Below are 247,478 nucleotides of genomic sequence, written 5' to 3'. Positions count from 1 at the left end.
ATAAGAATTAAGTTTAGGTAGTAGAGCAAAAAAAGATCACAGAGAGGTTTCCAAAACACAACTGCAGCTTTAACCTGGTTTGCAATCCCGTCCTCTCTACTCCCTTCTCTCAGCTGTATTAGAAGTTTTCCGTAGCTGAGTTCATAATCACAACAGAAAACTATGTTTGGTAGTTCTTCACCAGCCTCTACAAACTACAACTATGACTTTGAGTAATACCTTGCAGGAGTCCTACCCATCCTACAACCTGCAAGTGTTGAGGACTGAAGAAAAATACATGGGAAGATGAACTCTCTTATCATCATTGCAGCTCATTCTATCAATGTAACACATGTATTTTCCAAAAACAAATTCACACAGATACACAAGAGTCCCTGGAACTAGAACCAAATACTTCAGGCTATGTTTAAACCTTGCAACAGGGGAGCAATTCCCCATCTTTTTCATCTGTGCGTGTGAATCAGCAAGACCCGACTCCACATCAGGGATGGACTACAGCATTCAGCCATGTGCAGCAACAGCAACCGCAAATTAAGTCCATGATGTGAATGGAACCCAGAAGTATCCTTGCAGTTAAGACAAGGCCTCAGCTTCCAAAGTGAAAACAGAAGTCAAAACCTCTAGGATAATCAAACATTAAAAAACCCACTTCATTCACGCTCCAAAGTATTTTTTTTTTTTAATAAAAAGATATGTAAAAACCAGAAAACTCAAAGGGGAGAGACAACTTTCTCCTTCACTCGTCTACTCCATGCCTTCCTCCAGTGTAATAAGTTTGACTTAAAGCACCAGTTCATTATATTTTACGGAGCTAAGAGCATAAACATGTCAATAGCCTTTAATGTGACTTCAGCAGTACAAATGAATAGAGACATGAACCTAAAATTGCGTTATTAAAATCATCATATCATGCAACATCGTTAATTTTATTACGAAGTCTACAAATCCACATTTTTTTAAAGTTGTGTTTCTACTCACTTCTTGGTATTACTGATCTAAAGAAAACCTTAGTTACCTATCCAACTTGACAGGATAATAAAAGATCAGTCAAGAAACTGTACAGAAAAGCTTGTAAATTAATTTTTACTATTGGAATATTGTGAATTTAAGGTCAAAGGCAATAAGACACGTGCCTTTTCGGAAGGAACTTAGCTCTGTTCATTTCAATCATGGCCAGAACAATGCTTTTATATCTTACCCAGTAAGAGTAAGCAGCTACTCCTACATCTGTCCATTTCTATAAACCATTAATCCCATATTCACAACGCTTCCCTCTAAAGAACCAAAGGCTGGCCTCTTTTTCAGGAAGATTTTCTTATACTATCTCCTTTTTCTTAAAGGCAGACACCTTTAAAATAACTAGCTATAACCATTCGTGATGGCAGATGATAAATCCCACTTGTCTATGAGCAACTATGTTAATTTTTTTGAATGTAGAAATTTTTTATTTCAAAAAGAAAACACAAGGAAAGAATTTCTTCAACTCACCTTCCTTAGTCTGCCCAACCAGAACATCTCCATTTTTTTCTCTTCAGGTAAAATATTCACACTCTCTCACATTAAATGTTTTCACTGCAGACACAATTTTTTTCCCATGTCATTTCACTTTTCATTATTTCTTCCCCATTTAGAAGCTCACTCTGTTCATGCTCATTTATATAGCTTGGGTATGTTGGGACAGAAAACAAAGCACAGGACTTGACTGCCTTCCAAATGCAAGTGACATCAGCACTACAAAGAGCAAAACTGTGATTTCTGCAGGCATTATCTTCCCGGAACTGGTGAGCTGATAGTTCTCTGCATACTCTTTATATGTAAAGTCAAGGGTGGTTGTTTTTTTTAAATCATACAGTCACTTCCTAGAAGTGTTGCATATGCTCCATGAGAAAGGAGAAGCACACCTGAAAAATCAAATGTAATTGTTGTTAAGATCCTTTTGCATCCCTTAGTTTAACTCAGAACTGTTCTGCTTTTGTTTTTTTTAGTCTCTTTTGGGGATGCAGCTCTTCATAATCTCATCTCAAACACAGTTTAATTTAAAGATGCAGATCTAGTAAGTCCAGATAACTAAGGTAGGAAAAAGGAAAACCAAAAACCAGTTCTTGAGTTACCAAAGGGAAAAGTAGCCTATTTCTACCCAAAATTTAAAAAAAAAAAAAAAAAAAAAAGTAGTTCTTCCCTCTTTCAGGTGTAATCACTAGCAGGCAAGCAAAAATTAGTTCAACACTGGCATGCAGTTATACCCAACACTCAAGCCTCATTGTTATAAAAACTTATCAATATATTTGAGTTCAACAAACTGAGGTGTTTGCATTGAAAGTTTGCCCTGACTTTCTGAAAAATGCATCATTTAAATTCTATTCAAACTGCCAACAGAAAAAATTATTTGATTCCATTTCAGTCTAGAACAGCAATGTAGAGGAAAATCCTGCTCATGCTTCTCATTGCTTTGATGATCTAAAAGAGCTGCCTCCATCAGACTGTGACTGCCTTTTCTGTTGCTGGCCACTGACTTTTCAGAAGACTGCATCAGTACTGCTGCTCTACAACTCCCGAGTTGGACTTCCCAATGTTTAACAGAATGGATGTGGAAGGATGTCTGAGCTCAGGGTAAGATTTTGGTATGAATTTCTTAGAAACATAGGCCAAACAACATAGCAAGTCCATTAATATTTACAGTTTTCAAGAAGACAAAGATCTCCAATTTCAGTTGCCCAACCTGAAATGTCTCTGGCTGGCAGTACTGGATGGGTTTCTTCAGATGTCCCTGCCCCTCCTAGCCGCAGGGAATTCTGCTATATTTGAGCAAATATAGATTTCTTTTGAACCCAGAGTCCATCAGTAGTTCTATTCATCAGTATAAAGGCATTGAAATTTAGCCTTTTAGTTCAGTTTATTTCCACTACAAGCTGCTAAAATTAAATATAATTAATAACAAAAATAATCAAGTAAATATTTTAAAGGCTCCCAACTCAACTGTATCTGCTACATAATCAAGAAGCCTAATACTCAGATTAAGGTATGTCATTCACTCCAGTTTCTTAGTCCTTCAGCAAAGAAAGGGAAGCTAAGAAATACCAAAATACTTTAAATTAAAAGAAATAGAAAAAATTGCAAATTGTCTTTATGTGTTGTAAAAAAAGGACAGGAACAGTTCACCTTGTGGAACACTACCTCACAGGACCTAAACTAGAATAGGTACTTAAGTGTCTTGTGTCACAACGGGTAAACTATTCTTGTAGATGCCTCTGTTATTCTATCTTCCTCCTTCACCTCTATCTGGATTTCCAGCATGAATGACTATCCCATTTTTAATGCATCAGAGTTTCGCATGCAAACTTGCTTGCTTTTTTCACATGCAAATCTATTCACTCATACTTTTTCCACATGTAAACTTAACTCATTTTTGTTTGTTTTATACACTCAACTGATTCCAAAAGGCATTTTCCTTTTGATGTACCTAACCTTGCAATTTTCCTCCACCACAGAGGAACACATCAGAGAAAGAGAAACAAGTCAGCCTGCCTGGGTAGATTCCCCAAAAGAGCAAGGATTTCCTCAGTAGCTGAGAATAGCTAGGCTGACTCATGATTAACCAAACTCTCCAGTCGACTGACTGTTCACCCCTGCTTCCTCTGTCTCATTTTTGTTGTGGAAGCAACTCCAACCTTCCACATATATTTTTTCCTGTCTTCTTCAAGGAGCTTAGTATAACCTGAACAGGTGAAACAAGATATCATCCCAGGATACTGAAAGAACTGACACATTAAAAGCAACAACAGTTTTTTTTTAAAATTAAGTCTGCCAACCCTAGGACATTTTTGAGAAAACATTGTACCTGTATTCAAGAAAGGGAACAATAAGGGCAAGCTCCAAGTTATCTATCTGGTGTGAATGGCACATAAGGGTTTGAAAAACATTTTAAAGATACAAACAAAGACACTTTAGTAAATGAGAAAATGGGACAATATACGCTAAGCTGAATAGAAATGCAACTTTTTTCATTTTTTCTTCATCCGGTAACTGACATGCTAAACAAGGAAAATATATTCATGTGTATTTTTTTTTTTAACTTCACTTAGTATTTCAAATGGTGCCACACAAGATATTAATTAAACTGAAGAGATGAGGATTAGCACAGGCGGCAAGGGATGGGAACTAATAAGGATGGCAGTGGATGGTGCTCCAAAGAAAACAGACAGAAGAGATATTATAAATGGAGTCCCTGAACAATCAGTCATGATACTGACCTTTTTAATATTTTTGTTAGTTGACCTTAGAACAAAAACATGAGTGTGCTAATAAAATTTGCTGACGACACAAACTTGAGACTCAACAATACAGGCTTGAACGAGCATATATATCATTCAGAAAAGAATGCATGACCCACAGAAGCAGAATAATAAAAAAATGGGATGAAATATCATAGTACAAAGTTCAAAATCATGAACTGAAGGACTGACAAATGTTCATTTTAAACTGAAGACATCAAGTGAAAAGAGAGGAGGAGAAAAATCTGTATCTGCCAGTCAGCAACAGAATACCCATAAGGCATCAATCTGATGAGATCACGGAAGAGGCTAATACTCCCAGGGGAGTATCAAGTGAGTTTTTTCCAAGAGACATCTGGAATACAAATGCTATTGCACTGGTACTGTGAAGACTTCACCTAGAATTCTGCATACAGTTGTGATCAATTAAATTGAAGAATGATAACTTAAACTTGAAATGGGTACATAGAAGGGCCAGGAGACACACACGTGATTCCATCTGTATGTTACTCTATTAAACAAACACAGTGAATTTTTGCCTATTTCATTTGCTACATCAGGTTAGGCCTCCTTCTTATGCATTTCATAAGACGTTTAGCGTTATGAAACCCTAGTTCTCAAAGTGAGACCTTTGAATATGTCTACAATATAAAAAAGCAATTAATATAACTTTGTCAGCAAAGCCCACATTAGAATATTAAGATAAATAGCAGCTGGTAGAAATACTTTCAAGGTCACCAGGCTTTTCGGATAAGTACTTTAATGGCAGAGATATACATTTATATCTTTTTTAGATGTGGAGACCCATGCTATATATAGATACATATTCTTCAAAACCTTTTATTTCAAACTGTGGTCTTATGAGCAGTTCAAGTAAGAGGACAGCACAGCAAAGCTTAAGCAATCCTTGGTTTTGCAAAATTCAATGGAGACAAGATTCAAATACAAAAATAGAGAGTTCTTGAAAAATATGGAAGAGTAGTCCTGCTTAGTAGGAGTAGCAGAAAACTAAGTACTCTTATCCCCATTTTACAGATGAGGAAATCTACACTAGGGCAAAGGAAAGCTACCTGCTTAAGATCATAGAGCAATGTCAGACTTTTAACTTCTCCACTAGATTATACTAGTTAATTTAAAGGTGAACTATTCTTTAAGTGGTGAGATAGCCTCACCAAAATAATGTTGTTAAGATCTTCCCTTCTCAGAGAGAACTAATTTTCACAGCTCTAGTAGTAAGGCAGAAGCAAAAGCATTACTGTTAAATGTAGTGTTTAGTATCACATATGATTAGATCTTGAAAGCTAGCGGAACAACTCAAAGTAGTAAGTTCACTACACTTGGTAATAAGTTCACATTTGCGTGAACGAACCCTTAATTGCTTCGCTAGTATTTACTTTGTATATTTATTACTTTTTAATGATTTTCTTACCAACATCTGCAAGAAACTGGAACTAATGACTTGGCATTTTGTCTATGTTCTCAACACTTGTTACACAATTTACATATATTTAAATGGCTCCTTCATTAGAAAAGATCAATCACTTGGCACCAGAGATCATACTTAGAATGAATTGCATTCAGTACTTACTGGTGCACACACAAGTTATTCTCATATGTTTTTTTATTTTCATACTTTTAAAAGAGAAGAAAATTAAATCTGTACATCATCCTTTTAATCATACATGATACTTCGTGATCACGTTATTTTATGTCATCACAGAGATTACAAACACGCATGACCGTCATCATTACATACTGGGGGCTAGGACAAAGGAGAAAAAAACCTGCCATGTTTGACAGTAGCAGTTTTTGAGACTGAAAAATCCAGACTTTGATGTTCCCTTGACCCAAGAGTGACAAGTTTCCAGCATATCCAACCTAGGATTCTGCCCTAGATTCCCAGGGCAAGCCTCCTGACTAGTAGAAACTTTAAAATATTGGCACAAGTGATTAATCTCAGGCTTAAGCAAGGATGAAGTGCTGCCAATGTCTGACCACTAGTCTTAAACTTAGGCCATTTATATCAGTCTTCTCTCTGTTTCTATGACTCCTTTTGGTTATGATCCTCACATAACTATGATGATAATGAAGAAATCCACTACATGAAAGCCTCCTTCACTGTTTCAAATTGAGAGGTATAGCAGGTTGCTTCTTGTAGTTAGCAATTTGAACAATGAAAGTTCTTTCCAGCACCTTCACAATTCCTTTTGTTTTGTAGTACATTTAAAAAAATCAAATGAGCTAGAATAGCTCTGCATATTGAAAAGGCAGTTTCAGCTTGGTCTAGTTTTTCATACTTGTAGCAAACAACTTTAGGAACCACCTTCTGAAACACATACACCCTCAGAATCCCTCCTTCCCACTCCCTGCAGCTCCTTCTGGGTCCTGCTGTCACACAGCAGGCTAAACAGGCAGAAATGGCTTTTAAAAAAAGCTACTCAAAGCCAAAAGGGAAAACATTTACTAGTTCCAAGACTTCAAATCTGTCAGGAGGACCGGGGAACCTGTTCAGATGCTTAGCTTTGCCCACGCCTCATCCCTACTCTCCTGCTCCTCTCAAACGCTGTTTGCAGCTGCCTTTGCCCAAATGGCAACCCAGCCAGCAGGAAGAAGGTGTCACAGTCCTCTATCACACTGATCTTGCCTATGGCTGTGCTTGACAATATCTGCTTCAAACATCCCTTAAGAAACCAGGCCTCTTTTTTCTTAAATTTTATACTGACTTTATAAATTTCCCAAAATTAAAAGATGTAATTAGTCTCAGTTTAGACAAAAAGCAAATTCAGATGCAGGGAGCATGCTTCATATTATAGCTGAAGAGAGATTTTTCTTTCATAACTTAATTTCAAGCTGGTTGATGATACCGAAGGCTACCATTAGTCCAAGGTTACTTATCGCTTCTGAATCTTCAGATTCTGGAATACCTATATACCTAATGATATACATACCACACACATGCAAAACACATTTTACACCCTATAAAGTTGCCAATGTAGAAGAATCTAGAGATTAAAAGGAAGCAAAAGTACACTATCATTCCCCATGGAAAAGTGGTGCCATCCAGGACAGAAGCAAGGTAAAATAATAGGCATAACATTAAGAAAACTTGCTCTCCCAGTCCTCCTGATGTGTTGGCTCTGATGATAAATATCAGACCTTCTGTAAACAAATTAAGTTCTAGTTAATTGCAAGTACATTTTTGGATACAAAATTAAAAATAATTTGAGTGCTATCTCTCTCTTAATTTTGTCCTTATGCTCCTTGTGATCTTGTTCAATTTCAGAATTAACAGGAAACGCTAGTTACAAGCCTAAAATACTCTTCCCCCTCTTTCCTACCTTCTCTTTCATCCTCCTATCTCACTCAGCTCTAGCTTCAAAACATCAGGAACACAACGCACAAAATGCTGACAGATTACAGAGGTTTGCTTAGTATGTTTACCTCTCACTACTGACAGTGTATCAGCTATGCCAACATTGTAGAAATGTGCAATACTTTCTTATCTGCAAGTGATCTCTTCACAGCTGCAAATGTACCCATCGTTCTGCACATCCTGTAATTTACAACTGGGTCCCTCTTTTCTGTAATAGAAAAGTGAACAACTGCATAGCTCTGGCAGCCAACTCCTTCAATCTATAGTCATCCAGAAATTTTGCTTGCTGTTTCTTTCCTGAGGGGCTAGTTTTATGGCTAATCAATTATCTGTCAGAGTTTTGGTGTTGGGTGGATTTTCTTTGGTGTGTTCAAGCACATTCCTGCATGGGTATTATGAGGCTGCTTTTCTTTTGGTAAAAGAAAAATGTTAATCTGAAAATGAGATGTCTTCCAGGAACCTTATACTTCCTGTTGTTACTAACACCTAGAATTGCTCAAGCACAAAAAGCTAAATGCTAACAATAATACTTTAAATTTTTCACTTTTTTAATCTGTTCACTGGACAGCAATTTTATAGTCTGCTTTCTATTCTGCAGTTAATCTGCTTATTACTGCTACATAATCAGCAGAAAGAAAATTACTTTTTCTGTCTATATGAAAAATACAACCACTAATGTCCAAAGTAGTAGGGTTTTTCCCCCCCTCATATTGAAACTTAACTGGTAGGTATTATGTTTTGTTTGTTTGTTTGTTTAGGGAACACACTGAATTTTCCCTTTATATAGTTGTAAACCAATAAAGCTATTCACTTTTGGGAGTAATCAGGGAAGAACTTTCTATGTGTCTCATTTCTATGTACTATTAGCAACAACCTAGGGATACAGATGAAGAAATCCCCAGTACAGACTGAAATACAGTAAGACTGAATTGTTCTTGTATGTGTCTTCCATATGGTATGGTGCATGTGCATTGAGGAACAGGTACCCTACAATCACATGCATTTTGTATGATGAGGAAATAAAGAGAAAAAGCTGTCATAAAAGTTACTTGTGACTTTTATCAACAATGGCTTCCTGTGATTTACACTTACTGAAAATGATGTGACTTAATACAGAGCAACTCCTAAAGCAGGCTAGTGGTTGGAGATACAAACCTACCAGTAACATCTGAAAAAAGACCACGTTTCACACATCATTTTAATGTAACAGAACTGTGCACCTAAGCATAGAAAGAAAACATTGTATAACTAAACATCTAAGAAATTTCAGAGCTAAAGATGCATTCCAAAATCTCTTACTGCAAATGTCTTTCTAGAAAGATCCCTTGAAGTAGAATGTTCATCTCCAGCTGAAAGCACATCCAGAAAGATACTAATGTTCCAAAGCACCGTAAGTCTCTGACCCACCACTGCCCATGCTGCAGCAAGTTTTTAAAGAGCAGTTTAGAATATTGGGAAGAGCTCCCCTTACTGGTCTGCCTTCAAATTGTTAAGCCTTCAGTCCTGAAAATCTTTTTATATGAAACAAAGATGGGTAAAATATTACTTCTATTACACATTAAAAAACCCCAGAGCTTCTATCATAGACCCTATTTTTTAAATTTCTCATTAGTTGTTAAGTCATAAGACCCAAGATAATGACTTAATGATGGAAGAAAAATTCTTCCTAAACTATGAACTTCACCAGATTATTGAATCCTTACTTTTGCATAGCACATGTAAGCCTTGCCAAAGTCGTCTTTGTTTACAAAACAAACATGGACACCCAATTCTGGTGTGTCCAATACCCATACTGAGTAACGCTTCATTTCACAGTAACCTCCACCAGCTTTAATGGGATCATTTGAAAGGATCAGAATCCGCTGTAGAATTGGGAAATGCAAAAAGATTGCAAAAGCTTACCGTTTTCTTCAATGGCCTACTGCCTGGTTAGAAGAGCAAAATATACCTCTCAGCCTGTGTTGGTTGATATGATACGATTAAAGACTTGTTGATTTTTGCATTTTTTAATATATATATATTTATTTAGAACCCTACTTTTCCAAGCTCAACCTAGGGGCTGACTGAAATTGGACATTATTCTTAGTTGGCATCATCACCATAAAAGTTAAGCTAAGCCATTTTAATGACACCATGAAATACCATTATCTTCAATTCACAGTAAACAATCCTGTTAATGCATAAAATACATGCTCTCTAGTTTGTTCTCACATACTTGAGGTGGCCCTGCAGAGTTAACTTGAGTGAGAAAAAAACCCAGCAAAATCTGTTCTGCCACATTAAAAAAGAATCAGAAGATATGCTTTTGAATACATCCTACAATTCTGAAAAGACTGTAAAATAGGATTTCTTAATGTACACCAGCACTTGGAGAAGTTTTTGTATAGCATATCACACTAGCCATCTAGCTCTCAGCACTGTGCTACATAGAACAAAAAAAACCCCTATCATTAAAAGCACATTACATTTCTAAAAAAACTAAATACCCCCCTCACTCTATCATTCTTTATTCCAAATGGATTCAGATGCCTACCTTTTTATGAAACAACACTGGCAGTTTAGCTACAAAGTCAAATCCATCCAATCTGGGTTCTCAGGTAAAATGATGCAATTCCCTGAAGCATTCTGTTTTCTTTCAACACAGTTTTCCTTCTTGAGGCCACATCCGTTCTCTCTACTCATCATTATTTCCTCTTTCACTGCACTGGACAATTATTCTGCCTGTGCTAACTGTTGTACTGGAGAGAAGAAAAGGGGACTTACGTATTAGTAACAAGCTAATAAATAAATTATAATCCCTATCTATATTGACAACTCAGGGTCATCTTCATTGTGCTGCCAACCCCCACATTAAAAAACCCCACCATCCGGAATTAGTTTATCCCACAGTTTCTAAAAGTATCTAAATATGCAATAGCATTTAGGCTTATTTGCTTTTGTGGTACTCTGTGGTCATATTACACAGCTTTTCTTTGAAGATCATTAATAAACAAACTTAAAAAAAATAATCTCAGGCTTGAACAAAAACCAAAACACCAAACAGTATAATTTTCAATAATGATCATGAGCTGCTGTTGGTTTATTTTAATAGGAAGATGCATTTCCAGTTTCCACCCCTCTCTTCCCACTTAACATAAATACTTTGTTTGCATTGTTCAACTTCTATTACCTTGCTTTAGAGATCTCTCTTATCGTTCTGTCAAATACTAGTCTCTAGCCTCTGCATTCGTGTTAATGAAAGTGGTATTTACAAGCCTGTTCAAAGTTACAGTAACTACTCAAGAGCAACTGTTTACATCACAAAACACAAACAAGTGAACTTGCAAGCTTTTTCAGAGCTACTAAGTATAAATAAGTAGCATGTAAGAAATGAAGTTGAAATAATAAGCATCCTTTAGGTAATTATTCTATCATGCTTTTCCTCCAGCAGACAAAATACTTTCAACTCAAACTGAAAGCAGAGAGTGAAGCACCAGCTCAACCCTTAGCAGCGAAAGCCCATCAAGATAAAATTTTGCTGCTTCAACAAGAAGTCTCTCATTCAAGCTCTATTTTTGCTGCTCAAGCAGGACCTGACCAGCGTATAGATCCTAGACACCAAAAAAAATGAACTTATTAGCCACAGATACAAATGTTAAATTAACGTATAATATTCCCAATACAGCAAGAGCTGATGTTCTCACCATATCAACTCTATTAGCAAAACATGTATATATTCAAATAGATGTCCTTAACCTTTTATTCGCAAATGCTTCCAACTTTTTTAAAAATTAAGATATTCTGAACACAGTGTTTCATTCCCTGATCTCCACTCACCAATAATATTTCACACCTAAATGAAAGCCAGCAAAAACATTTAAAATCTGTAACTGTAAATGTTAACTATCTCAAAATGTCTTGACATTTTTAAAGCTAGTATCTACTTTTCTCCCATCTGGGCAATATATAATATATATATATTTATTTTTTAAACGCATATAAATTCCAGGATTACATGCATTATTAAAAAAAATTTTAAAAAAAGCCTTTCTGGGGTCCAAGTTTATTCAGCCCCAGATACCCTTGGGTGGTTTGGATTTTTTTGTCATTTTTTTTTAAATACATATACACACTCAAGTTCTAAGAGCTTCCTCATTGGATTTCCTTCACCATACTACATGATTAAAGACCCTTTTTTCCCTAGAAACTACAAAGAACTCAGCTCCTTAGACCCTATAAGGAGATATCAATTTGCTTCTTTCTACCTTTTGTTTATTCTTCCAGCACAGAATCAGTTAGGCCTGGTTAGGTTGCAGGAAAGATCTGTCTTGACAGGTTTAAAAGTTAAAATCCATAAACACATTTACTTAAAAAAGATTGAGAGCAAAGACTGTAAGAATGCACACCTAACTTCAGTTTATACAGTTTAGAACTTCTATCCCTCTATATTACATAAGCCATTTATCACTGGAAATACAAGCTAAAACACAGGTAATGAAACAATAAAGCTGTACAATTAACCAGGAGAAAAAGACAAGAACTGCAAGAAGTTTATCATAGACTCAAAAGGAAAATCACAATAGAAATGTAGCACTAGACATGCTAAATAGAAGTTTAACAGGTGTAATCCTAACATGACTTTTTTATTTGAAGATAGAGTGAGGGATCACTTACCTTTCATCAAAATCTGGATGGAAAATAAACTAGGATTGCAAAGAAACGCTATAAGACACTTTTAAGTAAACTGCATTAAGCTATCATGCCATGTTAACACTACTGATTATCTCTCCATTAAAAGAGCTCCAATAGTCTACAAAATAACAGTTATGAGGTCAACGTTTGACCAATATCAAGACAGAGGTAAGGAACCAAAAACCATTCATAAAAATTTCAACTTTTTATTTCAAGCCAAGATGTGTAGCTGGTCCTTGATCTATGTGACTGAAGAAGCATCCACTTATAAAAGAGAGAGATGAAACAACTTGGACCAAAACCCATTGTTCTTCTATACAGTCAGAGAGAAGGGGCGGGGTGGGGACCAGAAACTACATAAAGCTAAATTCCACAGGGCTATTTGCTCATCCACATGAGCCTGAATATATGCAATTCTGCAGAACTTTCGACAGCTTTTTGATTAAAAACACCTTATGAAACTTTCTCCTGAAGCTTTCCTATTCCTGGAAAAAAAAACAAACAACAACTAATCCGATTTACTGGACAAGCAAAAAAGCAACAGTGGGAGAGTCAGTAAAGAAAATTGTTCCTTATAAAAGCCTTTCTATCTACAATTGTTTTTCCCCCAAAGATAAAATATGTCATCTATATCATGCACTTCAGCAGCTCTGAAAACCAAGCTTCCCTTTGAAGTAACATCTAGAAGTCTTTCATTTATAAATTATTACTTAAAAATCCAACAAATTTGACTATTTTGAGTAGGAAGTAGGATAAGAGAAAAGGTAATACATGTTATTCTTCTTGTTTCTGTCATCTGTATCTGCCATATTTGTAGACAGAAATCTTCACATGTTTTATCACCATGCCCTAGCTGACTTACTAAGTAAGCCAGTGTCTGAGCCAATGAGTTACAAATGCAAACCAGGATTTTTAATCTAAGTGAAAAAACCCCTATGAAACTATAAGGCTCTTCCTTTGCAGTAAAGTGCAATAGGGGAGGAAGAGCTAAGCCGAAAGGGAAAAAAAGAAAAAAAAAACCACCAAACCAAAAAACCAAAACAAGCTTTCTTCTTCAGAGCAATCAAGCCTTTATTTCCCCCTCCTGATCACACAGCTTACTGTGACTAAGTATTAGCTTCAGTGGAAAAATACAAGTAGTTATATCTAAAGGATTGGTCTGTCATTTCTGTTACCACTTTAATTTGCTATTGTTGATATGCAAGTAAGCAGTTTACAATCAAAGTGTGATGATCTGGGGTAACAGATTTTGTCGTCCCCATCTCTCCATATCCCCTCCTTCCCTCCAAACTCCTATATTCCCACCACCACTCCCCAAACCCAGAACAACACAGAAAGCACAGCTTTGGTAAGAGTAGACGAGTAGTATGGGGCATTCGTAAAATGTTTGGGGGGGAAAAAAAAACCCATAAAAATTAACAATAACAAAAAAAACCCCACAAAACAAAGAGAAAACTCACATCAATTTTAATTTTGGTGTATAAAACCCATTAAGTTAAAGCAGTCTCTGATCATGCCTTCAACTTACGGAGATGTTCCATGAAGCACAGATCATATTTTAACAGACATTCTTTGCATTCTATCAGTCACACTATAACCAGATTTAATCAATTCCACAGGAATGTAACATGTCAGAGGAGTTCATATGGCATTCCAATAGAGGAACACTACTCTAATTTTTGGGTCATACCATTTTGCAAGATAAAAATCCTAAAGGAAAAACAGAAAGCATGCATGAAAAATTCTCTGGGCAAGTCCACAAGTGTATCATTTTAAGAATTTTAATAAAGATACCATAATCTTTCAAAATGAGAAACAAAATCCAATTCAAGAGTATTTTGTCTGTGAAAATGATCTATTTTCTAGAGTAGTCACTTCCATGTAGAACTTACTAGCCACAGTATATCTATTAAAACAGTAACAACCCAAGCTATTGAAATTCACTACTCCAAAACTCACAGTAATCTCATTTCTCTAGTCTTTTTACTTCTGAGTAATAGGAAAAGAGTTCTGGTCCATTAACTCGCCCACTCTCTCCTGGAGGAAGTTAACCAACTCGGCTAATACAAAGACATGAGTTTCATCCAGGTCTTGTATGATGAACTTCTTTCCCAATGCGTTTGACTCATCCAAGTAGAGCAGAAACTGCTTCATTGCTGGGTCACTGTAGAGACAAACGCACATCAGATCCCACCTCATTGTAGTAAGATACAGTTAAAAACAAACAAAAAAAACCACCCTCTGAAGACTTTCCCAAAGTTCTTTGGGAGATTAATATTAATTTCAAGAGTTGCTCACAATTTAAAGAAATTTTATGAAGCTTTTGAAAAAGTTATTTCTTTCACAATAGTAATTGCTTGGGTTACTTTAGAGGTAAAAATAAATTGATAACAAAGGCTAAAGAGAAGAATTAGCTGCTTGATTGGCAGAGAAGTGCCTCTATGCTGCTCTTAAAGTAACTTAAACAAACAAACAACCCACCCTTAATGAGGCAAGTTTGAACTTACATTTCTGTCTTCAGAAACAGCACCATAAAAACATGTTTTCTTAAAGCATATTTTTGTTTAAAGGCAACCAAAACCCAAGAGAATGTAGACCTCACTCCAAGTAGCACAGCACAGAGAAAAAGTGGTCATGTATGAATTGTACATTTATCACACCGTAACTGAACAGTCTCTTCTTTTTCATGATATCACCTTGTAAGTTAAATAAGTGTTTAGAAGAAAACATTTTGGAAGTATGGAAATTACAAGTAACTGAAAGAGCTGCATTATACTAAGCAGCTAGATAAAGTGGCTTCAAAATATAAGTTCTTTGATCCACTGAAATTTTGAACAATTCAGACTATATTATTCTAATACTAGTTTTTTACAAAACAGGAAAAAAATGCTTCTTGGTAAAACTTAGTATTTGATTGCAACAGCTGGCAAAGAATATGTGCAGGAAATACAGGAAATTGGAATCAGGTTGCTCAGGACACTTTCAAAATTATGAACATAGTTGTTTTGGCAACACAGTAATTCGTTAAAAGAATTCTTAATAACATAGTATATTTTAAAAGAATTCCTTGGCTAATCTCTCTTTCAAATGCAGTAGGAGGACCAATTCTCCCTTACCTAAAAGTATATATGGTGCAAAGACATGCGTTATGAAACCAAACCCTTCCTCTGCCCCCTACCCAGCAACTCAAAAAACAATCTTTAATATTAGCCTCAAACCTGCAGAAGCATGGCTAGAATAAGACGAGTTTTCAAAGTACAAAGTAATTTTGAGGAAAGGAGAATGGGAAAGACTGAAAGCTATATCTTCTTTAGAAGAGCCATTATTTAAGTGCTCTGGCATGTAAGAGGAGAAACAAAAGAGAAACAGAGGAGTTGAGAAAAATCAGATACCAGAAGTATGTGATGCCCAGCATTCTTCCACATCCCCTTTTGGATGGGTGCAAGGAGGTTCATTTTTTGCTGTTTTATTCAGCTGGACCTTAGTGACTCACATTAGCAGTACTGGATGGCACAAGCTTTTGTCCTAGCTGGTATGACCAGCCTGTATGATGTCAGGCAGTATCCAGAGACTGGTTTTCACACAATCAACACAGCTGTAATCAGTGCCAGTAGATGTATGTCACAGCAGAAACACTGATCTCATTACAGTACTTGAAGATTATAATCCTTGATTCAGTGTCTTCAGAAAAGTTTAAGCTATTTATTGGAAGAATATGTAAAAAAAGACCTGCACAACATTTCACTATTTTATTTGCATGATTTACACACTCAGAAAGTGTCTATTTTTCTACTCCCTGTCCATTTGGTGTCTTAAACATCCTCAGAAAATTGGGTTGTAAAAAACTTGTATCTGAAGTGTAAGCAAGGGGACAGGTTTATAGTAATTCCACATCTTCCCCTAGGATGGAATTTTGTGCCCAGTATGCAAAGGTGGGGAGAAAACAACAAACGAAAACCAACCACCAAGAGCTAGCAAAAACAACTCAAAGGTCAGTTTCCCAGCTGGCTGCTGAAAATGTCTGATGGCATAACAAGATAGAAAATTCAGATAGAAAATTTCCTTCACTTCCAAGGAGAATGATTAAGTTGCATGCTAATACTAAGTGGGATGTGGCCACGGAGCTGAATGAAAACACACAGATCTTCGGGTATGTGTAAAATAAAGGCATATGGTGCAAAAGAATATATTTCGCTAACTGCTTAAGATTTTAGAACTTCTTGCCTTGTCAGTCAAGAATTATGCTCTGGGCATCTTTACCTAGTTAGCTGTAAGCAGGCAATTTCTTGTGCTTCAGAAGGTTTGTCAATGTACTAGCAAGGAGACAAATTTGAGAAGACAGGCTTTTTGTCATAGCAGAGTTTTGGCTCTGAACTGCTAACACATAGCCACTAGACATACAGGCTTCAGCTGGCTAACGCCCAGCCAGCTCAGAAGTTAGGTGCAGCAAGCTCAAAACTATATGCACCATGCAGGCACATCACAAGAGGTGCAAGGTTTTGCTTTTGTGCAGTTATAATCTGTTAATAGATTATAACTGATTACAATAGTGCAGTTATAATCAGTCTAAGTGTACAGCAGAAATCTTATATGTCATATGCTATGCAATGACCCCACAAATCTTGACTGATGCTTCTTTCTACTTTGGAGGTAACCAGTTATCTGATTTTTAGTCTAGAGACTTTAGATTGCATGAAGATATATTTACTGCACATACATCAATAACTCGCTTTTAGGAATCATAGAAGGGTTTGGGTTGGAAGGCACCTTAAAGATCATCTAGTTCCAACCCCCCTGCCATGGGCAGGAACACCTTCCACTAGAGCAGGTTGCTACTTTTACAAACTAGTAGCATATTCCTTTTGAATATGACCTACAAACAGAGCCACATGCCAGCCTTGAACAGAATTTGGATTGGAGTTGATGAAAAGAGACAGAAAAGAAAGGATGAAAGATTATCTCATCTCTCTCTAGAATCAGTAAAGAAACACATTGCTCACAAACAACAACAAACGATGTTATTTGTAAGCAATATAAAGAACAAGTGGGAACATCGAATGGTTAAACGTAAGTGGAAAACAGTATCTCGAAAAGAAAAAAGGAATTTGGAATTAGGATTACCTACAGCTGCCTCTCTCCTTCTTCCCCCAAAGACCGCACCTTTATCGGCTTGTTCAGCATCACCCCTCCTCATGACAATTCATTTTCTTTTGGTCTAGACTCTTAAGTTACTCAGAATATTTCCAGCTCTGAAGAAATAAGTAGATTTTGACACAACAAGAGACAATAAGTGCTATTACTAACCATTCAATCAGAACACCTTTCAGGACATTCACCATCTTCTCAGTTCTCTTATAAACGCTGAAATGAAGAGGTAACAAGGACAACTCTTGCTTTGGCTTACACACTTAAGCAGAGCAAATCTGAAACAAAAAGAAACAACGCCCTGGTTGAACTCAGCGATCCTCCAAGGAAACTCACCTCCCCCGGACCTGCAGCGCTGCCTGGCTATTAGGCCGAGCGCCCGGGGGCTTGGAGAGAGGCGCGCAGGACCAGGCCGCGGTACCAGGGCCCGTTCAGGGGTGGCACCGAGCTGTGAAAATTAAACGCCCCTCCCCTCACCCCTGGCAGCAGTCAGGGCACCTGTCAGCCTCCGCCAGCACCCCCCTCCCCGAGCTCCCCCGGCGGCTGCGGCCTACTACCGGCCCTTCTGCTGCCGGAGGCGAGCCGCGGCCTTACGAAACGCGGCCTGGGCGGAGGGAGACAAGCCCCGACCCACCCCGGGGACGGCTAAGGGCGGTGAACGGGCGGGGCAGCTCCCGACCGACAGGTCCCGCCGCTCCCAGGGGCGCCGCTCCCACTCGCCCTTTACCTCTGCCGCTACCGCCGACCGCTTCCCTGACGACAGAAGCACCGCACCCGCCGGCCACCGCTGTGCCACGCGCAGGCGCAGCCTTCCCTTCTCCCGCCTCCGCTCCCGGGATCGCCTCCGGATTGGCCGGGCCGCCCGCAGCGTGCTAGCGTCACGGGAGCGCGTGGGCTCCGGTGCTGGCTGCGGGGAGGAGAGGCGGAGGCGGAAGGTAGCGGTGGCCTTTGCCCGGGGGGCGGGGGGGCTCGGTGATGGCGGCGGGCCGGACCCGACCCGGTGGGGGTCGGGCTCCGGGGGAGGGGGGACACGGGGGATCTGAGCCCCGCCGTCCCCGCCTGCCGAAGCGGGGTGCTTGTTTACCTCGGAGGGTTTGCAGAGTGTTTTCCCGGTTTAATATTTATTATTGTTTTAACGACCTCGGCCTCGAAGTCCCTCCGGGCTCCGGGAGCCCGCAGTGGCGAGCGCTCCTGCCCCGCTGCGCTGCCTCCCGGCTCCCCGGCCTCGGCCTGCCGAGCGGCGCGGCGCCGCCCGGGCGCGGGGGGGCCCGGGGCAGCCCGCGTTTGTTTAAACACCTCCAGAAGTAGCAGCGGTGCCTCAGGCTGCACCTGCTCCGTGTGAGCGCATGAAAGGTAACAAATGTGGGATTTTTCCCCTTTGGAAAGAGGCACAGAGTTATCCCCGCTTCTCTCCTTGGCCATTTAGATACTGCGTGGCCTAAAATTGTATTTTTTTTTTTTTTTAAATGTGCTTCGGTTGCGCAGTGGGAGGCAGCAGCGCCGGGGCACTGACAGGAGCGTTGGCACCTCACGGCCTCGTCGGCGCGGGCCGGGGCAGGAGAGTGTTGCGGACCGCAGGGCTTCCTGAACCAGCTGTAAAACCGTGCGAAATGGGTCCTTTTGCATTGTATTTTTCTATACCTAAGCATATGCTTAGGTAAATAGATCTGAACAGAGGCTTCTGGCAACAAAGAAACGGTACTTGCTTTGGCCTGTTGTGTTTGCAGGTGCACGTTTTGAATTCAGGGAATTGTGGCACCTGCTGTCACTGAACTACGTGTTTATTGCAGGTACAGACAGTGGTTAGGTAGAAGAATAAATGTGAGTACTGTGGTTCTGCGAATAAAGATAGAAAAGGAACTGCCAGAGAGTTTGGAGGCGGGGGAGGTATCACCAGGGGACTAATTATTAATGTCTTAAAAGTGTTTCATAGCGTTGTGTACTCTGTTGAAGTGAATGGATAAACATGACACTGAAATGACGGAAGCCAAAAAGTTGTCTGTTATGATTGTGGCAGTGCTGGGGTAATGCTGACATTTTTCCAAAGTCTCCCAAACACAAGCAAGAGAATAGGGGAAAAAAATTAAAACTTTTGGGGGAACAGGAAAAGAGGAAAGACATATTAATGGAAGGAAACAAGAAAATCCCCTTGTTTAGAGAAATGGGACACTGACATTACACTAGAAGTGACATCAGTGCTTTTTTTTGGTCTGTAAAGATTGCCTTAAATTCAAGGAGAATATCAGGGCCTCTCATATTTCAAGATCAGATTTACTGATCAAGATTTACACGCATGACATTTTTTCATTTTGAGTTAATTGTTGTGATGATACAGATTTAATTTGACATTTAATAAGGATGCCTATGTTTCCAACATAATAATTTGTTAAACATATGATAGATAGTGGTGTGGTTTTAGATCTGTTTAAGCAGGTTACCTTAATTCAGTATTTCAGTCAGCATAAGCGTATCAATGCAGACACTAAAATGTCACCTGTCATAAAATATGAGTTTCATGTTACTTCTGCAGTGTGTGCAGCAACAGATTTTTGTGTATTTTGTGATTGTTGTGGAAGTTTAATATTCTTTGTGGATTTTGGCATAATTGTGCACTAAAAATACTATATGTTCTATCTATTAAGACTTGACATTAAGTCTTCAGCAGAAGTAACGTACAGAATTTGATTGTTGTGGGTTGCCAAAGCCAATTTGTGTATTTTCCTAGCTTTAGGTAAGCTTTTCTTATATAAATCAAATATAAAGGCAGTAACATTTGCTAATACATAAAATGGTAAATATATGTGAGTGGTAGAAACAGGAATTAGTGCTTTTGCCTGGCCTAAATTGCCTTGGTTTTCAGAGCTTGACTAATTTAACTGTACTTTCTTTGAACTTCATTGTGCAGTGGTTAAGATGCAGTCTTGATCAGTGGGCTAAAGAGCATGGCTTCTTTACAGTCCCTCCTGAACAGTCCCACTTGTTTAAAGAGGCAAGGAATGTGTAAGGAAGTTGCAGTGTGCTTGTCTGAACTGATTTTCCTACCTGTGAAATGGGGAAAGTTCAGTGTCTTGCATCACAGAGAGGTCAGAAGAATAAATCCTTTCATATTTCTGAAGCACTCGGGTGCTGCCTTCATGGAGACCGTATTACTGTCAAGAAGATTCATGTTTGCATTGGGTTGCTTCTACTTTCAGAACTTTGGTAGTTCTAAAATAAGTTAGGTGCATTAGTTTGTGACTATTTGAAAAAAAATACTGCTTAGTTTGATTTCAGCATTCAGTGAATGCAGTGCAATTAGTCTGTCAGTATTCTATGTCTTCATAGTGTTGAATTGCTAAGGTCTTAATTTTAGAAAAGATTCCTCTGTTCTTCTTGGCTAATTTTTCTGGAATGACATGTGTCCTCTGTGTTTTACCTATGAGTTTCCCAAGCCCATGGAGTCAGAGCATTTTAGAAACAATGCTTATTTTTATTAACTGTAGAGTTTTTACATTCTTGAAGTATTAGTCTGATTTGCCCTTTAAGGGCAAAAATATGTAGTAGTTCTTGGAGCTTTGTTAGTCAAAAGAAAAGATTTACTTGCTAACACAATCAATTTGAACTTTAAAAGCAGTTGGTTACTGAGTTGCATTAAAGCCTATGTCATACTGAGTAATGTCTTGATGGAGATGTGACCGTATCTGGTATTTAAGGGAGATCTACAAAAAGCAGGAAAGGAGGCTTACAAGCAGAGAAGTTAGTTGGAGATACACACTCACTAAAATCAACAGTAACCCATAATTGTATGAAAAACTGCTTTAAACTTTTCTTGTAATTAAAATGCAGCCTATTAAATTGAGGAGTTTATAGACTTCTTTAATTAGAGCATTTTATATGGAGTGAAATGACATAAATATTGTTTATTGTGACCTTTGCTGTAAATCATGATCTTTGCTATCATGACCTTTGCTGTAAAAAGACAGGAAAGAAAACTGCTACAGGCTTTCTGCTGTAATTCTCAAATCTATCATTACTTTTTCTTTTTTTTTTTTTAATATACAGAATGTCAGTGGCTGCTTACTGTATATTTTGCTATAGACAAATAGGAACTTCTGGTCCAGCCACAAAAACACACTTACCGTGGAATGATGTCAGTAAGTACAGTTCTGTATGTATTTATCTGAGGTGTTAATAAAAAGGAAAATTCTGTGTTGGTATGATGCCATGCATAACTTAATGGTCCAAAAGATCGAAATCCCTGAATACGTTGTGATCAAAAGCTTTTGTTTGCCTAAAGTGGATGTCAGCTTCTGACCTTGCTTTGCATAGTGATACGTAAAATGACACCAGCAGATTATCTGGGATTAGAACATAAAATGAGGGTTGCACCCCAAGTGCAATCTCATTAAACTATCTTAAACTCCGTTTTGTATCTGATTTTTTCTTAACCTCTAGAGCCATGAAACAATTACATCCACAAAGTTTGAATGAAGTTTGTTTCTATTGTTTCTTCCTCCTTAGTCACTGATATTAGTTCTGCAGTCTTCTGTGCTTGGTCTCTGCTTTCTTTGGTGCCTTCTGTGTAGAATGACAATTCTTATGATTCCAAGGTTTATTTTTGAGCATTAAAAGAGAGGATATTTCCATTTCTGCTCTACAGGAAGCATTGCAATTTTTTGCCATTTCAACCTTCTCTGCCAGTTATTTCTTCAACATGTATCTGCCTCTTGTCTGCATGCCAAAATTCTTATGGTCTTGCAAAGACACAACCTGGTGGCGGTGGTTGTGGGGCAAATCTCCCAATTCGTGCTGAGGAAAATAAATTATTAATGATAGGTGAGATGTATTCCATTGGGTTTGCTGCTACTGGTAATAATAGAGTTTCTCTGTTTTGAGATCCTTACATCCAGATAACCAGCTCAACTTTGTCCTGGCCAAATATCTAAAATCTGACAGGAATCGTTAGACTTAAAAGGGAAGTTGTTGCAAGTGGCATATTTATTCAGCTGTTTGCTTTATAAACTAGATTCAGTTGAATTATTTTTAAAAATATATTTTCTTAGGGAGACTGCAGGACTTTTCAAAGAACATACGTACTCCTGTATGTATTCATATACATTGAAGAAATATCCACACCATGTGAGAAAAAGTTAACTCCTTAAAATAATCTAGTGTTCCAAATGAATGCTGGTGATACAGGCAGAGAAAGTTTACTGTTGATTCCTGCAGCTGAGTAGTGAATGTAATTGATAGGTAGAAATACTCATAGTAGTACTGGCAGGATACATGTTTTATCATTTTGCTTAGGAGAGCAGGAAATTCTAATCAAGTAATGTTTTCTCTGTTTGTAAATTTAGGTAATAATTTCCTGAAAGCCAGAGAGCAATAGAAAAATTTTAAAAAGCTTACTCTTAATGGCTGACATACTGTCTGGCAATCAAATGCTAACTATGTTTATATTGAGGTGATGCACACAACTTTGTTTGACATGAATTTTTCGTTTTTTCAAGGAAAAATTGCCAAGGTAACTGGATCGCTTATACTAGGGTAAGTTGTAACTGACAAGCATGTATGTAACTTATGTACACAGTTAAAATTTTAATTCATAGATCTTTAAAGAAAAATGACAAAATTAGGGGACCTTTAGACATGGTAGAATATAGTTTTGAAGCATATTTTCTGATGGTTATTACTTATTTTAAGTATGTTAGAGGCTTTACTTTGCTAAATTAAAATAATCTGCAGACTACTATATATTTGGTAAAATCTGGATTATGTATACCAAAATGATTCTTAACGTATTTTTGCCATCATATTTTTATTAATATTCATGTGCAGTTTTCTTTTATTTAAAGAGGTTTTGTATTCATTACATATGAGGTCTTCTCCTTAAAGAAGTTACTGCAAATTGATACTCAAGCTGTAAACCAAGAAAAACTTAAATCCTACGTATATGTACGTACAACTTCTCTAAATCCAAGTGAATATCAAGGTAAGATGCATAATTGTTTGGATTCTAAAAATAGAATTTTAAGAGAAAGGAACGTTTCTGGAAGTCACCCTTATATAAGGAAAGTTACATTTCCTGAGATCTGTTACAAAAATTATATTCTTCATAATGACACTGAATTTATTTTAAGCTAGTGGCTGTTTTTTAAGATAGTTCTATACATACAATTCTCTATATATGAGTTAATTCTATGTATATATGTCCATATATATGTGTGTGTGTATATTTTTTTTCATATATATATAAAAAATAATGTTAGAGAACTGTCTTTCAGACTTCCAGTAATCTAAAAATACTCTTGTAGGGATCACATACCAAGCCAGAAAAGAAATCCATAAAGCAGTGAGGAAAATTCTAGAAACAGAAGCTAAAATTTTCCGGAGACCTTTTAACGGTAGGTATTGAAAGCATGGTTTTATCTACGATGATTATTTTTGAATAGTAAAACATAAGCCTTTTAGAAAGTAAAATAATTTTTCTTACAAACATAACATGTTCTTTTGTGTTTGAAACGGTGGTAATATTACTTATAAATTTCTATATTAATATAGAATATTAGTATATTTTCTATGTATTAAAACCACTCCTTTTATTAAAGTAAATGAAAGTGATCATTAAGAAGAGATTTGAGATTTTTTTTTTTTTTTTCTGTTTCAGAAGAGATTTGAAGCTTAAGATAGCAGGTTAATATTTGATACTAGTTTTGTGTACAAAAGGTGTTTGGGGGATGAAATACTCTCAAAATTTCATTTTGGAAAAGTATGTTATGCTTTCATCAGAATTGCCAATGTTAACTGAAAGCAGCACAGTCTTTTTGTAACAGTGTGTCACTGCTTTTCAGAGTAATTTAAAATCAGAATTTCAATTCATATAAGAAACTGTGCTCCTGAGGCATACTATCTATTCTCATTTAACTGTCTGTTAAATGATTATAACAATATGTACCTTCACTGTTGTGCTATGAAATTAATTGTTCAGGGTCAGAGTCTCAAAAGTTGCTAATCATTTCCAGCTCCTGCTGGAAGCTGGCAATTCTGCTTGGTAAGTGCCATACAGGGGCTGTGTGTGTAGCATATATATGAAATATCAACTTGATGCCACTAAAATGAATCAAAACCATCCTATTAATTTAAGGATCTGCATTTTACTGATGTTATTCTGTCATTGTTTATTGTACTAATTTAATTTTAAAGCATTACACTAAATCACTGTTAACAGCTAATATTAAAATATTAAAATAAACGGATTTTTTTACTCAACAAATAGAAACGTGACTGTTAAAATGCTCATTAGTAATAACTTGGGTTTTATTTGTTTTCTGGTAAAAGAACAATTCAGTACATTTGATGGAGAAGATCATGAATGTGCCTTATGGCTTCTCTTAAAGAGAACTCAGTCAGAAGACAAAGAGGTTCGACTGCAGGCTGTACAAGACCTGGCAAACAACAGTCACTGGCATGGTAATGTATGCTGATGTAGCCTAATTCATCCCAGAAATGCGACAAAGTCTCAGTTAGCTGTTCTAAGGCTGCTGCCAACATGAAAAAAGGCAAGTAGCTGCCAGAAGTGTAAATACGCTCTGAAATTTCGTCTAAATATGGGGGGTTTATTTACATTTCAAGCAATTGTTCTTTCCTAATACCCTGATACAGAGCGTGTGTCTGCAGTGCGGGCCTCTCTGTTTCCCCACCAGAGAATTGCAACCACTGCTGTGGTGTGGGAGAGCAGTTCATGTTCATTAGTTCCTTGGTTTTTCTGTTGGGACTGCTTACACAGTCACAAGTTCTGACAGTGATTTTTATAAGGCTCTGTAGCAGTGAGTTTAAGGCCATGGTTGTCTTAACAAAAATTGGCTAGGAGCTGATAGGTAGTAATAGCAAGGTAGTAATGACAAACTAGATGTAGAGGACTTGTGTGTGCAAGCATTATTTGTAAGCCCTTTTTCATCCTAGTTATTATTTAGTACTGCTAAGTCCTCCCTGTTGCTCTAGCAGCAAATATCCTTGAAACTCCAAGCAAAGGGGGTGTGTGTGTATATGTTGTCCTCTTTGTGCCTCCATCACTGGTCCACATAAACTAGGTGGCACTCTAATCTTGACTCATTATTCTGGTAATCCAGTCAGTTGAGGACCTTTCACTCCTACAAAGCGATTCCACGCCATGGGATTTATCTTGTTTCAGGTTGCCTCTTTAAAATTCTAATTAATTTCCCCAAGCAATTTACATCAAAAAGCTATATTTGAAAATATTTGAAAGTTAGGATGTACCAAAACTGAAGCTTTGTGTACTAATTTACTATAACTGTCTCATGTTTGTAGGAGAATACTATCTGTTAGCAAGGGATCTCAGTGCACAAGATGGCCAGTACTCAGGAATCTAGCTGCTTTTTGTTATCTCCTTTTCTCTGTAGTGCTCATTGCTGTAGTATTTGGATGTTTCACAAACACTAATTATTCTTGCCAACTATCTCATGAGGGAAGTGGGCTTCTTTTTAACCTCATATTCCAAAACCGAGTCCGAGAAAGGTTAAGACTGAAAGTATGTGCTAACTTTTCACAGCTAGGACCAAATTGTTCAGTGTACCTGTTATCGTAAATACAGTATTTTGCTTGTCCAAAGCACGGCTTCAGTGACTTCAGTTTGCAGCTGTAAGTGATCTACACCAAAGAAAAGATATGGCCAATCTGTGACTGTTTGTGAAAAGTATATTTTAAATGGCTTGTCAGTTTTATTCTAGAATTGTATAACAGTAACAAGGACAGAAACAAATTTTATAGAAAAAAGTATTGATCCACTTTAAGGATATAATTCCTTCAGTTTGACACTTAATTTCAATGTGTAATTTTCAGTTTCTCCAGCTAGAAAGTAGGTAGGTTTTGGAAAGGAACAGTAGTTACTCTTAAAGTCTGGTTTCTCTTCAGTAGGGTGACTGAAAGTCTGTCTCATATCTTCAGTAAGGGAGGGCTACTTAAAACTGTACTGTGGTGCTATCCTGCCTTTTCTAAGGTCACCTGATTTTGTGACGTGAAAAATTTTGAAACGTGCCTTTTGTATCATTTAAGATTAGGTGTCTATGTCTTTGCAGTGTTTGGATTTAAGACTCTGTTTTTTAATAATGAATGCAGAAAAAAGTATGAGAGATGCCTTTCAAATTTTAACTCAAGCCCAGGCGATTAAGCTTGGGTTTGTAGTCCTTTCACAGTGGCAATACTGAACAGTTGCTTTTGCTTGTGTTCAGCTTGTATCTGAGGACCTTTATCAAACTGGTCTATAATGAACAATTAGTGCCCAGGTGTATTTCAGCTCAGTATACTGCTGGTCTAACGTGTGTAATTTTTATCTTTTGGAATTTGTGGCTGCAAAATCAGAGATTATTTCAGTAGATTGCAGAGAGGTGGTTCTTTTTTCAAGTATATTTAAAAAGTAGATCAGAAACTACATTTAAAACCAAATGAAATATTTAAAATGAGTTTTAACCCTAACACTGAAGTTCTTGTACTACAGATTATCAGTATGGTACAGTTGCCCAAACCTGTGATCAAAGGACTGCTATAGGTTTGGCTCGATCCAAAGATATCGACCTTCGCTTTTTCCTGCCTCCACCACCATTGCCAAAAATAAAGAATGTAAGTAAATGAAAAGTAGGTATTAGATGATTTTTGCTTGCTTTTTTTGTTTTTAGTGCTTTTGTTATTGGTAACTGTACTAAAGTGGAGTTCTAAAGTAACTAACAAGTAGTAAAATTAAGACCAAAATACAAAACTATAATACAGTGATATACCCCTGGGGTATATCTGCATTAGCGAATGGCATGATGGAAAGAAATAAGGATGGGAGTGTTGATCAATTATTGCTCTCGGACTGTATGTCCACATTACATGTTTACCAGCAGTGAAGTTTGAGCCAATTACCAGTCTGATACACACACTGCCTGTCTGTACCTAAGAGGCAATGCGAAGCAGTCTTAGATTAAGTCATCCTAGATTGCCTTGTTGATACTGACAGAATCCTACACGTAGAGAGCACTCCTGGGGGCCTTTGCATCCTCACTGTTAGTGTGATGCTCTGCTGTAGGCCCACGTCTTTATTACCAGCTTTTGGGTACCAACAAATCCGTATTGGGTAGATTTGGCATTGGTTTGTGTTTATGTTAATTACTAAGTATTTATGTTTATGATGGTTTGAGCAATCATGTCATCATATCAGCTTCTTCAATAAACAGAATTGGCACACAAAGCATAATATAAGAGGTCTTTTGTAATGCTAATAGAATGAATGCTGGCAAAGGTCCCTGTCAGAGAATACCTGTACATCTTAACTGACAAAACTCTGAAAACCAGCTTTAATTGGTAGCGATATTCTCAGTTTTTGTTTTCTTATCTTTGTAACCATGATAGTGGATCCGTACCTGTCAGTCCTGAAGTACTAGGTTATAATAGTATATGGTTCTCTATATACTTCATTTTTACAGCAGTATGATTGAAGTTGAAGCAAATCATTGTGGCAGCAAGTGTTGCTCTGCACATCAGATATGTCTCCATCTCTGACTGGAGCAAGGATTAGAGTAACTGCCAGTTCCATGACTGTGGGCAAATAGAATTACTTTGTTGAATCTGTTTTCCTGTCACCTACCCTGGATTAGTAAATGATCATCTATATTAATATTTTGAAGATAAAAGATAAAAAGAAATGTTGTCTGTATTTTTTACTAGTAATTTATACATTCATTTTAATGGAGCAGCACCAAAATTGCTGTGTAGTTAAGGGTGAACTTTTAAGCTTCCTGTGCCAAGAGGAACTGTTTTCTTTTGCCCTTCTGGACCTACTAGCCTAGCATAAGGCCACTAAAGTATCAAGTTTAAATCTTACTTTTCATCACTAAGTGGCTTTAGAATTATCAGGTTCCAAAGTCTTTACACGTGTAACTATTAAACTGAAGTTGCGGAGCACTTAAGTCCAGGGTTTGTATTTTATGGCCTTATTAATATCGATGATTCCATTATTTCATATCTTTCTTTTCTCTGTGTTCTGCTTCATGCTTTGAACAGAACTAAAAGCTATTTGTGCTTACTTCTCACAGGATTATCCCATAGAAGATGAACTTCGCTTGTTGTTAGTATCTTTACCTCAGACTGGTCTTGATCCATGTGTCCAGTACTTCACATCTCTTGCTTTACGTGAAAGTAGTCAGACTCTTGCTGCACAAAGGGTGAGTTCCCACCTGCAGAACAGAACTATTTGAGTTCTTTGTTCCTGCAGTTCTCAAAGATACAGACCTATTTCCATATTTTTGAGCATTATAAGAGGAAGAGAAATAAAGACTTTGTGACTATACAACATAAGTAAAATCTCTTCTACGTACAGTCTGTCTGCTTCAAAGCTTGTTTATCTTTCCCAGCTATACCTAGTTGGTCTAATGAAAGATTATATCTTTACTTACAAACCTTCCCATAAAGCAGGTATTTCAACATTTTGTCCAGAACATTTCCATCCTCTTGCAGTGCTCATAAAATGTTTTTTTTTCACATTTCATTGTACTATTATTTGAGCGTTCTTTCACTGCTGAGATGATTAAACCTCTGTGAAGTCTTACTAGCAAACTGGTAAGTTGTTAGCACACCTTAAATAGTAAACTCTCTTATATCCCATGGAAATGCCTCACTGTAACAGGTCACTGTTGCCAAAATCAGAATTGGAATAGTCTGGTGGTCTGGTTGGACTTCGAAACTAGGAACTCTTCAACTCTTATCTGTCCAACAACTTCCTAAGCGGCTTTAGGAACATCATTTAAAGTGTAGTTATTGCTTAAAAATAATAATTGTAATGCCAGCGTCATCCACTCTCTCTTGTGCGTTTTGTTTTTTTTTTTTAATTAAAAAGTTGTGATTTTTTTTTAATCAATGATTATTATTTTTTGTGAGATACAATAATAAAAATTACTGTCATATTTTAATAATGATGCCTGACAGGCTTTATTTAGAGATTTGAGAGTGTAATAACTCTTTATTTCCTATGACACAAGTATGTGTAATATTTTTACAGTGTGGCTCCTTTATTGTTTTCACAGCCAGAGCTCTTGCTACAAAGGGAGCTTTGGTAAGACACCACACATGGAGGCATTTTGATAATCACACTGTTCTAGAAAACTGTTCTTTATTGGGGTTATGCTGGTCCTCCTACTGCAAGATTGAGAGAGAGACTATGCTAAGTGCTGAAGACCTTTTTTCCTTCTCATTTTTGCAGCTATGGAAGTCTAGATGCAGTCTGATTCTTGATTTTTTATGCTTAAGCAAATGATCTTAAAAGAAGACATTAACAAAATGAAAATCCTACCTTTTCCCCCTTTATTGTAGGTTTTGAAGTTAATAGACTATTGAGACTGCTGACTGAAAAATCTACTTAATATTTTCAGATAAAAATAGTAGATATTTTAATGGTGTGCTGTTGTGTAATTTGTACATTTTGAAAAGTGCATGCATGCTGTGCACTCTGTACAGCAATTTCTGTAGATCATTACACACTTAACGTTTTCGTTTAGAAATGCTTATTTTATGTAGCCATTTGGAATGTGGTATCATTTTTACTGTTTCTCATTTCAGGGAGGCTTATGGTGTTTTGGAGGAAATGGACTTCCATATTGTGAGACATTGAGTAAAATCCCTTCAGAGACAGTGGAACTCTTTTGCTTGCAAGCTTTAGTACAGCATTCTAAGGTAATTTGTCCTTTAAACTATAACTGAGAAGCTACATTTATAAACATTCCTTTCTAATGCTTTCTCGTATATTGGGAAGGAGTTGCCATTTCCTTGTCTCCTACCCCTCACCCCTTCTGTAAGGATGTTCAGACAACTGAGACTGATGTGAACTGGAAGGCAGCATAACAAATTTTTTATCATGGGAAGTGTATGTAAGTTCTGGTATTGTTTCTGATTAGCCCATATAAGTTCCCCTGTAGTATACCTGTATGTATCTTCCAAGAAGTAAAAGGGCAGCTCTGACACAGAAAAGCGGGAGAGAATGCCTGAAGTCTGGATGGCTTTGACAAGTCTGGATGGCTTTAAGAAGTCTTTTCTGTGTAGGGCTACCTCCCACTGACACCCAAACTCATTGGTGATAGGTATCATCAGGGAACACTTTGTGTTTCCACTCTGCAACTTCTCAGTAAGCAAGATACTGATGATGTGAAATTCTTGGTGCGAAGTATGCGTGGTTTTTTGTGAGTTGGCGCACATCAGTTCAGAAAGCTTACAAGCACTCTCTTCTTATGGCTCTTACTCTAGTGCCAGGTTTCCAGAAAGCAAAGTAGCCTCATGAATTCACTCTAATCGGAAGTCAGAACAGAATGCAAACTGTGGCTATTCACAAAGGCCCCTCCTTCAAGGGCCTCTGCCTTTGGGCAGAATTTTGCACAGCATGCAGCTAATACAGTGCATCTTCCCAGGACCAGTCTGTTCTTTGCAGATGCAGATGAAGAGTATGGAAGACTTTGTGTAACAGTGATTCTTCTTGTTACCTATTGCTGCACTCTTCTGTGTGCACTTAATTGCTCAGAAGCCTAGAACACTGAGAAACAGCGTTGAGCATACCAAATTGTTATTGGTAGTAGGGATGGATAAAGTGCAATTTGCCAGTATTCCTTTCACATCTTCCATATACATAGAAGTTCTGACTTAGTCTACAATGTTATATTCCAGATTTTCAGTTTGAACAAGTTGTGACTGTACTCATTCTGACTGTGTGTCTGTCTTTGTTGAAAGCCACAGACTTGAGGACATCAGCAGTTCTATAGCTACCACACATTTTTAAGCACTGTAGACAAAGTGTTCAAGTCATAAGCATTTGGCCAATATCAGTAGCTGACACTACAACTAATTAACGCATATTCGTCTGCTTGGACTAGAATCTGTTGTTGCCCTTAAGATCAATAATGATAGCAGTACTATTTGGAAGCTAGAAATAGCTTTGCATTTCAAAGAGAAGGGATTACAATGATTGCCTTTTAGGTGGTGAACAGGAAGACAAGTAGCTCTGTTTGAGAGAGTGCTTTAACAAATGCAGACAATTGCCCTGTTCAGACTCTTCACCTTTAGTTGAAATTTGATCATGCCAAGTGGAGAGCAATCTGATCTCCCTCAGATGTGGAGGAGAGTGATGGTACTTAGCATCTTTCAGGTTGTCAATCCATAGAAATAATGCATTTAGCATATTAAAATATTTACTTCCTCTTCAACTATGGCATAATAAATTCTAGATTAATAAAAATTTCTATGTAATAAGGTTTCTGCATCATACTGGCTCCTTAAAATTCCCTAATCTGTGTATTAACAACATCTCAAAGAACCTTTTGCAGAATGTCTACTTATTGTCAATGTATTTGCTGTATAATGCTAGGTTTCTTCTCACTGTGATAAAATCGAAGCTAAAGGAGGCCTTCAGCTACTACAGAGGATATACCAGCTACGTAAAGATTCAGCAAAAATACAAAGGAACATAATTCGCATTATTGGAAATATGGCTTTGGATGAACGTCTTCATTCATCCATAGTACGTGCAGGTAAAAGGAAAGCAAGTGCGAGCAGTCTGAACATCAGATTTCTGTTCTAAAATTTTCAGAGGATTTGGTGGTTTTGTAAAATGCAAAGGACCATGGTGGTGGTGTGGTTTTTATATTTGGGGGGGTGGGGAGGTGTTGTTGTTGAGGTTTTTTGATACAAAAAATATAGACAGTTTAGATGAGTGCTACTGAGGTGTTCTAAGTCTGATGGATGTTGAAAATTTGGACTTGGTTGATGTTTGGTTCACATTACTGGCAGAAATCTTTTGAGTTTCCTACTCTTACAGATCATCTACCTTGTAGATTTTTTTTTTTTTTTTTCATTGACTGTGTTGTAATCTCATGAAGGAACAGACCAGCTTGCAGTCCTTACCTTTTGGAATAAAGTGAAACATGCCTTTCTGCCCTGCCGTGTTTCATGTTAGGCTAGTAACTTCTGCTAAGCTTGGCTCTGATGCCCCTTTTTTCATACCCCCTAAATATTGTAATTAAAGTTCTGTACCAAATAAATAATTTCCAGGGTTTTATTAGGAAAGAAATAAAAAGAAAACCAGAAAATATCAATATATTATTGTATATGTCCGAGCTGGTGTCTGCCTCTTAAACACAGCATGCATTTTTAATCTCCCTGTTGCAAAAAGAAGTAGCAAGTAGCACAGGGAAAGACCATGAGATATTCTATATTTGGAATGTCGGTGGTATAAAGAACAAATAACTAGACTAAGACACTTAGCATGGAAAAAGTGACTGAAGGAGAATATGATGGAGATTTATAAAATCCTCACTGGTGTAGAGAAGGCAAAGAGGTAATGGTCATCTGCTGTTCTTGTAGTGCAGGACCAAAGGTTCTTGTACATTAAATTATCAAGAGGCAGAACAAATAAATACTTTTTTTTTTTCCATACAGTGCATGACCAAACTAAAACTTGCCACAGAACTTTGTGATTGTTGAAGACTGACAAAGCTTCCAAAAGTGATTAGACAAATTCATTGAAAGAAAAATGCATAAAGCTCTACAAACAGAAACCAAGTCGATTGCAGAAAACTGAGAGGGTATAGTGGAGAATCAGCACTGTATACTTGCCCTTTTATTGCTCTATTCTTTTATTGTTCTGCAACTTCCATTACTGCTCACTTTTGGAGAAAGACAGCTGGACTACAAAGGCTTTTGGTCTGAGCTCTAGCACCATTCTTATGATGACTCCTAAAACCATATGTGTAGAGGAAGAGATCGTAACAAAAGAGTCAGCAGCTCCCTGGGGCAGAAGTCTCAGTACAAATGGAATTTTAGACAGTGAACTGGACTCCAGAGATGAGCAGTTGGATGCTGCTGGTCAAAAGTTGATAAGAGTTCTGTTTTGTGGCTAGATTATGCATAAGAAGAAAGAACCTCTGAGGCACTTTTCCTTTGAAAAAACTGCTGGCACAGGAAGAGGGTGAAAAGCAATGGTGCACTGTGTAGTGGCTGTGATGGGGTATCTGGGGGGCAGAAGGATTCTGAACACTATTTTTGACTCTTCATCTTGGCTCATTTAAGTGAAATGCAAAACCAGAGACCTTGCTAGTTTTAATCAGACTAGCTTGGCAGTCTTTCATTGTATTTGGAGAACTGAAAATGGACTTTAGATAGTGTTCTTAAGGAGAACTTGCACAGTGGTCAACGTATGTTCTGCTTAGGAATGTAATTTAAATACATAATTCTTAAAAAAAATTACAGCTCTCACAGGTACGTGCATTTAAACAAAACTCACATGTCAGTTTATTCTTCTCCTTAGTCCACAGTGAAATAACCATCTTGAATTAGCAACTTACTGGCTATACTAGTAGCAACATATTATACATGATTTTGAAACAGTGCTCATCAACTGAATTGTTTCTTCTTTTTCAAATCAGCTGCCATTTGAAAATCTCTCTTCAAAGTCTTCCCAGCTTTTACTTATGAACTTGACTTTAATGTAATTGTGATTTATAGGCCACTCTTGCTAGCAGCAACAAGATTTATCAGGATTTTAAAGAAATATGTGTGTGTGTGTGTGCGCGCATAAAAGATACTCCTTTGCATTTCTCAGTAGTCTATGAACATCCCCATCCATGTCTAAGAAACTGTGTTTTACACCTTAGGTAAGGTATTATAAAGTGTCTGTTTTATCTTGAAGTAGCTATGACTTAAAATTTGATTGAGGATTGTGTCAAACATTTCCTTCAGTAATTATCTTGTGTTCCTTAGGTACAAATAGTGTACTATTTTTAGAATAGCAGGGACATTTCAATTCCTTAAATAGTTTTTCACACACTGGATTTTAAAATTAGAAATGGCTGTACTCTCACAGCAAGCATCCATTTTTCCACCTGCCATTACCCCTGTGGGTTGTTTTCTATGTCTGTCTTATGCTTTAAGCCTCATTTTCTCTCTGGGACATTTATTTTCTCCATCCTTCTTGCATCTTACCCACAAAAAGAGACTTGAGATCTGTTCTCTCTCTGACCACTGCACTGACCTGCTGATATACTTTCTTTTTCTTTTGAGAAGGGGTTCTTCTTCAGATCATAACCTGAACAGTAACAAAATACATTGCCTCCTTGCCACTCTGGATTTTTGAATTTTGGAGGTTCCACTTGTCTAGCATGGGCATTCCTGCAGTAAAGAGAGTGGATTGAAATAATTTGTTTTGATGTTACCATTCTTAAGTTTTAACATTTATTTTCACAAGTATAGTTTGAAGGATGATGTTTCTGAATTCTTTTGTTTGGATGATGTTTCTAATTAGTTAACCTACCACTTTATTTTTTCAATGTAGGTTGGGTTTCTGTACTTGCTGAAGTAATGAAATCCCCACATGTCATTCAGTCTTCTCATGCATCCAGAGCTTTGGCTAATCTAGACAGGGACACAGTGAAAGAAAAGTATCCAGATGGTGTTTATGTCTTACATCCTCAATATCGTAGCAGGTAAAGCAGAAGGAGGTATTGTACATGCTGGACTTTGAGTTACTTGTTTTACTGTTCAGTTACAAAACTTTGGAAGAGTTGACATCAGAGTGCTGCTGTATTGATGTCAGCTGCTCCTCCTGTTCTTTGGTGGCTTGAGACGACTGAATTTAGAGTCTCAAATAGGAGAACAACAGCAGTGGTTGGAGCAGTCCATAACCATGAAAGGAGTATTATTGTACTGCATGGAGAAATCCATACACAAACCATGAGTTGAATTACTGCTTTGCATGCGTTGCAACCATTTAACCTTTGCACTGGCTGTCTTGGGATACAGTAGTGCTGTCACGGTTTAAAGCTGGGCCAGCCATTAACCTGGTGGCAGACGTTCTCTGTTAACCCTCTCTCCCCCCACCCTAAGGGAAAGGGAAAAGGGAGAGAGACTTATGGGTTGGAAAGTTAAAACAGTTTTAATAAACTATAGTAATGAAAAAGAGTATAATAAGAATAATAGAAATAATCAAATATATACAAATATATACAAAACCAAGATCGAGAGCTTGGAAATCCTCCTCAGGCAGAGTTGCTTCCCCAGCACGGGCAGAGGGGAAAATGCAGTAGCTCCCCCTGCCATCACACCTGCAGGCTTTTAACTGGAGAACTGGCAAAGCTGGTACCAATCAGTGGGAGACAGGAGGGCCCCTCCCTCCTGGGCCCCACCTCCAGGAGGCAGTGGGTTAGTGATAAATAGGAAAGTGAGAATGACATGTATGGGATGGAATACCTCGTTGGTCAATCTTGGGTCACCTGCCCTGTCTGCTCCTCCCTGCAGGTGCGACCCCCCTTCGGCTCTTCACTCGTAAGCAGTGAGGAATTTAGCAGTGACCTTGGTTTCTCTAAGACTAATTGGCCTGGTTTGGGCCAAACCAGGACAAGTGCCTTGTAATTGTTCTGCTGGCAGCAGCACGTGTTGGCCTAAGATGCAGTAAATTTACAGCTTCAGCTTCTTTTAATAGTGATTGTGTATCTGGGACTGAAGCAGTCTCCCATGTGATATGTCACTTAGTAGCAACTATTCCCTGGGTCATTGGTGTTAGGTTACAGCAAAGATCTAATTTGATGGTAAAGCTGGAACTACCAAGCTGCATTAACAGTAGCGGGAGAGAATAGTGGTTTTCATTATAGAAAAATATGACTTGTGAGGTGGATACTTTCCATATCTCTTTTTATATCTCTGTGTTCTGGGTATATCCCTTTTTTTTTGTCTTGATCTGAGTATTCTCTTTGAAATATAATGAAATGTCATGAAATGTTATCCATAAGATAAGAAATCACATATAGTGTTAAAAGTAGCATTTTGGCATCCCTTAGATTAAAAGTTCTGTGTAAATTTAGTTTGCTAAAAGAATGTGTACCATGCATCTGTTAAAAATCCCTTTTTCTGTATCAGTCAGCCCATCAGAGCAGACATCCTTTTTGTTCATGGTCTTTTGGGAGCAGCATTTAAAACCTGGCGACAGCAAGACGTTGACCGACGTTTGGATAAAAAGGCTTCAGAAGGGGAAGAGGACTATAGCCAGTGCTGGCCAAAGGTAAAAAGACGACAACATTATCACATGCGGCTGCTGTTTTCTCATTAATGAGAGCTGTCCAGAGGATCCAGAATTACACTGTCTGGTAGTTGTCTTTTTTTAATCAAATGACCTGTAATCTGTTATCCAAATAGCACTTTCCAAGTTCCTGATATAATTTTTTTATCAAGCTGAAATTTTGAACGGGTTTTTCTTGCAAAGGGAAATCCCTGCTAAATTTAATGCTTCCAACATCATTCTCCTGCTAGTAAAAGAGGAGGCAATGGCTGCTTTCCTCACCCCCTCTTTTTTTTTTTTTTTTTTTTGGTGGAATGTTATTGCTGAGAAAAAGATTCATAAAATTACATTTTAAATTAAGTATCCTTTCTTACATAGTTGTCTGAGTACCTCAATTTTTGCACATGGCTACTTAAAGATTGTTGGTAAATAAGTAATTACTGCTTCAAGCAACTCACATTGGTGTAACCACCAAAGTATCTTTCTGTGAAACTTAAACTGATCTGTCTTGTTGGTAATCTTCATAATTCTTCTTTCACCCAGGAGAGGGAGCTAATAACGCACGACTTAGGAATCCATCTCTATCCTTTGCCTACTTTGTAGTTTGGAAACAGGCGAGAGTTCACCAGCATGTAATAAAAGAATAATAGTCTAGGGGTAAGATGTATTTGGGGATTAACTGAAGAGCAAAAATCTTGTTTGATATTGTCCCCATAGTAACATCTTTGCTCCATTGCTGATAAATTGCTTGCAAGAGTTTAAGTACTTCAATTATAAGCTCCTTTTCATTTCACTTTTCTTTAATTTAGTCATGGCTGGCTTCAGACTGTCCTGCCCTTAGAATCATATCTGTGGAATATGACACCCATTTGAGTGACTGGAAAGCAAAATGTCCTGTTGAGGCTCACAGGTAACAAATGTAGTATCTGTAGTTTGGAGGGGGGGCAGGAGGGAGACATGTAAAGCTGATCCTTGGGATCACCTAGTGTGAAACAGTGAATTTAACTTTTTCTGTTGCATTTGAAAATCAAGTTTGGAAAAACATTAGGTACAGTCATGGTATGCTTGAACTTTGTAGCCTCATGGATAACTACTTGTGGCAACTTCCTAAATTCTTACAGTCTTTTCTGCTTCATGCTTAGGGAAGACACTGAATTATGCTATTAGTTCATGTAAATGTAATGTCAATTTTATATCTTAAGGGGAATATTTCTTAAACTTAAAATGACCCAATAATGCTTCATAAGCACAGCAAAAAAATCACTGTACTATGACTTTATACTCGTGATAAAATGAAGCATATAATTTTCACAGAATGATAGAATCATAGAATCATTTAGGTTGGAAAAGACCTTTAAGATCATGGGGAAAAGGAGACTTAGGGGAGACCTTATCGCTCTCTCCAGCTACCTGAAAGGAGGTTGTAGTAAGGTGGGTGTCAGTCTCTTCTCCCAAGTAACAAGGAATAGGACAAGAGGGAACAACCTCAAGTTGTGCCAGGGAAGATTTAGATTGGGTATTAGGAAACATTTCTTCACTGAAAGGGTTATCATGCATTGGAACAGGGTGCCCAGGGAAGTGGTTGAGTCACCATCCCTGGAGGTATTTAAAAGAGGAGTAGATGTGGCACTCAGGGACATGGTCTAGTGGTGGCCTTCACAGTGCTAGGTTAGTGGTTGAATTTGGTGATCTTAAGGGTCTTTTCCAATCTAAATGATTCTGTGATTCTAAGAACTTTTTTCCTGTGTCAGTCTGGAGTAAGTATAATGGAAGAAAATTTGAAAAAGAAATAAACATATGTTTATTTATTTTAAGATAATGTCTTTTCCATTATAAAATGGAAAATTACATTACCTGCTATTTATGGTCACCCAAGCATAATATTTGATTATTTTATAATTTGATATGGTTAATAAAAAATGAAAGATATTGAAGATATTTTTAATTAGCAGGAACAAAGATACAGCAGTAGAATCACGACCTTATGATTGCTCTAAGTGTATAGGCTTATTCACTGTTTCAAAAGTGAATTTTTATGTCTCTCAGCTATCCTAAAGCCTATTGTTCAGCTGAAAAGACACATCTGAGTATCCTTTTCATGTGTTACAAAAGCAATTTCTAGTGAGAATGCTGAGAGACAATAGAGATGAAGTGAATTACTTTGCCACAGTAGTTGCCCTGACATCCTGATGTTTTCATTATCCAAGGGTCTTCTCTGTTTGATTCTTGTTACACTGCAAGGAGTAACGATGTTGCACTTTCAAGCTTGGATTGGGAATTGACATTGGTTTGGTTTTGGTTCTACCACAGATTAATTTTCAACCTCTAACGTGTAGTTTATCATTTCCAGAGCTCAGTCTCTTCATTTACAGAGTGGAGATTATTGTGTTTTTGTACTATTCCAGTACAAAGCATTTGGAGATTATTGTCTGGAAAGTATAACAGACATTATCTGTGATTTTTTTTTTTTTTTTAATGTATTAGTTGATCATGCACTTAGTTATTAAATTCCTGCACATTGCTCCACATTTTGAGTGTTGTTTAGCAAAGTACATTTTTGTCAGACATTATCCCCTGAAACAAGAATATACTTAAAGTTCATGATGCATTCATAAAATGAAAATATAATTTTGTTACAATGTGTAAATGTAACTATTTAAAACTCCATAAAGAGATTTGTCAAACTGAAGCTAAAGGAAATGAATGGTGAGTGAAATTAAAATAAAACTTTCTAGCAAGATCAAGAAACTGAATTGAGCTCAATTCCTGTTGTCTTTGTGAAGCCAACCTTACAAAAGTTTTTGGCATTTTTCAATATAGCAACAATAATTAAGTAATTAACGTTTTATGTACCTAATTCACTTTCATAAACGTGCAGCACAGAAAATGCATTCTGTTCTAACATTGCCTTTTAACCTGTCATGCTTCATCATGCTTGTGTTTGGTTTTTCTTTGCAGGAAGTCTATTGCTTACAGGAGCAATGAGCTTCTTGACAAGCTCAGAGCTGCTGGGATTGGAGACAGACCTCTGGTGTGGGTATCCCATAGCATGGGTGGTAAGCACAGTGCCTGTTTGATATAAAGTATTTATTTGCTGTTATATTTCAGAATAAGCTGTTAACCAAATTCTGTCTGAAATGCAATTATTCAGAATGGTTTACCTAAAAAATTTGCAAAGCCCTAAAAATGGAAAATAGATTTCTACTTTCTTAATGCATTATATTCAATAGCATATACATTTCGAAATTATTTGTATTGCTGTTTGTTTGTTTTTACTGTGTTGATTTAAAAACACAAAATCAGTGAGTTGAAATTCATGTAAATGGGAATCCAGAGGCAAAATTTTCTCCATGATCAGGCATATAGTAAATGTCATTAGCAACACTTAAAGCAAACCAAAATTGGATTTGCATCATTCATCAACATTTTATTTTAATGCCTCCTCAGGTTTGGTTTGTTTTTTCTCAACTTACTCTTACGTAATTGACAAAGTAAGGACTAATCAACTGAGGCAAGAATATGGTTAGTTGTTTCATGGATAATATAGCATGATCGTTATTTTCACAGTGGTTTAAATCCCTGCATTAATTCAGTTTCTGTTGCCAGGTCTTCTAGTCAAAAAGATGCTGGTGGATGCTTCCAAGAATCCAGAAATGGATAAAATTGTAAACAATACCAGAGGAATCGTGTTTTATAGCGTACCTCACCATGGGTCCCAGCTGGCTGAATATTCTATAAATGCCAGATATCTTCTCTTTCCGTCTGTGGAGGTTAAAGAACTCAGCAAGGGTACGCTCGCTTTGCTACCATTTCACAACGGGGATCTATGCTAATCTATTCATGATGCTTTTTTCTGTTGTACTGTCAGAAAAAGCTGGATAAAAACAAAAAACGTCCTTTATATTTTTTTGGGTTGTGTTTTGTTACTGTAAGTAATTCTGAGTAACTGTTTCATCTGATTGCAGAGGGGAGGTGGGGAAAAGGAAGTCAGAACAAGTTTATAGAAGAGTAGTTTGGGCCATTTAGCAATGTAGTAACTCAACATGTGCTGGACTTTGAAGTCTTGTCTTCTAAACACATTCCATGCTATGCAGAAATAAACAATTGTTGCAGATGATATCTGGAAAAAGGGATTAGAAACAAAATGCTATTCCTTTTACTGGAGTATTAATTTTTCCCAAAGATCTCTTTAGGAATGTCTTGCCAGACAAATGCTATAATCTTATGTTCAAGATAACACTGCAAAAATTATGTTGCTCTTTCTCAGATTCTCCTGCCCTTAAAGAGCTGAACGATGACTTCCTGTCTTTTGCCAAAGATAAGAAATTCTCAGTGCTGAGTTTTGCAGAAACCTTACCAACACACATAGGCAGCATGATAAAACTGCACGTCGTACCTCTGGAATCAGCAAGTAAGTTAAAGAGCCATTTAATTTATTTAATTTTGTATATATTCACGTAAGCATCGATAATGAGGAAGGACTACAAATGCTATGGTAGAAAGGCCTAGAAAAATACATCTGTTATTTTGTGGGGTTTTTTGTTTAAACTTTTGGCTGAGTCTAAACTACAGTCTCCCTGCAGAGATCAGAGGCAGCTACATTTATGTCTTAGGATAGCAATTGTTTGTTTTGATTTCTCTAAATGCGAGTAACAAATGCTTATTCAAAAAAGCAGAATAGATCCTGGTCTAATGTTATGTTGTTGTAGTCCTTTCCTTTGTAATTACGAGTAACTGTTGTTTATCCTTGTATAGGTAGGCTGAATAGTGTTTCAGAAGCTCCCACAAATTCCAGCTGTTTCCTCCTTTAAAAAATGAGAAAGAAAATTAGTAAACTGCTAATGGAAGGAAAAAGTCACAAAGCTGTTTTTCAGTGTTAAGGGTACCTTTATCTCAGGTACTCAAGCAATAGAGTTTGCCTCCTGAAGAGTTCCCTCCATCTTTTTGCCTTTTGTAGGAGAAGGGGAAACCAGACAGTTCTTTCTCTTGCTTTGTTTATGAGTGTTCAACTTAGAGAATTGTTTTAAGTTTTATATTCTCACGTTTTCCCTGAGCAAAACCCTCTTCTGCACTGCCCAAGGTACCTGTAAGGCCTTGAACAGAATTCACTGCTTTGTTGGGTTTTAGATCAGTCTTTCCACCAGCTAAATCCACTAGGTTAAATGCAAGGTTAGTTGTTCTGAAAAAGCTGGACTATACATCCCTGTTCTCCTAAGTCAATATTTAGCAGTATTTTTTCAGTATGTTTTCTCAAGAAGCAATTGTTTGTGAAAATGTTGCTGATGCAATTTTATTGACAAGGACTGAAAAACTGGGCATTCATTTTTTTTTATTTAACAAAAAAAATTAAAAAGAGGGCTGGATAACAGAGTGCACAAATAAGCACTGTGCACTTATAATTTTGTAGCATATTTCTCCTCTTCTAGAGATGACACACAATGCAGCACGTGAGCTCTCAAAAGCCTTCAGAGGGTACATGATGGTTCAGCAGCACACCACTCATTTTGTTCAAAACCCAGGCTGACAAGCAGTGCACTCACTGTTTCTTACATGCATGCTTGGGCACATGAAAGCAAACCTTCATCCTGCTCCAGTGTAATTTTACATGGTTAAAGATACAGAGTTCCAAGCAAAATGGAGGATTTCTCAGGAGGTTGAGTGAATAGATAATAAACTGGAATGTGGCAGTCACAGCATCCTAACTGGGAAGTTCACTGGTAGTGATAGCTGTCAGGAAAGAATAATTGCTGTAGTGTACTCCAAAATCAGTAGCTGAAAATGGAATACTTGTATCTCCACATGAAAGTACTTTATAAGGAATATGGGCAATTAGTGGTGATCAGAATCTGCATACCCTGGATTAAACCCTATGCCTGTTCATGTCAATGCTTAAACTTCAGTCAGGACTTTGCTGTCAATCAGGTGCTAGTAAGTGAAGTTTTGATTCTTCGAAGTTGTCTGTATGGAGAAATGTAAATTTGTGTTTTCCCAATAAAGACAGTAGAACTCTGACCTAATGGTTTACCAGTGTGGGTTTTGGTAGCAATGTGTAGTTCTATCTGACTATAACAGCGTGTATTACTGCTTCTAGCACATTAAAAAATAATGAAGACAAAACAGTTAAACTGAAGACAGGAGAAGTTGCTTTTGAGAGAGAAATTGCTAATGCAAGATGTGCTTTTCAGTCTAGGTGATCTTACGAACTTCAGTAGTTTTTTCTTCTTTATTTTTTTTTTCTCCTCTCCCAGAGTTAGGTATTGGAGACCTTATTCCGGTGGATGTTAATCATCTAAATATTTGTAAGCCAAAGAAGAAGGATGCTTTCCTGTACCAACGTACACTGAAGTTCATTCAAGATGTTTTAGCCCAAGAACTTGGAGACTGAGTTTTTGCCATCCTTGGCTGCTGATTTCCTCCATTTGGTGTAACACTGTAAGTTCTTTTTCCCAACATTTGTTAGGGGATCTGCAGAACTACAAAGATGCTATGTCAATAGTATCTGCTGCTAAAATAATTTTCAGTACATCTACAACTTAGACACTTCTCCAACTTATTTCTAAAATACATTCAAAACAAATACAAACTGAAGCCCTATAAACTTGGCGAAAAGAAAATGTGTGTTGGCTTAGAGTGACCATGATCTGTTGACAAAATGTGTGTAAATTCTCCAGCAATTAGGTTGGGAGGGGATGGGGATTCAGTGGAAGAGAAGTTTCACTTATTCTACAGATACCCCTCTGGAGCAACACAACCAGACTATGGAGAGTGCCCAGAATATCTTCTTTCAACAAAAAAACAACTTGCTGTGGAGGTAGATGGTCTCATTGAGGTAAATATCCATCTAGGACTGAAGTCTTACAGAGAGAATCAGAAACAATTAACAGAGGTGGTTATTTGTTGTGTCAAAGGGGAGTAGCAGCATGTGGCTGACTCAAAGCTTTGGTTTCCTGTCCATATCTAGTAGTCTGACTGGAGCCTGAAGAAATTTATCCAAGTGAATGAAGGTTGCATTTTGGTCTAGTGGCCCAATTACAGGAGTCTTTGTAATTTGCCTTTTCATTTAACAGACCACCCAGATTTGTCAGCAAATATGGCATCTGTTTTTTGCATGAGAAAGAAATAGGTCGGTAGGTTGTCTTGCATAGACAACTGTAGTTGTTTTAATCTGTTTGTATAAATGAAAACAAAACAAAATAATTGTTCACCTTCTTTTACATTTCTCTCTTAATCTTAGCAACTTGTGAGATGATTGCTTTCTTTAGGACAGTGTGTATCTGTTCAGACTCAGGGCAGTTCTGTGCTTGTTCACATGGAAGACACAGAAGAGAGGCTTAGCTCTTTTTCTTTACTCTTGGGACACACTGAGAAGATGGTATGTTCAAATCCCTGGCTCGTGATACTTGTTTAGAAACTCTTCCTTAGGTGATTTATATAAGAGCATTGAAAATGCTCAAGTGGAGTGAGACAAACGTAGGCCCTGACAAAAAAGCTGATGCTTAGAGTTTGGAGCTCAGGTAGAGAAAAAGTAAAGCAGGAAAAAATTCAGGATCATAAGGTCCCACTGGAAATGCAGAAGATCTCAGATGTTTTGGTTTCTTGAAGCCCAAGTGTATTTATTGATGTAGATATAGAGAAGAACAGCAGTATTGTCTTATTTATGTTTATGTTAAGGATACCTTAGGAGTACTGGTGAGAAATAAGTATTTTTAGGAAAAAAAAAAATGGCAGTGCTCAGCCACTTTTTTAAAGTCTTAAATAGTTTGCAATGTAGTTCAAAGCAGCCTAGGCTAATTGTGGTCTCTTTCCTTCCTTTTTTCCTGCCCCCAACACTCTTGAAAAACGAACACAGGCTCTGATTAGGCTGTACTGCCCTAGCTCACCATTTGTTAAATAAGCCCTGTATTGACGACAGGCTTAAGACGTCTCTTAGCATCACTTCTGTGAGATGGATCTAATATCACTGGCGTTACAATTACGGTTATGAAAGCTACCAAAGAGGTGGGATGCACCTTGCAGTTCTGCGTGGGCTTGGTGCAGGTGCCAGCGGCCACTGCAGTCCTGCCAGGTCCTGAGGCCACCTCAGCTGTACCCACTTGAGAGCACTCCAGCCCAGGGGGACACTACATCTGAAAATGCGCTTCTGGAAGTTGAGCCTTGACCTGCTGGAGTTGTGCAGTAAAATTCACAAGAGCAATACAGAAAATGTACAGCACTGCACTGGCAAAAAGAGCATTTTTTCCCCTTAACTGAGATGTAGGTAAGAACACTGCATGGCAGTATTTCAGATAAAAAATGTAACAGAACTGTCATAACTTATAAAGAGCTTTATCCTTTTTACACTGTGGTTTAAACTTCAGAGTGTAAATATATTAGAACACTTTGTATTCACAAAGTAGAGGGTATGTGGAATTCATTGTGAATAGACAAGACTTCTAATAACCGAGTGTGTGTTTAGCGTGACAATCTTGTGTTGATTTTAATAGATTTCTTTGGCTTACAGGGATTCAGATCAATTACATATTACGCATTAATCTCAGTAAATGCATCTATTTTGTTACTGGAACTCTTGAGGCAACTTTCTCCTTTTTGTAACTGTGTGTATATATGTGTAACTTTTAAAACTAATATTTGGGGGGGGGGGGGGGTTGGGTTTGGGGTTTTTTTGGAATATAGTAATAAAATGCAGTTTTAAAAATGTACTAGATATGCCACAAAATGTATTAAAGGTGAATAATTGCCAAATTAATGCTCTGGATCATGTTCACTTTTGTTAAAGACCTGCATTATTTATTTGTGATTGTCTCATGCTGGAAGAATGTCATATTTACCGTTCGTCTTCTGTAAGAGGCATAGTACTGGGGGAGCACAGCCTGTCATCGATGTTTTGCCAAACTGAACAGTTTTTTAGTTGTGCTCTTAGATTTTGCAAAAGTGCCTTCTAAAATGTGTACAGACATTGGTTTGAGGGCCAGAGGGTCTGTTGCGTAGCATTCACGTCTGCTTCCTGTTAGAAACTTACGCTTTTGTGCTTCCCTGGTGTCACATTAATTCAGAATAGTGCCTTTATGTAAATTCTTAGGTCTCAAACTATGCCCTTAATCCCATCTAGCTGGGAACCCAGCTGCAGATGTGGGTAGCAGGTATGTGTGCATTGTCTGAGAAGAGGGTATTTCGTCTGCATTGTGGCATTTTGACTAAAATAGTAAGACCGGAAGGGCGGGCTAATGGGAGTTTGTCAATCCTCGTGCACTCATCGCCCAGCACTCTGGTATAACTGTATTGGTATTTCTAGTAGCAACAGACGTCAGTTTTTAATTGCTGTGATTACAGCAGTGCAAACTGGCTTTCAGTGTGATCTGTGCTCCATGGTGCCAGGCAAAGCAGCTAGCTAGAAAGGAGAAATTTTCCATCTGGTGAAAATGTCAATTCTGGACAAAAAGGAAAAAAAACCAAAAATGTTGTTTTGTCAGAGTGGAAATTCTAAACAATATTTTGGGTTTGGTTCTCTTTCTTTCTGTTTGTTTTGATGATCACCCACCTAAGAAAGCTAAATCGGGCAGTTGCTATACCAAGGAGAACCACTTACCCACCCCAAACCCAAATGCAGCTGAACAACCAGGATGCCTATAACAACTTAAAAGTTGCTGTACTGCAGGGTCCTGGGCAAGCTCACAGGGTGTTAGCCTCTTGCCAAAGTCTCTCACATTAAATAAGCACACGGATGCTTATGTACTTGCATCTGGTAAATGATTCGTACCTGGCTTCACAGCCAGTGTCAATAATTTTAAGATTTCCAAGTGCTGGGTTCACAACATGAAAAATGTCATGGGATAGCCACTCCCTCCCACCCCGTACACAGCCCTTAACACTGAGTGATAGCTGTCACTGAGAACATTGGTTTCCATTGATAATGTCCCGGTGAGAATGTGCAGCAGAGCTGAGGACAGAGCCATGCTGTGCGTTCCCTGGTTGTGGATGCCAGCTGACGATGCTTCAGGTTACTTGGCCTCTTTTCACGTTGTGGTGAGGCCTGGCTTAACCCTGAAGAAGGAAAGAATCACCGCCTCCTGCAGTCTGAGTTTTCTGTAGTGGTTTCCCAAACACAGGGCAAGTCTGGCCCTGCTTTGCTTCTCCTGAGCATTAAAACTAGAACCCGTATCATAAGCACCTGCCTCTCAAAAAAAAAAACAACTCTTGGGCACCAGTGTGGAAGATAAAATATTGAGATGGGAGATTTCTCATTCTTTGCTGTAACCTTTTCAGCTGGACTTTCTGTTCCTTTCCCTTGATTTGCTGTGATTGAACGGTACACGCTGTCACTGATAGTACAAACCAGCTAGCTGCAGGGATTCATACTTTAGTGGGCAGCTTGCCACATACATAGACATAATGCTAAAGGCTGCGTACTTCTCTTAGTCAAGGAGAGTAATAAAGCAGATTTTATTTGACTTGTGTAAATCTACTTTAATTGGCTTTCCTGCTAACGCTTTCATTAACATGTAAATGAGCTGTCCTAGAGCTGTTAATTATCTTTACAGAAAATCTTGGCTCTGGTCATATAACGTACTCTTTTTTTTTTTTACTGCTCTTTATGTTTTATACTGATATGTGCCCATAAATATTCACTTTTTTTTTTTTTTTTTGCTTAAGAGGAGGACGAAGAGGCTAAGGATCGGTGTCATCTTGTAGGGAGACAACTGTCTTGCTTCAGCATTATTCACCACCCTGGTACCATGTTAAACTGACAAGTAAGCAGCTTAGCCTTAGTCTGGCCTTTGGAGGTTTTGGGGATTTTTTGTTTAAGTGTCTGGCAAATGAAGGAGCAGAGGAGGATGGCAGGTGCTCAGACAAGCTGAGAACAAGCCAATTAATTTTCCCATGGAAAAAAACAACCTGAACTTTTTTTTAATACACCTTTTCTGCAAAAAACATCTGAAAACATCTAGGAGGTTCCTCGAATGTGTGGAGGACAACTTCCTCATGCAAGTGGTAAATGAGCCCACTAGAGGAGGGGCCCTGCTTGACCTGTTGTTTGTGAACAGAGAAGGACTAGTGGGAGATGTGAGGGTCGGTGGCCGTCTTGGGAGTAGCGACCACGAAATGTTAGAGTTTTCGATAGTGGGGGAAGTAAGGAGGGGCAAGAGCAGAACTTCTGCCTTAGATTTCCGGCGGGCTGACTTTAGCCTGTTTAAGAGGCTGGTGGACCGAGTCCCTTGGGAATCGGTCCTGGAGGGCAAAGGAGTCCAGGAAGGCTGGACATGCTTCAAAAGGGAATTGCTAAATATTCAGGAGCAGGCTGTCCCGGTGTGTAGGAAGGCAAGCTGTCGGGGAAAAAGACCGGCCTGGTTAAACAGAGAACTTAGGCTAGAACTTAATGAGAAAAAGAGAGCCTACTTGCTCTTGAAGGAGGGTCAGGTAACTCAGGAGGTCTATAGGGATGTGGCCAGGTCGTGTAGGGAGAAGATTAGAAGGGCCAAAGCTCAATTAGAGCTTGATTTGGCTGCTCCAGTCAAAGATAACAAAAAAAGCTTTTACAAATACATCAACAGCAAAAGGAGGGTCAAGGAGAGCCTCCACCACTTGCTGAATGAGGAGGGTAGTGTAGTGTCAGGGGATGAGGAAAAGGCAGAGGTGCTCAATGCCTTCTTTGCCTCGGTCTTTAATGTCAAGATCAGTTGTCCTCAGGAGACTCGGCCCCCCAGAGCCTGAAGTTAGGGACGGGGGGCTGTGTGAACCTCCCGTAATCCAGGAGGAGATGGTTAGTGACCTGCTGTGCCAGCTGGACACCCACAAGGCTATGGGCCCGGATGGGATTCACCCCAGAGTAATGAAGGAACTGGCAAATGAACTTGCCAAACCACTCTCAACTATCTACCGGCAGTCCTGGTTAACTGGAGAAGTTCCAGCTGACTGGAAATCAGCAAATATAACACCCATCTACACGAAGGGTCGGAAGGATGATCCAGGGAACTATAGGCCTGTCAGCCTGACCTTGGTGCCAGGCACGGTGATGGAACAGATCATCCTCAGTGCCATTACACGGCACATGCAGGACAGTGGGGGCATTGGGGCCAGCCAACATGGATTCATGAAAGGCAGGTCCTGCTCGACCAACCTGGTCTCCTTCTATGACCAAGTGACCCGCTTAGTAGATGAGGGCAGGGCTGTGGATGTAGTCTATCTAGACTTCAGTAAGGCATTCGACACTGTCTCCCACAGCATCCTCCTAGACAAACTGGCTGCCTGGGGCTTGGAAGGGTGGACTCTTCGATGGGTTAAAAACTGGCTGGATGGCCGAGCCCAGAGAGTGGTGGTGAATGGGGCAAAGTCCAACTGGCGGCCAGTCACTAGCGGTGTTCCCCAGGGCTCAGTTCTGGGGCCGGTGCTGTTCAATATCTTTATAGATGATCTAGACGTAGGGATTGAGTGCACCCTCAGTAAATTTACAGATGACACCAAGCTGGGTGGGAGTGTTGATCTGCTGGAGGGTAGGAAGGCCTTACAGAGGGATCTGGACAGGTTAGATAGATGGGCCGAGACCAACGGCATGAGGTTCAACAAGAACAAGTGCCGGGTCTCACACTTTGGCCACAACAACCCCAGGCAGCGCTACAGGCTGGGGGAAGAGTGGTTAGAAAGCGGCCCGGCGGAAAGAGACCTGGGGGTGCTGATCGACAGCCGGCTAAACATGAGCCAGCAGTGTGCCCAGGTGGCCAAGAAGGCCAATGGCATCCTGGCCTCTATTAGGAATAGTGTAGCCAGCCGGTCTAGGGAAGTGATCGTCCCTCTCTACTCGGCACTGGTGAGGCTGCATCTTCAATACTGTGTTCAGTTCTGGGCCCCACACTTCAAGAAAGATGTTGAGGTGTTGGAGAGAGTCCAGAGGAGGGCGACCAAGCTGGTGAAGGGTCTGGAGGGTCTGACCTACGAGGAACGGCTGAGGGAGCTGGGGTTGTTTAGCCTGGAGAAGAGGAAGCTCCGAGGTGACCTTATTGCAGTCTACAGCTACCTGAAGGGAGGTTGTAGTGAAGTGGGAGTCGGCCTCTTCTCCCAGGCAACTAGCGATAGGACAAGAGGACAGAGCCTCAAGCTTCGCCAGGGGAGGTTCAGGTTGGACATTAGGAAGAATTTCTTCTCAGAAAGGGTTATTAGACATTGGAATGGGCTGCCCAGGGAGGTGGTGGAGTCCCCATCTCTGGATGTGTTTAAGAAAAGACTGGACATGGCACTTAGTGCCATGGTCTAGGTGACAGGGCGGTGTAAGGGCAACGGTTGGACTCGATGATCCCAGAGGTCTCTTCCAACCTGGTTGATTCTGTGTGATTCTGTGTGAAAATAAGAGGGTTTTTTTCAGCTTCACCAACTGCTTAAAAATGCTCTCCTTCCTTTAATAATAAAGAGATCTTGATGCTTCTCTTAACAAGTTACCATGACAAGTTGCAGTCTGTTTATCATTTTTACCTGCCTGCTTTGAGCAGTAGCTTGAGAGGCTACCCAGTCCTTTTAGAACAGCCAAGGCATGTTATCACAGTGCCATTAACAGCATAGCACTCAGAAGAGGATTCCTGGTTCACTTGCCTGGCCTGGAGTAAGAACAGGCGTATCTTGCCGATGCCATGGTTCTGCTTTCCAGCCTCATAGTACACACCTTTTGTTTTACTTTCAACACAGGAATGAGTTTAACAAGGGAAGGACTAGGGCCTGCCAACACTGCAGCTAGTTGAGATCTACAAGAAGATACTGTCTAAGCCTTGCTGCCATAGTGGAAACAGTAGCAGAAAAATACCAGTAGTTATACTAGTAGATATTCCCCTTTTGGATGTTTGTTCCAGAATAACTGTAGCAGCCTAACTATTCAAGATAAGGGTGCTTTATTTCAAGTGACAGAAATTGATTAATATATAAATTTCACAGAAAATGTTTTTCTTAACATCTTCTTTCCATACATCATTACATGTTCTTACATATTATTTGTACCTGAAATGAAATAAAACATCTTAAGATGGATTAATAACAAGAAATAACTTAGAATAAAGAACTTTTCAAACAAGCCGTAGATAATGTTAGGTTGTATATTCTATACCTTTCCCTCCAGGGGCAGTATCTTGATCTTTAAACATGAAAATGAAATGTAGCATGGACAGATGATCTGTTTCCTTAAATAAAAATCTTTGTGCAAAAAATTTATGTCTATTTTGCATCATAATTATGAGTTGTATAGGAACACTAAGGGGACAAAATTTTACAGTTCTAAATCAGTATTTGTCTTCATCAAGGTATTTTTCTTTTGTTCTAAGACAAGCAGTTCGTTGAACCCTCCTGACAGCGCGCCACTGTCTTCATCATCACTAAATGTAACCCAGTGACTGAAATCTTTCAAGCTGGAGAGTTTTAAGTTTTCTGGAGCGTGTGCTAGAGAAGCAGCCGATGCTGCCTGTAGGGAAAGAGGGCAGGAAGAATCCGTGTCCAGGTCCAAAAGACTGGTGTTCTCTGGAAGGGAGCTGGTATCTGTGAGCTGTGGATGCTGGCCTGCTACAGGAGGGCCCTGAAGGTTAGCCATCAATTCTGCAGCATTTGGTGCCAGCTGCTTAGTTGTGCTGTTTTCTGGGCTGGCAGAGGATGTAGGAGCTGAGAGAGCAGACTGTGCGGGGACAGGAGTGTCCTGAGACTGGGGGCAGAACCCAGGATTGTTATTGTTGGAGTTGAACATTAACCCACTAAAAAGTGGGTTGTCACTGCTCTGGAGAACTTGCAGATGAAGAGCTGCAGGAGCCGACTTCTTTCTTCGGGGTGGCACCTTTGGGGCAAAGGAAGTGTTCTGGGGAGGCAGCGCAATGGCCTCAGCCATGCTTGCTGAGGGGAGCTGCCTTTCACTGCTCCCCTTGCTCTCCTGAGGCTTCCCAGACTGTGGTGTTCTGGGTTTGGGGACTGGAGTAACCCTGGTTGGACTAAGAATAGGTCTGGCTTCTAGACAGGGCTCTGGCAAGCCAAAAGGAGACTGTTCTGTCTGTTGGTCAAATTGCTCTTCTGCAGGCATGACCTGAGAGGGAAAAGGAACAAGAAATTTGAGAACAAAAATGGTACCTGAAACTGAGTCACTTCTAGTGCAACTCCTACTGATGGCATTACTGAGACAAGCTGACAGTCCTGGAAGAAAAAGAAGCAGTATAAAGAGGAGGTGTGACAGCACAGGTTTACAGAGCACCTGCTTGGTTCTGTTCTCTTGCATTGTGCCTTGGACCAATGTTCATCTACAGAGTGCTATTTGAGGACAAGTATCCTACAGCCTGTTCGCTCCCTGTATGAGAAATACATCTCCTTCTGACCATCTCTCCTTCACGTTAGGATTTTGCTCCAGACTAAATTAACACAGTTCTGAAGAGTTATTTATTTGTTATAGCTCTCTGCTGACTAATATTATTTAAGCAAGAATGCACAGGGAGGGCTAAATTAATGGGCCCAGCAGCACATGCCTTTGGGTGTGTTCTGATAGATAAGGTTGAAGGACAATTAGCTTAAGTTAACCCAGGAAATGCATTAATGTCTCTGTCGTGTCTCAGGAACTGAAGCTAAAATTAAACTCTCAAAGTACAACCTAGCAGATATTCACCATTTAAAGATATATAAATAACTGGAACCCAGCTCAGTCCAAGAGGGCAGGGGCTGCTTCAGATATCTCACACTCAGTGCAGCTGAATGAAAGCATTTTAATCCTTTATTACTCTCCCATATATTAAAAGATAATATAAAGGCTTTTTAATGCAGTCAAAATATCCAGTCAGTATTTCATAATGGACATACCCCCTGCCACTTGTGTCTATATGCTGTTGTCAAGTTGCCTACCTTTGATTGCATGTGTTTTTAACGATAGAGGTGGATTGGGTAGAGGTTTTCAAGTACACAACTCCCATCTGAATTCACTCAGATGGAGGAAGGAGCGGATTGAGTCAAACTGAAATAGATATATTCCTGCAAGAGATTTCATATAACTAACACCAAAATAGTAGTCCCTCTCAGCACCTTTCAGGAGTGCCCTGGGAATGGTGACAACCTAAACAAAATGAACAGACCATTCTTGGTTACTGGATGTTTAAGGAAAGGGCACACACCATGTTGTCTGTTCGTTTTTCTTTTGTGAATCTGCTAAGTAGAGATGGCACAAAGTCCATGACAGACAAGGGGTGAATGCCTTTACAAAGGAAGGTAAGGCAGGAGTCCTGACAACTTAGAACAGAGCTTCCTAGCAAAGGTTCTGTCAAAGGAAGAGTATGAAAGGTTGTATTTGTCCCTCTCTTGTACTTAAATTGCTTTCACCATTAAATACTCATTTTAGCAGCTCCAGAGGTGAAGAACAATTATCTCCATTGTAGAGACCTGACAGAGAGACAGATTACAGGTTTGTATTTTTAGGAACCTGAACTCTCAAGTAGAATCCAGAATCCAAAGTGAAAGGCTGAATCCCATTATGTGTGTGAGAAAAGTCAGAGGTGTCTGAACAGAACAGCACACTGATCAAGGAGCTGCCTCCAAATCAATACAGAACAGACCACTTATGACGTGGTCAAAAGTAAACACGGTGATAAAGAAGGGATGAGTCTTAAATCCCGACAAGGTTTAGACAAACCAGAAGAAAAGTAACAAAACCTAAGAGAATGGACTGACTATTATAGAAAAGCTGAATACAGCTGAGTAATGAAGTCAAAGCTCTTTTTCCTTTCCAATTGCCTAATACATTTTTATGCCTTGATGGCTACAATACACAGAATCATTTCAGCACCTGCTGACTAAGAACTTTAAATGACAGGACTTCGAACAAACTGTTTCACAGCCCACCCCCCTCTTGCCATTGTGCACGCGGTGTAAAGGAGGCTGGATGCATTTTGCTGCAACTATCTTACATTTTCCGCCTTGACTCCGGTCCTTTGCAGAGGTACTGGCTTCTTTGTAGTTGGAACTTTGGGTGGTGGGCGATGGGGCATAAGCACTGGTCCCACCTGCGGCCCTTGAAATGATGCTGACTTTGTGATGCTGGGAAGAGGCTCGGGTTTGGTGAATATTTGGTTTCTAGTTGGAGCAGGCTTTAGTGCATCTTCCTGTACTCCTGAAAAGCAAAAATAATTAGCATCTTGGCTTGATCAGACTGTAGCTTCAAGATAATTTCTTTCACAATGACATTTCCCAAGACACGCATGCCTAAAGGGAATGTGTTCAGGCCAGGAAGGCAGGCTTTAGAAATAAACACAGACCTTTGTACTCCTGTCACATTTGTAAGAGGCAGTTAGGGAAAAACTCCCATCTGCCAAAACAGCAGTACTGTGCCACCATTTGGCCAAGCGGATAAAACACTGGCTGGGAGTTCAGGAGTACTGGACTCAAGTCCTGAGTCTCCTTTTGCTCCGTTTTCCTTATCTGGATAATCAAGATAATGACACCGAGCGCGTCTTGTACTTTGGGAAGAACTGTAAATGCCAGCTGGTGGTAGAGCACAAGGGACTGGAAGTGATGCTGACTGGACTAGTTTCCTTGCCAACACTGAGTGGAATGCTTAATGTGAATTTCAAAATTAATGGAGAGTAAAACTGATTTAAAAAAACATATGTACAGCACTCTCTAAGGAACAAAGATCAAGATGCCTTTATGATATTTCTAATTAAATTGGATTATTCCAAACGGCACTTGCTCTATTTACAAATAAAAAGGGATATTCTCCTAAACTGAGAGCCTTGCACACTCAGGTAGCTATTTCAGAGTCATACTGTGTTCTTTCTCATTCATACAGCATCAGCAGAAGGACTACTTGCAACCCTGGAGGGCACAGTCACATTGCCTATGTTTCACTACCTAAGCTGGTTTCCTCCTCTAACTTGCCTGTGCAAGAAGCTCTCTTCTCCAGGGATTACACAGAGAGCCTGTACACAGAGCAGCCTTTTAGCTTAGCCATTCAAGCTAAAGTGGTGCAAGTTTCTATCCAGGTTACAACTACACTTGCTGTCCAAATGTGAACAGAATCCAGGTTATTTCTCCCATAGCTGGATGTGCTCTCTAGTCCTGCTTGGAATAGTGAGCATTTGCTAAATAGAGTGGCAAATAATCCTTTATGCAACTCTGAGCTAACACAGGCACCATCAGTTTAGGAAGACCCATCTTTATCTTTCAATTTTTCAGACTAATCTGGACATAAGTAACGCAAGATGCTCCTAGTAACAGGTTCTACAACAAAATATACAACTTGAGTAACTCATTGTGAAAAAAAAGGTTAATATTACGAAAACTGACAGAGAACACTCAGTACAATCTTGCAAGAATGTGTATGTCAGTGTTCAGGTGAGCTTCTGAACAGAAATATGAGCATCTGGGCTATGACAGGAAGGATGAATACACCTACAGTTTTCTTTAAATAAAGAATTTTTATAAGTCAGAAAGCTGTGCTCACCTCCTTTAGCTTCCATAAGACATCTAATAGCTTCTTCTGCTTCCTCAGCTGTGGTGGTTTTGATCTGCTTGACGTTGTAAGGTTTACTTATTCCAGTCCGGACTTTAGGCTTTAACAAAAATATGAGAATGAGTCATCTTGAGAAAACTGTTTTTTCTTGTACACCTGTAATCTTACAGCTAAGCTCACACACCTGTGAAGTTATGGTTTTGCCAGTGGCTATTCAGCAATCTATAAATACTACAGAAATGGTGGGAAGTCTTTTGGCAGATATTACATCTATGTTACCAGCTGACAGACAGGCCAATGGCTTACTGCCACAGCTAGAGCCTTAGCCACCCCTTGTTCAATACATTAAGGTTCTCATCCAACAAAAGAGGAGTCGGGAGGTGTTTCCACATTCCGGTCTTGGTCTACGCAGAGGGCTAGCAGCCTTGCTGGCAATGGTCAAGACTTTTCCTGTGTGCTGGGCACTAGCATGGCCCATCAAAAAAGAGGTGAGAAAAGAATTAAAGCAGATTATGGTGTTGAAAATTCAAGTTAGCATCTGTCAGAAAGCAGCACGTGGAATAAACCAACAGTGCCCTGGTCTTGGACCATTCTCTCTCTCCCTCTTTGGCCTTTCTAATTTCTGGCAATTTAATAACACTTTTCTGGTGTCTAGCAGGTCCTACAGTCTAGTATTACAGTACAACAAGTTCATCTTAGCATTTCCAGCTCAAGCACGTGATGGACTTCCTTCTTGGTGTGACAGGTGCATCATGTACACAATGCTCAGTGTCTATGTAGATGGGGGAGATCAGGACAATGTTAAGTGGCCACACTGAGCGGCAGGACTCACTGGCTGCTGAGGGGCTCCGGCTAGCAGCTTTGCTGTTGCCAGGATGGAGCAGGTAGAGTGGCTTCCTGGAGAGTGGGAACCATCTGAGGGGGACTTTTTGCCTGATGGTCCAGCTAAAAGAAGAATAAAAATGGCTTTTTACATTCAAGAGCTGGTACAACATTTTATCTGCAATGGGCCAACACAACATTAAAGAAAGTTAAACTCACCAGGAGGGGGAGGCCTCTGTGGTGGCTGAAGTGGCCGAGGCCTGGTAGGAATGGACTGAGACCTGCTTGGAGTCCGGCGGTGACGTTCCCCACTTGCCTCCAGCTCTCGCTTCAAATCAGCCAGGTCTGTATCATCTAGGGAAATTTTAGGAAGGATCTGTATTAGATATCCGCTGGGTGAGATGCACCAAATCTAGGTGGTCAGGAGAGAGGTGATAATGAATGGCAAGCCTCAACCAGGTATCTCAGCAACACAGCATGGCTCCTTTCATATTGTTTTGCTGTGCCCGAATGTCTCCCTGGTCCCACTCCAGGAAACATCTACCCTTTTGTCAAACACTTCACTCCCTCCTTTTCCAGCATTTATTAACTGTTTGAGCCAACACAAAGATTGCCTCCATCTGATTTCAGGGTTAGCAGTCACCTTGTTAGATTCTGAAATTTTCACAGCCAGACTTGGTGGCAACCTGCTCTCATTCAAACTGTGTCACGGCAGCCATGAGGAGGCTAGTCACAGTCAATCCCTTGCTCTTCCTTCCTTATCATAGAAATCCCCTCTGAGGATTAGACAAGTTTCCTTGCTCAGGAGAACTGTTTTTATGCCAGAGAAAAGTCTGTCTGAATGGCTCACTCATCACATCTCTGCTTTCCAGCAACGTCTCCTAACAGGTACACCTGCCTCAATCTGCTAGCCCTTGGCTGCACCGTGCATGGCTAAGTAATTACACAGTCTTTCATCCTGTCTAAGCCTCTATGACAGCTGCAGAGGTGAGAAGCAGGGATTGCTTTAGTCTCCCAGTCTGCTATAGTGAGGGCTTTCGCTTCAGTTCTCTCACACCGCCACAGCTGCCCAGCCATGCAGCTATGTTCTTAAGGGCTCCAAAATCCACTGGGTTTAGTTTTGTCCCTGTGGTTTGGACAGGATGGGGAAGGAATTGTGTAGCAACAGTCTCTCATACTTCAGGCATTTTTACACAAGTTCCTGTTTTTCAGAAAGCTGTGCTCTGCAGGGAATACTGAGCTGCCTCACCGTTTCCTACTCCCACTCAGCAGTGGATGGCAGCCACAGAGACACAGCCTGTGATCTGCCCAACCTGCCCTCCCCCTTCTCTCTGCATTTTCAATGCTTCTAAGCTGCAGATATGGGCTCATCAGTACGATCCAAGGAGTCATGCAGGTGCCTAAAAGCACAGCTTGAAATTCTGGCAGTAACACTGAATACAAGACAAAAACCAGCCACCACTACTCTATCGCTTCCCCTAAAAGGCTGCTGCTTTTAGGCAACGGCTCCCAGGGACATCACTTTTGGGAGGCTATGCCCTTCTCTGACCTCAGAAACACACGTACACACTGCTCTGCCCATGACTGGTTTCCGTCTGTGTCTAAGATGAGCTATACAATCATCATACCTTCAATTAGGAGTGACTCAGGCAGAACTGGAAGCTTATGGAGGTATCTGAAATTGCACAGACTTTCAAGATGGACTGAATATATCCTATTTTGAGTTGTGTGAGATCATAGCCCCACCTTGACCTCTTTCAAACCATGCTTTATAATCTCCATTTACTTTGTGATATTTTTTGTGGAGAAGAGTTAGTGTGGGTGAAAAGAATCACTGCAATTCTCTGTACCTTAATGAATCATCACACAGTAGGCCAGAGGTGTTTGGAGGGCAAGGCACCCTATAATACAAAGTGATTGGCTTCACAGTATTTAATAATGACAGATGACTCCTTGGCTCAGGGCTAGGTTTCTGGGTTTGGCCACAGTGTGCCCAGCGTATGAGTCAAGGTGGGCAAGCAAGCTGTATATCACTCTGATTGTTTGGAAAATCTGTCTGCGTAAACTTACGAATTTCATTTCATCGTTTCATCTTTTTGAACTCTACTTCTGACTCAACCTTTGAAGGTATTAAAGTTTTCACTTTTATGTCAAAAGATAAAGCATGTCTGAGAGAATGCAGAAAGACAGCTACTGAATCACTTGCTGTCATGTAAGTGTTTAATACATGACCCAGCCTGTCAATGTTTGGTCACTGCAGCATGTCCTGATCACATCCCAAACCACCACTGGTGTGGCTAGTTCTTGCTGCAGTTTTTATCCATATTCTCTTCACAGCTTTATCTTCTCTTTACCAAGTCATCTCACAATAATGTGCAAACAAGCCAGGTGACCAGGAAAAAAGGTAACACATTTATGAAGCACTAAAAGAATGAATGTACCTGTTGTGTGAACCTCAACTTCTTCAGACGTAAATAAAAAAGGAACAAAGGAGAAACTTTAGGCTTCTTTGAAGTAATTAATTTGAACGCAATAACCTCCAGCTGGACTGTCCAGCTTACCCCTGACTGCACTGCCACAGCTATTGCTCGAAGAATGGGGCCAAGCCCATCACTGAATCAACAGGATTCCTTTGGTTTGATTTTGCTCTGGCTCTCACCAATAAGAAATAATGGACAATTTTTTGTTGTATGCTCTGGTGCCGAACAACATCAAATGGATAAAAAGACAATTTCTCCTGACTATAAAAGGAAATCAGCATTTCTCAGCACTCTTGCCTTGCCCTGGGCTAGTGAGGAGGAGGATCTAAGCCTTATTATTTGTATTGCTGTTACGCTGGAGTGCCTCAGTTACAGTCACTAACTCAAGGAGGGTTCAGCATTGTATGAACATGTACCAAAAAGAGGATCCTTATCTTTGGAGGACCTACAATGAAAATATAAATGAACAGGGAAATATAGACAAAAGGAGAACAAACAACAAACCTTCAAGTCTTACTTTAAGGAATGTAGATAATTTACCTTTACACAGCTGTGGGTTTTGTCCAGATTTGTTTGAATGACCTATGGAGGAGAAATGTCCACAGCCCTCAGGCATATCTTCTGCTGTGTCTGCTACTAGGTCTTGACACAAAGCATCATCTAAATAATCATCTTCATCCTCCACTATATCACCTGAATTAAAATATTAGATAACAAAGACTTAGTGTGCAAATGCATTCTCTGTCTCTCTCTACTACAATTCAATGAATTTAATATATGGGTTGGGCAAGCTTCTTGTGTAACCCATGTGTTTCATTACAGTTTGTTTCTATACACACAACTGTACCATACACTGGATTTGCTAACATATATTGTAACACTAAATTGATAGGATGATCTAAGCAACAGTTCTCTGCCCAGGCACAGTGCCGGATCATGGCTTTAGTTACAATCCTCTTTTTAAGAAGTGCAGTTTCATTACAAATCAAGATACCACCGACACTCATACTGCACCTTCTCTGTTCAACCAAAGTCAGCAAAGCAATTTCTCACAACTTAGCTTAGAAACCTGGTGCTCACCTTCTGAGTCATAGTCCAAACTCGAGAAGTCAAAGTTTTCTTCCAGAAGACAGGAGTTTGCCGTGGGGGACATGGGAGCAATGCTGTCACGTTTTCGAGCAATTTCCTCCTGAAGGCCCTTTAGCCAGTCCTTGGTCTTGGGCCGGATCTTCACTGTTCTGCCTCTGACCTAATGCGAAGAAAGAATTGTCTCCCCTTTGCCAAGCAACTTCACAAAGCAAAAACACCCAAACAGAATAAGCAAGTGCTGCCAGGATTGTACCACTGCTTCAGAAACTGATACAACTAAAGCTTCATTTCAGAAGCTAAAAGGAAGAACTCTTCCTACCCCCATAACCAAGTTTTCAGACTGTAACAATATTCTTGAAAGAAAATTAGCTTCACAGCTCAAAAGCACTGCTGCTGCATTTGGGAAATACTTGAGAAATAGGTGAAACTTCAAATATCATCAAAACGGTACCGTGATAGCAATAATGGTGTGGGAGAGTTCCATTTTTGAGTTGGTAGCTTTAGAACACACAAGACTTTGCTACCTGCTGCCACTTGTAAGGAGACTCTCTGCTCAGAAAATCCCAGGTATGATGGTTGATGTATGTGGAAAGTATATCATTAAACAGATTAAGACTACAGCTGCTTATATGTGTTGCTCCATGCCAGTTGGGGTGAGATGTATCCAAGCCAGCAGCTTGGGCAGGAAAATTGGTTTGGAAAGTTCACAACCCAGGTTCTCAGCACCTTCAAACATTGTGCACATAAAATTGTGTTTCCGACTGTGCTATAAATTACATCAATGAAATGAGCCAAATTAAAGCATAAAACTCCAAATACGAAAGAAGAATGAGAGTTAAATCCATTACTTTAGTGTTAAGTTTACAGCGCAGCCCCACAAACAATTCTGTCAGCATAAATGAGGTGGTTCATGACTTGTAGAGTATGTGTGTGGGAAGGAAGAGCAGGGCATGGAAAGATAAATGCCTACTGCTAATGCTGAGTTTGCCGCGGAGGCCAATGAATCATGTTGTTCCAGCTTGGCAGAAGGAGTTTATTTGATACACTTCAGAGAAACAAAAAAACCTCCAAACCACAATGGTGAGGATGCTTTGGCAACAGTATAAAGTCACACATAATCTCAGGAGAACTGCTTCAAGTGGCAGAACAATGACCGAGTCCATGTATTCTGTAGTGGTATCAGAGGCCAGATCCTAAGCATTGCTTAGGAGCTCCAAGAAAAGTCACCTCCAGCCCTCCTGAAACCAAAATACTACATTAAAAACCTTAGCAGCTGTGAAAGATAAAGACTTTGTGAGCACTACATTTGTTTAAAATAATACTACTTGATTTAGCTAGAAACATAACTATCTCATTCTAAGGAACCACTTTTGAGAAATTTGTTATGAAATTATTATAGGTTTGAGAGTCTTACTTTGACACCATCTATATCCATGACACGAAGAGCTGACTTGCTGTCTGCAAATGTCACCAGCATTTGACCTCCACTGATCCTAGTAAAAAAAGGCAGAGAAGAGAAAACAGTGCATTTTAGTTCACCATTGAATAAAAAGCCTTAAAGGCAAGCATGATAGTTTTGTACAGCTACGTATTTGGTTTTAGTTGTATTTTCCTCACAACTCTTTTTTTTGGGGGAGGAGGAAGTGATCTTGGATCCCATTTGGGCTCTTCCTCTCCCCCATCGTCCCTTGCGTGACCCCAGCACCCTGCCCTTTACTGGGTCACCCCTGAAGCGTAGTGCAAACATCTCAGCAGCTAGTGATAGGATATCAAGTTAGATGCGCACGCTCCCTCTGTGCTAACTTCCATGGCTCTGCATATCCCTTACCTCAGGGGACATGTGATATTCCCAAAGAGTAGTATACCATCAAGCTGTAAAGCAATTAAAAACAAAACAAAACCACCAAAGCATGTTCTTTTCTTGCTCCTTTTCTTCACACGCAAGGTGGTGCTGCTGTTCCTGCAGGGCTGCTTTTGAACCCTCAACTTATATTTGGTACTTAATAAAACCACACAACAGGTCATCAGTTTTCTCCATTAATAAATGGATCAAATACAACATAAACAAGTTTCTGGTCTTGTTTCCCAGGTCGTCTGTCACGTCTTGACCAGTTTTACCTATATTTCTCAAAACAGAAGTCTCATAGCTATGCTGGAGCCCTGTACAGAGTCAACCAGAATGAAATTAAACTGCTCTGCCAGAAGGTATCACACCCTTCCTCTCAAACTCAGTAGGTGCTAGAACTGTGAGAAGCCATACTATTAAAAAATAAGCAAAATGACCCCCAAAAGAAAGGAGAGACAGCCAGGAAATCCTAGTGAGTGTGAAAGTGTGCTGGAAGAGAGCAGACCTCCTCGGAGGAAGTGAAGCAGGGCCTGAGGACCTGCCAGCAGAAGCAATGCATGGAGATGAGGCCTGATAAAGGTGATGATTCACATCAAAGCCTCTGCTTTATGGTGCTGTACTGAATAAAATTCTTCTCTGCTCAGCCAAGAGAGCTGTTATAGACTATTTCTTTAACAGGTTGATGAGAGGTAAAAGATATTCAACACACTTGTATTCAACTTCTAATGAAGAATTCAACGTGCAGTAAAAGAATTCAGCATACTACTATCTAATACAAAATTAACTCTGTCAGGACAAAAAGGGAGTTTCTAGTCTGTGTTTTTGAATAAATGACATGCCATCTCAGATCCCAAACTTACCTGACCAGAACAATAGTGCCATAATCCTCAAAGATGTGCATAAGCTCTGTACGTAAGTCTTCAGGAAAATCATTTTTCTCTTCAGGCGTTGGTGATAGCAGATTTACCACCACTGTGGCATCCAGCGGTCCCTGGAAAGATGACACTTCCTGGAAAACACTCTCACGGGCAGCTTCATTAACTTCCTGAACTTCCACTTCTACAATAGCCAACACTGGCCTACATGAAACAAAGGAGAAATGCTTATTTAAAATTAAGATCAACATCACCCAATAGGAAATGATTATATGAAATTAACATCAATGTCAAGCAGTAGGACAGGTAAGAAATTAGCTGCGTGAAGGACAAACATTGTATTGTTTAAACTCCATACATCTATGATAATTTTCAACTCCACGATGTCAAATCTCTTTGCAAATATTTAATTAAGCCTACTATGCCTTAGAAGGAAGTGATTATTATCTCCTACACCAAAAGAGAAGCAGTAAAAATTATTTAGGGTCTCACTGCAAAAAAGCACTGTGGCTGGCAATACAACCCAGAAGTTCAGTCTGGTGGACTGTTTCATTTTTCCTGCAGCGGAAGATCATGCCTTGAGCACTGTTAATCATATTTACCAGCCCTGCATTAGCTGAATGTAACAGTGAGGACATGCCATAAAGGAATTCAAGTAACAATTGCGTGTAGCGCTTCTGGCAAACCTGCAGTTTAGAAATACCAGGATACTTCACTCCTTATCAAACAGCTGTCTCCCAAAACATCTATAGCTCGGCAAGGCAATATATTGTTTTCTATTAGACAAGGCCACATAAAGATGTCTTTTTCCAAAAACTAAGGCCAAGGTACTCCAAGTGTACAATGTGGTTATGTAGCAAACATATGTCAATCTATGACATTATAAGCAGCCAACACTGCAAACTTGCTTCTTCAGCCAGTTCTTACAAAATACCTCTGTGTGTTACATCTAACTAAAATTGAGAAAGTTGTCTGAAAGAGTAAAACTTGTCTCATCTCAGTGGATGCAATCCACATTCTCAGACTTCCACCTGCACGTACACACAGAGCAGTAACTGGGATGGCTGCTCTTCTAACTATGTCAAAATTGCTGCCTCCTACTTGCAATAGAGCAGGCTCTGGAATACGCATTACCAGAATATATGAAAGGAACAGCAGCAGAGCTAGAAAGGAAAAATATAGGGGGAAAAAAAAAAAGGTATAGGAAGTGTTATCTATTTCTATAAGCCCTGTGAATCATAATGCATTTCCATATGTCACAAAGCTAAGGCCTTTTTCCAGCACAAACCTCGGGAGAGCAAACCTGCTGACTGAAATTAAAAAGCAGTTTTTACAGTCAAGTTTGCTGAAATATAAAACCAGTGTACAACAGCCATGTTTCACAGATTGCATCCTCGGGGTCCTACATGAGTGCAGCAGTTCCACTGTGCTTTGTGGAACACAACAATGTCAAAGCCTTGATGCAGAGAAATTGATTGCAAGAGGCATGTTCTTCCATTGCTGGAGGAATACAGAACAGTCCTCGCGTGCAAGAGCGCCACGAGAAGCACAGAGCCAGCTACTGTGGGTCACTGAGCGCTGCTGTGAGGAACAATATTGTAGCATATCCACAGGGCATGCAATGGGTGAGACAAAGATTATTCTGAATGCAAAGGAGCTTTCAAGGTGTGTTTATTACAGAATTTGTTTCAGAGAACTAAGGCGGTGGCAATTTTAACAAAGAAAGGTCATTCATATCCCTAAAGAGAAGTTAGTGATAAGGACCAACCAGAGGCACTGGTATTTGTTTTTTCCTCCTCCTCCCATCTCCATTCCTAAGGAAAGCTCAGAAGCCCAACACTTCACTACTCCGAAGAGGTCACATCTGACCCCATGTACATGGCTTACACCTCTTCAAGCCACACAGTCCCAACCTCCTCCTCTCCCACAGCAAGCTGAGTGGGAGTCCATCAGAGCAGCTTGTTTTGGTATCGGAGCTTCCCAAAACCAAGCAACAGAAAGCCCTCAGTTTTCTATACCTGTTGCTGCAACTTATCCAACCACCCTGAGATCACAGTGCAGCAGAAACCAATACAGGACCATAGATACTTGCCACTCTGGTATAAAACCCACCATGAGGGGAAAAAAAACACCAAACGGATACTGGACACAGTATAAGGGTGTAATTCCAGTTACAATCAGACTCGGTCCCTCACTCTGAAGGTGTAATTCAGTATGACACATTCTAACCCAGCAGCCCTTTCTCTGATTGTTTGCTTAGGACTTTACCTGTGGTCAGATGCTTGCAGCTCTGCTCTCCCATAGTACATCAAGGCTCCAGGGGTCCAGGTGTGCCTGAGTTTAGTTTCAGCATTCAGATCACTGTCTAGAAGATTGATCTCTCCAGCTATGAAGCAGAAAACACAATTTAAAACTCACTCAAAGCTAGTTTTACTAACAGTAAAAAGCTATTTTATTAGGATGCACTTCACAGACCCTAGTAGCGGGACGTGGGGTTTTTTTGATCTGGTATATACCATTAAAAGAAGAGCTTGTATCCTAAAAGACTTACAAGTTAGGGACTAGGAAAAAAAAATACAGAAAGGACAGGGAGTACAACACTAGATCACTAGAATAAGACACCTGCAAAATGGTTAACCTGAATGTCACTCAATCAATTACCTGTACAATCTGGGTTGACAGAGCCATGTTAGTATTTTTCTTCCTGCCCCAGAAACAGACACTGTACTTGCAAAATACACTGCAAATGTGAATAACACACAGGGACTGGAGAAATAACACACAAGAGATGGGAGAAAGCAAACCTGTCCAAATCCAACCTCCAAATACTTCCTCTGCAATGCATTAAAGTGACAGAAAGTGCTCCAGACATTATGCTAGAGTGAGGTGTTATATTGCTGTCAGTAACAGGAAAGTTTTTAGGTCATTGTTTGGGCTAACAGATAACTCCATCTCTTTTCTGTGGAGTTGAAAATGAGTTAATACAGAATACGGCATTTCTGCCTCATCACTCGCATTGGGGCTGCACTTTATTCTCAGAAGGCAAATAGTTGTCTATCTTGTAGCAGCAAAAAGAAGCAAGGCAAAAGAATTAGAGCCAGAGGCAGAAGAGCCTTGCCACCAGCAGTAAAGGAGAGGAACTCTGGCAGCAAACTAATTAGAAAAGCTTTGCAAGGCTGGGAAGGTGGGTGAACAGACAAAGGGTGAGTTATATACCCATGTGAGCTAGCTGTGGGAGGCCTACAAGCTCTAAAGAAAGGAACCTGCCTTGGCTCTTGCAGACCAGCTAGACAGGTCCTACGTTCTGTGTGTACTCCACCAACTAAAGTCCTCCCAAGTGCAAGCCTTCCCGTGCAAAATAAAGAATAGGCATTGAAAATGCTAAAGGGTTTTCTTTCTCCTAAAATGAAAACAGCCAGCACAAGACGGCTCTTCTATCTTCCTTATCATGGCTCATACAGTTTTTCTTTCCCACATTACATCTCTATCAATGGTTTAAGCTCCTCATTTTATTTTATTTTTCATTCCTTAAATAAGAGTGAATAACTCTCTATCACATTAACATGTACTCTCTGATTGCCCTAGTTTTGCTTTGTAGTTCTTACACTTCATGTACTCATGGTATGACTTGGATTCCAAGCAGTAGTTCCCAGGCATGTGAAAAATCACATCTTCAGGCACAAACCAAATTACTTCTCCAGCAATTACACTTTTAATATGAATTTGTTCAGATTTTATAAACATTGGGAGATAGATGTACCTGCAGACTGAGAGAATGGTTATAAAAACAGTCCCTGCATATGCAAAGAAATACTTTTTATTTTGTTATTGTAACTTCTGAATAACAAGTGAAAACGGCCCTTCTGTTGTGCTGGCCACTCTTGATCTCAAAGTACTTTATAAGCCCTAATTAATGAAACTCCCCCAATTCCAGAAACTAGCAGAAACGTTCCTAGGAATTACCAAGGCAGAAGAAATTACAGAAAAGTGCTTATACCTTGACAGAGGATAACAGTTATAACAATCTAGCCATTATAACACAGGAACTTTATGTGGACTAATTTCTAGATTGCTACAGTTGGGATTGTTTTCAGTTCCTCAGTGGGCTCCTGGCACCTTTTCAATCGGTAGCATGAAGCCTTTCTTCACATGCTCAAGAAGAAAGCGCTCTCTCTATGTCTGCAAGTTATTCCAGTGAAGCCGAAAGAACATCTGCTTGAGTAAAGCCACTGCAATTTGACTAAGACTACGACACACACCTCAAGACAGCTCTCAGCCCAGAACTCACTAAATCCCTTCCTCACCATTCACTAGATTAAATCCCCTTATGTGTGTTCTGGATGAAATCTAAACCAACTTTCAGATAAAGAAGGAGGAAAGACCCTACGCACCTGTTTTTTCAAAAGGCAGTTTCTTTCTCCACCAAAGCACTCTGTCAGTCCAAGCTGGGGTTCTGCACTTATCACTTGTATCATAAGCCTCTGAGCCAATGTCATATTTATATGTTGGTCCAAAATTAATAGTCCCTTCATGGAAGTCTTTAAAAATCTATGAAAAGATATACCATCTCTTTGATTAAGTTACAGGTGAGGTAGGTGCCATTGTGATGTATCAACTTTCTTGCAAACAAACAACATTCTGATTTTTAAACAAATTACTACATTCATGTACTACAAACAAGGGTCTGAAAATGCAACTTTCTCACACTCTCAAGGAATTAGACCAAGCCAACATGTAGGTATTCCAGAAAATGAGACACACTGACTTACTTTCCCACTGGATTTTTGCTGCTGTAGTTGATCAAATTCCAAAAGTGTTTTCCAATCTTGACGTTTGAGAAAATAAAAGACTTCCTCATATGTTAGATCAATGCGATAGTTAAAATCACCACACCAGAAGACATAGTCATGTGAGAACACACTTCGCCCCTAGTTTAGAGGTACAGAATACTGTTAATGTTAAATCACATTCATAAAAATACCTTTTAAATGCACTGAAATGTACAACTCCATCTCTCTGAATTACTAAACACCGGACCTACTTGCCACATTCTACTCATTAAAATCCATCTTGTGCTAAAATTGAACGGTTCCTTCACTGTCTTTTTCATCCTGCTGAGCTGAATTTTGTAAACAAGAGTGTCAGACTCTGACCTCTGTTTCCTGAAGGTATGTGTAAGCTGGGATCCCAGCTTTATATTCACAATTTGACTATCATCAATATTAAAAATATGTTTGTTTCCCTAACACATTTCACACACATATATTTACATATTCTAAATATAACACAACATGTGCTTCTTGTACCAAGGCATATTCAGCAACAAAGGTCCTGAGTAAGAACAAGCTCCAAATTTGGTCTTATGTGCACATCATAATTTTGTACACGTGTTGAAATAAAATGTCAATGAAAATTCACTCCAGTTCTAAGTGTAACATCCTATCCTCTAACCAGGCTTTTTTTTTTTTCAGTTAAGCTATAAACCTCTAAAACCCAGAGATTCAGAAAGGAAATGTCACAAAGCTGTTGCTGTCACAGCACTAGAGGGCACTCTTTATATGTATTATACACACAAGGTATATTTAGCTATTATAAATGTAAAGGACATTAAAAAACTAATTAGAAGGTATTAGAAGGAAAATCTACCATAAGGATAACTGTATGGCCATTTGGAACAGATACGCTATGCAGGATGTCCAGACTGTCAATATTAGTTCTTACATAAAACAACTGATTGATATGCTGCATGTGCCAAGCCTCTAAACCTTGCAAACAACGGGGAGTTAAAATTTTATGCTCTGCAACCTAAATGCCATTTTTTGCTGACTAACCAGAATACACAAACTGGTTCATTCTGTCCCTGTCTTAGGACCTCTCCTGAGAGGTCTGAGAAAGAAAGCACTGTGGAAATTAAAGCAACCATTAAGCGAAGCAAAGAAGCACTGCTATCAAATTCCATGGGTTATTCTACTGGCCTGAGGAGACAGGTGTGACATAAAACACTAAGGTGATTGATTTGACACAATTTAGGGGAAAAGTCATTCATACAGATCAAGAGTGCCTACTTGCCACACTCTGAGGAAAGCCAGTAGTTCCTTGACAGTGACACATTCATGAGGACAAAATGAATGGAACAGAAAGTACCATATTGGTCACCAAGAACTAATATATCTGTCATACCTCAGCAGGAGCAGCTAAAGCACTGATGTAATGAGTGGCATGGGTGGTCTTTTAGGAACCCTTACTAACTAGTGCCAGCAAGAGCTACCAATATCATGCTTTCCAGCTCTAACACCAGTCACCTAGATCTTATCCACGAGGCCTTACAGATTTGTCAGTTAAGTTGCACCATTCTGAGAGACTGACTTGAAAACTGCTCAAAGGTGAGGACTTTTCAAGGACTGCAGCAACTGTCTTTTCTGAAAGGCGCAGAACTTCTGTAAAGCAAATATTATGTTGGGTAGTATCTGGTCTCCTGTGAAACATACTTTTTTTTTTTTTTTCATGTTTTCTTTACCATTATCTTTTATGCCCATTCTCCATAGCACTGAGATGACTTCTTTGATGACCTGTCATCAAAGACAGCCTGAGACCAGCTTTCATAATGTGAAGATACAGCCTTTATCTCCAATGTTTTTAGCATACATACAACCTACACTTACCATTGGGAAGCTGAGTTTCTGGGTAATTTCTTTATAATCTTCATTCCTCTCTTTCACCTGAGTCTGCCCAGCAGTTAAGTGACTGCATATAAAGCAGAAACTGGTACTATAGAACTGAAAACGAATGCTCACTGCCCCTTTATTTCCAGCTTTTCCTCCCATTCCTGTCTTCACGGTGTCTATTGCTACATCCCTGTATTTAAAAAAAAATAGAAAGAGAAGAGAGTAAAGGGCTGTGGGGACAAACATTCAATTAACTTTGACTGCAACATAAAGGAAAAGCCAATTTACAATGCCATGTCTTCTCCCCTCCACAAAGCCGGCTGCTTTTAGGCACATCTTTTAGTTTCTTGATGATGCTCATGTACTTATGTTTCAAATTAAGTATAGACAGTACAGAAATAAAAATATTTGAAAGTATTTTCCTCCTTTTCTTGTCCCTTCCAAACAGACCAGCAAGACATTCTTTCTGAAATATTGGGAATTTCTACAGAATATACTTTTCAAGTTTACCTCCACCATGATCTTTAAAATAGTGACAATAACTAAAATCTACTATTATATTTCCTTTTACTTTTGAACATACAGGAATCTGTTTTTCAGACAGTTAACATTTTAATTAGCAACCATGTGTTGAAACCCAACTTCGCAGTTGGTGCTGGATTTTTCAGTCAATTAAAGAGCAACAGATCATAACCCGTAATTTGTTAAATCAGATGCAATAAAATCAGTGATTATTAGATACAGCTATTTATACCTAACTCCAAAAATGAGTTCTACACTGCTGATAAATTGCTTAGGTCCTGCATCCTGTTAATTACATAGTATTTCTATGTCATGATTAGCATACACTTAACTACAAGAAGATGACTTGCTTGGCAAAAGCAGACCACCAGCTCGCAGGATAATTTCTCCCAGATAGCCAGTCTACTCTAAGCATAAAGCATGCCTGTCTGATCAGATAAGTAAATGATGAGATCATTGTTGTAACCAAACCCAGCACCATGCATGTCCTTCCCAGTGAGGAAAATTTTACTTTCCAGATTGATGTCAAGCAGATCTGGACTAGAATATTACTGGCTTTAAGCAAGGGACAGGGGGAAAACCACTAAGTCTTACCTGAGTTATTGTCAAGCATTCATGATCTCGATGCAAGATATTACAGGCTCTTTTTTCCCCTGCACTTCATTTTCCCTGCCCCCCATCTTTTCTATCTTTTTTCCCTTTATTTTCCTCTTTCCTGACTGCAGAAAACCTCCAGAAAAGACATCCTCAGGGAGGCAAAAGGTGACCATCAATGTTTTCTATGAAAAGATGGGTTTCAAGCGCTCCAGAAGAAGCATGTGCTCAGTCTTTTCACTCTAAGGAGTTCTCCCTTCCTGCTGCCTGCCTACCCAACTGCTGACCGATATTCATCTGACTTGCATTCATGGCAAAGGTTATGTTGAGATAACCCACTGTACACACAACTGCTTGTATTTCATCAATCCTTTCATTGCTGTGTAAGCTTCAGCTATTCTCTCATCTTATTTATCTGTTCTCTAACGTCTGTCCTAATCTCTTCAATTTCTGTAAGCACAGAAGCCTTTTTTTTTTGCACTTCTGATCATTTCTGTTTTCCTTTTCTAGACATGGAAAAAAACTACACAAGCATACAGGTTAGGTTTGATTACGCTCATGTAACACGTAGCAGCACATTAGCATTAAATGATGAAACTCAGTCACTAAAATCAAACTCCTCCCTTTTTCTCTTGAGTTTCAAAGGGCTACAACCATTTCCTAGCAGTTTGACAGCTGTAACAAAGCCACTGTGCTGTTCTGCTTCTGATCTCCATTTAAACCATGCATTTCCTGCTGGATTACTCAAGTTCCTTGTAAGCCAGGTGAAAAATCAAAAACTGACAGAAACACTTCTGGATTGCTGCGTACCACCAAAAATATGTAATTTCTCAAAATCATGTCGAAGCAAGATTACTGGGAAGGCAGCAATGCAAGACCATCAGGGTTACCTGGATTGTGTTACTCTGCCTAGCCCAGAGCACTTGATCTTGCACAAGCTCTGCACTCACCTTCTCAGTAGGTACGAGACCAGAGGGAAGAAAGAGGCAGCTTTTGATATCTTAATCACAAAATGCAGTGGTTAATAAGTGCCCCTAATGTAGAGTAAAGGGCTCTGTTTACATCACTCTAGACCTTAAGGATAGTTTGGGCTGATTTACTTATTTCCTACCCATTCACACTTAGCCTGCTTAATTCTTGCTCAGGATAAGGCATTTTAATGCAGAAATCCCTGTGGCTTGGTACTCTTATCTTTCCTCTTTAATAAAAACGAGGATCTTCTAGGGGCAAGAGGAGTTTGGTCAGTCTCCAAGGACATCAGTGCTAGTAAGCTGAGGACACACAGCTCTGCACCTTTCTGTCTACAGTTCTGGTTCTTGTGACATCTAGGTGAGACAAACACTTAATGGGCCCTTATAGCTCTCAATCCTATAAAATATCGGAGGCAAAATTAGCTCTCTTTCCTCCACCTCCCCTTCCACCTTTTCAATCATTCTTTTCAGGCCTAGAACCAGCTCTGTTTCCATACGGAAACACTAAGGAGAGGGTTAGAAAGTAAAACTTGCCCTTTGGGCAGAAGCAGGCACTTGCCTTCACTTGGTGCTCCAAACAGTCTTGGACTTCCTAGCTCAGGTCATTCCTTTTCCAGAAAGACAGCACCCAAACAAGCTGCTACACCCTGACTGCCCACCTGGAGCATGCCCGGCTTCTCAGCTGAACTGGAGGAAGATATCGGGGCTGCCTGGCCTTTGCACTACCCAGAAGGATGGACTCCAGACTACTGCTGCCTGGAAACATGTGTCTCTCTCACACCAAGCAGAGACCGGAATCCAGGTTTGCATTAATTCACACCAAGCTGAAAAATCACACCCACTCTCTCTGGCCACACTCCAACAGCAGATGTTACTACAGATACAGGTTGGGGTTTTTGTTTGTTTGTTTGTTTTGTTTTGTTTTTACCTGATGAAGGGGACATGATAGGGTCGTACAAAGATGAAGAGACAAACACCAACAAGTTGTGCTGATGTCAGCTGAATGTAGCGATGAGTCCTGGAAATGGCTTTTTGAAGCTGCTCTCCCCATGTTTTTCTATTCGTTGTACTGGAACAAACATAAAATCATTTAATGGAATCAAGACAAAGCACATACAGTCAATAAAATGAGCAGATTAATCATGCCTTAGGTTTACAGACATCCATTAGGCTGTACACATGCTGGCTGCAGAACTGGAAGTGCTGTAGGATGCATGGCAGAGACAGATAATACCTCCTTGTGAGCCAGCCCAGAGTTAGGAGGGTCAGTGAGCCCAGGCACAGTGCACAAATACAGTTATCCTGCTTCTGGATGTGAGAGGGACTTTGTCTGCTATGCTTAGAAAGATCCATGCTCACGTGACGTTTGATATCCCCATTCACTGGGGGTAACTGGAAGCTGACTGTAGTAATCATAACCATAAAAACAAATCAATGTCAGTCTCATGACTTGTAAGATTTCTCGTGCTCGCAGTGAAGAGGAGATCTTCTCTGGATCTTCTCCGACTAGGAGATGACTGGCCATGCCCAGCTGTTGGCTGTTCTTAGCTGAAGGTTTGTGGCTGGGTGCATATACCTTCGCTTTTGCAGAACTAGCGTTTTCTTGTCTCCAAAGGCAACTGATACATGAAGACACACTGCCAGCCCAGCAGCTAAGCACTGCTGTAACTTGTCATTCCCAAAACAGACAACTAACTGGTCAGCCTGACGAATCAGCATAGGAAACATTATCTTCAGGGTTTCATCCCTATTCCTCCTTCAGATTCAAAAGGACTGGTATACACCATCTACTGTACATGCTGATGAGCCAAGCTCAAGCTTTGCCTTTAACTCCTTCTCTAGTCATAATTTTCACAAATAAAATTAGCCACAGAGACACTTCATTTATTTTAGAATTCCCACATGAATGTCAATTATTTTTGTAGTCACTGAACACATTTTTCCAACATCAGACAGGGGTTTAAGAATGAGCGTTAAATCAACGTTAACCATCAGAATCCTTCTTTGCCAACACAAAAACTTGAGACTTAGAAAACACAATGTATTCTACTGTACAGAACTTCACAGAGAAACAGCACTTTCAACGCCATCCCAGTGCCGTTTGTTAATGGCAAACATATTTCCAGGTATGGTTACAAGCAACAGACTTGGAAGGAAGTATTCTATGCACCTGACCATACAAAGCCCAAGTCTGGAGGCTTTTGCTTGGCTGGTTCCTTTGGGGGAGAGAGTGCTCTTTTGTTTGGGTTTTTTGCTTTGAGGTTTGTGGGGTTTGTGGGTTTTTTGTTATTTTGGTTTTTTTTCAACCTACCTGGCATTCACAATATTCCCTGCACTTAATTCAACCATCTCTTCAAATCCCACTGCAAATATGTCAGGAGGGCAGTTCTCATCATCTGTTGGCAAGGGGGAAAAGTCATACAAGAGTCACTATTTTGTTGTTTCTTCTAACGACTTGTTTTCTAATTTCTGCCAGAGATAGTTCCTGTAGTTCTATCTTGTGTATCCCCTGCCAAGCTATACATATTCATAGCTCCTTTAATCTAATCTCACAAAACAACCCCTGCAGTTCCTCTGAAATTTTTTCCTGCTTTTCTCCCACCAGTTGGTCTCCATCTCTCTTGCAGGAAGCAGTTCAGAACAGAGCATCATATTGTAGCAAAGTTAAGATGAGAAAATATTCAATGTTCTTTCTCCCTCACCCCACTCATCACTAAAGCCACAACATCTCACTACCCACCAAGCTTCACCCACTTGTCATTTTACCCAACATGCTTTTCCTTTTCCATTTTTTTTTTTTGACACTGATTCCTATGTACTTACTGTCCACACACCAGTATGTCCCTTCCCTCTCAATGCCTTTAGTAAATTTATCTACTAGTTTAAGGAAGCCTTCGAAGTTTCTTCTTCTTTCTTTCGAGTCCTTCTTAGATCACTCACACTTAAGGTTAGGTTAGGTCACTCTACAGCACAGTGACTCTCCCTTCCCTGGCCCACGCCTGTGGATATTACCCTGCTAAAACACCAAAGATCAAATGCTCTCATGTAATAGTGTGAAGCATATCTGTCCATTGCCTAAAGGGATTTTATTTTTTTTAAAACTGTCATATGCCCAAGGTAACAGGAATTTAATTCAACATGAAGACCTAAATAGTAGACAACCATAGGAACCTAAATCAGACCTGCCTCAGAAAATAAGAACGGAAAGTAAAATATGCAGCAACTCGCTGTAGCCACAAGGGTGAAACTAGCACATGACAGCTAACCTCCTTTACTGGCTTAACATGACAGGCACTGTCACATGTGTATTTGCCATTAATAATTTTGGACATTTGTCTTTGAACACTTACCCAGGCACTGCACTGACATTATCACAAACACAGACATTTGCATGGTCATACCCTAGCTCTGCCCATTCACATAATTCAGCTCCCTTCCAGAAGCTGCTTAGACCTATCATGTTATGGCTGCCTGTACCATTTAGTCCTGCTCCTCTGGTTCCCTCAAGGGAAGGCCTGGTGAGGCTAGCACACGACAGGCTCTCAACAAATTTTAATACCATGGGCATCATCACGTGCTAGCACATCTAATCTGTTTTTGAAACAGACTAGACCAATAACCCACCTAACCTCCTCAGATTACAGCTGTCTGCACCTAAACACATATCCATGCACTCAAGCACTAAGGGTTCAAACAAGACAACTTGTAGAAGTAGCCAAGGATTTGAAGAATGAATTCCTGATCTTCAAAGTTAGGCACAGGACTATCTCTGTGATGCCTGCAGGAAGCAAAATGTTCCACTGTAACAACGAAAACACAAGTTTTGCCATAGTTTTGCAATCACTGAACTTTTAAATGACAGAACATTCACTTTTCATTTTCCTTAATAAAATCTGTAAATCAATTACAGTACCTGACCTTGTTCTGTAAATAAGAAATTCAGCAGCCAATTTAAGCAAGCCACAAGCACAAGAGCTTTCTATACTGCTAATAAAGGAAATTGCCTTCAACAAAATAAATCTTTTTGTCTGAAGGCTTTGATAGTAACATTTCCAGACAATCTCAGAGTCCAGATAGTACAGATACGTTTAGCTCCAGATAAAGACCAAGGAGACATTCTGAGGGCACCTAAGTATGCAGCTCCTGCTCATAATGAAGAAGAAAGAACACAGATATGGAAGAAGAAAACAAAATATGGGGTGCAGAACAGGCAGATACATCCCACGATGGTGTGAAAGAGACCTCTGAATTCTGACCTGCTGAAGGTTCAAAACAGAGTCACGTGGCATAGACTCGGGAGTAGCTCTGTCAGGAGCCCTTCACACACCATTCCACTGCTGGAGGGAGGCCGCATAAGTCTACATGGAGCTGAATACACCCCTAAAAACTGACAGAAAATGCCCTCCAAGATGCACTGCTGGTCAAACCCTGTGTCCCAACTCACTGTCTCGAGATGCCAGCAAATATTGCTTACATATTTTGACTGTGAAGTCTTACCCTGAAATTCAGAAACTCCAGAGAGCTTGGGAGAATCCAGCAGCCAGTCTGTCAGCTCACTGGTACCGAGGATGTTGCTTCGAAACTGCTTCCCCCCGTTCACGTTCCAGGTCCCCGTGGCAACACGAACACGCTTGAAGCTTGTGAATTCAAACTGACGCTCTGACATGGCCTTCAGAATACTTGGAGTTACTGACAAAAGAGGGGAGAGAAAAAGAGGGTGCGTAAAAGAAGAACGTGCTGTAAAAGGACAGAAAGCGTACAGACAGCAGCGACACAGTCACTGTGAAATAATGACATTACCCTAGTAGCAACAACACAAAAGCTAAGGAATAACTCCAATAGCAATGGCAATAACTACCAGATAACTAGGGTGGATGTCAGCAATTTCTCTTCCAGAAACCAGGCACCCTTTGAAAGCTTGTGAAGGGCTGGTCTCTCACTTTCAGCATATGTTTTCTTGCACTTCTTCAAGTAATAAGCAAACAATTTTTTTCGTTCCCTTAATCTTTTCAGCTTAGCCTACAGCGATCGAGCATGTCAAGTTATGACTTAAATTGAAGCCCTAAGTTTAGAGTGTCGGGGGAAAGGTGAAGAGCAACACAGTCTTCCATCAGTCCAAAACTAGCACTGTCGTGGCTCTCTAGCCTGGTCAAAATTCCTCACAGAAAACTGCTATATTCACTTATTTTTGATGAGTACGGAAAATTAGCAGTGTGCTTTTTTTGCGTGAGCAACTGAGGTAACCTTAATCTTTAGCTACCTGATTTGCGTTGGTAGTCAGGCATAGAAAAACTACATTTTTCTTGTGGTCCGCATCACGGAACAGCCCCAGGACTGAAGTGGCGCTGAACGGTTCACATATATCCTATTAAGATCGGGTCGTTCTCTAGAGCAAACTGACCCCCTTATACTGTTTGTGGGTGCAATTATCCTGTATTTTGCACACAAGTATCTTCTCAAAGAGAGCTAAGTTAGTTTATTCTAGATGGGTGCCGACAACTGTGCATATGTTGTGGACTATCAGAGCTATTACTCTTGTGACATGCTTGATCGCTGTAGGCTAAACTGAAAAGATTAAGGGAACGAAAAAAACTGTTTGCTTATTACTTGAAGAAGAGTAAAGCAGGGAATGAACCAACATAACAACATAAATGTGCCTTTAAAGATCCCAGCAGTTAAAAGCATGTGCAAACTGCAGGCCAAAACTAAGGAGATAAAAACGTCTCAGCTCGAGACTTTCTCAAGAAAAACTCAGGCAGGACCAGATTGGGAATATAGCCCTAAAATCTTTCCTTCTGGTCCAACTCCTCTAAACTGTCAGAGGAGATCATCATCAAACAGCAGACAAACATACTCAGAGGTCCAAAACAAACTATGAGAAATAAGCACAGTGGAATTAAAACACACAGAGTTGTGCTATGGTCACTTGAAATCAGTGTTTTAAACAATAGTTTTGTGCAAAAGTAGCTTTTTTCAAAAGGGTGCAATTGCTTATATCTGACAGCTGAAAACAGACACAAAAGAAAAGAGAAGGATTTACACTGGCTTTACCCAGCAGTGCAGTATGGTCCATGAGCATCTTGCCTTTGTCTGCATATTCCTCACTAAAGAAATCACCCATGAGCAGCAACTTGATGGCTTCCTGCTTTACTGCATCAAAGAAATTTGACTGAATGGTGCGAGACACAGAGCGGGCGCCATCCTTGAGCTTCCCAACCTACATCAGACAGGAATCATCAGTGCAAGTGACACTGAAGAGTAAATAGGACATCTTTCTTTACTTGTGAATAAACAGTTTTGCCATTTTTCTTTACCTTGTGCTTCCCCTCAAGGGCACGACTGCCAGTAAATACTCTGCTCAGATTATGACCATTGAGAGTCCACATCACTTTGTAAGATTCCACAAAGCGCTCAATTATAGACTTAGAATTCAACCCAAGGCTCTCTAATTGAGCAAGCAGGATCTGGATTAGGTGCAGAAGGAGAAAAAACAATTGTTCTTAAATGTGTTTTTGCTTTTTATCCTCAATTTAAGTGTTCCAGCCAGCACCATTCTGTATCATAAAGCTGGCAAGACAGACTTGTATCACTGAGGCTTATGCCTTCTTTCCCGTCTTTCCCATGGGACAGACAATGTATGCAGTACAGGCATCCATGAAAGGTCCTCCAACAAACTCACCTCCAGTGCAATGAAGGACTGGACACTATTAGTACGACGCAGGCAGTCCAAACAATTCATTCGAAAGGTACCTGTCTGCTGACTTTGGTAACCAAACACAAGAGGAGGGAGGAAAAAAAGGTACATTATTTTAAAATAACATCTAATCATGAGCTGATTGAACAAGATCATCAAATGTTCAGCCTGAATATACCCACCCCCATTTTGACAGTGCAAGCACATTGTGCACAATGTATGCCATTAACATGTCTAATTACTTGACTACCTCTGCAACACTGTATTAGCAAATCCATGCACTGGTAATTTTCCGATTCCAAACAATGGAGATGCAGTTAAGCCAAATAATCTATTTAGTACCAAGACCACATTTTGTTTCAAAATTGTATTTCAAGATGGTCATTTATGCTTATGGTTTAATCACAGCAAGAAACCTGGGAAGGCCAGAACAGATGGTGCCTGGCTATGCTGGGACAGAGAGGCAGGGACACTCACCGTGGACTTACATTCTCGCCCTTTGTGAAGATTCCAAATTCTTCCCAGTGTAACTTCAGCTGAGGCCTCAGCAAATTTTCCAGTTTCTCAGTTTTCCCACCTTTTGCAAATTGGTGGTAGTCAAAGTTTATCATGGGAGTGTCTGCCGCATGGGAAGAGGCCCATAGCAGTTTCTGTTTAGATACAGAATGAAGGAAAACAAATCCTGCTCAAGCCACAGTGTAAGGATTGATATAAGCATGCTTTTATCATTACTAAACTTTGACTGTTTATCACTGTTTTAATATTGAGAAGTTCATAAGGAATTTTGAAAGGCCAGACATGAAAAAAAGCAACTGAAGTTGAGTATTTGTTTTCTTTCCATAAGTAAACTGGATTGTTTGTTAGACCTCAATTTTTCTGCAGGGGAACTCAAACTGCAACTGCAAAGTACACCTCAGAATTGCTGCTGTCTGCACCTTGGCTAGTGGCAGTCCTGCAGCAGTGGGCTGCTACCTCTGTGCACGAGGGAGTACAGCAACAGTGATGCTCTGGGCAGGCTCAGGACCAGGACCCTGATGGGAAGGGTGTCCAGAGCTGCTTAAGGTAGAAGAGCATAACAGTGCATGGATATATTTTTTATAACCATTCCTGAAGTGCCAAGACATGGGAAAACGTGGCCCTAAACTTAAGTAGAGGCTGCCTGGGGAGGAATTAAGAAAGGAAGGATGCCCCAGTAAACATACTATAAAATGTTTGTGGTAAACCACAAGAGTGAAGGAAAAGGCACAAATAGCCTCATTATTTCAGCTCCAATTTCCATGACCTCACATGCATTTCTGTAATCACCACAAATTTCATTAAGGTATCTGTAACAGATACAACAATAATACATCCTGCTCTCCATGACAAAGCTAGAGAGAACTGTTAACTCTAACTATGCAAGCCTTTGTCTGTTCCCTTCCCTCCCGCACATTCTCATCCCAAGAGATGGATGCTTTTCTCCACTTAGATTGTGACACAAACTGAATAAAATAATTCTGATATTACATTAAAAGCATACATGCAGCAGTTACATCAGTATAATTGTATCAAGCAAGCCATTAAGCCTTCCCTGCATTGTGTTTGGAGAGAGATGTGCAAAATATATTTCATTACACTGTTACAAAAGCCAAAACATTTGGTATCAGCTTCTCTGTTCTTGACACCTCAACTTGCCTTTACAGCTGCTGGCACTAGTAAAATGTGTTTGATGATATTTACCCACTGCCTTGGTGTAAATCATTGTCAGAGTATTCCTAACTCTACAATACAGCATTGCTTTTACTGTAAAAATAATTACATCTGTTATAGGGGATGCTTACAAGAGGAACAGTGTTACTGGGAACACTATTGATTTTTGGTCGGTAACAGCTGATTCAGGTAACAGCTGAAGGTAAGTTGGTCATTTACAATTTTTCATTTGTTCCTGTTGCATAAACAAATAGTAGCAGTGACATTCTGATCAAGGGAACCCAGCAGCAGTAATTACAAGAATATTTTGAAACAACTCTGATAAGAACTACTAAGATTGCAGCAAGAGTTGGGAGAAGAGGAAGGAATACAAGCAAAGGAAGATGTAGAAAAAAAGAAAGAAATCAATGACAGAAAAGGAGAGAGGTTTTCATTCCTAATAATTCCCCTATGAATTACTTTATTTTTAATTCAAGCCCTTTAAAATCATCAAAGTAAAAATTAACCGTATATTCTTTCCAAGCATCCATTATTAAAACACAAAGGTAAAGAAAAGACCAAGAGGTGGTTGTTTTGAAGGGGTACAAAACTTCAGTTTCCAATGCTGTCAGTTTAAATTTTTTCAGCTCACAGAGTGCTTTCATAATTCATTTATTTTAAAACATCAATAAAGTTTAACGATTAAAACAGATCTTTATTGAAAATAAATGAATGAATGCAAGGTCTTTATTCTAGAAATGCCCTGTTTCTGTCTTAATCTCTGTTTGTATGATACTGGCCAGAACAATGTCTTCAAGAATGCGACTGTTTGATAAAATATCAGTATTAAATTAACAAGAAAAGTCAGATTTGTATCCTCATAAGTTATTTGAGCATTTTGCAAGTGATCATCTCTTACCCCTAAATTTCAATGTTTTTGCAAAATAAATTATAAAAACTATTCTAGAGATAGGGAAATCAAAAGATTATAGAGGCTTATTTGTGTCATGCAGAAATTCAGTATGCTCCTTGTCTTGAGTACATTATTCCAAAGAGGGAAACAAATCAGGAACTATTATTAAACTACAATTTTCATTTTGCTTAGTTTCACACAGTAACCATTTGAACTCAGAACTGTTCTATCATTCTGTATCAATGATAAATACATATCACTTACTACAGGTGTATACTTAGACCATTCTTCATATTATTCTTAGGAAGATATACTCCAAAGTATCTGTGTCGGATTTCTAAAGCAACAGGCACTTAGGAGGCAGACTTCCATCAACGTCCAGCCAGATTCAGGCAGCTATGCACTGCTGCAAATCCCACTCAGTGCCAATCTGTGGCTTCAAGTACACGTTAGTTTTAAAAATCTGGCCACGACAACACTGCACTAGAACTCAGTGCAGCTTTAATTCTACAATGCCTGACATCCTGAAAGCACAACCCAGATGCTTTCAGGTATTAGTTATGCCTAGGGACATTTAGGGGCCAGGAAAACCTCTCTCTTCATACATCAGACTGTCATCTGGTGCTCAGGCAGCCATTTCCCATTACAATCAGAGCAAGACAGCTTGCTTACACTCAGTGAGCCAAGGGTCAGGGCCTGGCCCCCAAGCAGTTCTGGCAATCCCCTGAGTCACCTGACTGCATAGGTGACTACATACTATGACAAAGCTGACTCATTTTTGCAAATGTGAACTACTCTTAGGAGAATTGGAGCATTTTTTTTTTTAAAGTCTGGCTAAAGAGAATGTGCATAAATGTGTGAAGAAATAAGCAAGAAGGCAGTGCTGGAAATTAAGCCATGAGACTATGAAGCACCATTCTCTTAGTATGTAACATCTAGTAAAGAGATAACGTCATTTATTTAGATATACTATTCATCACCTACTGGGCCAGAAGGCAAACAGAAGAACATGGAGGCTCAGGGGAAATCATCAATTTAAAAAAAAAAAAAGAAAAAAGAAAAAAAAAAAAAATCATTGCTTTTACCTTAAAAGCTCTGTTGAGCACCTCTTCCCCTCCTCTGCTTCCCAACAGGTTAACAATCACTTGTTTTCCATACTGCTCTTTCAGAAGCATCATATGCCTACAGAAAAAGTAACCATAATAGGTACTTAACAAAACCATGTTATGTTGCCTGCTACCTTTTTCAAAGTACAGAAATAGAGATCACTGGTTGTTCCATCCAGCAGAAAGTTTCAGCCACAGCAGCTACAGGCATCTTCCTCAGTTTCCTTGCAATCAATTATTAAAGTACAAATGGTGAAAGTATGCAATTAACGGACACAGCATTTTGTACTGAGCTTAAAGAAAGAAACATCTTAGGAAACAGGCCTCAGATCTTTTATGTCACTGTTAGCTTTGATATTGCTCTTTGTATGCTCCTACCTCTTGGCTGCCAGCCTGGGAACTACATAGGAAAGACAGTAAGAGAGAAAAGCATATTACTCTTCAACAGGAATTGCCCAGGATCTTGCAGAGCTGAGCCTACAAAGAGTCAGCAGCAGCAATGGGGCCTAGGACTCCAGTGCCAAGGCCAGAGAGGCACAAACACATGTCATAGGCGACAGGGTTCAAACATCTCTGATCTACTGCAACATCGAGACATTCACTCTCAACTTAATTAAGCAGGAAGGTTAGTAATCATAAGAACTGCTGTGCTGAATCAGACCAAAGGTCCTTTTAGCCAAGTGGCCTAGCCCAGATTCTTCAGGAAGAATACAAAATAGGACAAGTGATTATTTTTTTGGCATATATCCCCAGTCTCTCAAAGCCTGAGATTTAGGGACCCTCAAGTCAAGAACTTTTAGCCAGATGAAGAGGCACCCATTCTCCACTCAAAAAATCTTTTTCAAGTTGGCAGAAAACCATGGAAGGGGAGAAAAGAAAGGAAAAGTTATCAGCCTTCAAGACACATGGCTAAATATATTTTCTGGTGCTATTTGCGTTCCTGATTCTGCAACTAGTTCTCTGTACGCCAACTCTTCCCATACATTTGCACCCCTCTGATCCCAGCATCAAGATCCTACTTCTTTGCCAATGTTGCTTCCTTCCAACAAAACAACTGAAGCTCAGGTCACCTGCTTGAGTACTGTAAGCAGAGCTCTCCGAGGATTTCTCAGGGACAGGGGACAAAAAAGATCTACTGACAAGATTATCATTTGCTTCTCACAGTGCCTTCTCAACAGGCTAAATCCACTCTAACACTCTCAGAAAAGCTGTAGCAGGTTCTTAAGTTTCAGTGCCTTTTTCTATATAAACAGTCACTTACTCCTTGCCCGTTTTCAAAGGACTGTCTCTTGCAGGTCTGTAAGCAGAGAGAGCCCTAACCTAACTTCGTCTAACCTAAAGGCTTTACTGTGCACAACGGAAAGAAGGAATAGTGCAAGCTGATCATCATATTCATGTTTCTTACAAGAAAGCTATTCACCAGTTGCATCAGGGTCAGAGAGAAAAGATTGTCTGAGCTAAACGGTGTTACGAAGTTGTTCCTTGCTTAGGTAATCTCAATGTCTTGTGCAACACAAGAGGATGCTGAATAAGTTATTGTTTTCTTCTTATATAAATTATCTCTTCTGTGGAATGCAAACCTCTAAGATGGAGTTTCAGGGACACTGGCAAGGGCAAGTTATTGTGGCACCAGATGACCACAAGACCATGAGTTTTAAAGGCATTTGAATTCAGAAGGATTTAAGAGTCTTATTAAAGCTTGAAGAATATAGGCTAAGACCCTTCAGAGCAGGGACTGCTACAGTGCATAGCTCCTTTAGACTCTAATGCCTATTTGGGGTCTTCAGTGCTGCAAAACGATTAACAGTCGCTACTGTCGTGTTTGCTAACAGTTGCAGTAAATGAAATCAAGGAATTAAGAGGCCTTACCCCAAATCAACATAAAATCTGATTTGCCAAAACCAAATCAAAACAGAAATTAATCACATGACCTGGCACTTACAAGTTGAAAATTTCCCACGGGCCAAATTCTTCCTGTCATTTTCAGGCAATGCTCCCACCACTGTCCATGGGAGTTTGCCCTTAAAGGACAGCACTTCATAGTGAGACATTCAAAAGAAACAAGCTAACATATGGCTTTTTTAATGGTTTCCAGCTGACAAGCAGAGTATTAATGGTTTAAAAAGGTTTACAAGCCAGTCTTTGGGTAAAGTAGAAAAGCATCAGCATGACAGCATCATACAACACTGATCATAGAATAAGTCACTCTTATTTCTGTATAGCAGTAAAACAACGGGGAGAGAAAACAAATCTAGATTGGAGAGGAAGCAGTGTTTACTTTTTAATTACCTAGGTTACAGTGGTAAAGAACACGTTCTGTGTACCTTAAGCGTAAATTCACATTTGTTGGCTCACGAAGGGGTACACAGACCTTCCTTTGCATACCACTCAGTATTTCTGAGCTTTTATAGAAACAAGCCAGGAGACCAAACTAATTCAATTACCATTGAAATCAGAAAGGAAAATGCACAAAAATAAGTGAATAAATAAAGTAAACCCACTTAATAATCCACAACACCCTGGGGGATTGGCTACGTCATCGCAGGGATGCTTCACATCTCTCAGGATTTACTAGGAAGGCATAAAGTTGTGGAAACTTGGTCACACGCCAGGCTGCTGTGTTATCGCCGAAGTGGAATGAAGCTTACCTGTCAAAGGCAGGAGCATTAGCTTCCAGACCTCTGTTAAGCCTTAGACGATGAGAACCCACCTAAATTAAAATATTGTAAAGAGAAGACAGAAATAACTTCTTAAACTGCTGGAGTCCTAAATCACTAGAGGTCTCCCTTTTTCCTTCAGAAAAAAACATCTCTCTAACAGCACCAGACACCTCTAACAGACTCCACACACCCACACAGATAACATCCTTAGTACAAAAGCCACAGCTTTTATTAGACAACAACATTTACAATTACAAATGAAAACACGATTATCATTAAGCAAAAGGATACCTACACATCCTTTTATGGCCAAACAAATCGCATCCCTTCACCAGCTTCCTCTAGCAAACACCCCACACTGCCTCACACAAGTATGCTGTGTGCCTGGCATTCTTCCTGCCCTTCGCTTGGCAGAAAAGGCTGCAGTTATGTCAGGTCCATGGGTTGCACGTCCTGAGTTCTTGCATCTTTCGTTATTTACAGAAACTAAAAAGCATCAGAACAGTCCTTTGAAAATACAAAGGATGAAATCCTGTGCCATGAATCTAATAGGACTTTTAAAATGGATGATAACAACAGTAGCCTCAAGCTCCTTTTGAATGCTAGCTACTGTTATTACAGTATGCAGAAGGCTTCTTTCCTCTCCAAAAACTACACTGCTAATTATTTATAAGGTCATGTATTGTTTCCTGTACTTCATCACCTTCCTTTGTTTTTCATGAGGTTGGTTTATGCAATTCTTTCTAACATCAGTGCCAGCACACTTACATCGAAGGAATAAGAGTTACGAGTATTCACCAACATAAACAAAAGCTGCATAATCTAATCCAGATTAGGCAAAAAAGCAGACTGTGTCCCTACTAAAAAGACGAAAATTCTGTTTAACTAGAGATGCTACCCACTAGCAAAAAATACTTGGGGAAAAGCTCTATGGCTTCATAATATACAGAACTACAGTGCTGGATACAGCTACACCACAGGCAGGATGTGCACAACCATACGAGCAGACCTGCTTTATAAAAAGAACCAAGTATTGCACTGGATGGTGCTAACAGAGGGAACGCAGATCTTTTACTTATCTTCCTTTTGCACTAAATCCAGTAGTTCTGAATGGTATCTAGGTGCTAGATTTAATGATAAAAAAGTATCAAGTAACTTCTGAAGTATCTAAAAAAACAGTTATATTATGTATACTTTCTGCTAACATATACGCATATATCTGCATACTCATTCCAGTTGCTTATCCCTCTGTTAAGAGAATGCAAAGAGTGCTAGGATAATCCTCATTGAGCTTGTAACTGTATATAACTGTAAACCACAGACCGTATGTAACCCACTAGGCTTGATGCAATAATCTCCTGATGAAACCCTACATCTCTGCCTTGCAGAAGATCATATCAGATCACCATCATCCTTTTGACTGAAATCTAGCAAACACACCATGCAGACATTACACTTTGTTTCAAGGCAATGTGCTCCTATAGAGCTCCTGGTATACCTAGGTACTCCAGTTTTATTGTGGAGGTCAGTATCATCAAGCGAACCAGACAATTCAGAAGGAAAGGTTATTCCAAATCAAACTGGAAATATTATAAAGATAGTGTTGTAAGCTTCAGCTTAGGACATGAGGACACAGTCCCTTACAAATAGTTCCCTGTAGAAGCACATGAACACATGGAAACGTTAAACTTAACTATAGCCATTTGCCTGGTTTAGTTCTGTTCATCTAAACATGCAAAATTTCCTACAAGGTAAATCTAAAATGAAAGAGCTCAGCATTTTCACGGTATGGACTTTGCAGCTCATTTAAAACAACAATTAAATTTTATGTAACTTCTAAATTACAAGTAGCAAGAGAGATAAGTAAGGTAAGCTTTTTGATTATTTGTTTACCTGAAGCCCCGGTTGCTCCCAAAACAGTGGAACAGAACCTCTGATCTGCACGAAGGAAGAGACGTCATCATCCAAGTAAATTGTCTGCAAAAGTAAAATAAAGGGAAGGAGTTCTGCAGTTCGATCTAGTCTATGACCCCTTCATCAGGTGACAGTTTAAGACACTGAACTCAAAGGGTAAAAAAAGTAAACCATGTATCTCACTGTATCCACTTACCGCTCAGCCACTTTTCCATAGTCTCACAGGCAGTGGAACAAAGCACAACGTATTTACTTTCATGTCATCACAACAGATTCAATTCACTACTCACCAGAAATAAAAGAAAATTCAAAATGCCACCATTGACAAGAAGGAAGGAATCTTTCATCCACAATGAAGATGGATTTGATCTGCTTGTGGAGACACTCAGGAAGACAAGCCATATACTCTCCCTCTGTCTCTCTCACAAAACTTAACTGTGCAAAATGTCATTGCTCCTTGGGACCAATGATGGGTAATGTCAGGTGTGGGATAAGCCTATCTCTTGCTTTATTTACTATTTATTATTTCACTGCGTGTTGTGCCTTGTCAGAGTGTCCAAATAAATCTCAGTGAAACCAGCAGCTCTGCCACTCCCATTCTGAGATACGGTGAACAGCATGTGATTACTTCTTTTCCTGGAGGTTTACAGCGAGAGGTTCCAAACTCCCCATTTCCTTCCCTAACCAGACCTCAAACTCTCCCTTAGTATTTGTTCTTATGATCACTGCTAACAAGCTTATTTTGAGTTAAATCTATGCGAAGAACAAAGACTGATTTTCCCCTTTGCCTTCCCCCTCCACCAGCCCCCAAGCAAAGTGTTACATTATATGTTAACTTAGCACAAAACGTACTATCTTCAGATTCAGTACGACCACACAGCAACTGTGCAAAGCCCAGCTCACTCCCCTGGCCTATACTTAGTAGTGGAATCCTGGCTGTTTTCCACAGGGGGGATACATGACACACGACACGCATCTCTCATCTCATGCGTGACAATGAGTCTTCTGCAGCCCTGTGGAGGAACGGTATCCAGGTCATCCAGGTAACTGCTTCTCTAACTGCATCGTATCATTTAGCGCAGCTGCTGCCAGCTGGCTAGTAGCTCCCAAAACAGAAAAGAACATGAAAATGAGTTACTCTCAGCTGTAATGTGGTTTGTGCTTTTGGATTTGCCACTAGATGTGCTGGCTGGGTGGCTCAGGGGAAGTGCCTTCATTTACCTTGACCTCTCATCTTTATAACCACTACCAATGTACAATTTTGAGAGCTACATGTGTGAAAAGAAGTAGTATAGCTACACCAGAGAGGTGGCTATTTAAATATCCTGTCACCAGTTTCATCTAACTAATCTTTACAATATTTTTGCAGAGCACTTACAACTACCCCCATTTCACAAAGACAAAAGATTTAAGTGGCTTCGTCAAGGACAGAATGTCAGTGTTAGAATGATGGCTAGCCCAGATTTAGTGCAAAACTGTATGTTTCGATGCTTTTAGCCTCACACCAATGAATTAAGAACCTTTGTTGCATCACATCCTAGGCACAACCTCCTGCAAGAGAGGGGGTTGCTCAGAGAAACTTTCTTATAAGGTCTGCCTCACAGTTTGAGTAAGGTGGCTCTAAAACATGCTCTCCCAGTAAAGTTTCCTAAACATTGCTGGTACCAGAGCACAGGAGCTAATTACCATGGCAACATACTGGTGCACTTTTCCTTTCACTTCCGTACTCAGAAGAGTTTGTCCTGCAGCTGGACTACAGGAGGAGTGAGCAGGCCCACCTTCTTCCTCTTTATCACATCCTCCCTGAGACAGGTTGTACCAAGATGAGTCAGTGACTTCTAAACACTGAATCATCTTTTCACTCACAGTCATGAACCCAGAGGAGCTAATTCTAAGGTAAAGCAAATTTGTGTAGCTCACTGACAGCCCCAGCATTATGCTGACTCATACTAAACAAGGATCAGGTCCGGAATCTATGCAAAAAAAGAGTCAGGACTGGCTCACTTCAAAATTTGACAACAATCATCACCTTAGCAATGAATGAGAAGAAATGAAACATCTAATGATGACGAATACAGACAAAGCTTTACATGAAGTACAATCTGGGCACTCAAACAGCTTCCTACAGAGTATCAGTTTTCTTTACAATCTTCTGGAACAACCTGTTTCTATAACTAACTGAAAAATCAACAGCTCACGTATCTCTTTGGCCAGATCTTTTAAAAGTCCCAGCTGCAAATTCTCTAGACCCACTGATTAAAAGATAATATTAATAATTCTGATTTTAATACCTTCAGTTTAACATCTTCCTGAGCTACAGTTTAAATGGAAAGTATTTCATCAGTTACAGACCATGAATATATAACCTGCCTTCTTTATGCCAAATACAGAAAAATACTGACCAAACATTTTCTGCCTTTCTGCATTAACAGATGCTCATATTTCCACTTATTAGTGATTCAATATCATAAGAGTTAACAGATGTTTGTTACTACTACCACTCACATTTTCTGTTCACTGGTTTTCACCCATGTCCTCTTCTAACTATTTTCTGCTCTATTAAGCTGTCCATTTGGAGAACTGAACACCAACAAAAAAACCTCAAACTATTTGGGGATCATTCCTATGATCTAAACAGGATGCCCACACCCTGATGTGATGGGCTACACACCAGATGGGCTACATCCTTGTCAGGATGAGGTCTAATACAAAACTCCCCTATGACGACAGGGCATTTTAAAAGAAATTGACATTTTTATGCACATTGCCATGTAGCTTTTAGAAATTCAGATGAGGTTTTTGAACTGGGACCATGGCCTCTCCAACATAGTCATTCACAAGAAAGTTCTCCCATTACCACTTTTTTTTCCTTTCACTTACAGGGCTCATCATTCTGTTCTCTGGAGCAATTCTGTGGTCTTTCACAATCCTTTCACCTCATTCTCGTGACCCAGATAAATACAAAATAATTTTCTTCCAAGCTGCCAGTGAGTTGGAAAAAGACCTAGTATTTTTTAATAACACCCTTTTCTGCCAGTCATTCCTTCCTAAACAGACTGTAACCATTTCATTAAGCATTGCAGCTGTGCAGATCTCCCCTGAATTTCAGCAATACCCACTATCCTTCATTCACCACTCCAAGGAACATGACCCCTGATCTTGACATCGCCTTCTATGTATGCCCCTTGACTTTACAATAATAGTGGCAACAGCCTTCCCACCAGCAGACGTGTTAAGGAAGCTGGCTGAAAGACACAGACTCAGAAGACCTTCCAGTTCAGGAATGGACATAATCTTAACACCCATACACACTGTAAGAAATCCCATTTGTTAAAATCTTAAATAAACACTGACAATACATCCAGGTTAAAATTACACTCGTAAGTAAAAGATTCCAACTTTGTTGCTTAATCAATTCTAGTATTTATGCATGGGTAAGTACAGAATTTCTTTTCTCATATTCTTCCAAGCCTTGATCATTTTTGTTCACAATGTCATGTTTTCTGCAAGCACACATCTGTACACTTTTTTGTCGTTCTAGTTTTGACTTTATTACCCTGTCCTCTAGCAGATCAATTTCTCTTATTCTAAGGCACTACACAAACGATGAACCGTTATTTAAGAAAAGAAACTTAAAGAAAAATATAAACAGCACTTTATTTCCAGAATTTTCCTGTCCTCTGTTTTTCTTAACTCATGGACAAGAAATACATCCAAGATGATCACACCAGTTTTCCTCTAAAAGTTCAACAACAATCAGTTACATTTTGGACAACACTTTTGTGATTAGGGTTGATACATACTACTAAGTCTCTGTCTTTGGGCTTCATAAAACTATTGTGGAGTCTTATCTTTTGTCTTAGGTCCAAAATGACAGCAAGTTGTTGCCCCAGGGAGAATGTTCATTCCTATCAAATCCTCAAAACACTTGAGGACTACTTCATTAATCTCAAAGGGTCTGGCCCACAGAACAATCCAATCCAGTTAGCTGGATGGATTTTCAGACATATTTCATGCAGTTTTCCATCAGACAACATCGTAGGACCTCTTTGCCTTGGTAATACATTGCCTGTACTCTGACCTCTGGTCTTAGAATTTGCCACGTTTTTCTTTCAGCTTCTGTTGTCTTAGACTCTTTTTGTGGTCTCTTCCTCCGACTCCAGGATCAAGGGTGATAGTGCTGACAGTTCAAGAGGACATTTCTCAATCTTTCTCTTCTGTTGCATAGGGACAGACCTTGCCCCTGTGATCCAAGGATCTTTCCTGGTAACAAGCTTCATGCACTGTTACTGCTAGTAAGCTTCTGAGCAAGAAGCAAACATCTACGTTAACCAGCTGGTGTTCTAATCCCAGTCTGCTGCGCCCATTCAGCACTTGGAATAATTTATTCACTAATCTCCATCACTCAGCTTCATTAGAAGGAAATAATTATCCAGTCACAACTTCAAAAGGCAAAATTCATTAAAGACTCAAGGGGCACACGGAGATACAGTCCATGATGAAACAGATATTCACGTGGCTTGTTCTGGGATCCCCAGCTCTGCCACAGAACCCACACAGAGCACGGATAACAGATGGCCTAAACATACCTCTCTGAGTCCCTTCAGCTCAGACCACGGGATCCAAGGATATACTTGCCAAAATAATCCTCTTTGCCCTGCCTGGGGCCATACTAAAACTTGATCCAGAAAATAAATTAACCACATGATTGCATCCATTCCTCTCCTGGAGAGCTATCCAACACGGTCTAGGAGTTATTGTGAAATAGGGATCATTTTTCTTAATCCATGCCTGATATTTTTTTCTTAAACTGGAAGAAAGGGAAGGTTAATCCAAATTCATGGCACTTCCTTTTAATGCTTTGTCAAGCTTTCCATTTTCTTTATTGAAAAGTTCCGTGAAGGGGAAAACAACTGAAATCATTCATTTATCTTTGATAAATTAGAGTTGTTTCCCATAAGCCACATACAAAGATACTGAGAATTTAGCACAACTCTTTAGAGGATAAATGGGGGAGGAGCTGAAATGTAAACTGACAGGCACACAAACTAAATGAAGAAAGCACGCTTGTTTCTCAGTGCTATCAGCAGAAAAGAATTAAAAGAATGCAATAGAGTCTCAACTTTAAGAGATTACTTGGGGAGGAAGAAAGGGTGAGGGGAAGCATTTAAGCTATCACTGGGAAATAGAGACTGATTTTAAAACTACTTGAGGATTAACTGCAACTCTGCAAGTAGAAAGGGCTACCATCCCATTTCAAAATACTGACAGCAAATCTGGAAGTACATGCTAAAGGGATTTCAAAAAAGCCCTCTTTTCTTTTCCCTTCATATTTTGTTTTTCCTTAAGTGTCTCCTACCATTTTTTCTTTCTTCTTTTTTGTTTGTAAAGACGCAAGCCAAATGATCAAATATCTTAAAGATCTACCAGTAGCTTTATTTTTTGAAAAGCAAAAGTGAAGTGAAATATTTAACTTCTCCCCCCTTCTCAAACGCTGTGAGTCACAGCAGTTAAGGGAGCCCACAAAAAATGACTCATTGCAGAGCTAAAATGCCACAAGGCTAACTCAGTGGGAGACAAAAGCATATCATCTATGCATAAAAGAGCTGCCTGGAGATAAGACTAATTGTTTCTCCCTCTTCTAAAAACAGAAAAATGTTAGAAGTCATTCCTACAAAGTGGGGAAAAGTCCTGGCTTTTCAGAATCCTAGGGTGCTATTTATCCATGAAAGCACACAGCCAGCATGCCATTATACTGTACAGGCTGCAGCAAATAGAAACAAAATGTTACTCAGCCAAGATATTAGCTCATAGGCCATTAGTCAGTAGTTTACTATGAAAGTAGGAGAGAGTTTATTCTAGGACTCTTCCTTCCTAATGGTAAGTGGATGTCAGCTTGAACTCTATCTTAGGCATCCCAGTGGTTAGCCCAACTTTGCTTTCTTAGGACATGCAGCTTGGTAAAACTAGTGTTTATCACCATTAGCAACAGCAACCTTCTTTTCTTCTTTAAAAACAAAAACCAAACAAAAACATGCAGTCCTTTAAAACTGCAAACCCTTGTTATAATTTTCAACCCACTCGAGCCTTTCACCCTATCACCATTTCACTCTTGTGCTTTCGCTCACCCAATTGCAAAACACTCAAAAGCCTTCAGTCCTCCCAGTTCATGGCAGCCCCTGGCTGAACCAGAACAAAGCGCAGCAGTTCCTGTGAAGAGCCTGAACCAGACCCAGCTAAGGGAAGCATTAGCAACCAAGTACTGTTTTGCCAGTCACCAGGAGCCAATCCTCAGGTTTTCTGCTGGGATGCAAAGGCCATCTTACTTTTCATGCTAATCATTTGCAACCTAATGTATTCCAGGAATGTAATTAAACAGAACAAGTTACTTCTGACCCAACTAGTGAGCATGATAGCAGAAGTATTTCCCATAATTAGAAGTGCAGTGCCACAAATGTGAGACTGATCTGAAAGAAAGCTGACAACTCTTTCTAACATTTTCTTTCCTCTGCATTTCAGCAAGAGAACATTCTTCAAATCCTGAGTAACATACTTTGCACTAATGCTCATGAGAGGGCACTCAACTAAAATAGCAGACTGTACCAAGTTATTACTTAAAATGGCATATGTCCCTTTTTCTCTTCCCAAGTTCCAGGGGAAAAATACCACTTTTTGGTGAGCAGACTTATCTGCATCTCCCAATTGAACAGACTTTCTAGAAAGATGTAGATGCTGCAGGACTTGACTTGCAGTTGCTTTGGAGCAGAGGCACAAAAGAGAATTATTAGCAGAGAATTCAGAGGCTGACATTAGAAACCCAAGCACTGCAGGGGAAGAGTTTGGCATCCAACAAGCAGAATTTGTGGAAGCCTGAACACTAAGTGGAAAGCTGCCAGGCCAGCCTACTGAAAATGCAGGCAAACCAGGAAAAGGAGGGACACGAGCAAAAAAGCCACCCACATTCCTGATGAAAACTCTGGGGATCAAACCTCACCAGCAGACTTGGAGAATACCAGTCTGCAACTCCTCCAGGTGTTCTGCTGAGCAACGCAGCACTGTCAAAACTAAAGTAGCTCTACATGTGTCCTTAGGCAGAACCAGGTGAAGAGGTTAAAGCTGCACCATCAAGACAACATCTTAGAGGAAATTTTGAAAGTACCCAAACGTTGCTGGATTTTGGACAAATCGGTGCCTGAAGGCATGCTTACCTCATGCAGCGGGATAATGGAAATGACAGCACTGAGTGTGAGCCACTACACTCACACAATGCCATGAGGAAATACTAGTGCTAAAGTATGGGCACTTTTGAGGGGGGATGGCACCCTCAGCAGTCAGGCAGAGTCCTACAATGACACAGCTGTAACTCTTCTGGAACCAGTAATGACACAGCTAGCTTAAGTACGTCTATGCTACACTCACTGTGTCATGCAGAGATGTCTCACCAGCATCCCCTTAGGAGCATCACATAAGCAATCTACTTTCATTATATGTAGGTGCACATACATCGACACATACATACACAAATAAAAACAATCTGTGCTACATACAGAGTTTTGTAGATCTGCCTAGAAGACACTGAACACAATCAAATTTTAGGAGCAGATCCTTGCCCTTCGTCAAAAACGACTACCAGCCATTTATCTATTCTGCTTACAGACACGTCCATTTCTGTATGATGGTTCAGACTGCTGGTAATTACTACTTCTATTCAAAAAGGAAAAAAGGGATTATACTTGAATAAGAAAGCACTCATTTAAGCTGGCACAGAAGATTTCAGATTCTTCAGGGTCCACTGCTTTTTGTTCACTTTCAAGGTAGTAAGCTAAATCACGTGTAATAAAACTAACTGACTCTGTTATTTTGTTTGGCTGTGTCAATCAAGGGAGCCTACTGAACGCATTTCACCCATATATTTTGTCTCAGTATCAGCTGGAAATAAGATTTTTACCATGTATGTATAAAAACTGTGTCATACCACCTCTCACTGGAGAGAATCCCCCACAAAGCAAAGGGGAATATAAAGCAAAGTCTCTTCCAAAATGAGTTGCGCTGGAATTTGCCTGACTCTGAGGAGATGGTGTTTTTTCTCTGTTTCCTTTACTAGCCAAAGATGATTTGACTCCCAGCGAACACAGCTCCTCTGCTGGGCAGCCTCCTCTTAACTAGAATGATGTATCTGAGCGCTGAGAGTTCTTCTTCACCATAGCACAGCATACACTACCTAACTTCTATAACTGTTGTCCTCACTGGTCTGCAAAAGTCCTGTGAGGGAGGAAGGTAATAATCACCCTCATTTTATAGCTGAAAAACTTACTGTACAAAGAAGTAATGGCTTCAATCCAATAAGCAGACAGGAGTAACTTGAAACATGAATATTTATGACCATAAGATTTTATATTATTCTAAGTGACTTCCTTAGAGCCAACAGCAAATCTCAGCTCTAGTCTTTGCTGAAAACCACCCCCAGCATCCCTAAGCAAATTCTTTTACACTCAGTGTAGACAGTTATACCATTGTAGTGCAAGGGACCTTCAATGGATAGCCCAGCAAACCTCATGGTATGGACAAAGAGAGATACTTAAAATGAATGAAAGAAAAACTATGTGTAGAGACCATTACTTTACGGAAAATCTTTCAAATTAGTTCTTCTCCAACATTCTATAGCATAGGAAACATGATGAATTTTAGAAAAAATGTACTTTAAAATGTATGCAGAATGTACAAAAGTGTGACATTTATTCTGGAACAGATTTGAAAACATCCTTTTGTTTAATACATGGGCCTCATGACTGATAATTCTAAGCAAGTTTCATGCAATCGAAAAACTTATTGTTACACATGTTGATTTTGCATGAATTAACACACAGAGCTCTCTGAGTGGATTAAAAACCCATGTCTATATTTCACTACAGTATCAAAGGGCCAGACTTTCACATTCAGGAAAAAAATCAAAAGTATTAGTGAAAATTGTGTGCATGGTAAAGTCAGAAACACAGAAAAAGAACATATCGCAAATAAACGCTTAATGGACGAGAACAAATAGATCTGTCATGCAATAATATTTTAAATATTCTTGGAAAAAACACTTGCTGAACTCCTTTAATTCTTGTTGGAAATTCTGCCCCAATTACACTTGAGTGGACTGAATTATTCAAAGCTATTGGATATATCCGCTTACCTGCTCTGTCTCAACGAAGTTAGACACATGCCCATCATCATTGACGCCTCGAATGTGAAACCGGACACCAGCTCGCTCACAGCTGATGCGAGAGATGAGGCAGGCTTTAGCCTTCTTGTGGGAAGCATAAACAGTGCGAATGTCCACTACACCACAGATCACTTTCAGCAACCAGTCAGAGCAGTTCACCTGGTAGTGTTTGAAGGGCACATGCAATAGCTGGTTCCTGAAAGATTCAACATCATACAGATACATTACTGAATAAAATAAGATAGACAGGCATGAGTGCTGCCCCACAACAATCACTAATTTAAGCAATTAATGTTTTGTGACCCCTTTTCTGTTGTATCTTTACTTTACCCAAAACCAGGAAATACCAGGAAGAAATCCTTGTGAACTACTACAGTGAACATGGCAGATTTGAATAGCACAGCACCAAGGTGCTGTCCTTGTATCTTGTACCTCTGTCTTACAAATTCAGATGCAAACGCCACCTCTTTCAGCTCCAGAAATACATTTATATTTAGTAATCTTCTTCACAAACTACAGTGCTGTCAAGCTAATTACTTTTTGAACAGTACTGCCCAGACCACAGCATACACTACAGGATGAAGAGACATTTTAAAATCCACGAGGATTTTCAGGAAAAATTTTCCAAGCAGAAACTGGACCCATAAGTCAATGGAGATACTGCAAAATGTGCTACTAAAATTAAGAGGAATGTCTGTTTTAACCTTCAATTTATTTTAAGATCAACATCCCAAGAAACCTGTCATGCCTGGTTAACAGTGATGCTAATCTCTTCTATTATGATGGTTTTCCTCATTTCATTTTTCAAAATATGCCTTTAGTCACAGATGAGGGCCAAGAAAATCCCTTTTAGGATCATTTATTGCTCAACAGCAGATCTGTACAGGAGTTACTACATCTAGCGAAATCCCTGAAGAACTGTTCTTCTAGAGTACAGCATTTCTCTGAAAAAGGTGCAAGTCATTCTTACTTTTTAAACTAAGTATGTAACTAAAAAAGCAGCTCTAAAACAATTTTTGGTATCTCTTCCACCTCCTTCTCCTAGCTCTACTCACAGAAGAAGTCCTCACTCAGACAAATTCCAGTAGAATTTTGTTATTGTTGCAGTTCATTTAACAGACAGTTTGCGTTGCTTGTAACTAAGGTCATCTGACACTTTTCATCATGTAACTATTTATCCCATTGTTTACTTTTCTCATGAATCTATTGTTTGGTCTGACATTTCCCATATCACACAACTGCCTCAAGATAAATTTTCTTTGGAACATAATTTTGCCCTAAATGTGATCTTGTCACCATTCATCCCAGTTCTACAACATACAGGAGAATGGAATCTCTTCAAGGGCTACTCCTAGATTAGCCAGAAGCAGCAAAGAAGGAAAGTTCAAATACTTATCTTCCAAGAAGAAAAGTTTCAAAAGACAGTACAGGTAAAAAGAGTTGCTTTAAAGTTTGTTTCTTTACTAAAGGACACTGCCACTCTAGGAGCTTCATCACTGGAACACCCCATTTCTGTTCCATGTGTCTGACTTGATGTGCCTGGTAAAGTTTTTGAGAGGGATGAATAATTATCACAGTTGAAAGCAAGTTTTGTATATCTGAGTTAAACTCAAAACACTAGATCTTAGCAGTCAAAATCACATCATAGATAGAAAGATTATTTAGCCTGAATGAACTGCTCTCTCATGTTTATTTATCATCCATTATGAACTTTTTTGCTTATTTAATATTCACCTACTTTGGGCCACAAGACTTTTCACACATTCTAGCAGCACACCCACATTCAACTCTGCCAGTTATTTTCCACCTACATCACATAACTCTCATCTATTTCCAGTACAGTTATGTTTCCTGTGTGACTATCTTTTTGTTAAAAAAGAAAAAAATAGGAATTCAAGCATTCTGCCAGAACTTGTAAAGCAAACAAACTGAATTACATCATCAGTGAACCCACCGAGAGAAGACAAAACCTAGCATTGTGCATTTTCCTTTCCACTCAACCAATACGTACCACAACAAGAAATACTTTTTCTTTGCTTTATGAGCACAAATAGGACAGAAGTACAGAGCAGTCTATCATTGGCGTTTCCTTCCATGCAACATACATTTACACTGAGCTGTAAACATATTAACAGGTAAACATATTAATCTGCTTGAGGGTAGGAAGGCTTTGCAGAGGGATCTGGACAGGCTGGATCGATGGGCTGAGGCCAGTTGTATGAAGTTCAACAAGGCCAAGTGTCAGGTCCTGCACTTGGGGCACAACAACCCCATGCACCACTACAGGCTGGGGGAAGAGTGGCTGGAAAGCTTCCTGGTGGAAAAGGACCTGGGGGTGTTGATTGATGGCCAGCTGAATATGAGCCAGCAGTGTGCCCAGGTGGCCAAGAAGGCCAACAGCATCCTGGCTTGTACCAGAAATAGTGTGGCCACCAGGACGAGGGAAGTAATCGTCCCCCTGTACTCAGCACTGGTGAGGCCGCACCTCGAACACTGTGTTCAGTTTTGGGCCCCTCACTACAAGAAAGACATTGAGGTGCTGGAGCGAGTCCAGAGAAGGGCAACGAAGCTGGTGAAGGGTCTGGAGAACAAGTCTTATGAGGAGCGTCTGAGGGAACTGGGGTTGTTTAGTCTGGAGAAAAGGAGGCTGAGGGGAGACCTCGTTGCTCTTTGCAACTTCCTGAAAGGAGGCTGTAGCACTGCAGGTGTTGGTTTCTTCTCTGAGGTAACAAGCGATAGGACAAGAGGAAACAGCCTCAAGTTGTGCCAGGGGAGGTTTAGATTGGATATTAGGAAAAATTTCTTCACCAAAAGGGTTATCAAGCATTGGAACAGGCTGCCCAGGGAAGTGGTAGAGTCCCCATCCCTGGAGGTATTTAAAAGATGTGTAGATGTGGTGCTTAGGGACGCGGTTTAGTGGTGGACTTGTCAGTGCTAGGTTGGTGGTTGGACTTTATTATCTGAAAGGTCTTTTCCAACCAAAACAATTCTATGAATATTGATGTTTTCAACATAAAAACCAGGACACATTATTGAAACATTAAACTACACACTTTAAAAACACATACACCTTTACGAAACAGAAGATACTTCAGGATAGATGATGGGATTTATGAACAGTTCAAGTGCAGGTTTCTATTAGATAAATTTTAAAGCAAATTATTAAAAAGAACTGCGGGGGAAACTATTTATGACATGTAGAGATATGTTTCTGTAGTGTGAGCAATACATCTTGTGTTTCCTCCTTAAAAAAACACAAAATGTTGTTATTAAAATTACATTTCACTATCAGATTAATTTTAATTAAACAGGAGTTACTTGTTTGACTCAGGTTTACTGTGAATTCACTAAGGCCACATGCCCTGTAAAATGACACGACAATGAAATGAAAGAAAGTGCACCTGAAACACGTATGTTCATTTCCCTCTGAGAATGTTTGACCAATAAGATACAGGTGGGCATGACACAAGACTTTGGTATAACATGCAGTACTAACCAGAAGAACGAGTTACCAGATTCATAGTGGTTATCACCCTGCTTCTGAGCCCGCACAGTCAGGTCAAAGTTTGAGCCTGCATTAGGCCAGGAGAAATAGAACATCCCAGAGTTCAGTATTTTCTTCAAGGCAGTAATGCGCTCCTCTTCCTTGGTTTCTTCCTGGAGAGGACAGAAATCTGTTGCAGTAATTTTGTAAACTTCAGCGTCCAGGATTTTTCCCACCGACGTACAGCCCGTCACCAGGACCAGAAAGTGCAGCCGAGTGTTACCTAGAAGGTGATAGATAGTTACAAAAGGGTTACAGGTGGACACAGGCTATGCTGTTTCACATCAGTCCTGTCATATGCAATGCTGACAGGGCTCCAGCAGAGGCCAGTATCTTTGCTTCAGAAGAAAACAAACAACAAGTACACAGACTATGTTCATTTATATTTCCGAATTCCTTTTGACTGCAGGTGAGTGTAATTGCATAATATTTCCCAATACTTACACATGCCCATCCTTTGCTGCATTAGAGGGTGTTTTTCCCACTCACTTTAGACATGCAATGAGCCTGGTGTTGGGACACAACTCAGAATTCACCACCCTAGAGAGCACAGTTTTCATTGGATTTGATTGAAGGGAAAGGTAAAAGACTGGTCATTTATGAGATAAAGTGTATTCCTCACTATGGATTTTTCAACTGACTTACAAGTTTTAAAGATAGGAAGCATTCAGACTTCTTACTGGCTTCAGCTGAAGCTGGGTGTGTTCAGCCATTCAGAAAGTTTCAGTTATACCAGTTCTTGAGATTTTGCTTTTTATGTCACAAAAGAGTGTACAAGATTAGATGACAAACTCAATTATCACTACAAGAATTCCAGCTCTCATGACTGTGAAGCAAAGCGTAAAATCATGAAGCAGCTGATTAAGGGCCCCAAAACGAAAAGATAAATTTTGAAGCTTGAGAACACCACTGTAATCAGATCTCTTGTACACAGCAGGATTTCAACCTCTGCTCGTTCTCTCTGAAATGATAAAGCAATTAAGAAACAGTAGAACAATTGTTCTGAAAACACTGGTTTTGCTAGGAAGTAACTGTTTGATTCCCTTAAATTGGCCTCTAATGGAGACAATCTCATCCTAGTAGTAAGAAAAAGTGGAAATGAGCCAAGATTTATTGCTCTAGCATAGCAGAAACAACAGCTGACCTGCCAAGAGCAAGCTAATTAGCTAAGGGCACAGTGACAATCTGGGACAGTATGGCTTCAGACAGCAAAAGGGAACACTTTGTAGGATCACTCTTCAATCCTCCACAGTGGCCCACTGTCTGAAAATGCAGACCAACTCTCACACAACTAGTTTTTTTCTGAAACACCAGCAGGGGAGTCCTTGCTTCCAGATCACAGGCTGGCTACAGAAACTTGAGTTAGGGGTGCCAGAATATTTGTGTAGGCACATGAGACTGGAATGGCAGGACAAGGTGGGAGATTAGATCTTATTCATTCTGTTCTGCTGACTCCAGTTTTGCATAAAGGCCAGTGTAGGTGGTATTTACTAAAAAGCTCTGTTCATCACATTTCTTTCTGTAACGAGGGTATGCTGTGTTCTCCTTTTTGAGTGTTTTTAGTAAGTACATCTTCTGTACTTGTCTAGATGACACCGTAGTGGAGGGTCAGAAATACATAAAAACTGACAGTTTATTCCTCCTTTGCACATGACTGTGCATAATTATAAAGGATTAAGAGTAGGAGACATCAGTTATCACCATGGTAGTTCATACCTGACTAAATACTGTCTTGCAGCCTCCAGAAAGGGTTAGGAGGAGTTAGATGTCTCTCAGGATAGTTAATAGCTTCTGTGACTTTGGTGAGATCATGAAAAACTGATGAGCTCAAAGTAAACTTCACTCGTGAGAATTTGGAAGCAATGTATAGAAACACTATTAATATGCCTTACTATCAGTCAGCTTCAGGGACGGAAAACCGGTAGTGACAGACTGGGAGAGCTGTCTGGCTGGGATGCTGAGACAAAGAATACAAGCACTTTCATTGGCTTCAGTGACCTTAAACTTTCCTAGAGGGTTCAGAAGAGATCGAATGAGAAAGTCAACATTAAAATAGCCAAAAAGAACAAAAATTGAATAACAGTGGGCTTGTTATCTGTGGTTCTGTCCTTTGAGGAGCTTGTAACCAGTGGAAAGTAACTGGATCTAAACAAAGCAATTCTTTAGTTTAAGAAGGCAACGAGTAGGAATAAAGCATGACAGAAAAGCCAATCAAAACTACATAGTTTTGCCTTACCTAGAAACTTGCTATCCCTTAGCAGAGACTCTAGACTCTTTTTACTACCTCCTCCACTCAATCACTCACCCCCAAAATGGGAGACACACCTACACATGCAGAGGTCCAGCATCTCTACTCCCCCAAATAATTAGCTAATGAGCTCAAAAATAGTAATCACAGCTAAGAAGCTTCTGCCTTGTCCCTGAAGCATCAGGAGATTAATGGCTTTCTGAAGCTGTAATACTCTTTCCTGCCACTGTGCAGTAACCCCACATGAGAGAGTTGGGGTTGTTCAGCCTGGAGAAGAGATGGTTCCAGGGAGACCTTACAGCAGCCTTTCAATATATGAAAGTGTTGTATAAGAAAGATGGAGAGAGTATTTTTTCCAGGGCCTGTAGTGACAGAACAAGGGGTAATGGTTTTAAACTGAAAGAGGGTAGGTTTAGATTGGATATAAGGAAGAAATTCTTTACTGTGAGGGCGGTGAGACACTGGAACAGGTTGCCCAGAGAAGCTGTGGATGTCCCCTCCCTGGAACTGTTCAAGGCCAGGTTGGATGGGGCTTTGAGCAACCTGATCTAGTGAAAGATGTCCCTGGCCATGGCAGGGAGGTTGGACTAGATGATCTTTAAAGGTCCCTTCCGACCCAAACCATTCTATGACTCCATATACACCGAATAAGTCTCTTTACAGTACTCCAAATTCTGGAGCAGCCTTCATGCGCTTTTCATGATGCCTTTGAACAGAGGCAGGCTGGCAAAGGAGTTCACATTTTCAGCACAGAAAATTGGAAAAAAAAGGAAGAAAAGAGACAAATAAGATTTAAGCTACAATAAAACTAGCCTGCTTTGCCCCTTTGTCCTCCTAGACTGCTCTGCGAGCTGAGGTGGACATCAGATCAACTCTAACCTCTCTGATTTGCTTAAGTCACTCAGGACATGCTACAAAACAGCCAGAATGCAAAGCCCTACCACACCACAGCCCCAGTTTGACACAAATATCTCTGACTCTGCGCCTTGGAAGAAAGTCCCCAGCCCCGCCCTCACCTTCATCCCAGGTGGCATTTGGACAGGGTTCCTGGGAATCAGCTCTGGGCTATCACCACACTGTCTGCAAGAGGAAGGTCCTTCCCCAATGCACATGCCACTCTTGGCACAGGCAGCAAGCTAATCACAATATCCTACTCATAGCACTCAAGTCTGAGCCCTGCCTCATTTTTATTCACAGCATGGGTGTAGTAGCCACAGCGTCCTGAGCAGAGGTAAGGCTCCCATCAGCCTTTCACCCTTTTAGAACCTCACACAGAAAATTAATGCTACCAAAACACTACTCCGCTATTCATCTTTTAATCACGTTTCCATTAAGGTCTAAGAAATTACCCACCACTAAGCTATACAGCTATATACAGTGAAACAAAGCTTTCCCTGTCTTCCCTTCTTTGCCAGCAACATCAGTTTATGTCCAGGAATCTCTTCTTTCAATACCAGACCTTTTTTCCTCACACTGTTTGCCCTCAACCAAGGCTGCCAATGTTTTTAAATATATTGATAACTACACTGGACAAGTTTGTGATGGAAATTATAACTGCGCTACCTCCACTCACGCTTTCACTTGGGCATTTTGTCAGACTGAAAATGCTACTCCAAGGAATAAAACAGAAGCATTACATATCCAAAAAGTACCTAATATGGCAGAAACCTAACATTACCAGCCACAGGAAAAATGCTTCTGCTTATTTGCCAGTCACTGAAAGTATGATTATTATTATGGATATATTAAAGCAAAACCTCAGTCCATTACTTCTAAATTTAAACTTTAAAACGTCAGTGTGGTTTCTTTTCTGGTATGTAAATGTCAACAAGCCGTAATCTTTCCTGTTGAAAATCGATACTGAACATGAAAACAGCGATATCAACCACAACCCTACCTAAATGCACTTAAATTTAGGGGTAGAAATTGCTTAAATTGCTTCTATCAGGATGGATGCTGCTACTGGAGCAAGTAATTTTTATAAAAAGCAAAATTAAAATCAACTTTCTCCATTTCTAAAAATTGCAGATACCAAGTTATTTGGTAATTGTTCATTCATTGCAAGCAAAATAATATTTTTAGCTGACAAGAATTTACTGAAAAATTCTTTTAGTTCCTAAACAATTAATTTTCATCATGCAGTAAATCTCACAAAAGAATGTAAGAAGTTGCATTCCTGGTTTATTACACCCACCTTCCCCCAAAAACAAGAAAAAAAAACCCCACACGAACCAACCAAACAAAACAAATAAAATAACCACAAAAAATCCTGCTGTCAACACAATGTGGAATTTCCTATGGTAGATGGATTCTTGAGGCCATGGCCCAAGAAAGAGGATTTTTTAAATTAAATTGGTTTTGCTGAGCAAACTGTGAAAATATAACAACTTTAATGAAATAGATCAAATCGAAACACACAGACATTCTTTAAAGCTAGAAGGTATTTCCCCTTAAAATAGTTGAGACTATTCCATTAATCCCTGCAGCCTTAACTTTTCAAAACTGCAGCTCACTAACATTTCCAATTCTGTAATTATATTAAAAATACTGCTCCTTTTAAGTTTCCAGTGAAACTGTTTTTATAGAAGTAGCACTTAAAGTAAGTACCAGACTAACACCAATCACAACAAAAATACATCAGAGAGTCCAGTCAAATCCACCTGGCAGCATCATCAGGAAGCATATTAATTCAAGGTATTCATGTTTCTTCTGTCCAGAACATCAACAGCAACATGGGAAAAAAATACTAAAGCCATGAAATGAGCAGTGTAAGCTCAAGTAAGTCAAGAAGCTGAGTTTTAAAATGCTGGCAGTGCATCCTCAAGATCAAAGGGAGAATTAACACTAAATCAACTCCCTAAAGTCAGCAGCCCTGCCAGTAGTACCACTGCAGCCAGTCTACAGAGGCTCCCTGCTCTCAGGAGCTTCATGCATATCTGGAGTAGGGGATAGGCCAAACTCCAGTCTTATTTCTTGAAACAGGAGCCCAACAGTTCTTATCAAAAAAAGTAATTAATGGAAGTACACTGGTACTAATAATTATGGTAATTTTCCCTTGATTTCATGTGCAGTACAGAAGCAGAAAGCATGTTATATTCAGCTGACAACTGCAAAGTGCATGATGAATGGGGCCTACACTAAGGCCAATAAAAAGCAACACAAAAAAACGGAAAACTTTTCCTGTGAAGTGATCAAGGCTCCAGGTCTGGCTCTTATACTTCACTTGGTACCAACAACCACATCAGCTGAAGACTATTTAGGCCCCCCACCTCCTTGGAAAGCAAAAATATTTTCTTTTTTTTTTTTTTTTCTTCAACTTTACAAGTAGTTTAATGTACAATCCTGCTTCATATTAGCCTTTCTAAACTTTATACATAGATGAAAGTGATTTAGGAACATAAGAACTGCAACTGAAGATCACAACTGTAGAAATGTCTCTCATTTCCTTGGGATGCAATCTGGAATGTTTTAAAGAAATCTTTGAAATAATTTTAGAGCAAGAAGTGAAGTGTTCCTTACTGGTCATGCTTTCTACAGCAACACATCTATGAAAAAGCAAGACTTGCCTACAGTACTAAAAAAAAAACAATTATTTCAAAGCTCATGGACCAAATTTTGATCTCAGATAGATGCGTATAAATGTTCATGCATTGTGACCAAGATCATTATTTTGCCCCATTACAGCAATAAATCACCACAACCATCTGTAAAGAACACTTTCAAAGAAACATAAGAAAGATTTTGTTCACAGCGGTATGTGCTGAATGCCCTTTTATCAGGTTGCACAAGGGAGGCAGAGGATGGAGAATATTTGGCATAGAAACAAGACAAAAATAACTTGCATCCATTTTTTCAAAAGCTCTTGTGAAATCAACTGCCTTAATCCAAGTTGAACAGGAAACACAGTTCTGGTACGTCACACCCTACAATAATAAGCTGCAGTTACTGTATTTAACCTGTCTACATGACTCAAGGCAATTGTTTCCCCTGCAGTTTATGGGATGACTTCAGAGTTGCCTATTATGAGCTGCAGTGAAAAGGAGGCAATATTCAATTCTTATTTTGTCTTTCTTCACTAAATATTTCACTCAAGACTGTCTTTTCCTTTTACAAATGAATTTGCTCCAGTTTTTGCTCTTTCTCCATCACCATTGCCTTATGTTCCCTCAGCCTGTTCCATCTCCACTCCACACACACCTCCACTTCACTTTATAGTCCACTGAAAAACAATTTGCAAGGTATTTTCACCTCTCGTCTGCCTTCAAAATTAGCAAGAGAACACAGCAGAGAAGCAGATTCTAATCATATAGCTGAAAATCTCTGAAGAAATCTATAGCAGAATTATGAAAAGAACCAAGATTTTCCAAACTACAGTTTTAGTCTCAAAGATACTCTTTCTCCCTCTTCTAAACACGTTATTAGGAAATATTCAAAAGGAATAGAAAACAGGTACTCAGTTGTCCTTTTTGCCTTTGAAACTTCTTCCTTTCAACTATACATTGTATATGTGAAAGAGCGAATGGATATACACAGTCAAATGAATTCAGAATGCCTCCCCAAATATAGCAGCTGTATTAAACCGAACAACCTATGTGGTGATAGCGTCAAAATACTACCTTATACATGCACCCCTTCCTGACATCACAGAGTCTAAACCAAACACCGCACAGCCAGCTCTTTTAACACTCTGCTTAAGATGTATTTGCCATGGCTAGATCTTCTTTGGCAGCAAAACCTTGGCTGAGATACAGTTAAGAAACACTGTACAATTCATTTTGCTGCCATCCATCTCACAAAAGAAAGCAGAACTTAGTGAGTCATGTTAACAGACGTAAGTACATAGAAGTGAATGTTATTACTGGTGGGAACCATTAAAACTTTGTGAGTCAGTTTCACATATTTCATCTACTTTCTTGTGAAAAGCACGACCTACTTTGGCAGGCATACAATGTGATTTATTTGGATTCCTAAGTAGTGATATTTACAGATTAATTAAAGTGCTCACAGACATCTTTCATGTCTTGAAAAAAAGTCTCCCCTTCTGCTCTACAAATATACTCTTTTAATATCCCAGTGGAATGTACTTTCACACACACTTTCAGTTAATTTAGTACTTATGGTCTTCAGGTTTCCAGCAGTAAGAAAAAATACTGATACTCCTGAACAAAGTCTGTGTGATCACTGATGCTCAGTGAAGAGCTGGCCAATTATGCCCTTGTTTGCAGCTGCTAGAATACATTATATAAAAAAGAAAAAAAGTTACATTGCATTCCTTTCTAGTGTTAATCTTTTATGTAAGCAACACCTAAAGGGATGGAACTTATATGTAAAATGAAAGATCTAACTGAGACTGTGAAAAAAACCTGAGCTACCTCTTGAATGGTGAGATAGCAGGCATGCAATCATCTTTGCTTTTTTTAAATGTGTTCAGCAGCAGAAAATGTTCGCTTACCTTTGCTTACCATTACAGCATGACCCTGCTGACTTTTCACTCAGTCACAATTAGAAGTTTGCCTTCAGTAGTTAACTTGTTTATCCAATTACCAATAAAATTTTTAACAACCCCTTCCAAAGGAAGTCCTGTACCAGGACTTGTAATTTAATGCTAGAACAAGACAGAGGTGCAGTGACAAAGCTCAGAGAGGAAACACTTCACACTTTAAGGGCACTGAACTTAAGCAGGTGTTGTTCAAAAATAAATAAGGACATGGGAAACAGAAATAAAAGGAGAAAAGAGAAAAAATAAGGCTGAGAATATTTCACACCCCATTTGAAATCATTCACCTTTTAATGCGAAGACTAAAACCAGATATATTTAGTTCCCATCACATACAAGAAACTACCCTCATCTCTAGCTTGAAGAGCTGGAATTCAATAGCTACATTCCTTTACAACAGGATTCATTAGACTCCCATGAAGAAAAACAGGTCCAAGTGCCAAGAAAAACTAATCAGAAGCTCTCCAGTTTTAATTGCATTAACAAATTGATATTAATCTCCACAGAAATGCCTAATTAACTCCACAAGAAACAAAACAAACAAAAAGCCCACATTCATTTTAAAAGACTAGATGGACCTACAGTTTTAAATTATGACACAGAAATCTTTCAGATTGCAGTCACCTCTTCAGGTCAATCTCAAGTCATATTACTGAAGCCATAAATGGTAAGTGGGCTATAAAAAGATACACTTACATGTACTGGACTAAATACACCAGTGCTCACACTACCACTGCCTTTGGCAGACTCCTTGATCAAGCACCAAATTATATGAAAAATAGTCTTGTCATTCCTCCAAGTCAAAATTAAGGCTTACTATAAGACCACCATGGGAACAACACATGCAGTGCTATTTGTTTTAATGCATCTTTTTCATCAGTGAATTTGAAATCTGCTGTGTAAGTTACCATTACCTTAAAATCAGTGACTGCAGTTCTCTTCCTAAAACATGCTATTTCCATTAACATTCCTGTAGGCAGCTTAATAGCAACTCCTTTGCTAAATCAAGACTCCCAAACTGTACAGAAATTTACAGCAATGACAATAAATACTCCTTACTATACTTTCTGCAAATCCTTATCCATGTGAATTACCCAATTTAAGGCAACTGGGCATTATAGCAGGGGCTGGGAATCTATAGTAGTGCAGTCTCAGATGACCATGATTAATCATGTTTAAACATGATCCTTCAAAAAAAAAGTAAAAAATCCTAGCTTGCCTTGGACAACTATGACAGGGGAAAAAAATGGCAATTATCTTCAGGCAGCTAAGAATGTTAGACAAAACAAAAGTGAGAAAAAATCCAAAATTCTTGGGCTATCATTTAGTGATGTGCTTTTGGCACAGTGTAGAAAAAGAAATAGATATTTCTATTTCATAGAAAATAAATTAGCTTTCACAAGTTAAGGAACTGGACAACTTAGCCACTTGTTGTTGTCTTTTAGCATTGTCTGGGCATTTTATAATCTCAGTCATACAGATTGTCACTTACCACATTTAAGCTGAAGCTCTCCTAAGCAGCCATAAGCATCCATGAGTTTTTCATATTGTCCTTTAATTGCATCCTTTTCTTCTGGAGCTGAGAAACAAAACGAAAGGCAGCAAACCTTAGTTTTCCAGTCTTTATAAAATTTTCAGATTGCTATTGCTTACACCAATGCTTCCCAGTTGATTTTGCTCAGTAAAAAAAAAAATACAGTATAAAGGCAGGGTTAAAACGCTGTAAGAACACTTTAAAAGTGACCCGACAGAAATGCACTGCCTCTCCACACACCACCCTGGAAGAAAGAAGGGCACTCACTACCTTTCCAAACAATGTGATCATTAGTAATGTTCTTATTCTATGGTACAGATGCCACATCAGTTTCAGAATAAAGGAATATACAGGCACATGTAAACTTTACACTGTTCTAAAATAAGAACAAAAATATTATTTTGTCTAGCCATAAGCAAAAATATATCTTTTCTTGATGTGCAAAAAAGCGATGGTTTCTGCTTCCAGATTCTCAGAGTCTAATTTCAGATAGAATTGGAACTTTTTAAAGCAAGATAACATAATTTGATGTAAACACAACATCAGATGTTGATTTCAAGAGGAATTAAACTTATATTTTAGAGAAGTAAAAATTAGCTGATTAAAAACAAATAAATAAAGGGTCAGGTGCTGATGTTAGATTTGTGTGTTTCTGCAATGACTTACTTCAATTGGCACGAACTGAACATTTAGATATTAAGCCAGAACACAGCCCAACCTTGTCACTGGCTACTTTAAAGTAAAACTAAAATACTTCCTAAACGAGTAAGTCTGCAAAGGGGGCCTACAGGAAAGCCAGAGAGGGACTTTTTACAAGGGCATGTAGGGATAAGACAAGGGGGAACGGTTTTAAACTGAAAGAGGGTAGATTTAGATTAGATATTAGGAAGAAATTCTTTACTGTGAGGGTAGTGGGACACTGGAACAGGCTGCCCAGAGAAGCTGTGGATGCCCCCTCCCTGTCAGTGTTCAAGGCCAGGTTGGATGGGGCTTTGGGCAACCCGGTCTAGTGGAAAGGTGTCCCTGCCTGTGGCAGGGGGGTTGGAACCAGATGATCTTCAAGGTCCCTTCCAACCCAAACCATTCTATGATTCTATGATTTCACAGTGAGGAGTGAGATTAGCCCCACGAATGAGGAAAACAGGCTGTGACCCTCAAATGTCCATTTACTTCTCAAACCACAGATATAGAGCAACATGGTACTTTTAGAGGTTAGCTAATACTTTACAATCTTATGCTCCTAATAAACTTCAGCAGTTAAAAAAAATCTGAAACCTCCAGGCATATAAAGGACAAACTGAACTGCCTGCAATGGATGATAGAACAGAAAAGAAAGAAACAGACTTCTCTTTATAAACCTCAAGAGGCAAGTAGCTCAGTGACAAGCATGGAGAACAAATAAATATCCTGTATATGCCTGACATTTTGAAGGGAAAGGAAAGACAATTACACTCACAAAATTCCTTGGCAGAGGCAACCCCCAAAGGAAACCAAAACACGTTTGTCTCAATTTTTGCACCCATGACAAATAAGGAAGACTTGTTAATTTTTTCTTAGTTTTATTTTTGCTATCAGAGTTTCACAAATTATCTATTCTGCTTGCTTAGAAACACTAAGTGAATCAGGATAAATGAGCGAAATGTTGATACCACACACCAATGAAACAAAACATAAGCAACAGAAAGAGGATAAAGGGATTTTTATTGGGTAACGTAAACCTCTGGACAGTAACAATTTAAATATTCACTAACAGCACCTCTTAAGAGCTGAGACTCTGGAAGCTCAGCTCTCTGGCACTTCAAAAAAAAACTTCAGCAAAAAATAGTTTAGATAGACAATGTTTCATTTTGTAAAATATACTCCCTGTCAAGCCTTCCTTATGTATTAAAAAAAAAAAGGTTAAAAAAGTGATATTTCACTTTCCATGGCATCTTCACTAAGTAGAAAAGAGCAGCAACAACATACTGACTTTTTTCTTAAATCTATTCTCTGCCTTAAAAGCTTATCCTCGTTCCCTTTAAAATAAAAAGGAAAAACCATAAAAAAAAATCTTGCTCCAAATATTCCACCTTTAGGAAGAAATAGAGAATGCCAGAAACAGCAAGAGATTCAGGTCTCAGACTGATGCAGGAGCTCACAATCTTGCAGGCTAGGCACAACTTGAAAGCATTTAAAAGACACCTTGAAAGCATGGTGATACTCTTCAAAATAGAATTATGGGTTGGAAAGCTGGCTGTTAAAGCATGACCCAAAAGAATGGAATTTATTTCAGCGTGGAAACAAGTGACACACAACTCATGCTGGTAACAGCAAGAAGCCCCTGCCACTGGCACACACAGAAGCCACGCAAGTTCCCCAGGTCAAGCCAGCGGCATCACACGCACATCAGCTCCTGGCATGGGACTTTTCCAAATTCACAAATAGCTGTGTTTTGCCAGCAGTGGTAAAGAAATATGTCGTGGTTCTGGGCAGGCCATTTGACAGAGTATTCGCCTGCATGGTAGCATCAGTCAGGGCATCAGTACCAGCAGAGCTGCCTGGAGGGGAGGAGCAGGCTCCGAACACAAAGCTCCAGGAGGACTCTGGGCTGCATTGCCACTCTTTTTGGCTGGCTAACAACTTGCCAATAACTTCTACCACATGGCAGATTCTGTTCCTTATCCTAGGGTTCATTTTGCTCTCTGAAGCTACTTAAACTCAGAAACCAAAAAAGCAACAAAGTGATCTTTCCTTGACACTTCCATGCACTCTCTGAAGATACAGCATGCTCCAAGACCTCACCTGTGGATAGTCCAAGAGAGAAGGAACATGCCAAACAGACACAACTACACCTGTGGGTCACGCAAACGGAGAGGCTGGAATAGTTTAGTCCATACAGACCAAATTTGTGTGGTGAAAAAATTTGTTTAGATACTGATGGAATTTGAAGACTCCTGTCCCATTACACTCCTTGGTGTAGCACAAACTCCTGAGATGCACGGTGACCGCCGTCATTTTGTGTGGGTCAGGGCAGGGCCCTCAGGCAGCAGCGGTCAGGCAGCAGCTCCCGCACGCTGCACCCCCTCCATAAGGGCTCCCGTGACTGGGGGGATGACTCCTGCATCCCTCACAGCCTCCAGCCACCACAGCACTGTCCCGCTCCATGCCCTGCCAGTGTGCAAGCGAGGATACAGGCGTCATCCCTCCAGCACTGCGAGGTCCTAGCTGGATTCTGACACTCTCCAGACATTTTTTTTTTTTTGAGGGGGTGAGGGAGAAGGAGGAGGAATCCCCCACAACCACTATAAAAAGCAATACATAGAAAGGATGACTAAAGGACTTTAAAAGTGACATTAAAAGGACATTATTGCAGAGGGCTTGAGCCAAGTTCATATCTAATCATTAAAAAGATATATTTATAAATCTTAAAAATTTCTTATTGAAATCTCAAATAACTGTCATCAAAACCTGGTCTGAAACATCTTCTAGAGTATTCACAAACAGTGCTAGGGCACAAGAGCCAGAATCAGAAAGAAAGGGAGTACACACAGAGCAAAATTTACTGATGTGCTACTGCCTTTGCTGGATGAAAAGAGTTAAAGTGAAAAATTACTATGAAATTCTAAAGGATTGTTGACAAACTGGGAAAATATAAACGATATCTGACAAGTTTCAACAATATTGAAAATACTGTTTTAGCAACAACATTTGACAGCTGGATGTGTCCAAAGACATAGCGCTTTTCTAATCAGTAACATGAAAATTATTTCCATGTTTCTCTGTTAAATGTCCCAAAGTCAGGGGTTTTATTCAGCAATGGCTTTCATAAAAACTCTGAAATGCAGAGGCAGTGAGAGTGGCCTGCTTGAAAATGTAGGACAAGGACTGGATTTTAACTATATTCTGCTCACATGTAAAATCCTTCCTTTTTCAAGCCAGACAGCTTGAGATACATACAGATGTACATATATAGTTAATGCACAATACTGCTACAGAAGTCGATGAAACTCACGAGAAAGTTTTCTACTTGGAGGATAAGTTGATTTGCAAATACATAGTGCATTTGTTTACTACCTAATATTAACTACAGGTAACAAAACAGTACACATAGCAACGATCAAACTCCACTAAAGCTTTCCATTAATATTTTTTTAGTAATCTTTCCTTCCACTAAGCGTATAATTGAGTATCCCCACTTCTGCAATAATTACAACTGTGTTGTGTTTATAACAGCTTTACAGACCCGCATACTGTCTGCGTTCCTCAAGCACTTCTCTTGATATCAATTATGTAAAAGCTCCTAATATAAATTATATATAAGGTTGGCATGTTAGCTCAAAATGTTAATCCTTGCAAAACAAGTGGCACACAATAATTCAACAAAACTAAGCCACAATAAACTCAACTAAAAGTGATGTTTTTCCATGCGTAAAATATTTCAGTGCCAAAGAAAAACACCGTGGAAAGACATACAACTACATATACCACACGGCCTATCCAAGTGTGACTTCCTGCTTGTAAAAGCTGCAAATTCAATTTAATGGCTAGCAGGAACTAGCCAGACGTACACAGTTCCCTTTATTCAACCCTTCCTTAGGGCTGATCCCCTAGACTTCAGCAGGAACCAGCATGGCTCTCAAACATATGGTGCCCAAAAAAGGTCAGCGACTGGGGTAAGAAGGCAGAAAGGTACTGTAGTTCCAAGTCCAACATTAAGGACAGACACCACAATACCTACAACTTAAAGATAAAACTGAAGAGAGAGCTCTTGAAGAAAAGAGTCTGGGAACAGATTACAGATTCTGGCTCTCCCCTCTGATTCTTAAGCCTGATTCTGGAAACAGACACCTGCTTAGCTGTAGGTACCACTATACATATATATGCTGAAGCATTTCTAAGTGCTTCTAGAAACATAGGTTTGATGTGATGGAATCTCAGCAGCTTGTTTCCTTTATTTGTGTCATTTAGCATTTTTGGGAAAGAGGTGTGAATTTTTCCCAGAAAGAGCAAATCTATAATGAAACAGAAATTTCATGCACAAAAAAAAAACCCCACAAAAACACATGAGGAAAAAAAATAACTACCGTCAGCATCTTACATAGAAATATGTCCAACGTCTGGTATTATATGAGTTTAGATAATTAACTTGCCTCCAAATTCTGTTTTCTGTCATCCTCAGACAGACCCAAAGCACTTTGTTGTATTTTCATTTATTTTCATTATCTTTCATCACTAAAATATTCCTGCTCACATTCAATCTGAGCTACACAGGCATTATGCAAGTCAGACTGTATTCTGAAATACCATATAGGTCAAATAATAGAGTTGGGAAGATGTCTGTGGTCAGAGTTACAGTTAAAGAGAATCTGACTCTTCAAAACATTAAGCAATGCATTTACCAGTTTTCTATAAAGCTGTATTTCTAGCTGAAAACACAACAAAGAAATCAGCAAAGTGGCATTTTGGAAAGATCAGTTCACTGGCTTTCTATGTTAGATTGACAATTTGCTGCTTCTAGTGAGGGATTATATTTTCATACTTGCATGTGTATATACGAATATACTCATTCACACACGAAGAAGAATGGACTCATAAAAGCACCAGGTTTCTACTGGCCAGTCCTGTGGACTGCAGGCAGACAAGAACATAAAGATAAAAGGGAAGTCCCTAAGTCATTTCACTGGAGCTTGATCATTATCTTTGTGTGGTTACTGTTACATATTACATATATTAACATAGAAACTTGTAGTCACTATAGACATAAATCACCATTCACACCTCACAACCACTACCAGTTTCCTAGAACAGCAAACAAGTCTTGTAATCTACACCCTACATTTATACCAATGCATCTTCCCTCTTCTGTGTACCCGATTTGCATTTCAACAGCAGCGAAGGAACTGTAACACACACTTGTTCCTATAACCTATAGCAGTGAATTTCAGCCTGAGAAACCATAGTTTGCGAGTGCCCATTGCCAGCATAACCAAGGAAAGCAAGGCTTCTGCTATGTGTCCACTAAAAGTTTTGTAGGGATCCACAAATGGAAAAAGTTTGAACACCACTAAACTACAAAAAACTTCATAAAAATTTTTAATTGGATTATTTGATTTTTTTTTTTAAATTTAAACAAGAAGTTTTAGGAATATAGCTAGAATAGTAAGAATTCGCTATATAAATATCCTGGCATAAGAGTAAAAATGCGTCATGCTATAGGGCTCATTGTTTTGGGTAGTGTATAGTGCTCAGAAATACATTCACAATATGCTTACACAAATATTGCTATTTGATTTCCATATTCCCCTCAGTGGCATATTTATCCACCTAAATACACAACTAAAGCTAATTGTAAACACTGAATGTACATCCAGCACAGAAACTGCATTCTGTACAAAAAAAAAAGATACGTAGGTAAATAATTGCCACTTCCTGGTTTTGCATCCCTCCCCCTACAAGGCTATACCCTGATTTCACCCACCTGCATCACAGAACCACACACATACCTGCAACTGAAGCCGCAGGGGAGGCACACAGCTGCTCTGCAGAGTGTACACACCCCTTAACTCTACATAAGTTTGTCTCTAATAAAGGCTTACTTCCCAGATCTGTGGGTAAAAGTCTGGAGGAAAAACTTCAGCCATATTTCCAAAAACATGCACTGTACCAGCTTTGAATTCCAGTATTTTCAAAAGACCATGGTCATTTAGGATGCACTGTAAGAGGTGTTGTAATATCCTTTAATAAAAGCAATTGCAGAATAAAGTGCTTACAAAAAAAAAAATTCTGTGCACCCTTTGGCTCTGCCTTTGCAAAAACATATTTTCATGCTGAATTTCAGTAGCAGAGCACTCCCGTTGACATCACGTCACTGAGATTACCTGCTATAATAAAGTTAAGTAACTACATTTTCAGCACTATAGCCTTAATTTAGTTCAGCAACTATCTTGACAGCAGTTCAGAACTGCCTTGCGCAGTTCGCTTCATCTATAAAGTGTTAAAATTGTAATGTGTTAAAAGTAGGAACAGCATTTGTATCTGTACTCCCTCTTGTATAAGCAAAACCCATCTAAATCAATGACAATTTTTCTTCATCCTTCATGACTCTAAGTTTATTCCACAGAATCTAATTATTGATGTTCTAGTTCAGAGAATTCCTGGAAAAATTGTTTCAGGCTGTCACCTATCCTTCTGGAGATGACTGAAGCTCCAGGGTTGCCAGTGGCAAAAAAATCCTCTTGCAAAATGTGTTGTTAAATTTAAAACAGTGAGTTTTACCCTCCACCCTATACGGACATCATGAGAAGAGGAAGAACAACTCCCATCTTCAAAAACACTATTTAATTTATGCTAGAACAGAAAATTGTTCTGTTTATATTACAACGCTATACAGATTAAGTTATGGGGTTTCAGGTTATGTAGCTAGGTTGCCTGCTGTGATTTTTGATTCCTTGATTCTTCCAAAAGTTTCTTAGGTTAGGTTTCCGTTATAGCCCGAGTCCGAGTGTGCTCATTTTATGAATTGCTGACATCTCAGACAATTAGAGATCTCCATAATACTTTCCTACTACTGATATCAAATGTGCAAATATTTTTCAAGTTAGAAGTATTTAATCTCTATATGCAATAAGGAAATTCTGAAATATAACCAATTTACAACTAAAATTGTCATAATGATCTTTATAACCTACTGAGAGAGGAAAAAGTATAAAGTGACCCATTCACAAGACAGTATCAAAATTTTGGTTTACATATTTTAAAGGGTTTCTTTTAATTATCAGTTTGCCAGAGGTTTATGTCCTATATAGACAATGCGTTTATACAAGTGCATGGTTTTTTAGATTTCTTTTGTGGAACGCTACTTCTTCTAGGATGATTCTCACTCCCTTCTGCCATTTGAACTAGGTTAAATTCAACATTCACGTTCCTTCTAGTACAAAAATATTATAGAAACAATTGAGCTTTCAAAAAAATGCAGATGCCATGCTTGCTCAAGGGTAAAGAAATACTTGGTAATTATGGAAAAAGAATAATGAACAGTGACCAAAATTTGCTCTCGGGCCTTTGTTGTCCATCCATGATTATTCCTCTCTACAGTTCTATTGTCACGAGGCTGCTATTGCAAAACCGCATAAACTGTTGTACAATTTAAGTGCTCCAGGTATACCTATCCGCTTTCATTTAGTGTGGAAGTTTGCATAAGGCACAGTTGCATAACTCCTCACCACAGGCATGCAATTTTTTAAAAACTTCATTTTACAAGTGGAAAATTAGACAGAGAAGCCAAAATTAACACAATCCTAGGGCTATTATATCTGAAACCACACATAATACAAAGCATTAACCTTCCACTGAAGTGTTCTATGGTTAGTAACAACCTAAAGGCCAGTTGAACAAAACAGAATTAATGTTGTTGCTGTTACCACCCTGGCTGCAGAGATTCCTATTCACAATTCTTGTAAATTCACAATACCTACTGCTGGTTTTCCCCCTTTTCTTGTCCTTTGCTGCATGAACAGAAGACATGAACTAAACAGGCTCAACTGGATAAACTAGCTTTTCTTACAAAATAGGAACCAACCCAGGCAGGAAAAGAGAAACCGACTGAAATAAAATTACAAAGTTATTAACATGGAGTGGGCTGGATGCCAACACATGCATGATTACAGCTATCTCAAGAGGTGACATTGGACTTTCAAAAGGTGTGGCAAATAGGCTTTTACACTAGCCACTATACAGATCACTACTTCAAAATTCTTCTAACACACATTTTAAAAGAGACTACATAAATTCTCTAATCGTTTTTAGCCACAGCAATTCAAATGGGGGATAGCAATATTGGGGGAGAAAGATCTATTGCAAATTGATTATTCCCTTAATTAGTGAGACTGCAAATAATCTTTCCAACTACTGGTCATACAAATGGGTTGGGGTCACTAGATGAATGCTGGTCTCAATTTTATTCATGAATATTGGCTTTAGGCAGTGGAGCTGCTTTAGATTTGTATCAGAATAACGAAATACAGACCAAAACCCACTGATATCAATGAAGAGCTTTAATGCAATAGGTTTTTGAATCAGGGAAAGTGAGTAAAACGCTGCTCAGTACTACCAGACTTTTCACTTTGTCAGTTCATTGAAAACTGACAAAAAAAGGTAGAATGTAACACATTAATGTCCACTATTACAAATGAATTTAACAAGAAACTGAACCCCAAAGTTATCACACAATATAAAATTCCAATAAAATTAAAAAAAAAAACACTCACAGTGTGGTAGTAACAGATCTTTATCATGACATATGAAAATTTTTCCACTATCACAACTATTCTTTTGAAAATCAGCTGCCACCTGAAGACCTTCTTGGCTTTCTTCATTCATAAAATCCCTGATAACTGAAAATTAGGCATTTTAGTCTGGATGTCTTGCCACCATACATCATGGAAGATTCAGCTCAGTGGGCCCAGATCCTGAACTGACATCACGACTAACATTGTACAAACCACAACATACATACAGTTCTTACTACAAAGAGTTCACAGTTTAAGTCTTCCCCTTCTCCTTTGAGCTGCTTGAATATGGACTCCTACAACTCTGCAAACAGTGGCATGATTGCAGGAACAGGTAAGTATTACATGCATAACAATTTAAGAACACAGCACAAGCACAACGTGTTCCCCTGCATTACTTTTTGCACCTTACATTCTCCGTCACCTCATTTTTCTGTGTCTGCCTCAACATTGACATTGCATTAACTCATGGGTGGCAAGTATCAAACACAAGACAGACAACCCTGAGCACGTTTACCACTTCCACTGCCCCAGGTGAGACTCAAGCTCCTCCAGTAGGAGCCAGACACTCAGGTAACCATATACAGTGCAAACCACAAGGGCGGGTACAGCATCACAGCAAGAAGCCAGGTTTTCTTTATGGGACATGAATCCCAAGCCAGTCATCCACAACAATCTCTGATGTGAACTGGATGTCTACACTAGTGGTTAGCACCCAATGTAGCTGAATAGAAATTTCTTCAAGAGGCAGTAGGCCCCATCCCTTTAGCTGGACCCTCCTCTGCAGTCAGTAGGGCTCATACAAGGCTGTAGAGTACATGTCTTACACAGTAAAGGTGCCCTGTGCCGAGACCCCACAGCCACCTGGCAGGCAGGTGGCCTCTCCTGCTTCTTCCACCCTGGCTGCTGGTGAGGAGGCTAAAGGCATCCAGAGCAGAGAAAGAGCCGGTCAGACATGGATCAGGCCTGGGGTCGCACAGGGAGGAGATGCAGGCCAACCCTCCATGCGTGGAAGGGCACCAAGGGTCACCCCAAAACGGCAGCAAGTGGGCAGGCCTGCACGGCCATGCTGGAGGCCGGGGTTTAAAGTGAGGGGAGCGAGCTCCCTAAGGTCAGTGCCCTGCTGGGCCCAGGTCTGCACTCCCCCCTGCCTCTCTTCAGGCCACAAGGTACAATGCCCCAAACCTCCTGGGCACCGGCCGCTGCCACCGCACCCCGGCACCCCTTCGCAGGCACCACAGAGGCACCAGGCGCGTACCCACAGACACGCCACCTCCCCACGCCACGGCCTCCCTCACACGCACCGCGCGGGAAGCCGCCCGGCCCGGCCCGGCCCGCCGCGGGGCACTTACTGAGCGCCGCCACGGTGCCGGCCTCCAGCAACAGGCAGTCCTGGCGGGTGCGCGCCTCCAGCAGGGCGCTCGGCCCCGGCTCCTGCTTCCAGAGCAGCCGCAGCCCTTTGCTCAGAGCCATGGGAGCCGCCGGTCGCAGGGAGGAAAGAGCGGAGGGTGCGGGCGAAGGGGCGATGCGACCCCCGGCGCCGGTTGCGAAGGAGCCTCCGGGGGGCCGCCAGCAGCCCCGCGCCCCCACAGGAGCTCGTCCGAGCGTGGGGTCCCCGGTCCTGGCAGCTCGCTTCTCCCCAGCGGCGAGGATGCCCAGGGAGGCGGGCAAGGAGGACGGCCGTGTCACCTTCCCGGGAGCCGGTCACCTCAGCAGACCTCCAAGTGCCTCTGAGAGGGCGCCCAGCGGTGAAGGGAGCGGAGAGTTCGCGGCTGCCGTTTCTCCTCGTCCCCTGCGGCCCCGCGGCACGGCTGCTGCCTCCTCCTCGGGGAGTCCCCGGCGGCGGCCAGCGACGCGGGGCGGGAGCGACCTTCCCCTCTCCGCCTTTTCTCTTCCCACTCACGGTCCCCTGTGAACTTTCCAGTTAACTTTGTCCCGCTCTTCCCGGCTGCGGCTCCGGCTCCTCCTCCTCCGGGACAGGTACAAGCCACCGCCGGGGCGCCACCACTCACCCTACCCGCGGGGAGCGGGGAGGAACGGCAGCCGCGACCGGCCCGGCCCGGCGGCACCGCTCCGCCCCCCTCGGCGGCGCGTCCGGGCCGCGGCGGCTGAGGTGCAGCTCGCCGTCTAGCCCCTGGCAGCGCCCAGCGGCCCTTCGAGCGGCCGCGCTGCGTGAGGCGAGGAGGGCCGGCGATAAGTGGAATGCCCTGAGGCGCCGAAATTGCCTTCTCCTCCCGCGCGGCAGGCGGAGGCTGCTGCCCGGCTTTGCCCTGGGAGAGGCGGCTGCACTCCCTCCCGCTTCCTGTGGGCAGCGGCGGCCCGGCCCGCCCTGCGCCGCCCCGGCCTGGCTCTCGGGGCGGCCGTTGCCGGCCGGCGGGGCGGTGGTTCCCGCTGACACAGCCGGGCAGCGCAGCCCCTTGTGGGGGCGGCTTCCCTCGGGCTTCACGGGGTGTCTCGGCCGTGCCTAGAAAGCGCGGTCCCGCCTGCTGCCTGTAAAGCGCTTCCGATAAAGGCATAATGCACGTTTCAGGTTGACTATTACTTAAAAAGCAGTGTCCCTTCATATGAAAGTGCGGGCTGTTTGGGGTTTTTTTTTCACTCTGATATTGCAGGATTCCCCTCACAATTCCCTGTTGAGACTGTACAGGGTGAAGCGGTAGTTTTTTCCAGAGTTCAGCCATAGGGAATGGACTGACTATAATGAAAAGGCTGGACATGGCACTTAGTGCCATGGTCTAGTTGAGATGGTGGTGTCAGGGCAATGGTTGGACTCGATGATCCCAGAGGTCTCTTCTTCTGTGATTCTGTGATTGAGGATGCAGGCACAGGTACACAAACGTGTTCAGATGAGAGAAAATTTTCTATAAGCAGCAGAAAGTATAGTCCTGTGGCTGTCCCCTCCCTGGCAGTGTTTAAGGCCAGGTTGGACGAGTCTTTGAGCAACCTGGTCTAGTGGAAAGGTGTCCCTGCCTGTGGCAGGGAGGTTCGAACTAGATGATCTTTAAGGTCCCTTCCAACCCAAACCGTTCTATGATTCTATACACAGCTACATCAAGCACAACTCTAATTTGTTGTTATTGCAGAATTATACTTTACGTATATACCTAAACTGCAAAATTCAAAATATCCACACTACCACCTGTTATTACTGTCTCACATTAATGCTGAGGACATGAGTCACGGCTCTGCTCTGCCCAGGTGGAATATAACAGTCCCTGCCCCCACTGAACTTGATGGAAACAAACTGAAAAGCAGCTACTGTTTTCCTGTCACACGCCTCAGTTTTATTTATTTTATAACTAGTAGCAATTTGAAAAGGAGATTAATTTTAGGTGTGTTTGTGGTGCCTTCTTAAAACAGATAGCATTTTGAAAGGATCTGGTAGGGAAAGTGGGGTTGGTGTTTGCACAGGGCTTTTTTTTTTCCCGTGGTCCTAATCTTTGATATAGTATGTAGGGTGAGATAAAGAGTGCTGGGTAATGTAAAAGAAATGACCCAGAAACTGTAGAAATTAAGTGACCAGGTTGAAAAAAGTGAGAGAGCACACAGCTCAAAGTTTGGGGGTTTTAGAGGATGTAAGAAAGAGTGCGAATTAACCATTCTCAATTTTAAACAGAAAAGGGATGCCTTTCTTACCATTCTTCTTTCCCGTTCCTATGGGAATGGCAGACCAAGAATCCGTTTATATCTTTGACATCTTTCACCGTGACCTCTTTCCTTAGAGAAAAGTGCTTATTTGAGATGAAATACTGAAAGTATCACTTAAACAATCAGAGCTGCCTAAGACAGTTGTATCACATATGATTTTAAAAAGTTGCCCTGGATCATGCACTTATGTATTTAAAAATACATAACAACAACAACACAAAAAACCCACTCTTTTTGGGTGTGTGTCTTTGCCTTTGAGGAATGATTCTTCATAGTCCTCTCTGAACTCCATCATGAGAGTAAACTGTCACTTGCAGGACACTGGTATGTCACTCTCTATTGCCCATGCTTGTAACTCATTAGTAATTTTTGCCATTAGTGCTTTTCACTGCAAAGTTCAAGAACACACAATTTAGGATTGTTAATAAAAAACTTACTGTCAGATTTGTTGGGCAAAATACTAGAGAAAGGACTGACTGGTGCACGTGGGATAATATTTTTTTCAGCACCTCAAATCAATACGAGGAGATGAAGATGTGATAGGAAAACTCAGATGAGGGTGGAAAACTGGAAACCTTTAGCAGTGTGTATGACAAAGCACTGCTTCCATAGGCGTCTCTCTCTGTGAGTGAGTCCTTTTTAATGTTACAAACAGATCTTTTCAGAGGGTTCCGGTTGCAAAACATCCACAGCATGGAAAGATGCATTTTTAAAGGTGTGACCTCTTGATTAGTGAAAAAGCAGTAAGTCAGTTAATTAGACTTTGTGTCACAGGTCAGTTACCTTAGAAACAAAAGACTGAGAAAGCAACTATCAGAAAATGGTGGAGTGGTGAATAAAAGCCATACAATTTACAAACTTCCTTCACACAGAATGACTTCCAAAGTGAAGCCTCAGATAGGAACTTTGCTTGCTATATTAGGGGGGTATATAAAGGTTTCCCTTGCCTTATTTTATGGCACTCAAGATCTTTCCATCTAACCAAACTGACTATGCTTCAAGGCATGAAAGTCCATTTTTAAAAGGGAAATGTTGAGATTGACAGATCGTCTTTTAGCTGACGTTTGGAGTTGAGCTATCTTGCTCTGGATCATTTGTATGTGAGTATCATGGAAACTGTACTCGTTTGAGGAGTCCCTCAAGTGAACTCATTCCCTCTTTCACCGCATCTGTTTTCACCCAGGCCATACACCCTCATTAACTCCTCAGCATTTTTTCATTTCATCCTCCTTTCTCAGTGGATTTTTCCTTTCCTTTAATCTTCTCCCTTGATAGTTTCATCATATTTGTTTCTTTGCCCCTCTTCATACTCCCATCTTTGGTTCTTTATCACTCTTTCTACCTCTGAGCAGTTGCAGGTATTTTGCATTGCTTTCTGAATGTTCCCACAGCTAAATAGTGGGAGGTGATCTGCTGCCTCTCCTGCTTTCAGCTGAGAGAAGCAACAGGTTGCTGGGCTCTCTCTACCATTCTGCATGCACAGAATAATGGCAGTATTTTGGGAAGTGGAATATCTCTTGTCAGCAGTAGTGCTCCTTTGCTTTCCTTTTCTCCTTCCAACTCCTTTTCCAGCTCTTGTCTTTAGAGCAGAAGGAGGGAGATCCTTCTCCCTCTCTATGAGAAGGGGAGGAATCCTTAAGATCTCGTGTTTGCTGACTGCAGAACTATGTGAAATGCAGTTCAAACAAAATTGCAGCACTGATATGTTAGAGGGCCAGCCTCCATGGTAGGAGGATACAGCCTTCAGCTACTAGATAAAGTTTTGTTTCTGTTAACTCACCTGTGGCACAAATTGTGTTGGAGATAATGTCCACACTGTGTTTACACAGACTTTTAAGCACAGTTCTTTTGCTGTCATTAGAAATTCAGCTGTTATCTCAGCTGCAGAAATTACCTCAGTGTAATTTCTGAACACTTCTGTCTTCTTTCAAGTCATTATTCAGTTTGGTTCCCATTTCCAATCCCTTCCCCTCCCCAGCCCCTTGTTTAGCTCTGAAGCATGCTATGCATTATAATGACTCCTGCTCCCAGGTCTCTATAGTAATGGATGTTTACAGGGTCTGAATATGTGCCTTACTGAAAACAGAGTCCTGCATGCTGATCTTAGCAGGTGGCATTGTATGTTTGTCTGGAGACCCATCAGAAGAGGAACAACAAGGGTGTTGCAAAACAGAGTTTAGCAGAACTGGTGAGAGCAGGATGTATTAGGCTTAGCTGTCTGCTAGGTGTCTGGAAGAGCTGCGTGAACCGTATATCCTAGACTTTGGGGCATAGAATGGGTGAATGTCCCTGTAGTTTTACTTGTCTGTCTTTACATGCTATTGAGTGATCTTTGCAATCTGGGACTCTTGTACAAAAAGCTTTGGTGGTACACAGTAGAAACAAACAAAAAATATCTGTGTGTCCCCATATTATGCTACTGGAAGCAATGGTATTTTTTTTAAAGCTCTGAGACTAAATATAAAAGATTACTTGTGACGGCATTTCCTGGAGATTTCTGGCCACTTGCACACAGCCTCAGTGGTCACAAATTCCTCAGGAAATGTGTGTGCCCAGAAGGTCATTGAAAAGTTTTTGTTTTTTTGCCTTTTATGAGAAACTTTTGACTTCAGTAAGTAAAGAATAGGGGAAATACCTCAGCATAGCTTTTCCTGCACATGACATTCAAAACAACTAGTGACTGCTGCTAATATGCAAAACCTTTTATTGTTTTCACATTTTCTAGTTAATACTAGAATAACTTTTATTTAAAGTTGAATTTGCCACAGAGAAGCATTTGCAACATTTGTAGGCTAAAGTGCTCAAACTGTTGCTCTGAAAGTAGCTGTGGGTTTTTAATGTCACCTTTTACACTCCCAGTGAAATTGAGAGAAGAGCTTTCTATTCTAGTTGGTTATGCTTGTCTTGACTGTGTAAAGAACTTTGTGTGCAAAAGACATCTGGTACTTTGTTACAAAGACAGTCTGATATACTTTGAGCTAGGTCACTGTTTCTCAAAGTCAACAGCATTTCCTTAAAAATAACTTGAAGAGTGTGAGAAGCACAAGAGATAAATTAGTATGCTTATTTGTGTGTTTAGAGCTTGACAAAGAACATTTGACCTCACCATGAGTGTGAGTGATGCAGAGACATCTTCAGTACTTCAGCCAGTGACAATATTTTCAACTTCCCACTCATGTTCACAACCTTTCTTGAAAAGCTCCCCTTAACTCCTTGCCCCTGGGGTCTGTGATCCTTAGAGCGGGAAAAAGAAACTTTTAATACTAATATTTCTGTATCAGTATGACCCTTTAACCAATTATTTGGAAGGGAGAGAGGTGGGTGAATAAAGCTGACCTGAGCTTCCAGTTCAGCAGGACACTAAAACATATGCCTAACTTTATATCAACAGCGTAAATCTCACAGCTCCTTGGTTGGGTGAGACTCCTCAAGTGAATGAGCAGTGCAGGTTCATCTTCTAAAGGTAGCTGGACTGGAAGCCAACTGGCTTTAGGTTCAGACTGAACCAGGGCCTATCTGGCTGTAGGCTGTAGCTCCAGATTAGCAGAAGATGGGGCTGTGAATTCAAGCTCTGAACACAGAATCACAGAATCAACTAGGTTGGAAGAGACCTCTGGGATCATTGAGTCCAACCTTTGACCTAAAACACCATTGTGTCAACTAGACCAATGCACTAAGTGCCACATCTAGTCTTTTCTTAAACACCTCCAGGGATGGTGACTCACCACCTCCCTGGGTGAGAAGAGTACCAGAAGAGGCTGAGAAATGCTCTGGTGGAGTGCTAACTGTTTTATAAATGCTGCTAATGAAAAATTGTGTTTGAAATGTTGTTGGGAGGTCAGTGGAAATTCTCACCTCCTCTTCCATTTATATTTTAACTGTGTGCATGCTAAATGAAAGAGAACTATCTAGAGAGGCAGACTGACTGCATTCACAGATACTAGATTTTTCTTATTAAGAGACTATTTTCAGTAACAGCAGCTGTTTTAAAGCTTAACTTTCTTCATCCCAAAACTATGTGCAGATGAGCAGCATTAGTCAGACAGTGTTTATTTAGGCAGTAATGGTGACCAGACAGCCAGCTAAAATTTTTATTCTTTCTTCCAGACTGACATGCTTATGATTAGTTGTAGGTATTCCTCTCTCTTGTTCAAAGGACTAGGAAGCCACAGAGTTTTCCACTGCTTCTTGCCTTATTTTCTGGAACTCCTGATAGGAAAACCAAAGTGCTTAATAAAATAGTTCAAATTTAAAGTGAACTGCTTAATAATTACACAGACAGAGACGCAGCATGTAAGTTGGCAGTTTTTCTCAGTGAACATACACCTTATCTTCTCACAAATTGTGCACACCTCTGTTGAACATCAACAGTGAAAGCAGAGTTTCATGATTACTCCATATAAAGGGATATTGTTTTCATGAGGTGAAAGAGGCCTTCCTTTTTGTCCATGAGTCAGCTATGAAGAAAACTCCAGAAAGAGGATCCCAGTTTGCCTCTTGTGGCATTTCGCTAGTATATAGTGGTTACCATTTTCACAGACAGGGTACTGGAAGAGACTGTCTGGAGCAGCAAAGTCATTCCTAACTTAATTCTTAAATAAGAATTGAACTGTTCTGTTGATGCTCTGTATTTGTAAGAAGGAAGAATAGAGTTTTCCTGGTTGTTCAGAGTCTGTGAGTTTCATTGTCTGTTGAGATGTTATAGCTAGCCAGACAGATGAATACAAGGGTGGAAAATGCAAGAACACAACAGAAAGCTGATTATGCTACAGAAGATTAACTTGAAAGCTAAATAATTAAAACAAATAAAAACCAACCTTGTATTTTTTAGACTAACCAAGTCACACAAAAATTGGAAAAGTTGAGGAGAAAATGCAAGTCACAGCAGGACTTCATATATACATGGATAATTTTCATGGTGCAGTACACTTTATTTCTTGAGGGAAATGTTAGCTTCTGATCTCTCTTACTATAATTAACTTGTAAATGAATTCTGTTAACACAAGAATCTTTAGTTACTTGGTCCTATTGGGTAATACAGACTACACATGAGAAAAAAAGGAGCATATGGAGCAGATGAGACCTATAATGAGGCATTTAAAAATGAGGGGTGGGAAGAGAGTGCAAGGAGAACAGAGTTTCCATGCTCAATACGTAACTCTAATTAATGTTAATTTATTTAAAGCTTATTGAACTAGAGTCTGCCCTCAGTGTGATCAGGCATTCAAGGGCAAATATCTTCTATGGAGTTTCAGCGTGTAAGCATTAGTGGGAGTTGTTTGAACACTCACAAGGATAATAGAGCGCATTAACTGGGTTTATTTTCAGGGCCAGCTATTTACAGTTGTAGCATTTTCTAATAGGATTTTGTTAGTTAGATGAGCACATGTTCTGTATTCACAGAAATGCATAGATAAAAGCAATGGAGGCTGATATTTTAAAGTAGTCTCACATTCCAGTTCTGTTTTTTCTTGCATACATAACACAAAGCTAAAGCAAAAGTAAAGATTTTTTGTGAACAGAAGTCAATGTTGGATGCAACCTGTCCATGTAAAAAGTTTCAGATTTACTCAAGTATTTGAACAAAAAGAGGGGTAAAAAAATATAGTGTTCTATTTGGAGTGCACCACTTTAATACAATCAAATTATGACAATTATAGATTTTTAGAAGCTAACTGCTTACCTTGAGAAACATGAATTTGTAACAAAAGCACATGAAATCACTGCTTTCCAAAAGAAAAATGTAACTAACTTTGGAGAACACAAGGGGCAAAAGTCTATTGTTATTCTTTGACTCTTATTTCATCTTTGTAAATGAATATATTATCAGCATTTTACTTTTTCATACTTTTCTTCAGATAGATCTCGTAAGTCTTTAAAACTGCTTTAACACAGCGTGTAGCAACAGTGACCTGTGCCAGTACTCTGGTGGAACACAACAGCTATCTATCAGTCAGTACCACCACCCTACAACTACTGAGAAAAGGAGCCTTATATCTCTGTGATGAGTAGGCTAATTTCTCCCAAATCTTAAATATAATCCAGAACCCCAGTTCTCATATATAAGTTCCATGGGAAACATTCCCTAGTTGTAAGGTTAGGATTTATTTGCTGCATCTTTCTTAAGATTTTCTAGCTGGTGCCTTTGATAATGGACCACTGGTTGTATGCCAGATAGTAACCCACACAGAAAAAACCCATGTATTCAGTCACCCTCTCAAAGCAACCCAAACTGTCTTGCATGCATAGACTTCCTCTTCTATCATCACTTGTCAACTTTATTTCCATTTTAGTTTTTTCTAGTACAACATATGTGGTACTTTTAAATTGAAGTTAGGCCTGTTTCTCTCATTTCATTTTATAAACAGATGCTTTGTGGTATTATGTCTCCTCATGCTTTAGAAAGCCCTGTCCATTAATTTTCAGATTTAGGAGGGGTTCCAGACCAAAGAGCAAGGGGAACAAGAGGCAGTGTAATAACACATTCACATGAAGGAAGGAGAACATACTCATTTACCTGGAAACTGAGGGTTTGGGTTTTTTTTAATGTGTTTTTTTTGTAAATTTTGAAAAATCTTGTAAAAATGGCATTATTAGGTGATAAATCTCAGGTGTTCCTCTCCTTCTCAGCAGCTTTATGACAAGATGACTTAGACCAAATAGTTTGAAAAGACAGTGAATATGAAGTAGTTCAAATGAGAATAGTTAATGGAGTTCCTCAGTGCACCACCAGCCATGAACTGGAGAAGGGTAAAGAAAAACTAAAACAGTAAAACAAAGCAAACTGGATAAGGAGTCCAGCTATTTCACAGACCCATAATTTATGGCGAACTCGGAGTGAGTAACATATGTTTTCCTTTAAAGGAAAGGAGGACTGTAGAACAAGGTGTTACCTCTGTCAGCTGCTGTGAAGGGGTAGCTGATGAAATAGCACAGTGTGTGTGAATGAGGGGAACAGACCAGAAAAGAGAAGGACTGAGGAAATACCATGGTTTGAAGTTATTTGAACAACCATTTTGGTATGTTACATATTCCTAATGCACCAATTAAACCCATGGACTATGTGTATGTATAAGTAAACATAGGTAGGCTTTCATTCTGCTTGCTAGTTAGTATTTGTTTTTTGACAATTTGACTTGTTTCTTTAGGTGTGCCGTTCTGCTTCACTAAAACAAGACTTTGCATCGCTTTTACAAAAAGAATTGCCTGTACTTCTAACTCATGCCGTCTCCACTATTAACATATAAACCAGTATGGGAAGTTTGAGGTAGATTAAGAAGGATACATTCCCACCCCAGGGTGCAGGTAGTTTAGATTTCACAGTGTCTGTAGCCCTCATGCAATCCCTGCTAGCCTGGGGGTCGGTCACGGCACGCGTAGCAAAAATGATTAGTCCACATAGGTGAGCAGGCTAGTCTAGGGCTCACTGGTCCTGCTGACTGAAAGTTGCAGGAATTAGAGCTAAACTCATTTGCAGGCTACTATCCTTTTTTTTTCTCCAAATGCATGGGGGAAGCCCTCAAAAATTATCAGGGTGGAAAGGTGTGAGAAACCACCTTTCCCTGTAGTCTGCACTCTATTCTCAGGACATTTTCTCGCTTTTGGTACCAGCCACCATAACAGATACCCCAGCAGCACCAGTGACGTGGGCAGGCTGGTGTGCGTGGGCAGGGGCGAGCACAGCACATGGGCAGGCAAAAATCATCTCAGCAGTTTGGTGAAGCACGGGGTGGGGTGGAACGGCTGCATGGGGGTGTGGCTGAAAAAGCTCAGCAAAGCTGTGGATTTGGGGGGAAGTCAGCTCCTGGGGTGAGAATTACAGTGCCATGTAAAACAGACTTTGGAGGGGGCAGGGGTGACTGGAGTGTGACATCACTGTTCATGTGTTGCCCTCTGTTTGAGCCACAAGCCAAAAGTAACAGCCCTACTTCTGTCAGGCACCCAGTCCACTATCGTTCACCTCGTGCAATGTCTGCCATCTGTTTTCATTACCTCTACTTCATCAGCTCTTTGGATTGCCTTCCTTGCTGCCCTTGTCACCAACTTTATTCTCTGTTCCACACACTGCCATTACCCTTGCCCTTCCTTGTCCCTACCCCTTCCTTCCCCCTGCTTCGTTCTCTGATGCTTTTTGCCCAACTGCTCCACTGATGGTTAGCTTCTGTTATTAGTGATCCTGATGCACAGGGAGAGTTACTGCTTGGTTACCCCTGTAATCACTTCTTGTGTCTTTTAAAAAGATGAGTGCAATGACAGCTTTCCTGTGCTCTTCTTACAGAGTAGTATCTTGAGTAATAATCCCTGCATATTTTGGTAGGAGTTCAGCTGAATTCTCTCTTTACTCCTTCCAGAAATTTGAAATAGACGTCGTCTGGTTCTGGAGATTTATTGCAAACTACATGGAAGGGCCAGAACTGGTGCAGATCTTTTCCACATGGAAACACTGATGCACAGAGTTCATAGCATGCCTGAATAAAAGCAGAGATGCTCTGTGAGCTTTGAAATGCCTCTTTCTTAGAAGACAGAGTAACTAAACTCAAGTTTAATCCTAGAAGCTTCTGCTCCGAAGGCTGCCCTGATACACAAATGGAAGTCCTGGATGGGCCAGGATACAACATAGTGCAGAGAAACCATTATAAAATGACTACTTTTAAGCAACCTGCTGCCTTAAGAGATGGATCTATGCGTGTTGGCTGGAGTTATTAGATTAATATATTGTTTATGATCTTCTGCACTTGAACTGTTGCTTAGTGCTGGCTATTGAGTTTAACTTAGTGGTGGCTGGAGTCCCACAGGAGAAAAGTCTAAGGTATCCTGGGGCAGATTTCTAGGGCTGTTTACTCACTGTGCCAGAAGCCAGCTACACTCACACTCTCCCTCTGCCTTCAGGGCCGTCAGGTGCCTAGCACAGCCTCTTCGGTAAGGCACAGAGTAGAACCAACATGCTTTGTAAGATCATAGCTGGATCCACACAGGGCCAGCCAAGGTGTCACTGCATCCTGGGACTGAGGGGGAAGTGGAGAGTGACGGGGCACATCTGTCTTATCTTTCTCCAAGCTGTAGAAGAGTTTATCACTAGACCCATGTGCCACACATACACCTGGAGCCAGACAGGGTTCAGCAGTGGACCTGAGCTGATTACTGCTCTCTGGCTCCACAGCAGTGAGAAACAGCCCAAAGACCATGCACAGCTCTGCCGTGCTGTCTGTGCAGCTGCAGGTGTCTGCACAAGCTCCCTTGCAACCATCCAATACAATATTTACTTGTTGGTTGGTTGGGTGGGTTTTGTTTTTTTCCCCGTGACACACAATCCCCTTCAGCAAGGTCTGTTTTATTTTACTATTAAAAAATGACTTAAGGCCGTGAGTCATTTTTATGAGATACTAACACTAGATAATTACAATATAAGCCTAGCAGTTCACTCAGAGAGGAGCTGTGCCAGACAGCACCTACAACCCCAGCTTTTCTGAACTCTTCTCTTGTTCTAGGAGCAGACCCTCAATCCCCTCTGAAACCACTGCAGTCCCTGCAAGTTGTCCTTTTCTCATGCTGATTTTATACCACATTTGAATAGATCCTGACTCCTGCAGCCATCCTGCAGACTTATTTTACAGTATAGCAGTCTTTGGATTGCAACCTCCTCTTACTGATGGCAAATTTGGCTTAAATTTTGGAATACTTTAATAAACACTTGCATTGCGGTTTTGTTTGTTTGGGGTTTTTTGTTGTTGTTTCCTTTCTGCCAAGCATTAAGACTGTGTTTATAAGCAGCAGATAGACTGGCACTAGTTCTTAGCCCAGTAAAGTTTATCTATTGCCAAGTAAGCATAAACATGCTCATACTAGGGAAGAAGTGTTCTATACCTGCCTCCTTCCCAAAGTTTTGTCTTGGGGCTGGGGGGGGAGAGAGAGAAAGTCCTTGCTGTAAGTTTGGTAGGTGTGATTTGGAGCCAGCCAGAAAAGTGTCACTACTTAAACAGGGAAGACAAATGAAGTTTCCTTACTTCTCAACTTTCTTGGCAGGCATACTGGGTCCTGAGCGGTGCAGCCCTGGTGAGTGCAATCAGACAGGAACCTTCTAGGGCAGTGTCAAGCTCAGGAACTCCAGCCTAACAGCAAGCAGCCTGTTTTATATTTTGCTACTATATTGCAACAGATGCTATGTTTAACTTTTCACTTCTCTTCCAGCTGTTGAGTTTTTAAACAAAATCTCCAGTGAGCTTAAAAATACTAATCAACTAGTCAGGAACTAGTCAACAATTAGAAAACTGTCCCTCACCCCTGTGTGGCCGTCACTTTTGAGGCACTTTGCCCTTTGGCAATAGTTTTAAATTGGTGAATCATTATATTATCGGATGCACCAAACTTCGCAAGATCCTGTGTCTGGCTTGAAAATAATTTGATTAAAAATAATAAAATAAATAGAAATAGATGAACATTGGATAAACAGTGGCACTCTTGTTTTGGGCTTCTGAAGGTCTGTGTTGCCAGCATGTGATTGGACATTGTAGTGGCAGGTTTAAAAAAAAAAAAAAAGTGGGATTCCAACATAGACATTTTAAGGGGCTTTAAGAAATGCCAGTAGATATTTCAGATTCCTAATACAGTTGTGAGCACTGGTAGTATCGTAAAGGAATGCCATCCTAGCCAAAGTCCTCCAGAGAGTCTTACAGAATGGCAAGAACATACTAGCAATGACGTCCTCCTGCCCTAGCAAGAGATGCACAGTCTCAAGAGATGCCACCAAAGTGAAAACAGTGCAATTATCCTAGAAATGTAATTAATTTTGATGGGTCCAGAAAGGTCTAGATGAGCAGGCAATGCACAAGGATCACATGGGAGCAGGGAGATACTCTTCCCCCAAAATGGAAAGCAGAGAAGTAAGCATAATGAAGGGATGTGTTTAATCTTTTCATTTAATAGGATTAAGAGATGAACTTCTATCTAGGTTTACAAATATTACAAAGAGTTTGTGTTTTGTTGAGCTGTGTTTGAAATGGCAATATTATTTGCTAATTATTTTAACATGATTATTGTTCTAAGATAATTCATAGTCCTAGAAATGCTACCACTCCTGTATACCAAGGGTTATAGAGTACAACAGCCAGTGCCTTTACTAACCTAACCTAGTTATCTTAATGTAATTACAGATCTGAAAGAATCCTGATAAATATTTAGCTTCTGCATTGGAAGTATCATTATGTTTAGCATTCACAACTGTCACTTTTTTTTTTTAACTGATTATTTTCTTCAGATATTCTACTATAAATGGTCACAAACAAAAAGCTTGCCCCTCAATTTATCAATGTCCTGTTTTCAGTCCCTTTATCCTCTCCTTTGGTACTGAAAGGATGAGAGCGCACTCTTCACAGCCCCCATTCCAACTCCAGCCTGCTATCCCACTATTTTTGAGTCTCCTGTGGGTGACCAAATTCATTAGTCATTGAGGTATCATATAATTGCAGGTGGATGTGGGTGGATGCTATGACAAGCAATTTAATAGGTACTTCTTGCATGTACCAGAAACTTTGCCATTGCAAATTGTCAGGGCTCTGGAGTTAGGCATCAGTTGAAGCACCGGGGGTGGGGGGGAGGCCCAAGGGAGGAGAAGGAAGCTGGGCAGGGGTTGGGGATTGCAGTTTTGAATTTAGGTGAATTTCAGCATTGAATTCCCTCCTCAGAATTAGCAGTTGGGTTCCATTCTCAGCCCTCCTACCTTCTTGGCATGTGACAATTCATTTGTCCCTCAGTTTCCCTATCAGTGAGATACAGAGAAAATACTCACACTTCCTGGTACAGGTGTTTGACAGCAAAAGGTAAAAATACTTGTCCATCCATCCCACACTAACAATTCCTGTAAGGAAACCTATAGGAAAAATCACATACATTCAGAGCACGTTAATTTACTGAAACCAGTAGCTGGAGAGCTCACCTGGTTCTTGCTTTTATATTGCTCCAGTCATTCCTAGTTCGGGCAGGCATTGTTCATGGGCAGGAAGAAGTCTGCAGAAAGAGTGAGACACTGACACATCAGACTGCAGCACGCTCCCTTGGCCAGACAGCCCCAGGCAGCTGTGTTTCAGTCCCAGGGCGCTTGACCTGCTTCAGTTTAGATAGTGACGTGCAGTCTCTTCCTCACCTAGGCCCAGTGCCATGTTTGCAGACACGGCCTTTCTGTCGGTCAGCCCTTCATGTAAATGGGACTGCACAGCCCGTCAACTCCACAATACCAGCATCAGGACCAACCTTTCACTGATCCTAACAGCTTAAGCTCATCCTTTCTAGTAGTCCAACACAGAGACGTTTTCCTAAGAGACATGTTATCATTGAAAGTGCATAAGGGCTCCAAAGTGTAGTTATTTCTGTCAGGGACCCAACAGCTAAACAAAATTAACTTAACCACTGCCCTTTCTCTCATTGCTTCTAACCTTTGGACAAATCTTTTCAGGAAGGCCTGAACAGGAATTCAAAATCCTAAAGGAGACCTTTACCTTTTTTGGGTGGGTGTTTTGTTTTTCCCCCCCGCTCCTTCAGAGTCACAGACTTTCTCCACCTTTCCAAGCTCTTCAGGCAATGCTCTTCCACTGCCCCATCCAAGCCTCTTCTGAGCTGGCCAATGACAAATGCTCTCTTCTGTATCCCTCGCTCTTCCCTTCCCCTTTATCAGTTCTGTTAGATGGTCGAAGAAGCGCCCTGGTTACCAACCCACTTAGCAGATCAGTTTTCTCAGATTGACACTTTTCTTCGCAGACTTGTCAGCCCATGGGGACTGGCTCAGCAATCGTAACTAGCACAAACACTGCACGTTCCTATATATGTGCATACACATATATCACTTGTTCCCTATTCCTTGCTCTTTGTGAGTGTCTTTGGGGACAGGCTAATAACTAAGGTCAAATAACTAACTTACAATTCAAAAGAAACCAAACCACTTAATTTTTTTTTTTTTAAAGTCTCCACAATCTTTGCTCTATTTTCTGTTATTTTTATACTCCTTCCATTTGTCATCCTGCTGGGATTATCTCTAACAAACCTCTTAGAGTTAGCAACTTAATTGTACCTTTAAAATCCTACTCTATTATATATTTTTAGGAAAACCATCTCTTGGAATAACAGTTCATCAATTTAATTGTTTGTTTGGGGAAAGACATGCCAGAAGGCAAGAAATACCAGTGAAGAGTAACAATTTTACATTTGGATCTACTGAGATTTAATTGCAACAGAAGGCAATGTGAATTAAAAGTGACCTTCAATTGATAAATGTGTTCTAAGACAAAATAAGTTTATTAGCAAATATTTTAAAACAGTGAATAGTCTGTAAAGATGCTGGGTATAAGAGGAAAACTAGGGGAAGAAAAAGTCTGCTGTTAACAGAAAATGATAAATACGATACACCTTCTTGCTTCAGCTCTGACAGAAAAATATGTGACTTACAAAAATGTATTTTAACAGCAGAATACAGCCACAGGCTGGAATAAGGGCAGAACAGTGTTAAGGAAACAAGAGAGAGCTGGCTTCAGACTGACAGGACCAGTTCAAAGAAACTATTCAAGTCTATCATGAAGCAAATAGTTGTTAACTCTGTAGATGACAAGAACCTAGAGTTCCAAAAGTTCAGCAGCAAGGTGGTAGGCATACTAATCTGAAAGATTCAGGAATCTGAAAGAAGGCAAAAAAAAATTATGATAGTTTAAGAAAGCATGACCAATTAGGAAAGATTAAAAGGTCCAAAAGATTAAAAATAGGCAAACACATTTTTTGCCTTTATAAAACAAGGAAATTGTGTCAGTTTAAATTCCATATCCCAAAGTGCTGACTTGTGTCAGCAAAGATCCCAAAGTCACAACTGATGTGCAAAGAGTCATGGGGGAGAAAAAAGGCAAAATCCAGCTAATCCAAGTTTGTTGAGAAGAATTCTGTGTAAATAGTAAAATATCCTCCTTTGACTGGAAGATTAATCTAATTAAAAACAGAGGATACAGAGATGCAAACAGAAGGGCTTTAGAAATAGTTTTGACAAATTTCTCACATTCAAATCTCAGAAGAAATTCAAGAGAATGTATTCTAAATATGATGACTACTAGGCAGGCATGAAACAAGTTGAAAACTTACCCTAAAAGTCTATTAAATAATTGGAATATAACATAAGTTTATTAAAGCAAAAAAAACTTGCGTGACCCCAACTAGGTCTGGGTTGCAAAAACAGATGAACTGAGTATTATAAATTGAAAACGTAGTTGGGAATTATATTTCATTTGTGATAGATGCACAAAGCTCCACATATAGTATTTGACCACTGTATGGAAGTTACACAGTCACGCAGCAACACAGCGGGGCACAGCGAGGCATGCCTGCCTCGTGAGTGCTTTGCTTCCTGTGGATGGCTGCATGCCACGAGGCCACGGAGTACTTCTGGCCAATCCAGACTGGCAGAGAGTCTGGTGTATGTCAAACTAAACCACAGCACAAGAGCTGCATCTCTTTCTTTACAAGGCTGTTAATCTGAATTATTCTGCTGCACTAAACAAGATTAATTTTGGTGGCAGTAAAACTGATGTATATTATTTAATCAGAGTTTACAAAATAGAGTGTATGTTATGGTAATACTTTCTCAAGTACTTGTCAGAGAAAGCAAAAATTGCTCAGTAATGTAAAAATTTCAGTACTCATGCAAAGTTAGGCCTCATTATAGCATTAAAGAATACTCTTTCTAATTGCAGTAGACAGTACTCTTCCAAAAACCTACTATACATTGCAACAACAAAGTCTGCTGCTGCAGTCTAATAACTACAGACAAGAAATACAGGCAGCGTTCCCTTTGTATAGCTACATTTTTATTGTTAAAGAATGAATTTAGTATTTTAGCAGTAATGGAATAAGCAATTAAAATATAAAGTTAAATCCAACAGCTAGGGCATTTGATGTCTTTTACAAAAAGTCACTGGGATAATGCCAGGGTTTGGCTATACCTCACCCTCGAAGAAAAGCTAAGGCTTTTTGATACTCCAAAGATTAATTATTCAGCTATGACAAACGAAATTGAGGAGGGCACTGCTCAAGTCTTAATCTAATGTGTTATTCTTGTTTTATGCCTGCATCTTCCCAACTCACCCAACCTAACTATACCACTATTCATGTCTAATTTAAAAAACAAATACCGAAGACAATCTAATTTCTATTCTGGGTCAACACCACACTGACACAAAGCCAGGAATACACAGTAGCACTGTGCTCTACTACTTATTTGCAGTCAGGAGGGTTCCATCAACCACGAGCTGGACTGACCTGAATAATGAAAGCTTACAACATATGCGTAGCCTTTGCTGGTTTGCAGTCACTAGCACTATTATACCGTTCAGTTGTGATGCCTGCTTTATGGAAGATGCATGGATGCTTTCTCATTCTTCAGCTGGCCACTGTCTGTAAGCTGATGAAAAGCTATAAGGAGTTGCCTTATACTGTATCACCCTGTTAAAAAGCAACGTGATGATTTCAAAGAAAAAAATAAAATAGTCTTGTGGATATACATAAATATTTATTATCAGTTTAACTTCATTTTACTAGAAGTCTTTAAACAGTTTTTCTTTTTTTGCCAAAATGTTGCATCTCTGATACAGTTGCTACTGTCATAGCTTCCCTGCACTGGGAATGCACAACTTACATTTCGATTCCAAAACAATCTATTCAAGATAAAGAACCTTAGTGCATACGGAGCTATTTAAAGAATGGTAAAAAGACCCCCCCCTTCCCCCTCCCAAATTCAGAGTCTGTTACAAAGAGATTTCATTAACAAAAAGTGAATATACAAATGCTAAAAAAATGCTGACTTGAAAAAGTGATTTCAGAAATTACTGTACACATTGTAACAATTTATTATATAAGCTGCTTCTACATGCAAGCAGATCTTACATTTGGTGTAAAACATTTATACACATTCTTTACAATTTGTACATATTTAAATGGCTGTATCAAACAACACTGCGCTATGGAATTTTGGAAGCGAAAAACTAAAATTGGGAGGAGAAAAAGACAAGGTTTATAAAACGTGAACAAAACCCGTGACACTGAAAAGCATCTAGACTTAGGCTTAGTCTTGTTTGGTTTCAGGTTATTCAGGCAGAGCCAGGTTTTCCTTCTAGCACACAAAAGTAACACCAATGCAAAACAGAGTAAGGCAACTATTCAACCAGCAGACTGTACCCGTCACTCAGAATGGCTTACTGGTAAAATGTCTTTTTAAAAATTTTTATTTTTTTTGCCAGAAGTTTTATGGTCTAGGCACATCTTAGCAAAAACTGCATTTTGGCTTTCCTGCTTGCTTATAGTATTAATGAATTACTGTAGTTGGTGCCCATTGTGAACAGGGTTGGTGGTGACTTTTTGTTTTGAAAAGCCCAAGCCTCAAATGATATTTCAGTAGCATGAAAGAGGACACCGGGCCACTTGATAGAAGATGATGATCAAAGCACAGAGTTTGTGTGATAACTAATGATGTTATTCAGTACTTTTGTCACCTTTTAGTTTGCATTAGAAGGTAACAAAAAGTAAACCCAAGCCAACAGCATACCGTATTACTACATGAAGATCTGAGCTTAGTTGGAATTTGGGAACTTCTACTAGTTTGGGTTAGATGTCACAGTGTCCCCTCTGCTGAAACACCTAAAACTCTCAGAGGGGCAAAAGGGCAGCTGGCCCTGTACTGCACTGAGGAAAACCAGTGCCTTATGGCATAACATCTGTGGGGGTGTTGGGGCAGTGTCAAAGCGCTGGTATGGAAAACTCTTTTTCACACCTTTCTGAATGGCTCTTTCCTTGTTTGTCTTTTTACACAGTGCATAGCAAGAGAGAAAGAGCCTGACATAAGCTCTGAGGTGTTGTGCCACAAGTACAAGATTTAGTTAGAAGGAAAAAAAGAAAGGGAAGAGTGAATGGTATTTACCAGAAGACGTACTGGGAGCAGTATGCCATGGCTGCGTATAGGAAGCAAAACTTAGAACAAAGTGTTCATTCAGGAGATTATCATGAACATGTACTAGAAACATACACATAATTCCTCCTGGCTACTGAATCGCTAGAGAGCTCAATTGAATATAATGAGTATTAAAGTAATTTTCTCAAGCTTGTCTGCTTTCCCACTTAAAAAAAGATATAAATTTCTAACTCTGATGTTGATGAAGAGTTTTTTGGAAGAACATCTGACAAACACAAGTCTGCATGAAGTCCATGGCAACATATCAGTTTGATAATTTAGATTCCTAAACTGACAGCATTATCTAGCTGTTTTTATTTATATACAAATAGGAGAGCATTAAAGATAAGAGAACCTTATCTTATGATTTAGGCTGATAAAGTAAAATTTTAAATAATTATTTTTTTTCTACAACTGATTTTTGTGGGTTTTTTTGGCTGGCAAAGGCTAAAAAGTTTTTATTGGCATTGCCCCCAAATCAGAAAAGCACTTTGGAGTTGTTCTGTATTGATGACTGCTCCTTATTTTCTACATCACAGGAAAGCGGCTGAGTGCCTGCCTCAGCTTCTGTGCAATCTGAAACAAAGAAACAGAATATATTAAATATGTAGTCACTTTACACTATGCAGAAATAAGACTGCAGGCTAAGAACTTAAATTAATTGTTCCCTCATTTTCTGAAAAACTGCAGTTTTTACTGCAGATGCTGTGTATGTAGGACTCTCAAAGCATTCCATTATAAAGATTTTTCTTCTCATATATACACTTTCTGCCTTGTTTATTGTGTGCTTTCACCACTCAGGTGTGTTGGAGAAAGTATTGTAGGCAGGCTATTAAGTTATCTAGCACTGCACTATGCAGGAGGGCTACAGGAACAAAGCCAGATTTTTCATGAAATCTATTTCCCTGCTGAAATAAGGCCACAGATCAGAACAGAGCTCCTGTGCTCTCCCCACAGCTCTCATGGTCGCCAGCACCCTACATGTGAACACAGATCTGGTCCCTGTACTGGGGGAGAGAGGACTGGTACAAGGAGACTGGTAAGGTGGCAACCAGAACAGTTGAGATAGACTGGACAAGAGACTGAAAGAAGATAAGGAGAAACCTATGCCTAACCCCATCAGATGTGTCGAAGAAACTGAGTAAGGTGACCTGATGGGCAATCTGAAGTTCTTATCCACTAAAGATACCTCTAAAGCCCCACTGGCACCTTTTACTGCTGTAAAAGGGCAACCAGTTGCTTATATTACTCCTTTTAAGCGACAGAAATCAGGTTCCAGCACACTCAAACTCACATGTTTTATCAGCATATCACATTAGAAAATTTGTTCTCAGGTTCATTTAAAAAACCTGAAGGAATATATGCATAAAAACAATGTTAAATAAGAACTAAGATTGTAGGTCAAGTGCTCAGAGTTACCATATTAAATAAGTCACTTAAACCGCTCCAGTCCCCACCCCGCACCCCACACTTGTATACATCAGGCTTTAAATCACAGAAGCTTCCCTTTGTCCTCCCATCCTACAGGAGGGAAGTTTCGTTCAAATGGTTTATTGCTGTATTCAGTGCAGCAGGTCTGTCTTACTGCACATCACAGAACTAAAGTTCTTTGTAACCTTAGTACTGGCATTGGGGGTAGGGGGGTGGGGGGGAAATCAAGCTGTCAACAATAATGTTTCTCAACACTTTTTTAGGTCTAATAGATCTAATACGATTTAGTCATGTACATCGGATAGTATCCATATGAAAATATTATTTTAACTCATTCTTCGTCCTTTGATTTTTTTACACGTACAATTCTTCAAATATCTGCTCTCTGGGAGAGGCTCATACAAAAATATGACTAAGTACTGCGAGTATTTCTTATAAAAGTAGCAGCACGGTATGTGCCAGGAAAATAGCACTGAAATACTATACCTTACCGTTTCATAAAACTGTGCCTGCTGCTCCAGATACAGACGGATGACACTGTTGTAGTCATAAATCCGGTTACTGTGGAAGTGATTCATCTCAGCTGCAATTAGACCCAGGAGGCAAATTATTTAAGAGAAGCATTTGTAATTAGGAACAGCTTCAGATTAGTTACTCAGTTCAGATTAGTTACTGTGCAACAAGTTCAGTGTTCAGCCCTGCTAGCATAGTTACTGTTCTCATGCTTCCACAACCTGTTTTGCCTGCAGCACTCAAGTTATGATGGAACTGTTTGTAACATTGGTAGGGTGTCAATTACTCACTGCTAAAATATGGACACTTCCTGGTTAAAGCCAAGCTTTTGTTACAATGCTCAGGTATACAAAGAACACAAGCAGGATTTTCTCCTGCTGAGGTAACTGCCTCTTTCCTGAAGTGTTTCCAAAAGAATTTGGCTAGGACATTCAGATTTCCAAGGGTACAGATATCAAGTTGTAAGCCACAGCTGTATATAGTTAGCTCAAAAAAAGATCCAGCCAGTAGTGTTTGGCCCATTCTCGACTGAGGCTGTTTCAGCAGAAACCTGAGAAACCGCATTACTGACTCCATAACACCTTTCACTACTTTCTGCATCTCTTGTCAGATCACAGCTTATGGCTGAAATTAAAAGTTTAATATATTTTGAGATACCAATAGAGGGAGAAGAAATATTCTAGATTGTAAAGGTCATCCCAGAGGTCTCTTCCATGATTACCACTTACACAGCAGTCCTCTTGCATCATCGTGACCAGGAAGGAGGAGGGGGTGGGGAGTTTTCTTGTTTGTTTTTAAAATCAATTTTGTGTGCTGCTCTGACTTTGTCCTGTAAAATACTGAGTACTCTTGGCTTTAAGTCAGCTAAAAAAGATGCAGCTCCCTCAGTAACTCCCCCTCCCTTCAGTCCCACTGATGTCAGTAACATGATGCACTTAAGGGCTTGATATCCTACAGGACTGAGCCCTGACTCCTCACTTTCCCGGTTTTTCAAGTGCGGTGTGCTACGTCTCATATTCACAACATCTCTAACCTAAAGAGGAAAAAGTTCCTTCAAAGAACATCCAGGAAATAAAATCTTATCCACAACAACATGAATCTCAACTGGATCATGTCTGACTAAACCATGAGTCGGAAAAACACATCTGCACATGATGAACTGGTTCCTGCACCAGGGCCCACAATTTTCTTTCAGACATTATTGCTTCAAAAGCTTCAAAATGAACGAATCAGTCTGGGGTAGTGGTGGTTTTTGTTTGTGTTTTTGTTTGTTTGTTTTAAATTGCATTTCCAAAACATGTATCTTTTGCAATAGCAATATGAGATTTGAGAGAAAACAATGGGCAAAGTAACTACAATTTTCGGAAAATCTACGTAGGTCACAAAAAAAAACCCCACAACCAAAACCCACACCTAGCTCTTATTATCATTCCTAGTAGAACAAAGATTCTCTTTCAAAGTTTGTTACTTAAGAGATGTCCTTCAGAGGTCTAAAACATTGCCATTTAGCCCAAAATTTGGTTTACCTTGTAGTGCATAAGCCATGGTGCTCACACGTTTCACCATGTTCTGTTTGTCTTGTGGCGTTATTTTACTGGTTGCAACTAATTTATCACTTTCCTTCACTCTTTCTATTGCTCCCTGTAGAAACCAAATGTAGAAAGATTAAAAGAGTAGATTACGAGAGTAGTCAACTTAAAGGTCTTTATAGTCATCTAAAATGCCACTGGCAACATTTTGAGCTTGCACACTATACACATATACATACACACGCATAATGACTGATTCTGCCTTCCCACATTTTCACCCAAAGTTTGTTATTTCACTCTTGCTTTCGAGAGTCCTAACAGCTTGCAAAAAGTGACCTCAAACACAGGCATGAATACAGTCACTAGGAAACTGAGTTTGGTAAAGGCAATAATACACAAGGATATAAAGGATGAAAGGACCAAGTTTCAAAATACAGCTGACCAACACACAGACATCCAAAAGCCTCACACTATCAAATGCCTATAGAACCTTCTTTGCACATTATACAAGATGAGACAACAAACTATTTTGCAAGAGACTACAACTCATTGAAATTTATAACTTTCAATTCAGGAAAATCCTTGTGTCACATAAAAACAAGCATAAAAAGAAATGCCTCCCCCTTCACGATGTATTTGTGCCAAACAACATTCAAGAGACTCTATTGACACATCTCTTGGCAGTAGGCTTATGTTTCGAGTTTTAATAACATTTCTTCTCCTTTTATGGTATTTTTCCCCAAGGATTCTGTGGGATGAGGGACCGTAAGTGTCCTGAAGAAAGAATACACAAATCTGATAAACTTCTGTCTTTGTTGCTCTGTCTTTGTTGCTCTCAGAAGTATATTCTCAGAAGTATATTCTTGTTTTATACATTTAACACTTCCAGTGGTAAAAAAAATACTTGTGTACTTGTTTAATACTTCAAAATTTTTAGCTTCCTGAAATATGTTACAGCAGGCACATGAACATAAGGAAAACTCTAGGACCAAAAAAAAGGCAGAATATAACTAGACACAATGGCTAAATTTATTGTTTTATTATTTGATGGCTTTCATATTACAGAGAACAAAGTGGTTGCTTTTTGTTGCTGGTGGCGTTCCCCACCCCCCCCAAAAAATAAGTTAGCTCTATTCTCTATTTTTTAATATTGAATAAAAACTTCTAGGCAGTGCATGATTATTCATCACATATCAGTAAGCTGGCCATGTAAGCGTACACAATTTTTCCTACAATACTGGCGTGGTTTAGTATCAGCTACCATGTAAGACTCAAATACAAGTTTACACTACTGCTATTCACCACATTGGGAGACAAAGTTAACCTGAAGAAAATCATAAAGCTTCTAGTGCTCTACTACAGCAGAAAGTCATGATATTCTCAAATCTCGAGACAAGTTCTGGCTTCCCTCCCCCTCTAAGTACTTTTTGTTTTAAAAATCACCGTGCCAGTTTCACAGAAACTTTCCGTGTCTCTGGAAGAAAGGGCCAGGCTGCTGCACAAATGCAGTGTGTTGTACCACCACGTTTGTTGCTGTAGATCTTCTTACTGCCCAACCCTTAAAAGGAAATGCCACTCACATACCTTATGAGCTCCTATGATGTCAGGGAAGCAACCAAGAAATCCCTTATATTCATGATTTGTTTCCATCAAAAAGTGAAGATCTTTCTTGGGCTAATAAACAAAGTATAAGCATTAGTAAAAGTATCTGTGCCATATTAACTTCACAGAAAGGAAACTATGATGCCAAAAAAGCATGAGGGAAAAAAGGGAAGGACAGAATGGAAAAAACCCAACCCAAAATCTTAATTGCTTGTTGCAAGTTTTTCATATTTGAAAAGGTCCTTATTAAAATATAAGCTCTTCAGAGTAAGGCACTGAGCACCAGTGAGCAGATGCTTCTGTTCTTTGTTCTACTCAACACTAGCTTATGAAGTGAGGGGTTTTGCCTGAAATTTTCACTGAGGAGGAGTTACCAGTCCTAGCAATAGCACTATTAAGCAACAATCTCATTACATATACAGATATGTACCTGCACAGGTGCATCTCCTTAGTCACTGACTTGGAAAGCTATTTTAAGAACTTCCAGACTCAACCTTGAGATCAAGAGGATCTCCACTTTGGAGACTTTAAGCTTAATACACTAAACATCAATTTATGACTTGAATGCTGACATCAATCAGGATTTATTTAAGCTAGATTTTTACTAAGGCAGGCAACTGCATGTCAAGACAATGAAACGCAGCAAGAGCTTGATCCTGTAGACATTTGGGGAACGCAGGGGGAAGGTACAAACCCTATCCTTGATTAAATCTTGTTCTTCTGTATCAGTAATAAAGACAGCTCACTGACATCAGAAAACAAACACATTTAAAGAGGAAGTAATCATTTCAGTATCTTAGAAACCAGAATGTGATCTTTCTGATCCAAGAGAAATACCCTCCCATCACAACCCCCCTAAGCTGACACATAATAGAAAAGATGAAAGTGCATTTAAAAGTATTAATAGTAATTTCATTTAACTGCTCTGCAGTACTAGCAGTTATGGTTTAATAAAAAATAAAGAAGTCAGAAGTGATTCAAATAGGTGATATGTTTGTACACACTACTCCAATGCATTCATAATACTCCTACCTGATCTGCTACAAGACTGGCGATTTCTTCGTAGGTTTTTCCTGCCTCTGTTATTGCTCCATTGAGATCAGATTCTCCTAAAAGTAAACATCAGTTTCAAATTACAGTTAGTCAATTACAGTAAGAAACTTGTCTTGATTCAAGGCAAATTTCTAAAATAGCTTACTTTACAATAATAAATGCCTAGTCATCTTTTTATAACCAGCAGTAATAAAGAAGTTAGAAAAATATTAGTTTTTACACCATTAAAGAATGAAAAGTCTGAAGATCTTGTAGAAAATGAATGCTAAAGGGACCATGTAAACACTGTTCTAGCATAGTACTAGCACTATTCACTTCCACATTTCATAATTATATGTAGTTTAAATACACAGGTATTCCCCCACATGGGGCAACAGGAAGCCTACCAGAATGGGAGGGAAAGAGCAAGGAGGGTGACACTAGAGGACAGACTAACTAAGCTGAGGAGACACCTGCTGTTCTGATTTTTAACAAATTATTTTCATACCTGATAAGCAGTAAATTCTCCATGATGCCCTATGGAGCAGTGATGCTAGCCCTAAGCTCTCCAACAGTCCTGGACCATAATTGTTAGAAGGTCAGAGAAGCAGAAGGAGGCCCAATTAACTTTTTTCCTTGCCAACAAGATTTCTGACCCTTTAGGGAACAGATAATATTACCCCTCTTGGGATAATATGTTCAAGCTCTGCAAGAATCCCTGATTTTGAAAGTGAGTTTCTAACTTTCATCATCATATGAAATAGATCAAAGGGCCCCACAAACTACACTTAAAAATACAGACATCACCACAAATCCTAAGCTAGACAACAACCACAAGCACTCATAACACTATTACTAGCAGGACATGGCTATATGGGACAAAGATGGAAACAAGCCTTACATTCTTGGTTTTTTTCATGCCATTTCACCTTCCCAAAACATCACAGGTTTTTTCCATCCTTGTTAGCTTGTCCAAAGCATGCAGTCAACAGTACGGAAAGCAAATTGAGGTAAAGAAAGGGGAAGGTATAATTTGCAGATATCTAATATTAGTTTAAGAAAAAATTATTTTTCTCACCCTTTCAGACATGTCTTGATACTAGGCAGCAGTTAGTCTTTTACAAACATTTTGTTTTTATTCTATAGACATTAATCAATGACTTAATTGAAAATTACCAAACATTGATTTAATTAATGATTAATTTGAACACTAGAGTACCTTCTTTTACTACAACATATGGACTAATCTATGTTAGAGATTTATTAGATAGGATTCCTTCATTTTAGCATGTCCTAAAGCAAACAAGGTAGTGACTGAATGTTGCTTCAGTTCTATCAATCAATTCTTACTTTCACAGAATCACAGAATCAATCAGGTTGGAAGAGACCTCAGGGATCATCGAGTCCAACCGTTGCCCTGACACCACCCTGTCAACTTGACCACGGCACTAAGTGCCATGTCCAGTCTTTTCTTAAACACATCCAGAGATGGTGACTCCACCACCTCCCTGGGCAGCCCATTCCAATGTCTAATAACCCTTTCTGAAAAGAAATTCTTCCTAATGTCCAACCTGAACCTCCCCTGGCGAAGCTTGAGGCTGTGTCCTCTTGTCCTATCGCTAGTTGCCCGGGAGAAGAGTTTCCATTAGACTGGTTTCATAAAGTTAAAAGCTTTGAGGGAAAGCTACTGATCCTAAAAGCTAGCAAGTTCAGCAACACAAACACTGCTAAATAAATAGTTATTTTTCTCCTATTTGAGCCTGTCTGGATAAAATAAAAATAAAACCAACATGAAATCCCATTGTGAGATTTAAGAGCTACATAATTCAGAAGATCTCTTCACACTGTTGTAAAACAATAAAAAAATTACAGGGAGATCAATTTCATCATGTCAGGTAGACTTAAATAATTTCATTATTTCAGAATTGCCCATGTCTGCTCAGAAGTAACCCTGAGTAACCTTGAAGTAACTGCTGCTTAGGCAACTGACTCCTAGATTTTTGGGAAAAAAACATGGTCTGGCTTTAATTAGAGTCAGAATCCAGGTTCGTCTAGATGTTGCTGTTCATTTCATAATGCCATAGAAGATGATGACTTTTCCTCGCTGAGCAAAAAGAAAGAGGAAGAGTATGTATATTTGAGTAGAAAGAGAAAATCCTCCCCTTCTGTGCAGAACTCACTCAAAGGACCTTCATAGACTGGAGCTTCAAAGACTTTAGACAAACCCTTCCAACACCAATCCTTTCATTCAGGGGCAGCAGGACACATAGCCAGCTTGTAGAAGGCACAGGGTGCATTAAGAGTTTCTACTACTAGCAGAGGCATTCACACTCCTCCAAATGTAGGGCTAAGGGATAGTATATATAAAAGTCGTTCCAGAAAGTGGATCCCGAGAATAGGCAGGCACACAAGTGCTAGAAGAATATCTAGAGCTCCTCACACTTCATCCTTTTCTTCTACAATCTCTTCTTCAGGTAGTGCCAGCTGCAAAGAGACAGATTCCATCTCTCACTTGCTGCACCCTCCAAGTTCTAACACATGTTATCAGCAGTGTCATGCCATGCTCAGTCGGTCACTCCCTACACCAGGCCACCTTGTCAGAGACAAGCACACAACCCACATGCTCACCCATCAGAGTAGCCTGAATTCCAGAAGCAGATTGCTCCCAATCACTGTTGTCAGCACAGGTTTAGTAAGAGTTTTGTTACTTGCACAGGGCCAAGTTTCTAGCATTCTCAGCTTCTGAACCGATGCAAAGCTGGGAATGGGCTTCTTAACTCAAGCTGTGAAAGCTTAACTGGGTCCCAATGCAAGGGGACAGCAGGATGTCAGGGGGTCTTTAATCCAAGGAAAAGCAGAAAGCCCCCCAAGCTGCTGACATTTACAACAAAATTAGGGCAGGGTGCATTACATATATCCCCACGAGAAACAGAGAGGGGTTAAAAGCATTGACTAAAGGTAGTTGTAAAAAGACCAGTTAAAATGGCCAGTACAGATATTTTAACCCAACCACGAGAAGAAAATGATACTTTAATTGATTTACTGGCCTGCATGCCATCATAGGGAGATGAAGGAAGATGAGTCTTTCGGAGACATTTAGCAGAGCATCTCTTTGCAGTTCAACTGCTTGGTAAATGCCAGTGATTATCACCTCTGAGGGAATACACCAGGCATACTGAGGGAACTAATATTCTGTAAGGCTTGATTAGGGCAGCAGAATTTTTTGTCAAGAAGTGTTCTTGTTTTGTTTTATTTCAGAGCATGTTTTAACAGAATCCAGGAGTAGAAAAAAGATCAAGTTTAATGTACTAGGGAACTACCTGTAGCAAGATTTTTCTTGACAGGTACACCTCAGACTGATAATATTCAGCGCACACAAGCAGCTTGGAAGGCAAGATGTGCCTGTTGCTAGCTGGCAGGATACGGAAACTTGCATGTAACTACCTAACAAAATTCCTGAGGGGTGATGTAGGATTAAGGAGGTCGTAGTACGATTGAATGGCATACCACAGTCATTCACATTTTCTTAATATAGGAGAAAGACTCGCCCATATTTGGCTCTGCAAAAGAGAAGCCATGCTATTTAAGGCTGCGTTAACCTAAGAGCATCGTATGATGCAATAGGATAGGCAACGGAGTGCCAGGCTGCAAGACACTTCCAGGCATATTCTGGAACTGTCCGATATGCATTTTTGGACCAGGATCATACTTTCAAAGTGTGTGTTCTTAAAACTGATTTGACAGTACACAGGCCCACGGCCAAATTAAATGAGAACCTCTCAATGTGTCCTTAATAGTTTTAAGGGTACCCTTGCCTCTGAAAATACTGGGGACAGATTCCTAATACGCACTGTGGCTGGCAACTAATTGCTAAGACTGATGTTGCAGCATAAGAAAAAGAGCTTGAGTGAGTCAGATTAACAAGTGCATCTTGCCTGGTGCAATCTTAAACATTTTAGGCTGGAAATAGAAGAGAAGGCAGTAGACATTCACCACACATAATGAGGCTTTGCAGAGCAAGCAGGCAGCACTGATGAAAAGGAGAAGGACGGTAGATACATCCCATCCTCTGTGCAAATGAACTGACTAACAATGTATTCAGTATGTCAGAAGTCAGCTACAAGTAACTGGAAATGTTTGTGTTATCAAACCAGTCATTGCAATCTTCAGTGGCCTATATGCTTAAACTTCCAGAACTCAAGTATTTAAAAAAAAAAAAAAAAAAAGAGGATGAAGAGATTCAACTCCCAACAGAAACTGAACTGAGTGCCTTTAGTATGGCTGAAGGAGCCATTCCTCTTTACTGATAGTCCAGAAAAATCATACCCCCATGCTCAGCCTAGCTAGTACTTCTTCATTTGAAGGAACAGGTCCAGTGCCTTCTTTTAAATATTGGGAGTCAGGAAAAATTAAATACAGATGCTTAGGTCTCTTGCATAGAGTCTGCTTAATCCACTGGCCTGTACCTAAAGCAACCATCAAATGAAATTGTACATGAACAGCAGGCAGGGCAGAGCGAGGGCAGTACTGATGAAGACATTTAAAGCAACATGTGCACTGCGCTTATTCTCTCTTCCTAGGAAACCAAATTAAAAAGCAAAGAATCCTATATATTATTATTTCTGAAAAAATACACTGGTGTACCAGTTGTTAAAGAGAAAAATGTATGGAATCAGGACAAAGGCACCAGGGGGAAGGGGATTTTCCTCAGCAAGATACTAGGGTGCAACTAGGTACAACTGGGCAAACAGCAAAGAGAAACATCCTTGCCTTGTTCCCAAGCATCATGGGATCTATTTTTTCATACCCTTCGAAGATGCTGGAAATCAAATTGAAGCTTTCCTTCGTAAGGTTGATCTGCAATTTTGCATCCTAGCTTTAAGCCATATTGTTTTCCCTTTACCCTGGCAAAAGAACATGTGTTATAGTTCAAGCAATTCTCAGTCCTTTCTCAAGAATTCTTGCTACAGATTGTATCTGGCTAGGGTTTACAGTTTTCTAGCCCATGTTAAGAGTACAAAACTATGCAAATCCTCTACTTGGTTCTCACATCCAAAAGTAAAGTTTTAGGCAATATGCTATGCTCCAATTCTAACTAAGCAGATATCCTGTTGAAGTACAAGACAAAGACAAGAACAAACCACAGGGACTATGCCTATTTCCAGTGTTCTAGCAGCACAGAACCTGAGTTTCAGAAGTGGTTGCATTTTAATACATGGTTTATGGGGAAAAAGCTTTAAGAGTACAAAGCAAGGGATAGATGAGTAGTCAGAGTAAATACTGGTCAACTAGAAGTCTTAAGATGGAAAGATTTCAGGAAGCCTCTGTGCTATGATGTTTAAGGTTTTAGAGCAGAGTAATTTTGCTATTAAGTCTAGGAAAAAAAAAAATACATTTGACATGAGAATCCAAGAGAAAATGGACTCAATTAGCTCCCTCTGGGATATGAGGAAATATTTTCCAGTTATCTGGAAAACATCAGCAGAACTTAACATATCAAAGCAGGGTTTTAAGTTTGGCCTAAAGACTGACTACATTTTAGAAGAACTTTGAGCAACTGATGCCCTCCTTTTCCCTCCCACAACTTTCATACTCAACATGACAGGCTCTATTTTAGGGCTCTTGAAGAAGGACGAAAGGTGAAGGACAAGAAAAGGCTACAGCAGCCAACCCTCCTGCCCACATAACAGTATACAAAAAATCTTGTAATAAGTTTTCCATCCTCATGTGGAGTTGTTATTTCATGAAGTAAGTCTCACAATAGTTCTGTGACAGATATTTTCAAGGCCGCATTTTCCCCCCTTTCCTTTGATACCACAAAAAAATGCTAAAGCATGTTTTGTCATTCAGGTCAGTCACCAGATTATACATTAATGAGATAAAGCTAAAATCCACCACCACCAACAACCCACTACATGATTATATAGCGAGAGAAAACAAGATTGCAGATTAGAATATAAAAACACCATAATACACACAGGGGAAACACGTTTTTAATATTTTTTCCAGAACCATGTTTGACATCTAAAGTTCAAAGAGGAAAGCATTAAGATCTTTGGCAAAAAATGTAGCATGATGTAATTAAAATATCTTTTGTTAAGTAAAGTACTAATGAAGCTATAGAAGTACCTTGGTATCCGCTAGTGCTGAAGACCAGTGCCAGGCTCTGCAACGCTTTTCCTATCTTCTGGTATTCCTTGGGTAGTGCTGAAAGGGGGAAAAGGATGGGGAAAAGAGGGAAACAGAAGCAAAAACCCACAAGGGTAAGTGAGACTAAATTTGCAGCATTTCCAAAACTTGATAGAAGTATATGTCAAAACCAACTAGGTTTTACTTTTCCTCTAGTGAAGCATTTACAATCACTTTCTTACCCTCCTCCCCTGCTACAGACATTCCAAAACTGCACAAAGCAATTGCAATCTGCATTCTTAAAAGCCACAAACAGTTGGGGAAACAGTGTGTGACTACTGTACTAAAAAAAAAAAAAAAAGAAAAAAAAAAAAAGAAAAAATCTCACTGCACTCCTAGCTCAGTGCTCCTATGCATACGGTGAGACTTTTTTCTCTCCCTCATGAGCAGACTTTATCCTCCTGTGGGGGCAAGGGCAGAAGTGCTGCAGTGACATGGAGAATAGATCTTAATATTTTGAGAGGGAATTATTATGTAGACCTGTAATACCTAAACTCTCCTCAAATCATGGATTTTATATTTAAAGGCACTAGAAACCAATATTATCTAGGGATAAAAACTGATGCAAGTATCTGAATAATAAAATTGGTTTTTATAATCTACTTATTGAAAATGTATGCATAATTGCTTCTTCACAATGAAGTCAGTAAGCTATGATTTATGAGTGCATTCGTTATTAACACTTTGAATACCACCACCCCAGAGGCCTAAAAAGCAATCTGAAAAGAGAAAGCAATTTTTTATTATAGCAGATTTTTAGTTGTTCTAGCATCCTACACAACCCAATCTTCACAGAGGAGCCCCTTTGTGTGGTTAAAAAAAAGCCCAAAAAAACAACACACAAAAAAACCCAAAACACAACCCTCCCCAAACCACATAATTTTATTGATTATCTTTGATCAAGTTCTTGCCCAGAAGTTAGATTATTTATAACAACTGGTATTTCTTATACAACAGAGTACTAGAGTTCTGTTACCAGACATTAACCTGTTACTGAATCCCCAGTGGAAACGTCAGGGAAGAACGTTTGGTTTCTTTTCACTTGCCTTTAAGAAGTTTCCACTGTCAGTCATTTTAAATATGGAACGGAATGCACGTAACTATTGCTCAGGAAGTGCCAAAAATACTTTTGACTAGGAGCTGGGACTAGATCTGACAGGGAACTTAACCTAAGAGACTACTGAAATTCTTCAGTTTTGCATGTCCCGATTTACCAGTCTCCTTTTTCTATTCAGTATGAATGTCTGGAAAGTTAGAAGTTAAAATTTTCAACACAATCACATTTGACTTACTGTGTTTATGCTAACTAATTAATAGCTGCAAGTATTAGAAGAGTCATTCCGTACCTAAAGCACTAGTGTCGTAAGTTTAAGGAGATTTTAGCAGTGAACAAAATACTGAATTTCTACTGTAAGCACAAGTCACAGCCAGCCCTTAACTATGGTGGGTTTGATCATTGCTTCTGTAACTGCAAAGCAACTCTATTTTTCTAGTCTCATCTGAGGGACCTTACTCCTTCCCCTGCCTTCCACTTCCCCCTTGGTATCACAGAATCACAGAATCAACCAGGTTGGAAGAGACCTCAGGGATCATCGAGTCCAACCGTTGCCCTGACACCACCCTGTCAACTAGACCATGGCACTAAGTGCCATGTCCAGTCTTTTCTTAAACACATCCAGAGATGGGGACTCCACCACCTCCCTGGGCAGCCCGTTCCAATGTCTAATGACCCTTTCTGAAAAGAAATTCTTCCTAATGTCCCACCTGAACCTCCCCTGGCGAAGCTTGAGGCTGGGTCCTCTTGTCCTATCGCTAGCTGCCCGGGAGAAGAGGCCAACTCCCACTTCACTACAACCTCCCTTCAGGTAGGTGTAGACTGCAATAAGGTCACCTCTGAGCCTCCTCTTCTCCAGGCTAAACAAGCCCAGCTCCCTCAGCCGTTCCTCGTAGGTCAGACCCTCCAGACCCTTCACCAGCTTGGTCGCCCTCCTCTGGACTCGCTCCAACACCTCGACATCTTTCTTGAAGTGCAGGGCCCAGAACTGGACACAGTACTCAAGATGCGGCCTCACCAGTGCCGAGTACAGAGGGACGATCACTTCCCTAGACTGGCTGGCTACACTATTCCTAATAGAGGCCAGGATGCCATTGGCCTTCTTGGCCACCTGGGCACACTGCTGGCTCATGTTTAGCCGGCTGTCGATCAGCACCCCCAGGTCTCTTTCCACCAGGCCGCTTTCTAACCACTCTTCCCCCAGCCTGTAGCGCTGCCTGGGGTTGTTGTGGCCAAAGTGTAAGACCCGGCACTTGTTCTTGTTGAACCTCATGCCGCTGGTCTCGGCCCATCTATCTAACCTGTCCAGATCCCTCTGTAGGGCCTTCCTACCCTCCAGCAGATCGACACTGCCACCCAGCTTGGTGTCATCTGCAAATTTGCTGAGGGTGCACTCAATCCCTACATCTAGATCATCTATAAAGATATTGAACAGCACCGGCCCCAGAACTGAGCCCTGGGGAACACCGCTAGTGACCGGCCGCCAGTTGGACTTTGCCCCATTCACCACCACTCTCTGGGCTCAGACATCCAGCCAGTTTTTAACCCATTTAAGAGTCCACCCATCCAAGCCCCGGGCAGCCAGTTTGTCCAGGAGGATCCTGTGGGAGACAGTGTCGAATGCCTTACTGAAGTCTAGATAGACTACATCCACAGCCCTGCCCTCATCTACTAAGCGGGTCACTTGGTCATAGAAGGAGACCAGGTTGGTCGAGCAGGACCTGCCTTTCATGAATCCATGCTGGCTGGCCCCGATGCCCTGACTGTCCTGCATGTGCTGTGTAATGGCACTCAGGACGATCTGTTCCATCACCTTGCCTGGCACCAAGGTCAGGCTGACAGGCCTATAGTTCCCTGGATCGTCCTTCCAACCCTTCTTGTAGATGGGCATTACGTTTGCTAATTTCCAGTCAGCTGGAACTTCTCCAGTTAACCAGGACTGCCGGTAGATAATCGAGAGTGGTTTGGCAAGTTCAGTTGCCAGTTCCTTCATTACTCTGGGGTGAATCCCATCCGGGCCCATAGCCTTGTGGGTGTCCAGCTGGCACAGCAGGTCACTAACCATCTCCTCCTGGATCATGAGAGGTTCACACAGACCCCCGTCCCTAACTTCAGGCTCTGGGGGCCGAGTCTCCTGAGGACAACTGGTCTTGACATTAAAGACCGAGGCAAAGAAGGCATTGAGCACCTCTGCCTTTTCCTCATCCCCTGACACTACACTACCCTCCTCATTCAGCAAGTGGTGGAGGCTCTCCTTGACCCTCCTTTTGCTGTTGATGTATTTGTAAAAGCTTTTTTTGTTGTCTTTGACTGTAGCAGCCAAATCGAGCTCTAATTGAGCTTTGGCCCTTCTAATCTTCTCCCTACACGACCTGGCCACGTCCCTATAGACCTCCCAAGTTACCCGACCCTTCTTCCAGAGCAAGCAGGCTCTCTTTTTTTCCTTAAGTTCTAGTCTAAGTTGCCTGTTTAACCAGGCCGGTCTTTTTCCCCGACGGCTTGCCTTCCTACAGACTGGGACAGCCTGCTCCTGAATATTTAGCAATTCCCTTTTGAAGCATGTCCAGCCTTCCTGGACTCCTTTGCCCTTCAGGACCGATTCCCAAGGGACTCGGTCCACCAGCCTCTTAAACAGGCTAAAGTCAGCCCGCCGGAAATCTAAGGCAGGAGTTCTACTCTTGCCCCTCCTTACTTCCCCCACTATCGAAAACTCTAACATTTCGTGGTCGCTACTCCCAAGACGGCCACCGACCCTCACATCTCCCACTAGTCCTTCTCTGTTCACAAACAACAGGTCAAGCAGGGCCCCTCCTCTAGTGGGCTCATTTACCACTTGCATGAGGAAGTTGTCCTCCACACATTCTAGGAACCTCCTAGATTGCTTCCTCTCTGCCATGTTGTATTTCCAGCAGACATCCGGCAAGTTGAAGTCACCCACGAGTACAAGGGCCGGCGACCAGGCAGCTTCTGACAGCCGCTTGTAAAACGCCTCGTCCACCTGCTCATCCTGGTTGGGTGGTCTATAACAGATTCCCACCGTAATGTCCGCCCTGCCGACCTTCCCCCCTGATCTTCACCCATAAACATTCAACCTTGTCATCCTCACCATCTTCCTCAATTTCAACACAGTCTAAGCACTCCCTAACATACAGCGCTACCCCACCGCCTCTCCTGCTTCGCCTGTCCCTCTTAAAGAGCTTATAGCCATCCATAGTTGCACTCCAGTCATGAGAGTCATCCCACCACGTTTCTGTGATGGCAACCACATCATAACCTTCCTGCTGTACAGTGGCTTCTAGCTCTTCCTGTTTGTTGCCCATACTGCGTGCATTGGTGTAAACGCACTTCAGCTGGGCTAGCGGCCTCGCCCCCGACACAGGCCTGTCACCCCTAGGTTCATTTGTGGCTGCCCTGGTCTTATCCCCCTCCCTCATCGAACCTAGTTTAAAGACCTCTTGACCAGCCCTGCCAACTTCTGGGCCATAACCCTTTTCCCCTTCTGATTCAATTCATTCTGATTCATCATTTCCTGGTGAAGTGAGATCTGTGCAATGTTAGAGCTGTGTCCTGTGTTAGGCTACTTTTGACCAGCAGGAGGGTCAGTGATATGTAGAAGGGAAACCCTCCTATTCAAAGTGGAGAAATGTAAATAATGTAAGGTTCACATCCTACATATACTAAGGTCTAATATAATCGCTACCAGAAGGGACTGGGCTTCCCATTCCCTCTGGTCAGCCCCAGATACTCAGCTGCAGTATTAGATCAGAAAGCAGCAGAGAGGTAACTCAGGAGATGTACTTACTCCCAAGTCTAAGGACAATGTTTTTTTTTGCGGGAGTTCAGAAGAGGGGGAAAAAAGGAAAGAAAAAAAAATGGAGAAGATTTGAGATGTATGTGACAGGTCTTTGGTCACCAGACACTACAGCCTGCCCTGAAGTGTTTCTTATATGATCCTCAGCTGTAATACCTGCTTCCTTTCAATAGCTGCCTTGTGGCAGCCACAAACACTGAACACTGCTGTGTACTAGAGAATTAGAGCCCAGGCAGAGTCATAGGGACTTGGTGTGAAGTTCTGCAACCCTAAATATCTGTGGGAAGGAAGAGACAAGATAGGAGAAAAAGATTTGGGCTAAAGATTAAGTTAGAATCAAGTTGGTTTTATTTTTTCTTTTCTTTAACTCATTTCATCTTTAAATCACTCCTCCTGGCATGCAAAAATCCTAAATAATGGACTAATAAAATGAAATCATTAATGATTTCGTCAAACAGACAGGTCTACTAAAATGTTGATAAATGACAAATATATGAGAATAGGTCCAACAAGGGCTTTAGTTGGATTACTAGAATTATTTAACTCTTAATATTTTTAAATCTATGGGCAGGGACCAGATATTTCCATTATGAGAGAAAGAAAAAAAACCAACCAACCAAACAAAAAAATCAAAAAACTTGCACAATTTGTACTCAGACACTGAAAGCATCCCGAAGGCCATACAATCCTCATGATAATTTACAACTTCATTTAGTTTTAAGACGTGCCTTGAATTATAAACAACAACGACCGAAAAAACCACAGAGAAAAGCAACACAGAAATGACTGCTGAGTTCAGAAGGGACACTTACGCCCTGTACACCTCTTCCAGTGCTCTTGTCCCACCGTCAGCAGCTCTTTAACTCCATCATCCATTGCTTTGGTGAACCTACCCACTGCATCACATTTCTGTTCTCTGTGGCATTTGGAAAAAGCGAAACAAAAAGCAGTTTAACAGATGCATTATGCTATACTGAAATGTTTAGTAGTATCAACTAGGTCTTAAAAAAAAAAAAATCTGAGAAATAAACGAATTCCTTGAAATCTCTGCCATTTCACTGAAGTCAAAATTTCCCTCTTTAGATACAGGCATTTTTCATTCTATTCGTCCCCCTCTGTTAAACATGTGGTACTGGACTATCATTCTTATTACAGTTAGTTACCTTCCAAAAAAAAAAAATCTGATTTGAGGAAAATGCACCCCTAGAGCACTTAACACAAATAGAAGGACCCCACGTTGACAGAAAATTAGATGTTAGAGTAACAGAAGTAGCAAAATTCTTACAACAGTGAATACATATAAAGAAAATAATTGTTCCAGATATTTTAATAAAAGTCTAAAATAGGTGAATAAAAATTAATATAGCAGTTCTTCTAGGGAAGTATGTATGCAGAACTTTATATTATATTGACAATACCATTGCGTTTAGTTGTGTTATAGAGAGGAAAAAAAAAAAAATCAGTGATGCTCAAAAGAGAATTTTGAATTAGTATGTGCCTTTTTATCTCTCTTTAATCACGTTTTCATGCAGCTATCAAAGCTTTCCATTAACATAGCATTGCGTACACAGCAATGCTCTACAAAAGAAAACCAGAGATGTATTTTCTAATTTTCAATGAGAGTTATTCAAACCGCACCACATCTTACAAATGCTTTCAGCCAAAGCCAGTATGAGACAGCTCTCACAGCAAGGCAACCCTAAGCGACTCCCCAGAGCCAGGGCAGCAGCTCCAGCTGTGGCCCAACTACCTAGAGGCTCCCACCTCCCCACCAGCACCTCATCCCTCAGCTAGAAACCCTACCCAAAAAGTTACGTGCACAGAAACAGAACCTAGGCTTTCCAAGAGGCCCTTGTTTTACTCCAATTTTCCCAGTAGCAAACCATTCTTTTAATTTTCTGTACTTCATACTTTATGTTATCATGATCACAGAAAAAACTTCATGAACCAGCACAGGGTTACCATCCTTTGATCAAAACCAGGATGACACAGGACTGCCAAAGTACTAGCAAAATTGTTTCAGTAAAGAGCATCTTTTCACTGAAGAACCTAAGAAATATTGAAAAAGCTGGTTTGTCCACTTACAAGAGTAACTGCTTTCAAGACTGTTCATACACACCTTTAACAGCACCCTGAGAGGTTCCCAGGCACTGGAACATGGTGTAGATGTCTGAGGTGTTACAGCCACCCCTGCAATGCTTGGAGATGGGTCCCCAGAACTGCCCCAAGCTGCCAGCCCCAGACGAGGTGCCAATACCCTCTGAGGAGCATTCCCCACAGGCTGGTTACCTGCCCTCACCCTGTTTGGGGACAAACTGTTTAGCAGACCATATGCTGGGCGTTCCCTGCCAGGGTTCTATATATAATACAGACTCACCCTCTCCTGCACCCCATGTACAAAATCCACCCTCTGGTTCACCCCTTCAGCTTTTATACCACTGGGATATATATAAAACACAGCACTTAAGATGAGTAGTCAAGTTTGAAATGATCATTTTCGAAGTGGAAGTGACCTAAAAATGTCCATCTTTTTTACTAGTACAGAACTGCTACCACACAGCTATTATATACATCTTAATATGCACTGCATCACTTAGATAAAGTCTATGCTGGGATGTTTCTAAGTGTACGTACACTACTGCTTTGCTACTATAAACACTCCTGTCTAGTTTATCCACAGTTTCATGCACAAAACATCATCCAAGTTTCTATGTTCTTAACAGCAAGCAAAGCATGACATGCATAATACGTATCTTCTAAGAAAAATTAAGCCTAAACGAGTGAAGTAAAAGGCTGCAGAGTAAATCCAGTCTTTCATTCTATGAAACCCAAAGGTCTACCACCAAGAGGACTATACATAGAAAAGCGTATGTGTATATAACATACAGATCTATAAAACAAATATTTCCATTTGCACTTCCAGAAGGATACCCCAAAAATGTAGTAACCCATTTAAAATGAAATTTGATCATTTAAATCACTTTTCATTTTTAATAGCTTTCCATGGATTCCCGATATTAGAATGCTACTATGTTTGCATTATATACAAGTATTTTACAGAAACACTGTTTTCCTTGATGGTCCACCTACAGTTATCCTAAACTACCTGGCAAGTCTAGCACACTTTGGAGCTGTTTGCAATTGGAGATCAAAATATACTCCCATAATAATACAAAAAATAACTCTGCCAGGGCTCTATCTTGTCAACTAGTTTTGCATAAATCCATTTAGGTCCACCAAGTTTTAGAGGGGTTGATATGAAAATCTTGTTTTTCAAACAATTTTTCGCCTCTGCCTCAATGAGTACCTTTTCAAAGCCATTAATATATGTGCATGCTTACTATTTTAGTTTTATATTAGCTTAGTATCTGTTGTATACCCAGATGCATAGTGTCCACACAAAAACAAACCACCTTACATTTCTACCATATCCAAGTCAGGAGCTTCTGGTTCCACTGTAGAAAAGATCAGGACTCCTACAGTTTCATCTTTTTCTGCCTTCCGCTTTCCAGTTTTCCACTCCTTAATGAAATGAGAAGAGAAACAAAATTCAACGACCATTGTTCGTCCATCTTTAAGGGCATGTACTTAAGCAGTGAATGAAATGTCTAGGAGAACAGTTAACCAACAGACCACCTATACGTTAAAACCTTTTAAATGAAAGTTTCAGTGGGGCCAAGGTTTCTTAGAGTTTCCCTCCCTTCTCCTGTGCACTTTGCTTTCTAGATTCTGGGGTAAACAGAACCTTCCTGTACATTACTGAAATACAGTGTAAGAGCAATTATATTCAGCTGTATCTGCACATGTGATAGTGTTAGTATCAGAAGCTACTCAAGATGATCATGAGACTATTATGCAATTGCCATAATAAGTTCCTAGTGGGAACAGATAAAAAGGTTAAAAATCCCACATGTATTGCAACATCTATTCTGTTTATATCCATCCAGAAGTTAGATACTAAGAACTGCTGACTAGCTAGCACAAATATACAACTGTCCTCTGGCCATGCAAATAGCACTTCACTAGGACTGCTACTTACTATGTTATTAAGCTTTTACTTACAGGATCACAGAATAATTCTGGTTGGAAGTAACCTCAGGAGGTTTGTAGTCCAGCCTCCTACTGAAAAAGGGTCAGCTGTGACCTTAGTTACTCAGGGCTTTGTCTAGTCTGGTGTTAAAAACCTCCAAGGATCATTTACTTTTTGAGCAAAGTCTGTGTAGTTAGAAGTATGACTATTTTGAGGAGAAAGCAGCAGAGTTTTCCTGTTTACTTCCTCCTTGGTAGGTACCCAGATTAGTAATAGAGCTGGAGCTCAGTCACGAAAAAACCCATGGTTTACTAAAGGAAAAGATACTGAAACCTCTTAAAAAAAAAAAAGGCATAACAAAATGCTAGGGGGAGGAGCAGAGAATAAAAAGTGCTGGTTGTATCAGGTAAGACTGCAGCATAATGCTATTACAACCCATTCCAATGAAAACTGTTGAGGGGGTATATTTTAAAATATAATACACGCTCAGACACATCTGAGATCTGTTACAAAGTAACTTCTGTTAGCAAAGCAGTACCAATCAGAGGGCCATGGTAACTAGCAAGTCCAACAGAGCAGGGCAACAGCCAGAAGAACTGTTATGTATGTTCCTGTTCCTCTGGAGGACACAAACTGTCCTTAAGACTGGCAAAGCTACTTTACAGAGCACATCTCTGTTGGAATGGCATACAACATTCCACATAAGGAACTTTAGGCCTCATTTTGATCAATCAGCTAAGTTAGTGAGTAAACCCAGCAGTTTTCAGCTCATCACTACTGCCCACAGCGGGGTAAGAAAATGAGAAGGCTACAAAGCTGAACTCAGTTTGAAGGGGAATGGTGGGGGAGCAATTCCTCAATCTCAGTGCATGTGTGAACTTTGTTTCCTACCTTCTCATCTCGGAAATTGAGAAATTGCTGGAAAACTTCACTTTCTGAGACAACAGGATGGCGACACATTCTCGTCATCCAAGCTTGCAGTCTTTCCATACGCATTTTGATAAATTCTTCTTCAAAGCGCCCTGTTATACATTGAACAGTAACTGTTACATTTCTACTCTAGTACCCTCAGCTTTTTTTTTTTTTTAATTAAAACAGAATCTGTAATTCGTCTGGTGAGTTATTAACCATTTAATGACACAGAACTTACAAGAAGAAAACATTATACTAACAAATCAGAAGAACCTTAAATTACAGTATATTGGTTACTAAGAGTATCCCTCCTTTTAAAGATAGTCAGGAAATATTAAAAAAAACATAATACCCACCCACAATTCAAATCAATTTTTGGGGAAAAAAAGATTAATGACTTTCAGATGGAAAAATTAGATATTCAGATGACCTAAGAGAGAAGCTAGGCACAGGCTCAGAATGCAGACATTTTTCTGATACAGTCAAGTAAATCCTTGGTCAATGTAAGGCTCAAAAACATTGGAGAAAAAGGAACTACTTTCTGAGTTGTCATGTCCTAGCTAACAAAGCATTTGAAATTGGACTGCTCAGATATGAATAGCAGATTTTAAAAAAGCAGTATCTCCCATAAACATATTTCTATATAGATAAATGAATATGCTGGGAAACCTCAAAAAATTTCAATAAACCATATGTATAAACAGTTAGAATACATGTAAGACTAACTGATTTTTTTGGTAGTTAAGAGATTTTAACACAAACTATTTAAATAGGTAAGCAATTTTTTTCAAACCAGCAGTGCATCATCGCTGTGTATTTATAAGAACCTTTTAGTTTTAGCACAAACTATGTCATCTTTAGAGAAACTTTTCTGATTAAAAAACCTGCACGTCAGACTTCTAAAGCATACAGTGAATAGGATATATTTGAAAGGAATTAGATTCCTCCAGCACCCAACTTTTCTAATTTCCATAGCAGCACAGATGACAAACCTTGAACACATGTACTATGTACTCTTTCAATGTAATTCTACTGTATAGTTACTATGGCAGCAGCTCCACAAGGTTGAGTTTTTTGTTTTATTTTGTTGTTTTTGTTTTTGTTTTTTTTTTATAATTGCAAATATGGAAATTAGCAAGACTAGCAGGTGAAGACGACAACTAGTAAAAAATGAAGTTTGGGTATGGGCACATTTCCTGCAAATTAGCTTGGCGGGCCGGGGGGGGAAATCAACTACTATAGAGAGACATTATATAACCTGCAGTAATACCTTGTTCCACCTTTAATCTATACTGAAATCTCTGCAGCGTTTCTGCCAGCATAAGGAATGCAAGACAATGGGAACAGTAACATTTGGAAATTATGTGCTGGTCGTTAGGCATATCATCACTAGCAAAATCATGATCCTGAGCAAAAGTCCATCTATTTGGAAACAGTCTTGCTTTGCCAAGACTAATGGACAGAAATACTTTTCTAGTCAGCCTTCAAAAAGAATCCTCCTAAACACAATGAAAAATAAGCACCATTTTTTTCAGTTTCCCGTAATGTTTCCAAAAAGAGAGAGGCATGCTTTTTTTTTTTTTTTTCCAGAAGACAAGTTATCCTCTCCCAGAGACTCCAGAAGACTGAAATCCACAGGCAAGGTTTAACTGTGATGCCAAACTCTTGAGTCTTTTAAAATACAGTTAAAATAAAATCTAGAGATCGCATCAGGTCTTCTGGTTTCCTCTTAGACCACATGCACATTTAAGCAAAAATACTGGTGAATTCTAAACATGAGACTAAGGGGAAGGGAGGAAGTCGCTTCCTCACTTTTCAGTTTCCTCGGCACTGATCCCAGGCTCTGCATCAATGCTTAGCTTTCTTCAAACACAGCAGAGCTGCTGCATTTTCAGTGATGCTCACAGCCACATGGTTGGCAACACACCAGCTTTTCTATGTTCATTTTTGGCTGGTTGTCTCAAAGGCTGTATAAAAATTTTACTAGAAACACACACGTGGAAACAGGCAGAAGTAATGCGTTTTCCTCTTATATAGGTGTCCATTCTTTTCTTCACATGCACTCTAGCACACCCTTGTAGAAAGGAAGCCAGAGACTACTGAAAATGCATAGGCATTGCCATATTCAATTGCAATGACTGAACTCATGAGCATTTAAAGGGTCCAATCCCACTTTTCTTGAAGTCAGAACAAAAGACTTCCATAAGCTTCAGAGAGTTTGGTCAAGCTGAACTGACATCAAACCAGAGGAGAATATTATACAAATGAAAGATGCTTTCTAAATCAAGTGTGAAATCTTGCACAGCTGCAACGTTTTACTTGTGAGAAAAAAACCCTGTTTGTCAGGGGATGCTCCCTTTCCTCTAGGAGCTTTGCTTCAACAAAGCAACACAACACATTTACAATCAAATGCAAAAGAAAAAACAACCACCCCCACCGACCCACAAAAAAACCCCTCAAAAACCATTTCTCCAGACAATCAGCAAATACAGAACATAAGTAGTTATTTCTTCTCCCCAAAAATAAATATTCTCTTCCATAGTAACGGGGTGGGAGTGGGGGGGCTGTTGTTTAATTCTTTTTTTTTTAAATCACTGGACTAGATAAGTAAACCTGAGTTCTGAAATGATGCTCTTAGTGCTTATATTATTATCAATAGGCCATCACAACTCATCATAAGTTTCGAATGGTGAAAGGTTGGGGTTTTTTTGATACATTCTTTAAAAATAATGGGAAAAAAAACCAAACAGTAAGAAATAACTGAATCTCATAAAAAAGTGATCTCCTTTTTTCCCATCCCATGAATTCACAACTGGGAATCATTACCTGTTACTTGCTTGTCTGGAAGAGATGGGATTGGAATGGCTAATCCAAATTTAACCAGGAGACGCTCATACAACCAGTCAAAGTGCTTGTATCTGTGGTTGACAGACCGATTAGTGTTCTGTAAAAGAAACACAACACTGATTTTGACAGGCATCTACAGATAGTGACATGAAACAAGTGTGACCACAGAATCACAGAATGTTAGGGATTGGAAGGGACCAGAATAGTAAATACATGGAATGTAAATAAAACTGAAGATTTAGAGCCTTGAATCTGTAATTACAGAAGAACTTGAAATGCTAGATACAAGTATCTCTTTGGGGAATAAAGTGCGATAACTACCACTTACTCTTACAACCCTGTTACCAAGTCACGCAAACTGTATTACTTACATGTACAAGTGACCCATATTTGCAAGAGAGAAGATCCCGTTTCAGATACACTTACAGTGCAGGTCAGCTGATATTCAATGTAGCTCTTGAGACCATACATTTTAGAACCTTTTTTGGGATCTGCCACCACACAGTCAAACGTAGAGGTAGGATAAACCCACATTGGGCCATAATCACCAATCTGTAAGAAATTGCAAATATTATCTTTAAATACATCATGTTGTACAAGCTGCAAACAAGGAGACAAATACTTTCTCTCTTCACATTAAAGTTTCCATGGATTTCAGCAAGTGCTTGATAGTCAGAAAACAGAGGGGTTTCTTGCAACCACAGACGATTGACCACAGTTGTGTTTGTCTTATTCAGTATTTTACAATTTTTCCGAAATAGAAAAGGAGTGGTAGATTCTAGGGATTGCTACTTCAACCATGTTTCACTAGAACAGCATATATCTAGAAGAGTTTTTTTTTTAGATCAGAAGATGACCTGGCCATCATGACTGAATATTGCAAGTGTTTATGAATGTTGCTCCTACATGTTAGATATCTATCTAGATAACTAATAGACAGTATAATTCACTTGCTCTGCCTCCCAGTCTCAAAAAGGCTTGTTTTCATGATCACAAGGAATGCAGATGCAGCATGAGAAAAAAAGGTACTGGAAAAAATAACAATAATAAAAAATCAGCACACTTAGAAGAAAGGAAGAGTTAAGACTTGGCCCTGAAAAATCTCTCAATGATACATGAGTCTGAAATGTAGTCTACCACAACTTTAAAATACTTAAGTGGTACACAGTTTTATTATTACAGTTCTATTTCTAATTATATGTTCAGTATCAGTTTCTTCTGACCCAAATACATACAGCAACCCTGAGGCTAAAAGTTAGGTTGGGGAAAAAGGGAAGGGTGAGAAGGTTTTAAAAAAAAAAAACAAGAACCCACAAAAAAAAAAAAACCAAAAACAAAACAAAAAACCCAACCCCAAAACAAACCACACCACCCACACACAAAAACTACACACACGTCCCCAACTTACAATTATGGGAATTTTCTCTTTGGGTTTTGCTAGCTGCTTTGCCAACAGATACTGTTCCATCCCAGGTTTTGCAAATCCAGGAAATCTAACAATAAAACAAAGTGATAAGTTTATTCCATATTTTCCTTCCTTTGACATATGCAGAATTACCTGCCACTATAAGAAAAAACTCTTAGTATTTCTCAAGCATAGAAAATAATTGATGTGGATTACTTAAACAACCAACAATTTGCCCTTAAAAAGCAGAAGAGTTTTAGCTACTGACCTCCAGCTTTTATTTGCTTAATACAGGCCCCTTCTTCCAAAGGGAAGTTGCTATTTGTGCTCTGCAGCCCATCAGAGCAAACATAACAGGAGGACACAAACTAACATCTGCCACTCCAGTGCAGCCCACCCTCTCTGGAAATGCGCGCACACACACACGCTCCTGCACACCGTCCTCCTGTTTCAAATGATGAGAATTCAATCACCTGAAAGAACGACGAACTGCAGATATATCAAGTGCTTCTAAAGGTGAGCGATGTTAAATAATTTATCCACCAATTCGAAAGAAAACCACACAAAAATCCCTGTAATGTCCTTAAAGGCTGTGTAAAAAGTATTACAAAAAGCAAATGGTGGTTCTCCTTCTAATTAGGAAGATACCTAGCCCTTCAAGTACTGCCAACATACTGCCTGCTTGCAGAAATACAAGGAGTAAAGTAGGAGTTACTTCACAGACAAATAATGCTCTTAAATAAGAGATCACAGAATCACAGAATCAATCAGGTTGGAAGAGACCTCAGGGATCATCAAGTCCAACCGTTGCCCTTACACCACCCTGTCAACTAGACCATGGCACTAAGTGCCATGTCCAGTCTTTTCTTAAACACATCCAGAGATGGGGACTCCACCACCTCCCTGGGCAGCCCATTCCAATGTCTAATGACCCTTTCTGAAAAGAAATTCTTCCTGATGTCCAACCTGAACCTCCCCTGGCGAAGCTTGAGGCTGGGTCCTCTTGTCCTATCGCTAGCTGCCCGGGAGAAGAGGCCAACTCCCACTTCACTACAACCTCCCTTCAGGTAGTTGTAGACTGCAATAAGGTCACCTCGGAGCCTCCTCTTCTCCAAGCTAAACAACCCCAGCTCCCTCAGCCGTTCCTCGTAGGTCAGACCCTCCAGACCCTTCACCAGCTTGGTCGCCCTCCTCTGGACTCGCTCCAACACCTCAACATCTTTCTTGAAGTGCGGGGCCCAGAACTGGACACAGTACTCAAGATGCGGCCTCACCAGTGCCGAGTACAGAGGGACGATCACTTCCCTAGACCGGCTGGCTACACTATTCCTAATAGAGGCCAGGATGCCATTGGCCTTCTTGGCCACCTGGGCACACTGCTGGCTCATGTTTAGCCGGCTGTCGATCAGCACCCCCAGGTCTCTTTCCACCAGGCCGCTTTCTAACCACTCTTCCCCCAGCCTGTAGCGCTGCCTGGGGTTGTTGTGGCCAAAGTGTAAGACCCGGCACTTGTTCTTGTTGAACCTCATGCCGTTGGTCTCAGCCCATCTATCTAACCTGTCCAGATCCCTCTGTAGGGCCTTCCTACCCTCCAGCAGATCGACACTGCCACCCAGCTTGGTGTCATCTGCAAATTTGCTGAGGGTGCACACAATCCCTACGTCTAGATCATCTATAAAGATATTGAACAGCACCGGCCCCAGAACTGAGCCCTGGGGAACACCGCTAGTGACCGGCCGCCAGTTGGACTTTGCCCCATTCACCACCACTCTCTGGGCTCGGCCATCCAGCCAGTTTTTAATCCATTTAAGAGTCCACCCATCCAAGCCCCGGGCAGCCAGTTTTTCTAGGAGGATGCTGTGGGAGACAGTGTCGAATGCCTTACTGAAGTCTAGATAGACTACATCCACAGCCCTGCCCTCATCTACTAAGCGGGTCACTTGGTCATAGAAGGAGACCAGGTTGGTCGAGCAGGACCTGCCTTTCATGAATCCATGCTGGCTGGCCCCGATGCCCTGATTGTCCTGCATGTGCTGTGTAATGGCACTCAGAAGATGTTTATGCTGGTTATACTAAATGGGTTTGCAACAAGTAGATGCCACTATGATGCAAAGGTACCGCTGTAAAACTAGACAAAACCTCTGCTGATGAACAAAATCAACTGTTTCTGCATGACTAGTTGTTAATTTTAGTTATCTGCCCGAGGAGACCACTATTCTACAATCCTTTTCCACTCGGCTTTCATCCACTTAAAGATTAAAACTGCTGTTACTCTAAGAAGCTACTGTGTGGTAGATTAAACAAACACTGACCTGTAACATGAGATAATGCTAGTATAACCCTGACAAAGCTTCATGATATTATAAGATTTTTCTCTAAAAAAAAAAAAATCAAGCTTTCTATGGCTCAAGAATCAACCTGGGTGATACACAGACACAGAAAAACAGAACTTTTCCCCACTCCTAGCAATTCAAATTGCTCACGACCTCTGGGGCAGCACGTCCGATCAGTCTCGCTGTATGAACAAGCCATTCATCACCTTTCATTTTCACTAAGCACATATAGTGTTAAAAGACAGTTAAATTTTAAAGACCCGTAGGTCCAGAAGTTCAGACCTCGCAAAAGTGTCATTTGCCTGTATAACACCTCCAAAAACTATACGGCTTTGTCATGTACTTTCAGGCTTTCATGGATCTGTGTTCTCTGATCACACAGGGAGAATGCTGAGCTACAAATCCATCTCCACTTTTACCCCAAAACTCTAATATTTACATTGCATATTTCAAGAAGGTTGAATGGTCACACATTTACGCATCTTGACAAATTCCAATTCTCTTCAATATATACACATTTGCCCCGCATTTTCCATTACTTGTTAAGTGGTAACTTCATAGCAGCTGCACGAGAATTTCCACGCTGGACCCCCCCAGCCTCTGATGCCTCTGTCTCCTTGTAACCAAGATAAGACGGTGAAGCTGATTTTGGGTCATCCCATTCATCATCCCAATCATCGTCATCAGCAGCTGCTGAAGTACAGGAGGGGGCAGAGGGGTAGGGAAAGGAGAAAGTTTAATATTTTCTCTTTAACAGCAGAAGAAGCTACCTCAGCACTCATATACAAATAATTAACAAGGTAAATATATTATGAGCTAGTTCAGCCTTCTATTTTATGATTCCTCCTCAATTACCACCATCCTCACCAAATATAGACTGCAAAACACTTCACTAGAAATCCATTGAGGGAGAGGGGAAAAAAAAAGAAAAGGAAAAAGAAAGATGCTGGTGTGTTAAGATGAATTCAATAGTGTTCCACATTCATAGACTCCATGTTAGCATTCCCCAGTTAAGAGTTCTCCTCTTAATTTAGGCCTTTACTACAAAAAAGTAGAGAAGCCTTCTGAAAAGCTCACCACTTCCTAAAATTAAGTATTTAAAAGACTACTTCACAGGCCTGAGGGCACAAATTCAAGTGTGTTTAAGCTCCAGTTATGCAAGCTGAACAACATGCCTGAGAATAGATAATGTATGCACAAGACCTTGGCTTGTCAGATTTCCATACAAGTCTGAGGTGTCTGTTACTATGGATCTGATTTTTTTAAATTTTTATTTAAAAAAAATATTATTTTAGTGTCCAGTTTACCCATGTGGCAATGTGCTACCAGGAAGCTGGTTTGATTTTGTTTTTTAAATAAGCCATGTTCTATAGCTATGAAAGATTAAGATTAAACAATTCTTATATCTACTGTCCACCTACTCTAACATATTCAAAAACAAGAGCATTATTAGCACACCTGGTCCTTGATATGCCTGGGGATGACCAAATGCTGCTGCTGTCTCCCAGTTATTTGAAGCACTGTTTCTCTGGCCAGCTGCACTTTCAGGTTTCGCTGCCCAGCTGTCAACAGCATGTCCATTATCCCAGTTCCCAGACTTCCCAACGTTCCAGCTGGACCAAGGATCACTGGCATTGTTTGCCTGTATTGTATAAAGAAAAAAGTAAAGAAGAAATTGCTGAAGAACCGAGCAACAACCACGTACTTTCTTCTTGAAGTCTTTGATCTCCTGCTGACAGGCTATGAGTTTGCACTCAGCACTTTACTTGTTCAATTTAGGAGCAGATGCCAAATCTTATGCTCCCAGCTACACAGCTCTTAAATGCAGTAAGCACCTGGAAGAACTGATCAGCTTTCCAGCAATGTGACACCAATACATACTAATAAGAGTGTTACATCTCCTCAGGGAAATTAAACTATTTGTTCCAACAGTGTTAGGAAGCACTCACCCATGGTAATTATTTTACACCAATGCCATAAGTATGGTGCACGTGAACTACTAATTACATAAAGCCATGGACTAATTAGCACATTTAAAACAGAAACTCAAAATTCAAGGATTAGTTTTTTTCAAATGCTTATTTTATCAAACTCAGATTAGTAGCTTTACCAAAAGCAAATCATGAACTGCCCACCCACACCATTGTGTGACAGTCGGGGAGTCAGGGCCAGCAACCTGTTCGGTTTCCCTGTCAGAGCTTAACTCATTCACAGTGAAGATGAGTGAAGGAAACAAACATCTGCCAGGGAACAGCCTGGCATTTCCCTGTAGACCTACTCTCTCTGCATAAGCTTCTGGTGAAGGTAATCACATGTACCCTTCTGCTGATGCTGCTGTGGAGGTGGAAACCTCAGTGGGAGTGTAGAGCAGACATGTCTCTAACTACTGCATCAATTTGTCAAGTGCATCTGTCAGTAAATTGGATTAATAGCTTAGCATCCTGCTCAGCTCCTTGATTTTAACACTACACTTTGAAAAATCATTGACTAAAGTGCAGTCTACTCCAGCCACTTAGTGCAGAGACTTGCTGGCCGGAAATAAAAAAAAACCCACACAAATCAAAACCCACACACACAAACTGTAGGAGGAAGAAGGAGGAAAAGGGGAAGGAAAGCAAACAAAGCCTACAAAGCTTGTCATCTTGTTCAGCAGAGGGAGAAACTAAGTTTTGTAAGAGGAAGTCTCAAAACCTACAGAAGCCAGTGCATTATTTTTATCATGAAGCAGCATATCAAAGAACTGATGCCTAATATAAATTAATAGCTATTAGACTATAACATTTACATGAATCTTAGAACATTTGCCAGTACAGAAAATTTAATAAAACTCTTGCTAAAGACCAAATTATTCTCTGCAAAAATGTTGAATATGTTTGTTTCTTACACACAAAAAAAAAATGGTACAGCTACCCCACACTCCATTTTTCTTCACTAAAAATTCTCTCCTCTCATTTCAACTTTGAGATACTACTTAGGAATAAGAGCTCTCACCTTAGTTGTTCCTGAAATAAACTCGTCTGACAGTCAAGATTTCACAGACACTATCAAACGTTTATAAGACTTGAAAATGCTGTTGATATCATATAAGACCTGTTCTTTAGGTACAGAATCCCCAGGATCTGGAAATTAAGACCAAGCCCCTAAGCTGGGGGGAAATTGCCATTCAGAAGACTCAGAAGAGTCAGTGGGTCTCTAGGACCTGATGGAGTGAGAGAGATTACGTGGACAGCTTCTATATTGATAGTTTCAGGGATTTTTTTTTTTTTTTTTTTGAGGATTAAACTGATGCAAGAACATTACTCCCTAAGGGAGCAATATCGTTGAGGTCTACCTAATTCTTGGATAGCTGATACACAGTGCTACGCTCAGCAATTACAAAGAAGTTGCTGGTAGCTTACACCAGCCTGCTCTTCCTATGATATTCACCTGATAGGAGTTTATGTAAACAGAAAAAAAACATACATGACATCAGTCAGAGTTTATCATCTTTGCTAAAGAAACACAGATACGCTGGGGCTCAACCACCTCAGAAAGCACGCTTGCTCCTAACATAATTTAGAGCACCTAGAAAAAATTAGTTTGCATAATATTCATTTGCATACACTTCTGCAATATGTCATGCTGATCACCGGCAAATGAAAGCCCAGAAGTGGGATGATTGCCAGAAGGCTGAGTAAAGTTTTCCTCTTCTCTGTAGTTCATGTGAAATCTGGTACACGAGTCGGTGGCAAAGAAATCTTAAAATCTGCTGCAAAACAAGGGGGAGGCAATAATATTAACACTGGGCACACTACTAAAGAATGACTGTCAAGAGCGATCATCACCGAACTTGCAGACAGTTGCTGATACACACTAAATGCTGTACAGCAAGTGGAAATTGATTACTTAAATTGCCCTCTCAGACATCTTACCTCTATATGGAATCACTATTCAAATCAGAAAGTTTTACTTCTGAGGTGTCCAAGAAAGCTCTGGGGTAAGCTTTTGGCCCTAGGTGTATCTCCCACAGGCTATAAAAGGGGTGGGATATGCTATTCCTACTCAGCTCCTTTCAGCCAAAGGGTCCACATTTCTTTTCAAGGTACTGGGGAAGAAGGTAAGAGATGGGTTAGGAATGTATATATAGACACTACCTCTCAAAGAGCATTTACAAGTCCCTTTCATCTTTCTTCAAATGTTTGCCTACATACACACACTGTGGACACTTAAGTGGCAGACAAAAATCAGTAAACGTGGAGAAGGGTTCAGGAATCAGGCCTGTCATCCTCAAGGTCCCACAAGCACTGTGGAGGACCAAGTAAAGACATAGCATTTATTAAAAGGATAATCTCTGCTCCAGTCAACAGTTCTGTGGATCTCAGCAGCTGACAAATTGCATACAAGAAGCCATTTATATGGCTTAGCTCTGGCTGAACAAACCCTAATTAAACCAGCAAGTATTTTTTAAGTGATTAAGTCACATGTTCTCACACCTTTAGTTTTCCATAACTGAAACTGATAACCCTCTGATCTCTCTTTAGTTAGCACAAAAAAGATGAAGAGTCCTTGCAAGAAGCTTTTATTTAGTCAACATAACTTGATACAGCACACCTAACATCCAAGTATGCAAGCAATCTCAAATGCAAACACACAAAAGGAAATGCCACACCATGCATAATTAAGAAACAAATCAACCTTCAAATGAAACATTGCATCTCTTTGCTCCTCAAGGTAACATCAAACAAGTACACTGAAATTAAATTCAAGGATAAATTCCTTAAAGGCAGCTGGTTTTCCCTTTTGTAGACTATGACGGACTTGCTCGCTCCTACTGTTCTAGGAGAAAAACCACCACAAAAAGGCTATTTGGGGAACAGACAACAGAAGGAACACATTAGTAAATATTTTAAGAGTCTTCCATTAAGGGCAGATTCAAACTCACTATAGAAAGATCATTACTGTTGGGGGGCTGGGGGGAGAAGTCTAGTATTTTTTTAAAGATCTAATTATAGTTGGATGAGAAAAAATTCCACCACAACAAGAAAATCCTCAGCTTGGGGGTGGAATGTCAGTATCTTTACCAAACGAACCAGGAATTAAATAGGAAGAAGTGACATCTTTGCTATTTTCCAGAGAATCCAAAGTTATAGACAATAAAGCTAAGATGAGTCACTGAGGTATCTCTCTGCCCTGGCTAAAAATCTGTTTTTGATCTCTTGGGCAACTAAGTTGTTCCTGGCAGACTCCTTTCTCGTATTAATGGATGGTCCTGATGGACAAATAGATCCATTCTACTCCCGAGGGACAAAAGCCAAAACAAACATGATGTTCAGATGCTAAAACTAAGTTGAGTACCTAAAAAGATCTAGGTAACTGTGCCATCAAAAATGATGACCTCCAACTGTAAGGAATACACCTTGAAATCTACTCCAAGAGATAGAAGCCATGCCGAAGGCAGTGAGTAGAGAAAGTAAGTCTGATCAGATCAAGGGAAGTCCAGGACAGCCAAAGCTGAAATAAGAAGTGTTACACTCTTAAAGAGGGGTTGAGAAAAGACAGACAGCATAGAGGAATGGCAGAAAATACAAGAAAAGTTACAGTGGGTCAGCTGAATAGCTTACAGGAATGAACATACCTCTCCAGTTTTATAGGTGCCTGCACGGAGACAAAGCCTTAGGCACGCTGAGACCTTACACTAAACTCAAGTTCTCTGGATAACAGCCTCTGAATAGATACATAAAAAAAAAGTGAATATAGACAGTCACCCTAAAAATCAAGCTTTTTTCCTCCAGGAAGAAATGTGAAGGGCTAAAAGCCTACTCTGCAGCAATCACAGAACTGCATTCACTGTGCTGTATTTACCATAGAGCAAGTGTGCACATCAGCAGATACTGAAGTAGCTGCCATGCCCATGGTATCTTATGGCCAAGCTTTCTTCCTGATAAATCATTACCTTAGCCTTGTGGTCCTGGGCCCTTCTTTCACTCATGCAGGAAGGCCCTCTTTTCTATTGTATGACTTCAACATGTTTTCTCCTTAAAGAAATCCTCTAAGAAAAGCAAGAGTGGAGATGGGCTAGACTTTAAGGGATAACCAGCCTTATAGACTCACATACTAGAATGTTCCTGTGGATAAATACATCAAAGCAGCAGGAGAGAGGACCTCCAGAAGCAGCCGACAAGGAGGCAGTAGCAATGCTGTCCAAGGAACCCCTTTGTTCCTCATCTGCTCCTGTCATCTTACTTCCTTCCAGAGGAAAGCATCATTCAGCACCATCACTCGCAGCCCCACTGCCCTGTTCATAAAGTAGTCCCTACAAAAGAGCCGGGCTTCGCCGGCATACAAATCACATATAGCCAAGGCATGCCCACTGGATGCTCCTTGCTTTCAGCAGGAAAAAAACCCAAACCACCAATGGAAGAACTGAGTTACTACCATGAAGAGCAGAGCAGTTAGTTTTTTGTTCTTTTTCCCATTTCCTCACCTGTGAGATTATTCGCAGCCAAAGTGGACTATAGGCTGCATTGCTTCTGCACAGTGCAGACACAGGATTTCCACCTATTAAACTCCTGATTCAGCTCACAAAAAGCCATGGTTGAAGTACAGAACGGTCTTTTAGAAAGATACATAGCTTATACTTCAGCAAAGAACACTCAGTGATGGGACAAGGAGAGGCAAAACACATGTACTGTCAACCACATTGCTTAAGGAAATGATTTTTTAAATTTGCTCAGTTTCAACTTTCAGTCACTGAAAATCCTATATACATTTATTCAATTGAGCTCTCTCAGGCTTCTGTTTTTGTTACCTACACCTGCATGTGTAAATGGCAATCAAGTCACCTCTTTATATCCTTGTCTTCTCTTGAGTTGATTTCAATCCCTAATGGTTTCTTCTTGAAAGACAGATGAGTAATTTCAGACAGTTTTCCAAGTAGCAGTCACAGCAATGCTAGAAACATAAGAAAGACTCCCTGTTTCCTCTCTGATGTTCTCTAGACATCCCAGGATCAGGCTAAAAAGATTAAACAAGGCTTTATCCTTCCCTTTTGGAAAAACCACTCTGTATTTTTGTTTGGGAACACAGAATAGGGGTTTTCTTTGTCAACTTTTTTTTGGAGGAGGAGTTGAGAGTATGACTGGCTAAGGCTTTTTGGCTGTCAATTACAAATGCCCACAATTCCACCTTAAAATAAGTGCTCAGTGAACAATGAAGAAAAAAAATTAAAATCAGGAAGGAAACTATATACTGCAGTAAGCCCCCTGCTGTGGTGAAGGGGATGGTGCAACAGATGCATGCCACATGCCACTGTAAGTGTGCAAGCAACTAGAAACATGCACAGGAGGACTGACAAGACTGTCACTATTATCAAGTTAAAATAGTCTTTACACAGTCAATGCCAAGCTACTAGACCATAAGGCTACCTCATGAAATACGAAGTCAAATGAAAACCAAGCTACAAGAAAAAGAGCATGCAAACACTGTAAATTGTGGAAAACTGACTATTTCAATAGTCAGATTTTGCCTGAGGTTATGGGTGCAGATGAAGGTGAGGAGTAATCACAGTACTACAGTTTAACAACTTAGTGCCCGAGCCTTTGCATTCCACTGGGACACCCACCGAAAAAAGCTGAAGACAACTCCGTAACTGGAATTGGTACAATCACCATCATAGGTTCTATAGTTATTTTTTAATATGTGAATGTGATTCATTTCAAAGCAAACAAGCCACTGTTTCCAGTCCTGTATGGAAGTCATTGTCTGGTACTTTGGTTAAACAAGAATTGGTCATAAATTCCTGTTACCAGTCTGAACGCAATATTGTGATTCAGATGTGGGGAAAAAAACAGAGTTGCGTTCAAATCACACGTAGCAATGGAAGATGTTATAGTGTCATTACCTGTAACAGGAACTAGAGTTACTAATCATGAAAGCCAAACTAGCATAGAACACTCTGGGTATGGTTTGTTTTTTTTTTTTCCCCCCCCTCTTCTGAACAGTTCTAACCCACCAGTTTTGCTTATACTTCTTTTTAGATATCTTTAGCACTACACCCTTCTAGAGAAGAGTTATGCACACATAGAGGTAACTTTACACTTAATCTTACAAACATATGCATTTATGCAGAGTTAAGGTTTATTAGTCAAGGAAACAATAATTTTCAAAATCCATAAATAATTGTAACTTCCATGGTGAACCTACCTACGTATTTTGTAAGGTGATTTAGCATACTGGTTTAACAAGACAAACGGGACTCAACCAAACATGAGTCACATTTCCCATGACAATACTTCTACTTTACTGCACACAAACAGCAACAGCAGAGAATGGAAATGCTGTTACAGGAATGCAACAACATGCATGTCAAAATTTCCACAGAAGCAGAACAGTGCACTCTTAATAAAAGCACTGTATTTTATTCAATCTTAGCATTTATTGCTGCTCACAGCAGTTCAGGGATGGGAGTTATGGTATGTAAATTTAACAATGTCCAGTTGCCTTTCCAGCACTAAGTTACAAAGAGTAGAAAAGAGATGAAGCCAAGCTCTGCAAATATCTTCTTTAGTGTCCTTCTCGTGCTTGTTCAACAACTTAAGTCTACACACCAGGTAACCTAAGAACTGCCTCAGCTCCTGCACACCAAACTAGGTGCTTTCACTAGTATTTATCCATCCTGCCTATACAGAAGTCCCACAGTTTTCTGAAGCGAAAGGATTTTCTACCCACAAGACAGTCCATTTCTTTCCGTATCCTTCAACAACTGTGTGGCAGCTTATCTTTCTTCTACTGAGAGAGAAACTATCCTGAGTGATTTCACACTTACCACTGGATAAAACAATACAAACACGAGAGAGGTTTCTGTTAGTTGCTTCCTGTACCTACTCATAGGGCCTTGCTGCTCTGCCCACAACACAACTGAAGTCACGAAACATGGTTTCACTGAGGTCACACTGGAATTAACTGACAAATCTGCAATTCACAACAATGCAAACTCTCAGGATACTTATTTTATCCAGAACTAACAAGAGCTGTAGTCATCTTCATACAGAAGCACACTTGGCAGTGATTAGAGAATCCACGTCAAGAAAAAGGAACAAACTCCTCTACAAATGCCTCTTACTGTTAGCTACAAGAACTATTTTTATATCTTAAATACTGCGAAGCCACATCTACAGCTCTTACGTCAACATAGCTGGTGATGAACTTCCACCCTGAAACAGACAGGCAGTACTCCAGTTTAATTTCATTTTTAATACTAGTTTTCCACTCTCCAGAGAAAAAACAAAAAAGGTTAGACTTTAAGCTCTAGAGGGAAGGGAGGAGAAACTATACACAATAAAATATATAGTATACTGAAATTTATAGCATTTCTATTCTATGTTCAAACATGCATGTTACACAGGCTGTAAACAGCTGGACTACATTATGGGTAACTGTACATACAGTTTGTTTACAGACCACTAATGAGAGTACTGTACAGATAAAGGGTTTAGCTTCTTAATAAGGAGAACTAGTTTGGGCCAACGTAGTTGTAATTTAGATTTAATTTAGATGAAATCTAAATAGCTCAGATAAACACTATTGTTAAAACAGAAAGCTGATATTTGTTCACAACTTTTAAAACATTTTAAGTTAGATAAATGAAAAACCACCACAAGTTGTGGTTTAGAATGGAGAGAGAGATCACAGTTAAAACAGTTTCTGAACCTGGAAAACATGCAAAATAAATGCAAGTACATCAGTGACTTGAGAAGCACTACTCTTGATCACAAAAAAAAACACCACACCCCACAGTTGGAGGAGACTACTCAGAATGAATTTTACATTGATGCCTGTATTTCCATACATACTTTAATTATGACGGCTCCAAATGCCACCAAGCTAACAACCTCTTGGTCAACTGCAATGAGAAATACTACTTAAAAGTGTGACTTTTGTGTTCAGTGTATTTTGAGATGTTTATCTGGTTTAACCTGCCATAATTCATATTCATTTCAGTGCCATTATTGCCAGTGTTATTCTAATCCCAGAAGAGTTTAGAGGTAACTTACTTTAATTTAGTAATAATATGCATAATATATATGCAATTCTAACAAATAGGAAAAAATGTACACGCTGATGTCTTTACTCACTGGTTGTTCCAAATGACAGTCTAAAATTAGCAACCTGCATTGCTGCTCAGAGCAACAGCAGATTGACAGAGAAGAAAGATTTCTCGTTCCCTTTGCTTCCTCTGTCCAAGGGCTACAAGGTCAAACCAGCACAAGACCCATATAAAAGCCATGCAACAGCCTCCATCTTTGGCAACTAAGGGTTACTTAAATTGTATTTTGTTGAATAATTTTTAAAGGCTTTTCAGACATTAAGCTACAAATGTTACGGGCAGATGTAACATTAAATTCTCCTATCTGCTTTTCTTCTTCTGAGTATAAAAAGAGTCACCTTGAGTCATTTTTTTCCCTTATTTGTGTATAATTAGCTTCAGTGCTTCCTCTTATTGCTTTCATCTCCCCGATATCTTCTACAGGTAGCTCTTTAAAAGAGCAGCTGCAAGCTTTACCAAGGCAGCTATTGCTGACACACTACTGATGCAAGGAATGAGCTGGGGAAGAGTGAACTGCCAAGGGTCATGTGGAATTCTTCTCTTCTCCTTAGGAAGGATCTCCGTGCCCCTCTTCTACTGTCACTTTGCATCTGTGGCAAATCAAGGTAAGGTACAACATCAGTGTTGCTCTGGTCATTGTGTCTTTCTCAGTGAAAAAAAGGAAGTAAGAGCAGCAGCTTTTAGTTATTGCTTATTAATTACTTTTTAGGAGATTATTTACTGAACAACAACAAAAAACCTTCTTAGAAAAGGACAGACAGAGAGTAGGACAGTGTTTGAGTTGATGACGTTTCCTTAACACCAAAAAGTTATGGATTCCAGAGTAGGAAACCAAAAGCCTCTTGTTTGCCTGGAAAGCAAAAGGGATGGGTGTAGACAGAGGAAGGAAGTTTTATTTTGAGAGAGAGAGAGATGCATGCATAGAAACTGATCTGAGAAAACTGTAATGATTTAGGGTTCTGTATTACATGCAGCATTGCTACTTAAGAAAAGCAGTCGTTCCCCTAGACCTATCAAGGCATATGAAGATACTCCAGCAAAAATATAATTTATAAAGCTAAAAAATACATTTGTTGGAATTTTTTTAAGCCCTGTCACATTGCCATTTGAGATATATTTCTAAACTTACAGGCTAACCAGTTCAGAACTTTAAAAATAAAGCCAAGACAGAAAAAAAAGTTGTAGACAAAGTTTGCATTCAAATGTAACTGGTTGTACTAGTTTTGGCTGGGATAGAGTTAATTTTCTTCATAGTAGCTGGTATGGTGCTATGTTTTGGATTTGTGACCAAAACAGTCCTGATAACACAGGGATGTTTTGGTTATTGCTGGACAGTGCTTGCACAGTGCTAAGGCCTTCTCTGTTTCTCACGCTGCCCCACCAGTGAGTAGGCTGGGGGTGCACAAGAGGCTGGGAGGGGACACAGCTGACCCCAACTGACCAAAGGGATATTCCCCAACATACGACATTGTGCTCAGCAATAAGCACTACAGGCAAGAAGGACGAAGGGGAGATGTTCTGAGTTATGACATTTGTCTTCCCAAGTAACTGTTTTGTGTGATGGAGCCCTGCTTTCCTGGGGACAGCTAAACACCAGCCTGTCAATGGGAAGCAGTGAACAAATTCCTTATTTTGCTTTGCTTGCATGCACAGCTTTTGCTTTATCTACTAAACTGTCTTTATCCCAATCCACAAGTCCCCACACTTCTACCCTTCTGATTATCTCCTCCGTCTCACTGTGGGGGAGTGAGCGAGCAGCTGGGTAGGGCTGAGCTGCTGGCCAGGGTTAAACCTCAACACTGTGGTTTAACTGGGCTCTTAGAAAAGAAAAGAAAACCCCATACACACACACTCACACATTTCAACTCAGCCAGATCTATTATTTTTAATAAGGCTTGGTGCTGAAAGACTATGCAACAACCTCATTTTTTACTTACCATTAGAAGAATGGAAGGAATTCTAAGAACTAAAACATCTTCTGACTTACTGAAATTGGGTGGTGGGGATGTTGTGTAATTACATGTATGTTGAAGTGACTTAATGTTTACAGAAAGCAATTTCTTCAATCCAGTAGTAGTAAGAAAAATACCAAATCATCCTGTTTATTTAGAAGTGCTTTTACAAAGTCTTCTTGTAATAAACTTGTACCCCCCCATGTTACTATAAAATATGATAGCATAAAATGTCAGCATTTAGGAATGCTGCTATTTCTTATTCAGTCCACCAGACTACATCTATGAACATTTTAGTTCCCACTACTGTGCCACCTCCAGCATCAATTATCTTTACATTGACACCTAATTGGTCATTTTGATTTGCTCTCCATAGCCTGAACACACAAGTTTCATTTAAGATGAAGTGCTTTGTATATTGACCTACTCACTCATTAGGCCACTTGAAAAGAGTAAGTCAATTGCTTGCAACTGTGCATCTGAACATAGATCAATCCAAAGTGCCTGAGTGAAGTCATGTTAAACAATGTAAATGTTATCATAACCAAATGCAGAGTAATACACCTAGGAAGAAGGGTCACACCCACAAAGCAGAAGTTCATATTCTTATATGCAGTGGCTCTAAAAGAGAAGCCAGTACGCAGGGGATGAGCAACTCAGTATAACCTCCCGATGCAATATTACAGGAGTCAATGCAGCCTTTCACTGTATCAGGCTTTTCTACATCAGAACAGCAACATCAAGTCTGTTTGACATCATGCAATGTACACAGGAGCAATGCACACATTTTACAGACAAGTCACAAGATCAAAGAGACTGCAGAAGAAAGCTTTTTTTTTTTTTTTTTTTTGAGGGCAGGAAAAGTGTCTAACCAGACAGACAGACAGAATTTCTTAATCAAGAGGACAATTAGCCATAGAATTCTGCAAGGAGAAAAAACCCATGCACTAGAGAACTCTCTGATCTGGGAAAAAGGCCTATAACCAAAAGCAGAAGCCAGACTGCTTAGTGTATAAATTGAATTCCTATTAGCCATAAGCCACTGCAACAAACTACCAGATGTATGTCAGAAGCTGAAGAAACCAGTCTTCAAATCAAGATCTGCTGTTTTTCTAGAAAATATTTATAACTAAACTTAACTGAGTTCGGTTCAAGAAAAAAAACTTGAGAAAATGGAAATAACTTATGACATGAAATCCTGACCACACAACAGGATGGTTTCTGCTATGAAAAAACAGGAAAACAAAAGACCCAAACACACTAGCCTGAGGGAATTTGCTTCCCCCGCATCCTGCATGGCCTTGGCTGCATCCACGTGCACACTCTGCTCCTCTCTCTCTCCTATTAATGTCAGCAGTATAGTTTTACTATGATACAGTATGGTACCCTGGTTCTCCCAACTGTCTCACACAGCATTTGAAGGATAACAGAGAGGAATAGGGCACTTACAAGAATAAGGCACTGAAACAGATGAGACAAGCAGTTCACCTGAAGTTACTCCTTTCCAAAATTTAAGAAGAAACTGCAATGTGTATGTATTACAGTGACAGCATACTGCTGATCCTGTGCAAACTTATTGCAAAATGACCATATTTTCAAGCTTTTCCCTCCCTTAGAAATGCACTTCCAAAACTAGATTGCCATAGTAATTCTCTATTATTTAGGATATAATAGATAACTTTATTTTAACCTTTCCTCCTATATAGGTAAGGGCTTTTTTCTTCCCTTGTCCAGGTACAAGTACCTTGTGTTAAGCACAGATCAACCTCTGATAGATGCCTCTACCACCATTCAAAATATTGTATATTTATTTTGCTAGTAAGCAACTCTTCCTATGTCAAATTAAGTTACATGTTTCTCTTCCTTCAGAAGAGAAACAGTACTCAGATTTGTCAGAAGAGCTGCTACAAATATTTCAAGCTTTCCCAGAAGTTTGGCTAGAAACTCTATAGGAGGAAAAAATGGGGCAAGAGTAACAGACAGAGCAGAAGAAATGGGGTTCCCACTCTACCTTCAAAATTACTATAAGTTTTACTGAGGGAAGATGAACTACAATCAATGTTTTTGGCTCAGTCTGACATGAGAAATTAATAAGGCATTTGAAGAGTTCTATGTTTAAGTTAATATTTAACTGGGCATCAATAAAAAAAAATTAGTGATAAGCGGTGAAACAGTCAAGAGTGAGGTCTGGAATTCTCACTATACGTGTGATCACAGAATCACAATCCTGGCACTGTCCATCTGAATACAAGGAAGCACAAATCAAACACTATACAGTCAATTAACTGTTACATTCACTGTCATACAAAAATATCCCATGTACAGTTTTCAAGAGGCCTCACTTCATGTCAAAGTCCTGTGTTGCAAGCTACAATTAAGAAAACTGATATTTAACTGATCCACAAGCCAGGTGTGTGTTTCCAGCTGCTATGCTGAGTAAAGCATTTACTTTCCAACACGTAAGACCTTTGCATGCTGCTGGCTGTTGGGGAAAGCAGATTTTGTTCTGCTGTTGACCTGTGGACTTTGAAATGTTTAACTGTTCCTATATGTGGGACATGCAGCAGTCTGTAGACCATAATAAACAGCTTGTGTTTAAGATAATGTATGTCTTCAGGGATCTAACCTGAGACTAAATACTTGCTGCTAGTCTGACATGCTGGGCAAAAACTAATGAATAAAAGGAGGCGGGGGGGGGAGGTCGGGGGAAAGAAAAATGTTCTTCCAACAAAACCAAAGTCAGCCTCTTCTCCAGCTGACTAGGGACGATGCATGAACATGCTTAAATTTTTTAAGCAAAGAAACAACTCTTACACAAATTCTGAAAAAGATATATATCCATTCACTCTGGCTGGTGATGCACGGACCACCCAACTGTAGTAGACATTTTTAAAAAAAGAAAGTTATAGTTCCTTAAAAAGGTTAGTATGCTAACATAAGTAAATTGAAAATAAAGTAAATTTGCTCAGAGTGCATTTATACAGAACTGAGGTACAGACAGAGATCGAGGTAGTCCCAGATTTATATGATTGCAGGCTGGAAAAAATAAAAATGGTCTATTTTTGAAAGTGTTAGAATATTATTTTTTCTATCAGGGACAAGAGCTGAACAGGCACCCATATCATTAATATTCAACAAACGTGTTCCCTAATGAAAACACAATTACTTTAATTAGTACTTTTATGAGGGTTCACAAAATATGGTACAGCACAACTGATCCTGCCATATTATGTCAACACAACCTGCCATAACCCCACTGTGTCTGAAAAACCTAGAGACATACCTGATTACTGCTTTTTGGAGCAGCATTGGTCTGAGCTGTATTTGAAGAAAGGGAATCAAAAAAGGCTTGGTCGGCTAATGAGTTACCGCAGCTAATTCCATCTTTTGCACCTTCTGCTAAAATCTGAAATGGAAAAAGTTGCAAAAGATTTTTCACACTTCCATTAATCAAATTATGCTGTTTATCATATATAATCATCCTAACATTCATGTCACTACATGTTAATATTGTTGCATATATCCTTTTTGAATTCAAATTGAATAGTACCTCTTACAAGAAGCTGATGTGAGAATCTGGAGGATTTACTTCCACAAGAGATGAAACTGGTTTGCATTATCACAGTGTAACATGTAAAACTGTTGTGGCAGTGGACACCTAACTATAAATCCATTGGGGATTAACAAGGTTGTTAACATTACTGCTTGGAGACTGGGAACTCAATATTCAGAGAATCAGCTTGGGACAGCAAGTTTGGAGAGCCAAAAGCCACCAGACCATGAGCTAACCAACTGAAGACAAAAAACAAGGTTATGTGAACAAGCATCCTCCCCCCTCCCCTTTCCCCCCCACCTTTTTTTTTTTTTTTTTTTTTAATAAACACAGCACTGGTGAAGGAAGGGAGGCACATGCCTTAAGAAGAGGCTGCAGGAATTACAGCCAGAGTCTTCACCTAACTGGCAACCTGCAGAAATACAGACACCAGGCCCTCCAAGAGTGAACTGGATTCCAGTCTTTGCATTGAGACGTCCATTCCATCCCCACACCCCTAACACCAGTCTTTAAACAAAGAGCAGATCAACACACACTGAAGAGACAGCAAAGGCCCTCAGGAAGAAGATGAGCTGAATAGTCCCTGGATTTGAGGTCCCATATCCTGAGCCGCAGAAACAGGGTTCCATTCCAGAGATCTATAAGCATGTGGCAAATCAGCCACAGCAACACCAGTACTATAAACTTGCATTACTCATTTCACTTCCATATCTGTATCTTCAGACAGGAAAACAAAACAATTATTGGATCGTGAGACCCCCCCAAAACCAGAAGCGGACTCAAAATAGCTCATGTTCTACACATCAGCAGTATTTACTATAGACAACCTCCTCGTACATTTCTTGGGAAGCCACTAAGAAGTACAGTAGCTTTGGATGGTGGGTTTGCACTGGTCTCCAAAGACAGCTACAGTTGCTACAATAAGATTACACATTCCAAGCTTTAACACTGCAAGTTTTATGTTTGAGCATTACAGTCTGATCAGCAAATCAGAGGATGGCCTTTTCAGTAGTTCTGCTTTCTCAGTGCAGAGCATTTACAGTCACTTACCTCAACGTAATCTGTTGGAACAAGTCCTCTCTCTCCTTGGCTGTTTTTTCCTTCTAACCAGCCTCCACCAACATCCTAAAAGAAGAAATAATATAGAACTAGTTTTGCTAGATGGAGCCCAGAGCATGCTTTAAACAGCTCAGGAGGAAGCACTGTCTTGCTGTCAAATGCCATGTTCGAAATACAGTTATGACTGTATGACCACGAACAAACTTGCTTAAATCTGCTTAAGCAGCAGATACTCATTTCAACAAAACACAAACTGTGCTTGTTTCACACAGCTATTGCAGACTTCAGATTTAACAAGCATGAGGGAGAAAAAGGTTGATTTTCAGCACTTTTGGTCATTTATGAATCCACAGTCAATTGTCTGGACACAACATCAAAACACAGCTATTAGTATGCCAATTCCAAAGCATTAATTTTAATCAACAGATTATAAAGAAACAAGACTCAAGGAATTAAGCTATTGGTAGTATCTGTAAAATCTCTGCTGCACTTATTGAAGGTGCAGAGGTGTGTGATGAGTGGGAGCTATAACCCACAAGAATATTAAGGATAATCTCAAGATTGAGATAAGCACATGCCATGCAAGATCTGGAGACACTCTTTCTAGTTTACATTTAATTTCAGAGGCAGGTCTCATTCTATTAGTTCAGCTACTGATCTCAGTGGGACATCCTGTTATTGTTTTGTGGGTTTTTTGTTTGGTTTTTTTTTGGTTTTGTTTTGTTTTTTAAAAAAAAAAAACAACCACACGTTCTACATACACTAAGAAACCTTTGCAGACCTGTACAGTTAAGCAAAGTCAATTCCAGGACAACGTCATCTGGAATAAGCCAGATCTGTTTTAAATCAAGCTGTTCCTTGAATACATAGTTACACGTCAAGCTAACTCACAGCCGAAAACTGGAACCACATAGCTAGACAGCAATTACTGAATTTCAGGTTTTCTTAATTTGCTTTTTAATGGATGCACTTCTTTTTTCACAATTTTGTTCTTTCACTTGGAAATGTTATGTAATCCTGCGCATAGTAAGGAGAAGTCTGCTATGTATTCAAGATTTTAAACAGTAAAGATCAATCAGTTATTGAAATAACAAACTTTCATTTGCTTTTTCTTATGTACCTAAAAGCTTACACTCAAGAACACAGACACAACTAGACCTCTTGGATTACAAATTCAACTAGTTCAGTTAAACTGCAAGAGCAATGACATCTTGAGCCAGAAGTCACATTTGCACTGCTGCACTTAAGAGCAATCATCAATGGACTTTCATTTGCTTAGTTTAGACTACTGCTGTCTAAACTTATATCAAAAAACATCAAAAGCCTTTGTGGCAATCTATCCCACAGTTTAATCATGGACAGCATAAATTAAAATTCTACTTGGTTTTAAGAATATAGCCTTAACGCATACATGTCTTGTTCAGCAACAACTGGCTTAAAAGTGATAAACTATTTATTTAGGCCTACCTTTGTGAAACAGCATTAAACTCCCGAAGTCATTTAAAATGTTACCTCTGCCACAGCATAGCATCCTATCCAAGAGTGTGCTGGTTCTATTAAATATCTGCTTCAAATATTTAAGATCAGTGGAACTAAAAATTATCAGGATTATACAGGACGAGCCTCTTCAAATAATTAGTTCATTCTGCAGAATGCATGTTTCCCATACAACCAGATAAATAAAACCTGGCATCAAGATCAGGCGTTTTTTGTTTGTAGATGTTTTAAAAGGAAAGTCTATTCACTAAGCCATATCACTACACAAAAAAATCAAAAGCAGAATCAACTAACACTTACGTTGTTACCAAGAGTAGGAATTATACAGGACAACAAAAGTGCACTCAAATCAATTGTACGCACAAATCAAATGTCAGTACTCAAAAGCACTATTAATTTAAGAACTCCCTGATAGTATTACCATAGTATTTTCACCACCCCTTCCCTGTACCTTGTCCATATTGCTTTAATTATGAAAGGACACACAAATTTAGTAACAAATTTTGTTTCAAGTTCTTTGAAGAAACTTGGAATGCTGAAGTCATTGATTAAGAAACTCAAAACAAAGAAGGCAGCTGGCATGTGAGATTTAAATTCAAGTGGCAAGCACCTGAAAGATTACATACACACAAAATGTGGAACACTAGGCACACAAGAAAAGACAACACATTCGATGTTACGGGTATCACCATCATTTGCTCCTTCCTCTGCCTTGGCACTCAGCTCTGTTTAGAGGGGAACAAAGCTGAGCAAAGTGCTAAGTGTGTAGGCACAATCTGAGAGGGCCCCTGTCCTCCAAAACTGCTTATTACATTTGTTTCCACAAAACTATTAGAAAATTCTTTGTATGTAGTTTATTTGCTAATTCTTCAGGGGAGGGTAGCCAGGGCTTTCAGATGTCATCTAGCACCTTTTTTTCTTCCATCTGCTAGAAGTAGGTCAGGAAAGTGCACTGAAGCGTTGGTTCCATCTCAGTTTTCTTACCGGGTTAGTAATTATGATGATCTCCCCTTCACTGACGGTCAGCTCGTTGTTTCCAGGCTCAGCAGCAAAATCATACATAACACGAGCCTGTATGTGAAAAAGAATATAGCAGTAAGCCTTCCAGCTTATTTAGAAGATTTCATGAAGGAAGTAACAGCACAACTTATTCTTAAGTAGCAGAAATGCTAAGTGGGGTAAGGCTGGATGTACAAAGAGCAACTCAGCATGTAGGAAGCTAACATTTCCTGAATTTGAACTTCAAACTGAATACTAACACAAATTTTACAAGATGAAAATCTCCTGTGGAGCTTGTTAGAAGTGATAATTACTTTCTAGGAGGATTCACAGTGTAAGACTGGCTGTTCTCTGCAAAACAATCAAATTAGTATTTTTTTTTTCTACAAGACATATTTCAACTCCAATTTGGGTAAAGGGAACTGTTTCATAGAGCAAGCAATTCACAAAAACAAGTAATTGCAGATGTAAGTAACCACTGCTGTACACAAAAAGTAATATGTAAAATTACGTTTTGGGACTCTCTGCATACAGGAGGAACTACGCAAACGCATAAACAGTGAGAATAGGCCTGGTACATATTGGCATGAGGGGGGAAGGAAAAACAAAACCAACTCTTAATTTTTAAGTGTTTAGACACAAAGGCTTTGCTGTATACCGACTCTGCTACTATACTACACAAAGAAATGTTATGTTTGAAACACTGACAAAGCTGTCTAACATTTAAAGAACAGTTCTGCTTCTTTATACAAAGAATTGTGACATGGCCTAACATTATATTCCCAAACATCTTTTCATTGTCTTCTATTAAAATTCCTTTCCAATCTAAAAAGTGGAGAAAGCCCTTAGGAATTACAAAGGAACTATATTTATTTTCTCACAAACTGTTGAAACGGATGCAGAGAGAAACCACATATATTTTCCCCTTAACCCTTAAAGGAAGATATAGAATCCAAGTTTTAGCTTTCCCTTTAAAGTGGCATATTAGATCAACTTTAAACCTGACTCCAATAAATCCTTTATCTATGCTTCTCTTCCCCTGAAAGAAAACTCATCGCACTAGTAGAACTTATAAAAGATAAAAGCCTTATTATTTACACCTCAAGTCTTTATGCTAGCCAGGTGCCCCAGAAGTAATTAATACATTATTTTATCTGATTGATGCCAAAGCTGAAGTATCAAAGAGCGGCAAAAGGGAAAGGCAGACTACAGGTTAGGAAAGGCAAACAGTAAAAGTACAGATTTTAACAGACAGTATTGACAGTTATAACAAAAATATCAATACTCAATATAGATTATATCACAGCCCTTATACCTCCAGCTCATACAGGATTAAGAGCAACAGAAAGTTTCCTTCAGGAAACACACCAATTTCCCTAGTGCATCCTGAAAGAGGCAAGGCTATGGTCTCATCTTCACCAGGAAGACATATGCTTTAGTTACCTCAGCTCATACAGAAGTGGGCTTTGTTCCTGCTGATTAATAAACTAAATCAAAGAAATACAATTTTATATTGGTGTTACTAATAACATCAAACACTTTGTACAGCAATGAGGTCCTTCTTGTACTTGGAGGTCGGGGGAAGAAAAAAAAACCAAACCAAGAACTAATTGTTTCTGCCATAAAGATGACACTAAAATCATGATTTCTGTTGAAAGCAAGTTATGTGATAAGAAAAAAAATACAAGACGACAGACATTCACCATCAAGCCTTGCATGTCTCAAAATTGCAGGTTGTTATGTTCCGCACCTAAACATCCCTTCTTCTGACATAAAACTAGAAAAAACACAACTTCCTTCCCCCACATTTTAATTTCATGAGTATCATGTGGAAATACTTCTGGCTGGTCAAGAGATACTTTACTTCAGTGTAAGTAAAAACAGAGCAGAGGAAAAAATGCTATGTTGTTGTTCAGATGACAAAGCTAAGCCTGAACCACGTGCACAACAAATCAAACACTTGGTCTTCGCCACTAGAGAAGCACAACATTGCAGAAAAACATGGCCCAAGCACTCTGATGCTTCCATGCATGAAAGCTTTTCCCTTAGAACTGACGCTTTCAGCACTTTCAGATTATGGCATGCAAAACCAAGATGAAGAGGAGAAAACTGTTTTCAGTGATACTACTGACTGACTGGTTTCCTTCCAGCAGAAAATCAGGCTTCCCTGCAAATATAAGAATAAGCTGCCTTACCTTCCTTAAAAAGTAAACTGAAGAGAAGCACCATACCTTCTGAAATACAAGAACATTTTAAGTAGGAGTGTAAAAAGCACCATCCTCCAGGCCTCTCCCCTCAGCAATAGTAGATGAAAGTGTTGAACATGTCCTTTTTACAGCAGGTTACTGATACTTACCCAGTTCCTGCAAGTCAATTTAACAATGCTCAGATGCTAGGCATCTGAACCATGGGGAAAGCAGCCTTCTTAACCAGAGAGCCGCCTTAGCCTCCTTCAAGTAGTACACCATAGTATTAAGTTCTTGCTTTTATTCACACGAACAGTAAGAGTTCACCAGGACAAGAGCAGATTTTACCAGCCTTCAGGAAAACTGTCAAAACACCACACAGTAATGACTAGACTAGAAAGGTAAGATATATTTGTGTTTAATAAGAGAATAGATGCAAATACTAGGTTCTCCAGATGTATCAGGGAAGTAAAGTTACTCAGAAAAATCTGGAAGTATTCAGCTTGTAGGGAAGGAAAGACTAAGAGAGATACATAGAATTTAATAAAGTCATTGGGCCAAAGTCTATCTATTCACCTGCACCGGACGCCTGTTTTGAAAGTTGTTAAAAAAAGTAGAAGAGGGGAAAAAAAATTACAAACAAACCCAATAATTTTGCCTTAGTGCAGTTTAAGAAATTGAAAATAAAAAAAAGATTTGCAATACTACAGAAATGGATTATTATAGAGCATTAAGCATTTGAGGTACATCTGTAACCTGATCCATATATTGACGTCTCAAATACATTCCCCAGATTTTTTTGCTGGTACTGTCAGTTTCACTTGCATTTCTGGACTCATTTGCCTAGTTTGGGAATTAAGTTCCTAAGAACTCCTGGCAAGTAAGCTTTAACGCTACCCTCCTGCTATTGAGACTTAATGGGAAAAATAGTATAAACTCAATCAATTCCAACGTAAGTAAAACCAAGTGACTAAATGTTTTCCCTCAATTTAATAAGTGTATTGTTAACAATGGAAAACCCTCTAGCCTTTTCTTGGGCAGAGGCATCAGCCCCAACCCAATTTCAATTTTTGACAATCAGTTCCAAAATACTATAAAAAGGAAAATGGTTTGGTTTTGCAATAAACTTTTTCCTACTTACTGGCCACAAGTATTACATCCAAGTAGCAGTTATGGCTTAGAGTTAGATCTTTGCCACTTACACAAAAATAGCACATGGGCATGGATAAAAGAAAGCATTTAACAAGAAAAGGATCTTAGCTCCTGGGCACTGCAATACATGCATGGAATATTAGGTCTAAGCTTATGGACATTTTGAATATCTATAAAATGGGAATCTCTGACAAATTCCAAAGATCACAGAATTAACACCACAAAGGCAACTTCTTCAAAACACAGGTTTAAAAAAACAAGACTTGTTAAAATAACTGTTGTGCTTCGTATTTACTTCTGATCAAATGTAAAAGGATCAAACAATTCAAGAACTGCAGGAACTGCAGAGATCCAAACATTTCCTTAGTGGAATAAAGGCCGTTACTTCATTTACAGAGTAATGCAAACACTCAAAACAAGTATGAATTGTTACTCAATCTATTAGCTATAAGAAAACTTGTTTCTTTTACTGGCTGCACATATTGCTCCCCTGTCCACCAGAAAGCAGTCATGGTCACTGTACTGCACACCTACTGCCTCCATTTGCTCAGGTGGCAGCGGAGCTCATCCCGCACTGGGAGTCTGTAACACATCCTGACATTCATCTCCTGCTCCCTCGCGTGAGAAAAGGACAGCACAGATCAAGCCGAACCCTGGCACAGCACATGCCAAGGAGGTAAAGGGCTCTCTGATCCCCAGCATCTCTGCAGCTCTGGCATATATTGTAGTTTCTCTGGAACAAGAGGGAGCAGGCAGTTTTGTCTGCAAGTTGAGGACAGGGGGAAACCAGTAAGAATTCCTCCTTATTAAAGGAAAACGAGCTTTTCAGCAGTACGGGTATAGACATTTAGATTGTAATAAGGAGAAGAAAACAGAAAGGAAACCAGTAATTTTCAATGTTACATCAGCATTCTTTGGAGCTCGTTCTACCTGCTGTAGTTACACATCTGAACTGCAGTTTCCCAATTTACAGATTTACTGTCTTATTACAGTGTGAAGCCTCCCAATTTCTAGAAGTTCTAAGCATTGCAATCAATCACTATTACTATCTTTTTAGAATGATAATCGTAATCATGCCTAAGCATATTAAAACAAACACAAAAGAGTCTTTATATTGAAAAGCCATACCTAGATCAGCAAAAGTATTATTCCTCTGCAGACCTGGAGCAGACTTCGCCTTTCTCCATTATTTACTTGTCTGAGTTGAGTACCTCCTCCCTCTTCCCAAAATATTAAAACCCAAGAGAAAAAAAAATAACAAAGAGCATTTGCCAACTTATTTCTGCAAGCAGACATAAGACTATGCAACTATAACTGTGAGTGCGTCAAGACTCAGCATAAATTAAGTGGGAACGAAGTTGGCTAGCAAAAGTCATTAAAATAAAATTCCAATGAACATTATCACTGCACTAAGTTCCTAGAAGAGTATCCAAGATCTCCACAGACATCCTGATGCCATACTGGCTCTTCTGTATTTCCCTCAGAATCTTGAAAGAGGTGATAAAGCAACACAAGCACCTATTTCTCACAAGAATAATCTTTCTGCCTTTTCTAAGATGTTTCACTCAATTGATTCTAGGCTCAGATGGAAGAGCAACTTACCCCCAAGTCTGACAATCCTGATGTGCACAGGCACACACGTGCCCGCACTACAGCTCACCTGCAGCAGGCTAGCTTTTTCATGGAGAAGTAAAACCACGAAAACCACTGTGCATTCCTCACTATCCATGAGCATACAAACTGCTAATGCACATCAGTTGTGCTCACAGCAGCTTTTACAACAGCTTCCCTGTCTAAACCTCTGTTGATAAGAATGATTAACGACCCACAGAGAGTGACTACTGGTTTTTGTTTAAGTTCACACTTCTGAAGCAAGTTGTTTTTATAGTGCTGGACTTCCTGATGCAGAACTGCTGTGTTACAATGAAAGTATGCTTTATAGCACTAAAACCAGAGAAGCCACTCAAGAATTGGACACACCTTTGAAAACGCCTTCCCTACAGACAGGACTTCACTGTATTAGAAAGAGCTCTTGTGTTACGCTGTAGATTCATCTGTTCCAGCCACGTGTTGAAGTTTAGGAAACTCATACCACAACTGCTTCTCTTGGACAGCTGGCAGTGGCAGATAGTACAAAGGTAATATTGGATATATCCACAAAAGATTCAGAGCATGAAATTCCCATAATAAATGCATGCCTTCCTTTAGTAGTTAGTGCTTCAGCGGCTCAGTGCTTTGACAATCCAGCAGTGTTCTTTTCAAGGCACACTGATTCACAGGTTTCATTTGCTTGGTGCCACTGTCTCAGAAAGACAACTGCTGTATCACAGCAGCAAGGATGGCAACACCTTCCAGGTTCATGTTTCACCTCCAGATTCCTGTCCTACTGTTGGTGGCAGCAGTTCTCAGATTCACAGAAAGAGGATCAAAGTCCACATTTTTGTCTTGGAAAGTAAATGGAGCAGATAAATGTTTTCAAAGAAATCTGCATCCCACTAGAGAAGCAGAAACCATAAATTGGGAAGCCTGGTAAAACGTCTTTAAAAAAAAAATGTAAATCACTGCATCAGCTTGTTTTTTTGTTTTTTTTTTTTTTTTAAAGCTAGGACTCTTCTTCACAAGTCAACTCCTTAAATTTTAAATAGCCTTGACAGTAAGCAGACCTGAACTTTTCTTCTAGGACAGCAGCTTAATCTTTTAGCTGGAATGAACAACAAAGGGCTTTTGGTCACCTCAAATAACCCCAGTAACCTTTCTGTTATGAATAAAGGTCAGAAAGGTTTGCTACAAAAACTGCATCAGTTAGTACAAATATTCTTCAGTAGGTCTAGTAAGCATAAGCTTTTGAAAACAGCTGCTTATGAAACACTGATAAGCAAAATGTTGATCACGCCTAGAAGCAAGAATAGTAAAATGCATTTCTGTCTTCCTACACTTCGTTTTACTCATTCTCTACTACAAGTTTTTTGGATGTCGGTTTATTTTTTTTTTGGTTGGTTGGTTACATTTTTGGGGAGGTTTTTTGGTTGTATTTTTTTTCCAGAATTGCTTTTCCCACCAATATTGTTTTTGGAAACTAAATACTCATTCTAAAGGGCAGTTCTAACAGAATAAAATAGAAATAACATACCTGGGATACAGGTTGGGATCCGAGGATTAGAGAAATTGAGGAAGCGGAAAGAAAAAAGACAAAAACCTATCTGCAAATAAAATCAGTTCAGAAATTGGCAGTATCTTTTGCTTACATCCAAAAGAACAGTTCAAAACGAAGCATTTAATCTAAAAAGTGGCAATACTCTGGAAAAAAAAAAAAGGCAATTAACTTGAGATGATTTTTGCATTTTCTGTTCTGTACTGTTTGATCTTTCACAGCAATTTGCCCTGTGATTACTGTCGAATTTTGTTTTTGAGGTAGTTTACTGCTTAAAACTACTGCAAGACATCTGACTTGCTATCAGCTGAAGAGTCAGCATTAAGTCCCTAGCTGACTTTATTGCGTCAGTGAAGTCTTAGTACGTGCAGCAGGAAAGGCTCTAAATGACAGTTTAACCATTGTTTCATTTCGCCATTCACAAACAGACTAAAGTCATGATGTTTTAATCAATGGATCTTTGAAAAAACTCTCAGCAAGTCAAAACACAGGCTAAGTCCCACTGTGGATATTACTAAGGGTACTGGTGAGACATTTAAAACAACTGGTGTCCAAGGAGCTCAGAAAAACAGTAAGAAAAGTGCTTCAGAAACATAGGCAGGAGCGCCCGACCTCAGAGCACTGAGACCACTCCCTTTCTTCCAACAGTACCTATCATTTAGATAGATTTAACGTTTCCCCCACCCTTTATCCTGAAACCAAGCTCATCCAAAAGCCAGTAAGCATTCCAAGACTAAAGAGATTTTCACTGCAGCAGCCGCAACAGCTGGGCCTATGATTTGACAAAAGAAGCCTCTTCATTTTAGTCCCTCTATCACAACTGTACCAGACTGCTAGGCAAAGTGTATGTTTGGATAGCCTATGCAGAAATATCAAGAGGCTCTTCAAGCGCCTATGCCTCTCAGCCTGGAAAGGTGGCTACCTTCTGCCCAGCCTACAGTAAAGAAATCTCTACACATGTTCCTCTCATGGGCATTCCTAAGAGACAAGAAGCAAACAAAATCTGAAGATGGAAGTGGAAGAGGATACCGCCTTCTCAGACTCCTACAGAAGCCTTACCTTAGGAATTCAAGAGATTATACATTATTTTAGAAACTGCCAGTTAAAGTGATTAAGATTTATTACAGAGAAAAGACCCCAATGCTTATCTTTTTCACTAATACAGAGCAAGTGGAGAAAGGGTATATTGCTTGTATAGTGATAGGCATCACTGTTCTTGTGTACATGCTCAACAACATCAGCCTAGAAAAAGAACCTACTATCCTGAAGAAACTGAACCATCCCTTCAAATTGGTTTTATACTATGATTTTATTGAGCAATAAGTAAAAATTAAAATCCACTTGTTTAATACAAACCTCCCTTTAGTATTAAATTTCTTTTCTAACACAATTGTTTTTTGCTTTCAGCAACATCAGAATTTAAACAAACATCCAAAAAGTGAAACTAAGTTCAGCGAACTCCACTTCTGGACTAAGAGAGGTCACAATATTCAGGTATCATTACTCCATCTTCCCCCACCAGCTGTAACTGCTGGATCCTCACATTAGTCTACAAATCCACATTAAAACGTGTCTCTTGACTGGCTGGCTCACTTTCTGCTGAGCAATTTTTCAACTCTAAAATAAGTTCAATGGCCTGCAGCTAGTCATTTGAAATCAACACCAGTGACTATAAGCACATTAGAAGCAAATTAAATACAGATAAAAAGCTAAGAAACAAGGACTTGCATCATTTCTTCCTGCTAATAAAACATGCTTGCAGACAGAGGAGATGCAGAATAGGGAGCTCTTCTTCAGCCTCAGAAGCTGCATGTGCCTACAATACTTCACGCAGGTATTAAGTATTCACACTGGATTATAAGGCCTACCTCATATTGCAAGAAAATGGTTAAAAAAGCATGAAAGGTTTCCAAAAGGCACAAAACACAAAGTTTGAAGCTTTTATAGGGTAAGAGACAGTAATGAAATACTCTATTCCCACCAACATGCACGTGGCTTAAACCACTGGCACTTTTAGAATTAGAATAAAGGTGTAATAAGCTTACCTTGAAACCATTTCTGTTTGATTTTGTGTAAGAAAAAAGTGACTAGGCAAGTTTTCAAGTGTTAAAGAGTCTTGGAAGTGTTTTCTCTAGTAATAAAGACAATGACTTACTAGCCTCTTCAGCAACTTGGGCTTTCCTCAGTGAGGACAGATTAGCTCTTCAGATATTAGACCAGCTCTTCAGATCTACCACACAGGACTTCACTGTCTTGTTGAAAATCATTTTTTGCTCAGGAAAGAAGACCTGAACTCTGTTCAGGCTAGTCCAGCTCATTTTTGGTTACATATCTTATTTCTGATTTACAGATCATGAGCTTCTTTCTAGCTGTCCACCTGTAAGCAAACATCAGCACACCCCAAAGCCAACTGAAATGCACTCCTGGCCAGCACTACAGGCAGCATGCACTCTAAGACCTAGACAGGCTGGAGAGTTGGGCGGGGAGAAATTTAATTAAATATAACAAGGGCAAGTGTAGAGTCCTGCATCTGGGCAAGAACAACCCCATGTACCAGTACAAGTTGGGGACAGACCTGTTGGAGACCAGCGTAGGGGAAAGGGACCTGGGGGTCCTAGTAGACAGCAGGATGACCATGAGCCAGCAGTGTGCCCTTGTGGCCAAGAAGGCCAATGGCATCCTGGGGTGTATTAGAAGGGGTGTGGTTAGCAGGTCAAGAGAAGGTTCTCCTCCCCCTCTGCTCTGCCCTGCTGAGGCCACATCTGGAATATTGTGTCCAGTTCTGGGCCCCTCAGTTCAAGAAGGACAGGGAACTGCTAGAGAGGGTCCAGCGCAGAGCCACGAAGATGATTAAGGGAGTGGAACATCTCCCTTATGAGGAGAGGCTGAGGGAGCTGGGTCTCTTTAGCTTGGAGGAGACTGAGGGGTGACCTCATTAATGTTTATAAATATGTAAAGGGCAAGTGTCATGAGGATGGAGCCAGGCTCTTCTCAGTGACATCCCTTGACAGGACAAGGGGCAATGGGTGCAAGCTGGAACACAGGAGGTTCCACATAAATATGAGGAAAAACTTCTTTACAGTGAGGGTAACGGGACACTGGAACAGGCTGCCCAGAGAGGTTGTGGAGTCTCCTTCTCTGGAGACATTCAAAACCCGCCTGGACGCGTTCCTGTGTGATATGATCTAGGCAATCCTGCTCCGGCGGGGGGATTGGACTAGATGATCTTTCGAGGTCCCTTCCAATCCCTAACATTCTGTGATTCTGTAAGAACCTGCATTCAAGTGAATTCCTACACATAGAGAGGCCCATTGTTCAACTCTAGCATCTAGGACTAGAAGTTACTGATGCAGCATGAGGACTAAAATGCTTTTAAGACTAACATCTCTTAAAAGTGTTAGAATGCAACAGATCTTAAAATCTTAAGGTATTAAAACAAATTATAGCTTCTTTCAATGCAATTACAAGTCAGGTGGGCAGATAACCACTGTCACATAGCATGAGAGAAACAAAGAGAAACTGCGATATTTTCCAGGTTTACAACAGTGTTTAAGAATTTAAAAATCTGTGGATTATCTATAAGCAGCTCAGTCGTTTTAAAAAGCAGCATTCAAATTCTGATACTTTTAAAATAACCATCACGCACTATTAAAAGAGGTGCTTGGCTGCCTTTTGTGGTGTTCATACAGACTTATTTATGGGGCACTGTCGAACTAAATAACAGAATCCCCACACACCCAAGCAGTACAGAAGCAAGGGGAATTCAGTTGCAGAAATACGTGCAAGACACCCATGTGATTTAGAGATGTTTCCAAACACTGACTCAGATACTCCTGTGAATCACATTTGAGCTTTCAGTTGGGCTAAGCACCTGAGGTTTCTTTCTTGTTTAAAACATTACTTATAAACCAGTTACTAGTTATTAACAATGTACTGCACAACTTTTAACTGTGAGTGAGGAGCTCCAATGATATCAGAAGACCTTTTTCAGAATCAATTTACTGCACTGCTCCAAGTGCCCAGAGTTCCCCACATTTTGCTTTCTGGATACCAACCTATTCCAGATTCCCAGCAGACCGGGGACTAAACAATTTCAAACCTGAGAAGATTAATTCGAGCTACACCACGACACAGAACTGGAGCAAGTACAGCATGGCTTTGTATTTACAGCTGTTAGGCAGGATGCATTTATCTCAAGCATGATTAAAATCCCTGCCTAGATTAATCATGACTGTCTCTGAAATCAAACCACGACACTTGCAACTGCTGAACCAGTATTTAACTGTGTTTCAGAAGTCTGCCACGCCAAGTCCGCCCTAAAGTTTCAGGCAAACATCAGGGATCACTGTTGTACTCTCGCAGTCCTGTCCCCAAAGAACAAAGCTGGTAAGAGGTGAAGGTCTCAGAAAAAGCCTGCAGTGTTCACCAGAAAAACTGCCACATGGTTGACCTACTCATTAAGACAGCTTGTAGTCATACAATAGTGCTGCCTCTATGAGAGCGGAGATTAGAAAAAAAAGTAATTATCCCAACAATTGGAGATGCACAAAGTTTCGCTAAGGTTATCTAATGAACTTCAAGCCTTTTCAGACTCACCACATTACTACAGGTTGTGCATTTCAACGTACCAACTGCACAGGCCAGTCTAAAAGCAAAATAAGAACTAGCAAAGCAAACTACCTGCATGTTAAAATGATGCTACTTCAAATAAAACTTGACCTGTAAAATACTGAATGGAATAGTTCTACTACTTTGAAGTCCCAAATACTGATAATATTAATAGGAAAACAAGTGCTGAACAGCATGCTAACTGAAGACAGCTGGGAAGGCATCTAAAATGCAGCAAAACAGATCATCAGCATGGAATTCTGCCAAATTCTGTTACTTGAGTAACCATCATTAATCAATACACTATTGTTCTGGGATCTCTTAGTCCTTTTTAGAAACACTACTTTATGAAAGCCCAATAATTGAACCATTTCTATGTTTACTTTTATTTTATGAAGACAAGCAAGGAAACTATTATACCAACATAAATGTATTACCATTTTATCAGATGAAGCTTCTTTACTCTAGAAATGGGCAAAGTTCAGGTTTTATGGGTTCTAATGTACTCAAGCCTACAGCTATTTTAGGCTTTTCTGTTGACAGTATTGAAAAGTACAAGACCCTGTGAAGTTACAAACCAGGCACATTAAACAGCAGCTCAAATAAGCAAAGCTCAGTCATTAGACCTGGCCAGAGAACACCCAGCACTTAAACTGGGTATTGGTCACCCGGAAATTAATGCAATGCACACACTAGCAGTATTGCCCTATCCCACTTTAAGTCAAAAAAAAACAAAAAAGAATGCCTGGACAGAAGCATTAAAAAAGAAAGAGAGATAATGAATGACAGAACTGGACTAAGTCATATGATATCTACAGTTTCTCCTTTACAAAACTCCATCTTCCATCATCTAGGAATTGATTTAAATTGGAACCACACAAACTTTTCTTGTACCAGCAACCTTTATAGTGACAGAAAGCATCAAAGAAGTCAGAAAAGAAAGTTTGAACTGCTGCTTCCTTACAAATTACTAGAAAATTTGGCAGCTTGACAGAATGTGACAAAACTGTTGATATAAAAATTACAATTCAACAACCATACACAAACTTCTAAGAATATGGTCTAGTTATTTGCAGCAAGGAAGATGCTTGATTTTGCATTCCATAAGCAACCATTTTCAGAAGACAAATACAGGGCTACTAAGGGAGGAAATTACAGTGTTGTTGAAAGAACTATGCTGTAACTAGGTAAGCACTAATTACATTATATTATCATATGTTATTGCAATATTCAATTACTGAATTAAATCTTAACCCCTCCCCCAAAATTAATGCAGTGGAGGAAATAAAACATTTAAGCTTACTTCTCAAATCTGATGAAGTTGTAGGACAAAAGGAAGCACCTCATCAGTCATGGCCTTACTGCTGCAGAAAGATTAGTTGTACAGGCTCTCCAGGGAATCCCAGGACTTAAATCAACTAGCAGGAACAATAAATGTAATAGCCTTATATCAATCGTCTTTCTTTCAGAAACTGCCCATATAATCATGACAAAGAAAAAAAATTTCTCATACAGAAGAGAGAACCAGTTTAAAGCTATATGAAGAGAATTTTTATAGTTGTTCTTGAAAATTAGCCATTTTGTTGTATCAGCCAGGAAAACTAACACTTTGCTTGAATTCAACTAGAATCGAGAGAACAACTTATTTTTGCTCTGAACATTGAGAACTGCAGTCTCAGAAGGCTGGGAAAAGCAAAGCAAGTCCAAAACCTACTGTGTATGAACAGAGATACCATATGAATACACAAAATAAAAGCACAACAGTTCCCTTGCCAAGAAGGAGCAGATGGCAACTCAGAGTACAAGTCAGTAACACAACGATAAGTCATGAGAAAATGCCCATCAACGAGCAGTACCCCAGCACCACTTTTTACAAGAGTGGGACTGAATGATTTCACCTGGGCAAGTCCCACTTGCAGAAACCCCAGGTCAGGCATGGCTGCCCATCCCCAGAAGCAGCTGTTTCACTTGGGCTCCCAAGGGACCTCCCTCAAGCTGCACTGCCTACCTTCCTACCGCCCCTTCCTCCTTCCAGCCACCTATTTTGCACGTTGGAAACCCCTCCTGTACAGTGGTTTCCTTTAATGGGCAGGGCCCGGGGGAAGAGCTGCTCTAAAATACAGAAAGAAATGAGAGTTTTTACCAACAAAAAAATATCACTCACATGCACAGAATTGCTGGTTTGACTTTACCCAGCACACTTACTATGAGCACGCACCCTCCTATTAGCAGCGCCCACGCCGGCTCACGTGCCCTTTGTACCACGCCATGTCCTGAATGTCCCCTCACAACTACACAACAGCTGGATCAGCCTGCATAAAGGCAGTTCCCTACAAGAAGAGTTGTCCCTTGTGCCCTTCTCCTCTTACTGTGGGTCTCACAGAGGAGTGTCTGTCAAAGTTAAATGATTCTGGTCTTAATTGCCCTTTTTTTTTTTTTGAGGAAAGTTTCTTACCCATAGGAAGCTCAAAGGGCTGCTTTGGAAAAAAATGACAAGGCTCAGAGCTTAAATTAAATTTTCCAGTAAGCAATATGCATATATTTTCTTCTCTTCAGTAGCACTTAAATTTTGCTTATTGGACTACTATAAGACTGCTTTGTTTTTTGAACTTTGTGTTACTTAGGAAGCTCTTTTCCAATCATAAATCGCTGAGAAAGCAGGAACACAACTAAATAAAGTAAAAGCACAAGCTCTGATTTTTGCCCCCTCGGAGAAGTTTAAAGTGAATTTGAATGACCTTGTAATTGTGAAACATGCTTTTAAATAGAAGAGGTTTAGCTTTTAAATTCATTTTTAAATGCTGAACAGTGCAATTGTTATTTACTTTAACTAATTCCAGATATCTAAATGTTTATCTTAAAGGTCTTGTTTCTTAAAGGTCCTTTCCAACCAAAACGATTCTATGATTCTATGATCTCTCCTACTGCAATGCTGGTTGAAACAAATCACCCCCACTATTTTACAGTCTCTGTTACCTGCTTTTGTAATGTTTTGCGAGACTGCTTCCAACACCATCAATGTTGCAATTGCCCGTAAATTTAATACGAGAAGGAACCCGTATATTTAAAACGGCAAAGTTCTCATATTTTCCCTCCGTAAACTCTGAAATTTGCCAGATGTCCTAATCAAATAAGAAGTTTTTTATAAATAGAAGAATGTGTAGATATTCAGTATTTCAGGAGCTTTTTCAAGACCTGAAAAATTGGAGGTTCTAAAAAGAGGAAGACAATTCACAGAGGAAAACCTTGAAAGAATGGAGTAAAATAAACTTTTTTTACAAAGCCACAGTTAACTGTAAGACTTCATGTTGAAATAATACTGATGCATGGAGAAATTCTATCAGAGTGAAAATCTGAATCGCTGACTCTATAAACCAGAGGAAGCTTATGACATCTGATACCAGACTTCCTTCTCTTTAGCTACTGTAATCATGTTTTCAAATGACGACCTCTGGTAATGAGTCGCTGATGACTCAATGCCCAGGTGCTTAAAATAACTTCGAAAAACTGAGTCAGAGGAATCATTACCCAAGCATAACATCCTATAGAATCTCACCAGCTCTCCAGCTTCCCAGCACAGAAACAGGCTGGCAAACAAGAAGCCTTGCACTGGTAATTGCTGCAGCGTAATGTAACCCACTCATCACTTAACTTTTAAAAGATCGTAAGGTCAGACAGAAAGACAAAAGAACAGAAAACCTGTATCTTAATAAGACTGTATCAGTTCTCGTGCTCATCCTAACACTTCACTCCATCAATAGGTCAGGAATCTCTGGTAAATTTGCATTACCAAACATTTTCACCTTCTCTACTTGTCTTGTTGCCCCTTAAAAAATACAAGCCACAAAACCAAAATAATCCAAAAAGTCCCAGGAAATATTTTCACATCTACTTAATTACAGCTTAAAAAAACAAACAACTTTTCATATGATTAAGACCATAAAAATGAAAGTTATTACTTTACCTAATTAGTTTTGTTCCATCACATCCTACATATATAAATCAACCATGATCTCATTCTCCTTATTACATCTTGCTTTGCTGAATTTATGTGTGGAACCTGCTGAATGGATTATGAAGTGATCTGCATAGTAAAAGTTCATCCCAACTCACAGATGTATTATGATTTATTAAGTGAATATTCCCTTAAGATGTGATTTCCTAGAAAAGTCTACTTTCAAAGTTATGACAATACAGAAGACAGACTTGCAGAACGCAGTTTGGGTATTTTGGAGGGCTTAGCACAGAGGGATGCTTCACTTCCCAGCTGCAAATCAGAACAAATAATTGCTTCTGCCTGATTCATAATGCAAACAAACAGCTTTGTGATGGTACAAACGAAAATGTGAGACTTCTTTGGGGGAGCCTTACACTAGTAAGAACACTAGAGAATCAAAAAGAAAGATGAAAGGAAGGATACACACTTACAAAGAGGAATCTTTATTTGAAGTCTAATGTGTTGTTATTTTTTCCTACCTGAAATTTTCATATATAAATCATGGTTTTCCCTCGCCACAACTACAAGAACCATGCCAAATTCAACTATACGTGGTTAGTGACACTTACAAGAGATTATCCAACATGATTAGGTGGAGAAAAAGCCTTAAACAGTATTTCCCTGTTTTAAAAGAAGGTATAGCTTAATGATACTTCTAAGATATTCAGTCTAAGTGTTCATCTCAAGGGACTTCTTTCCACAAAAAAGGGCCCTATCCTACAAACAGAACCAGATAAATGAGTTCTTAAAGTAGACAAACCATTGAACAATGAAGAACATAATGGTGGGATACAGGTGCCCCTAAGGTTACAAAAAAAATTTGTTGCTGTTGACACTAAGAGGGGCCTAACCTCATGAAGGTTATCAATACCCACCTTGTGAAATACCTGGCTTGTGAAAGTAACGTCACCAACTGCAACAGTGTTACTCCTACAAATCAGAGTTTATTGGCTTCTAGTTCGAACTTCAACTTTTAAATTAAAACCCTCACCACACATTAGCAGCACAGGTTCCAGAAGAACCGTCTTGACCATCAGTGTGCACATAACCTATCAACTTCTCTTAGTATCTTCAGCTCCTTCTGAAATTAGGACTTCACAAATTGCAAAACATCAGCCTTTTCAAGAAAAGTACTTGCCTACATTTTAAAATAATAAATAACTCTAAAAATACACTAGGGTAGGGAGCACATTATTTAAAAGCCGCCATATCACTTCCTGACATTTCTAGCTCTCCCTGTTCAATGAAACTCAAAAACAAAAGAAAGGGCACAAGTAAAGCTGGGACTTGGCAAACTCTAGTGAGGAAAGAAGAGGAAAGGCCAAAGAAGTCAAGAAGGAACAAACAGAAGAATATTTTTGCAAGCAACTATCACAGAAACACATTTACAATATTGCACTTTGTGACTGAGTTTTGAAAAATTTTTAAGCTTTATTCTTTTAGGCTCAGGCACTTTTTGCCTTCTTTTGTAATGCATGGTTAAGAATAAGGAATTAGTAAGCTCACCTCTGTTTCTGAAGGAAGCACCTAAAATAAAGTATCTAGCTTAATGCATCAGTTCTTAAACATGAATATGAAAATGCCGACGCCTGAAGTCAGGTTCAGTTAAATTACTGTAAAACTCTGTAAGTTAGCATCTCCTAAACGATCCCTTTTGTTTTGTTTTGATTTGTTTTTTTCACTTGCTTCAGTTTTTAGAGCATGTGACCTTGAGCAAGCCTTTAGGGAATCACAAAATCCACTGCCAAGTTACAGGAAGGATCTAGCCAACCAAAGAACTGCCACCAGAAGTCTCAGATCCTCCATTTCCATTTATATTTCCACACTTCACCACGGAAGTCTCCCCCTCCCCACTTTGCCACCCCACCTAACCTTTTGCATCAGCTCTGAGCAAACTTTCAGCCACTGTACCTCCCTAGAACTGGAGAAAACAGCCCCACTGTTTCTGTTCAGTTAATCTTTTGCTATTTCAGCAACTTACAGTATCTCAAAGACAGGCCTGACAAGTGTTGGAGTCAACTACTGGGACCTACAGACAGCACAGGATTAGGAGCAAGGAAGGAGGAAGGGTGACTGCTAGCTCAGCTCACAGCATCAGACACAGCCTCCCCAGTACTTAGGACCAACAGCCACTCCGACCTGTTTCAACAAAAGACTCCCTACCAAGTTGCCAGTTAACTAGGAAAGCATCACTAAAGGCCTTTCTGCATGAAAATATTAGTCCTTTCCCCTAAAAGATTTTATTATTTCAATAAGAAATCCAGTAAATTTGAATGGTACAGGGAAGAGCCAGCAGATTACACAACTGTAGACCATGTCTTCATAATGTAAAACTCTAGGAACTTAATTGCTGTGGTTTATCGAAGTGGAAGGCAAGAAAACTGCCCAGGGTTTACAAGCTAGCTGTGGAAGAAATCCCTATTTCCCCCTCACGAAACATAACATTTTGATACAAGCATTTGTAAATCTTGTAGACAAAAGGATAAAACTGGAAATAGAAGCTGGGCAAATTTAGATTCAAAATAAAGAAGCATCAACAGCAAGCAAGTTCATGTTTTTTTTTTTTTTAAAAAAAAAAAAGACAGACTGGATTTTCCATCACTGAAAACGTTCAAATCAAGACTGAATTTTGCCCCAGTCCTCTTTGGAAAGTGTATTCTAGTTTAAACAGGAATTAAGTCAGGAAGCGCTAACAGCCCGTGCAGCGCAGGCCAGGCCTGACTGTCAGTCGCCCCTATCGGCTATATAGGTTTTGACACCATTGAAGTTTGAGAAATTCACACTCTGGGTGACTAATTATAGTTTAGTTTTGCTAAAGTTCTCACATACAAGAAAATACAATTTGCATATTTCTTTTAAAAATAGGCTATTTTGGAAGGAGCGCAAGTAGAAGGCGAGGAGTTTGTTTACAATTTAAAAAACAAAATTTACTTTCCAAACGAAATGGTGACTGGTTAGTTGGGCAAGCTCCTAAAAACTATTTCTTAAGCCAGTTACTCCCTTACACTGTTAAAAAACCATATCCTTTGCTATAGCTGACATTTGCACAAGTTTAACAAATTAAAATCCAAAACGGCAGTTCGCAGAGAGGGACCTATCTCCTGGGTGAAGCTCACAGAAAATAAAGCAAGCTTCTCTTCAGTACTGCTCTCAGTTACCAGCATATCAAAATAGTAAGAACAAAATATCAAGTCTTTACTATCACTTCCCAATTTTAACCTTCAAGTTAAAGTGAATTATCATAACTTGCAGTGTGCAGAATGAAGGAACTTGCACCACCTAATTTCAAGCCAGTCCTGGTTAGGAAGTTAGAAATTATACCCCCTCCAATCTGAGGCCATAATGCCTCCAAAAATTATTTCAAGGAAAGCAAAGTGAAAGTTTCCAAGTGTATGAATAAAATGGGTTCATGTGTTCGGCACAGAACGCAGGGTCCTGCACCTCAAAGCGAGGAGAGAACATGTAAACTGCTTTAGTACAGTACCTGCTTAGCATACCGTGTATTATGTAGTATATGCTTACACACAAGTAATTTTCTTTTTCTTGCTACCTACAATAGTTAGGTTGATTACATATTATCCATACACACATCCCACAATAACTGGAAACCAGCAATATTAAAACCGAGTCCATCAAGAACATTCTAAAACCTCAAAAGAACATAAATTTCACTATATTAATACTTTAACTGCCTAAGTGATTTTGAAGCCTAAAACCAACTTCTCTGTGCTTCTGAAAAAGTTTACTAAAACATGAGTAACCATCAACTTATATGGTTACAGAGACAGCTACTTATACATTAAATTTGACACATTCAATATGCAGAATTTCTCCAGTACCGAGAAGCGCAACACAAATAGCGTACAGTATGAGAACTGCCTCAGTAAAAGGAAGTGTTTAAACTGCTGGCCAAGTTTATGGAATCAGGTGACTCAAAGTATTACTTCAAATACCAAAAAAGCCTCCTGCGATATTTAGACAACTTACAGCTGACGTTTACTGGTGGATGTTAACTCACACCTACACAAGCAGAGATGCTTTCCTCAACCAATATAGTAAATAAATATTGTTAATTTAGAAAGAGACCAGTTTCAGATAGGATGGGCTAATTCTGACTGTTTCATTAATAGCAGATACTGTTGAAGAACTGAACAAAATAATTTCACTTCCTGGTTTTTTTTTAAAATTTTTTTTTTTTTTAGATCAGACCCTGTTATTAACAGGTCACACACTACAGGCTCCAGGCTCCCACGGGAGACACGGCACACCCATCCCCTAGATGCCACTCAAGGGGGTCTGCCTCAGGTACCTTGACGCGACGGGGCAGCCGGGGGTGTGGGGGGCTGAGGCAGCCGGAACGCCCCGTTCCCAGCCCCGCGGGGCAGCCCCGTCCCGGGGCAGGGCGGCAGGGCCCGCCGGCGGCCGAGGCCTTTAGCCACCACCGCCGCGCTCTGCCCAGCCAGCGCCACTTCGCAGGGCACGGTGAAAGCGGGGCAGGGGCGCCCGGGCTGCAGGAGCAGCAGCTCTCGGCCTCCGGCGGCTTTTCGGCCCTACAGAGGCGCCAGGCAGTGGGCCGGGCGGGGGGGAAATAAAGCAGAAAACAACTTTTCCCTGCCCCGGAGCTGGCGCTGCCCCGCGGAGCCCTCCACGCCGCACGGAGAGGCCGGGCGGCTGCGAGGCCCGAGCGCGGCGCAGCGGGACCGAGCGGCTCCGTCCCTCCCTCCCGCGGCCGGCGGCGAGGGGCAGGCCCCGGGGAAGCGACTCGCCCCCGAACCCTGAAACGCAGCTCGTCCCCGCGCGGCCTCCCTCCGTCCCGCCCGCCCGCCGCCGAGAGGGGCTGCTGCCCGCCGAGCCCGTCCGCGGGGCCTGCTCGGCGGCCGGGGGCTCGGCGCAGGGGGCGCCCCGGAGCCGCCTCACAACCCCCCAGGCCGCGCCAGGGCTGCTCACCTTGGTGGCCATGGCGCTGCCGGTGCGGGCTGCCGGCCGCGGCTGCTCGGTCGGTGTGTCCGGCCCGCCCGCCGCCGCTGGGCCGCGCAGGCGGCTCCTCCTCAGCGTCCCCCAGTCGCCGCCGCCTGGGGGCCGTGGGGCCGCTCAGCAGCGAGCCCCGGCGCTGGGCAGGCGGGGGCTGATGTAGCCGCTTGGCGGTGCCCCCTCCCCACACCCCCTGCACGCCCCCGCCCCGACCGCCGCTTCGCGCGGCACAGTACGGCTCGGCACCCGGGGGCGGTGGCGGGGCTGTTTGTCCCCAGCCTCCCCGTCAGGGCCGGAGGGAGGGACCGGCAGCGCGGCGAGGAGCCCCGGGGGAGCCGCCCCAGTCGGTCCACGGGGTGCGGGCGGGGGCGGACGTGCCCCCCCCCTCCCCGCCGGTGCCTGCAGCGACTTCACTTCGTAGTCAGCGTTGGCCCTGAAATCCCCGTGTATGGAGCGGGGCCGCCCCGGCACGGCGAGCGCCGGCCTCCCTGTCCGGGTCGGGGAGAGGGACCGCAGAAAGACAGTATCTGTCCCTCGGCAGCTTTGAACAGAAGTTTCGAAGCAACTGTATAGCCAGGACAGCAATTTTTCCTCGGCCAGGCTCCCTCTGCAGCTGTTAGTGGGTTGTGCGTCGTCCCTGCCCTGTTTCAGCCAGACCTTGGGGGATGGCAGTTATTAACAGCAGAAAATAACATCAAGGAGCTGGTCAGGGTCGGTAGCGTTACTCTCAGGCACTCTGCGACCATCTCATAAAAACTAACTGTGACCCCATTTGATTTCCAGCCTGTAGGAGAAACGTTATGGGACGCTAAAACGAAGGGGATGGAAAAATCCAGTGGCAGTGATCATGCAAGGCACTGCACTGCCGAAAAGCGCAACTTCTCCTCTGTATGTGTATAATGATTGGCCTGGAATAGGGAGACATTTCCTTTCTGTCGAAGGAAATACATGATGAAATTCTCAGGGCTGCTAAGGAGAGTCCTAAGTGGCAGGTAGGCTGTTGGGAAGCTGCATAACTCTTCATCTGCATTTCCTTCTCCGTAGAAATTACAAACCTCTCTTCTGCTATTGGTGTAGTTTCTCAGTGAGACAGCTTTATTAAAAGAGAAAAATGTGTCTGAAGTTTTTTTTTAAGTTAGGAAAAAAAATTCCTTTTCAGTAGGACAAGTGAAATAGTTTCTATGGAGAGTGAGGATGAGGAATGAAGAAGAAGCTGGCTGTTCCATCACCCAGACTTTTCAAATGGTTGAGCTGATTAATTTGAGAAGTTTTCAAACTCCATTACTGTAGTTTTTGACTTTTTCAGAATTCAATTAAACACGATTCCAACTTTTTACTCTTTATAACAGCAGTATCTAAAGTGAAACCTTTGTGTGTGGCCCACAAATGACCCTTCATGATACCACCTTTAAGCTGAGGTGTTGTATTAAGGATCAGTTTTGCCATGTGGTCACTCCCGCACCGGTATTTCATCCACTGTAATAGCAAAACTCTCTGAAGCTGGCTTCGTCTCTGTACTAAGGGACCCTGTTCTTCCACCTTCTTGCTAACAATCTTTCCAACATTGTACATTTTGATCTAGTCATCTAGGGAGTATCTTATAAAAAGGATAGAGGTGTGAAATCAAGAGACCCAGCGTTGTCTTGTTTAGGGATCCCCAACTGACAGGTATGTGAAGCACCCTCTGTCCCTTACCAGATGCTATGTTTTGCTATGTGATTTATAATAAACTTGTGGCTGTTGCATAAGCTTGAGTCTGTGTCATTCTTTACCTGTGGTCAGAACAAGTGCCAGAAAAGCTTAGTCTACAGCTGCTAACCAGTATGCTTTAACAGAGCACTGCTTGCCATCTGGGGAATGAAGAACAAAGTCATGATTTATTCAGCTTCTCTATTATGCTTAAAATCCTCACTTCACAGTTTTCCACTGTGAGGTAGAAAGAAGTCTTGCTTGACAAGTTTGAGGGGTGAAGGAAATGTTAACGTTTCTTTCAGGGTGAGAGAATGTTCTGGGAAAATTATTTTTGATGGGATCTTTCCAATCCTATTTACAATTAATTGCCATTAATTCTTGTGTTAACAAAGACATTCTTAGGAATCAGTATGGACTGCAAATAAATGTATCTCTTCTTAGCTGCAAGCTTTATTACAGCTTCACACAAAGGGCCAAATACCAATAGATTACTAATGAAATCACCTAAAATTTCCAAAACTTTCTAAATTAGTTAATTTTCTGCTACCAAAGTCAGTCCTAGTTAATTAAGACTAGATATTTGCTTAGTGATAGACACGTAAGAAATCTCAGTGGCTTCAGCAGCGTTGTTTACATACTTAGGCATTTGGTAGGTTGGAAGTCAAGCACTCTGCAAGGAGTTTATCAGCTTTCAAACACTGTTGGCTCATTGTTCACTTTGTATTAAAGCCCCAATGTATGCTGTAACAGTTAAATATCTCCACCTCAGAAAAAAATAGTAACAGAAGAAAATCCCTTACCCAGCACATAAGTGACTTTTTTTTTTTTTAATATTCTTTCTGTAGATTTCTACTAAGTATGTATTTTTGCAGTGAACTTGTCTGCAGTAGTTCCCAGGAACAACTGCTGCAGCAGAGTTCAGTGGGAAGTGAGCTGTTGCAGAGCCTCATCAAATGAAAAGCTCCTGCCAACAGCGCTATGCAAATTTTTTAATTAAAGATGGACTCTGAGAAAGGACATGGAGAACATTTGCTGAATACTGTTCTCTTCTGGGCAAGGCCTGCTTGTAGCTTCAAGATCACAGAAAGTCAGTGACCTTATACGTTCTCGCTTAGGCGAGCTTGGTGGGGAATGATAAAGAAACAATAAGGTTATTCAGATAACCTTCAAGCTGAAAACCATCTGGAGAAAGAACTATGGTTTGTGTTTCTATGCTACTGCCCTCAGGAGCTCCTTGAAGTGGTGCAACTTGGATTTCTCCCTGCTAGCAAGGCTGTGCTCTTAGCATTACCTTGGTGATGCATGGGGGTGACTCCAAGAAGGACAGGTGACCCTGAGGCATTTTCCACAGCTGTGGAGCAATTTTGAGGAACAATTATTATCTTCAGTGGCAACAACTTCACAAATGGAGCAGCCTGTCAAATACATGTATTTCGAAAGTCTTTGCAGGAGGCATACTGAGAGTATACTGCCCTAGGTCTTTATTTTCGAAGGTGTTAAGAAGTGATGTATTTGTTATCGTGTGTACAATAACATCAGTTCCACACTACATGCTTTTAGCTCAAGATTTCTAACTACATTCATCAGGAAAGCCTAGCAATGACTAGGAAGTAATTAAAAAAACATTTCAAACCTTTATTACTCCTTTTAATAATCATGTTTACTTTAATCACCTGATCACAGAATCACAGAATCACAGAATCACAGAATGTTAGGGATTGGAAGGGACCTCGAAAGATCATCTAGTCCAATCCCCCTGCCGGAGCAGGATTGCCTAGACCATATCACACAGGAACGCGTCCAGGCGGGTTTTGAATGTCTCCAGAGAAGGAGACTCCACAACCTCTCTGGGCAGCCTGTTCCAGTGTTCGGTCACCCTCACCGTAAAGAAGTTTTTCCTCATATTTAAGTGGAACCTCCTGTGTTCCAGCTTGCACCCATTGCCCCTTGTCCTGTCAAGGGATGTCACTGAGAAGAGCCTGGCTCCATCCTCATGACACTTGCCCTTTACATATTTATAAACATTAATGAGGTCACCCCTCAGTCTCCTCTTCTCTAAGCTAAAGAGACCCAGCTCCCTCAGCCTCTCCTCATAAGGGAGATGTTCCACTCCCTTAATCATCTTTGTGGCTCTGCGCTGGACTCTCTCTAGCAGTTCCCTGTCCTTCTTGAACTGAGGGGCCCAGAACTGGACACAATATTCCAGATGCGGCCTCAGCAGGGCAGAGCAGAGGGGGAGGAGAACCTCTCTCGACCTGCTGACCACACCCCTTCTAATACACCCCAGGATGCCATTGGCCTTCTTGGCCACAAGGGCACACTGCTGGCTCATGGTCATCCTGCTGTCCACTAGGACCCCCAGGTCCCTTTCCCCTACGCTGCTCTCCAACAGGTCTGTCCCCAACTTGTACTGGTACATGGGGTTATTCTTGCCCAGATGCAGGACTCTACACTTGCCCTTGTTATATTTCATTAAATTTCTCCCCGCCCAACTCTCCAGCCTGTCCAGGTCCCTCTGAATGGCTGCACAGCCTTCCGGTGTGTCAGCCACTCCTCCCAGTTTTGTGTCATCAGCGAACTTGCTGACAGCGCACTCTAATCCCTCATCCAAGTCATTAATGAATATATTGAATAGTACTGGTCCCAGTACCGACCCTTGAGGGACTCCGCTAGACACAGGCCTCCAACTGGACTCTGTCCCATTGACCACCACTCTCTGGCTTCTTTCCTTCAGCCAGTTCACAATCCACCTCACTACCCGATCATCCAGACCACACTTCCTCAGTTTATCTGCGAGGATGCTGTGGGAGACCGTGTCAAACGCTTTACTGAAATCGAGATAGACCACATCCACAGCTTTACCATCATCTATCCACCAGGTTACGTCCTCATAAAAGGCTATCAAGTTGGTTAAGCATGACTTTTCCTTTGGTGAAGCCATGCTGAGTGCCCCTAATGATCCCCCTATCCTTGATGTGCCTAGAGACAGCATCAAGAACAAGTTGTTCCATCACCTTTCCGGGGATGGAGGTGAGGCTGACCGGTCTATAGTTACCCGGGTCCTCCTTCTTGCCCTTTATGAAGACTGGAGTGACATTTGCTTTCCTCCAGTCCTCAGGCACCTCTCCTGTTGCCCACGACTTAGCAAAGATGACGGAGAGTGGCCTAGCAATGACTTCTGCCAGCTCCCTCAGCACCCGCGGGTGCATCCCATCAGGGCCCATGGATTTATGGACGTCCAGATTGCTTAATTGGTCCCTGACCCAGCCCTCATCTACCAAGACAGATTCCTCCTCTATCCTGACTTCTTCTGGGGCCTCAGGGGTCCGGGGCTCCTCAGGACAGCCTCCAGCAGTATAGACGGAGGCAAAGAAGGCATTCAGTAACTCCGCCTTCTTTTTATCCTCTGTCTCCAGGGCCCCCACCTCATTCATCAGTGGGCCTACATTGCCTCTAGTGTTGGCTTTACCTGCAATGTATTTAAAGAAGCCCTTTCTGTTGTCCTTGACCTCTCTTGCAAGGTTTAATTCCGAGGAGGCCTTAGCTTTCCTAGTTGCCTCCCTACATCCTCTGACAACAGACTTATATTCCTCCCAAGTGGCCAGCCCCACCTTCCATGATCTCTACCCCCTCTTCTTCCACTTGAGTTTGCCCAGCAGTTCCCTGTTTAACCATGCAGGTCTCCTGGTACCCTTCCTTGACTTCCTACCTGCTGGGACGCTCTGATCTTGAGCTCGGAAGAAGCAGTCCTTGAATGCTAACCAACTATCTTGGGCCCCCTTACCTTCTAGTACCCTGTCCCATGGGATTTCCCCTAGCAATTGCTTGAAAAGGCCAAAGTTGGCCCTCCTGAAGTCCAGGGTTGTGATTCTGCTAGCTATTCTGTTCCTGCCACATGAGATCCTGAACTCTACCATCTCATGGTCACTACAACCAAGGCTGCCTTCAACCTCCACCACTTCAACCAGACCCTCCTTGTTAGTGAGGATAAGATCCAGCAGCGCTCCTCTCCTAGTTGGCTCATCCACCATTTGCATCAGAAAGTTATCATCAACGCACTGGAGGAAGCTCCTGGACTGAGGATGGCTGGCTGAGTAGGCCTCCCAGCAAATATCAGGGTAGTTGAAATCCCCCACGACAACCAGGCCCTGTAATTGCGAGACTGCTCTCAGCTGCCTGTAGAAGGCCTCATCACCGTCCTCATCCTGATCCGGTGGCCTGTAATAGACACCCACAACAGTATCACCCCTGCCAGCCTGCCCCTTAATTCGCACCCACAAACTCTCAACTCGCTCCTGATCCGCCCCTGGACAGAACTCAATACATTCTAGCTGCTCACTCACATAAAGAGCAACTCCACCACCTCTCCTTAGCGGCCTGTCTTTCCTGAACAAGACATAGCCATCCATGACCACATTCCAGTCATGCGAGGCGTCCCACCAAGTCTCTGTGATTGCCACTAGATCATAGCCCCCCGACCAAACACGGATTTCTAACTCCTCCTGTTTATTCCCCATGCTGCGTGCATTGGTGTACAGGCATTTCAGGGAGCGAGCTGAGCAGACCGATTTCACCCCAGGGGGATGGGAGGCCTCCTGGTCTACCTCAACACTAGAGCGTTGCCCCAGTGGTGCAAGCCCAGCTACCACCCCATCCCCCTTCGAATCTAGTTTAAAGCTCTCCGAATGAGCCCTGCTAATTCCTGTCCCAGAACCCTTTTGCCCCTACGACATAAACCTTTCCCATGTATTACCGTCACGCCTGGTGTCTTATAAAACCAGCCATTATCAAAGAACCCAAAGCCCTGCCTGTAGCACCAGTCTCGTAGCCAGGCATTAATAGAGAGAATCCTACTATTCCATCCCACGTCATCACCTGAAAATGGAAGGAGGGAGGAGAAAACAACTTGTGCCCCAGACTCTTTCACCAACCGTCCTGGGGCCTTGTAGTCTTTCTTCATCCCCCTCAGACTACGGGATGCAGCTTCTTCCCCACCTGTCTGGAAGATCAGCAGGGGGTAGTAGTCTGTGGCCTTCACCAGGTTGGGGAGTTTCCTGGTGATATCCCTGATTCGGGCTCCAGGCAGGCTGCAGACCTCCCTGTGATGGGGGTCAGCTCTGCATATTGGGCCCTCAGATCCCTTTAGGAGTGAGTCTCCAACCACTAAAACTCTTCTCTTCTTCCTTGTGGAGGACGTAGCTATACACCTGTCAGGTTTTTCTGACTGTGGTGGGACCTCTGATATAGGTTGCCTCTCCACCACATCCCCATTGGACCGGCTGTATTCCACTAGGGCTTCATATCTATTGCTCAGAGGCACCTGTGGAGGCGAGGTAGGCAAGGAGGGCACTCGCCTATTGCCACAGCCATAGACTTGCCTCCACTCACTCTTCTCCTCTAGGTTATTGTTTTCCACCTGAGAAGGGCAGAGTACAGGGGCCCCTCGATCCTGGGAGCTCTCCGGCAGGTGCTCCCATTTTTGTTGCAGGGAAGGCAGAGCCTGGCTCCACCAGTCTATCTCCATTTCAGCCTCCCTAATGCTCCTAAGCCTTTCTACTTCGGCTTGAAGCCTTTCAACCTGGCTTTGCAGCTGTGCCGCTAGGCCGAGCAGATCATCTACTTGCTCACAGCGCACACAGCCCCCTGACACCACAGAGACGCTGAAGCATTCCCTGCAGCCTGCGACCTGCACCATCGCCTCCTTCCGTGGGAGCTCTGTCTGGGTTCCCACATCCATTTTGGTCTTCTTCCACCGAGTAGATACCATTGTTCTTCCACTGAACTGGGAAATACCTGTTGGTGCCACCCCTGGTTCACAGCTCCTTGGCACCTTCCTCGCCTTGTGCACTGGGAGGGAGTCAGCGCCCTCCCCAACGAGCTGCAAACTGCTGCGGCCTCTCCTGCCCTGGGACACACCCAGTCACAGCTGAGTCACACCTGATACAGCTCTTGTTTTAAGAAGGAGTAGAGATTTCACATTTCCAAAGCCTTAAAATGAACTGTCTAAGCAATGACTTAGTTTACAAATCAAAAATAGTAGTAGTGTAGTTTTCATCTTCAGAAGTCATATCTGCACCGCTTCACCTACCCCTCCCCAAGAGGTTCTTTGGGTGTTGTGTGCTTCCTCTCAGCTGACCAGCGTTTCTGTTTCAGAGTTGGGTTAACACCATTTCTTTGGTGTTTCTGAGAACTTTTCCAGAGAGTGATATAGATAAAATATTGTTTCCTCCTATCTTCTCTCTCCTGCTCTCCCCCAAAAATAGACAGAAAATGATAGGAGCTGCCACAACCATGAAGTCTAATGTTATCTGCACAGAGCAACGGGCGAGCAGCTGCTGAAGCCCATTTGTGCATTGCTCTGTACAATGTGGCATCATTTGCAAATCCTATCTGGAAAACACGTTCAATGAAACATGTTCTGAGGAAAAAATATCCTTTATTGTATGTTGAGAGTCTTTGGCCAGGAAGGCCACAAACTCTTGAATCATGTGGTATTTGCGCCAAAGCACTATAGGCTCTCATTTAGCCAGAACTTTATGTGGCAGTTTAAAATGGTGCTCAAGAGATTACAGACACACTTTTCAATCTTATTCTGCACCTGGTGCTGGAAGATCACTATCAAACCAGTAAGGCAGCCAATCTTGAAACGCCATAGGATGTTAGGACGAGACTTCCCTAGTTCATAAAAGCTGCTTTAGAAAAATGCACTAGAACTGCACCCAAATTCCTCTGAGTTTTTCAGTCTCCGAATTTGTCTCTGAAAAAGCAGTTCTGAGAAAAACTGTGCTTCATGCATTTGCTTTTGACTTAAGAGTTTTGTCTACTTAGAGCTGGTAATCAAATGCCGTTATTATCTGAACTCTGGCATACTATGTGGGCCTTTTTCAAGGTAAGTTCTGATTTGATATAGTTACATTTTTAATAAACACGCAGCTAAGATGATTGGGTTTGTGCTGTGTATGAATATGCTGTTTTCTTTACACTGGGGGAAAAGCATGTTGCTATGCCATGCTAAATTCTGTATTCTGAGGGTGTTTGTTTTTTTTTAACACATCTTTGTCAAGCCGAGCTTTTAAGTCATGGTGGACTTCCTGGACTCAATTTTCTCTTTAAAAATCCAAAAAAACCAGCTGCTGACCATTAAAAATGTGAAAGGCTACACAGAAAAAAAGTGTGGATGTTCCAGAGACAAACTGTTGTTGCAACATGCTTTTGGACACTGTCAATTTTTTGAGAGCACTTTTTCTTTTTTTTTTTTTGTGAAGCTGATTGCAAAGGTCATGTTTCGGTGCAAATTTGATTACAGTCAAGGGAGAGGTGGATGTGTGGATTAAACACCTAGTGTGGATCTTTATGGATGAGTGCCATGGCTGCAACACTTAAGAGGTTGCTTTGTCATGATCATCTGTTTTTTTTTTTAGATAATAGTGTGTGAAACAACTTTTTTTCTCCCTTTTCTCCTTTAAGTGTAACAAATGTTTTGACCAATTCTAGTATTCTTTTTCTGACTTTACAGCAGAATAATCAGTGAGAGATGTATTTTTTTTTTTTAGCAGTATAAGTTTTGAAAGAAATGATACAACAAATCGTGATTTCTTGTGCAAGGAATAAAACAGATTTCCTGAAACACCTAATAGGATTCTTTTTTTTGCGTTCCCTTCTGACCTGTACAATGATTGGTAGTATAATATATATGCTTATATCTGAGCTAGGATACTTGTGCTTGCATATGTACCGTGCACTTTAGTTGGTTTGCGTTAGGACTTTTTGTTCATACTTTATATTCATTTGGGTTTCAATGCAAGGGCTGCTGAGGTCAGTAGGTTTTCAACTCAGGTTTCCTGAAAAATAGAATACAGTTTAGTAAAAAGAATATTTTAAAAGGTACAAATATTTCTGTTTTGCTGTTTGCTAGCTTTAGCAAAAAATTGATGTACCATTAGCACTATTGATTCTTACTGCTACTGACCCTTTCCATCCAGAGTGTTGTCTGTGACTTATTTCCATTTTTTCTTGTTGTGGTGGAAGGGCTCTGCCAGCTGCCGTACCCTGGCATCTCAGGGGACTGCAGTCTCAACAAGCAAAGCAACAGAAGATGAGAACTTCTATGTACTTCGATTAAATGTACATCTATGATGAGGTCCTGTCAACATTGAGAAGTCAAGGACTGCGCCCAAATTGTCTTCTGACACACAGATCCCTAATCGTACTAAGGGTTTAATTAATTGTTCTTTGCAGTCACGTCTAGATGATGCTCCAGTTATTCATCCTCACCAAGTAGCTCATTGAGGAGAAAGTTACAGAAGCCTGCAGGACTAACCTGAGAGATTTGAGCCCTCTTGCTGTGGCTAAAAACTGGCTGGATGGCCGAGCCCAGAGAGTGGTGGTGAATGGGGCAAAGTCCAACTGGCGGCCGGTCACTAGCGGTGTTCCCCAGGGCTCAGTTCTGGGGCCGGTGCTGTTCAATATCTTTATAGATGATCTAGATGTAGGGATTGAGTGCACCCTCAGCAAATTTGCAGATGACACCAAGCTGGGTGGCAGTGTCGATCTGCTGGAGGGTAGGAAAGCCCTACAGAGGGATCTGGACAGGTTAGATAGATGGGCCGAGACCAACGGCATGAGGTTCAACAAGAACAAGTGCCGGGTCTTACACTTTGGCCACAACAACCCCAGGCAGCGCTACAGGCTGGGGGAAGAGTGGTTAGAGAGCAGCGCGGTGGAAAGAGACCTGGGGGTGCTGATTGACAGCTGGCTAAACATGAGCCAGCAGTGTGCCCAGGTGGCCAAGAAGGCCAATGGCATCCTGGCCTCTATTAGGAATAGTGTAGCCAGCCGGTCTAGGGAAGTGATCGTCCCTCTGTACTCGGCACTGGTGAGGCCGCATCTTGAGTACTGTGTCCAGTTCTGGGCCCCGCACTTCAAGAAAGATGTTGAGGTGTTGGAGCGAGACCAGAGGAGGGCGACCAAGGTGGGGAAGGGTCTGGAGGGTCTGACCTACGAGGAACGGCTGAGGGAGCTGGGGTTGTTTAGCCTGGAGAAGAGGAAGCTCAGAGGTGACCTTATTGCAGTCTACAACTACCTGAAGGGAGGCTGTAGTGAAGTGGGAGTCGGCCTCTTCTCCCGGGCAACTAGCAATAGGACAAGAGGACACAGCCTCAAGCTTCACCAGGGGAGGTTCAGGTTGGACATTAGGAAGAATTTCTTTTCAGAAAGGGTTATTAGACATTGGAATGGGCTGCCCAGGGAGGTGGTGGAGTCCCCATCTCTGGATGTGTTTAAGAAAAGACTGGACATGGCACTTAGTGCCATGGTCTAGTTGACAGAGTGGTGTCAGGGCAAAGGTTGGACTTGATGATCCCAGAGTTTTCTTCCAACCTGGTTGATTCTATTCTATTCTATTCTATTCTATTCTATTCTATTCTATTCTATTCTATTCTATTCTATTCTGGTTTCTGAGCTCTTATGGAGGGGAGTGGTGGCACTCCATGAGTCTGCCAGCATAGCATCAGTCTGTATTTTCCAAGGGAATATAATAAAACCAGGAACCTCATTGAACGTAAACCTATGAGTGTTTGGCGTATATTACATTTACATCCAAATGAACAGCACGGTCTGTATCAAACCATCGTAAGGCATGTTTTGCTCTGCGTTGTGTTAGCAATCATGCACACCCTATGGATAAATGCTGTTTGTCATGAGTGCATGCTTTTTACTGGAAATAAACTAATTTAGGTGCTCTCCTTTATAAAAATAAGAATTATAATTTTACTGACCTGACCAACATGGATCTTGAAAGTGTTTTCTCCCTGGTTTAGTGGTTGCTCTCTGTTGTTCCAGCATGCAGCATTCTCTCACACTTTTTTTCCCTATGACACAGACATGTTTTGGCGTAATGCGATTCTGAGTTTTCAAACTGCTTGTGTCTCTCCAATTCTAACAGATTTATTAATTCATTACATTTTTTTTGTGTTTTCATCATGGAAATTTGGGGGATTGCAGGGTCTCTAGCTGACTGTGTTTCCGTATACAAGAAATTCAGTCCTGTGGCATTTATATGGTGAGATCACCAAAAGCCTGAGCCAGGCTTTAGTGTCCTTTACCCCTTAAATCTTGCTTTGAGCCACTGTTTCCTTTAGAAATAATTGACAATGAAATTACTTCGTAGAAAGAAGCTGCTGATCAGCAGCCCCTCAGCATTCATGAACCCATCTTTAATGGACGCAGGTCAAGGTGAAGAAAACTGCTCCAAAGCAAATGCCAAGCAATATCAGTTTCTGGGAGCTATTGTTCATCTGCATTTTCTCTAGTAGGGTTAAAGTGTCCTGCAGCTAGAGGAAGAGTTATGAAGCCTCCTTCCAGTGCACGTATATTTCTCTCTCATGTCAACTCATGTTAGATCTCCAGTGCATAAACAGTCTTCTAGCCCAGACAAGCCCAAAGGGAGAAAGTAAAAGCTTTCATGAATTTCATTATACTATCACTAGGTGTACTCCTATTATGTAGTTCTGTCTTGAGGAAGGAGCTTGGAATCTTGAGGTCTCTTTTTACCCTATTTTTTGTGATTTATTCTCGCACATTATAGCCAATATAGACCGTGCTATCCTAGTAAAGAGAAAATAATGTACAATAGAAGAAAAAGCAAAGCCTGTGGCTAGCTGATGGGCTACAAAAGAGGCTTTGTAGGCTGCATGCCTTGCATTGCTGCTGAGGAAATTGTGTGACTGTGGGCAGGTCAGAAAATTTCAGCTATCTATGAAATTGTTTGTAGTCACTGCCTCAAGGTTTTGCAAAAAAAGCATTTTTCTTTGGTTGCAGGGCACAGGACCATTCATTAGTAGGAGTATTAAATAGTTGGCAGTTCCTAGATACCTTATAGGAGTAGGTATTCAAATCTTTTTGAAAAATCCACTATTACTAGCAAAACCAATAAGTCTACTCAAGCATTTAATTTATTACCAGTGCTAAAATAAAAATGATACCTTAGGGATTTAAGTGCTTCATATCTTTCTGCAATGTGAGTATTAAGACGTTCAAACTAGCTGACACATCTTTTTTTCAAATTACCAGAAACAGCCCTAGAGGTAGCTCTAGGTACCCTGGGAAGGCAGACGTCCAAAACTCTAGAAATATTTCCTGGAAATCTGACCCTTATACTGAGGTTAAAGAGAGGAGACAGAGGGGAGTAAATTCTGCAGCTTCCTTTTCCAGAGTACAGATTTTCTTGGTTTTTCGTAGGGGGTAAAATTTGAAGCTTGCTTCGATGAGGAGCTCTAAATGCATTCTGTCAGTTGAGAGTTCCCCTTTAAGTTTACAGAATACTCTTGTTCAAACTATTTGAACTGAAGGGGGACATAGCAGATGCAGCACAGTCATGTGCCCTGCTTGTGGTTAGCCACACAAAGCCAATTTTTTCAGATGCTACGCTCTACTCTTTTTTCCTTTTTTTTTTTTAAAGAAAAAAGACTGAACACAGCTGCTCTTGACATCAAAAAACAGTCACCAAAGAAATAAAAAAGCACTATGCTATCCAGAGTCGATTGCAGTGCGTTTACCTAAGAAATGCTGAGGAAAAAAAAGGACCCGCTGTACCACAAAGTACTTTTTCTCATTTTCTTGAACCCCACCTGTGCATTTTTTCAGCATATCACATCATTCAGTTTGTCTCTGGTAATGTGTTTACCCAAAAGATGTTCTTTATTGTGAGCTTGCTGGCGTTTGCCTGTTGTTGCGACATCAGTCCAAGGTTTTTACAGGAATAAAATACTGCTGCTACAGACTATGTTGTCACAGAAGAGTTAAATTGAAAGGATACCCCTTTAAAGTTATGATAACAAATGAAAGAGGAAATGTGACTGTAATGCGAGATTAAAAAAAAAACCAACACAAAACCCCTTAAGCACTGCAGTGAGCCACGACATCTACTAATATTTCTAATTTTGTTTTGTAAATCTTCTATTTCCAGGCTTTGTTTGTCACCATAAGCATGCAGCATCCACCCTTTTTTTCCCGTGGTTTGAACAGATGTTTTGGAGCACTGTGACTGCAAGCTCTCTACCTGCCTGCTCTCCTTCCAATTCTCAACTTATCACTTCACTACATTTCTTTGTCTGTGTTTTTATCAAGGCATTTTGAGGGCTTCAGGCTGAAGGAATTTATTTGGTAATTTAATTCCCAGGTTGCATGAGAAGTTTCCCCCATAATATTACTTCAGTAATTGGGTTGGTTGCAAAGGTGATCATTACTATGCATGATTATTCTCCCTGCAAGCATCCTGATTGATTTTTCCAGAATGTGAATTTAATTCTGGATATGCTACCAGAAATATTTCCAAGTCCCCTGAACATCTGCACTGGCAGCTGCCTTCACACTCCTCCCAGGTGAGGCTCTCCCAGCCACACCAACCACCCTGCAGTGCCCTGCTGCTGAGGAAGAGGAGGAGGCTGGGGTGCAAGGTAGGGCTGTACTGTACCTTTATAGCTTTATCATGGTATGGTGGCAGTACTTGTCTATCCTGATTATGAACACGGCCCTCTATGTGAAGGACTGTAACCGCACTGAACATTATGTCCATCTTTCCAATAGCCAAGGAGTCTGTCGCGCTTCCTAACCAGCTCCTTGTTTTGCTTCCAGGGCAAGTTCAAAGCTTTAACTCCACGTTAGACCCAGAGGTTTCTTTTCCCTTGAATGCTTAACGACAGACAAATTGAAGAGAAGAGTTTCCCAGCACTTTTTCAGGCCCGCAGTGTCTCTGCGGAGAGGCAAGCCTTTGGCACCACAGACCACCCCGAGTCGGTGATGCAATTGCAACACAAATAAAAATCAGGGCCTTCCCTCATCCTGGTCCCTGCAGTGGGTTTCTAACCTGCTGAGCTGTTTTCCCCAACACACAGAAACCCACATTTGATTGCATCCTCCAGGCCACTGCTTCCACTGCTAACCTCTTCACCAGTCCCCAGCGGTCCCCAACCAAACCCTGCTGAGCTTCAGCTTTGACCCGAGCTGGCAACAAGCATTTGTTTTTTTTCTCAGGCTACAGCTGCTCAGAAGCTTCCTTGCACAAAAACAGCTATGATTGCAGACTTCTCCTCAAGGACAAATGATTTATAGACTTAAACTCTCCAGCCTCTCGGTCACGTGATCTGGGAGAGGATGGAGAACAGGCAGAGAGGAACTTCTGCAAAAAGCGTTGTTCACCTGGAGCTAAGGGTTCTTCCCTGACCCAGACAAATTCATTCACATGTATCCTATGCCCAATGTGATAGGCAGATGTACTTCCTTTAAACAGAGAGGACTGCTCCTTTAACTCAGCCATGAGAATACCCTTATCTGATCCAGCAGAGATGTCTCCTGTCCATGTAGATGCCTATTCTCTTCGCACCAGCTGACTGCCTGGAAACATCTCTGCAGCCAAATATGCAGCGGTTTCCCCTGCAGCAATCACTGCTGGCTCGCCGTCCTCAGTCAAATGCCTCTGGCTGTGTTACAGCCTTGGATTTTGTATTCTGGGGTCATTTTCTCTCATTTCTTTTTTTGTAAGATGTAAAGTCCCCCTTATGAGTGTTTAGTCTGAAGAGAAATCTTGACTTCTATTATATTTAATTACAGGGGAAGTGAGAAGGGACACTTCAGGTTGTTTTCAAATGTATTCCTCTGACAAAATGCCTCCTTCAGGTATCCCCATTAACCAGCAGTTTTTGCTTCAAGTGTCTGTCCAAAATAACTGACCCTGATAGCTGTTATTCCTACCAGTTGGCTTCTGGGACATGAATGCCATAGACAGTTCAGAGTAACCTAATAGCATTTATTATTTTTCCTACCTGCTTAGCAGAGTCCAGGTTTCACAATGTCAAAATAATTTGAATGTTACTGTCCTGTGGAAAAGTTAAACCAGCAGTTTCTGCTGTGGGCTTTCAGCAAGTTAGTCAAGGGAGGAGAGGGGGTGCAGTCTTGTTTTAAAGCATGGGTAGATGAATTGCTGTGCAATGAAAGTCTCTGTTGGCTCAGTGACAACCTGAATCAGCGGAGGGCTGAGGCCTGGCAGGGATGCTGCTGCTGCTGCTGCTGCACTTTGCTCTCCAAGGCTCATTCTCTGCTACCAGCGGCAGAAGCACACAGGGAAGTGCCCTGGCTGCATTAGGGGCTGAAGGTCATTTTAAAATAAAAGTTGAAAGTGTAGTATCTTTTCTGTATGTGGATGTCAGCTTTGCGTTCTTGTACCATTATTTGGCCATTCTTTCCCTTAAGTAGAAAGTATTTATCTCCACCAATAAAGGATGTCACAGTGTAAGTGTATTCCTGTTTAATTCAAATCGGTGTCTTATTGGTCAAACAAGAAGAGAACCATTTATTTTACTGTGCAATCCTTATGGCAGAACAGTTCGTGGGGTTCTCCATAATTCCAGCATACATGGTCCCAGTGTCGGTTGCTAATTCTCCTTTCTTATACCACATAGTCACAAAATCTATGGAACTGGCATACTGCTGTTGCTCTGAACATCAGCCTATGCAGAATATACCTGTGCTAACACCAACAAAGCAGAACCAAGCCTCTACAGTACTTCTTTTATCACCAGAGATCCCAGAGGTTTGCCAGTCTTCTGTGACTGTCTGTACTGGTAGGTTAAATGCAATCATTTACGCAGATAAACCATCACATTGTTCCCTGGCTCCATTTTGACCCATGCTAACTAGTGCCCTCCTAAACTACGCATGAGCAGAATGTCATAGAATCATAGAATGGTTTGGGTTGGAAGGGACCAACCCAAAACATGGGGAATAAACAGGAGGAGTTAGAAATCCGTGTTCGGTCGGGGGGCTATGATTTAGTGGCAATTACAGAGACTTGGTGGGACGCCTCGCATGACTGGAATGTGGTCATGGATGGCTATGTCTTGTTCAGGAAAGACAGGCCGCTAAGGAGAGGTGGTGGAGTTGCTCTTTATGTGAGTGAGCAGCTAGAATGTATTGAGTTCTGTCCAGAGGCGGATCAGGAGCGAGTTGAGAGTTTGTGGGTGCGAATTAAAGGGCAGGCTGGCAGGGGTGATACTGTTGTGGGTGTCTATTACAGGCCACCAGATCAGGATGAGGAGGGTGATGAGGCCTTCTACAGGCAGCTGAGAGCAGTCTCGCAATTACAGGGCCTGGTTGTCGTGGGGGATTTCAACTACCCTGATATTTGCTGGGAGGCCTACTCAGCCAGCCATCCTCAGTCCAGGAGCTTCCTCCAGTGCGTTGATGATAACTTTCTGATGCAAATGGTGGATGAGCCAACTAGGAGAGGAGCGCTGCTGGATCTTATCCTCACTAACAAGGAGGGTCTGGTTGAAGAGGTGAAGGTTGAGGGCAGCCTTGGTTGTAGTGACCATGAGATGGTAGAGTTCAGGATCTCATGTGGCAGGAACAGAATAGCTAGCAGAATCACAACCCTGGACTTCAGGAGGGCCAACTTTGGCCTTTTCAAGCAATTGCTAGGGGAAATCCCATGGGACAGGGTACTAGAAGGTAAGGGGGCCCAAGATAGTTGGTTAGCATTCAAGGACTGCTTCTTCCGAGCTCAAGATCAGAGCGTCCCAGCAGGTAGGAAGTCAAGGAAGGGTACCAGGAGACCTGCATGGTTAAACAGGGAACTGCTGGGCAAACTCAAGTGGAAGAAGAGGGGGTAGAGATCATGGAAGGTGGGGCTGGCCACTTGGGAGGAATATAAGTCTGTTGTCAGAGGATGTAGGGAGGCAACTAGGAAAGCTAAGGCCTCCTCGGAATTAAACCTTGCAAGAGAGGTCAAGGACAACAGAAAGGGCTTCTTTAAATACATTGCAGGTAAAGCCAACACTAGAGGCAATGTAGGCCCACTGATGAATGAGGTGGGGGCCCTGGAGACAGAGGATAAAAAGAAGGCGGAGTTACTGAATGCCTTCTTTGCCTCCGTCTATACTGTTGGAGGCTGTCCTGAGGAGCCCCGGACCCCTGAGGCCTCAGAAGAAGTCAGGATAGAGGAGGAATCTGTCTTGGTAGATGAGGGCTGGGTCAGGGACCAATTAAGCAATCTGGATGTCCATAAATCCATGGGCCCTGATGGGATGCACCCGCGGGTGCTGAGGGAGCTGGCGGAAGTCATTGCTAGGCCACTCTCCGTCATCTTTGCTAAGTCGTGGGCAACAGGAGAGGTGCCTGAGGACTGGAGGAAAGCGAATGTCACTCCAGTCTTCATAAAGGGCAAGAAGGAGGACCCGGGTAACTATAGACCGGTCAGCCTCACCTCCATCCCCGGAAAGGTGATGGAACAACTTGTTCTTGATGCTGTCTCTAGGCACATCAAGGATAGGGGGATCATTAGGGGCACTCAGCATGGCTTTACCAAGGGAAAGTCATGCTTAACCAACTTGATAGCCTTTTATGAGGACGTAACCCGGTGGATAGATGATGGTAAAGCTGTGGATGTGGTCTATCTCAATTTCAGTAAAGCGTTTGACACGGTCTCCCACAGCATCCTCGCAGATAAACTGAGGAAGTGTGGTCTGGATGATCGGGTAGTGAGGTGGATTGTGAACTGGCTGAAGGAAAGAAGCCAGAGAGTGGTGGTCAATGGGACAGAATCCAGTTGGAGGCCTGTTTCTAGCGGAGTCCCTCAAGGGTCGGTACTGGGACCAGTTCTATTCAATATATTCATTAATGACTTGGATGAGGGATTAGAGTGCGCTGTCAGCAAGTTCGCTGATGACACAAAACTGGGAGGAGTGGCTGACACACCGGAAGGCTGCGCAGCCATTCAGAGAGACCTGGACAGGCTGGAGAGTTGGGCGGGGAGAAATTTAATGAAATATAACAAGGGCAAGTGTAGAGTCCTGCATCTGGGCAAGAACAACCCCATGTACCAGTACAAGTTGGGGGCAGACCTGTTGGAGAGCAGCGTAGGGGAAAGGGACCTGGGGGTCCTAGTGGACAGCAGGATGACCATGAGCCAGCAGTGTGCCCTTGTGGCCAAGAAGGCCAATGGCATCCTGGGGTGTATTAGAAGGGGTGTGGTTAGCAGGTCGAGAGAGGTTCTCCTCCCCCTCTACTCTGCCCTGCTGAGGCCGCATCTGGAACATTGTGTCCAGTTCTGGGCCCCTCAGTTCAAGAAGGACAGGGAACTGCTAGAGAGAGTCCAGCGCAGAGCCACAAAGATGATTAAGGGGGTGGAACATCTCCCTTATGAGGAGAGGCTGAGGGAGCTGGGTCTCTTTAGCTTAGAGAAGAGGAGACTGAGGGGTGACCTCATTAATGTTTATAAATATGTAAAGGGCAAGTGTCATGAGGATGGAGCCAGGCTCTTCTCAGTGACATCCCTTGACAGGACAAGGGGCAATGGGTGCAAGCTGGAACACAGGAGGTTCCACATAAATATGAGGAAAAACTTCTTTACGGTGAGGGTGACCGAACACTGGAACAGGCTGCCCAGAAAGGTTGTGGAGTCTCCTTCTCTGGAGACATTCAAAACCCGCCTGGACGCGTTCCTGTGTGATATGGTCTAGGCAATCCTGCTCCGGCAGGGGGATTGGACTAGATGATCTTTCGAGGTCCCTTCCAATCCCTAACATTCTGTGATTCTGTGACCTTAAAGATCATCTAGTTCCACCTGCCCTGCCACGGGCAGGGATACCTTTCCACTAGACCAGGTTGCTCAAAGTCCCATCCAGCCTGGCCTTGAACACTTCCAGGGAGGGGGCATCCACAGCTTCTCTGGGCAACCTGTTCCAGTGTCTCACCACCCTCACTGTAAAGAATTTCTTCCTAAGATCTAATCTAAATCTACCCTCTTTCAGTTTAAAACCGTTCCCCCCTCGTTCTATCCCTACATGCCCTTGTAAATAGCCCCTCTCCCGCTTTCCTGTAGGCCCTCTTCAGGTACTGGAAGGCTGCTATTAGGTCTCCCTGGAGCCTTCTCTTCTTCAGGCTGAACAGCCCCAACTCTCTCAGCCTCTCTTCATAGGAGAGGTGCTCCAGCCCTCTGATCATCTTCATGGCCCTCCTCTGGACTCGTTCTAACAGCTCCATGTCCTTCTTATGTTGGGAGCCCCAGAGCTGGACGCAGTGCTCCAGGTGGGGTCTCACAAGAGCAGAGTAGAGAGGCAGAATCACCTCCCTCGACCTGCTGGCCATGCTGCTTTTGATGCAGCCCAGGATATGGTTGTCTTTCTTGGCTGCAAGCACGCACTGCCGGCTCATGTTGAGCTTCTCGTCAACCATCACCCCCAAGTCCTTCTCCTCAGGGCTGCTCTCAATCCATTCTCCACCCAGCCTGTATTTTTGCTTGGGATTGCCCCAACCCCCATGTTTGAGAATGATAACGTTACAGACACTGTTCCCAATAGGCAGCTTGAGGCAGCCACGCCTTTGTGGAGAGAGTTTACCAGCACAGACGTGAGCTGTGCCACACCAGTCAGCCTCGATGTCTGGGGACATTCCCGTGCACACTTGATTTAGTAGGGTATACACTTAGTTTACTAGTGTATAGTAGTGTACACAGCCTATAATACCAGAGATCCTGACCGTGAAAACCCAGAAATAGGCTTGGGTTTAGACAAGGTGTAGTGTAAAGGTCTTGAATAGTCTCCGAGTTTTGCAAGAGTATAGATGAAACTGCTCACGACTTAGATTTTTTCCTATTCAACTAACCACATTTTGACTACCAGAAATTCCTCCAGATAGCGCTAATTAATAAAGATTTACTCCTTATCTTCCTCCATGATTATTTTTATTTGTGAAGCCGTATTGCTTATTCTGCAACACCCACTTTCTTTCACCAGGAAGGTGGCTGTTCTTTATTGCTGGGCAAAACTAACTCTTCTCAGAGGTGAATTGTCTTCAAATCCCTTGAAAGCAGAATTCTAGAATACATTTTATTTCATAATTTTTAATTTACTGACTCTGAATTTCATCAGATATCCACTTTGGTTTGGGGATTATGATAGTGGGAGCTTCTATTTTGCCATATACATTCTCTGGTGGCTATCCTGCCATCAGCTCCCCACTTACCCACCACCTCATTTTCTCAGGAAGACATTCCTAGCCATTTCACCCTCATCATGTGACAGGTTTTCTCCAAGTCCTTGATTGTTTTATTGCCCTTCTCTGTACTCCTCCCAGCTTTATAGACTGCTGCCTAGAACACTGTGAATGTGGCCAACAGACAAAGCCTTTCCTGAGTTATCTAAGGTTACCATAGTCATTGATTATTCATCATTGTATTCCTTATGCATCTCAATATCTTGTACGTGTGTGCCTTAAATTCAGCGTCCGTATTTCTAGCTATTTGGGCCAGTCCTTGCTTGACTGAGGACCATGTCAGGGCAAAAACCTTAGCAGAAGAGCTGGCATCAGGTTTTATGTAGAGCAATAGAGAGGAAATAAGTGAGATTTGTCTAGCATGTAATCTTCTGTGTAGTTTGAAAGACAAAAATTAAATGGGTGCTTATTCTATGGGTCTGATAGGGTAATTAGCTTGGAAATCAGTGTGTATAAACATGCAGAATTCTTTTGGACTAGGTGGAGATGCTGCATTCAGCAAATGAAAGACTTCAGATTTATGAACTGATGGATGCAACTAACAGGAACAAAGTGTGGAAACAAAACAACATGATTTAGGGTTTCTCAAGACCAAGATTGACACAGGACTTTAATTGGCAAAGTGAGCATGTGTCCTACAAAATGTCCTAGGCTAGAAAGCTAAAAAGAAATACATACTAGTGGTTATACTGCCATAATAATTCAGAATTGCTTTTTGAACTGCTGTATGTTTACTTTTGAATACATATAGTTCAGCAGATAACAGTGTACTTGTCAAAGCCTATGCAAAAAGCTAGAAAATTATTTTGTAAAGATATCCTCCTTTGTAATAAGTTATAAAGGAATAAATTTGTATTAAATTAAAAAGGAATAAATTAGTTTTAAATTACAAAAGAATACATTTGTATTAAATTACAAAGGAATGCTAATTGTCACATTTTGATTACAAAGTTTGACTTAGATAAACTAATACATGAAATAACTTAAAATAGCTTTTCAGTCATTTCTTTGGTGAACTGAGCTTTGAGACCTGCATAATTGAGTAGGGAAAATCTGAAAAGCTGATGCATAACTTATTTTAACGAAGATAAGTTTCACAAATTTTCAGAGCCAGTTTTTAGAAGATGCTGGATTTTTTTTTTGAAGAAGCTTAAAAATACTGACACTAAATTCTGCTAAATGAACAATGATACCTCTGACATTGACATGGTATTTTTGTAAGAAAAATGTCTCTGCTTATAAGATTCTGGAGGCTTCTCAGCTTCAAATCCCTTATAAGCCAAGAAATTGTCCTTAACACTCTTTCAAAACACATTCTTAGCTGAAATCTTTGAATCTGCAAGTAGTGCTGCCGGATTTACATTTTCAAAAGCTATTCCACTGACAGAAATCGACAGGAAAACTTAATATGCAATTACTTAGATACAGGGGAGAACACTATACTAGAGCAATAAAGGAAATTCAATATTCAGGCTACTGAAATAAACAGGGTAATAATAACGGTTAGTAAAATGAAGAGGAAGTCATAGTTCAGAAACAAGCAGGTAATTTGTATTTTGGGTAACAGAGGATAAGTCACAGCCTAATGGGAAAGGAAGAAAATGTTGATTCTTTACTATAAAACTTGGCATTTTGTCTTTGTTAAACAACGTGCTTATACTCCCATAGCATAGCATTTCCTTTTACGTGTGTTCGAAAGCAGGACAGGTTGGGGGATGAGGTTTCAGAAGGCAGGAAGAAAGGCTGTATAATGCCAATTTTAAACAGAGGAAAAAAGGGGGAAGCAGCTAATTATAGTCTTTTCAGTAGGAGGAAACCACTTGGAAGAGTCTTGTCCCTTTGGGAGAGACTGAGAAGTGAGGTAGCTGTCAGGATGGCTCTACAGCTGAGTGGTCCCAGCAGACAAAGAGCATCTGTCTAAGCAAGGAAAGGAGGTCACAATTAAAAGCAAGCTAGCTAGGGTAGAAACAAAGACTGATCCTAATCTCTTAGCTGTGTTAAACCCATTTTAAGTGGCATTTACCATTGGTTTGTTTGGGGATGGGGGTGTTAAGAGCATGTTAGCCCACATCTTTGTGAACGTCCTCTTTTCCTAATCTGAGCAGAGGCAAAATGGATGTTGCTTTTTCTTTCAAAGGGAAACAAAGAAACAAACAAACATACAAACAAACCCCCTATCAGGCAAACTGGTAATTTATGTGGGACACAGATGTGTTCTGAATGGATTTCAGTCAAGCTTTCTAGTAACATATTTCAATGGAGATTAATTAAAGATTAAGTCTTTTAAAATGTGGTCATGATGATTAATCTGAGGGAGAAGTTCTGCAGGAGGCCAGGTAGGAGCACAGCTCAGAGACAGTCACTGGGCCTTGACCCAGAATATTTCACATCTGAGAGGGAGTCTCCTATTTGGGGCTTTAGAGAGAGCTTTACTGGGGCTACCGAACTTCACAACATAGGATGGGGAGCCTAATAACTTTATACTGGCAGTCCACTACCCTTCTGCAGTATCCTTCTGAAGCTGCTAAGGTATTTTAGCTTACAACACTGAGCAAGGAAATTAAATAAGACTGTTTCCTACTAGTTAACTCAGGTGCAGAGAAGTTATGCGCAAGGTTTGGTAACCTTTGTTCAGGTTGGTGATTGCTCACTCACGTGTCTTACCTACAACAGTCAGTGGGATTGCTCATGTGTTTTAATTGCTCATCAACATGAGCAAGAATGATACCACCCAGCCCAAATGCCTGGTACACAAGGTTATATGGGAAGTATGTGGAAGAGCTGGCAGTGGTCTCCTGATTCCAGCACCTCTGCTGATCAAGTAGGGAAAAGTTCAACAGTGTTAAAATACCAAGCCATCTACTGCAGTAAAATCTAATTGCACGAGGTAACACATGAATAAAAGATCAGGAAAAAGGGACCCATGGATAAACATAACCCAAAATTGTAGACCCCATGTAGGGAATCAAAATTCAGTCTGCAAAATCCTCTCTGTGACATTAGTGGTTTCATTGGGTAGAGAAGGTGGTCCCACAAACCATTCTGTGTTACCCAACAGTCAGAGCAAAACTTCTTGGTGCAATGTCAATGGACCAGAGGAGGAGAAGCCAGGTGTCTGCCTGGATTTAATGAGTTGAAATGTAGGTGGATGGAGTCTACCTCTGAATAAAAGTTCTTGGTTCTGACCTAGGAAAGATCACTAACCAGGTCTATGAAGTAAAGATAGCCTAAGGCACAGTACGAGTCAGGTAATATTTTATGATAATATTGGATTGATATCTTTCCCAAACAAAAAGTTACTATAGGACTTCGTATTCCCAGGCATTTAAATTCAAAGTGCTAACAGATTGAGAATGGTTTAGCCAAGGAGCTGTAGCTACCTCCCAAAGTGCACTGTATCAGCTCCACCCTGACAGCCTTGACTTGTGGCAGATAACTTGACCCCACAAAATAAATGATGCTGCTGGACTGGATCTGCTTCTCTCTTGCCACTGAAGGTGCTAGGGCAGATGCCGGCATGGGAGGCAGCAGCTTTTTATCCAGCATCATCTCCAAGAGGGAGAATTACAGGAGGGCACAGTCAGCACAGCATACAAGTTTCCATTTTCCCCATTCTCAAGTGCAAAGGGTGTTTCCAAGTTTATGGTAATGATTTCTTGAGGAGGCTTTTAAAACTCAGCTTCATTTTTGTCCTACGTGAGGCTGAAACAAAGCAATATTATTTGTGAGATAAATGCTAATCCTTCATTAGAAAAACTTTCTGCCAAGTTCCAAACCCTTTTGGCTTTGCCTGAGCTGATGAAAGGTGTACATTCAGATTTATAAAATCAGAGAGAGTTTTTGACTACGGGAAATTTCTTTTTGCACTTAAATAGCAGTTCAAGATAAAATAAAACTTCTTACATTCTCTCAAACTTCAGGAAATTGTAAACTGCCTTTTTTTTTTCTTGTCTCATTTTTCAGCTTTTCATAATAGCATAAATAGAGCTGAAATATTAAATTTTTATTTATGGAGACTCTAGAGCCTGGTGAGCAAAGGAGTTCTTGAATTAACTCCATTCAGCAGTATACCGGCATTGACACTGCTCAAATACTCTTAAACCATGCTCTGCTCAAGTCTACACTCTTCACATTGATTCTTAAAACTAGACATTATGTGATCCTTTTTGTAGCCAAAGAGACCTTGCACAGATTTATCCTGACACTGGGAACTCTCACATAATTTTAGTCTCAATGAAGCTTGATTCACATAGAGAGGTTACACTGCACTGTGTAACGTTACGAAGAAAAACAGGCTAATGCATGTAAATGGTACATTTTCTTGGGCACAAGAGGAAAATTTTAGAAGGATTTCACAAGATAGAGGATAATGTACTACCTAATTCTACTATTTCATTATTAAAAATAATTACTATATTCCTGACACACACCCCTTTACTGATGATGGACAAGCTTTGGATTGAGCCTTATGTGAGCCACAAATCAGAACTGTTGTTGGGCAGCCAGATTAACCTCTTTTCCTTGATGAGAACACACCTCAGTACAATGAGCAGGTAGTCACTGCCTGCCAACAGGCAGAGCTGTCTTTTTATAAAATTTAAATTGATTGCCCTTTAAAACTACCAGTTATGCAGAATTAGGTTGTTGCTGTCTGTGGACCTCCTACATGGCAGTCTGGGAGATATAGCAGGATAAGTTCTGTATTTTCTGACTTACAGTTCCTATAACAGCGAGAGGGAGCAGTGATTTGTCAAGTTTCCCCTCATTGCCCTCCCCACCTGGTCCCCTCCAGGGGGGAGCTGGCATGCCGCAGCTACAGCGGTTCTGCCCAGATGACAGAAACTTCTGTGAGCAATGAGGTCATGGAAACTTGTGAGATCCAAACCCTCATGTACAGCAGTGAAGCCTGCAAGGTGCTGGCCACCACTACAATTACAGTGGTGTCTGTATGTCTGTTCTCCTGAAGCACAGGAGTACTGTTTATGTAGGGACAGCTAGTTGTTGCTTGCTATGCTAGCTTGTCTCTATTTCTTTGCCTTTTCAATAACTTATTTTTGAAGGTACTTACAGTATTACAAGATAATCTATTTTACAGAAAGTCATGGAGAGCTATTGTATAAGTATACACAGCTACCCATACTTACCCTGGTCAAAAATTCATATGCACTTTAAAAACTCTGGAGCATGTTAAGGTTTCTTAGGCATTCTATTCAAATATTATAGTTTTAAGAGGAATACACCATTCTGTGATCACAGAAGAATGACTGAATCCATCCTTAATGTAACTGCATTGATTTTGATGGTGCTACAACAAAGTTTTATCTGATCACAAGTCTTCAAAATCAAAACCTGAATGTCTCACCATCAAGGCTTTAGAATGGCAAAGAAGGGAAAAACCCCTCATGGTTTTTGTCTGGTCACTGCTGCCTTTACAACTTTGTTTCACTGCAGTTTGAATTATTTTTCTATTGAAGGCAGCATATATAATTATCATTTATTGAGCTAGATGCTAACAGCACCTGTCTGGTCTCAGACATGTAATAGATCTGCGCTCTTGCCAAATTGTTATTCAAACCTAACCTTACAATTAAATCCTAGCTGTATGGTCTTTGTTGCCGACCCACTGCCTTTCTGCTTTAGAAAGGCCCTTGATCTGTGCCAGCAAGCTTGTTGTCGAGGTCACTTCCACTCTGGCTGACATTGTCCCCGTCACCCAAAGGCTCACACCCAGAAAAAACACTCAGTGATTTGTCACTGCAGCCTGGAAAGGCTGAATTACCCACTCAGGGATTCCTAAGTCATGAGTTCGTTGCTATTTCATCACGTGGTTTGCTCTGGATTGTAGGCAACTTCCTCTTCTCAACCCTTTAACTCTGATGGGCCAGCAGTCATTTAATTGACTCTCTACTACTCATTATTTACATATCCTCCCTAGATATGGGTGCACTGTGTGTGTGTGTGTTTTACTGACTGGCTGGCCAAATTTCTTCATGGAGTGAATCACACTCCTCTGCCAAATCATTCCTCCACCAGTGTCAGCCAACAGAGCGTATTCACACTGTTCAGACACAATAGCCACAAATGAGGATGGTCTGACAAGAAAGTTGGGAGGAGCTTAAAAAACCTAGTGAAAGATCATGTCTCTGAGAGGCAGCCTATACTGAAGCAATGCAAATGTGCAGGTCTGGTGTCCCTATGGTTTCTAGTGCTGATCTTAATCTGCAAAACAATGATGTTGGCTGTCCTCTATTTTTGCTCTAAGATCCTTGTACTTTCATCCCTACAGAGATACCAACTGATGAAAACAACCCGATAAACATGAGTAAACCCAGAATTAACTCCATATAAATTGCCTATGTGGAATATCTGAGTACTTTTTCCAGTGTAGTATAAACTCTCCAAATACATCCAAAGACACATTTTCAAATAAGCTCAGCTTATATATAGACATTAAATGAAAAAGTTTTCAAAATAATTTTGCACTCAGTGCATAGAAATCTTAGAAAAGCTAGCCCTTGATAGCTTCTGTGATGCCTGTCACAAATACTTTGGAGGAAGCAGAAATTATTATGCACAATAACAATTTATATAATTTAGATTATAATTAGAGTTACATCAGGAGGACTAGATTTAACACAGCTTCTTGGGTAAGAGTCAACATCTTTTTTTTCCCTAAAATCATACACCAACTACCAAGGTTGCATCCAGTAGAGGCAGTGAGAACATAAACAAACACAACCCTACAATTTCTAACAAATCTTTGATTTCACCCTAATGACCTACATACCTTTAATCAACCTTCACCATTGTATCTGTATGCATCTGTTTCAGGCTGGTTTTATGCATAATTACAAACTAATTTTCAAAAAGTCTTTCAAAGAGCTTCAGAATTGCCTTTGCATATTTAAGTGTCTCAGAATCACCCTGATTAGCAAATTACATAGACCCAAACAAGAGCAAAATTCAGGATGTTTGATAAAATACTTCTTTTTCACAAGCCAGTGAAGGAAATTCAGTGTCAGACACATCCTGAGAAGATGGATGGTATCCTGCAATTAATAGGCCTCTATTCTACAGAACAGGCATTTCCCTTTCCTACCTTCAACACTCATCAGAACTGTATTGCTTACTTGGAGAAAAAAAATGGACAGATGGAGTTATTTTTCGAACAATATCATGCTAAGCTTAGGTTAATCTCCTTGTCTGCCTTAGGGCGATATGCTAGAGGGATCTGAAACTAACTGTTATCAGCACATTGTTACAGAGATGGGGAAAACATGCTGCAGAGACAGATAGAGTCAGTCTGAGGCAGCTTTTTTTTTTTTTTTTTTTTTTTTTTTTGCCATCCCCTGGAACAGCTGAGAACATTCCTGTGCACTGTGTGTAATGGACCAGCTCATCCTTTCCCCAAAATGAACAGGGCAGAAGTAAGGGCTGCTTTTACTGAAGTAGCGCCTCTTGTTTCTTTAGGAGAGTTGTGAAACCACTTCATGCTGTTCCCCTAATGCTTCTGTCTAACATAAATTATTAAAAAACACACATAAGCATTAACATACAACATTTCATACAGCTTTGATTTGCTGTACTCTTCTGCTCTGTATCCCAAGCGAAAACTTGTTCCTAAACCTAGATTTTTATCTTGCCACAATGCATCGTAACTAGAGGAGTATCAGCCCCTTGCATGCTTTGCAGAATGCCCTGTCAGACCACTTGCCCAAATCTCAGAAGATCAGAGTAGTTTAAGCAGCCTGGCATCCTGAAAATGTACTATTAAGGTTGCACTGTGTGTTATTTGCGAAAGAAGTGCAATATCTTTTCTGAAATAATTCTTGCCACAAGTGTCACCACTCACTATATCCGCTAGTTTGGCTGTAATTACTGAATTCATTTTTAGAAGCAGATTATTATGATTATTCATCTGTTAAGTAATTGAAACATACACCTTCAGGTTTAGGTTTCCTTTTCAACTGAAAAACTAAGCATTTTTTTTTGTTTGACAGAAGGCACAAAAATACTTAAGATACCAGAATAATGGTATTCTAAGTGCTAAAAAGAATGGTACCCTATATACTAGGAAGCATTTTCAGTTCTTTCCAAAGTTGTACGCCCATGTTGATGCTGACATCAATTTCTTTGAATTAAGGTATGCTGGTGATCATATTTTGTGTTTGAAATGACATAATTTTCCTCCTCTTAACTTTTTCTGTTCTAGCTGCATTTTCAGATTTCCTCAGGTTTTATACTCTCTTATGCCCTTAAAAAGTTTTGGAGGGCCATTTTCCTGGGATTATGTAGGCGTGGATTATGGTGAAAACACCACAGATAGATATACCTGTACAAGGTCTGAAAAAAATCAGTTGCACAGAGGTCAGCTGGAAAGAAGCAGCTGATTTACGGGAAAACCAGCTGTATTTGGTCTTGAGATGGATGGACAAGAGGGACAGGAATTTCCAGCTTGGATGCAAGGAGACAAAAGTAATTTTGGACAGAAGTTACAGCATATATTGTCTGAACACTGGAATCCCTTTAAATAGATGTTGAAGATATCAGTATATCAGACAATAGATACTGACACCTTTAAACAAATCCTAAAAATGGTAACAGTTTCCTGGTTTTGCTTAGACAAAGTGTTTCATATTTTGTTTGGTTTAGATGTCCAGCAATCCATGTTTTCAATCAGATGCATGCAGCTGGATCTGACTTGTTTCAGACCAACGTTTTCCATTTGCCTCATGTTAGTCACTTTTGGGAAAGCTCAGCTTTCTGGGACTTCAGACCATTTGTTCCAGGGTCATCTTTTGCTGACATCAGGTCTGTTTAGACAGAGGCTTTTTGACACAAATATTGCGTAAAGAATAAATGTAGCACGACACCCTCCATGACTGCCAGCTCAGTGACAGAACTGGATGCTTTTGCTAAACAAAGCCAGGAAACAGTCAAAAGGACCTTGGAAAAAAAAGGCAGGAGGACAAAGAAGTAACCTTTTAGTCACCTCATATCATCAGGGCCAACAATACAAGCAACCTCGCTTTATTTAGCATCATACAATCCTCTTGCAAATTCACTGGATTTAAATGTCATACATTAAAAATATAAAGAAATTACACTTTTGAGTTTTATCTGCACATCAAATGACACTGTGTGAAAATGATTTCCAATATTGCCATTCACTGGATTTTAAGGTCTGTTGCTCTTTCCATGAACAACTCCCTCACTGAGAGGACTGATTTCAGCTGTAAAAGCTCCAATCTGGACTGAAATCTGGCATCAAACCATCTGGATTCATAACATGAAAAATACTAATCAAAAGTATGCAATGCCTTTATAATAGCTGTTTTCATCTATGGAGCTAACATGTTTTCCTCTCCTTGTCCTGTTACAAGGGGTGGCCAAGGACAGTGCTCAAAACTCAGAAGCGAGGTGGATCTCAGTGTCTCCTTGAGTTTCCTCAGACCTCTCCAAACTATGGAGGTTGGAGAAGGGCCACAGCGTGCTCCCCTGCCAGCCTTCTGCGGGTGCGCACAAATCCTCCCTTCTCTCTCCCCAGGTACGAGCCCTGAGCCCTCCAGTGGTCCCTGGGAAGGCTGTCACGGCATGACACCATAAGCCCAAGGTGGTCCTCTCCTGCCCAGCCCTGACAGCCTTAGGGCCACGCTCCTCTGTGCAGCACAAAGCAGCTGCAGTGCAGGAGAGGATCTGGCTCTGCAATTAATGGCAGGAGCGCACACTAAACTCCTTCTCAGAGCACCAGGCACAGACAGACGAGGTTGTGTTCACTCGCACACAAGGAGTATTTATTCAGTCCTCTGCAGACTGTCTCTCTCGCAGGCGCCCGCCTCTCAGCTTCCCGTCTCCTCAAACAGGAGAGAAAACATGGGAGCAGAAGCCAAGGACAACCGAGTTTCAGTTCAACTGCTGGTATTGACTCATTGTTTGGCCTTACTTAGTCATTTAACCTCTCTGCCTTTAGTTCCCTCGCTGAAAAAGGACAAAGCAGATGGATGTGACAGGGCAAGACAGCTCTCCCCAGGAAAAAAAACAGGGGGGCTGCTCTGGAGAGCAGAGGCAGCTCTCTCCCCAGGGCAGCCGGCCCTCAACGGAGACAGAGCAAAGTGCAAGGGGCAGAGTCGGACTGTGACCTGTAGCATACCACTACTAATCTTTAACCTCTGAAAATGATTTTCCTGAGCTCCAGTAGCACAGCTCCCTGTACCTGGTATAATGTAGGCAGCAAGCTATTCTCCCTCTCCCCATTGCAACAAAGGAAATTGTGGCTTAACCCTGCTTATCAACAGTGTGATCCCCCCCAGTCTGGGGAGGGTGGCTGGTTGCTACATTCCCCTTGGAAGGTCACAGAAAAGGCTGCAGGTAGGACCAATAGGCCAAGCTTTGGACACCGAGAGGCATTTGAAGCAAGGGAACTGCTCTGCCTCAGAAAATACCAGAGTACTTGCTAACAGCGAAAGACCTTGTAAGTACCCACCATCAAACCAACAAACCTACTGCATGAGAGACAAGAAGTAGTGCTACCTAAATGGCTTAATTAATACAGAATGAAGATCAGTGTGTTGTGGCCTGGAGAATTTCCTCCTAGCAAAATTTCATGGTAAAAATCTATATTCTGTGACCTTTGCTAAGGGTTCTCCACTGCCACGTGTCCCACACATAATATGATTAGCAGTATAACATTGTGGTTTTATTATTATTAACAACAATGAAGATTACGTTTTTTTTTCCCCCTATTTTCTAGATTTTAAAATTCTGATATGGTGACATTTCTTCCTCAGCCATAAAAGACAAGGCTAGAGGTTGTCATTTATCATTTGGCTGCGGGAGCTGAAGCTTAGCAGAGCAACCCAATGGCTTTTGACAAAAGCATGAAAGCTGGCAACACAAGAACCTGCCAACATAGGCACTTGCCAATATTAACAGATCGAAGAGATGGGAAAATATTTCAAAGCACCAGTGAAGAAGATGAAATGCTCTTTAACTGAGGGGTGTCTTTCTACATCAATTCAGCCTGGATGAAGGTAGAAGATGAAGCTACGCAGTTCTGGCCAACAAAGCTACACTAAGCAGAGCTTGAATACCTGCCAGGGCACTGGCTGGCTGGCTGCTTTATAATTCCTATTGCTCTTGCAGGGACACAGCAATGAAGCACCGAGCAAGGGTGGAAATCAGAACTTGGGCATGTGTGCTCCCTGCACATCCCACCCTCACAGGGCACCATCCATAGGTGGGTGCAATGACACACTCCCATGCACAAGGCAAGGGGCTGAGCTGGGGGCTTGCTCGGGGGAGGAAGTACAGTTGGGGTGGGCCAAGAACAGAAAACTTGACTTCTTTTTTCATCCCCAAAAGAGGTCAAGCAGCAAGCAGAGGTCAGAAGAAGAAACTCAGTCCAGTAAATTAGTCCATCCAGCTGGCCTTGGAAGGCATTCTTCAACTCCTTGCTCCAACACGGCCTTAATTAGATGCTTCACAGGAAGTCTGCAAAGGAATTTAAGCACCAGTGACTTACTTATGTGCCTGCACCTTTGCAGAGCTGGTCTTTACTAGCTGGGTGTGACTGTGCTGGCAGAGAAGCAAAGGCACAAGAAGTCCATCTTCAAGACTTGAAGGGAGGAAATGGAAGAGCCCAACCATACTTAGCACCTTAGCATGGGGCCACAGGCAGACTGAGCACAGGTAAGGTGAAGCGTGTTACCAACCAGTCTGCCAGCACATATTCTAGGCTAGTTGCAAGAACAAATGCAAACGGTTCAGACATGACAGTGACAGGTACTGTACCAGCACCTCAGACAAAAGTAACATCCCCACCCCGACAGCTAAATATCCCAAGGCAGCTGCAGCTCAGGGAGCTGAAAAGGACAAAAGCTCCTACATAGAAGCATACAGTCCTCTACGAGGTCTTGTAAAGTCCTAGGTTTTGCTACTCCTTGGGGACGTTACTCTGATACATCCGCTCCTGCCCCAGCGAGGGACTGTGGTGTAGTCAGCTGACAGAGATTTCATCCCTCAACATCCCCCAGGCCTCTTTTTCCAGAAGGAATGATCTGGTCTTAGGTAACATTTCAGATCTCACGTTTTAGAGAAGAAAAGCCAAAGCATGCTGATTAAAAACCTGATTAAAAGATATTTCAATGACTAATATGTCACATGGAGAGATAACTCACTGTCTGTTTCAGAAGTAGGGTTTGGGCAAGCTGTTCTTCACAGAGGCTGTACTGCACTGAAGGGATTTAATTAATACTGTGTCCGCAGTTATGGGTTATGCGCATTAGATGCCATGAATTTTACATGACAAATCATACTATATACTGCCCCATAAATTCATATACTCATATCAAATACATGGATAATTATGTGAAAAAATCTGGAATCTGGAATATGAATGTTGTCCAGCCTCATGCAGAAGGACATTCTGCTTCACAGTGGGTTTGCAATCTGTTAGGACTCAGGTTGGCTCTGAAGCGGTAGTTACTTAATAGAGGTTAACATTTGGGAAGGCAGTAATTGCACATGGTCAGGCTGAAAGAAGAAAGGACAGCAAAAAGTTTGGCAGGAAGGAAACTAACACTACAGGCTCAAAAGTAAAGTAAAAATGGGATATACTAATGATCCTACCTTGATAATCTGAGGTTCTCTGTTGCAAATACACCCTGAAGAGAGGACACACAATATACACCAACTGCACCTTGAAAAGACAGAATATATAGCATGATCAAACCCTTTTTAGTGTCTATAGCTTGTCACCTAGATAAGATGAAATCCAAAAGACTTTCACCACTAGATAAGCAACTGTGGCTATCATTACTGCCTTTTGTAAGAACCTAGCATGAGTTTGGAACAATTACTAAAAGACGAATGACGCCTCAGGCATGCCTTACTGAGCATGGCAAAACGATAAGGAAAAGGTCACAGATCAGCCTTGGTAAAAAGTAAAGCTGTTTCAGAGCACAGGTTTTTTGGGTGCTTTGCTTAGGGAACACCTGCACAGACACTTGATTGAGCCTCCAATTACCTGACCTGGGCAAAAACAGTTGTACAGCGCCAGTCGTGTGGTACACAATCTAAACCAGTAACCTCTGCTGAGAATACCCTGGGAGCACTCATTTCTGCTTTTATTCACCAAGAAAATTAGTTGTTCAAATAAAACTACTGTTTTTAGTTGTTCTGAATTAGTTGTTCAAATAAAATCGGTGTGCCCAGCTCGCTCCCTGAAATGCCTGTACACCAATGCACGCAGCATGGGGAATAAGCAGGAGGAGTTAGAAATCCGTGTTTGGTCGGGGGGCTATGATCTAGTGGCAATTACAGAGACTTGGTGGGACGCCTCGCATGACTGGAATGTGGTCATGGATGGCTATGTCCTGTTCAGGAAAGACAGGCCGCTAAGGAGAGGTGGTGGAGTTGCTCTTTATGTGAGTGAGCAGCTAGAATGTATTGAGTTCTGTCCAGAGGCAGATCAGGAGCGAGTTGAGAGTTTGTGGGTGCGAATTAAGGGGCAGGCTGGCAGGGGTGATACTGTTGTGGGTGTCTATTACAGGCCACCGGATCAGGATGAGGACGGTGATGAGGCCTTCTACAGGCAGCTGAGAGCAGTCTCTCAATTACAGGGCCTGGTGGTTGTGGGGGATTTCAACTACCCTGATATTTGCTGGGAGGCCTACTCAGCCAGCCATCCTCAGGCCAGGAGCTTCCTCCAGTGCATTGATGATAACTTTCTGATGCAAATGGTGGATGAGCCAACTAGGAGAGGAGCGCTGCTGGATCTGATCCTCACTAACAAGGAGGGTCTGGTGGAAGAGGTGAAGGTTGAGGGCAGCCTTGGTTGTAGCGACCATGAGATGGTAGAGTTCAGGATCTCATGTGGCAGGAACAGAATAGCTAGCAGAATCGCAACCCTGAACTTCAGGAGGGCCAACTTTGGCCTTTTCAGGCAATTGCTAGGGGAAATCCCATGGGACAGGGTACTAGAAGGTAAGGGGGCCCAAGATAGTTGGTTAGCGTTCAAGGACTGCTTCTTCCGAGCTCAAGATCAGAGCATCCCAACAAGTAGGAAGTCAAGGAAGGGTACCAGGAGACCTGCATGGTTGAACAGGGAACTGCTGGGCAAACTCAAGTGGAAGAAGAAGGTGTACAGATTGTGGAAGGAGGGGCTGGCCACTTGGGAGGAATATAAGTCTGTTGTCAGAGGATGTAGGGAGGCAACTAGGAAAGCTAAGGCCTCCTTGGAATTAAACCTTGCAAGAGAGGTCAAGGACAACAGAAAGGGCTTCTTCAAATACATTGCAGGTAAAGCCAACACTAGAGGCAATGTAGGCCCACTGATGAATGAGGTGGGGGTCCTGGAGACAGAGGATAAAAAGAAGGCGGAGTTACTGAATGCCTTCTTTGCCTCTGTCTATACTGTTGGAGGCTGTCCTGAGGATCCCTGGACCCCTGCGGCCTCAGAAGAAGTCAGGATAGAGGAGGAATCTGTCTTGGTTGATGAGGGCTGGGTCAGGGACCAATTAAGCATCCTGGATGTCCATAAATCCATGGGCCCTGATGGGATGCACCCGTGGGTGCTGAGGGAGCTGGCGGAAGTCATTGCTAGGCCACTCTCCATCATCTTTGCTAAGTCATGGGCAACAGGAGAGGTGCCTGAGGACTGGAGGAAAGCGAATGTCACTCCAGTCTTCAAAAAGGGCAGGAAGGAGGACCCGGGTAACTATAGACCGGTCAGCCTCACCTCCATCCCCGGAAAGGTGATGGAGCAACTTGTTCTTGGTGCTGTCTCTAGGCACATCAAGGATAGGGGGATCATTAGGGGCAGTCAACATGGCTTCACCAACGGGAAGTCTTGCTCAACCAACTTAATAGCCTTTTATGAGGATGTTACCCGGTGGATAGATGATGGTAAAGCTGTGGATGTGGTCTATCTCGATTTCAGTAAAGCGTTTGACACGGTCTCCCACAGCATCCTCGCAGCTAAACTGAGGAAGTGTGGTCTGGATGATCGGGTAGTGAGGTGGATTGTGAACTGGCTGAAGGAAAGAAGCCAGAGAGTAGTGGTCAGTGGGACAGAGTCCAGTTGGAGGTCTGTGTCTAGCGGAGTTCCGCAAGGGTCGGTTCTGGGACCAGTTCTATTCAATATATTCATTAATGACTTGGATGAGGGATTAGAGTGCGCTGTCAGCAAGTTCGCTGATGACACAAAACTGGGAGGAGTGGCTGAGATGCCGGAAGGCTGCGCAGCCATTCAGAGAGACCTGGACAGGCTGGAGAGTTGGGCGGGGAGAAATTTAATGAAATATAACAAGGGCAAGTGTAGAGTCCTGCATCTGGGCAAGAACAACCCCATGTACCAGTACAAGTTGGGGACAGAGCTGTTGGAGAGCAGTGTAGGGGAAAGGGACCTGGGGGTCCTAGTGGACAACAGGATGACCATGAGCCAGCAGTGTGCCCTTGTGGCCAAGAAGGCCAATGGCATCCTGGGGTGTATTAGAAGGGGTGTGGTTAGCAGGTCGAGAGAGGTTCTCCTCCCCCTCTACTCTGCCCTGGTGAGGCCGCATCTGGAGTATTGTGTCCAGTTCTGGGCCCCTCAGTTCAAGAAGGACAGGGAACTGCTAGAGAGAGTCCAGCGCAGAGCCACAAAGATGATTAAGGGGGTGGAACATCTCCCTTATGAGGAGAGGCTGAGGGAGCTGGGTCTCTTTAGCTTAGAGAAGAGGAGACTGAGGGGTGACCTCATTAATGTTTATAAATATGTAAAGGGCAAGTGTCAAGAGGATGGAGCCAGGCTCTTCTCAGTGACATCCCTTGACAGGACAAGGGGCAATGGGTGCAAGCTGGAGCACAGGAGGTTCCACTTAAATTTGAGGAAAAACTTCTTTACTGTAAGGGTGACTGAACACTGGAACAGGCTGCCCAGAGAGGTTGTGGAGTCTCCTTCTCTGGAGACATTCAAAACCCGCCTGGACGCGTTCCTGTGTGATATGGTCTAGGCAATCCTGCCCCGGCAGGGGGATTGGACTAGATGATCTTTCGAGGTCCCTTCCAATCCCTAACATTCTGTGATTCTGTGATTCTGTGATTCTGTGATACTTGTTTCGCTGGACTAGTGATGGAGTTACTCCGGCTTGGTACCTGTGCAGCGGGCAGCTGTTAAAAATGCTGTACAAAAATGTGCCAAGCATCATGCACAAAAGTTATGAAAATGCTGACATTCAGGCAACCTATCTTTGCCTTCTCAGAATTGCTTTGAGAGATCAACACCACAAGCAACTGCAAGGCAGCCAAACCCTTCTTGTCCCAATCTCCTGCTGCCCTGGGAGGAAAGCCTGAGCATTTCTCCCTGAGCCTGCTGTGATCAGCCTCCGTGGTCAACCTTTCCTGCCCCTCTGATCAGAAAGTCTTACTTCACCAAAAGAAGGGACACAGGGAGAGGAAAGGAAAAGTGTGGGCATAATTAAAGCCCTCTGGAATACAACTGGATTAACTGGAACCCCAGTGGGTTTGTAGAAGTGTACCCTAAGAGCAAATAACACACCAGAGTCTGGGCACAGGGCTTGGGTGACAGATACTGGCTTCTGCCACCACTGCACAAATATCAGGGGGCCAGAAAGTCAAAATGACACACACAGCATTTGTAGATCCCAATTAACACTGCAGCTTCCCCTGCAGGCACTGTCAAAGTGTCACGTAAGAAGTAATCTGCCCATGTTATGGTGAAAGATGCTCTGTGGAGAGCTTAAGGTATGTTCTTTCAGCCTCTGCTGAAGAAAGTTATGTACATTTAAATGCACACTTTGATGGTTAAAGCTCCACAGTTGCTTGTACTGCCAGGCAGCTGCACAAAAGGAGGTTTCGTATCCCCAGTTCATCTCTGAAGCCCGGGTACCTTAAAAGGAATTTTGATGGAGTTTACCTGGAGGTAAATCTCAAGAACGGAGATTGATGCCGGAAACTTGTTTTTCTAACTCACTTAACTGCATCCCACTCCTGGAGAAATCTCTTTCTGGAGACAGATCAGGTGGTCCTGAGCTTTGCTTCTGAAGGGGAAGAGCTGAGGAACCTGTATATGATCTGCAAGGACCGCTGCTCTCAAGATCTGGCCCCACATGTGTGTAACTAAGCAAATTACAGTAAGGCTAAATTCAGTGATAAACTAGTACCATAAACAAACCTTGGACAAGCAACGCACCTATTTGCTTTGTCTCAGAAGGGGCAATGGGGAAAAAAAAAAAAGAAAAAAAAAGCATAAAATCATGTGTTTTGGCAGCTGCCTACACCAAAGACACGCTCCTCTGTCTGGAAAAGAGGAGCCAGAGGTTCTTAGTTCTGTCCCCAGACCATGAAAATGACCGCTCTCCTTTCTGCTAGTGACTGATACCATCTTTGTGACAATGACAGCCATTTGTTCCTTACCAAGGTAATAAATAAAGTAAAAAAAAAAAAACCCTGGGCTTCTTTTAAGTCCAGTGCAGCAGCAAACAAGAACAGCTAGGGTTTTTTTATGGACTACTAACATGAAGTTCAAAAATTGCAGGTAGTCTGAGACACAGAGTTTGGAAACCATTAGATCTTATTCTCTTGATATTTTAGATATCATTAGATCCCTGTGTAGCATCTAACATATCATGGCTCAAGTTACCACAAACTTTGTTTCAGCAGTGAACCATACGAAATGCATTCCACTTAAGAAATATAATGCCATTTTGCATTAATAAAGTAAACATCAATTTAAGTGAAACATTGTCACATTTCCTCTCCTTATGGGTTGGCACAAGAATAAAGCCTCCCTGAATGGAGGCAGTTTAATGTTTGACGATAATTCAGTCAGGGCAGCAATTTTCCTCCATTTGTTGCCTGTAACCTGCCATGACTATTAATGTCAGAACATATGTTTATCTACACAAATACAATTATTACAATGTGTGTGGGTGTAGGTATGTGTGTACATATGCACTAAATATATATGGTAAATGCCTGCGTGAAAAATACTTGATCCATGGCAATTCTATAATGCGGTGTATACTTAAACCACATCACAGTACAGCACTTATTACTCCATCAACGTGGAGCACCTGCAGAACGTGATAAACCTGAACCCCAGAATTCTCAAATTCAAAATCACCGCTATGTGTTTTCATTGTAGTAAGTAAAATTAACTAAACACAACTCTTCTCTGGGGGGGAAGGGAGGGAGCAAGAAGCCACATTTTATGTATGAGGAAACAGAAGATTAAGCAAAATTGCTTTTCTGCCTGGGAACTGCATTTTTGTATTGTAACACAACATTAGTTCCCAAAAGGAACCTAACCAGTTTGTAGAACATTTGATATAGTAAATGTGATAACAATAAACAACTTGCTGGAGATCACACAGCAAGTCAGCGATCCAGCTTCCTGAGTCCTACGACTCGGTCTCTAAGGGTAGGTCTGCATGGCACGCTTACTCTAGATGACTGGCTCTACTGACTGAACACCAAGATTAATTAGCCCGTGATTACTGTGCAGGCGTGCCTTAAACGGTTCCCAATCTTACTAAAACCCCTTAGTACTACTGTCTTGTATTCAGAACAGAGCTTTCATCTATTTCCAATTACAACAAGAAACACAACCTGAAAAATCATGAGGTTTGAGTGTTGGTGAAGCTTCAAATTTCCATAGCAATGGCTATTATAATTTTTGTTTTGTGTTTCCTAATTTTTTTTTCCATTTATTCCCTGTGTAATCTATAGTTTCAGCCAAGGGGCCAGTTCAGAGCTCTGCTCTTTCCAGGTCAATGATATTTTTATAGGATTTCTGAGGACTTTTACTTTCACCTCTGCTCACTGAGATACCAATCTTTTCAGAAGCACTTTTCTGCCAAGTGCTGAGCTGAACCAGAGCCTGACTTGTACTCTAGGCTCTACTTGTCTTTCACACTTCTCCCTTCCTCTGCAACTATCTCTTTTTTACCCCACCAAGCCATTTGTAAATAATAATTGAAATTACTTTGGAAAAGACTGAACTGTTGGCAATGCAGTTGCCTGTTTAGGACAGGAGGGGTACATGCACCCAAAGTTTCTTGCCTACACACTTTTCACCCACTCCTTAGAGCTCCCTTTCAAATCTTTTAAACATCCTTATAGCATCGTATGAACCACAGTACAAGGCACATGCTACCCACCAGTGATTAGAAGCACACTTCTGGCCCTATACAGCCTCTCATCAAACAGAGAACATGAGTGATGCTGCTTACTTCAAGTTCTCGGAGACATAAACAAACAAACGCAGCAATAAATCTCTCTCATAGAAATGGGCTGCATTTCCAGCACAAGAGGGGAGGGAGCTAAGGAGCCCTGACCTGCCTGGTTTGTTTGCATGCTCAGAGGAAAAACGACCGCTGCTGGGACAGCTGAGCCCCAGCATATTGCACACCAGAACAAACGGACTCAGCACTTACTGGAGCATTACTGGGGACCACTGGGCTCTCCATGACTGAGAAGGAAGCCTGAGGGACTGACTGAACATTGTAAATCCACAAATGCTTTATAACTGGTAGGTGGCTTGAAATTCCATATTATGATGCATTTGGTTAGGTATTTGCTATTGTGTTTTTTTTTGGGGTGAAAGCATGGGAAGTGCTGCTTTTAAGGTCCTTCCCTAGAGGTATCTGGAGGCAGCTGCTGAAGTGTAAACTCTGTTTACTCCATGTGCTGAGCAAGCAGAACTTGCATGTAAAAGTGAAGCAGACTCCATATATCCAAATGATTTCGGCACAACACATCCTAAGCACAGAACTGTGTACAAACAACCTCCTTACCTAAACTTAAAACAAGTATTAGTTCATCCCTGTAGAAATACATGTTCCTTCTTTTCTCCTTTCCCTTTCTCTTCCCCCATCAGTCTTCCAACAGACCTCCATTTCTGAATGAGATGAAGACATGACATTCACAGTACACACAGAATGAGATACTCAATGGGTGGTCAGACCATCACACAAATACCTCACGGAAGTACCACCTTTCCAGAGCACAGGAACTACCAGGACCATATACACAGCCCATCCAGCTTTGCAGCCTTTCTGAGAGCACTTTAGCTGAGAGTATCCAACAGAGATGTACCAATGTAATGCCTCTTCTGGCACCGTGCAGTGTGGCCTAATGTACGACATGATCATCACCAACAGACTCTCATGAGTGTCTGGAACACGAAGTCTTCCACACTAGCCGTCTTTCCATAGCAAGAAATGGGGATCTGTGTTGTACTGAAACTTTATCACAACTTCATGATGAATACTAGATTTCTTTCCAAAGAATCATGCCAGTTGTCTTACGAATTTTAAACGAGCTGGCACAAACAGACTGTCACAATGTATCCACTGAAACTAAGGTATTTAAAATTTCTATCATCTTCCCTATGCTTTCAGGTAAGACAGTAGGATCTAAGTACTTGTTCAGCTTTTCTTCACTTCTCTTGCATCTTAGAAAAAAAATTCAAAATCAAATCAAATTCAGTAAGATGTTCTGAATCTTCTGTAAGATGTTCCATTAAAGACCTTTCCAAGCAGAATTAATCAAGCCTCACAAGCCTCCCTAAACAACTACAGTTATTCCTTTTTTACAGAACAGCCCAAGTGTCTCACTGAAACAGCAAAGAACATGGCTCAAGCAAGTAGTGCTGGATGGGTAGCAGTAAAGGATTTGGGGCCCATTTAGAGTCTCAGATTTGGCTTTCCACAGGCCTTGCACCTTATGGGGTGCTGCCGGCCCAGCAAGAGCTGGGACGAGGGGAATGAGCATGGCCAGATGGCTGGAGCCCCACCAGAGCGAACCTGCAGAGCTTTAGCCCAAGGTGGAGAATGCAGCTGTCAGTGCTGGGAAAAGTGCTGTCTGCCCATCATGCCCCAAATAGCCATGACACGGGGTAATGGGAGAGAGTTACCTTGTGGGAGATTTAATTTAGACACTAAGAAAATGTGTCTAATGGTGAGGCTACTGAAGCAACAGAAGGTGTGAGCCTGGAGAGGTTGTGAAGTCTCCTTTATTACACACAGTATAAGCAAAAATTGTTCAGGTGTTACAGAGACAGGTATTCGTATGTGTTGGGATACAAGGATGGGTTAGATGCTTTCAGAGTCCCTTCCAACAGTACTTCTTAGTGATTATTTCCTG

The 247,478-nt window shown here is 40.8% G+C and overlaps 4 protein-coding genes across 10 annotated transcripts; 1 reads left to right on the top strand and 3 right to left on the bottom strand.

Moving 5' to 3' along the window:
• Positions 1-13,763: 13,763 nt before the first annotated feature.
• GTF2H5 (general transcription factor IIH subunit 5) lies at positions 13,764-18,294 on the bottom strand. Its single transcript, XM_068407794.1, has 3 exons — positions 18,188-18,294; positions 17,620-17,738; positions 13,764-14,479 (listed from the first exon to the last, which is right to left on the bottom strand). The coding sequence occupies exons 2-3, from the start codon at positions 17,652-17,654 to the stop codon at positions 14,299-14,301; spliced, it is 216 nt and encodes a 71-aa protein (XP_068263895.1). The 5' UTR covers positions 17,655-17,738; positions 18,188-18,294; the 3' UTR covers positions 13,764-14,298.
• Positions 18,295-18,343: 49 nt separating this feature from the next.
• SERAC1 (serine active site containing 1) lies at positions 18,344-45,155 on the top strand. Of its 5 annotated transcripts, none has more exons than XR_011048764.1 (18): positions 18,344-18,395; positions 21,502-21,593; positions 22,950-22,986; positions 23,295-23,431; positions 23,754-23,843; positions 24,778-24,909; positions 26,954-27,075; positions 28,530-28,658; positions 30,049-30,162; positions 31,841-32,003; positions 34,802-34,952; positions 36,382-36,523; positions 37,330-37,430; positions 39,479-39,576; positions 40,127-40,309; positions 40,788-40,931; positions 42,769-43,349; positions 44,370-45,155. XR_011048764.1 is itself a non-coding variant. In XM_068407781.1 (18 exons), exons 2-17 carry the CDS (start codon positions 21,503-21,505, stop codon positions 42,903-42,905), a joined length of 1,971 nt encoding a protein of 656 aa, XP_068263882.1. In that variant the 5' UTR covers positions 18,344-18,395; position 21,502; the 3' UTR covers positions 42,906-42,952; positions 44,370-45,155. The 5 variants fall into 5 exon arrangements, 4 of the variants coding, with proteins under 4 accessions (XP_068263882.1, XP_068263868.1, XP_068263851.1 ...); XM_068407781.1 differs by having other exon boundaries at positions 42,769-42,952; XM_068407767.1 differs by having other exon boundaries at positions 42,769-42,952; positions 43,250-45,155.
• Positions 45,156-50,503: 5,348 nt separating this feature from the next.
• On the bottom strand, positions 50,504-118,551 carry SYNJ2 (synaptojanin 2). Its single transcript, XM_068397462.1, has 27 exons — positions 118,431-118,551; positions 107,771-107,857; positions 98,486-98,756; positions 94,960-95,185; positions 85,761-85,844; positions 83,856-83,917; positions 81,187-81,283; positions 77,998-78,170; positions 77,506-77,587; positions 77,141-77,290; positions 76,878-77,043; positions 75,324-75,515; positions 73,138-73,222; positions 71,755-71,895; positions 68,737-68,929; positions 66,844-67,002; positions 66,466-66,622; positions 64,343-64,460; positions 62,060-62,278; positions 60,768-60,846; positions 59,345-59,513; positions 58,805-58,957; positions 56,004-56,138; positions 55,795-55,907; positions 54,954-55,062; positions 53,419-53,621; positions 50,504-51,560 (listed from the first exon to the last, which is right to left on the bottom strand). Exons 1-27 carry the CDS (start codon positions 118,549-118,551, stop codon positions 50,763-50,765), a joined length of 4,542 nt encoding a protein of 1,513 aa, XP_068253563.1. The 3' UTR covers positions 50,504-50,762.
• A 17,690-nt stretch (positions 118,552-136,241) lies between these two features.
• On the bottom strand, positions 136,242-205,767 carry SNX9 (sorting nexin 9). 3 transcript variants are annotated; one of them, XM_068397138.1, is made up of 18 exons: positions 205,569-205,767; positions 185,513-185,599; positions 183,023-183,097; positions 181,703-181,825; positions 167,842-168,025; positions 166,923-167,076; positions 164,054-164,138; positions 163,072-163,197; positions 162,625-162,742; positions 159,778-159,908; positions 158,275-158,378; positions 155,669-155,772; positions 149,932-150,009; positions 143,803-143,879; positions 142,753-142,842; positions 141,166-141,280; positions 139,618-139,709; positions 136,242-138,271 (listed from the first exon to the last, which is right to left on the bottom strand). In XM_068397138.1, exons 1-18 carry the CDS (start codon positions 205,578-205,580, stop codon positions 138,224-138,226), a joined length of 1,803 nt encoding a protein of 600 aa, XP_068253239.1. In that variant the 5' UTR covers positions 205,581-205,767; the 3' UTR covers positions 136,242-138,223. The 3 variants fall into 3 exon arrangements, with proteins under 3 accessions (XP_068253239.1, XP_068253246.1, XP_068253255.1); XM_068397145.1 differs by having other exon boundaries at positions 166,923-167,073; XM_068397154.1 differs by lacking the exon at positions 205,569-205,767 and adding an exon at positions 204,931-204,990.
• Between the last annotated feature and the right edge of the window lie 41,711 nt (positions 205,768-247,478).

This window comes from Nyctibius grandis, chromosome 1 (assembly GCF_013368605.1).
Source record: "Nyctibius grandis isolate bNycGra1 chromosome 1, bNycGra1.pri, whole genome shotgun sequence".
Lineage (NCBI taxonomy): Eukaryota > Metazoa > Chordata > Aves > Nyctibiiformes > Nyctibiidae > Nyctibius > Nyctibius grandis.
This window is presented reverse-complemented; position numbering and strand designations above follow the sequence as displayed.

Bases quoted from the DNA above. Each gene is read 5' to 3' on its own strand.
- GTF2H5 (XM_068407794.1), bottom strand. From the start codon at position 17,654: ATGGTGAATGTCCTGAAAGGTGTTCTGATTGAATG. The intron at 14,480-17,619 runs GTTAGTAATAGC...TTGTCTCTACAG, and splicing joins AAAGGTGTTCTGATTGAATG to TGACCCAGCAATGAAGCAGT.
- SERAC1 (XM_068407781.1), top strand. From the start codon at position 21,503: ATGTCAGTGGCTGCTTACTGTATATTTTGCTATAGACAAATAGGAACT. The intron at 36,524-37,329 runs GTAAAAAGACGA...TCTTTAATTTAG, and splicing joins ATAGCCAGTGCTGGCCAAAG to TCATGGCTGGCTTCAGACTG. The intron at 39,577-40,126 runs GTAAGCACAGTG...TTCTGTTGCCAG, and splicing joins GGTATCCCATAGCATGGGTG to GTCTTCTAGTCAAAAAGATG.
- SYNJ2 (XM_068397462.1), bottom strand. From the start codon at position 118,551: ATGGCTCTGAGCAAAGGGCTGCGGCTGCTCTGGAAGCAGGAGCCGGGG. The intron at 98,757-107,770 runs GTAAGTGACAAT...ATCACCTTCTAG, and splicing joins AGAGCTTCAGCTTAAATGTG to GTAACACTCGGCTGCACTTT. The intron at 77,291-77,505 runs GTGAGTTTGTTG...CACCTAATCCAG, and splicing joins AGTCCTTCATTGCACTGGAG to ATCCTGCTTGCTCAATTAGA.
- SNX9 (XM_068397138.1), bottom strand. The intron at 181,826-183,022 runs GTAAGTGACTGT...TTTCCATTTCAG, and splicing joins TTCCAACAGATTACGTTGAG to ATTTTAGCAGAAGGTGCAAA. The intron at 164,139-166,922 runs GTAATGGAAAAT...TTTTATTGTTAG, and splicing joins ATGAAGTTACCACTTAACAA to ATTTCCTGGATTTGCAAAAC.